Genomic DNA, 288358 nt, shown 5'->3' with positions numbered 1-288358 from the left:
GTTACCCGTGAGGCCTTCGCCTCCACTGTTCTTCCTTCAATGCCTCCTCTGGAAGATTAACTCCCCCCTTGACGATTTTCCATCATTTTCCGAAAGGCCGTCAATCAATCTTACAAATCTTTGGCTCCTCTTTAACAGTCACATCTAAAGAAATCACTCTCCTCTAAATTCTGTTTCTCCTCAGATATTCTTGCACCTAGAACAGAAAAAAGGAGAGCTGAACGTGACTGGCACACAAATCCCCCGGACATTTCCTCCAGCATATACAAGGCATTTGTAAAACTATTTATACAATGATTTGCTGAAAGCAACAGACGAAAACCTTAATGCCAGGATTGGTCCAGACAAATCCAAGCCAAGGGACCTGGTCAAGGTGCCCTGCGAATTAAAGGGTAGCCCTGCGGATACCCTTCCAGAGGCAAACAAAGCTTGCTGCCAACATTCATGACTGTTTTGCCCAGAAAGTCACATTGCACCAAGAAAACATCTTAAATCAACTTATCCAATTTCAGTCTCATGACCAAGATATATCTACGGCCTGCACTCTACTCTGATTCTCCCTGCTTCTCTTTTCACGAGGTGTCAGAAGGTGAGGTTCAGGAAGTTATATCCAAGTTAAAACCCACGTCATGTAAAGGGGATAGTCTACCGGTTTCAAGAATTTCAAGACACCCTGATACCTTGGGTTACTACCATTGTTAACCGGTCATTTACTGAAGCTGTTGTTCGAACCAACATTAAGGAGGCGTGGATTACCCCCTGCTGAAAAAGGAAAACGTTGATGCTGCGGACCCCGGAAACCTCCAACCAATCACCAATGTCCCTTTTCTATTAAAGATCCTGGACAAACTTGCACTCAACCAATATCAAACCTTTGTTTACAGAATAACATCCTCGCCATTGGTCAGTCTGGTTTCCATGTGCCCTACTTGATCTTAAATCCGACATCACAGAGGTGATTGATAAAGGCGGCCTAGCAATGTTACTTCTTTTGGATGTTTCAGCTGCCTTTGATCTGGTCGATCATGCCTTTGTGGCTGATAGGCTGGTCTGGGTGGATAGATGCTCTGCTCGTGCGGCTAAATGCTTTAGATAATTTCATGATCCATGAACTGCCGTCATAACCAAGGATAATGCACAGTGTGTTAAGGCGATGCTGACTTGTGGGGTGCCAAAGGCTCTTGTTTATCGCCTCTCTTGTATAACATCTATATAAAACCCTTGTGCGATCTCCTATCCTCACTGGGTGTACGCTTCGCAAACTATGCTGACAACACTTAGATTGTGATAACATTGTCAGGGCTCTATAGTAAAGACCTAGAGAAGGTCAATATAATTTTTTGTGCCATTCAACACTGGCTGGCAGAGACCTCTTTGGTCCTCAAGAACAAGAACACAGAGTTACTCATCCTGGGTACATCAGCCAAACTTAATCATTTGGATTCTTCCTATGGCAGTTTTTGCATCGCAGGAAACACCATTAAGGTTTCTGACCATGTGAAAACACTAGAGGTCTGTTTCAACTCCCATCTCACATTCAAAAACATGTTCTTCATCTTAAATCTTCCTGCTCTTTCTACATTCACCTACTGTGGCAAATCCACCCCTAGCTGTCAGACACCAACCAGGCTTTGATTGCAGCAGCTAATATTACTACCAATCTAGATTATTGCAACAGCCTGCTTATTTGTTCCCCCAGACAAATGTAAAGAGCCTTCAATTAATCCAAAATGGAGCAGTGTGGGCCGTCTGCAGCCTTGATCAATGCACTCATGTTACTGACGCTCGCAGAAGACTACCCTGTTTACCCGTGACTCAAAGAATTAGATTTAAAGGCACCATGCTAGTCCACAAGTGTCTGATGGGCAAAGCTCCGAATTACCTGTCAGTCAGAATCTCTAGTGTTCCCTTTCGGCAAACTCTTTGTTCAAACAAAGACATTCTTTTGCAGTAACCTTGAGTCCTGTTGAAGAGGATTGGTGGCTCAGCCTATCATGCTTGAACCCCAGATCTATGGAACCAGCTTGCGTCTGCTCTCAAGGGCTGCAAGTTGATCACCCAGTTCAAGAAACTATTAAAAACATATCTTTTTGACCTGGGCTAGGCATCTCCCTCATGCGACTGACATAGACTCTCTCTTTCTGATAACTGCTTTTCTGTTTTTTTTTGTTGTATCTGTCTTGTGAGCGCCTTGAGGGCCGCAAGGGTTTGGCACTATATAAGGACAAGATAGATAGATAGATAGATAGATAGATAGATAGATAGATAGATAGATAGATAGATAGATAGATAGATAGATAGATAGATAGATAGATAGATAGAGATGGAACATCGAACAAGACTAGTGAAGAAATATTAAGGGGAGCTAGACTACTTTTATATGCGTCCTGATGCTTGTAGGCTTTCGGCGTGTTATAAACATAACCAACAAAATATAAACAAATATAGAAAGAGGAATTGAAGCACTTTTTGCTTCCTAAGGATTAACTGCCATGTCACTTGACTTGGTAGGTAAAGTGCTGGCGATGAATATCAATATTTCCCCACAATTCATTTCAATGATCAATATTCTGTTACACTCATTTTGAAATGTATTTGAGGTAGAAAGACCCTAGGTTTCAACTTTTTAAATTTACAGCAGGCACCAAGCAATGGGGGAGCAGGGAGTGGGCAATGGGGGTAGAGAGGGTGGGCAAACACCTCCTTGACTCTCACTCATACCATCAACAATATTGAATGAGAGAGGGAGGCATGTTGTTTGAAGATGGGGCTCATTATAAGTTGCCCGGTGATGTAATAACATGCCTGTATTAACGTGTACTGGTGCGTGTCCGCAACGGTCAATTACAAGTGTGCAGGTGTGGCACCTGAGTTACCTGCAGCTAATAGCTGGAGGTGAGTCAGATGCATCGCTGGCAAACATTGCCGGTATTACCAGCACATGTATTACCAGTGCTGGTAATCCCAGCAATTCCCTGCATGGAGTCCTATGGCACTCCATGGAATGGGGATTTACAACCGTTGTCAGCACTCATAATCCGGCGGAAATACTGGCGGACCGAGTGCCGGTAATGGTCATACAGTGTGCCTGTATCCTGGTGGATTTACCACCAACATACCAGAAAACCTATTATGAAGCCCCTCCCTACCTCTAAAAGCACGAGTTCCTGGAGGCTGCCCTTTGAAGGTAGCAGTGCACGGTATAAATCAACATAACATAACATAAAAAAGCATGAAACCTATGCATTTGTGCACAGGATACCATGACATCACATGGTCCTCAAACCCAGGGGGCCCAATGAGACCTGGATGACTCATGTATGGCTTCATTTTGAGTTTGTGAGGTATTTCCAAACTCAGTTCCGGTTACTGGATGTGGTAAGAATTCAATAACAGTGATTGTCTGCATGAGTTAGAGTCATGAAGTTCCAGTAGTCCATTTGGGATATGCAGTATTATCTATCGCATGTGATATGATATGATATGATATGATGTGGCATTTGGCATTTATAATGCGCCTTTACACAAGTGTTACGTATCAGGACAAGGAGGGGAAACAAAGGGTGGACAAAATAACTTTCTTACTAGGTCTTCTGTCATTCAGATTGCGCAAATGCGAGTAAGAGTTAAGGGGAGAAGTGCCAAGGGGGAACTAAAGGGGGAAGCGCAGTTACCTCACAAGTGCAGCCAGCAGGTGGCTCATAAGTGCAGAGAGAAGGGACTGTAGGGTTGCAGATACAGGCCCTTAAGTGCTGGGGAGACCAGAGGCAGTGCGAGAGCAACTAGACCTGCAGGAGCCTGGGCCTGATAATGCTGCATTGGTAATAACACATCCTTTTTTACTCCCACGCAAAAGCAGACAGACTTATTCAGCTTTCAGCAACAAAACCTATAATTTGTCAGTGCAGTGAAGCAGGCAGGATACCAATACCAGCACACTCGTAATGTGGCTCTTAATCACCAGAGCCAGATATATCACAATACCATTATTAGAAAAAATAATCATATTCAGCAGGAGGGAATTTTATCGATATGGTTTCCCAGGGAAAATGGGGTTATATACCCTACGATATTTGGGCTGGCCACAAACCTAAATCAACACCCCAACTACTGCGCCGTACGGCCTCTCTGCCAAAGAAAACATATACTTTTTTTAAAACATATTTTTTCAATACTGTTTATTGTTTTAAAGGTAATATAAACAGTCAATAAAAATACATTTGTGTCTTTATACATAAGTATAGACCACGAGTTCATCCCGGCGATCATTCTCATAAAGGAAAGAGAGTTGAAAGGGAAAGGAGGAAATAAGGAGAGTTAAAAAGAGAGAGAAGTAAATAAATAAAGAGCACACACGGGGAGGGTGGGCACTGGGGTTTAAAAAGTCTTAAGGGGCGATTGGAAGCAACTAGGTATAGACGTCGTTAAACACACCCCAGATCGCCTCATTACACTGCCACAGTAGTGGCTGTGTAGTTATGGTTAAGTTACTGTTTCTATAGGAAGAGCACTTTTTGGGCAGCTTATAACTTTGCTCCCCCTGGACGAATCCTCACCAAACTTTGCAAATAAAAGTATATGGGCCACTCTGATTTTTTTTTGCAAAGTTTGGTGTTTGGTGATGTTTGGTGCAGGGAGGGAAAGTTTATAGGGGGGGTCCCAATACCTCTTTTTCCCCAAACCGCAGGACTGATTTTCACCAAATGTGCGGCAGGAGCAGCGGCTTGGTCCCAAAAGCGTGCTTTTGTAAATTTGGTGAAAATCCGTCCAGTAGTTTTCTTTAAAACAATCAAAAAGTAGGTCTGAACAAATTAGTGATATCTATGTCCACTCCGCGGTCACACTTCCCTGATCGCTCTGTGGACAAGAAATCGATTGGCTAATTCGTAACATCATGTCCGTGGACATGTGGTGCTTTCACTGATTGGTTATGGAACAGCGTGAAGTGCGCCAGATTTCTTCGCTGCCTCCGCCATCTTTTGTTCATGTTTTGGTGTACACGGACATCGCCGGTAACACATACAAAACAAGACACCAATGCACTTGTTATACTTATGAAATACTGTTTCCGAAGGTGAGCTTTACTTAGGTTGGAATGGAATGTGGCCGCGCAAACTCAAAAAGTGGTATTTTCTTGCCACCAAATTCATACAGTAAAGTGGAAGTTGTTGCTCAATGTACGGCAACCAATGCCTGCGTCTGTGTTACAATGTTTTCAGATTAATAGTGAAGTCGGACTGGCGTCCTATGTTTGGACATCTGAGGCCGCCACCTGGAGTGTTTGATGGAAACAGTGGTTCTGGAGGCGTATGGGAGTAGCGGTTCTCATGATTGGATTGTCATATGTTGTTGCAAAGTGAGAATGCATTTGCCTTCTGAGTGAAGGTCAGTTGATTTGCTTTTTTGGTTGCGAGCTCACTAGGCCCACGCATCCAAGTGAATCCATAAGGGGCTATTGTTTTTTGACCTTGAGCGAAAGGGAAACTTCAAAAGCTATTCAAGGAATGAAAGCTTGGAAAAAATACCATTTGATAAGGTTATGTTTTAAAAGCGTTTGTAAGGACCATGAAATATCAGTTTACGAACATTCTTTGATGCAAACACTTTGTTGTCTGACTTTGCCAAAAACAATGGAGGCTGTCAAGATCATGTAAGTTTAATTTTGACGACTCTACACCGACCCGCGTTTTAATTTTATATTATCAAACACTAATTGTGACAATGTAACTGAAGTATTATCTTTTTGTGCAGTTGTAATTTTCCTCCAATAACAGAGAGTGTACATTTTTCACGTTTGCAGGCTATGACTAGAGTCACCCTTGTTGACCCTTATTTCTTTTTCTTTCAAATGTTAAGCTTACCCACATAGCTTTGTGTATGAGTTTGCACGTTCTTTTGGTCTTGTGTAATATCAAGACATGTAATTTTTTCTTGCTTGTCTATTCATGCTGCCTTCATAACTGAATTACCATCTCACTGTGTAGTTGCCTTTTTTTAACCCTTATGGCGACTGCTGTTACTCAGCGTTTGTAGGCTGTCACTATATGTACCCATGGTGAACGCTAATATTTCCTTACAATGTCATGTTTATCCACTTCGCTTTGTGTACTACTTTCCACAATCTTTGTGTCTTTTTTGGATTTTTTTCCTAAAGGTTGGGTATTAACACAGATTTTCTCTTACGTTTTCCGACTAGCTACATCTTGCCGTACTGTGTGTGCCATGGTTTCCAGATGCCGAGTGACGGCTTCTTTCAGTGTCAGATGCAACTGCTGGTGACCGGCTGCCTGTCCATTACAGTGTCGTGGGATGACCGGCCAGGCCCCCTTTGTCCCTACGCTGACCTCACTATTAGGAGTAACAACTTCATTTATGGTGTTGTAGGGCAAAGGTCATGGCACCGTCTTGGAAATACCTGTGTAAACAAAGTGTGTGCTTTAACAGAAACGCATAGTTTGTGTATGGGAAAATAACTACGTGTGTCTCACCATGAACATTTTCAATGACGCCCTTACAGCCATTGTTACAATGTAATAGAACATTGGATTAGTCCGAAGGTCTCAGACAGGTGTTTGTTAAATAAAACTACTTTACAAATTCTAAAATGTTAACGTTCTCTTTTAAAATCCAGTGTATCATTTCAAAATGTAAGGTACCACATTGTACGTCGCTGTATGTTTATTAACAGGTTGCATCACGGCACATACTTTTGCTTTTTGGAGGCTGTCATTGAAAGTGAAGAGGGGCAATGTATGGAACAACCGCGTTCCCTTTACATGGTGGCCATCTTGAAAAAGGATTTTGCCTTGTAATCGGTGTATGTTTCTGTACAGGTTCTGTGTCTCGGAATGTACTTTTGCTGGCTGCCATGGAAAGCGAAGAGGGGCCATGTATGGCACAACCCCCTTACCTTTCGATGGTGGCCATCTTATAATCTGGCCTGCCACAGGCGGGCCAGATTATAACCAGAAATCCTATTTTTCAGTAGCGCACTTTATTGCTTTGCAAATCTATACTATTACTGGCAAATTTTATTGCGTTTATGCCCTTTTCTGAGAAATATGGAGCACATGGAGTGTATGCGATTTTTTAAAATATGCTTACACTGTGAAAGGTGGTTCTTAACAGAACATTTACTTTGTTAATGGATGGCTTTCTTTTTTGGTGGGACAGCTAATAAGGCCATTTGCGAACGGAAATGAGGAAAGAGGCATCAAACAGTGATATGGGGATGTAGGTGGATGGCACAAAAATATTGTGAGTTTGTTATTTGTAAGGTTGGGGCAGTGTTTGTAGTGCTCCTTTATTACAGCACAGCTGTTGTTTCTTGGGGAGGAGGGATGGCCTTAGCTGATGTCATTTTCCGATAAGTAGAACTTTTGCTAAAAGTATGTAATGTGTACTACATTGTTAATGGCTGACTACCAATACGTGTTGGCGCAGTGCAAGGCAAAGGTTGCAGTTGGACGTTCCTTCATCAATATAAAATCTGTTTGCACACTGTCCACTAGGCAAACATCTTACTGTTAAGTGTTTATGGATTCTGGGACACGTTACCGTGCTGTCCACCAGCATATCATCATGTGGTCTTCTCCGCAAGATGCGTACATAAGTTGGAAGTTACTTTACATTATGGTTACGTGCACTACTATAAACCGATGATCTTTAGCAAAAAACTTTGGAAAAGGGACGTTATGCTTAAGTTGCTCTACTGAAAACCTGTGAAATTCACTAAAAAAACTTTGTTAAAGGGACGTTATGCTTAAGTTGCCCTACTAAAACCTTGTACAATTCACTAAAAAAAACGTTGTTAAGGGGACATTATGGTTAGGTTGCACTACTAAAAACCTGTGAAATTCACCAACAAAAAACTTTATAAATGTGACATTATGGGTCGAAGTAAAACTGAAAAACCCCTGAAATTCGCCAGTTATGGTAGCCTAGGCATCCATAACTGGCCGCACCACTGTGCACTGCTAACACTAACACCCAAGACATCAAAGATGACATCACAACTAAACTGTTCTACACAACCACAACATATGGAAGGTGGTGCCTACATCACTCAAACACTTCCAGCAAAAACTTCAACCCATAATGTCACATTTATAACGTTTTTTTGGGTGATTTTCACAGGTTTTTAGTAGCGCAACTTAACCATAACGTCCCCTTAACAAAGTGTTTTTTAGTGAATACTTATGATGTTCATCTTTAGCTTGTAAAGACACTTTCTCCCTCCTAGATAAAGGCGGCAAACTCAACAGCCAATCATCAAAACAATGGACAATATCACTCTTGCAGAATTTTAGAATGTGTCTTAGCAAAAAGAATGTCCTGCATGCCCAAATGAGTTTACAACTAGTGAACACAATACCAGAAGGAAATAAGCCTAGCACACCAATAAGTGGATCTCGGGGTAGAGACAGGCCTAAAACCAGGTCCACTCTTTGGAAAACACCATTCCAAAACAACTGAACTGTTCTACACAACCACAACATATGCAAGGTGGTGTCTACATCACTCAAACACTTCCAGCAAACATCCTTGCAGCACAACTTGCACGGCTACATCTTCCAAGGAGACCAACACAAATAGTGGTTAATCCTCTGTTGTGTATACCGCAGCTCCAAACCAATCTTGTAATTAACCGACCCTGTACATATGCGGTTCCACTCAATATCCGACAAATAAATGATCTAAGTCTGAATCCCAATTACTTCTACCACATTGCGAGCCAGCGGAAACTCAGAAGGCGTAATAAGTTTGCATAAGGTGGATGCAGAGCAAGGCATTGTCTTAGATAGGTGGAGGACCGCGGGCGACGCATGGCAGCATTCAGCAGTGAAAAAAGGTCAGCAAAAATATCTCTGAATTATACAGCAAATTTCTACTCCCTTCAGCTTGTACGTAAAACGTAAAAACTCAAAGTCAAGCATGTTCTGACCATCATGGACCTGTTCAATTCTCCAAATGCCAGCTATACAATATAAGGGGGAAAGGAGGATGGAGCAATTACCCTGAGAACTCTGAATAAAAATAGACACCTGGACATTTCTAATAAAACTAAAGAATTAAGAGGGCATTCTACTACCCTGTTACAAGCTGTTATGATTAATGCAAGGTCCGCTCTTAAACATGCAGCAGCATTACATGACCTTATTGCATCTATGAACCTGGACATCCTGGTTCAACGATGCCTCAGCTGCCCACTTTCATCTCTTGGTGCCTGAGAATGACCAAATGAAGTGGGAAAATAGAGACTATGGAAGGGGCGGCGGAGTGACCATTATTGCTTGAATCTCTCTAGAATTTATGAACTTCCAAACCCTTGATTGGGATGCACAGTCCCACCTTCTACGTTGTACTCTGCATTTCTTCCAAAAGTGTTCTGTTCATTGGGTTCTGTGTTATAGACCTCCAGACCAACTTGGTTCCTTTTTACAAGGGCTCGATAGCTACCTGGGTGCTGAGGCTTTACACTACCAGAATATAGTTATTCTGAGTGATTTCAACATCTGGTGCATCATATCTGAAAACCCTGAGTATCTACAGCTTAAGGACACTATGGGCCTCATTACACGGAACGCGGTAGGGGATTACCAGCACCGGTGCCGGTAATCCCCTACCGCCTTACTACAAGGTCCCTTTGCGGGAACCGACCTCAACGGCTGGTTTCACCAGCCGTTAAGGAACCGGCCCGCAAAGAGACCTTGGAGGCAATTACGGTACCGCAATTTGCAGTACCGTAATTGTCACCTTCCCCATTCCCATTGAGCCCTATGGGGGCTCAAATGGGAATGCGGAAGTGCCATGGTGAATGGGGAATTACTGCCCCCACTCACCTTGGAATGTGGCGGTAATTCCGCCATTCACCATGGCGGACTCGGTACGGTATCGGCGGCAACCATGGCGCTAATAGCGCCATGGTTACCGCCTACCGTGTAATGAGTCCCAATGTCCTCTCACGGTTTCTCCCTTTTGACTGAATCTGTATCCCACATTGGGGTCCATTGTTTAGACATAGTTATGTCCAGGGGCCAGACAGTATACCATCAAAAGAACACCCCATTATCTTGGTCGGATCATTTTTTAGTTTATTTTGTTATTACAAAGATTCAAAAAAATATGAAAAATCTACTAGTTCTTGTATTAGACTTACACGTAGCAACAAAAAAAAATGGATACTATCAGCAGTGCCGATCTACTGAAAGGGTTTTCAGCATGTCCAACTGATTTAGGGTGTGCCGAACTATACTCTAATTTCATGAAGTGCATACAAACAAACTGTGACAGGTTGGTCCCTATTACCTGTACTAATAAATCTATTCATAGAAATAATCTGTGGTACAATGAATCTTTGAGGATAAAGAAAAAGGATTATCCCCACAGGGAAAAGCTCTGGCTAAAAAGAAGATCCCCCGAAGATCTGCTTGAAACCAAAGCAGCTTTGAAAAAATACAAGGAAGACATTATGGCAGCTAAAGCTGGCTGTCTGCAAAAACATATCGACCTGGCTCTTAGTAGGCCTTAGGTTCTATTTGAAACTGTAAAAAAATGTCTTGCCCTCCTTGTACCATTCTGCTTCTTACACCATCTTTGTCTCTGGCTAATGAAGGTAATATTTTCTTCACAGAGAAGATTGATTCGATCAGAGTCAATATAGAACTAGAAACTATGTCAGGACCCAATGTTCACCAGACTACCATCATGAGGGATGAGCTGGAACAAACAAGTCCTAAGTTCAACCTTAAACCGGTGGATCTGGGTATCTGGATATGATTAGGGGTCTTATGTCAAAGTTAAAGCCCACTAATCATAATTATGATCCAATCCCTGCATATTTGGTCAGAAGACACGTGGACGCCCTAAGTGCTCCTTTCTTGAAAAAGGTAAAAAGGTCCTATAATACACCTTTATTAAAAAAAGAATACTTTGGACCCTAAGGTACACTCTAACTACCGTCCAATCGCAGGCCGATCCTGGTTAACCAAGATCTTGGAAAAGATCGTAACAATCCAATTACAGACATTCTTGGAAGAACAAAGAATCCTCAATCTGTATCAATCTGGGTTCCGACCTGGTCATGGGACCGAGACGACTCTACTGACAGTATGGGACGATATCTTAAAGGCAGACGATGAAGGCGATATCAGCATTCTAGTCATGTCGGACCTATTGGCTGCCTTTGAAACAGTAGACTTTGACATACACATATCAAGACTCTCTGCCACAACTCAGGTTTTGAATGCTTCTTTGAAATGGTTTACCTCTTTTCTAAATGGTTGTTTCCACCAGGTCAAACTGGGGACTTTCATTTCAGATTTTCTGGCAGTTAAATTTGGAGTCTATCAGGGCTCCTCATTATCGCTGTTGCTTTTTAAAATTTATATTCACCCACTTTTAGAAATCTTTTCGGAATTCGGAGTACTTTACCACTTCTATGCCGATGATAAGCAGATTTATCTGCGTTTAAATGAACCCTTGGAAGCTATACAGAGAGTACTTGTATGTGCTCGTAAAATTAAAAGCTGGATGGTTACAAACAAGCTCCATTTGATTCCGAACAAAACAGAGGTCATCCTGTTTGGTCCCAAGAATAAACTGGCACAGGCTTTATCACATCTTCCGTGCCCTGAGTTATTTGAGGCTTCTACAACATTTGCTACAAAAGATAAAAATCTTGGTTGTCTCTGGCAGGTAAATCTTAGATGCAATTTGCAGATTAATGAGACAGTAAAATCTGTCCATTACCAAGTTAGACTGGTAAAACCGGTACTACCGCTGATTGCACCGAAAGGTCGTTCGTTGGTGGTCAGGGCCTTAGTTAATTCAAGGCTCAACTACTGCAACACCGTGCTCATTGGAGCACAAAGAAGCAAATTCAGCGATTACAGGTGGCACAACATTCACTGGTCAGGATGATTTGTTAATTATCAGGTCACTCACATATTTCGCAACCCTGACGGGATCTCCATTGGCTGCCTGTTCAGCAGAGGGTGTGGTTCAAGACCCTCTGCTTGGTATTTAAGTGCATCCAAGGGATTGCTCTGATATATCTTGGATCTTAAATCTTGACTTATCACCCAGAACGCTGTTTGCGTTCATCAAATCAACAGCTTCTGGTGGTTCCACATTCTAACTCGGTGACATGGGGTGATAGACGTTTTTACCATGTAAGGCCAAGAGCTTGGAACACTCTACCCCAGGAACTTTGGAATATTGAGTCCCTGTTGGAGTTCAGATCAAAAACTGAAAGCCCATCAATTGACTTAATAAAAGCTGACTTTTAGCCTCATTACACGGTAGGCGGTAAGGGTTTACCGGTACTGGTATTTTACCGGTACCGGTAAACCCTTACCGCCTTACTACGAGGTCCCTTTGCGGGTAGGAGAATTTAACGCCTGCTTTTTGCAGGCGTTAAAAACCAACCCGCAAAGGGACCAGGGAGCTAATTACAGTACCGCAATTTGCGGTGCCATAATTATCACCTTCCCCATTCCCATTATTCCCTATGGGGCAAAAATGGGAATGGGGAAGGGCAATGGGGGAAGGGGGAATTACTGCCCCACCAACCTTGGAATAGGGCAGTAATTCCCCTTTCCACCAAGGCGGTGCCGGTATATTACCGGCATGGACCAAGGTGCTAATAGCACCTTGGTCCACCGCCGTCTGTGTAATGAGGCCCTTTGTCTCTGTTGGCTCTTTTTTACGGCTTCATTATGTTACCTGCGCCCACATGCAATTTATTTTGCCCGGTCTCCTTCTAAGGAAAATATGCATTACAAATATCCAAATATAAATATATACTATATGCCATCAAATCCATGACACAAGCACATTTATCCTGTTGCACAGCCGGGTTTCTCCACAAACTAGAATCAGCACTGAGTAAGTATATTTCGCCACAAATCTCATTGCATCTCTTCACTCTTCCTCTTACAATGTTTTGTAAGTGGAGTAGTCGAGCTGACCAGTAGCCTTTTGTCCACAAATAGAATTGCATCAAGGGGCGTAGGCGAAACAGCTTCCCTCTCGATGCTAATCCAGAAACCACAGTCAATTTGGTCAGTCACAATCCAGTGATGTAGTGTACGTAACACGAATGCAGTCTGATAATGTCTAATAACCGGATAACCAAAGCCACCCAGATGCACCGATCTCTGAAGTACATCTTTCAGGATCCGTGAACGGCCACCCCCTCCCCACAGAAATCTATTTGTGGACTTATTAAAACTCAAAAGCAGTTTATTTGAGAGAGGCAGAGGAAGCATACTGAAAACATATAATAACTTAGTAAGCCCTGTGGCAGAAGGGCTGTGTGGACTGTTTAGCTGTGGCGGCTAGACTGTGTTTTTTGAATTTCTGTGGACTGTTGTGGCTGGATTGGATTGAAGTGAAGCAGCTGAACTCTCTCTACTCCCTTCAACCAGCTGTCAGCAGGAGTGAAGTAAAAAAGCAAACGGTGAAAAGGACGCCGTTGCTTTAATAGCCTGAACACTACGAGGATTTCCCTGCAGCGATGTATCAGTCACGTGACATTCTGCCGGGCTTATTAGCACAGTCCATCCGCCCTTGTGGCAGAAGGGCTGGGTGGACTGTTCAGCCGTTTGGCGGCTTTGGTGTGAGGCGTGGTCTCTAACTCCGGGAGTGAAGCTTGCCTGTTCCTCGGCAAGTGCAGGTAAGAAGTAAGATCATGGCCGAAGTTGGCCATTTGACACGTTCAAAACTAAAGTCATGTGCACTGACATTAGACAAAACTATGTCTCTGAGAGTAATCCGCTTACTGAAAAATGTGATCTAGAGGGTTACAATTGGTCAACCCAAAAGCAAAAACATCGATTGGCTGCTGCGTCACATACTGACCTTACAGCTCCTACACTGCAATCAACGAGCAACAGCGCCCCTGCTTTTCCTTCACTAGTGCAACTTGTGAGCAAACATCTTGCTGGGAAGTCGTATGCTACAGCTCCAACCTTACGATCGAGGGCAGAAGGAAATTGTGCAGTTGCCGGGACAACTATAGGTGATAAAAAAAAAACCCTGACAGTGATAAAGGCGAACTGGGAAATGATGTGATCGAGCTCGAGGCCGACTGGAACAACCCCGAAAGAAATTATTATTCCAACATAATTAGCGCTCGCTGTCCTCACCTAAACCCAAATGAAAATTCACATCACGGCACAATAGAAAAAGAGATTGAAATCAATACAGTGATTTTCGATTCTCCTTTTGATGTAACAGACATCGAGCTCCTGCAACTTGAGGTCCCAATTCTATCGCAAGAGGACAACTCCATGATATTTGTATATCCACCAGCAGAAGAAAAAAAAAACTGAATGTGGCTACGAACCTGACCAAAACAATAACACATTTTGGAGAAAAAAATAATAAAACGTTTGCTGAATTAAGAAATAAAGATCCATCAGTTGAAAAGAATGGAAATATGGCAAACATAGAACCAAGTCTTGCGAAAGGACTACTAAGCACGATCAAAAGTCAGAATGGCCAAAACAACAATGAAACCCTAGCGCAAAAAGGCAGCACGCCAATTAGCGGATGTGATTTTGCAGGCCGTGAAGCCCGACTCACAGAACGTTTAAAAGCTGACTTTGAAGTAATAAAGTGTAAATTAGCGGAAAGCTTCACCACAACCAACAAGTCAAAGGACAGACAATCACGAGTTGAACCGCTGCAAAATTATGCAAAGAAAAAAGACTTTCAAAATGTACAAATAAGTCCCAATTTACACGGCCGATCAGGGTGCTGTGAATTTACTACAGACAAACTGTTATTCAGAAATCAAACTCACATCACTCCTGGCATTAACTTAAACGACAAACTGTCCGTGTTCCAGGAAGAAAGATATGGCTTGAGTATCTCATTGCAGCCGTTGGCAAGCTGTTCAACGCCAGTTCCAGCGACCCTGTCTGTTGAAGTTAGTCCATTGCCGCAGACGGCCACAGGAGTGCCTAAATGTGACGGAAGAGATTCGGCAAGTGCAATCTGTGGCACAAAACAAAACGATTTAGAGAATGAGTTGTCAATTAAATCGAATTTGTCAACCGTGGCCGCAATACAAATCCATAATAATGTATTGGCTGCTACGTCGTTAGCTCTGATCCCTTTTGTTAAATTGTATGAATCACTTCATGAGGAATTACAAAATAACAGTGCACAAATCAGTCATTTAAATGAAAAACTCATCAAAAAGGAAAGTGCTAATACATTATTTACACAACACTTTGAAAATGAAGCCTTATTAAAATCACTAAGGAGTAGCTCTACACAAGGGCAAATGGACTCGAATAGAAAGCCCTTTGAGCTCATATGCCTGTAGGAACTCAAAACGAATGTAGTAACACAGGCCGCCCAAGACAGCATTAGTGGTAACACATGAAAATCACCAGAAAGAGATGATGGATTAGTTACCTCGTGCCAACCTATTGAGAAACAAAGTCAGCGATCACATAAGAACACAGATTTGCCAATTGGAGCAAATCTGAAAAGACAGGCGGCCAACATTGACAAGCCACCAGCCGATTTAAATGAACCTGAGGCAATTCCTCTGCCAAGAAAAACATAAATAGTGACTATTGGTGAATAAAATCCCAAAAAATCACTGGAAAATTCCCACTGTTGAACTGGCGTATTGACTTATGGAATTTTTGGAGGAGCTGCAAAAAACATTGTAAGTGAGGCCAAAACTGCTCAATCAAAGCCTGATAAGCAGTGTCTAGCAAGAAAAAAAACTGAGAAAAAGAAAAATTTGGAGGTAGCAAAAAAACACTTAAGTGGGTCGCGAAAGTTCATGCGAAATTTGCCTGCCCCAGTTAAGCAAAGTCTCATTGTAAGAGAAAAACAAGATCAACATAAAGGTTTAGAAAAAGAAAAACCTCTCATAAGAATAGCTGGAGTATCAGTAAAATCTGATATGAAAAATCCTAAAAAAAGAATGAGGTTGGATTCAGGAAATGTCTCTATTCAAACAGCAATTTCTTCGGTGGATCTCTGTGACCTTTCAACATACTCTGATGATTTTAGGGAACAAAAGATGTCAGAATCTGAAGAGATGGATGAAGTAAGCCAGTTATCCATGAAAGAATCAAACGAAAGAGTTGCTAAGCAACTCTCAACACAACCAATGGCAAAACTCGAAAAAAAAGACGACCGACAAACTCAGCCGGAAATTACAGCAAAGCAACGACGCTTATCAAAATCTATGGAAAGTCCAGAGCGAGACACAGCGATGAAACATCAAGTGATACTAAATCCAAAACAGACTCGAGCACAATCACAAAATAAATTGTTTGCTGAGGATAAAATTTAAATCGACAAAAAAAAAAGTATCGCAAGGAAAAAAACAGATTGAAAACATATTTAAAGAGGAAATTGATGTAAACTTAAATAGAGGCAACGTGATTCGATTATTTCATTCAGGCCATTACTAAGAACAGTGACGACAAATGACATTGGTATAGTGGAATATGTCTCAGAAGAGCGAGGGGACCAAGTTCTACTGCATATAAAATCAAAAGCAGTACAAAAAACAATTATGGCGGCAAAAGTAGAACTATTGTTCCAGGGCTTTGAGCTTTCAGAAGAAGAACTACCGATATTAAAGAGTCCTAGAGGCATAAACAAGAACTCAAATGCAAAAGAATCTCTAGAACAGCATCGAGGCACCTTAAGGAATGCGCTAAAAGCTGGTCGGCCTGGCCTATTGCAAACAAGTAAAATGGAAACAAGAAAGAAAAAACAGTAGCGAGGCAAGCAGAACCATGAAGGACTGGTTACATTGATATCATGGAATACGAGAGGGTTCCAACACTTATTTGAGGACTTCCCAGTAGATCTGTCTGAAAATGTTCTAATTTGTTTACAAGAGACATGGATACGACATCCACCTGTAAAAGACGGGTACCTGACATTGCTTAATCCAGCAGAGAAAAATGTTCATGGCCGCCCATACTCAGGCCTAATCACAATGGTGAAAAACGGAACTACTTGGGAAGTATGTGGAAATGAAAATCCAAACAGCTTTGTTCAGGCAACCTTAATTCAGAAATTAAATGGACAATCATGAATACACAATATCTGCTATTAATTAATTTGTATTGGAACCCAGCAAAGATCACAACTGAGAAGTTCATTCAGTCAATTACAACAATAATCGACAAAAATCAAAAGAACTATCGATAATTATATGTGGTGATATGAACCTAATATGGTTCAATGAGGAGATGAAGCTTATATCACCATCAACAAAGGAAACACAGAACACCATTGTAAGGAGAGCCCGAGGGGATAATGAAATGGACGCAAGAGATTGCAATATAGTCAACGGACAAGTAACTGGGGACATGCCACCAAAGTTCACCTGGCGTAATTTTGGTCACGAAAAGATTCTTGACTACATATGGACATCAAAAAATCTATGGAACAAGATCTTAAAGTTACGAATAGTCCATACTGAACGAAGCGATCATGACGTCCTGGAAATGTCATGGCCTTTAAGCCAGAAACCGGTGGTAGCAACCTGCAAACAAACAGTAGAAGTAAACCAAGGACGAAATTGGCTACGCCTAAAAGAGAAACAAATAATAGGTTTAACAGAAGAGTATCGATCCTTACACAACAAAACAGCGAATCCTATAAATTATGTTGCCCTATTGCCCTATCAACAAATGAATGATCCAAGGAATTAATACAACAAGAAAATACATAGGCATGAATGGAGCAGACTAGTAAAAGATCAGAAGAAACTGCTCAATAAAGAAATAAGAGAGTTAAAATGAAGCATGGGAATGAATGCTGCATTACAAATTAAACAACGGCGACAAAAATACCGTAATTGGCAAAAATCATTTTCCGGCACGAGAGATCAAGAAAGCGGAGAGACAATGCTATCCCTAATTAAGTCCAACAACTCGAGGGAGATCTGGCGTATTTTAAACAACGATAACGCCAATCAAACAGATATGTTAGTAAATGGAGTTTCTGAGGGGGCCTGGCAAAATCAAAATAAAGGCGTATTTGAGCAAACTCAAATAGAGTACTCTCCCTGTACTAACAACAGAAATGATTACTGAGATAAAGCAATGGGAAGTATCAGAAACCGAGGATTTCATACAGATTGCAATCTCCAAGTTAAAAAATTCAAGGGCTGCAGGGCCAGACGGCATTTCCAATGTAATGCTAAAAGCACATAAAATCAAATGGTCCATCTTCATAGCCATGCTGTTTGACAGAATTGCAAAAGAAAAATCGTTACCAACATCCTGGGCCGAGGCGATCGTTGTGCCAGTTTTCAAGAAGGGCGATCAAGCTGATCCTGCTAACTACAGGCCAAAAGCCCTTCTTGATACTATTGGAAAGATAATGGCGACCTTTCTTCAACAAAAATTAACAACGTGGGCAACCAACAAAGGTATCTCTGACTGTCGTCAAACAGGCTTTATGAAAGGAGTTGGGATGGAGATAAACCTGACAATAGTAAATGTGTTGAAACTGGAAGCCATAATGAAAGGCTCAAATTTATTCTTCGTCTTTGTGGACATGAAACAGGCTTTCGATACAGTAAATCAAAAACTACTGTGGAGAAAGCTCCAAAACTGGGGCTGTCCAGAAAACATTCTACATCCAATTATGGCCTTCACTTAAAAACTTCGATTCGTGTAAGGATAAATGGAAATGGTGAGCTAACTGAAGCAATAGATACGAACAAAGGGGTAAAACAAGGTTGCCCTTCATCTGCAGACTTGCTTAAGCTATTCATTGCAGATATCCCGGATGCTCTAATAAACATAAAAAGCTTCTCTCCAAAAATAAACGGTCATGAAATTTGGTGCATAACTTATGCTGATGATCTGCTCTTGATCGACAAAACTCAAATAGGGCTACAGCGACTCATATCAGGATTACAACAACACATGATGAATAATGATCTAAGAATCAATGTAAAAAAGACCAAAATTATGAAGTTTGGCCCGGCAAAAGGAAAAATAAATCGAGACTTCAGATGGAAGATCGATAATGAGGAAATCGAAACAGTGGGTGAAATACGCTATCTGGGAGTCCCGATAAACAAGTGGATTCGAGAAAGAAACTGGGTTGAATATTTGTTTCAATGAATGAAAAGTTCTCTCTACAAGGGGCGCGAATCCACACCCTGTTTGGAAAGTTTAGCCTAATCCCAGTCCGGCAGTTCTATGTGCATAAAGTAGTCCCTGGCATTACATTTGAAGCAGAAACTGGATGGAACCTAGATCACAAGATTTGGGCAGAACTAGAGGGAATCTTCTGGTGGCAAGTATTAAGATTACCTAATTATATATCAATTATCATAATAAGGCATGAACTTGCGCTAGAAGAACTATATGGTTCTGTCGTTTGGAAATCACTTGTGATCCTACTAAAAATGCTTGTTGCTAATCCAGAACCTGCATACAAGATATTAGCGCCAAGAGAAACTTTGGATATTCTGGACTACTCACGATCTGAACGGAAAAATTTGCGGAAGTCCTAAATGTGACCGATACCCGGATGGAAATGTTGTTACATCAGCCTCAAAGTTCAAAGAAGAAAATAAAACAATGGTTTTGGATTCATAACCTGTCCAAATACAAAAAACTAATGATTGCCCTGGATCTTGGACTTGTAATGAATCGGCTAGACAAGATGCCACAATATCTGCAGAAATTTCCGTCTCGTCACCATCCAAACAGATTCCTAAGACTGCGCTGAAATGCTTTAAAAACAAAGCAAATGTTAGTGGGACGTCACATAGAAGTATCAAATAACACCAGTTGTAGATTCTGTAGGACTAATATAGAATCAGTTAAACATTTAGAGGGTAATTCATAGAAATTCGCACAAAAGTGGCACACGCGGCTGGCGCACAGTGTCCCGTGCGATACACTGCGCCAGCCGCATGCGAAAAAATCCTTTTCATCGCACAGCGAATTCATGGATTTTAGCCTCCGAAACCAGCCGTGGCGCAGAGTGGCGCAGCGACCCTGCAGCTTCGCCAGTTACGCCCCCAAGAACGCCCTCGCGCAAGGAAAAGCCTTCAAAATTCCCAAATCATCGCAAAGGGCTGCACTAACCCTGGACCAGTTCACAGGGCTGCCAAACAGCAAACGCCAAGCGGGGAATGTGTATTTCAGTGGTTCTCGGGAAGTTTCACATGCGATTGTCCTGGGTACGTGTACATCAGGGGTGCGTGGGAAGTAACACACGCGATTCCATCAGGGCACGTGTATTTCAGGGGTGCGCGGGAAGTATCACACGCAAAAACAGCAGGGTGCGTGCATTTCAGGGGTGCGCGGGATGTATCACACGCAATTCCATCAGGGTACGAGTATTCCAGGGGTGCGCGCGAAGTATCACATGCAAAAGCAGCTGGGTACGTGTATTCCAGGGGTGTGCGGGAAGTATCACATGCAAAAGCACCAGGGTACGTGTATTTGAGGGTGCGCAGGAAGTATCACACGCGATTCCATCAGGGTACATGTATTCCAGGGGTGCGCGGGGAGCACCACACGTGAATTACACGTGTGGGTCCTCCCAGGTGTACCCTCTACACCCTCCACGGCCCCTGCAGGCGGCCCACACCACAGGGGCCTACCCTGCACATGTCCCGCAGGCAGCCCATCCACCATGCCCATGCCCCCCAGCCAACCCACATGTCACCTTGCACTACTGCCCACCAACGCATGTCCCCCTGCACCACCAGCCCCCAGCATCCAGGGCCACCCTCCACCAGGCCCCCACTCATGTCCAACTCATGTCTCCCACCACCCCCACCCCCCAGCATCCAGGGGCACCCTCCACCAGGCCCCCACTCATGTCCAACCCATGTCTCCCAGCACCCCCACCCCCAGCATTGCAGGGCACCCTCCGCCAGGCCCCCACTCATGTCTCCCTGCACCCCCAGCCCCCAGCCGTCAGGGACACCCTCCACCAGGCCCACACTCATGTACCCCTGCACCCCCACCCCCCAGCATCCAGGGGCACCCTCCACCAGGCCCCCGACTCATGTCTCCCATCACCCCCACCCCCCAGCATCCAGGGGCACCCTCCACCAGGCCCCCACTCATGTCTCCCATCACCCCCACCCCCCAGCATCCAGGGGCACCCTCCACCAGGCCCCCACTCATGTCCCCCTGCCCCCCCACCCCCCAGCATCCAGGGGCTCCCTCCACCAGGCCCCCACTCATGTCCAACTCATGTCTCCCAGCACCCCCAACCCCCAGCAGTGCAGGGCACCCTCCACCAGGCCCCCACTCATGTCTCCCATCACCCCCACCCCCCAGCAGTCAGGGGCACCAACCGCCAGGCCCCCACTCATGTCCCCCTGCACCCCCACCCACCAGCATCAAGGGGCACCCTCCACTAGGCCCCCACACATGTCTCCCATCACCCCCACCCCCCAGCAGCGCAGGGGCACCCTCGACCAGGCCCCCACTCATGTCCCCCTGCACCCCTACCCCCCAGCAGTGCAGGGCACCCTCCACCAGGCCCCCACTCATGTCCCCCTGCCCCCCCACCCCCCAGCAGTCAGGGGCACCCTCCACCAGGCCCCCACTCATGTCCAACTCATGTCTCCCCCCACCCCCACCCCCCAGCAGTGCAGGGCACCCTCCACCAGGGCCCCACTCATGTCTCCCATCACCCCCTCCCCCCAGCATCCAGGGGCACCCTCCACCAGGCCCCCACTCATGTCCAACTCATGTCTCCCAGCACCCCCACCCCCCAGCATCCAGGGGCACCCTCCACCAGGCCCCCACTCATGTCCCTCTGCACCCCCACCCCCCCAGCATCCAGGGGCACCCTCCACCAGGCCCCCACACGTCTCCCATCACCCCCACCACCCAGCAGTGCAGGGCACCCTCCACCAGGCCCCCACTCTTGTCCAACTCATGTCTCCCACCACCCCCACCCCCCAGCATCCAGGGGCACCCTCCGCCAGGCCACCACTCATGTCCAACTCAGGTCTCCTAGCACCGCCACCCCCAGCAGTGCAGGGCACCCTCCACCAGGCCAGCACTCATGTCCCCCTGCACCACCACCCCCCAGCATCCAGGGGCACCCTCCACCAGCCCCCAACTCATGTCCAACTCATGTCTCCCATCACCCCCAGCCCCCAGCAGTGCAGGGCGCCCTCCACCAGGCCCCCACTCATGTCCAACTCATGTCTCCCAGCACCCCCACCCCCCAGCAGTGCAGGGCACCCTCCACCAGGCCCCCACTCATGCCCAACTCATGTCTCCCACCACCCCCACCACCCAGCAGGCAGGGCACCCTCCACCAGGCCCCCACTCATGTCTCCCATCACCCCCACCCCCCAGCAGTGCAGGAGCACCCTCCGCCAGGCCCCCACTCATGTCCCCCTGCACCCCCAGCAGTGCAGGGCACCCTCCACCAGGCCCCCACTCATGTCCCCCTGCCCCCCTCACTCCCCAGCAGTCAGGGGCATCCTCCACCAGGCCCCCACTCATGTCCAACTCATGTCTCCCACCACCCCCACCACCCAGCAGGCAGGGCACCCTCCACCAGGCCCCCACTCATGTCTCCCATCACTCCCACCCCCCAGCATCCAGGGGCACCCTCCACCAGGCCCCCATTCATGTCTCCCATCACCCCACCCCCCAGCATCCAGGGACACCCTCCACCAGGCCCCCACTCATGTCTCCCATCACCCCCACCCCCCAGCATCCAGAGGCACCCTCCACCAGACCCCCACTCATGTCCCCCTGCAGCCCCACCCCCCAGCATCCAGGGGCACCCTCCACCAGGCCCCCACACATGTCTCCCATCACCCCACCCCCAGAAGTCAGGGGCAACCTCCACCAGGCTCCCACTCATGTCCAACTCATGTCTCCCAGCGCCCCCACCCCCCAGCATCCAGGGGCACCCTCCACCAGGCCCCCACTCATGTCCCCCTGCACCCCCACCCCCCAGCATCCGGGGCACCCTCCACCAGGCCCCCATACGTCTCTCATCACCCCCACCCCCAGCAGTCAGGGGCACCCTCCACCAGGCCCCCACTCATGTCCAACTCATGTCTCCCAGTACCCCCACCCCCCAGCATCCAGGGGCACCCTCCACCAGGCCCCCACTCATGTCCAACTCAGGTCTCCTAGCACCCCCACCCCCAGCAGTGCAGGGCACCCTCCACCAGGCCCCCACTCCTGTCCCCCTGCACCCCCACCCCTCAGCATCCAGGGGCACCCTCCACCAGGCCCCCACTCATGTCCAACTCATGTCTCCCATCACCCCCAACCCCCAGCAGTGCAGGGCACCCTCCACCAGGCCCCCACTCATGTCCAACTTATGTCTCCCAGCACCCCCACCCCCCAGCAGTGCAGGGCACCCTCCACCAGGCCCCCACTCATGTCTCCCATCACCCACACCCCCAGCAGTTAGGGGCACCCACCACCTGGCCCCCACTCATGTCCCCCTGCACCCCCACCCACCAGCATCCAGGGGCACCCTCCACCAGGCCCCCACACATGTCTCCCATCACCCCCACCCCCCAGCAGTGCAGGAGCACCCTCCGCCAGGCCCCCACTCATGTCCCCCTGCACCCCCACCCCCCTGCAGTGCAGGGCACCCTCCACCAGGCCCCCACTCATGTCCCCCTGCCCCCTCCACCCCCCAGCAGTCAGGGGCATCCTCCACCAGGCCCCCACTCATGTCCAACTCATGTCTCCCACCACCCCCACCCCCCAGCAGTGCAGGGCACCCTCGACCAGGCCCCCACTCATGTCTCCCATCACTCCCACCCCCCAGGATCCAGGGGCACCCTCCACCAGGCCCCCACTCATGTCTCCCATCACCCCCACCCCCAGCATCCAGGGGCTCCCTCCACCAGGCCCCCACTCATGTCTCCCATCACCCCCACCCCCCAGCATCCAGGGGCACCCTCCACCAGACCCCCACTCATGTCCCCCTGCACCCCCACCCCCCAGCATCCAGGGGCTCCCTCCACCAGGCCCCCACTCATGTCCCCCTGCACCACCACCCCCCAGCATCCAGGGGCACCCTCCACCAGCCCCCAACTCATGTCCAACTCATGTCTCCCATCACCCCCAGCCCCCAGCAGTGCAGGGCGCCCTCCACCAGGCCCCCACTCATGTCCAACTCATGTCTCCCAGCACCCCCACCCCCCAGCAGTGCAGGGCACCCTCCACCAGGCCCCCATTCATGCCCAACTCATGTCTCCCACCACCCCCACCACCCAGCAGGCAGGGCACCCTCCACCAGGCCCCCACTCATGTCTCCCATCACCCCCACCCCCCAGCAGTGCAGGAGCACCCTCCGCCAGGCCCCCACTCATGTCCCCCTGCACCCCCAGCAGTGCAGGGCACCCTCCACCAGGCCCCCACTCATGTCCCCCTGCCCCCCTCACTCCCCAGCAGTCAGGGGCATCCTCCACCAGGCCCCCACTCATGTCCAACTCATGTCTCCCACCACCCCCACCACCCAGCAGGCAGGGCACCCTCCACCAGGCCCCCACTCATGTCTCCCATCACTCCCACCCCCCAGCATCCAGGGGCACCCTCCACCAGGCCCCCATTCATGTCTCCCATCACCCCACCCCCCAGCATCCAGGGACACCCTCCACTAGGCCCCCACTCATGTCTCCCATCACCCCCACCCCCCAGCATCCAGAGGCACCCTCCACCAGACCCCCACTCATGTCCCCCTGCAGCCCCACCCCCCAGCATCCAGGGGCACCCTCCACCAGGCCCCCACACATGTCTCCCATCACCCCACCCCCAGAAGTCAGGGGCACCCTCCACCAGGCTCCCACTCATGTCCAACTCATGTCTCCCAGCGCCCCCACCCCCCAGCATCCAGGGGCACCCTCCACCAGGCCCCCACTCATGTCCCCCTGCACCCCCACCCCCCAGCATCCGGGGCACCCTCCACCAGGCCCCCATACGTCTCTCATCACCCCCACCCCCAGCAGTCAGGGGCACCCTCCACCAGGCCCCCACTCATGTCCAACTCATGTCTCCCAGTACCCCCACCCCCCAGCATCCAGGGGCACCCTCCACCAGGCCCCCACTCATGTCCAACTCAGGTCTCCTAGCACCCCCACCCCCAGCAGTGCAGGTCACCCTCCACCAGGCCCCCACTCATGTCCCCCTGCACCCCCACCCCTCAGCATCCAGGGGCACCCTCCACCAGGCCCCCACTCATGTCCAACTCATGTCTCCCATCACCCCCAACCCCCAGCAGTGCAGGGCACCCTCCACCAGGCCCCCACTCATGTCCAACTTATGTCTCCCAGCACCCCCACCCCCCAGCAGTGCAGGGCACCCTCCACCAGGCCCCCACTCATGTCTCCCATCACCCCCACCCCCCAGCAGTTAGGGACACCCACCACCTGGCCCCCACTCATGTCCCCCTGCACCCCCACCCACCAGCATCCAGGGGCACCCTCCACCAGGCCCCCACACATGTCTCCCATCACCCCCACCCCCCAGCAGTGCAGGAGCACCCTCCGCCAGGCCCCCACTCATGTCCCCCTGCACCCCCACCCCCCAGCAGTGCAGGGCACCCTCCACCAGGCCCCCACTCATGTCCCCCTGCCCCCTCCACCCCCCAGCAGTCAGGGGCATCCTCCACCAGGCCCCCACTCATGTCCAACTCATGTCTCCCACCACCCCCACCCCCCAGCAGTGCAGGGCACCCTCGACCAGGCCCCCACTCATGTCTCCCATCACTCCCACCCCCCAGGATCCAGGGGCACCCTCCACCAGGCCCCCACTCATGTCTCCCATCACCCCCACCCCCAGCATCCAGGGGCTCCCTCCACCAGGCCCCCACTCATGTCTCCCATCACCCCCACCCCCCAGCATCCAGGGGCACCCTCCACCAGACCCCCACTCATGTCCCCCTGCACCCCCACCCCCCGGCATCCAGGGGCTCCCTCCACCAGGCCCCCACACATGTCTCCCATCACCCCACCCCCAGCAGTCAGGGGCACCCTCCACCAGGCTCCCACTCACGTCCTACTCATGTCTCCCAGCGCCCCCACCCCCCAGCATCCAGGGGCACCCTCCACTAGGCCCCCACTCATGTCCCCCTGCACCCCCACCCCCCAGCATCCAGGGGGCCCCTCCACCAGGCCCCCATACGTCTCTCATCACCCCCACCCCCCAGCAGTCAGGGGCACCCTCCACCAGGCCCCCACTCATGTCCAACTCATGTCTCCCAGCACCCCCACCCCCAGCAGTGCAGGGCACCCTCCACCAGGCCCTCACTCATGTCCCCCTGCACCCCCACCACCCAGCAGTCAGGGGCACCCTCCACCAGGCCCCCACTCATGTCCCCCTGCACCCCCACCCCCCAGCAGTCAGGGGCACCCTCCACCAGGCCCCCACACATGTCTCCCTGCGCCCCCAGCAGTCGGGGGCACCCTCCACCAGGCCCCCACTCATGTCCAACTCATGTCTCCCAGCACCCCCACCCCCCAGCATCCAGGGGCACCCTCCACCAGGCCCCCACTCATGTCCAACTCATTTCTTCCAGCACCCCCACTCCCAGCAGTGCAGGGCACCCTCCACCAGGCCCCCACACATGTCTCCCTACACCCCCACCCCCCAGCAGTGCAGGGCACCCTCCACCAGGCCCCCACACAGCTCTCCCAGCACCCCCACCCCCGAGCAGTCAGGGGCACCCTCCACCAGGCCCCCACTCATGTCCAACTCATGTCTCCCAGCACCCCCACCCCCCAGCATCCAGGGGCACTCTCCACCAGGCCCCCACTCATGTCCAACTCATGTCTCCCAGCACCCCCACCCCCAGCAGTGCAGGGCACCCTCCACCAGGCCCTCACTCATGTCCCCCTGCACCCCCACAACCCAGCAGTCAGGGTCACCCTCCACCAGGCCCCCACTCATGTCCCCCTGCACCCCCACCCCCCAGCAGTCAGGGGCACCCTCCACCAGGCCCCCACACATGTCTCCCAGCACCCCCACCCCCCAGCATCCAGGGGCACCCACCACCACGCCCCCACTCATGTCTCCCAGCACCCCCACCCCCCAGCACTGTGGGTCACCCTCCACCAGGCCCCCACACATGTCTCCCTGCGCCCCCAGCAGTCAGGGGCACCCTCCACCAGGCCCCCACTCATGTCCAACTCATGTCTCCCAGCACCCCCAGCATCCAGGGGCACCCTCCACCAGGCCCCCACTCATGTCCAACTCATGTCTTCCAGCACCCCCACCCCCAGCAGTGCAGGGCACCCTCCACCAGGCCCCCACACATGTCTCCCTACACCCCCACTCCCCAGCAGTGCAGGGCACCCTCCACCAGGCCCCCACACAGCTCTCCCAGCACCCCCACCCCCGAGCAGTGCAGGACACCCTCCACCAGGCCCCCACTCATGTCCAACTCATGTCTCCCACCACCCCCACCCCCAGCATCCAGGAGCACCCTCCACCAGGCCCCCACTCATGTCCAACCCATGTCTCCCAGCACCCCCACCCCCAGCAGTGCAGGGCACCCTCCACCAGGCCCCCACTCATGTCTCCCTGCACCCCCACCCCCCAGCAGTCAGGGGCACCCTCCACCAGGCCGCCACTCATGTCCCCCTGCACCCCCACCCCCCAGCATCCAGGGGCACCCTCCACCAGGCCCCCCACTCATGTCTCCCATCACCCCCTCCCCCCAGCATCCAGGGGCACCCTCCACCAGGCCCCCACTCATGTCTCCCATCACCCCCACCCCCCAGCATCCAGGGGCACCCTCCACCAGGCCCCCACTCATGTCCACCTGCACCCCCACTCCCCAGCATCCAGGGGCACCCTCCACCAGGCCCCCACACATGTCTCCCATCACCCCCACCCCCCAGCAGTCAGGGGCACCCTCTACCAGGCCCCCACCCATGTCCAACTCATGTCTCCCAGCACCCCCACCCCCCAGCATCCAGGGGCACCCTCCACCAGGCCCCCACTCATGTCCAACTCATGTCTCCCAGCACCCCCACCCCCAGCAGTGCAGGGCACCCTCCACCAGGCCCCCACTCATGTCCCCCTGCACCCCCACCCCCCGGCAGTCAGGGGCACCCTCCACCAGGCCCCCACTCATGTCCCCCTGCATCCCCACCCCCCAGCAGTCAGGGGCACCCTCCACCAGGCCCCCACACATGTCTCCCAGCACCCCCACCCCCCAGCATCCAGGGGCACCCTCCACCAGGCCCCCACTCATGTCTCCCATCACCCCCACCCCCCAGCATCCAGGGGCACCCTCCACCAGGCCCCCACTCATGTCCCCCTGCACCCCCACTCCCCAGCATCCAGGGGCACCCTCCACCAGGCCCCCACACATGTCTCCCATCACCCCCACCCCCAGCAGTCAGGGGCACCCTCTACCAGGCCCCCACCCATGTCCAACTCATGTCTCCCAGCACCCCCACCCCCCAGCATCCAGGGGCACCCTCCACCAGGCCCCCACTCATGTCCAACTCATGTCTCCCAGCACCCCCACCCCCAGCAGTGCAGGGCACCCTCCACCAGGCCCCCACTCATGTCCCCTTGCACCCCCACCCCCCGGCAGTCAGGGGCACCCTCCACCAGGCCCCCACTCATGTCCCCCTGCATCCCCACCCCCCAGCAGTCAGGGGCACCCTCCACCAGGCCCCCACACATGTCTCCCAGCACCCCCACCCCCCAGCATCCAGGGGCACCCACCACCACGCCCCCACTCATGTCTCCCAGCACCCCCACCCCCCAGCACTGTGGGTCACCCTCCACCAGGCCCCCACACATGTCCCCCAGCCAACATGTCATCACAATCTAGATCCCTGGCCCTTATGGTCAGCCCCCAAATGCCAAACACCCACCCGAGTATTGCATCCACCCACTTAGAAATGGCAATAACATGATAGAACCCCAATTGCAAATTTTGAAATGAACACATGTCCCTCACATACACCCAATGGGTGTCAGTGAATGTCAAAACCCATATCATGATATGCATGAAACCAATGAGAAGATACTACACATTGAAGTTTGAAGAAAAAATATGTATTAAAAGCAACATAAATTGAATCAAAAATAAACAAACAAAAATGGGAATTTAAAAAAAAAAACAGCATGTCCGTGAAATAATGCAAAACCACAAATCATAATCCAAAGGAAAGGTGTCCAAAGTCACAGTCCACAAAAGTAAATCCAATGGAAAATTAAAATCGAAAACCATTGCTCCATGGGTAAATCATAAAATAAAATGAAAATCCAACAGTCAACTATATACAGATAAACAATCCAGGGTCCATGATCCCAACAGAAGAAATGAAACCTATCTAATAACACTACCTAATAAAAAAAACTATATACAAAAATGTGGCCAATTGTCCGAAAGGTACAAAAAAAATGCAAAACCAAAGGAAACCTAACACTAACTACAGAACCATTTACAAGGGCAGCGGGCTAGTCCGACGGCTCACTTCGGGATGTTCCGGGCCAGGGCATCATCAAACTCCTGCTCAATATCCCGGAGGCGGTCCTCCTCCATGGCCCCGAGGGTCCGCAGGGCCGTCGACATGTTCACCTCCAACTCCCTGCGGATTGCCTCGAGGCACTCGTCCCGCCTCAGGGCCCTCCGCATGGAGTTCTCCACCCTGACCATCGTGAGGCATGCCTCTTCCGCCCTCTGCCACTCCGCATCTATGGCGTGGCCCAACCGCTCCCACACGGAAGACACTTCCCGTCCTGGGTCCTCCTGCCCTCCAGCCGATGCCTGCCCCTCCGATGTCGAAGGCCCCGAGCCATCATGGCTCCCACCACGTTGCTGCTGTGCCTCTGCCCGTGCACTGCCTCCTGCTGCCTGCACATCCTCCGCTGGCTGGGGTGCAGTCGTTGATGTGGCCACCCCTGCTGAACGTCCGACTCCCGACAGTGGCAGGGATGCCTCCTCCACCAGCCTGGCCGCACCGTCAGAGGCAGCTCCACAGGGAACCCAGGTGACTAATGGGTGGGAAGATGGCACAGAGGACGACTGGCGCATAGGGGGGGTCACTTGAGGAGGGGGTCTGAGCAAGCCCCATCAAACGGAGGAATCCGGCCTGGGTGACCTGTCCCAGTAGGCCGACGCGGTCAACAAGCCATTCGAGATGATGTGCAGTCTCCTCATGAAAAGACTGCAGGTCACCTCTCATGGCCCGTTGATGCAACGCCACACCAGTCAGGACAGGCTCAACCTGGACCCGGATAGCCACGTCCGCAGGCAGAGGAAGGCCAGTTGTTGTGAGCTCATCCCCTGCCTGAAAACGGGTCTGGACGTAGGCATCCCTGCTGGTGCAAGATGATGCAGTGACAGGATCAGGGACAGGATTGCACACAGGCACCTCCGCGGCGGCCTGTGCTGCCTCCTGTCCCTGGTCCTGCACTGTACCACTAGCACCAGTGGAATCCCCATCTCCAGACCCCGTCTCTGTTGCTTGCACGGCCTCCTCCTCCATCAAACCCCCCACCAACCTGTATGACTCCGTGCCATCTTCCCCCGTTGGGCCCTGTGGGGTCCCAGCTTCCCCTTCTGCTGCTGAGGAGTCCAACTCCAACCTCCGCCTCTTGGACCTCCCCCCGGCAGCTGTGGCCTGGGACGCGGCACCGGACTCCTCACTCCCCGACGAGATCACAACCTGGGAGGGGAGCCGGGCCTTGCGTCTCCGGCTGGCGGTGCGATCCCCGCCGCTGTGCTCCACAGCACCTTCTCTGCCCTCTTCATCAGTTGACACTGCAGACAGGGAGAAATAAAAGACAGGCATCAGGGCACTGTACAATGGACACATGCACACATGACAGTTGTACATGAGTGGCATTGGCAAACCTCAGACATGGCATCACAATCGCCAACACACATGTCATTTCAACTTGCACACATGAGCCATACCACAGCCATATCACAACTGCCAGCACCATCCATACACATACAACAACATGAGCAGGCAAAGGTGAGCCAGACATTACATGCAACACAGGGAGTGCACTACACATGCACGCACACCACCACACTTGCATGCATGTGTACACCTCTGCCAACTGTCGCAGTGTTCAGATGGGCATCCATGTCACATCTGCCAATCAGGCTTCCACATCCCGCTGTCACATGCATCCATGCTGCATCACTGTTGCACCCTTGTCAAATACACACACATGCATATGTACACAGTGCTGATACATGCAGCTGTAAACAACATACATGCGTGACATCACGAACATGCCTACTTACATACACATTCATCCAAACATGTGTGCCCACACAACTGCATTTGGCATGCAAGCCTACACACACAAGTACCATCCATGTCTCACACATGACAGCCCTCGCATGTGTTAGCCTCACGGCCCTGTACACCCCCACCCATACTCGGCCCCATACAAACAGATGTGCAACCTGCACACTACTGGCACATCACCACACGCACAGCTTACAATCATGATGCATGTACACTTACCGCTCGACTCCAGACGGGTCTGCCTCTCAAGGACCTGGACGTGGAGCGCTGGGGATATGCGTTCCAGGAACCTCATCTGATCTTCCGACAAGTGGCCCCAGCGCCCCTTAGCATCCGCTGCCTTCAAGAGGCGCCGGGCCTTGTTGAGGGTCCTGGACCTGAAGTCCTCCCAGCGCTTCTTGACGTGTTGGAAGTCGCGGACTGCTGCCCCCTCCGCGTTGATGGCAGTCACAATGTCCGTCCAGATCCGAGACCGTCCTTCCTTGTCGGCGCGGGAACTTCCGAAGAGGGCATCATACTGCCCCAGGACTTGCTCCACCAGGACACCAACTTCACTGGCACTGAAGCTGGTGCCCCTCTGCCTCTCTGGCCGGGGGTTGTCAGTGGTGCCAGATGTTGCAGTGCCCGACATGACAACCCCAGAGGCAGGAGTGGGTGGGCAACTGGGTCCTGGGGCTGGGCTGTGGAGCGATGGAATGCCAGTCAGGAGTCTTCGGTTCCAGCAGGGGTGGTCACAGCAACAGCACCCCTGGCTGATGTGCAGGCAGCAAATGGCAGGGCACGTGGGCAGCAGGCAGTCAGGCAGCAGCAGATGGCAGGTGGGAGCGTGCTCGGGGCTCTGGGGGGCAGTAATTCGGCTTTCTGGGCAGGAGCGTGGTCTTCCGTGTGCTTACGCGTGGCCAGCTTGATACGGAGTGATTTGGCACGTGAAAATCCTGCACGGCTGTGTGTAATTCGAGGAAAGGCCCTTAGCGCATAAGCGCGTCAGCACACGTACGTTAATTCATTGGCCCAAAGGCCCCCATGCGCATCTATGATGTCATGCGCATGGCCGTAGAGAATGGCGCGTGTAAAAAAAAAGATACACGTCCGAGTGTCAAAGCGTGTAATTGGTGGAAATGGCCTCATCGCGTATGCGCGTCTGTGACGTGTGTATAAAAGGTACATGTAGAACGCCATTTCCTTGTACATGCTTTTCGTGGAGAGCGAGTGGGTGAAATCTATACTTCTTGTCGGTTCACACGCGATTTACTTCACGGCGTTTCAAGTTCGTACTCCCTGTTACCTCTGACAGCTTTTTCTCTTTTCCTCTTTTTCCTGGGCCTGTTTCCTCAAACAGCGTTCCCTTCTACTGTTGTCCTGTCTCCTCAGACAGCGTACAATTCTTCTTTTGGCAGGGGTGTTGCCAACGCGCACACGCGCATATTTTTCACGCTTTTGTTCCTGTCAGATGGTGAGTCGCGCACGTATTTAACATCTGTGCTTGCCCCGTGTGTCGCATACCCCTTCAGAGGTCATTCTAGGCTGCGTGTGACACGCATATGTTCATTCTTGTGTTTCTGGGTGCCACAGCGTAGTGCAGGTTTATTTTTCCACACACGTGGTCTAGGAGGGGTTGCGTACACCTTACTTCCCTTTTTTGGGGTGTCCGTGCATTGCGTGACCCGTCATCTTTCCCCAGGGGTGACATACAGCTTTGCTAGAGCACTAGGGTACGATTACCATCTGGTACCCAACCCCTTTGACCCCCAATTGCCCAGGACAATAGTTCACAGCGACTCCCATACGCACAATAACATCAGTGCCATGGCTGGGAGGCGAACAAGCCGTAAGGGTGGCAAAGGTGGCCGAGCCCCAAGTGGTGGCTCCGGTAGGGGACGTGGCCGTGACTTGCAGGGTGCCCCTAGCCCCCCATGTGTGTAGGACCATTCAGGGACACCCATGCCCCCCCCTGGTTGAGGGTAACGTGGCTGACACCATCCATGCTCAGCCCTTGTTGGACCAGCCCACTGTGGAACCAGACCTGGCACAGGGTGACTCCATGGCTGACTTCCAGGTCAGCAGGTCTAGGCCACGTGCGCCGGTGCACATTGGTGTCATCAGGCCACGTGGATCAGGGGCAGCTAGGTCATCTGCTGCCCCGCGTAGGCAGGCTGGGGAGGCTGCAGGGGCAGCTGCGGATCCATCCACCCCACCTCTCACACACCCAGCCAGGACAGTGTCGGTCCAAATCCATCCTGCTGACATTCCCCCTGACACCATCACACTTGAGCTAATGCCTGCACCAACTCCCATGCTGAGTGTGCAATCCCACACTCCTAGTACAGAGTCCACTGGGGCTCCTGCCCCTAGTGTCCAGAGGGGCATAGGACACTCAGGATCCCCACCACCTTCCAAGCGGAAGAGGAAGAGTGCTCATACAGTAGAGGCTGATGCCCCAGACACGGCTACACAGTCCGGCCTGTCAAGGAAGCCCAGCTTCAATGAGGCCGAACTGAATGCACTTGTAGAGTATGTGTCCGCACATGACCGCGAAATGGTGATTGTTGCAGGATCCAAGACCACACCTGCACAACGTCTGGCACACTGGCAGACCATCGCGGACATCATAAGTGCCCTTGGAATCGTGAGGCGCACAGCTACTGAATGCTACAAGCGCTGGAATGACCTGAAGCGCAGGGCAAAGAATAAGCTGGCCTCAAGTCATGCCGCTACTCTAGTGACTGGAGGTGGGTCTCCAGCAGAGGACATAGAACTCACTCCACATGAGCATGTTGCTGGGACCTACGTCACGGAGGAACAGATCCAAGGCATGGGGGAACTGGCAGATTACGAGGCATTGTCCGGTGAGTGCACATGCATGTGTGTGTCATCCATGTGCATGGTGTGTGTGTGAGGGCTTCTGTTTGGGTGCCAGGTGAGGGTGTGTGTGCCTGAGTGGTTTGGGTCACCCATGTGCCTCATCCAATACATTCTGCGCACCAGCATTTGGGTATAGCAGTATCCCTTCTGCTAACATTAGACATCTAGCCCAACACCAGGCCAGTTGCCCTTGATGTGTCATCTTGCCACAACATTGTTGCTTATTTTCCTCTGTTTATTCAGGCAGATTGTTTGCATACCACCACTTTTACTAGGCATTTCTCAGTCCTATTGTCACATGTCTGACATGGCTATGGTACAGTGGACTGGCTTTTTTTCCTGGATATGATTTGTTTAGACATGTCCCTGTGCTATAGGACCATTTTGGACTGGCAGCTCCAGGTTAAACATTTGAACCATTTCAATGAAAAAATCAATTTCATGAGCAAACTAGACTGAATGAACAATTGGTGCCCTCCTCTCCCTCTTCACTTTATGGCTAGGGTACATGCCATCTGTGTGATGGCATGTGTATTTGACCTGCCAATCACAGGCCAATGTGTGATGCCACTGCTAGTCAGCATGCAGCAAATGTGTTCATCTTCCATCTTGGTGTCATCAATGTGTGCCATCTGCCTCCCCTTCACACGCAGTGACAGTGCATGCATGGGAGGGTTTTAGTCATGTGGGACATGTGTCAATCAAGTACTGTTTCTGTAGCTTCTCAGCCCTAATTGTGTGCCATAGTGCTAATGCCTGTTTCCATTTGTTTTCTTTTATGTCTTTGCAGGGCATGACGCACTTGATACTGCTTGGGTTGTGGAGATGGTGCAGACCCAGGAGGGGTCTCAGGCCCGACCGACCACCAGTGAGGGATGTGGTGTGGTGGTGGGTGAGAACCCACAACTGCTGCAGGTCGTGCTCTCAAGGGGTGTCTCTGGCTGCACCTCCCCCGAGCTGTATTCAGGTGTCGATTCGATGATGAGACCTATGTGCCGTCGCAGGTGAGTGTTCCTGGGAGGGATTCTGTTCTATCCGACCCACCTGCACCAGGGTTAAAACCCTCAATGGGGATGTCAGTGTTGGCAGGTAAGCCTTTGGTGGTTACGGATGCAGGGTCACACTCTGCAACATGTGATCCTGTTCCTGGGCCAGCAGATCAGAGGGGGAATGCAGTCCTGCAGCTTCAGGCAGTGCCGCACAGCAAGGCGCAGTTTGTCTTGCCCCAGACAGGTGTGGTGCCCGCCGACGTGGTGGCCGTACGCCACCTGGCAATACCGCATGGGAGCAATCCATATATGGTTTGTCAACCCAATAGGTAGCATCATCAGAGATGATGGCTCAGGCCATGGATAGGGTGGCCACTTCCATTGTCCCCCCCAAAAGGCTGATGGAGCGACTACAGCAGGCAACAGACTCCATCTGCCAGTCACACAGGGAGGACATGTTGGCGTCCGACAGGGACAGGTGGGCGGCACTGGAGACTCTGCGGGAAGCCATTTCCATAGAGTCCCAGGACCACAGGGAAGCCCTGAGGGTGGAACTCCTTCACCTCAGGACGACTCTTGTTGAGCTTGAGGCTTCAACAAACAGACGGACAGAACAGCAGCTGGAGCGTCTCACACGTATGCTCTCAGCTGAGATGCAGGCAACTAGGGTGGAGGTACGGGCATCCCGTGAGTTGTTGCATGGGGACCTACGCACAATTATCCTCCAGAACGAGACCTTCCACACCCGCATGCTTGTTGCCATGGAGGACCAGACTAGGGCTTTGCGTGGGCTGCCTCCCATAGTGTCACCACCTCCTGATGCAGCTGCAGAGGGTGAGGAGAGCGACAGCAGTGATTCTCTCACAATAGGGTAGCCATGAGCCCATGGAGGTGTTTTTTTTCCGCAAGATCCACACAGGTGGGTTTTGGTTTGCACCCTGTCCTCGGACCTCCTGGGTGGCCTCCCCTACCCCCCCGGGCCCATTAATGGCCATTTTTGATTTTTTTTAAAACAATTTTTTTGGACAGTGCGTTGCCTTGTGTGGCTCCCGTGGGCATACGCTGTATTGTGGCTGGGCACATGCAGGCTTGTCATGAATTTTGGTCAGATGCTTGGGTTTGTGTGACACACACCCCTCCTGCTTCCCGTTTCCATGGGCTTGCAAAGGGTGTGCCCAAGTGACATTGACGTACATGGTGACGTTGGACTCACATTTGATGTGTGGGCAGTCTGTAGTCAATACTGTGTATACATTCATAGTGCATATTGTTGTTGTATTGTACACTGCATGGTGTATTGATATGTGCCTCTGCATCCATCTCATCTTCCTAATTTGCAGGTCCATTTCTATTGTCTTCACAAGGCGGTCTACCTTGGAACTGGAGTCCATGTTGTAAGCAGTGCACCTACACTTTTGCGTGGCACTAACACTGTATACTTGGAAGTGTTCGAAGTGCTGGCATTATCAAGTAGTGAGGCTACCAATTTTTTAAGTCTGTAATGTCATGTTTAAGGTAGGTTGGAGGTTGTGTAGGTTATTGGTATTCTTGGTAAGTATTTGGTAATGTGTGTTGTAGGTCCTACATTACTGTGAACATTTCATGTGTGGCCAGTTTCCATTAGGGACACTGTAGTTGGTGACACTTGTGGCATGTTGTGGGGATTAATTTGTTTGCTCTCACATTGCATGGCATGCCATGGTGTGTTGTGTGGCCGTGCCGGGGAGGGGTTGGGTGACATGGCACTGTTCTCATGTAGTATTTTGCAAGTGGGTATTCATTTCTGCTGCATGGAAGTGTGTCTTTTGATGACACTGCATTGGTGGTGTTTGTGTAGGTAGGGATGCACACATTCTGACACTTCCACATGAACAATCTCAGGCTGCTATGGTTCTGACAGTTGACTGTCCCTTTGTTCGTCATAATTGTCAGGTCGAGTCATCATTGCTTATCAGATGGTATGTGCCAGGGCTGTGTGCACTCTACAGGGGTGTGATTTCTATGTGAAGTAATTAGCCACCAGCTGTGTACGGGCTGCCTCACCCCGTGCCCTTTCCACTCCCATGTGCAGCGGGCGTGCATGTGGTTGGGGATGTGGGGCTACCACCATGTCCACAGCCAGGCCCCGGCGTGTTGCAACATTGTGCAGGACACATGCTTCCACTATGATCCTGCACACTACTGGGGGCGCATATAACAGCTGCCCGCCAGAACGGTCAAGGAAGCGAAAGCGTGACTTGAGCACTCCGAATGTGCGCTCCACTATGCCCCGGGTTGCAATATGGGCTGTGTTGTATCTTTCCTCGGGAGGCGTGATGGGGTTCCGAATTGGCGTCATCATGTGAGTGCTCAGAGGGTAGGCACTGTCCCCTGGTGAGGAGGTGATGGGTATCATTAGTGGGGTAGTGACATAACTCTGCATCTGACATGCATGCATGTGCAGTGGCATTCATACTCACCAAGCAGCCATGTATCGCCATGCCGCCCAGCTTCTAGGTCCCGGCTTAGGGTAGACATGAAGCTGTCGTGGGTGGACCCTGGATAGTTGGCATATACTGAGGTGATGATTCCCTTGGGATTACATACTACCTGCACATTGATGGAATGCCAATGCTTGCGGTTCCTATAGATGTGCTCAGATGCCCTGGGGGGACGTAGTGTCACATGGGTGCAGTCAATGGCACCTAGCACTTTGGGGAATTGTGCGACACCGTAGAAATCCAGGGCGGCAGCCTGCCTTTCTGCAGGTGTCCTGGGCAGGTATATGTGCCTGCGGATTGATGGGCGTGCAGTGATGATGTTCAAGACCTGGTGTAGGCAGCGTGACTGCGTGGCCTGTGACAAACCACCCACTATGGCACTTGTCCGCTGAAATGATCCAGTGGCCAAGAAGTACAGTACATTAAGGACCTTCTCCAGGGGGCTGAGTGCTTGGGAGCACAGGGTGGGTGATGTGAGGTCATCCTCCCACTCACTGACCAGGTCCAATATTATGTGTGGTGGAAACCTGTACCTCCCATACACCTGGTCATCAGGCATCCCAAAAAGGCTGGTTCTGGGAGTGAAAATTTGGGCCCTCACTATCCTCCTCCTCCTCCTTTGGTAACCCACAGCCACTGCTGCTAGGAATGGTATATTCATCCTGGCGTCTGAGCTTGTTTGATGTTTGCGCGCACTTTTATTCTGCCCGGGTCGACGTACGCCTGCTTCATGCTAGCGTACCTGTTTCAGGATTGGACCATTTATTTTTTGGCGCGTTGTAGGCGACCGTGTGAATCTTCCCACCCACCCCATGAATACATGTAACAAGCTCTCCCAGGCCCAGTCGCGAGTAAATATTCCTGCCCACCCCTGGAATACACGTACCCCACTCTCACAGGCCCAGACACGTGTGGAACTTCACGCGCACACCGAAATACACGTACCCTGCAAATTTGCGTGTGAAACTTCACACGCACCCCGAAATACACGTACCCAGGGCAATCGCGTGTGGAACTTCCCGCGAACCCTGTAATACACATAGCCTGCTGGTATCGCGTGTGGAAGTTCACGCGGACCCATAATACACGTACCCTGATGGTATCGCATGTGAGACTACCCGCGCACCCCAGGAATGCACCTACCCAGGCAAATCGCACGGCTGGAGGGTGGGGGTGCAGGGGAACATGTGTGGGGTCCTGGTGGAGGGTGCCCTGCACTGCTGGGGGGTGGGGGTGATGGGAGACATGAGTAGGGGCCTGGTGGAGGGTGCCCCTGGATGCTGGGGGGTGGGGGTGATGGGAGACATGAGTGGGGGCCTGGTGGAGGGTGCCCCTGACTGCTGGGGGGTCCGGGTGATGGGAGACATGTGTGGGAGCCTGGTGGAGGGTGTCCTGCACTGCTGGGGGGTGGGGGTGCTGGGAGACATGAGTTGGACATGAGTGGGGGCCTGGTGGAGGGTGCCCCTGGATGCTGGTGGGTGGGGGTGCAGGGGGACATGAGTGGGGACCTGGTGGAGGGTGCCCCTGACTGCTGGGGGGTGGGGGTGATGGGAGACATGTGTGGGGGCCTGGTGGAGGGTGCCCTGCACTGCTGGGGGTGGAGGTGCTGGGAGATATGAGTTGGACATGAGTGGGGGCCTGGTGGAGGGTGCCCTGCACTGCAGGGGTGTGGGGGTGATGGGAGACATGGGTTGGCCATGAGTGGGGGCCTGGTGGAGGGTGCCCCTGGATGCTGGTGGGTGGGGATGCAGGGGGACATAATTGGGGGCCTGGTGGCGGGTGCCCTGCACTGTTGGGGGGTGGGGGTGATGGGAGACATGTGTGGGGGCCTGGTAGAGGGTGCCCCTGACTGCTGGCGGGTGGGGGTGGTGGGAGACATGTGTGGGGGCCTGGTGGAGGGTGCCCCTGACTGCTGGGGGGTGGGGGGCGATGGGAGACATGTGTGGGGGCCTGGTGGAGGGTGCCCTGCACTTCTGGGGGGTGGGGGTGCTGGGAGACATGAGTTGGACATAAGTGGGGGCCTGGTTGAGGGTGCCCCTCGATGCTGGGGGGTGAGGGTGCAGGGGGACATGAGTGGGGGCCTGGTGGAGGGTGCCCCTGGATGCTGGTGGGTGGGGTTGCAGGGGGACATGTGTGGGGGCCTGGTGGAGGGTGCCCCTGACTGCTGAGGGGGTGGGGGTGATGGGAGACATGTGTGGGGGCCTGGTGGAGGGTGCCCTGCACTGCTGGGGTTTGGGGGTGATGGGAGACATGGGCTGGACATGAGTGGGGGCCTGGTGGAGGGTGCCCCTGGATGCTGGTGGGTGGGGGGTGCAGGGGGACATGAGTGGAGGCCTGGTGGAGGGTAGCCCTGCACTGCTGGGGGGTGGGGGTGATGGGAGACATGAGTTGGACATGAGTGGGGGCCTGGTGGAGGGTGCCCCTAGATGCTGGTCGGTGAGGGTGCAGGGGGACATGAGTGGGGGCCTGGTGGAGGGTGCCCTGTACTGCTGGGGGGTGGGGGTGATGGGAGACATGTGTGGGGGCCTGGTGGAGGGTGCCCCTGACTGCTGGGGGGTGGGAGTGCAGGGGGACATGAGTTGGACATGAGTGGGGGCCTGGTGGAGGGTGCCCCTGGATGCTGGTGGGTAGTGGTGCAGGGGGACATGTGTGGGGGCCTGGTGGAGGGTGCCCTGCACTGCTGGGGGGTGGGGGTGATGGGAGACATGAGTGGGGGCCTGGTGGAGGTGCCCCTGGATGCTGGGGGGTGGGGGTGCAGGGGACATGAGTGGGGGCCTGGTGGAGGGTGCCCTGCACTGCTGGGGGGTGGTGGTGATGGGAGACATGATTGGGGGCCTGGTGGTGGGTGCCCCTGACTGCTGGGAGATGGGGGTGATGGGAGACATGTGTGGGGGCCTGGTGGAGGGTGCCCGGCACTGCTGGGGGGTGGGGGTGCAGGGAGACATGAGTTGGACATGAGTGGGGGCCTGGTGGAGGGTGCCCCTGGATGCTGGTGGGTGGGGGTGCAGGGGGACATGAGTGGGGGCCTGGTGGAGGGTGCCCTGCACTGCTGGGGGGTGAGGGTGAGGGGAGACATGAGTGGGGGCCTGGTGGAGGGTGCCCCTGGATGCTGGGGGGGTGGGGGTGCTTTTTCCTGTCTTGCGGCCTTCCATTGGAGCTTCCTGAGACCGGAGGCCATCTTAGGTTCTGCAAAGCTTTAAAGATTTTTCTTTTTTGAGCTGTCTTCCCCTCTGTCTTGCTCACAATGGTTTTGTTTGCCTCGTTCTTTTCTAATCAGCACCTAGATGCCTTCGGGTCATAGACAGCGTTATATAAATATGGCTACATTACATTACGGTACATTACACCGCGCAGTGCAGCGGTTGAGCGAACTGCAGTCACCCGAGGAACAGGGATGGATCAGTGGCTGCAGCAGCTTTTGGTACCAAGGGAGGGCGTATTATAGGGTGCCAGTAGGAGGCTGGTGGTGTACTGGGCTCCAAAGAGGAGACAGAGGAGCCATCACCCCTTTGCCCCCTCCCCTGGCGCCGCACAGGAACAGGCAGGACCTATGGCTGATTTCAAAATGGCTCCTTGCCTTTTTTATAAATATGGGCCCAAGCCGGCAGGAGGGAGGAAGAATCAAGCAATCCCAGCCCTACCAAAGAATGCATTTGCAGTTACTGTGACGAGGGAGCCCTAATGCGCGGTTGGGTGCCTGTCTTGGTGTGCCACTTCCAGTCCACACTGGCACCAAAAAACACCCTTTAAACAGACGCCGGTAGCCATAAGAGTGAGAAAAGCTCACTGCCGAAAAGAAACATTATTTTTGGACTGGTGCAATTATATAAACAAACTCCAGTCCTGAAAAACTTGGGGAAAGTATTGGATAGTGGCTGAAAAAAAATATTGTGTACCCAACAATGTTTGTTTTCAGCGCGCAAAACACTACATTTCATTCAGACTCAGGGGGTGATTCACAGAATTCAGCGCACAAGTGGTGCACGCGGCTGGCACACAGTGTACGCGTGCGGCAGTTTGCGCAAGCCGCGTGCGCCAAAATCCATTTCTGCGCACAGCGTATTCATGGATTTTAACATCGATAACCAGCCGTGGCGCAGAGTGGTGCAGCGACCCTGCAGCTGCACCAGTTACGCCCCCAACCCCTCCTCGTGCGCCATGAACAGCGCACATATCCCGTACATGGCGCACAGGCCAGTGGACCAACATACAGCCCCCAACCATGAAAAAATCCGTAAAAATCCCCACGCACCCCTCCGAATACACGTACCCCATGGGAAGTGTTACACGTGATTGGCCCTATGCGAGCGGGGTACGTGTATTTCGGGTGTGCGCAGGAAGTTCTACACGCGATTGGCCTTGGGCGAGCAGGGTACGTGTATTTCTGGGGTGCGCGGGAAGTTTGCGAGCAGGGTATGTGTATTTCTGTGGTGCGCTGGAAGTTTGCGAGCGGGGTACATGTATTTCGGGGGTGCGTGGGAAGTTTTACATGCGATTGGCCCTGTGCGAGCGGGGTACGTGTATTTCAGGGGTGCGCGGGAAGTTTGCGAGCGGGGTACGTTCATTTCTGGGGTGCGCGGGACGTTTTACACACAATTGGCCCTGTGCGAGCAGGGTACGTGTATTTCGGGGGTGCGCAGGAAGTCTTACACGCGGTTGGCCTTGGGCGAGTGGGGCACATGTATTCTGAGGGGTGCGTGGGGAGTTTCACATGCGATTGGCCTTGGGCGAGTGGGGTACGTGTATTCTGAGGGGTGCGCAGGGAGTTTCACACGCAATAGGCCTTGGGCGAGCGGGGTACGTGTATTCCTGGGTGCGTGTGAAGTTTCACACGCAATTTCGCTATCTGAGCGGGGTATGTGTATTCTGAGGGGTGCGCGGGAACTTTCACACGTGAATTCGCTTACGGAGTGGGGTACGTGTATCCAGTGGGGTGCGTGGGGTGTAACACATGTGAATTGCCAGTGTGGGTCCTCCCAGGTGTGACCTCGACCCCCACGCCAGCCCGTGCAGGCAGCCCACACCACAGGGGACTACCCTGCACCCCTGGTCATGTCCCACAGGCAGCCCATCCACCATGGGCATGCCCCCCAGCCAGCCCACATGCCATCTTGCACGAGTGATCACCGACTCATGTCCCCCAGCACCCCCACCCACCCAGCATTGAGGGGCACCTGCCAGCAGGCCCCGACTCATGTCCCTCAGCACCCCCAACCATTCAGCATTGAGGGGAACCTGCCAGCAGGCCCCGACTCATGTCCCTCAGCACCCCCACCCACCCAGCATTGAGGGGCACCTGCCAGCAGGCCCCGATTCATGCCCCCCAACACATCATAAAGATGCACAATCATGGGCCTCATGTGAACCAAAATCCCACAGGACCCCACCCCAGTCTTGAGAGGCAATCAAGTCCCCAATCCACCCCACACTGAAATGGCTTTTCCATGACACAAACCGAAAGTCAAGTATGTACATCAAAACATGTCCCTCACACACACACCCTGGGTGCAAGTGATTGTCTAAATCTACTTTTTCACATGCAGTAACCCAATGACCGAATACCACACATGGAAGTAAGAAACAAAAATGGATTATGAACAAAATGAATGAAATGAAAAGAAAGCATAAAACATATTTCAAACAATGAAATTAAATGTATAAAAGAATAAAAAAACATATGAAGAACCAATCCAAAGTGATGAAAAAAAAACATGTGTCCAATCTCACGGTCCACCAAATGAAATCCAAAGGAAACGTAAATTGAAAAATCCATTGATCCATGGTGATAAAATAAAATAAAATCCTCACATGATCCACTGTTCAACTATGTACACAGAGTTCATCCAGGGTCCATGAGCCCAACGAAAGAAATGAAACCTATTCAAAAAACTACCTAAGAAAAGAACTATATACAAATGTGTGGGGCATAGTCCAAACACCCCAAATCAAAGGAAAACGAAAATGAAACCTAACACTAAAAACTATATACAATGGCGGCGGGCTAGTCCGATGGCTAACTTTCCGATTTCCCGGGCCAGGGCATCATCGAACTCCTGCTCAATGTCCTGGAGGCGGTCCTCTTCCATGGCCCTGAGGGTTCGCAGGAACGATGCCATGTTGACCTCCAACTCCCTGCAAATTGCCTCGAGGCACTCGGCCTGCCTCAGTGCCCTCCGCATGGAGTTCTCCGCCCTGACCATTGTGAGCCGTGCCTCTTCCGCCCGCCGCCCCTCCGCATCTATGGCCTGGCCCACCCGCTGCCACACGGAAGACACTTCCAATCCTGGGTCCTCCTGCCCTCTGGCCGATGCCTGCCCCTCTGATGTTGATGGCCCCGAGCCATCATCGCTCCCACCTTGTGCCTGCTGATGCTGTGCCTGTGTCCTGGCTCTTGCTGCCTGCACGTCCTCCTCTGGCTGGTGTGCAGTTGTTGTGGTGGCCACCCCTGCTGGACGTCCGACTCCCGACTGTGGCAGGGATGTGTCCTCCACCAGCCTGGCCGCAGGGTCAGAGGCAGCTCCACAGGGTACCCAGGTGATACATGGGTGGGAAGATGGCATGGAGGACGACTGGCGCATAGGGGGTTCAGGTGAGGAGGTGGTCGGAATAAGGTGCAGCATACGGAGGAATCCAGCCCTGGTGACCCGTCCCAGTAGGTCAACGCAGTCAACGAGGCATCCGAGATGACGTGCAGTGTCTTCACGAAAACACTGCAGGTCACCTCGCATGCCCCGTTGACGCAACGCCATCCCAGCCAGGACAGGCTCAACCCGGTCCCGGATTGCCACGTCCACAGGGAGTGGAAGGCCAGTTGTTGTGCGCTCATCCGCTCCCTGAAAACGGGTTTGGACGTAGGCATTCCTGGTGCAGGATGATGCAGTCACAGGATCGGGGACAGGATTACACACAGGCACCTCCGCGGCGGCCTGTGCTGCCTCCTGTCCCTGCCCCTGCACTTCACCACTAGCACTAGTTGTATCCCCACCTCCAGACCCCATGTGTGTCCCTTCCACGGCCTCCTCCTCCACCAAACCCCCCACCAACCTGGATGACTTCATGCCATCTTCCTCCGTCGGACCCTGTGGGGTCTCAGCTGCCCCTTCTGCTGCCGAGGAGTTGACCTCCGCCTCTTGGACATACCCTCGGCAGCTGCGGCCTGGGACGTGGCAGCAGACTCCTCACTCCCCGACGAGATGACAACCTGGGAGGGGAGCCGGGCCTTGCGTCTCCGGCTGGTGGTGCGATCCATGCCGCTTTGCTCCACAGCACCCTCTCCGCCCTCTTCATCATTTGACGCTGCAGACAGGGAGAGATAGAACACAGGCACACATGCCACCAGACTTACATGCATGTGTACATCTCCATCAACTGTCGCAGTGATGAGATCGCCATCCATGTCACATCTCGCATTCAGCCTTCTACATGTCAGTGTCACATGCCTCCATGTTTCATCACAGTTGCACACTTATCAAATACCCCCACATGCACATGTGCATAGTGCAGATACATGCAGCATGAACCAGCATCCATGTGTGACACCACAACCATGCCACAGTACATACTCATAATTCATTACATGTGTGCACCCACACATACATTTGCACAGCATGCTTACCAACACATACACCATTGATGTGTCTCACACTTGATAGGAATCACATGTGGCAGGTTCATGTCCCTGTACATACGCAGCCATACATGTCCCTACAAAGACATATGTGCAACATGCACACTCCTGGCACACCACAACACGCACAGCGTCCGATCAGTATGCATGTACACTTACCGCTCGACTCCAGATGGGTCTGCTCCTCAAGGACCTGGACGTGGAGCGCTGGGTGTATGCGTTCCAGGACCCTCATCTGGTTGTCGGTCAGGTGGACCCGGCACCCCTTGGCATCCGCTGCCTTCAAGAGGCGCCGGGCCTTGTTGAGGGTCCTGGACCTGAAGTCCTCCCAGCGCTTCCGGACATGTTTGATCTCGCGGACTGCCACCCCCTCCTCGTGGATGGCAGTCATGATGTCCATCCAGATCCTCTTCCAACCTTCATTGTCGGCGCGCAAACTTCCAAAGAGGGCATCATACTGCCCCAGGACTTACTCCACCAGGACACCAACTTCACTGGCACTGAAGCTGGTGGCCCTCTGCCTCTCTGCCTGGGGGTTGCCAGTGGTGCCAGATGGTGTAGTGTCCGACATGGCAACCCCAGAGGCAGGTGTGGGTGGGCAACTGGGTCCTGGGGCTGGGCTGTGGAGCGATGGTATCCCAGTCGGGAGTCTTCATTTCCAGCAGGGGTGGTCACAGCAACTGCACCCCTGGCTGACATGCAGGCACCAAATAGCAGGGCACGTGGACAGCAGGCAGGCAGGCAGCAGCAGATGGCAGGTGGGAGTGTGCTCAGGGCTCTGGGGGGCACGAATATGGCCTTCTGGGCAGGAGCGTGGTCTTCCGTATGTTTTTGCGTGGCCAGCTTGATACGGAGTGATTTGGCATGTGAAAAAAGTGCATGTCAGCGTGAAATCCGAGGAAAGGCCCTTAGCGTGTAAGCGTGTCTGTGACGTTACGCACGCGGGCGTTTCCCTCATGACGTGTGCATAGTGGTTCAGCGTGTGAAAAAACTGCATATCCACGTGTGCTTGCGTGTAATCCAAGGAAAGGGCCTACTCGCGTAAGTGACGCGACACGTGCGGGCGTTTCCCTCAGTAGGGGTTAAAGGTGAGCGGGGCCAGCAGTTCGCTGTACGTGCCTTTCATGGAGACCGACATGTGTGTTGCTACTTTGTGTTGTTTCACGCGCCATCACAACTTCACAGTGGATCAAGGACGTATCTCTTCTTTTGGCGGGGTATTGGTTATGCATGTTTTTCATCATCACGCTAGTCTGACGGTGAGTCGCGCACGCTATATTTTCCACTACGAGCGCCCCTGTGTATCGCGTACCCGTTTTCAAGGTCACAGTAGCCTGCGTGTCTCACGCGTACGCGTTTTTCCTGTTACTGGGTGCCACCGCGTACTGCGGAAGGTTAATTCCACGCACATAGGCTGCAGGGGTTGCGTGCATGGTTTTACTGCAGTTTTGGGGTGCCTGAGCGATGCGTGACAAGTCACTACACAACTGGGGTCACATACAGCCTTGTAGGTGCAGGGGTGCTGTTAACATCTTGCATCCCACCCCCTTCATCCCAATTGCCCAGGACAATTGTGGTGTACACCCCCCAGTGGCACTCCTCCATCTGTGCTAGCACTACTCCATCTGTGCCATGGTTGGGAGGCCACCAAAGGTGAGGGGCGCCTCAGCTGGGCGTCCTCCTCTTGGCGGGCGTGGTCAGGGCCATGCCGGGTTGACCAGAGAGTAGGGGGACTCCAGGGTGTCCAGGGTGGCCAAAGAGGGGGAAGAGACAGGGGTGCGCCACTTGTGCACGATGTTGTGCCGTGTGTCAGTGCAGTCATGCCACCACCCCCTGTGGTTTCGGGAGATGAAGCTTCTGCGTCTGGCACTGGCACCCATGTGACCCGGCAGTCCGTTTCATCGACTGCCACAGGCCCAAGGGTAGTGGTAGCTGCAGTTGCAGCTGTGGACACCACCACCCAGGCTCAGGGTCTTCCAGCGCAGGCTGCGTTGGCACTTGAGGAGTCCTTGGAAGATTTCCAACAGGGCAGGAGGGAAACCGTAGGTGCACACAGGACTGCCCTGACCGTGACATGTGTCCCTGGGGCAGTAATGTCATCTGCTGCCCCGACCAGCCGGGTGTCGGCAAGTGCAGGGGCAGATGCACCCAACAACACCCCGGTTGTAAGTCTGCCAACCAGGACAGTCGCGGTCAATGGCCCTGCCACAGCGGATGTTGCTGCGCAGGGTCCATTAGAGGGCACCCAGCTGCCACTGACACAAGTCAGGCCTTTGGTCGTCCCTCCACCTGCCACTCCCTTGGCTCAATCCACCGGTGCCACTGGCCATACTGATCAGGGCGGCATTTGCCAGCCAGGGTCTGCGCCACAATCCAAGAGGAGGAAGGTTGCACCTGCAGCACAGGCTGGGACCCCACACACAGCCACGACCTCCTGCATGTCGAGGAAGAAGCCTTTCTGCAACCAGGAACTGGACTTCCTCATGGACTACGTGCGGGACCCCAGCCGTGACATGCTAGTGGGGCCTAATTGTCAGACTACGGCTGCCCACCGTGATACACACTGGAAGCAAGTTGCGGAACATGTGAGTGCATTCGGCCATGAGGTGCGCACGGCGCAAGAGTGCAAAGAGCATTGGAATGACCTCAAACACAGCGCTAAGGCTAAGCGTGCCTCAAATTACAACTTGACTCTGGTGACTGGCAGTGGGCCTGCACCTGAGGAGGAAGACCTCACTCCGCACGAGTCACTCGTTGCAGAGTTCATACCACCTGAATCGGTCGAAGGAGCGGGAGAAATGGCGGACTTTGATGCCCAGTCCAGTGAGTGTTGCTGCATGTTTGTTGAGGACATGTGTGTTTTACTTGTGTGATGTGTTGTACATGACTGCCACTACATGTCATGTGTACATGGTTCTGATGTGCGAGTGATGCAATGCTTCACTGATGCATGGCTGCTCTGCAGGATGGTGGACATGTGGAGCAGACGGGGACTGTCCACATCACCACTACTGCACCCTACTCACATGCTGGTCACCAGGATGCCCCTCCAGTCCATGTTCCAGCTCACTGGCCCTTCTGCATGTAGCCTGGGGTCACCTTCCTCTCAGCCCTGGGACTATTTCATAGCATGACTGACGTGCATGTGTCCTCTGCCTGCATGCGGGTACTCCACGTAGGCATGCTCCCTTGCCCCTCCACCCCCCTCTGCATCCCAATTTCAACTTTGCACTGGTCTGCTTCAATTTTGCTGTTGAGTGCTTGCCTGTTCATGCGTCCTGTGTACATGCTAACTTCCATCAGCCAATCTGCCAGACATATGCTGTGGGGTACATCCTTTGTACTTGATGCAGAGTGTCTCACTTGGACTGTGCAGAGGTCAGATGCCCCGAAGGGACATGAGTGCCCATTCATGCTCCATGTGGATTCCATGCATGCCCCTATGTGGCCTTGACTGGATGATCATTGTAGTACGTGTCCAGGGTGACCTACATTGCATGCCATTTCATCAGCCTTCCCATGGCCACTGTGGCTTAGTCCTGCGTCGCTCACATGTTTAGGGTGTGACAGTCTGTGTGGGTCACAGGCCTCAGCCTGTTTCATGGCCAATGACTCTGTCCAACTGGTGTAGTGTCTTCTTCACACGTGAGTGTACTCCTGAGGTTTCACCATGTGTCCTGCTTACTGTCCCATCAACATCTGCTGTGTTGTCACTTGACTCACATGATGCAATTGATGCTAGTCAACACTGTCTGTCAATACACAGGTCTATGGTCATCCTTTTGATGCCATGCAAGGCATCCCTGCATTTGCACTTGGGGGGAGGGGTGGTTTGCTTGTAGCCATGCTACCCATTGCATGCACATTGCACGTGATGGCTGAAGTTGACCTTGCACTGCCTTCACATTTTCTGATACACATAATGAAGTGTTTGTACATGTGGATAGTGAGTAATGTACAAATGTGCTGCACTGCATCGACCCACTTCAGAGCGATATAATACCCTTCTACATGCCTAATCACAGAAGCAATGTCAAGTTGACCCAGCATGCATGGCAGGTTCTCATTTGTGTGTGACATGTCTGCTTCATGTGTTTGGTGCATGTGTGATGTCTATGTGTGTGTGTGTGTTGTGTGCTTCTAACATGTGTAGTGACCTTTTTTCTCTCTACTTTTCAGATGATGACGCAATGGTGCCAGAGGCCAGAGGATGGTGTTGTCATGCCAGGCACAGGGTCGTTATCACTACAGCAACCCAGCACAAGTGGGGGTAGTGGGGTGGTAGGCCACGAAAACCCACATGTGCTACAGACCATCTTGTCTTTGGCTGGCAATGAGTCCAGTCCTGATGACTGACGTCCATGTCGAGTTGGATGTGCATCAGGTCCATATGTCAGGGGTGAGTGATTCTGATGTGGGCACTCCTCTGTCTGTGACACCTGCACTGAGGGGTCAGACAGTCTTGGAACCTCCGCCTGTGGTGGATCGGGACGCAGGATCACCCTCCACACCAGTCACTGATGTGCCTGGGCCATCACGTCGACGGGGGCATGTAGTCGTGCAGCCGCGAGCTGTGGCAACACAACGAGGACACCCGGTCCTTGGGTCCCACAGGTGTCAAGCCCAGCAACGAAGTTGCCGCGCGCAACCGCTGTATACTGAGTGGGAGCAAGACATGACTGCCAATTCTGAACGCCAGGGGGCAGCAATGGAGAACATCGCTGTGAGCTTGGAGTGTGTGGCCCAATCCGTGCTCCCCCCCTGCTAGGCAGGTGCTTCTCCAGCAGCAGGCGGCACGGTCCACGGCCCGCTTGCTCAGGCTGGGCATGGCGGCCTCAGACAGGGCAGGCCAGGCTGAAATGTTGTCTCTGCGTGAAGCAATTGCTGCTCACGCAGAGGCACACATGGAGGCCCTGAGAGAGGAGTGTGCTTCCCTCAGATCCACTCTGGGTGTCCTTCTGATGTCCCAGAGGGAGCGGTCAGAGGAGAGGTTTGCGCAGCTTGAGCGTACCATCTTGGCTGAGCTACATGCTTGCCGGGAGGTGCATCAGTTGTCCAGCCAGGCCTTGCAGGAGGAACTCCGTGTTACACGTGTTACCTTGCAAGAGGAAGCATGCGTATCACGTGAGGTTCTGTATGCAGACCTATGTGTCATCGCCGCACAGAACCAGGCTCACCAGTCCGGCAGACTTGCTGCCGATGAGGGGCAAGCTGCGGCTAGGCATGGTCAGGCTCCTGTGACACATCCTCCTTTCCAGGAAGAGCCAGACTCGGACAACAAGGTATCTCCCACATAGGTCGGACAGTGCAGGCGTTGAGCTCATGGAGTTTTTTTTTTCCTCAACATCATCGCATGTGGTTGTTGAGCAGCACCCTGTACCTCCCCCCTCCTGTGTGCCTCCCCCCGGGTGGTATGTGGCCATTTTTGATTTTTCTTTTAGTTTAGTTAGTTACGTTTCTATTTGATAGTTAGTTTAATTAGGTAATGTAGGTTTTTGATAGTTAGTGTAATTAGTTAATATAGTTTAAAATTGCTTGTCTGTTGTGCTTTCATGTGACGGTGTGGTGCTTTGTGGTTTTGAAAGCATCCACTGTCTGTTCCAGCTGGTCCCTTTAAGCTTGTCTCGTGTATGTGTTTGCAGCTTGGGGTCCTGACTCACATATGCTACTCCTGCTTCCCTTATCCATGGGCTCGCAAGGATGGTTCGGTGTAACAGCCTATTACACAAGGGCTTTGGACTGTCATATCTGTGGCATGACTGCTGCTGTACTACTTGTGTTGACACCCCTAGTGTGGATGATAGGGGTGATATTGACCACAGTTCTTCCTTTGCTAGATGGGTGGTTTCATGATTCATGTGTGCATTAATTGCTATACATTGTGTAGTGTGTTTCCTATCTTTGCTGTACATGTGCTTCATGCAATTCAGGCTGTAGACAGTGGCTGACACACTTTGGCTGGGAAAGTTGCACTGATGGAGTGATTTCAGATGTACGTCTCTGACATGGTCCGCTCATGACATGCCTGAGGAGACACACACAGGGAAATTTCATGCATTAATCATGTGTTTTCTGCCCTTTCTGCAGGTGGATGAGCCTCCAGACCACCTTTCCCAGCAGACATGGCCCATTGGATGTCTGGAAGCTGGCCACGTTCGGTAGTGCAGACATGCACATGTGTGCATAGGCAGAGCCACAGGGATTGCGCTCATACATCATACAGAAGCTGACGTGTTTCAAGGAACTCCAGAAAAGGTGAGCAGCACAAGGGGGCCACACCGCAGCCAACCGTCCACCAGGACAGTTGCACATGCATGCTAAGTAGCACCACTGACGGTGAGCTTGGACAGATATTGGTGTTGAAGCGCACAGTACAGCTAAATGCGTTGGTGGAGTAATGGGTAGTTCATGGGAAAATTGTCAGGGGCACATTCTCTGCTGACGAGGTTTCCAGACAAGTCCGATCAATGAAAGTCTTGTCTAAACAGGTTCACCCCTGTTCCTCCAAAACTATCAAGGACCACATTGACTCCCTGGCTCCTGCCCTGGCTGACTTTTGCAACCACTCCTTCGCCTCTGGAGTCTTCCCTTCCCCCCTCAAGCACTCCCTTGTGCACCCTCTTCTCAAGAAACCCTCTTCCGACCCCTCCTGCCCGGCTAACTATCGCCCTATCTCCATCACTCCCTTCCTGGGCAAGCTCCTGGAGAAACTGGCCATCTCCCAGCTTAACCTCCATGCTGAATCTGTTGGTAGTCTTCATGACCATCAATCTGGCTTCAGAGCTGCCAGAAGCACGGAAACTGCTCTCCTGAACATCCGTGAAGACCTGCTCTTGAACCTCGACTCCAACACTCCGTGTGTTCTCATTCTGCTCGATCTCTCCTCTGCCTTTGACACTGTCAACCATGCCATCCTGCTCAACCGTCTCCGGGAAAACCTGGGTATCACTGGTCAGGCTCTGGCGTGGCTGACCTCTTTCCTTTCAAATCGACCCTCCCAGGTCCAACTGGGGTCCTTCCTCTCAGACATCTTTTTCTCCACCTGTGGTGTCCCCCAGGGATCTAATCTCTCTCCCTGGCTGTTCAACCAGTATCTGGCACTCCTTGCCCACCGCATCGCAGCTCTCTGCCCTAATTTCCAGTGCTATGCGGACGATACCCAGCTTATTTTCAGGCTACCCTCAGCCTCCCCCTCTCCTTCCCTCATCTCTGACTGTCTGTCTGCTATCCAAGAATGGTGTGCCGCCAATGACCTCTGCCTTAATGCCAGTAAGACTGTGATTCTACTCATCGGTACTCCCACTCCCTCCTTCCCTGCAGCTCTCTGGCCTGCCTCCCTTGGCCCCCTCCCTGCTCCTACCTGCAAGGCAAAAAACCTTGGGGTCATCTTCGACTCCACACTCTCCTTCTCTCCTCATATTTCTGACGTCGCCAAGAGGTCACACTACCAGCTGCACCTCCTCAGAGGTATTCTTCCCTTCCTCTCCTTCCCCCAGAAGCTCACTGTCTCCCGAGCCCTGGTTCTCTCGAAGCTGGATTACTGTAACAGCCTCTATCTTAATCTGCCTGCCTCCACTCTCCGCCCTCTGCAACTCATCCAGAACAGAACTGCGAGACTTGTCCTTGGCCTCAAGCCCAGGGATCGTATCTCTCCAGGACTGAAATCTCTACACTGGCTCCCAGTGGCTGCGAGGATAAAGTTCAAAACCCTCTGCATTGTCCACAAGGCCTTCTGGGGCCTGGGTCCTAAATACCTTCAACTCTCTCTTCCCAAATATCTTCCTTCCCGAGCCCTTCGCTCATCCGCCTCCAACTCCCTCAGGGTCAGCCGCTTCTCGAAGCAACGAGCTGGGGGTGGATCTCTCTCCGCGGCAGGGGCATCCCTCTGGAACAGCCTTCCTGCCTCCCTGAAACTCGAGGAGAACCAGCTCCGGTTCCGGAAGCACCTCAAAACCTTCCTCTTTGCTTCTGCTTTCTCTCTCCCTCTCCCCTGCTGAACAGCTAATATTCTTCACTGAAACTGCACTGATCCTGCAACTGGACCTCTCTAAACGGCCTCGGCCCTGGGCCCAGCCACTCTCCACTTGCACTGATGCCCTGGAACCCCTCTGCACTGCGGGACTGTCTCTGTATCCCTACAGCCCCCCCTTCCCCAGCACTTGTTCTGCACTTACCTTCTACTTGCCACCAGCTGGCCCTATTTAATTATTACTTTACGCCACTTACCTTGTACTGCACTTCCCCCCCTCCCCTTCCCCTTGCACTTTTCCCCCTCCCCCACCCCTGCACTTGCGCGATCTGAATGACACCTGGCCTAGTAGGATCGTTGTCTGTCTCCCCTTGTTCCTCCCCTCCCTGCCTCGTCGCGCCTTGAAACACCTGTGTATAGGCGCGTTACAAATACCATATCATATCATATCATATCACATGAGGGGCAGTGGCACATATCCTCCGGTCCAACATGGTCCATTGAGGCAGTTGTATTAGCCATGTAGCGTTCCAAGACAGGGAAAAAAGCAGCTCACAGGGACAGACAGCGAGGGACAGACTTGTGTGCAGTGCATTTCCTTTACAGGTTTGAATTGCCACATGCACTACCTATTTTATATAGGTTATGCTGGAACACGACTTGTACTGAAGTCGTACCTTGCTAAATGCGCCTGGATGCTTACCCAGGGTACATTGGATGTTGTGTGAATCTTGACACATTGGTCTTACATTTGCTACGCACCCACCGGCGCTTTACTTACTGCATTGACTGTGTATGTACCATCACTGGGGGAATCATACGTATGGGTACGAAGCACCACACCAGATAGTTTGTAGAGTATCTTGTTACTTTGGGGCATGCATGGTGGTGTGTCTGTGTGTTATGGGCACGCACAGATTAGTGACTCTGGCTCTCTTTGCAGCATTGAACTGGTCATGTTACCGGACCTGAGAATACGCAGGCAAGAGGCCAGCACTCACCCCAGAGATAAGTTTCTCTTTGACTTCCATTTGAGTAATTTGGTACTATGTGCATGATGTACATCTTTGGTCTGACTGTGTATGTGTTAATGTGATTAGTATATTTTTGTACATTCCCTACTTTCCCTTGTCAATCCTACTCCCCTCTCCTGCCCCTCATTTCAGTTATCCAGTATAACAATGCCTGTCACGACTGCATATCCCCGACCCTCCTTCCCCACCAGGGTCTAAGAGACCTGTGTGAGTTTGACCTTGCAGGCACCCAGACCACGGTGGGGGTGGTTGGTCCGTGCCACTCCTGCACCTGTACACAGGAGCTGTGACAGTACACATCAGTTTGTGGTGCATCATTCCATATTATGTACCACACATGGTACACATCCTGTTGTGACATTGTTTTACTGTGCTACCTTGGTTGTTCCATCATTGTGCTAGTACTTGGCCTTTGTGACGTACAGCTACTTCAAGTCATCTACTGGAGGCTGCTCTGGTTTGTTTTGCTGCCTGCAGGCTTCTGTGTTTGCCTGCTTTGAGTTCTCTTTGATTTGTTGTTTGTGCAAGTCAAGGTGGCGTCTGAGGGTGCTGGAAACTTTTTACACACAAGGTGGAAGATGGAGACAAGGGGAAGGGTGATCCTGTGGCCAGGTGAACTTCAAGGATGAATGCTAGATACCCCATGCACAGTTGTTCAGTGGGTCATGGTGACATGTGAGGGAGAGGAGGGAATTTTGTTGTTGGACAGTTGCCTTGCTCCACAGTGTGATGGGCACCCTGACATTGTAATTGTGGTATCCTATGTACATGATGTATTCTGCTGATCAATGGCTGTTCATGTGTTGTGTTTACCTTTCAGGTGTGAGGGTATAGTTGTGGTTTGACATGCTGGGGTGTACACATGCGCAATGTTCACATGTGATGAGGACACTGATGGTCACTTTATTGCACATGCATGTATTGAGTGCATGTCCCTACTGACACACACACTCGCACTATGATCCACAACATGTACAACCACCCTTCCATGTCCACATGTGCACACAGTTAGCCTTCTGGGGACCACTGTGTCCCTGCAGCACATGATCTATGACCATTTGTGGATCCTGTACATGCATGATTTGTTTTTTTTTATTTAGTTTGACATTTTCATGTGATGCTCAGGGTGTGCATCACACACAATAACTGGTCACTATGCTGTGTGCTGAGCAGTGTGTTGCAGGAGATGGACACAGCACACGTATTATGCAGTGTTTATTTTGCCGTGCACAATGTGCATGTGAACAGGCATTCATTGTTATGTTCAAGCTACAACTGTTGGTATGCATTTGGGTATGGCTTGCTTTGTGTGGGAGTTTGTTGGTCAGTCATTTCATCTGATTCCATGTCAGGCATCATTGTCTGACGCCACTTTGCATTTTTCACATGTCAATGTGTACATTATTGTTATTGTGTTGGTGTTTTGCTATTGCTTGCCATGTCATGTTGTGGTTTTGGTGGCTTTGTGTGACATACCAGTGATTGTCATGGCCTGTTTTGCAAGTCTGTGTGATACACACCTTGGGCCTCATTACGAATCAGGCGTTAAGGGGTTAACGGCACCATAAACGGCGCCGACCCTTAACGCCTGATTACAAGGTCCGTTAGCGCCATGGTGATATTAACGCTTGCTTTTTGCAGGCGTTAAAATCCATGGCGCTAAGGGACCAAGGTGCTAATTACGCCACCGTAATTTACGGTGGCGTAATTAGCGCCTTTCCCACTCCCATTATGCCCTATGGGGCAACAATGGGAATGGGGAAGGGTAAAATGGGAAATGGGGATTTACCGCCCCACTCACCTTGGAATGGGGCGGTAAATCCGCCATCCACCATGGTGTAAACATAGTTTACACCATGGTGGTAAGGGTACGACCCAGGCGATAACTTACCGCCTGGGTCGTAATGAGGCCCCTTGCATGTGTACCTTTTGGTCACACAGGATTGGTTAGGTTTAAGTAGCTAGGGATGCACACAATGTGGCACTTCCATGGCAACATTCTCAGGGTGGTAAGGTTGTGACAGTTGACTGTCTCTTTGTCATCATCGATTGTCACCTGGTATGTGCCAAGCCTGTGTCTACTCCGCAGGGGTGAGAGTTTAGGTGAAAAATGTGGCCACAAGCTGGGTCCGGGCTGCCTCGCCACTTGCCCTATCCCCTCCCATGGGCAGCATCTGTGCCTGTGGTTGGGGATGTGGGGGCACCACCTTGTCCACCGGTGCGCCCTGCCGTGTTGCAACATTGTGCAGGACACATGCTGCCACAATGATCCTGCACACTACTGGGGGTGCATAGAGTACCTGCCCGCTAGAGCGGTCAAGGGAGCGGAAGCGTGACTTGAGCACTCCGAATGTGCGCTCCACTATGGCCCTGGTTGCAATATGGGTAGCGTTGTATCTTACCTGGGGTGATGTGGTGGGGTTCCCGATTGGCGTCATCATGTGGTTGCTCAGAGGGTAGGCACTGTCCCCTGGGGAGGTGTAAATGGTTGTGATTATTGGGGTTTGTTTATTTGTGTGTGTGTGTGTGACATGCATGCATGTGCGAGGGCATTTGTACACACCTAGGAGCCATGTGTCGCCATGCTGCCCAGCTTCCAGGGCCCGGCTCAGGGCAGACATTCTGTATATGAAACGGTCATGGGTGGAGCCAGGGTAGTTAGCATAGACAGAGGTGATGATTGCCTTGGCATCACATACCACCTGCACGTTGATGGAATGCCAGTGCTTGCGGTTTCGGTAGATGTGCTCAGTGGCCCTAGGTGGACGTAGGGCCACATAGGTGCAATCTATGGCACCACACACTTTGGGGAAATGTGCCACCCTGTAAAAGTCCTGGACCACTGCCTGCATTTCTGCGGGTGTTCTGGGCATTTATATGTGCCTGCGGACTGAGGGGCGAGCAGTCATGATTGCCAACATCTGGTGTAGGCAGCGTGACTGCGTGGCCTGTGAGACCCCCCCACTATGGCAGTAGTCCGCTGAAATGACCCAGTGGCCAAAAAATGCAGGACATTGAGCACCTTCTCCAAGGTGCTCAATGCTTGGGAGCAGAGGGTGGGTGCTGTAAGGTCATCTTCCCACTCCCTGACCAGGTCTAGGATGATACGAGGTGGAAACCTATACCTGCCGTAGACCTGGTCGTCAGGCATCCCAAAAAGGCTTGTCCGGGGGGAAAAAATGCGGGCCCTGGCTATTCTCCTCCTCCGGCAGTCTGCCACCATCAGTGCTGCGACAAATGGGGCATTCATCGTGGCGGTATGTACGTGTTTGTTGTTTGTGCGCGCTTTTATACTGTGAGCGGGGACGCTTCTGCCTGCCTTCCTGTGGCGGACGTGTTGATGCCTGTGCACGTCTTGTAGCGTGCGCTTGTTTCCCGTATTCAAATCCATGAATACGAGTTGTTCGGGTGCGTTTCGTGTATTTCCCTGCAGTACTTCCCAAGTTACGCCTTCTTTTTCACACGTTGTTCCCCAGTCCAAGCGTTACGCCCCCTGTCCCGCCCCCTTTTTGGTATGTGCGCGGACGTTGTGCGCTTTCTCTGTGCGCATCGCGCACGGCGTTTCGGAGGTTGCAATGACGTGTGCGCCTGTGTGCGTCACCCACAGGTTTGGCGCACAACCCATGGCGCTTCCTTTTTCATGCTTGCACCTGCTTGCGCCACTTTTTTCGGCGCACATTTGTTCCATGAATCGGCCCCTCAGTCTCCGAGCATCAAAAAGAGACGGGGTCCCTTTAAACCAGCAAAGGGAAAACAATACAGCAACTACACAGTGTGTGTGTGTTACCTTATGCTCTACCCATTCCCTGCCCCCACTCCCACAACTCTGTCGATGAAAATCAATATGAAACCTGCCTGGCCCCTGGGAATACATTGGCCCTCATTACGACTCTGGAGTTAACAAATGGCGCTAATAGCGCCATGGTTAACGCCGGTAACTTACCGACTTCGCCAATGGTAAATGGGGAATTACCACCCCATTCCAAGGTTGGCGGGGCGGTAATTCCCCATTTACCAGTGGCCCTTCCCCATTCCCATTTATGCCCCATAGGGCTCAATGGGACTGGGGAAGGCAGTAATTACGGTACCGCAAATTGCGGTACCGCAATTACCTCGAAAGTCCCTTTGCGGGTCCCTACTTTAACGGCTGGTCCAGACCAGGCATTAAGGGTTTAACGGCGCCAACACCTTTTACGGCACCATTAACCCCTTAACGCCAGGGTCGTAATGAGGGCATTGTATCAATTTCTCCCTGTGCCGCGGGGTGTGGGCACAAGCAATGTTAAAACGTGTCAAGCATTGTTCTCCCGCTCTGGCAAGCATCACGTGATGTACATGCTCATATTCCCTCTCCATACGTGTTTTGATTTATTTCCTCATCGTTCGGTTCACCATTTAGCCTCTCTATCATCTCCACGTGTTTCGCTACTTGAGTGCCTCATCAGGAGGATGCTTTTTCAACAATATTTCTAGTAAGTGCAAATGTGAGTCACAATTATAGGTTAGTGACAACCTTAAGAAAAACAACCAGGCTCTGATCTAGCCTCACAAAAGAGGGAAAAAACTGCAACAATTTCCACTATTCTGAGACAATTTATTAATATTCCTATTGTTCAAACAGCAATCAAATTTTGTTTTTTCAGAAAGAGAAGGGACTCATGGTACCCTTTCGATTGTAAGTCCAAATAAACGCCCACAAATACAACAATTGGCAAAATGAAAACAAATCCAAGCTGAAGTATCCCGTGGCGTGCACAGCCCAGCACATCACACAACTGTATCCAGTGCGCAGGTACTACTTACGTCTGCTAAGAATAGACTTTATCAATAACATTGTAAACTTTCTCTTTTCAAAATTGTACAATATTAATTTCTAATGATCTCCTCCAGTATTTATTGTAGTTATGAAAGGAAAGTTGCTCTTTTCCTACTGAGCAAAGCGCATTATCGAAACCTAGCACAGCAACGTATATTGCTTTCTAATAAAAGGTCATCATTCCAAGAACTCCCAGTCTGGAGCATCCTATTACACTCTTTTGAAATGCCCTTGTGAGAAAGGGGACGGGGGATAATAGTACTAATAAGGGTTCCTGGCTGCTTTGCAGAAAATAACTAAGAATATAATACACGCTGGGCTTGCTCTCACTTCATTTTCACAGCTCTTACCCCAATATTATTGTAACTATGAACCATATTTTTTATTCCGACAGCGTTGGGATCTGAATTCTAGGTTGCAATGGCTCTGACAATTCTCACTCCCTTGGGATCGGAGAAACGTCCAGAAAATCTGCCATATGAAGCGTGCCCCGCTGTGTCACAGAATTTTAGAAGAGGGACTGAGAGGAGAAGCAAGGTCTTAGAGTAATGCTGTATTTGAATATTGGGCTGTGTGCGTTCCCAGTCACCAATACACAGCCACCCTTAGAGAATTCCTAGGTTAGTAATTGCAACAATTTGGTTGCACTATTGCACTTTAAAATTGTCCTATTTCTATGACATTTGTCCGGTGTGAGTAAATACTGATTATCCATGCTAGCGTTATAGAAAGTCAAGATTCTATTAATTGATTTCTTGACCGTCGAGGTAGACTTCCACCGTAATTTGACAGCGTGTTTGTCAGCACGCATCTGAATCTGAAAGACCACGCCTGTAGACCCGATCCAAGAAACCCTATGCAGGATTTTACTCTACTTCGACCTCTCTGGCAAGCTCAGAGAGGAAATGGTGACATTCCTACAGATATCCCTCCATTTATTCTCTGTATTCAAGCCTCTAACAATGTGGAGTTATTCTTGCTGGTGGACAAAACCATCTTGTATAATTTAGGGGCTTGATGACCTTCACTTTCCATTTTGAAGACAGACAGTCCCATCAATGCCAGAACACTCCAGCTCCCCCAATGTTGGGTCTGCCATTTTAAGAACCCGGTTGTAGCTTTATGTGCAGTTACAGATTTCCCTTCCCTGCCTCAGTTGTTTAAAATGAAGCCAGCTCCCATTAACCATCATACCCAATCCACCTGATATCGCCCACCACCCACTTTCCCTTCCCTGCTAATCACCCCACTGCCACTGAGACTAGCGGCCTGGATCTTCATGAATCTAACGGGTACCTGGCTCAAGCCCAGTCGATACCTGCACCCTCCTCTACAGCAATGCCCTTGTGGGCACCCTTCCGGGGCGGCTGTGCACCCCACCCGTGGGAATTCCCTGCCTTAGCACTTAACCAGCGGTCCTTCCCCTGGCACCCTTGGCACTTCCCTCCCGGGATCTCACTAGCACTTGCCCATTGCTTACTCCCTTGATCCCCTGTTCTGCACTTTTCTTCACAGCTCTTGCATGTCCGAATGTCGCAAGTCCTAGTAGGACTATGAGTGTTTAATTTTTCCTGTTGCCATTATGTTATTTTCCTCCGCTGTTCCCTCCCCACTTTGCCTTGCGGTGCCTCGAAACACTACTCTGTTGGACAGGCACCTAACAAATGCTCAATAAATAAATAAAATAAAACAGCATCTTATTTCCATCCTTAATAAGAGGGTTAAACAAGATTGAGGAACCCAATTGTCACTACCTAATGAAGTTGAGAACTTCTTCCAAGCCAACCGTAAGGATTCTGTCAAAGGAGAAGAGTTACAAACCCTGGTTGCTTTCATCGTCAAAATTGCCTTCGGCATCAATGGGCCATTCCTACTAGCCTCTTCACACACCCACTTATCAGGCTCATCTGTAAGTGCCAAGGACGAGTAAGCTTGTCCTTTTTACATAGACTTGCAAAATAGCTTGGCAGTTAAGGGACGATATGTCTGCTAGCAAATACCAAGTGATAAACAGAAAAGTCTGGCACACATAATCCCCCTTTCTCCGCCGGCAATTGTAGCTTCCACAACATAATGTGTGGAAGTTTATTGTCCCATAAGAATTCCTGCAAGAACCTCTCTATCCTCTTGCATACCATTTTAGTTGGAAACAAAGGAATCATACTGAGGATATAATTAACCTTGGGCGCGTTGTTCATGTTCAAGGCATCAATCATCCCCCACAGCGACAAGTTGCGCTGCTTCCATCTTTCGAGATCCGACTTCAAGTTCTTTAACACCATCTTTAAGTTTTCCGCCCTAATCTTACCACGCCATGAGTTAGCCATATGGCCAATGGACACCAATGGACTCCCAAGGGCGTATAATCAACTTTCATGCACAACTTCAACACTGGCATTGCCTCAGACTTGGATCAATTTATCATATAACCCGACAAATGCATACAGCTCTCAATTTGACTCGTCAAAGCTGGTAAACAACTGTCCAGTTCCTTGAGGACCAGTAGCAGATCATTGGCTGACAACTCTCCCATCCCTCCTGATGGCACCAGCCAGTGGCTTCATTGCCAGCACGTATAGTAGGGGCAAAAGAGGGCAACCTTGCTGAGTCCCCTTCACCAGTGTAAAAACCTCAGAGCAGAGACCATAAGTTGAAGCGGCTTCTCTGGTGTTCGTATATGACAACTTGACCCAACATGAACATTTGGCTCCAAAGTCCAGCCTTATCATGGCTTCAAAAAGATTTCCCCACTCAATCCCATCAAATGCCTTCTCAGCATCCAGGGAGAGCATCACGGAACCTTTATCCAATCTGCTCGCCCCTGTTTGGTTTGGGAGAATAAGTCTCGGCAAGATTGTCTTCCAATCTTCTAGCCAATGCTTTTGCTAACATCTTATCCAATAGAATCTTATTGAATGTATGTTGCCTTACTTTAAAGTGCCTGGAGTGGTGGGGGGATGGGACTGCTCCCTCCCCAACAATATTCCCATAGGACTCCACTTAGATTTGGCGAAATTACAGGCCGTGATAATTCTGCCGGCGGTACCTCCTCCATGTAATTGAGGCAAAATGGGGGAAAACCTCCATCCAAGTGCTAGAGGTATTTCCTCCACTTTACCTCTTAACTCAGAAAATGTCTGTGCTGAAAAAGTGCCATTAACTTTTTGATGCCACTTTATTTTATAGCACGCTGCCATACTCGTATTGTGACCAAAACGATCACCATCAATTCAGTAGCTTTAAACTCTGTTCATTTTTAAATACAGAATAGGGACATTAAGTGCTTCTACTAAACTACTTCACTGGCAATTCATCAGGTATGAGCTCCACTTACTTGCCTCCTAGCCAATTACCTTTTAAAATTTCCTAGAGCCCTATTATTGGGTAAATGATAGCTCTGCATGGTGAGTATTGTTCCTTGGTGGTTCTCATAGCTGCTCTACTGCCTGTACTTTTCATGTATACAGTCATAATATCCAGCTCCACTGGACCTGTGCAGATCTGTCCTAGCACCAACTTCTGGCTTGGTCTACCTTCCATTACTGCACAGCATCCTTCCCAGGCAGCACCTTCCATTACTGCACAGCATCCTTCCCAGAGAGCACCTTCCATTACTGCACAGCATCCTTCCCAGACAGCACCTTCCATTACTGCACAGCATCCTTCCCAGACAGGCTTGTGGACCACTGCAGATGTGTGTCCATCTCAGCAATTGCCATGGGAGCAGCAATGGGCGCAATATTAGCCTATACCCAAGTGCCTAGAAACTTTTACTTTAACTAGAAAAAGCTGCTCTAGATCTTCTGCAAGTGAGGAATATGAAGTGTGGAAATGTGAAGCATATCACTCTATACTCTTTAAGAGTCTGTAGATATATTCATATATTTGAAAATATATAAATATTAAATCTTCATAAGAAGTTGATAGACAATTCAAATACAAGCTCATGAAAAATACATTAAAATCAGTGTAGAAATATAAAAATACAATCATAATATTTGTAAAACATGTTGCAGTCTTAAATTAATTTCTGAAATAAAAATGTAAACCGTCCACAATTCAAAAAAGTGCTATACAGGTTTACGCTTTATTTATTCTAACATAGATGAAAAGGCTCTAGATATTTCTGAAAAATATAATATGGTATTTCTCACTTCACTGCATATAACAATATGTGTTGTCACTTTATTAGCTAGCTCTTGAAATGTGTGTCACAGTTATTGTTAGAGATGGTCAACATTTTATTAATTTAAAAATATAAAAAAATACATTAAAAAGTATCATATGTTCATGTCTTGTACATAATACAGTAATGTTTAATATTTGTAGTGAGGTTTTTTAAATATGCCATTTATATTTCTGTACAGTTTCTAAACATGTAACATATAATAACATAGTTTAAAACATGTATTTCAATATGTCTTCTCTTTCTACACACAACGCTTTTGCTTGAAACTTTATAGGAGACTTCACTTCATTTCACGAGACAAATGCCCATTCTTTTTAACTTTGCCAAAAATTCACAAAACAAACTAAATTAAAATGTCCCCAATTTCTCACCGCCCTAATTATACGGATGTGGCTTCTAACATATACAAAGTGGATTGTCTGAAGCAGTTTGTTGTGGTTGTCTGTGCCAAAGGCTGCCAGTATGCTGTAGTGTGCAGGAGCTGTCCACTGACCCTTGCACATACATACGATTGTCCTTGATGCCAGATCAGTGCAATGTTTCTGCTAAAAGCCAGGCGTAAATCAGAAGCGGGATTTACGTCAAAGGATGCTTTGACTTGTTCAGTGACCTATCTTTTAGGATGCATGGATTGACTTGGAATCTGGGTGTTGACCTGTAGTTCTTCGTGCCACTCAGGCTTCTTCCCAGGCTGTGGATCAAAGACCTCCACCCAGATCCATAAATCCCAGTCCGGCCGCCCCATTGAAAGACATCTAGTCCAATAACCTAGACTTAGAATAATTTGGCCCTAGATTGAGAATAATTTGGCCCACTCTAGCTTTTGACATAGAAGAGGCAATGACCAAAATATTAAACCATAGCCTAGGTCCTGGGAACATTCATTAATAATAAGTGACTAAATGACAAGCACCAGGATGAAAGAAGTCTCGTCCATCTTCTCCAATTCAGTAGAATTCCTGCCTGCCGTATGTAGGTCAGAACAAAAGAAGCCATCGCCAGCATTTCACTGTCTTTGGTTCCTTGGAGCCCATTGATAAAAGCTTTGATGGATGAGTATGGGCAGCGGGTGGATGTAAGCGCTCTAAGGAAGGGCGCCTTGAAAGGTCCAGCCCGTGGATTCATCTGCTAAGGCTCAAAGGTGTTCATCTTCGATGCTGCTGAACCCTGCATTGACGTGCCAGGGCGGTCCACTTCCAGCGGTCCGCTGATGTATGCGGGAAGCTTGCTGCCGATCGATCTGTCCAATGGGGTCCGCTGTAGAAGAGCTGGTTGCTGGTTGCCTCGCGTGCCTTCTCTGAATCTCTTCCAATACCTGCTGCACCTGCCCGTAAAACAAGAGACAAGATGTTACTAAAGGTATGCCACTGATGTCACAAGCATTCAGTAGTCACGCGGGGACCAGAGGGATCTAGATAGTCGGAGGGGGAGGGATGCTACATGCAGCAATAGTAGCAGCGGGGCGTACAGCTTGTATAATTACTAGCTGATCTTAGAGTTGAATATCCACAACACTATCAGTGAGGACTGTGCAGAATCCAGGGCAGGACCAGAGGATTGATACCAATGCAAGGACGCCATCTTGTGAATCAAGAACATGAGCACAAAAACACCACCACGATGAGGAGAAGCGATGTGAGATTGTGGCAAAGAACCCAATGCTCTAGATCGGGGGTCTGCAAACCTTGACTCTCCAGATGTTTTGGACTACAACTTCCATCAGCCATAGCAAGCATAACTAATGGTGACGGATCATGGGAGTCCTAGTGCAAAACATCTGGAGAGCTGCAGATTGCAGACCCATGCTCTAGATGATAATACAGCTTCTAACAATAGGGTTCCGTTTCCATAGTGACCAAAAGCTGGATCACTATACGGTGCTATTTAAAAAAGAAAACACCTGGTTAAAGAAATCCACAGCATTGACCTATGGAATCCTAGAAACACCAGAGTACAACATTGCACGTGCACTGCTCAGCATGTGCATGGATAGAATGGCAATGGTGCAGTCCATAGCACAGCTAGAGCAGAGCCACTGTTTGAGTATCTTGGTCTAGTGCAAGAAGTGCTGGTGTTAGCAAGAGTTTGGGGGTGGGGGGCAGTGTGTGCCCCTCACTTAAATATATATAATGTCTTGTCCCGGGGGGGATGTTCATGTGCCCCTGAGAGTGGCCTGGCTGTCTCCTGCTTCTAGCTCCATCCTCACTTCTCAACACAGCGAATGGCAAACATATGGACTCACCTGGGATGCCGGGACTGTGCCATTCCCGGAGACACTGATGTTTCCATTACTGATATCCGTGCAGTCTACGGTGATCCCGGAAAAGCTCTCCATGCAAGGCCCGTCACAAAGCACGCCATCAACCTGTTGGAGAACATAGAATAACGTCTTGCATATACGTCAACTCTAGGCTTTCAATGAGTTTTCCAGAGATTAGAGGACTTGGCTGCAAGCCTAATTATCTAGCTTGAGTATTTCAGACACCTTTGCCATCACACTTTACCTACACATCACACATCCCACACAGGGCATGGTCTTTGAAAGAAACAGAAAGGCCCTGCTTGCTCATGCCAACTGATGTTCCATTGACCATGTTATGATTTGAGTTAAACATTTGTTTCCACTGGGGCAATGCCAGGCAGAGAATGAACACCACTATTCTGCGAGTACAGCAATACATGTGTGCACTAGGAGCCTCTTCAATATAATATTCATGCAGGCAGAACACATGTCCTCGGAACGGGTTCATGTGAAAATGCACCCAGGAGAATGTGGCCAGGTAGGCGATTATTCTCCCTGCACCACCAAAAACCTTCCCCCACATATTGAAGGACGGGTATTAACTACTTTTCTTACTCCAGTCGTAGAATATTTGGGGAAAGTGCTTGATTTTCGTGAGAGTGCAAATTTGGGTAAATATTACCCCCTGGCAACCTTTTCCAAGGTGACGTTATGACTGGATACCCTAGGTACTACCAGTTGGCTATGAGCAGTCACAGGGCCAGATCATGAGTTGGGCGGTACCCCGACTGGGATGCCGCCCAACTATATTAGCGTTAGCACCCACCGGTTTGGGTGCAAAAGGTTAATCCCCATTCCGCAATGGGGAATTTTCAGCACAATTACCGTGCGGTAATACCGCCGATGGTAATTGCTCCGAAAATGAGACATTTTTTGGCAAATTTACCCCCAGCTCAGAGCCAAATGTGCAGACGAACATTGATGGTCAATGTACATATGGCCATTGATGGTCAATGTGTGGGAGGCTATGGAAGACCAATGTGCAGAAGGCCATGGGTGATCAGTGAGCAAAGGCTCATGGATGTTCAATGTGAGGGGGGCAATGGATGATCAATGTTTGCAGGGCAATGATTGCTCAATGTGAGGTGGGAATTGATGGTTAATGCGTGGAGGGACATGGATGCTATGTGTGCAGATTTCAATGTACACTGTTTTTCCTGTGCATCAGTCACTGTACAGTTCCGCAGAGGGTCCTTGGCCTGACATAATGCACTAAGAGGCTTTTCTGGACCCCTAAGGAGGAGGTCAGTATATTCTGGGATCAAATCACAGTGAAGAGGTGGAGAAGGATGCCGTGTGAGTAGATCCTGCGTGTAGCCAATCCCATCTGCTCTACTCTAAGCCCAGTCAAAGGGAGCTGACAGCACAAGGGCACCCAAGCACCTACCCCCTCTACTTGCCTCCTGAGACTGGCAGGAGGTCATGCCCTGGGGCCACCAACACTGACTACTTAAGGACAGAACTTACTTTGTGATAATAAACCCCCCAGCCCCCACACCACCCCAAGGGCCATAGGTGAGGTTTTGGTCACCAAGAAATGTCTGCCCCCCTGTGGTACTAAAGATGATCATTTTTGTAGCCATTATTTCCAGAAACAATCAATATTTCTGGAGGTGCTACATAATGATCCATTCATTCATTCATGCAACAGTGATAGAAGGGAACTGAAACAAAGTGTAGTCACCTGGTCTCCCAGTTGGACACAGAAGTGGTTGCAGCGCCTGGTGTCAGCTTCTCCAGTTGGACTTGCCGGCAAGGCTAGAATGGGCCCCACCTATGAGAGGAGTGAAAGGGGAGACACTCTGGTAAGTGGGGGTGTCTGCTCAACCTCAGGTGTCAAAAGTGGCAACATGTTGCTGCCTCCATGGAGTGCAGAAGGAAATGGCATGGTATGTCAGAACATGGCAGTGGCATCTCTCCTGTGCACCCTTTCCTTCTTTCCACCTAAGAACAAACATTTCAAGCTGGTAAGATAGCTCAGCCAGTTGAGTGCTTGCTGCTGAGATCCCGGAGTGATCTGGAGGTCGCAGGTTCAAATCTGAGCAAGGCCTACTCAGCCTTTCATCTTTCCACGGTCGATAAATGAGTACCCATTTCAGTTGGGGGATGTTGTATGTAAATATGTGCTCTACAAAGTGCTTTGGATTAAGGCGCTATATAAATAACACATCATTATCATTATTTCAGCTAAACCCCCAGGCCTGTGCATTCATGGCAAACAGAAAAAAAATACCTCAAATACAAATTTGGAATGTTGGAAATATAGGGTTTACAGACAAAACTAAAATGTATCAAGTAAAACAAACCTGACTTTAATATATGTTTTAAAAACATAAAATCTTCATGGATGGAAATAGGCAAGTGTGAAAGAAGCACTCAGTCGAGCAATGGGGCTCTGGGGGTCCCTGTATTACCAAATGAATAAAAAAACAAAAACCCATTAGTAAAGCAAAATACACAAATATTTTGAAAAAGAACAAGTAAAATAATACATTTAGTTAGTTGTGATTGTTCTTAAATACCTTAAAATCCCTTTCAGTATAAAATGTGTGATTTTCATCTCTTTTTGAGCTCTTCATCGGCAGGGTGCATTGTTATTCCTGACATATTGATACATAAAGAATTGGTCATTTCCATCAGAACTCAGACTGAGGGCCCAAGGAGGCCCAGCTCCGGGGGCAACCACTTCCAAGAGCGTCTCAGATGCCCTAAAGGGTGGGCCCTGTCAGCTGGAGCAAGGCAGTACTCGATTGCTGTTCCGTAAACAGGAAGAAACTAGGAAATTAGCCATGATTTTCCCTGGGTTCCAAAGTGTCCCCATGGCCTTTGCCCGGTAATTATGATAGATGCACGGTCAAATCAAATCCCTTAGGTACCACTGATGCAGAGAGCGGCGCTGCTGCCAGGATAGAGGGCAGTGCCCACTTCCACTGGTGGGATCGTGGGTCCCCTGAAGTCGCCAGCAATGAAGACGACAGCCCAGGAAGCGGGAGAAGAAAGTGTCTCTGTCCAGGACCAAGGAAACCTGTTCTAGATCTGTCTAGTGCCAAGAAACCAGTGCATAGTGCTGCTTTGGTCCTACCAGGAAGCTGAAGTAGACAAGCGCATGGCTTGAAGACTTCCCATCTAAAAGGCCTTTTGAATTCATGCCCCTGTAATATGGCAATATCATTCTCTACGAGGCAGCTGGCGGGCACTGGGGCAGTCTCACTCCAGGTCAGTGCGGTGGTTGAGCGAGAGGGTCCCTGGCGTACATCCTGGGATCCAGGTTCAAGATGGTGCTCACACAGTGATGTGCTGGTACATAGCACTTGCCCACGAGTAGTGGTTTTTGCATCTGTTGTTGTTGATGCTAAGTGCAAGTGAAGCGTAAGCTGGACATTCTAAGATGTCTGCCATCATTTAAGTCTCCTGTTCCATACAGATCAGCGTATCCCATTCCAAAATGGCCGCGGTGTGCTTGGGGTGTATGCCAGCCCAGTCTGTCATTACTGGCTGTCGCTGATGTATAGGGTACAACGTCCTTTCTTCAACAGACTTTGTTTTTCAATGTTTTTTTTAACGAATAAACTTATCGAAAAATATAGGGGTTTGGGAGAGGTCGGGAATAGAGAAAAACAATAGGGGATGAGGGTTTGGGGGAAACCCCTCAAAAATAAGAAAATAAACATTTCAGTGAGTTTTTCCCAGAAATGTATTCGTAAAAAAATGAATCGATGAAATGACATAGAAGCATGTGTAGAGGACGGCAGCAACTCTTCGTCTCCTGCTGGTGCTGCCATCTTCCTTAATGGAAGGTGCTGCCATCTTCCTAAATCTTCCTTAATGGAAGGCGCTGGTGCTGCCATCTTCCTAATGAATGGCGCTTGTGCTGCCATCTTCCTGATGGATGGCGCTGGTGCTGCCATCTTCCTAATGGAAGGCGCTGGTGCTGCCATCTTCCTAATGGAAGGCACTGGTGCTGCCATCTTCCTGATGGAAGGCGCTGGTGCTGCCATCTTCCTAATGAATGGCGCCGGTGCTGCCATCTTCCTAATGGAAGGCGCTGGTGCTGCCATCTTCCTTAATGGAAGGCGCGGGTGCTGCCATCTTCCTAATGGAAGGCGCTGGTGCTGCCATCTTCCTTAATGGAAGGCGCTTGTGCTGCCATCTTCCTAATGGAAGGCGCTGGTGCTGCCATCTTCCTGATGGAAGGCGCTGGTGCTGCCATCTTCCTAATTAATGGTGCTGGTGCTGCCATCTTCCTGATGGAAGGCGCTGGTGCTGCCATCTTCCTAATGAATGGCGCTGGTGCTGCCATCTTCCTGATGGAAGGCGCTTGTGCTGCCATCTTCCTAATGGAAGGCGCTGGTGGCGCCATCTTCCTAATGGAAGGCGCTGGTGCTGCCATCTTCCTAATGGAAGGCGCTGGTGCTGCCATCTTCCTTAATGGATGGCGCTGGTGCTGCCATCTTCCTAATGGAAGGTGCTGGTGCTGCCATCTTCCTTAATGGATGGCGCTGGTGCTGCCATCTTCCTAATGGATGCCGCTGGTGCTGCCATCTTCCTACTGGAAGGCGCTGGTGCTGCCATCTTCCTAACAGATAAATAACAATAAATAAATAAATAATGCAACAGTGGTAGTACAGTCAGCAAGTGGCAAGTGCTGGGGTTAAGGCAGCAGACAGGGTAGGTCTGATGAGTGCAGGAAGAAAAAGGAGGGAATGTATGGATACAGATACAGACCCCAGGGCACGGGGTGTCCCAGAGGCAGTGTGTGTGGGTGGCAAGAGGAGCAGGTACCTGGGCCCGGAGGAAAGAGGGTGGCCAGGTGCAGGGTGCCGAGAGAGAAAGCAGATCAGCAGGGGAGAGCGGGAGAGAAGGCAGAAGCAAAGAGGAAGGTTTTGAGGTGCATCCGGAACCGAGAATGGTTCTCCTTAAGTTTTAGAGTGTCAGAGAGGCTATTCCAGAGGGAGGCCCCAGCCGAAGACAGAGATCTACCCCCATTTCTTTGAAAAAAGACTGACCTTTAGGGAGTTAGAGGTAGAGGAGCGAAGAGCTCGAGAGGGAAGGTATTTGCGGAGGGATAGCTGAAGGTATTTTGGACCCAGGCCCCAGAAAGCCTTGTGGACAATGCATAGGGTTTACATGTTAACATTACACTGAGAGTGTGCATTGTTCGTATGGGGATGTTGATGGGTAAGACTGGGGCAGAATGGGAATGGGGCAATCCCCACCAGCAACCCACCCCAGAAGCTGCATCGGCTCTTGCTCCCTGTGTTACAGCTTTAAAATTCCAGCCCTGCACAAACCCAAAAAAGAGAAAATCCTTCACAATTCAGCCTGCCTCGAAGGAGTGCTGAAAGGCCTGCTTGGCTTCTCTGTAGAAGGTGGGAGTCAGTCGTCTTGATCTCAGCATCTTGTCTCGGGAGGATAGTTTACGGGTAACGTGCTCGCCTTGGAAGTAAGATGACACAGAGCGACACAGGTTCGATCTCCGGGTCTGCGCTTAGAAACATATCATTGTGGCAGATTCGCCTGTCTGGCCCTCACACATAGACCTCCACATTGAGAGGAAGGAGAGCTTTGGCCACTGGTGAATGCAAATTACAGATTCTGTGGCCCTGGATGGTCATGTTGGGGCCACTGTGGCCCATACACTTTTGCTCTGTTAGAATCCACAGCAACATATAGCAACTCCTAATTGGCAAGGAAGCAGGGCTCCATATCTTAACAGTGAGTCCTCAGTTTACTTCTGTAAGAATGCACCCCCTATGTTCTGGTGAATTTCTCGATTACTTGTGAGTGCATTACGAAAGAAGTTTAACAGCACCCTGAATAACACCCATTGATATTACTATTGTGGTTATGGAAAAGGAAATTGGGTTGTTTGTGGAAGTCACTTTTGAAAAACACAAATGGAAAGATGTGGCATTGATGTATTGATAAACTACAAACTTACCAGGTCATTCCAAGTTGTGCAGGATGTTTGATAAAATACCACTGGAAAAGGTTACCACCTCCGCGAGTGGTATTTCTGAAAATCAGCCCAATGCAGATATGACCGCTAGTGCCAGTGGCACTTATTTCTTCTAGAATGGCGAGCAGATGAAGGGCAGATTCTAAAAGGCTTCCTTTACCCAATCTTCAAAGAGGGGATCTGGTTTGCCTCTCAGCTAAATATCTCCCCAAACATTTGGTTCCTTCTAAACTATCTCCCCGTTATTTCGGGACCCTTCAGGATTCTGAAGCTTTTAAGCTTCAACTCCCGGCTTCATGGTCTCCGAGTCATCCTCTCAATCGGAACCTTTTCTGGAGGACCCGTTTCAAAGGATGATCCATCCGAGGCCGGCTCGACTTGATGCCCTTGCTGGTCCTGAATTTGAGGTGCAAGCTATCTGTGACTCCACACACCGTAGAGGTCAGTTACAGTATCTCCTGGACTGGAAGAGTTACAGACCTGCCGACCGCACCTGGGAACCAGCCTCTGCCGTGCATGCTCCCATCCTGTTACAGCGATTTCACAAACTGCATCCTTAGAAACCGGGCCCATGCCGACTGTGGAGGGGGCATACTGTTGGCACTCTCCCCAGTTCCTGGTCAGTTTGGCAGCGCTGGAGATGCAGACACCCTACGGCCATCTTCCCTCCTTCAAGATGGCGCTACCTAAATGGAGTTTCTGTCGACCGTGCAGCCTTTCAGCTTTTCCAAAGATGGCAGCTGCTGCTCATTGCAGAGGCAACGGAACGCCTAGCTGGGACTACTTTAGCACGCGAACAATTCAGCCGGCTGCGTTGCTTCCTGCCATCTGCCCTCGCCATGCACCCTGTGTTCTTCTGATTCTTTCTTGCCTGTTTGGCTTCTCTGTTCCCTTCCATTGTGTTCCCTGGCTTCCCTGCGTCCTCTGGACAGGTTGCTTCCTTGTGCACTGGGCAGTCCCGGTATTCATTGTTCTGGTACGCTTGTCAGGCTCCTCCTGTCTCGCTGCCGGTCCCTGTGCTGCTATCCTCACGGCTTTGCTGGGTCGTGCTCCTCCCTTCTCGGGGCTGTTTCACTTACCTGGGTTCTGGCTCCTCTGCAGCTCAGTGCTTGGCTTTGCTGGGTCGGGCCCCTCCCTTCTCGGGGCCATTTCACATACCTGGGTTCCGGCTGTTCCGGCGCTCAGTGCTTGGCTTCACTGGGTCAGGCTCCTCCCTTCTCGCAGCCGTTTCAATTACCTGGCTTCCGGCTCCTCTGGAGCTCAGTGCTTGGCTTCACTGGGTCGGGCTCCTCCCTTCTCGGGGCCATTTCACTTACCTGGGTTCCGGCACTTCCGGCGCTCAGTGCTTGGCTTCGCTGAGTCCGGCTCCTCCCTTCTCGGGGCCATTTCACATACCTGGGTTCCGGCTCTTCCGGCACTCAGTGCTTGGCTTCGCTGGGTCCGGCTCCTCCCTTCTCGGGGCCATTTCACATACCTGGGTTCCGGCGGTTCCGGCGCTCAGTGCTTGGCTTCGCTGGGTCCGGCTCCTCCCTTCTCGGGGCCATTTCACTTACCTGGGTTCCGGCTCTTCCGGCGCTCAGTGCTTGGCTTCGCTGGGTCCGGCTCCTCCCTTCTCGAGGCCATTTCACATACCTGGGTTCCGGCTGTTCCGGCACTCAGTGCTTGGCTTCACTGGGTCAGGCTCCTCCCTTCCCGCAGCCGTTTCACTTACCTGGATTCCGGTTCCTCTGGCGCTCAGTGCTTGGCTTCACTGGGTCAGGCTCCTCCCATCTCGGGGCCATTTCACATACCTGGGTTCTGGCTCTTCCGGCGCTCAGTGCTTGGCTTCGCTGGGTCGGGCTCCTCCCATCTCGGGGCCATTTCACATACCTGGGTTCTGGCTCTTCCGGCGCTCAGTGCTTGGCTTCGCTGGGTCGGGCTCCTCCCTTCTCGGGGCCATTTCACTTACCTGGGTTCCGGCTCCTCCGGCGCTCAGTGCTTGGCTTCGCTGGGTCCGGCTCCTCCTTTCTCGGGGCCATTTCACATATCTGGGTTCCGGCTCTTCCGGCACTCAGTGCTTGGCTTCGCTGCGTCGGGCTCTTCCCTTCTCGCTCCCTTTTTGCCATTCTGTGTTCTGGCTGTCTCGACACACCGCCCTTGCTCCTTTGAGCAAGGTCCTTTTCCTTGCTGCCTTCTCCCGGCTTACCTTCCTTTTCCTCCTAGGAGGCTCCTTTCCCTGGTTCTCATCTTTCTACTCCTCTTTGTTTCCCCCGAGTTCACTTGTTCTCCCTGTGGATTTCCACGCTGGTACTACACATCATTTCTGGAGTCCACCGTCCGCTGGACCTTCAGCTTCTTCGACACGTGGACTGCTGCACTCTGTGAGGTTTTTTTGCCGCTGGGTTTTTCTCCTTCTATCTGGGCAGGGCCTGGTGATTAGTACCCCTTTTGTTGCATTAACGAAGGGGTAAGTGGTCGCTTGGGCTTTGTCCCACGCTTCAATCCACCAAGGAGATACTCTTTGTTGAGGGTGACTGGCGCCCCCCACGCGCTTCGCCGTAAGCCCCGGCCCCAAGAACGCAGACCAACACGTCCGTCTTGATTCGGGCTTCCCGGTCGCTCTAACGTGGCCGGGAAATGCCCCGTTTATTTATACTACACGCGACGGCGTGCAACGTCACGCCGCCGCGTGCGCGCCCATCATCGGGCAGCGCCACACTCCTCCCTTTTCGGGGAGAACCAACAACCATCATTGAACTCTTCACTGCAAACTACACAACACTGCAATTGAAACAAGTCATGAGAACAATGGGACAACAAAAACAAATCACACAACCCCTGTCCAATGAGCACCCCTTTATTGGCATCCACCCGGGTCCCCTTAGCTAGACTTTCTCACCCTCTGGATTCTCAGCCAATTGTCCCAGCACGTAATCGGTGAGGCGAGCTGGTTTCCCTCACCCAGTCCTCTGGGGGTACCTCCTGCTCGCCTCCGGCACGGGTGATCTGTCCACCGACGGACCCCGCACTGGGGACTCCGGCATGCAGGGTGGGTCTCCCTCGTTCTCCAGGACTCCTCCCAGGTCCGGGTCAGGAGGTGGGTCAGTTCTAGGGTCTCTGATCTTTTTGAAGAAGCTCACGTTGCGCGTCACTTCCGACCGTCCATCCGACGCCGTCACCATGGAGCCCCGGACGGCCACGACATCCAGTGGCTCAGGCTCGTACGGCAAAGAGAGTTTTCCATGCGGGTGTCGATTGCGAATGAGAACCTCATCGCCCGGCTCCAGCTGTTGTGGGCGAAGCCCCCTCCGCACGTTTTCTTGCTCAGTTCTTGCTTGCCGGTCCATCTCGACCCGTTGGTCGTCAATCACCACAGGTTCCCGCTCTGCGACCTCCGGCAATAGCCCTCGCGGACACCTCCTGAACATTGCCTCTGCCGGGGCCACCCCCGTGGACGCATGTGGCGTGGTGCGGTATACTCTCAAGAATTGGTACAGGGCTCTCTGTAGGGACTGCCCCTGGGCTTGGGCAATTCTAAATGTCTTATTGAGGGTCCTCATCAGGCGTTCTGCCTCCCCATTCACTCGAGGCCACAGGGGCATGATCTTCCGGTGCACCACCCCACAGCTCACCATCAGTTCAACAAATTGTTCACCCTGAAAAGGCGCACCATTGTCTGAACACAGCGTGTGAGGGAATCCGTGATCCGCGAACAACTTCTCCACCGCCACCACCACGTGTTCAAACGCCACGGACTCCACGAACTCCACCTCGGGGTAGCGGGAGTACTCGCCCACCAGGACCAGGAAGTGGGTGCCCATGGTGGTGGACCCAAAATCGGCATGAACCACCTCCCACAGATGGGTCCCTCTCGGCATCGCCTCGATGACCGGCTCCCGCTGTAAGGGCGAGGGTGCCTGACACCAGACACAAGCCGCCACAAACTCGTCCACCTTGCGTCTCAGCTCGGGGAACCACACCTTCATCCGGAGGTGGGCCTTGGTCTTGGCGGCCCCTTGGTGGCCCCGGTGTGCCAGCGCAATCACCTCACCCACCTTTGACTGGGGAACCACAATCCGATCACCCCGAAGTAGCAGGCCCAACGCCGAGAAAGACAGTTCCTCACGAACCTTGTTCTAGACCAGTCCGGGCCTCCTGAGTGCGTCCCGCCAGGGCCTCAAGCGCTGACTTCCAGGAGCCTTGCTGCATGGACTGCCTCAATACTTTGAAGCACTCATCCTGTGCCGCCGCAGCCTCCAGCTCCTGGAGAGGCATGGCATTCGGCGTGGCAGCCTCTACCACGACCTGGACATGCTCCTCAGCTTCTTGCTCACAGATGTCACGATCTCCTTCTCCAGGCGCTCCGGGGTGTCTGGATAGGTAGTCAGCTGCGTTGTTTACCCCTGGCCGGTAAACCAGGGTCACCCCATACTCTAAGAGAGCCAGCATCCACCTCTCAATGCATGCCGGCGGTTTAGATGACGACCCCGCTAGGATTGGCAGCAGAGGTTTATGGTCAGTAACCACCGTCACCGGGTGTCCGAGTACATAAAGCCGGAAATAGCGACATCCCCACAGCACCGCCAGAGCCTCGCGCTCAATCTGCGAGTAGCGTTGTTCGGCGTCTGACAGCACCTTACTGGCATATGCGACTGGCCGGACGCCGCCATCACGGTCAATCTGTGTCAACACCGCACCCAGGCCGAATGGGCTAGCATCAACGATGATCTCCGATGGTAAGGCGGGATCAAAGAATGACATTGGCCCTCATTACGACCTTGGCGGAGAACCATGGTGCAATTAGCACCATGGTCCATGGCGCTAAGCTGCCAACTCCGCCATGGGGGTTGGCGGACTTACCGCCCCATTCCGAGGTTGGCGGGGCGGTAAGTCCCCAATCCCCATTTACCCTTCCCCATTCCCATTTCTGGCCCCATAGGGCATAATGGGAGTGGGGAAGGCGTTAATTACGCCACCGTAAATTACGGTGGCGTAATTAACAACAAGGTCCCGTAGCGCCATGGATTTTTCCGCCTGCAAAAAGCAGGCGTAAAAATCACCATGGCGCTACGGGAACTCGTACTCAGGCGGTAAGGGGCACCATGGTTTACGCCGGCGTAAACCCCTTACCGCCTGGGTCGTAATGAGGGCCATTGTGTCCTCGGCCGTGAGGGCGCCCCTAATGTCATCAAAAGCCGCCTGTTCCAGCGGACCCCAATTCCAGACGGTGTCCTTTCTTGTCAGGGCCCGGAGGGGCTCAGACCTGGATGCCAGGTTCTTGATGAACCGGCCACAGTACGTGACCATGCCCAAAAAGCTTTGCACCTCCGACACAGATTCCGGTGGTTGGGCCTTCTGTATGTCCAGTACCTTTCTGGGGTCAGGAGACACCCCCCCTTCCCTGAACACAAACCCGAAGAACTCCAGGGAGAGGCGCAGAAATTCGCACTTCTCCTTATGTAGTGTGAGTCCCAGCGACTGCAGCCTCTCGAATGTTTTCGCCAGATGCCTCAGGTGGTCCACCTCGGTCCTCACGAAGACCAGAATGTCGTCGCTTATGTTTAGGACGCCCTCGAGGTCGGCTAGGGCACCCCGAATGATGTTCTGGAATACTTCTGCGGCCGAGGATACCCCAAAACTCAACCTCTTGTAGCGATATAGTCCCCGGTGCGTGGTGAAGGTGGTAATGTACCTTGAGTCGGGGTGGAGGACGACCTGATGATATCCGGCCCTGAGGTCGAGCTTCGAGAAGAACCGAGCACCCTGCACCTCCGTGATGATGTCATCCAGCGTCGGTGTGAGGTGCCTCTCTCTCCTGATGGCCTTGTTGGGGATTCTCATGTCTACGCAGATCCTGACTGCGCCCGGTTGTTTGAGTTTCCTTGCCACCACTATGGGGGACACCCAGGGATTCGGTCCCTCCACCTTCTCGATAATGTCTAGATCAACGAGGCTGTCCAGTTCTTTGTCTACCTGCTCACGGAGGTGGAAGGGTACCCTCCGATGTTTGAGGGCTACCGGCTGTACCGACTCATCAATGTGCAGCCGCACTGGCTCTCCTACCATCTGCCCAATCCCCTTGAATAGGGCATGATGCTTCTCCAGCAAGTCATTAATGTCCTCCAGGTAGACGGAGTACGCGAAGCTTACGATGCCGAGAACCTCCGCCGCTGCACAACTTAGCAAAGTGTTCTTACTCACTGGTGTCACGTAGAAGCGGGCTGTGATGTGGGAGCCATCGTGTTCCACCTTTGCCACAAAGGCCCCGTCCAGAGGGATGGGCTCCACACCACCGAACGCGAAGATGCGGGCCTTTGGCGTGACCAGCCTGGGCGGCCGATCCATCGCGTTGTAATGTTCTCGGGCCATGACGTTCACCGATGCCCCTGTGTCCACGAGTACAGGGATCGGAGACTGGTTCACTTCGACCACGCACCTTGGTTGATGTTGATTCCTGCCTCTTAGGAGTTCCACACTTGAGACAAAGAATATATTCTCTTCATCTTCTTCCTCTGCTTCTTCTGCCTGAGCCTCCTCCTTGCCCTGGTCCACCTGGGCGACATTGGACGGCCGACCTTGGCGAATGGCGACCGCTCGGCCCTGACCCCTTGGCAACAGTACGGGCAAGGCCGCCCTACACACCCATGAGAAGTGGTCTGGCAACCCGCACTGTCAACATGTCTTTCCAGCTGCAGGGCACTCCGCTGGATGAGGCAGGTCGTATCCGCATTATTGGCAAATCTCTCCTGCCCTCCCAGCTCTGTCCCGTGTGCCGCCGCCATACCTCCTAGCACCTCTTCCCCCTCGCCACATCGCGCAGATCTCTTCAGTCTTTATGGGGCGCGACCCGGCCTCCATTCTTGCCGCTCTCGCCTCTGACACCTCGTGGCTCCTTCCTAGCTCAAGGATGCGCTGGAGCGTTATCCCCGGCTCCCTCAGCACTTGGCGCCTGAGCTTGCCTGATGAGCACGCCTGGATAAGCATGGTCCTGACCATGTCCTCTGCATCGCCCCAGGCGCAGGCGAGTGACAGACGCCTTAGGCGCCCGTAGAATGTGTCCAAGGTCTCGTCATCTTTTTGTTTGGCAGAGAGCATCACGAACCGCTCATAGTCCGTGTTGGCTAAGGGCAAAAAGTATGCCTGGAGGGAGGCCTTTGCATGATCGTAGGTTCCATTCCCTTGTGGCAAAGATTCAAAAATCTCCTGGACAGAGGGCCCTGCCGAGTACAACATTGTGGCCAGCCTGGTGTCATCATCAACCACTTGCGCAGCCCTGAAATACATGTCCAGGCGGTCCACCCACCTTCTCCATCGGGGCCCCAGGCTGGATGGCGGGCCCGACACATCGAATTCGGGGATGGGCTGCAGGGCAGCATGCGCACGTACCTGCGCCATGGCAGGCGCTGCCTGCTGAACACCAGGAGCAGCAGCAGGTTGAACTGGGGGTTGAAGGGCGGGAACCGCTGCCTGACCATCTACTGCAGCTGCTGGTTGCTGCATTGGAGGTAGAAGACCCTGCGGGGCCACTGGTGCACGAGGATGAAACTGCGCCGCCACACCGTGTGCTCCGTCCTGGTCCTCGGTGTCACTCATGAGTTTGAGCGCACAGGCACCCCCATAATGCTGATTGGGGCCGCAACTCAAACATTCAGCCCACAGTGACTCTCAGCCTGGACCACCCCTGGATGCAGTGACTCCTGCCACCTCTGTGATGATGAAGAGGACGAAGATAGATGGAGTCACCAGGATGATGATGAAGGGGATGAAAAAGCAGAATGCCTTTTAGTGTTCCAAAAATTGGTAGCAAAATAGTAACTGGATTCAGCAGGCCCAGTCAAGATAGGCCTTCTCCTAGCTTCCACTCGATGTAGGAAACCCAAAATTGAGTCGATGCACTAAATATGCATACCTCCGTGTAGATGTAGCTGTCAGCTACTGAAATGTCCAAAAATTAGGCCTGGGGTCGTTTCAGGGCCCAAACCGGAGCTCCTTGAAATCCCACAGCCGTTGCACAAAATGGCCGCCAGCCGCGTGGGCAACGCACTACCCGCGGCATGAAACGAAGTCTGTCCTTCAACCTCGTTCCGGTGAAAAATTGTTCCGATGATCACCGCCAGGCCCGGGCATCGTTTCCCCCACTCGTCGCCACTGTTGAGGGTGACTGGCGCCCCCTGCGCGCTTCGCCGTAAGCCCCGGCCCCAAGAACGCAGACCAACACGTCCGTCTTGGTTCGGGCTTCCCGGTCGCTCTAACGCTGCCGGGAAACGCCCCGTTTATTTATACTGCACGCGACGGCGTGCAACGTCATGCCGCCGCGTGCGCGCTCGTCATCGGGCAGCGCCACACTCTTCTCCTTCGGATCAGGTCAGTCATTTCCTGTTCATTGCATGGTTTGCTACAGTGGTTACTTTGTCACATGTATTTATTTCCCGCTCTCAGTTTCAGGTCATTTCGGTTTGCCCCACTCTCTTGATCTGCTTTTCTATTGGCTCGGCAGTCAATCACCTGACTCGGTCAGAAGCAGGATCGGCACCGCAGGCTGCCTGTGTGGTGACCAGCTATGTAATGTTTGTAATGGCAAACACATACATAGTTTGCTGTTTTTTATTTAATCTTATGTGCAGGGTGTGGGAGAGTCAGCTGCATTCCCCTATTTTTACTCCATATCGATCGGCTTCTCTTCTGTAATTAATTTATCCTCTGTATTTTGTAAACTCAAATTAAATATTTAAAAGTTTGATATGACAGGTTATTTATAACATGAATAATGCCCAGAGGTTTCTAAGCGCGGACCCACGGATCGAACGAGTGGTGCTCTGTGTCATCTTGTTTCCCAGACGAGCACATTGCCCCTGAGCTATCCTCCCAAGGCGTTTGGCTTCAATTCATGAGCAAGTGAGGTGTTTTATCATTCATATTTTTTTCACAGTTTAAAATAATTACCGAGATGTAAAGTGGAAATCTACAAATAGGAAATTATAGCAAAGAAATTAAATGTAGGCCTCCAGCCTGACGTCGAGGCCTTCGCACACCCAACCACGCAGCTCATTTCTGATCTAGCACTTTTACAAAACACAACATATGCCAAATCTACATGCGTCTCGAGAGAACTCAGGCACGTATGGTCTCCAGATTTACTGTGTACCAATGAGGTGATGCAGAGTAAGTGGAAATCAGATGACTGTTGGAAGTAGCCGCCTGCTGTCTGGCTGCACTGCCCAGTGAAGGGTGTTACTGAGTACTCCCGGCTCCCATTGGATCCGCCTCATGAGCAGGTAATGTCTGATGTCACTGCTTGTCAAATATTAGATATGCCACCTGAGCAGAAAGCCTCCAAAGGCTAAGCAGGCATCTACTGCCAGGGTTTTTGTAGGCCCGCAGCTCGCAATGAATGAATGTGTGCCAGATATATGGCACTCACTGTAATACAAGTTATTTCCGAAATTCCCTTTTAAAAATAAAATGCATGCTGACCTATATTGAGGCATATGATACAAAATGAAGTCTGCAATAAAACTTTGTTTCGCAGAGACGCATGGCTATGCTGTAGTTGATTTGCAAACCATATTCGGGGCCTTTCTTACATCAATCTGTTACTTCTATAGCGCACTGTCACCAACGGCGTCATGGCGCTGTGAGGAGATAATAAGGAGAAACTGAGAGACCGACTCACCTAAAAAGGAAGGTCTTAAGCCCTTGCCTAAAGGATACAAAGGGCCACATCACGAGTTTCGCGGTAACCCTTAAATCCGCCAGATTTAAGGGTCCGCCAAATCAGGGCTATCGTGGATTTCTCCCCAGCTCTGAGCTGGGGGGAAATCTGCTGAAAATTTGCGCTCATACCGCCGGCGGGAAATCTGCCGGCGGTATGAGCGTGAAAATTTCCCCTTGAGCCCAATGGGGAATGGGGCATTCCCGAATGGGCTCAGTGGGGAATGGGGACTTCCATTACCGCCAAACCTGTGATCCCGCGCTAATAGCGCTGGGGGGTTTGGCGGTAGGGCAGATAGCGCCAGCGCTGTTAGCGCCGGCGTTACCGCCCAACACGTGATGAGGCCCAAAGTCTGTAGTAGTTCTTAGCTGCAAGGGCAGCGAGTTCCAAAGCCTAGGCCCAGCCACAGAAAAGGCTTTTCCATCCAGATAAACTCCAATGGAGATTTCTCGCTTTGCTTGTTTGCTGCGCCGCTGGCCAAAGGCAAAAAATAAATGAGCCTGACCACATGTTTCGACCTGAGCCTCACCTCTCCCTGTGACAGCCCTAGGATGGGTGTAGAGTGTGAATCTGTTGCATGTGTCTCGGGAGGATAGCTTAGCAGCAACGTGCTCGCCTTGGAAGCAAGACGACACGAAGCAACACAGGGTCGATCCCCCGGTCCGTGATTAGAAACCTCTGGGTATTCAAGTGCGTTATAAATATGCAACTAAGACAGCAACAAAAAAATTCTGTAACATCGCCTCGATGCCCCCGGGCTGTGTAATTGCTTTAAAAATGCAAATAAATAAAAAATGAATCCTGCTCAGAGGGCTTTGGTTTTGACACCCAGTTACAGTGTTCCATCTTTTCTAAATCAGTTTGACATGTGCCCCCAAAACAAGAGGCTCAGGCTAGAGAGACAGGTGCAGCTTTTGGCCTCATGGAATAAACCGTCTGGAATGCTAACACTGCCTCCCCTAACATGGAAACCCTCAACATTATCACTGTTTAGAACCCAGGCGCGTTCTAGGATTTCTTCTGCATTTCACATTTCTGCGTTTTGCAGTCTGGTTAATTGTGACTTTTCATATGGTGTATGCGCCCATTCAGGGCAAACTGTGCACAGCGCTATCTTCTGTGCATTGTTATACATTTCGGAAATATTATTTGTATACAGTGCACAGACGTGGACGGAGATGCCTCAGTAGGTTAAGTGTTTGCTGTAATCATCTACTGCCAGGTTCAGGTTTTAGTCCCAGCAATGCTGATTTGGGTACTATTAAAATGGAACACAGTAAAGTCTGTTATTTACCATGTTGCAAAATGGAAGAATTATGTTAGAGAGTGATGTATGGAGAAAAGAAACAAAAATACCCCATATTTGTTATACCTAATCCATCACAGGGAAGATTCTTTGGAAATGTGCTGGTTACCATGGCATGTGTGTTTTATATAGGGTAAGCCTAGCTCAAGAGCAACAGAATGCTGTACAAGAGTCCAAGGAAGAGAGGCATTTTACAGGGGTCTGGAGTGGTAGTAGATTGGGGGCAGAGTTGTCTAAGCCACATCTAAGCATTCCTAGCAGGGATTTCATGTATGACGTCCCTTGATATCTGTGTGCAGCCTGCTGTGGCCGGTTCGAATCCCGGCAGAGTCAACTTAGTATTTCATCTTTCCGACATCGATAAAATTGTCTTCTGTTATTTCAGCGCTCTGAGACCTGTGGGGTGTGTAGCGCCATATAAGAAATACATTATTATTGTTTCCAGACCTGTAGGAGCGTTGGAACATGGAAAGGCCTAATCTTGCCAAGCAGTGGGATCAAGTACCACACAGTGTGGGATTTCTTGATGAGGTGCTGCTGAAAAGAGATGTTGCTGTCCTCTACAAACCCGAGGGAATTAACATATCAGGCAAGTTGGAGGGGAAGGGGGACTGAATCCGTCCAGGTGATATGATATGATAGGTTAGCGCAGACCCGGGGATCGAACCTGTGTTGCTCCGTGACATCTTGCTTCCAAGGCGAGCACGTTGCCCCTGAGCTATCCTCCCGGTGCATCTCATTCACCTCTCCCGTTTGGAGGGTTGGCCGATGAGCACACATTCCATTTTGGTCAGGTTGAGTTTGAGGCGTATGCCTGTCAGCCATGTTTGAAAGGAGGGCAAGGCATTTCTGGAGGCAGGTGATGCTGTGGGAGAGGTTTAGGGGACAGACGAGTGTCGTCCACGTGCCTGTGTAGTGAGAGGTCTTCGTCCCCTTTGGACAGCCTGGTATCTGTCTGAGCAGGAAGGAGAACCGGTGAACAACTGTTCCCACGAAGCCCTTTCTCTGTGCAAGGAGCAGATCAGACTCTGCCGGTCCCGCGTCTTCAAGGGGGCAGATGCGCCCTGGAGGCAGGCATTCTCTTTGCCAATGTGTCAATGATCGAGTATGCGTGATCAATGACCTGCACGGTGGCTCTTTTGAGGCTGCTTATAAGAGGAAACCCGGATTGGGAGCCATGGAGCAAAGCTAGAGCAATGGCGGCTGCTTTCTTTTTGAAGTTCATTTGCCACTAACTGCTCAAAGGTCTTACCGGTGGCTTGTGATTGGCCGTTAGTTGGCGATGGCTTCTGGGTCCATTGTGGGTTTTTTAAGGAGAGGGCGGATCAGCCATTTTGTGAGCAGCTTAGGGAAATATCCTGTTTGGGGGAGACCTTAACAGCTGGAAAGAGTGTTCTGTGAGCATGCGCTGAGATCTGAGGTCCGAGGGAGGATGTCACTGGTATAGGTATAGGAGGTTGGCTTTTCTGATGCAAGCACCTGAGTGCTGGGCGGGCTTGGGGGAAGTCAGTTCAGGGACGGTGGTCCAATGGCGGGACAGAAAATGGAACACAGTGATGTCTAATTGTGTTGATTTTGATAACGAAGAAATATTCATGGCATTTAATTTCTCTAAGGTACCTGGTGTGGGGGGTCTGTGCAGCATTTGCTTTGCTCCTATTAGAGGCTGCCACAATTATTATTATTATAATTGTTCATTTATAACGCACTTAATACCAGAGATCGGTGTCTAAGCGCGGGCTGCGTTGTCTTGCTTCCAAAACAAACGTGTTGCCCCTGAGCTATCCCCCATCACCTCAGTGTTGAGGACACGCGGAAGCTTTATTAAACAAAGACAACCTGGTCTTCTCTTGCCAAACTATAATGTAGGAATGACTGCATATTGGTGTAAAACTAAAGGTGGGATGGGAGGGAGTAGTGCCTTTCGACTAAGATTGAGATTATGAACCCAGTATATCAGAGCACAAATCACAGCTTCGCCACTTGACCAAATAGTGTGATCCTGCACAAATCTCTTTTCCTCAAATTAGATCACTTCGAAGTTACTCAGTTTCATTTGCACTAGTAAAATACACTAACAAGATTAATCATTTTCCACATGGATGCAGCATTGCAATCCCAAGAGCACCCAAAATATGGCCACCTCAAATGTCAAACCATCAGCAGCCCCCATCTCCACAGCCCGGGCCATGTTTCATGGTCTTGCCTATGGGGCGATGTCTTTCTTTAATCTGCACTGGTGGCGGGTGAGTGGCGAGAGGCTGTGTCTGGGTCAGTAAGGATAAAGCTAGTGTGTAACGGCGGCAGAGCCCGGGCATGTGATTATGCCCCATTACCTATGGCGACTATACCTGGCGTAGCAGGCTCTACCTGGCATAGGACGGTGGGACTTGGGCGACAATGCAGGAGATGGTTCTACTTGGTTATATGGCAGCCTCTGGACACGCAAGGCTCAGGGATAAGAAGGAAGCACCCCAAGTCAGCGATGGCTCTCTTGGGGGTTCAAGGCTGAATCCGTGACACATTGACATATTGAGGCAGCATTCTACTTAATATAAAGTTGCACAAGAACAGACTTGTGTCTGCTTTAGTACTATTTGTCATTTTACAAATCTTACACTAATTGCATTATACATTTGTGATTTCACTTGCAGACATTGCATCAGTGCCCAAGCTCCTGTGATGTCATGTCCTGTGAGGTCATTGGGTTCAAGGGTCATGTGATGGTGCTTCCGCTATTCCTGGCAGTTTGGGGAATTGACGTCCCCGGCACCAGGGTTCTGTCTGCAGGTCAGTTTCCTCCATTAGATTAAATCTATGGATGTCACCTGCTCCCGTGCTTTGCATGTATGCAAATAGAGCATGCGCACAAGGTTGACAAGACATCTTGCTGGGAAGCGTTTCCCTTCTGTTACGTGGTACATTTCTGATTCTGCACTTTCTTTTGGTTCGAGATACATCACATCTGAAGCAGGAACACTGGCCTAATGATTTGACATAAGGACTGGCCTAAACATCTAACAGCCATGAAAGCAGATGTCGCAGAGAACCACCAGAGCACAACCAGCCCAGCTAGCTGTGGAATGCCGCAGGCCTCGCAGAGACGGGCATGAACAGCCCTCCCTTCGAGAATGTACACAGTTCGGATGCTGCTGGCTCAAGTCCCAAGGTTGATAAGAGCCTGACTTGCAAAGACAATCTGAAGTTACGAAATGTACTGGATTGCCTTTTCTTCGGCGAAATGAACTATTGTTATGAATACGTACGGCTAATAGGAGGAGATTAATATGTAGCTTTGCATTGTACATAAGTATGAGCCAGGCCTGGGAGGGGGCAGAGTCGATGCAGCCCTCCAGAGCCTGGTGTGTGTGTTAACATTACAGCACTTTTACAACCCCACTTCTGGCTTTGTGGGTTATTTGTGTCCGAGTGCCAAGTGCGTGGAATGCCTGAGACGGTGCGAGGGAGCTGGATTTGCACTAGTATCGGGGAGAGCAGGACGAACGATTGTAACACCTTCTCACACTGCAGAATGTTGCTGGATGTTCATTCTACAATGTGCAAGCGCCCACAGGTACTGGACATCCACATTAGGAGCTATTTGCCACATGAAGGCCTCTCCGATACAGAGGAAGCCGCCGCCAAACCAAACACAGATAACGCCCAGTAATACCGGATATTCCCGGCTCAGACCCAAGCAGGGGGTTTCATGGGACATCTGGTGAAAGGGTTACAGTACCTTCAAAGGTTTACACATGTTACCACATTATACATAGCACCAAGATACCTGCATGCCTCGAACAATGACTACGTGCAGGTGACTAGCACACAGGCTCTTCTGGGTTGTGTGCAAGTCTGACAGAAATACAGCCATGTGCGGGGGTGGGGGGGGGGGTTAGCAGTGCAGCAATCTCAACGTGCGCTATGTCAGTTATGAAGAAATAACCACGTGTTGCCTTTTAGGTGCACATGATATCACTGTCTGGTGCATGTCGTCATTACTTCTCTAGAAAAATCATTGGTGGAACCAACAATATTTTGTTCTCCTACTAGTCAGAGGTCACAACAAATTATTTTATTTAAACAAACTCCAATCCTAGAATACGCGGAGAAAGTGCTACACTGGGGGAGAATTTTTTTTAAATTTCCCTAGTGATGCTCTTTCCAGCAGATATAATTATCAGATTCCCTGAGCCAGATTACAGAAACTTTGCACCTGTGCAAGTGTCATTTTGCACAGTTTTAGCACTAGAGAAATCCGCAACCGTTCAAATGCTTTTGTGGACCGGGGCAAAGTGTGCCCTGGTGCTAATACTGATTGGTATATAGCACCGGTGCAAAGTGTTTGTAATCTGGCCGCTGCTGTCCAATCATGAGGCCTGATACTCTAGAGGCGAGGGGAGCCAATCAGTGATCTGAGCCCTGGCTACTTCCTGCATACTTTGTATTTTTCTTTTTTAATGTTGAGAGAGGAGTGAACAGCACAGGATCACACATTGGGGCCAGATCACAGAAACTTGGCACCGGTGCAAGTGTAATTTTTCACAGTATTCGCACTAGGGCGAAGTTTGCCCCAGTGCAGAAATCATAAACTTCAATGTATTTCTGCACTGGGGCAAGGTTTGCACTGGTTCCGAAATCAAAAATCATAAACTTCAATGTATTTCTGATACCGTTCCATATCAGCAGAAGGGCAAACTTTGCCCTGGGGCAGAAATGCGTTGAATGAATAGGTTTTTGCCACAGGGTAATCTTGTCCTGAGAGCTACTATCGAGCAAAAAATGACCCCAAGCAGTAGCCCTTGTTTCACAGAAGCAGCAGGAGTACAACACGCCACGTGATGCTGATAAGACTCACTAGAATAGATTATGAGAGACGTGCTTTGGCATATTATTCAGAAACAGGAGTGCACAGAAAGTAAGAACGTTCGGCAAGAAATGGTTTTCCGCATCGCCACCCTGAGCAGGTTTTAGCATGTTCATATTGACATGGCCTGCATGTTACTAGTGTGCACCAGAAGGGAAAGGATACATATGTTCGACAATTGGCATGGATGTGTCTTTCTTTGATCTTTGGGCAGTTGATCAAATTAATATCATTTATGTGTGTAATGTTAACATGCATTATTTAACATGTTATGATACTACTGAAAAACACTCCTATGTCAAGGACAAAATGTTCTAGTAAACGTGACTCTTTCAGCGGTTTGCACTGCAATGGGTGCATCTGGTCTCAAAATCCACCCATGTGGCAGGTAGTTTACTAATCTTCCAAGGCACACAGCTGAGTTCTAAAGTAAACCCCTTTCTTTGTACACTGAGTTTATTTCCATGTGCTGTACCTGGCAGACAGACAGAAACAGTTTGTTTTTTGGTAGCACTTCCGGTCTTTCTTCACATCACGCACAACACAAACTGCGCTTGTCCAACAATGACTACAAACAGGTGCCTGTGTCACACACTTTCTTTTGTCATGTGTCTTGAAAGTACAGGGCTAAAACTGGAGCAGGTTTTTATTTTGTTCTCACATCATCAGTGTGTGTTGTGATGCAATGGAAGTGGGCCTATGGTTGAATGGTGTCAACGTATACAACACCCTAGAATAATGTTAAGTTTGGCATGGTCTGTGGGACCATGCGCAATCAAACACCCCAAAATAATAAATACATTTCATTGCCCCGAGGTCACGTGTGTGCGGTGAAGGCCCACCCTGGCAAGAACCCCTGGTGACACCACTGTGTAGGGTCCAGTTAGGGGTATCTGACGATAACTCCAAGGCCTCATCAATGGGGGTCTCCATCCTAAGCATGCAGAATGCTGAGAGCTCGGAAAGCCTCTTTTAACTGGTCACTCACCAGCTCAATCACGTGTGTGGTTATGGCACAGTCAGGGATGCGCAGGGCGATGTTCTGCGCAGCACCCATGTACTCCGCGGCCTCTCCCATTGCAAAGCTGTCAAGCCATACACCTGGAAGTAAAGAGACAGCAGGCAGTTACTTCAGTGAGAGGGTGGATGGGTAGATTCTACTTACAACTCAACACAGATGTCTGCAGTGAGCGCGGCACCGGCTGAGCGTTCTTGTTGGTATAAACTGCACACACTCTAAAGAGAGTTCTGCTGTCCAGACACAAACACACACGCGTGGTGTGGAGGCCAGGCTCCAAAAGATTGATGCAATGTGATCAATGTAGAGAACACATGCGTGCATAGCAAGTAGACACTGGAACCACGTGATGCCTGCAGCTTGGCTCTACACATCCCTCCTCTCTTGCTCACTGTGCATAACACCCGATCGCGCTGGAACCCCTGGCGCCCGCCCCTCACCTTTGCAGATCAGTAGCTTGCCAGAGAATGCGAGGGTGGTCTGCATGACTTCCCAAAGTTGGCCTTCCACCAGACACCTCAGGGGCTCCAACTGACTCAGATTTGAGACCCACATCTCCAAAGAACTCCTCTGAGGCAGCCACGCTGTTCTGGAAACACAAGAAGACAGGCACAGGCATGAGGTTCAGCTCGAGGAAGCCCTGTGTTCTTATCTCAAGGGTTGCGGGAGAAGGTCTGGTCTGACAAAATAGTGTCCTAGTGTCATTTTCACAGGGTATTGGTAGGCCCAGGTAAAAAAAGAAACCTAATTTCTTAAGGTAATCATAATTGGTTACAATTTGGTTAAATATAAGTGCAAATAATTGTTTTTGCTCCATTACTACAAATTCGACTTTATTATTGTTACAATATGTCAAGAAAGTCACTGATAGTGAACACAAGAGCTCAGAAGAGTGTTTTGTCCAAGATCACAAGGCATATCATTGCAATCCCACCACTACTTCGTAATGATGATTAAAGGATAAGTCAAAAGAGCACTGCAGCACACACTTCCACTGAGAGCTGCAAATAAGAAGAAATGCCCTCTCTAAGGACAGGCCCTCTCTTCTGTGGAAAATACACTTATGTACACTATAAAAACAACGATTACAAAAGGTCAAGCAAAGTGACCTGAGCTTCTTCCTGACTCTTATACAAAATGCCCTCAATGTGGTGGGTTCACTGGATAGTCGATCTTTTTTAAGGTGGTGGGTCTGGTTAAGGGTGGGCACCGCACAAGTAACCCCTGAGTCCACTCTAAAAAGTTGGCATCTATGCGTGTGTGCTCCACCCCCACCCCTGCTGGTGGGATCCCACAGTTAATCATTCCACTTCCAGCACTGCAAGCACCACAACAGGGCCCCAGAGGCCCATCACTGTCACTGCAGCCGGACTAGGAGTTCTCCATGTGGAAGGAGCGGTGCACTGATATCTCACCACAGGTGGTGTCTCGTACTCCACCAATCTCCGCCCTCATGATAGCAGTGCAGCACTCAGAAAATATCCCAACCTTGAACAGCACACCTTAACATCGGGCAGGGGGACTCAGAGGGGCTGGCAGAGTAGTCAGAAAAGCCGGACTGATAGGTTTATTGAAACCCCCGCTCAGAAGATGGATTTCAGGACCATGGACAGCAACCAGTCAGCAAAGGAAAGAGAACCCGCACCGGGTGACGCTGGGGGCCGACGACAACTAATATCAGAGCCTTTTTCTGATTCTGTATTGGGTCAGTACTATTGCTGTCAATGAACAAAACGTACTGGGGGTATTTCCCCCATCACCCTTTCACGCATGGGCAGGTGGGTGTGGGGGTGGGCAGGTCGGATTGTCAGTGGTGTGGGCGGGACAGGAGCGAGCTAAGTGATGAATTATGGACGTGCCCTGAATATAGGATGCTGGCTGCTTTGCATAAAAAGAAAGTGGATTTTGGGAACAAATAAATGACCACCAATTAATGAAACATGTCTGTGCTAGTATTTTAAATGCGTGTTCCTTCTAGGCATTCAATGCACACTTGGGACGGTGCTCATTTCCTCTGTGAGAATAGTCACCCTAACAGAAACATGTGTGCAAATCCTCAGACACATATCCGGCTAAAGTGTCAGTGAAGGTGGATGCGGGGAGCCTGGAATGGAGGAGGGGGAGGGGGTGATGCTGAATCGGTTGAGGATAGGGCATGTGGGGCTGAATGACTGGCTGTATCGAGTAGGGAAGCGTGAGTCGAGGGACTGTGCGGTGTGTGGGGTGCCTGAGGATAGGGCATGTGGGGCTGAATGACTGGCTGTATCGAGTAGGGAAGCGTGAGTCGAGGGACTGTGCGGTGTGTGGGGTGCCTGAGGATAGGGCATGTGGGGCTGAATGACTGGCTGTATCGAGTAGGGAAGCGTGAGTCGAGGGACTGTGCGGTGTGTGGGGTGCCTGAGGATAGGGCATGTGGAGCTGAATGACTGTCTGTATCGAGTAGGGAAGCGTGAGTCGAGGGACTGTGCGGTGTGTGGGGTGCCTGAGGATAGGGCATGTGGGGCTGAATGACTGTCTGTATCGAGTAGGGAAGCGTGAGTCGAGGGACTGTGCGGTGTGTGGGGTGCCTGAAGATAGGGCATGTGGGGCTGAATGACTGTCTGTATCGAGTGGGGAAGCGTGAGTCGAGGGACTGTGCGGTGTGTGGGGTGCCTGAGGATAGGGCATGTGGGGCTGAATGACTGTCTGTATCGAGTAGGGAAGCGTGAGTCGAGGGACTGTGCGGTGTGTGGGGTGCCTGAGGATAGGGCATGTGGGGCTGAATGACTGTCTGTATCGAGTAGGGAAGCGTGAGTCGAGGGACTGCGCGGTGTGTGGGGTGCCTGAGGATAGGGCATGTGGGGCTGAATGACTGGCTGTATCGAGTAGGGAAGCATGAGTCGAGGGACTGCGCGGTGTGTGGGGTGCCTGAGGATAGGGCATGTGGGGCTGAATGACTGGCTATATCGAGAAGGGAAGCGTGAGTCGAGGGACTGCGCGGTGTGTGGGGTGCCTGAGACTGTGGGACATTTTTTGCTTAGGTGTGAGAGACATGTTGAAGAGAGAGAATCGATGAGGGTTCGGTTGTCTGCGCTGGGTGTGGCTGAGCTGAGTGGGAAGGCTTTGCTGGGAGGTGATGGGGTGAGAGGCAGGAGGAGGAACAGTGTGATGTTGGATTTTGTGAGGCAGACGGGGCGGTGGGAGGAGTTGTGAGATTATGTGAGCTAAGTACTGATTGGTGGGTCTGGTGCACATCATTCTTTAGGATGGGGAAGCGCCTGCGTGGGTCCGCCCACACCTCCGATAATTAAGAAGACAGTGAGATTGCTTAAATTTGGTCTGTTGAGCAAAGGATGACTTTCAGACACAGTCTGTGAAAACGTACTCCGATGCACGCATTCACAGGGCGTTCAGAAGACCATGCCAGTCGGGGTCAGAGAGCTTCTTCAACTTGGGGGTGTTTGTATTGTGTTTATGTGGAACGGCGCTCGGCAAGAAAGCTTTTGCTCAGCACACTCCATCTTGTTCCAGCCCAATTCCTCCCCTGGTCAGAGCTGTCAAATAGTTTGGGATAGTGACGCCCATGTTTCTTCTAATATGGGGTATAAATGTAGATTACATTTCTTATGTGATGAAAAAGTGTTTCCTTAACGTAAATACTTCTGTTCTGAATTTGTCACCCGTCCCCCGCAGAAACCCCCTCCCCACCACAGAGCTGGGGCATTGCACGCTGGACCACAAGTGCCATGAAAGATCTGCTGTCCTGTCCAACCTCTACAAATGCCATCCCCAGTTCCTCGCATGAGAGGCAGTGGAGACTCAGCTTCTCCTGTTGAGTGCTGGCTCCGAGTACCAGAGGCTAGTGAAAGGTCTGCCTTCAGGGGGCGCCACCCGGCTCTGCTGCAGGGTAGGTGTCTGCTCCAGGTGCAGCACCAGTTGGACAACACTCGCCCCGGACAATGGGGCCAGATGTGATGTACCTATGGCCAATGTGCCCCCTCCAGTGCCCGTCTTCAGTTTACATCTTTGACAGGTACCATGTGTTAATATCCCCGCAAAAATATCGCCACACAAGAATAGCGCCATATTTTTGTGGCCATATCACCCCATTAAACCTGCAGGGCACACCCCTCCAACCCCCACATTATTTTAAAGGGAGCCTGGGACACCCCCGCAACCTCTGCTCCCATTTACCCCAAAACTTATCCCCACTAATAATATGGCCTATGGGCGCTTCCAATGACCATATATATGGCGATATTATTGGTGGGGATAATATTACCGGATGCCCTTTGGCAGCCGTCCAGTCTGTCCTCATTGCAGCACCAGCCTTGCTGCCATCAGAGGACAGGGCATAGCTAATAATAATGTCAGTACTAATGACAGGTATTAATATGGCGCCAAATGCCTGGCTCCTCCCACTCCTAAACTAGGATAGTTTGCATGTGACTCCCAACTCCTCCTGTCCTCTCGTGGCAACAAGGTTGGTGCTGCAATAAGGCAACATTACACCATAACAATAGTAATAATAATAATAAATATTATTGATATTATTCGCTGAGATTACTATTATTATTCATAATGAAATATACAGGTAACACCTATATAAAATAATAATATACTATTCTTATCATGATAATTTGTTATGTTATGTTATATGCTCTTATAAAGCGCACGCTCGCTGAGGGCATCGCCGAGGGCATCATGGCGCTAAAGGATTTGCTATACATTGCAATCTCATCAAACCAGCATGAAAGCTAGGTGGCGCTAGAGCTCTGACTTTGGGTGCCACATGGGAGCCCGCTTAGTGGAGAAGGTGGGTCTAGTCCCCTTTCTTTGACCATTTCCTGGGGATTCCGGCAATATTCTATTTGGGTGTATGGATCGCCCCCATGAGTGTGAGCTCAGAGCTGTACTACAGTAACACCTACGTGCACACTCTCTCCACCGCCACCGGCTGATTGCAAGCCGCCACCAGCGCATACCCGTCGTCCGAGGGGATACGGCAGACCCCTCCGTTCCTCAGGATTCCTGCAACAGAAGAGCAGGTCAATGTGAGGCTGAGACTCTGTAGTAAAGGAACACACATGTGTTATCACAACTGATCTTGAGCACTCCCAAGAAAGCAAATGTCCAATGGTTGTCACTCTTCCCTAGAGATGCAGTTAACGTCAAGCAGATACACCTGCCTGCCCTTATCACTGCTTACAGAGCAATTATTACAAGGCAAAGCAATCTAATAATCAGGACACATTGTCCGTGGATGTACTTTTATACTTAAAGCTTGTCAAACTCCATGCCTCGCAGACTGGAATCCGGAGGGGTTTTCAGGATACCCCTCATTAATATTCATGAGAAGAAATGTTCATACATTTAGAATCATTGTTTGCAAATTGCTCTGATGGGTGTCCTGAAAATCCAACATGTTTCCGGCCCTCGAGGCCTGGAGTTGGACAACTATGCGGTAGAGCCTAGTACGCTCAGTCAGCTCGTCTTCATCATAACTCTCTCACTCCACATCTTCGGCCTCGTCGTAGAAGAGCAGCACTTACCTTCCTAAAGAAATCATTTCCAATTCACACTGGAGAATCCATTTAAATAAACGATAACAAATATTTGTTGTTTTCTCATATAAGCCCTTTGAAAATGATAAAACCAACTGAGCCCTGAGGAAGCTAATCTGAGCGAAACAGGTGCTGGTTGAACCCCATGAATTTGCAAGTGAGATGGCAATCCTCTGTAGGAAACTCCTGCATTTCAGGGCTCTTTCTAGGTTTGCGCACCTCCCTTTCTCTGGCTGCCCTTTTCTGCTTTCTTCACTGCTTTTTCACTGCGTGTTTCTCTGCTGTCACGCAACTTTGAACCCTGACCTTTCTGTGGATGTTCTACTTCGGTTTCTCCGCTTGGCTCAAGCCTCTGGTACCACTCTGCTACCTTGGCTGGAGCCTCCTCCATAGCCACTCCCGATCTCCTCTGGGGATAGAGCCCTCCCTCTCTTTCCTCTTCCTTTCCTACCCTTTGCCTCCTCACCGGCACGCCAGATCAGTTTTCTTTTCTTATGATTTTTTCTTTCTATCCTCTCCTCTTCTTTGTCACTCCGCCACACTATCCTTCTTCGCTCCTCTACTCTTTTTTTCCACCCTTTACCTCCTCACCACTCTGCCACACTGCCTTTCTTCCCTCTGCTCTTCTCTCTCTTGGTCCTTTGCTTCTTCACCTGCCCTTCCGTCCTGTTTACACATCTCTCTATCTCTCTTCCATGTCCACTCCTGTCTTTCCCTCTTTCACCGCTCTATGTCGCATCTTATCTCGTCCATCTTCTCTCTTTTCCGTCCTTCCCACCTTTCTCTCTTCACTGTGCCCTTTCTGTTTCTTGCTCGCACTGCATAGGGCAACAGACCCATTGACGAACCAAAAACGCAAAGAGCTAGCGTGCAGCATGGTTTGGGTCAAAGTGGACCACTTTATAGGCTAATGTGGAGTATTACTTCACTATAAGGCTAGTAGTTTTGACCAGTGTTGCAGAATAAATACTCCTTAAAATGCACAATTTGCAGCACAATTTGCAGCACATTTTAACAAAAAACGACCCCTTGGATACTATTCAAACAGTGTCACAAAAGGAATCGATTACCATTTGCAACTGTAGGCCAATTTTTAATTGGTGTCCGAGACAATTTTATGGCCCAGTCCGACCCTGCTCCCCTCCACGTGTTTTCCATCTGTTTCATCTCTCCCTCCTTTCTTTGTATTTTTCTCTCTTCCACCTCCTCCCTTGGTCTCTAGCTTCGCCTCCCCCTCCTTGCTGCCTCTTAACATCCATGTGTTTTCTTTCTACTGTCGCCCCTTTTTTATATGTCTTTCCTCCCTTGAAAGCCAGTGTGTTGGCTGTAACTGGACCCATCTGGGCTGCCTACCACATTGACCCTGGAATTAGCCACGCGCTGCTCGTTCCACACTAATGTGGCTGGGAGGGTTAGGCACTTTTCATGCATTGCTCATCCACGGAGCAAGCCATACATTCCTGGGCAGCCATCTTGGAATCAGGCAGGCAAGATTTTGATTCCCCACCCTGCTTTTCTTCCCTAGCCACCGCGTCCTGTACTATGCCACTTTGTCTGACAGATTCGATGGGCTGTCACTCACCAGCCTCCTCCTGTTGGCTGTCCAGAGATTCAGCGTCCCCTGAAACCATTCTGTAAACTATGGGCAAGCCTGTGACCCTCTCCAGCAGACCCGGCTCTCTCACAATCTCCACTTCCCATGAGCTGCCCATGGCGACCTCCGGGGGGTGCACCACAGGAGGCGTCAAGATAATTAGCAACTGGGTACCAATCAGATGGACTCATTGCCTCAGTAGCCTCACTAACCTGCAAGCTGGAATGTTCAGCCCCCCAGATGCCACTCCTCTAGGAGCTCACCTTCTGACGCTGGGCACACAGAGAGGTGCGGCGCAATGGCGCATGCCGTTGTTTCAGGCAGTTGCACTTGTTGCCCGGATGGGCCTTTCAAATAACGGACACAAGACCGGAGCTCTCAAACACATCTACTTTATTCAGATACAACTTGAAACTAACTTGTTCCATCCCCACTCTTCCTTCTTTCCACCTATGTCATTAGACCCTCCCTCTAACTCGGCTGCCTCTGCCTTAAAGGGGCAGAGGCAGGTAACACCACCCCGGACAAATGATCACATATCCAGGTTAACACTCTTCAACCCAGCTGGTGGGCTTCCGTATCTCAAGCTAGGGCCTGTCACCTCTGTCGCGGGATGCATTCAGCTCCGATGACTCTGCCGCCACCAACCTTCGATGGACGGTCTCGTTTGGAGGAGTCCATAAGTCATCCCTTGGCTCCCTCGGCTCTGGGTCAGGCTCCGGAGGGAGCGGTTCACAATTATCTCTCCCAACGAGGTGTTTGAATAGGGAGCTGTTCCTTGTGATCTCCCTATCCTCGTTTTGGGCAGTCACCATAGTGCCCTTGATGGCTACGATCTTCATTGGTTTCGGGACATACCATGAGTCTGTCTTTTTGGTCATTGGCTGCTGGACAAGAACTTTGTCCCCGACCTGGAAGTCTTTGGGCGCTGCTCCCCGCCTCACATTTGACTCTCGCTTGGCCCTCTCTTTCTGTTCAGTGTCTCTTCGGATGACCTCTGCATCTTCTTCTTCGACGGCATTGGAATTCCTCACAATGCGAGTGTGCACGTCATACTGTACCATCAATTCTGCTGGGCCCTTGTTGGTGGCCTCATGCGGCGTGTTACGATAGTCACGCAAAAGCCTGCATAAAGCTTGTTGAAGACTTGTGCCCTCTTTACCGGCTCTTTGCATCTTCTTCTTGATAGAGGCCATGAAACGCTCTGCTATTCCGTTGGCTGTGGCCACCTGGGGGTTATCTTCAGATGCTTGAACCCCAAATGCTTAGCAAAGGCCGCAAATTCTTGGCTGTTGAATGGCAGCCCATTGTCCGATTTGATTATCCTGGGGATGCCCCACTCACTGAGGACTTAGTCGAATGTCGCCACTATGTGGGAGTACGCCATGGTGGCCACCCTCTTGACGATGGGTAAACAAGAGTATTCATCTATCAGCAGCAGGAGGTATGCCCCTGACTCCATTGGTCTGTAGAAATCAATGGCGACTCTCTCCCAGGGTTGATCCAGGATGTGCATCTGTTGCAACAGTATTGGGGCCTCTGCTTGCACTGTGCATTAGCAGGCCAGGCAGTTCTTCACCCAGCTGTCGACCAGTGAGTCTAGAAAGGGAAACCAAACATGACACAGCACAGCTCATAAAAGATGCTGCCCGTGACCTTTGCCCATTTATCACTAAGCTAATCAACGCTTCCTTCTCCACCGGCTCCATCCCAACTAATTTAAAACAATCCTTGGTACTACCCCTACTAAAAAAAAACACTCTTGACCCAGCAATACCTACTAACTATAGGCCTATAACAACGGTACCATTCCTTCTGAAAATTCTGGACAAGGTCGCCTATGTACAAATACAGAAGCACCTGGAGGATCACCACTTGCTAGGAGCCAGACAATCAGGCTTCCGACCCCAACATGGGACCGAGACAGCTCTCATCGACCTTAAAACACAGATTGATCTGCTCAAAGACAATGGTCAAGCAGCTTTACTCCTCCTCCTTGACCTATCCGCAGCATTCGACTTGGTCGATCACTCGGTCTTCTGCACCCACCTCCGCACGGCTGCCCATTTCTCCCCCGAGGCCATTACATGGATCAGATCCTTCCTTGATGGCAGAACCATGAGGGTCTTTTCGCCGACAGACGCGGCAGACCCCATACCCATCACCTGCGGTGTGCCTCAGGGTTCCTGTGTCTCCCCGACACTGTAAAACATATTTACCAAGCCCCTTTTCGACGATCTGGATCATCTCGGTATCACCTACACTAATTATGCAGATGATACCCAGATCCTCCTTCCGCTTTCTGGAGATTATGCAAAGGATTTGGCCTTGGTGAATAGGGTTTACATCATCATCCAGGCATGGATGGCCACTCACGGTCTATGCCTGAATGATGATAAAACGGAACTCATCACACTGTGCACCAAAGCTAGCCTAAAGAAACTGAGCCCGGCATACTCATCATTTATAATTCATGGTAATACCATCAGGGTTGGACACAAAGTCAAAACACTGGGCTTTTACTTGGACTCTAATTTCAATTTTAGCAGACAAGTGAACTCACTAGCCTCCTCCACGTCCTATACTTGTAAATTGATCCGGACAGCCAAACCTTTTCTATCCGAGGCTAGTTGTCTGAACCTGGCCAGAGCCCTTATACTCTCCCGCTTGGACTACTGTAACGCCCTCTATCTTGGGTCCTCCAAGGCCGTCACTGGCAAGCTACAAACTCTCCAGAACAACGCACTCAGAGCGGCCTTGGGCATCTCAAGAAGAGACCACCTTACAATATATAGCAAGCAACAAAATTGGATTCCCATCATAGACAACATTTCCTTAAAAACTGCCTCACTAACCCATAAATCCCTTAACAATGCGGCCCTACCTATCTGATCAACAGATTTCATAGACTAACATCCATGAGACCGACTAGGATAGCATACAGAGACTGCCTCTCCGTCCCTTCTTACAAACGATCAACTATAGGTGGCAATAGCTTCCCAGTGAAAGCGGCCAAGCTATGGAACTCCCTACCACCCACTCTTAGAATGGACCTACCCTACCAAAACTTCCGCTCAAAGCTGATGTCTTGGCTGAAGACAGCTATCATCTAGGACCTCTTGTCTCCCACCTTCACTTGGTCACTCTGGATACACAACTGTTAATTGTACATATGTTTATATTTACCGCTTATTGCTATTATTACTGTGTTCATACTTGTATATATTTTACTGTCTGTAACTAAGTCTTGCAAATTCTTGTATCTGCTGCGCCTTGTTACCCTTGGGCTTTTCGGCGCATTATAAATAATAAACAAACAAACAGACACCGTAGGTTGCCTCTTGGTGTTCTCAGTTCCTCAGTGTCTTTCATGGGCCGTCTTAATCACATCAGCTCTGAGCATTGCAGGAATGATTAGCCGGCACCCTCTCAGTAGGACGGCATGATCTTTGACGGCCAGCTCGGTATGGATTCTTGCCAGTCTTTTGAGCTCCTCTATGCATAACCATGGGTGGTTTAGCATCGCTCGTTGGTAGTCCTTCCACTTATTGTTGTTCGTTAGACTAATGGCCAGTGCCATCGTTGGGTCTGCAGCCGACACGGCTGCAACCGCCTCGAGGGACAATGCAGGGGGCAGTGAGCTGGCAGCGACATAATCAATGTGCTCGGCATCGCCCACCTGGGTGGTTGAAGAAACCGCAGGGTGTCAAGATAGGTAGTCGGCCGGATTTCGGTCACCCCCAGGCCGGTGGACAATGTCGTAGTTGTACTCTAGCAGTCTGATGGCCCATCTCTCTATCCTGGGGGGCATTTTTGTGCACGGATTGCCGAACTGGGACAACAATGCTTGGTGGTCTGTAATCAGTGTAAACTTCTTCCCAATAATGAAATTATGAAAATATTCACAGGCCCAGACGTCAGCCAGATTCTCCTTTTTCAGACTGCGAGTATGCATATTCAGGAGCAGACAAGGCTCTGCTTGCATAGACAACAATGTGCCTGGGATGTGTGTCTGCACCGCTCGTCGTCGCCAGGATGGCTCCAAGGCCGACAGGGCTGACATTCACCGTAATTTCAGTGTGCCAGCTGGGGTCGAAATATGCCAGACGGTGGGCTTCTGCCAGGACCCTCTTGATGGATTCGAAAGCCGTCTGACAGGCGGGGGACCAGATGAATGCTGTCTCCTTCTGTAGAAGCTTCCAGATGGGCTCGGTAATGGACGCATAGTCCAGGATATATCGGGCACAATGTCCGGCAATCCCCAGGAAGGATCGCACATCCGCCACTTGCAGTGGCTCCTTCAAGTTAGTAATGGTACTGACTTTCTCCGGGTCAGGGGTCATGCCGTCAGCTGAGAAAATGTGGCCGAAGAATTTCAGTTTGGACTTGCTGAACCGACATTTTTCAATGTTGAGCGTCAGGCCAGCGTTTTGTACTGCTGTGCATGTAGCTAGCAGTGCAGCATTGTGTGCCTCTTGAGATGTGCCGAACATGAGAATGTCATTGCTGTAGTTCAGCGCACCCTTGATGGGCATGATTATCTGTCTGATAGCCTCCTGGAAGATTTCGGCTGCCGACGAGATGCCAAAGATCAGGCGCCGGTAGTGAAATAGGCCCTCATGGGTAGCGAACGTCGTGATGCCCCTTGACTCAGGGTGGAGTTCCATTTGGTGATACCCCTGAATGAGATCAAACTTCGAAACCATCACTGACTTGTTAACTTGCACTATCATGTCCTCTATGCATGGCCCTGGCTGTTGTTCCTTTTGGATTGCAGTGTTTGCCATCCTCATATCCACGCAAAGGCGTAGTTGTCCCCCTTTCTTAGGCACAATGACCGGAATGCTAGGTCAGATCATGACGGTGGATGCTTAATGTACAGGGCCGCAATGCTGGTTCAGAGCATGATGGTGGATGCTTACTGCGCAGAATAAGAATGCTAGGTCAGATCATGACGGTGAATGCTTACTGCACAGGACCAATAGGCTAGGTCAGATCATGACGGCGGATGCTTACTGTACAGGGCCAAAATGCTAGGTCAGATCATCACTGTGCATGCTTACTGTACAGGACCAGAAGGCTAGTTCAGAGCATGACAGTGGATGCTTACTGCGAAAGATCAGAAGGCTAGGTCAGATCATGACGACAGAGGCTTCGTGTACAGGACCACAATGCTAGGTCAGATCATGACAGTGGATGCTTTCTGTACAGGACCAGAAGTCTAGGTCAGTTTGTGACAGTGGATGCTTACTGTACAGGACCAGAAGGCTAGGTCAGAGCATGACGGGGGATGCTTACTGCACACGACCAGAAGGCTAGGTCAGATCATGATGGCAGAGGCTTAGTGTACAGGACCACAATGCCAGGTCAGATCATGACAGTGGATGCTTTCTGTACAGGACCAGAAGTCTAAGTCAGTTTGTGACAGTGGTTACCTACTGTACAGGACCAGAAGACTAGGTCAGAGCATGATGGTGGATGGTTACTTCGCAGGACCAGAAGGCTAGGTCTGATCATGACGGCAAATGCTTACTGTACAAGACCAGAATGCTAGGTCAGATCATGACGGTGGATGCTTTCTGTACAGGACCAGAAGGCTAGGTCACATCATGATGGTGGATGCTTACTGCACAGGACCAGAATGCTAGATCAGATAATGACGGCAGATGCTTACTCTACAGGAGCAGAATACTAGGTCAGATCATGATGGAATATGCTTTCTGTACAGGATCAGAATGCTCGGTCAGATCATGATGGTGGATGTTTTCTGTACAGTACCATAAGGCTAGGTCGGATCATGACGGCAGATGCTTGCTGTACAAGACTAGAAGGCTAGGTCAGATCATGACAGAGGATGCTTTCTGTAAAGGACCAGAATGCTAGGTCAGATCATGACGGTGGATGCTTACTTTACAGGACTAGAAGGCTTGGTCAGATCATGACAGTGGGTGCTTACTGCGCAGGACCAGAAGGCTAGGTCAGATCATGACGACAGAGGCTTTCTGTACAGAACCAGAAGGCTAGGTCAGATCATGATGGCAGAGGCTTAGTTTACAGGACCAAAATGCCAGGTCAGATCATTACGATGGATGCTTTCTGTACAGGAGCAGAAGTCTAGGTCAGTTTGTGACAGTGCATACTTACTGTACAGGACCAGAAGACTAGGTCAGAGCATGATGGTGGATGTTTTCTGTACAGGACCACAAGGCTAGGTTGGATCATGACGGAGGATGCTTACTGTACAGGACCAGAAGGCTAGGTCAGATCATGATGGTGGATGCTTACTGTACAGGGCCAGAATTCTAGGTCAGATCATGACGGCAGATGCTTACTGTACAGGACCAGAAGGCTAGGTCAGATCATGACGGTGGGTGCTTTCTGTACATGACCCCAAGGCTAGGTCGGATCATGACGGCAGATGCTTACTGTACAAGACTAGAAGGCTAGGTCAGATCATGACGGTGGATGCTTACTTTACAGGACTAGAAGGCTAGGTCAGATCATGACAGTGGATGCTTACTGTGCAGGACCAGAAGGCTAGGTCAGATCATGATGGCAGAGGCTTAGTTTACAGGACCAAAATGCCAGGTCAGATCATTACGGTGGATGCTTTCTGTACAGGAGCAGAAGTCTAGGTCAGTTTGTGACAGTGCATGCTTACTGTACAGGACCAGAAGACTAGGTCAGAGCATGATGGTGGAGGTTTTCTGTACAGGACCACAATGCTAGGTTGGATCATGATGGCAGATGCTTACTGTACAGGACCAGAATGCTAAGTCAGATCATGACGGAGGATGCTTGCTGTACAGGACCAGAATGCTAGGTCAGAGCATGACGGCAGATGTTTACTGCACAGGACCAGAATGCTAGGTCAGATCATGATGGTGGATGCTTACTGTACAGGGCCAGAATGCTAAGTCAGATCATGACGGAGGATGCTTACTGTACAGGACCAGAATGCTAGGTCAGAGCATGACGGCAGATGTTTACTGCACAGGACCAGAAGACTAGGTCACATCATGACGGCAGATGCTTACTGTACAGGACCAGAATGCTAGGTCAGATCATGACGGTGGGTGCTTTCTGTACATGACCACAAGGCTAGGTCAGATCATGATGGCAGATGCTTACTCTACAGGACCAGAAGGCTAGGTCAGATCATGACGGCGTATGCTTACTGCACAGGACCAGAAGGCTTGGTCAGATCATGACGGCGTATGCTTACTGCACAGAACCAGAAGGCTAGGTCAGATCATGATGGCAGATGCTTACTCTACAGGACCAGAAGGGTAGGTCGAAGCATGATGGTGGATGCTTACTGTACAGGACCAGAATGCTAGGTCAGATCATGACGGAGGATGCTTACTGTACAGGACCAGAATGCTGTGTCAGATCATGACAGTGGATACCTACTGCGCAGGACAAGAAGGCTAGGTCAGATCATGATGGTGGATGCTTACTGTACAGGGCCAGAATTCTAAGTCAGATCATGACGGAGGATGCTTACTGTACAGGACCAGAATGCTAGGTCAGAGCATGACGGCAGATGTTTACTGCACAGGACCAGAAGACTAGGTCACATCATGACGGCAGATGCTTACTGTACAGGACCAGAATGCTAGGTCAGATCATGACGGTGGGTGCTTTCTGTACATGACCACAAGGCTAGGTCAGATCATGACGGTGGATGCTTTCTGTACAGGACCAGAAGGCTAGGTCAGATCATGACGGCGTATGCTTACTGCACAGAACCAGAAGGCTTGGTCAGATCATGACGGCAGATGCTTACTCTACAGGACCAGAAGGGTAGGTCGAAGCATGATGGTGGATGCTTACTGTACAGGACCAGAATGCTAGGTCAGATCATGATGGCAGATGCTTACTCTACAGGACCAGAAGGCTAGGTCAGATCATGACGGCGTATGCTTACTGCACAGGACCAGAAGGCTTGGTCAGATCATGACGGCAGATGCTTACTCTACAGGACCAGAAGGGTAGGTCGAAGCATGATGGTGGATGCTTACTGTACAGGACCAGAATGCTAGGTCAGATCATGATGGAGGATGCTTACTGTACAGGACCAGAATGCTGTGTCAGATCATGACAGTGGATACCTACTGCGCAGGACAAGAAGGCTAGGTCAGAGCATGATGGTGGATGCTTACTGTACAGTACCAGAATGCTAGGTCAGATCATTCTGGTCCTGCATTCCTGGTCCTAGCATTCTGGTCCTGTCCAGTAGGCATCTGACGTTAGATGCCTACTGTACAGGACCAGAATGCTAGGTCAGATCATGACGGTGGATAATTTCTGTACAGGACCAGAAGGCTAGGTCTGATCATGACGGTGGATGCTTTCTGTACAGGACCAGAATGCTAGGTCAGATCATGACGGTGGATGCTTTCTGTACAGGACCAGAATGCTAGGTCAGATCATGACGGCAGATGTTTACTGTACAGAATTCGTTTGGTGACATAACTCGATGGGTTGAGCATGCTCTGTACCCTTGATTGAATGCATTGTCGGATCATGACGGCAGAGGCTTACTGCACAGGATTGGTTTGGTGACATAACCAGGTGAGTTGAGCAGGTTCTGTAACCTTGATTGAATGCAAGGTCGGAACATGACGGCGTATATGCTTACTCTACAGGACCAGAAGGCTAGGTCAAAGCATGACAGTGGATGCTTACTGTACAGGAACAGAAGGCTTGGTAAGATCATGACGGTGGATGCTTTCTGTACAGGACCGGAAGGCTAAGTCAAAGCAGGACGTGGATGCTTACTGCACAGGACCAGAAGGCTAGGTCAGATCATGACGGTGGATGCTTACTGCACAGGATTGGTTTGGTGACATAACCAGATGGGTTGAGCATGCTCTGTACCCTTGATTGAATGCAAGGTCGGATCCAACTCCCACAGGGTCAGTCGCTTCCCCAAGCAACGAGTGGGTGGTAGATCTCTTTCTTCGGCTGGGGCCTCTGTCTGGAACAGCCTCCCTGCCTTTCTGAAACTCGAGGAGAACCATCTCGGATTCCGGAAGCACCTCAAGACCTTCCTCTTTGCTACTGCCTTCTCTCTTCCTCTCCCATGCTGATTTCCTGTCTGATACTGCACTGGTCACATGGCCACCCTCTGCTTTCGGGCACACCCGCGCTGCCTCCCGGCAACCCTTGTACTTGGGTCTGTAGCTGCAACCCTACAGTCCCCCTACTTGCTCTTTTGGACACCTGCTGGTCACACTTCTTGTTATTGTTTTGATAGCATGTGCAGCACTGCCCCCTCCCCTTTCCCCTGTCACTTTTCCCCTCCCACCTTCACTTGCGCGATCTCAATGTCACTGGCCTAGTAAGATCGTTATGTCTGTCTTCCCTCTGTTCCCCTCCCTTGTCTCGTCACGCCTTGAAACACTTGTGTATAGGCGCGTTAGAAATGCCATATCATATCATATCATGACAGAGGATGCTTACTGCACTGGATTGGTTTGGTGACATAACCAGATGAATTGAGCATGCTCTGTACCCTTGATTGAGTACAAGGTCAGATCACAAAGAGATATGCATATTGAATGCTGCGATCCAGTCTACTGGGCATGGCCATCTCAGGTCTGGATATGACACAGAGTCCTTAGAGAAGCTTAAAGGCTGCCAGCAGATCAGTGCTCCACGGACATTGAAGCCCCTGGCGATTAAGGGGCTCATTGCCCTATAGTGCTTTGCTCTGGCATGTGCGGATATCAGCATCTTCAGCCAGGAATGGAGATCCCACCTATATAACTACAGGCTGCTCATAGGGAGGCTCCAACAAAGATTCCTCGCCATTAGAACAGAGCAATGCCAGCTTGCCTTTAGAGGAGAGAGGTACTTTGAGCACTTGAACCCAATGCAGGTGAACGTACCCTGTCCTGCTCTGCACGGCAAACCTGAAACAGGTGAGCGCCACTCAACTCTTGCTGTGTATAGCAAGGGTTCATTAAGGGCCTCAGTTAGATAAATCCCTCATGTTTTGGAAGGAAAAATGACCTGGGCAGTACAAAGTCATGTGGCTTGCCACAGAGTCTATGCAGACATTAAGGCGTCCCTACAAACTATGTAAGGCCCAGCCCAGATTCATTTAAGGTTTTTATTGGTAAATTAACAAGGGGGGTCCTGGGAGTCCCTCTGCCAGACATTAGTCCTGGTTGCGAGAGACTTACTTTTTTTAGGGAGGAGCTGTGCCTCTCTAAGAATAGTGAGCAAGGGGTCCACGTCTGGATTCCCCTAGTAATTTAGGGTGAGACCCAAAGTTACTCAAATATGCAAATTAACAAGGGGGGTCCTGGGAGCATATTTAAAGTAACTTTGGGTCACACCCTAAGTTACTAGGGGAATCCAGACGTGGACCCCTTGCTCACTATTCTTAGAGAGGCACAGCTACACCCTACTGATGAGGTTCAACCAGACCGAAACATGTGGCTGGGGTTGCTGTTGGTACTCTTGTTCAGAGGAGAATTGCCTAGCATTTCGGTGCTGGACTGCCCCAGGGCAGGACAAAGACTGATATGTTTGGGATATTTCTTCTCTGTGAAAGATAGTGAGCTAAAGACTCTGGGTAAGGCTCTTGTAACCAGGACTCATGTCTGGCAGAGAGTCTCCCAGGACCCCCCTTGTTATCTGCATATTTGAAGTAACTTTGGGTCACACCCTAAGTTACTAGGGGAATCCAGACGTGGACCCCTTGCTCACTATTCTTAGAGAGGCACAGCTACACCCTACTGATGAGGTTCAACCAGATCGAAACATGTGTCTGGGGTTGGTGTTGGTACTCTTGTTCAGAGGAGAATTGCCTAGCATTTCGGTGCTGGACTGCCCCAGGGCAGGACAAAGACTGATATGTTTGGGATATTTCTTCTCTGTGAAAGATAGTGAGCTAAAGACTCTGGGTAAGGCTCTTGTAACCAGGACTCATGTCTGGCAGAGTCTCCCAGGACCCCCCTTGTTATCTGCAGGTTTTTATTGGTGAAAAATAGGTAAGTGTGAAGGGGCCTGAGATGGTGCTTAGCCAAAAGAAAGACAAGATGGGACAAAACACACACAGTGTATCGCTACTGGAAATAGCTGCTCCGTGAGTAGCAATTGTCAGATGTCTAGGGGGTGTCTCTTAGCCCGGGAAAAGCTGCAACCATGTTTGAAGGGCAGAGTCATTGCATTCCAGATAGACCACCACATATTGAGAAGGTTACATGGATATGCTATGATATAAGTAATTTATAACGCGCCTGTACACAAGTGTTTCTAGGCGCGACAAGACAAGGGAGGGAAGACAGAGGGAGGACAAGACAAACGATCTTACTAGGCCTTGCGTCATTGAGATCGTGCACGTGCGGGGGAATGAAGGGGGTAATTGCAAGGGAAAGGGGTGGGGAAAACAGTGCAGTAATGCGCTAAGTGCAGCCAGGGCAGCGCGTCACTGCGTAGTGCAAGTAGACCATGGGGCTGTAGGGTTACAGTTAAAACCCCTAAGTGCGTGGTAGGCCCGGAGGCAGTGCAAGGATGACTGATGAAGAAAGGGCCTGGAGTCAGTGAGACTCTGAGGGTAGCCCAGAAACCAGTCAGTACAGCAGACAGGTAGACCAGATTGGCCAGAAGGGGAGGGAGAGAGAAAGCAGAGGAGAAGAGGACAGTTTTGAGCTGCCTCTGGAAATTCAGGTGTTCCGGCTCAGATTTGTGAGGGGCAGGGAGGCCATTCCTTGAGGGCACCATACAGAAGATGCAGACCACCCCCCCCCATGCGAATATGAAGGGCGCCCTGGATGTTGACTATAGGAGTGTGGTACAGGTACTCAGCACACCTCTTCCCTCAATAGCCTCAGTCTGGAACACATGAAGAAACAGCCCGAGTGTTGGGAGTCTCATGGTTTTCTGTCGCCGCTCCATCTCAGTGAAATTCTCTCTCCACCCTCCCTTCCGGTATGCGTTAACTCTTAGGGTGCCTGGGGTACTGTGCGGGAAACCATCCCTATGGCCGTGACCAAGATCGACACCAGTGACAAAAACAAGGGGCTAGGGGCGCACTACTATAATACTTAAAGTTAAAAAGACTATTTTAGAAATGGAATCTAAAATGACAGGTGCTCCGAGCAAGTCCCTGGCTACAGAGACTGAATAAATGCACAACGAGTTCTTCACTAAAAGAAGAAATGGCGAGGCGCTCTAAAGCGACTCGCCCTAGAATAAATAGTTCTGAGACGTACACAAGTTATCAAATATGGTTATTGGGACAAACCAATAGTGATTAAATGAAATACATTATTTAACAATATTCCCCAAGAACAAGTGTTTTTGTACAAGTTAATGAACAAAATAAGGCAATTCGAACAGAATACACAATATACAACAAAGAGTTAATTCTGTGTGTTTTTCAAAGCTGACGCACTGTATTTTGCAGTAGAACTCCAGCCTGGGAGTTGATATATTCGTTGTGAATTGTCCCTTGCTGACTGTGCGCTTCAAGTCATACTCATCCCTTCTTTAACTCAATACTCTCTTCTCTGTTGTTGTAATTGATTTATTCTGTTCATTCAATTGTACCAAAAAACTTGATCTTGGTCATATTCTTAAATCATGTATTTTATTACATCACTATTGATTTGTCTCAATACACACATTTGATAACTTGTGTACACTACCGAACACCTTGGAATTATTATGGGGCGAGTCCCTTTTAGAGGGCCTCGCCATTTCTTCTTTTAGCGAAGAACAAACTCGTTGTGCTGGATCAATACCAGACCATGGCTAGGATTGGCCCAGGAGATAAGCCAATGACACCTGCTACTGGCTGTGAAAGATGGGGTCTTGAGATTCAGCAGGAAATGTCAACAATTGAAGGTGATATAGACCGCAGGCAATTAGTAGGACTCATGACATACACTGGCCTTTCCCTGATAATATTAAATCTGTGAGGGACGAGGTTTCTCTTCATCATTGATGCTTTTCATCTCCAAAAGGCCCCTTCGTGTCAGAAGATGGCGAGATCGATATCCATCTGAAAGTGGGAATCCTTCATAAACCACCCACCCACCACCCCGCGCCACCACCCAAAAGCCTTGGTGGCAAGTTTGTCACCAGTTCTAGGTTCCGAGCAAGGCATGTTTAGAAGTTTCGGGGGATCCATGGCCCAGATGCCTCCACAAGTTGGTGCTGAGTACAAGCAGAAAAGTCCACGTGGGGTGCAAGGTTTTTCCCTGACAGGATCCGCACTGACCGTGCCAGGACGCCACTGCGTACCGATATCCGTTCTCCACTGCCCGCAGCTCAGGCTCTTGACTTTTATTTTTCTACTAAAGTCGGTAGACCTCTCTTTATGTGGCTGTCCGGGCACAGAACCGGCCCCCCTACGCCCCCTACGCAAGTGGAATTTGCAAGACGGTACTTATAGGCCCTTGTGTCCAGTGCATCTCAAATCTTATTGTGTAAGCAGAATGGGTGTGTCCCTGTTTACTTTGTCTCAATCCATTGTAAGATCATTTAGTGACTTCTCCCCCAATCACGTGTTCCTAACCTATCCTAGTTTGTTGGGCGTTTTCATTGGTGATGGAATCTCATTTCATTGGCATCCTGTGCCTAAGAAACGTTCCTATTCTTCTCAACATGCATGCGCGCCAGATAGAAGACGCCACTACGCATCAGCATGCGCGCCAGAAAGAAGACGCCGGTACGCATCAACCAATGGCTGCATTCCATCATTGCTTTTCCAAGGGGGCAAAGAGTATAAACTAGGGACACTCAATGATCAATGAGCTTTGTTGCACCACACAGGGTAATGCCAGAATTGTGGTAAAAATGTGTCCAGCGGTTCCCACTGCAGAGTGGCAAGAGGGCGGAGCCAGGCACATGATGTCCACAACAAACACAACATGGTCAATACAGGTTAAAAAGGTGCATAGTAGATTTTGGGAACATTCCAGTCGAACCTACAGAAGGGAAGTACAACTTTTGGAATTTCGAAGTCGTCAACATATGGCAAACAAATTTAACAACATTGTTTGAACTTCTCGTTATCATGGCGATCTGATTTATGGAGTAAGAAACAACTAAAAACTGTCAATTGTGGCCCCTGTGTTCTGAAGTAAGATATTTGCATTACCCAACCACTCATAAAATATCAACATTTATTTCCCAGCGGTGTTTCCTTACCAGCAATCTTCCTGGTGGATGTGGTCCTTCTGGCCGGGAGATGAAGACACGTCGTGGATCCAACACCAAAACCTTGTAGCTTCACTATGGGCCCGCCCATGGGCAACTGGGGCCTCTCGAAGGTGCTATTGATTAGCCCCGACAAGAAGCAATAGAAGCTGACCGTGCCAACGATGATTGTGGCAGCGATGTCGTAACCAACGGGGAGAGCATCAATGGCATCCAACAGGAAGCTGATGATGATGAGTTCAAAGGTCAGGCAGTAAAGGAACCAGGCTATGCTCAGGAAGAGAGTGAAGAAGACTAGGAAACCATTCAGGAGCATGAAGCAAATGATGCCCAATGCCACACGGAGGCCCCTGGCGGGGCCACAGAGACCACCGTACCGCGTAGGACCCCAGAGAATCCACATGAAACCATGGAGAATGAAAATGCTGCTCTCAAGGGTCTTTCCACGGGAGAAGGCCACTAAGCCACAGACAATCTTCAGAACACCCCCAGCAACCACCAACCAGGGTAAGACAACAGTGCCACGTGGGTCTCTTGGGTCTACACCAGTGGTGATGGCAAAGGCAGCCAAAACACTGCATGCGTGACCCAGCACCTCACCATCCGCGTACTTAGAATATCCAGTGTGGAGAATGTGAGGGTCCTTTCCTTGTCTCAGCCTGAAGGGGCCGAGATGTGTTAGCAGGTTCTTAACTATCCCCTCCCCCATTGGAATCTTAGCATTTGCTTTCATGTTGTAAAGTTTAGCCAGTGCCATTAGAGCAGAAGCTACATAAATAGCCACACTCACCCCTTGTGAAGAGCTATGGAAGACACCATTGGGATAACATGCCACGGCAACACAATACGCAGCAAACAACAGCAGATATGCGACATCTGCCAGACTCTTCTCAGCCATGAAAAGCGCTAATACCAAAAACAGGATGGCAAAAACCACCAGGAATGGGATGGGAAAAATGGGTTCCTCTGACCGCCAGAACCGGTACAGCAGGGAGTAGCCCTCGGCAAACCTTAAAACGGAGCTGAAACCAAAGAAAGTGGCTGTGAGGTTATCAAAGGACCGGTAGGACAGGATGCAGACCCCAAGCTGAAAGAATGCAGACATCCCCAGCCAGGGCACCTGGCCCACAAAGAGGCTGGTGGTCAGTCCCACAGCTCTGCACCCAAAAACGCTGGCCGACACAATGTTCACAATCAGACCAATGACAACCACATCATTTCTCTTGGGGGCTATGGCTTGGCCTGACCACTTGGCTTTAGGGTTTGGCAGTTCTGCACCAGGGAGGGCAATTCTCTGCTTGCTGAAGAAGTAAAGGGCTCTGGCTGCTACCAGGTACAGGCTGACAATGGTGACAATCAGGTAGTTGCAGGCGACGGCAGAAGACCCAAGCGTGCTGTCTGAGTACATGGCCATCCCATGGATGCTGGAATACGAAATGGCGAAGGCCATCAACGCAACAGGAACACCATCCTGGAGGACACCTACAACCCCGATGATAAACATCCCCATGGTGAAGGCGGCCAGTCCCGGCATCATGGCGTTGCGCAGATCCTCGGCGCTTGTTAGGACCCCCTGGCCAACCATGATTTGGATCAGTCCAATGCCCCACCACAGCGCGGAGACTGACAGGCTGAAGGAGACCACCAGAGGTGTAGCATGGAGACTTTTCCTGAAACCTGTCTCATGAGAAACAAGCAGAAATGAATGTTAATGAACTGTCATTTATAACATAGTTCAAGATGTTACTGTAGGTCATCGTGCATTTTAATAAACCCCTCAACATTGCATCACTCAAGACATAAACGAGTAAGACAGCGCCATCCAATCACAAAGCCCTGGGATCTTTCAATGGAGGAGCGAGTGAAAGGTTCAGGGAGGGTTGTGAGGGAGAAAGAGAGCCCGAGATATAGAACAAGGCAAGGAGAATGAGAGAGAGAGAGACCAACAGTGGCATATGTATCCTGTGCTGCACGTGCAATGCCAGTCTTTACCACACCCCACTTGCATCACAGGAAAGAACCGTGCAGCAGGAGCGGGCGTGGCTGCTTACAAATGGAGGTAGGTAAGCAATGGGCATGTAGAGGGTATTTAGAGGGGTGGGGCAACAACGGGAGGGCATACAAGTACAAGGGGAGCAAGAAGACCAGAATGAGGTAGGTAGGCGGGCAAAGGGGCATGGATCCCCCATGCGCGGGAGATTGAAAGGGGCTGGAGGGTGAAGACCCCTTTCAGGAAACAGGTCGTTGTGGAACCGGGGAGCAAGGGAACTATGTATTTACTGCGCAGGATAGACCAGCTCAGTAAAGTAGAAACATGGAACCAACACAGGTTACACAGACAGAAGGAATGGGGGAGGGGAAGTCCACAGCTTAACCACCACACTTCATTTTCATGCTCTGGTTTTGTGGCCATCTGAATCCTGACTGTTATGGGCCACTCTAGTAGTGGCAATTGGTTTCTGAAGCTCTATGTTAGCTACAACGACAAGATACACCTCCCTGCCAAGTTTCCCAGTTCCATGTGTGACGCCTCGATCCAGTCCTGGTTTTGCTTCCAATTGCATGCTGGAACTTGTCGTTTTGTTTTTCCCCATTGCAAGGGTGGGCCTACCAGTCCCAGCATGCAGTGCGGGGAAAAAAGGACTGGATCAAAGATTCTGCATGGAGCAGGCAAACTTGGCAGATATGTAAGGTCCCAGCTCAGTCCCCGTCCCTCCCCAAAGGGAAAAGCATGAACGCGCCCTGGCCAGAGCTCCAGGATGGCCTGGGGTGCTGTCCAGTCTCTTGGGCGCCTGCCTCGCACGTGGATTGCCCATTCCTCTGCCCCGCGGCGGTAACGGGGTGCCCCAGCAAGGGCCCCATCCCTCAGTGTAGGGAAAAGCTCTAATGTGCCCTAGCCAGAGCACCAGGACGGCCTGGGGTACTTCCCACTCCCTTGGGCATCAGCCTCACACGTGGGTCGACCATCCCTCAGCCCTGCAGAAGTCCCGGTGTGCCCTGGCAGGGTACACATCCCCCAGTATAGGTAACAGCTCTAATGTGCCCCATCCAGAGCTACAGGATGGCCGGGTGTGCTTCCCCCACCCTTGGGTGCCTGTCTCACATGTGGGCCGACTGCCACCCCCCATGCCCAGCGGGGGTCCAGTGCCGCCCCAGCAGGATCTCCGTCCCTGCCTGGAGGGAAAATCTGTAATGTGCCCCAGCCAAAGCTCTAGGATGGCTGGGGTGCTGCCCCCACCCTTGGGCGCCTGCCTCGCATGTTGGCTGACCGCCACCCATCCATGCCCAGAGAGGGTCGAGAGCCGCCTCAGCGGGGTCCTCATCCCTCCCTGGAGGGAAAAGTTCTAACACATGCCTCACCAGAGCTCCAGGACGGACAGGGTTGCTGCCCCCTCTCTTGGGTACCTGCCATGCACATAAGTCAATCGTCCCCCTGCCCAGCGGTGATCCCAGGGCACCCTGGCAAGATCCCTGTCCCTCCTTGGCGGGAAAGCTCTAACATGGCCCAGCCAGAGCTCCAGGATAGCTGGGGGTGCGGCGCCCTCCCTTGGGTGCCTGCCTCACATGTGGGTGGGCCATTCCCCTGTCCAGCAGAAGTACCCACGCATCCTGGTGTCCTGCCATTCCTTTGCGAGGGCACTTGGGGCACTTCCAGCCTGAACCCATTGGAATGCATGGCACTACCAGATGGCCACGCTCTGAGGCCAGTCATCTTGTTGGCCACAGGAATGAAAGGAAGGACCAGATGGCCGTGCTGCTCTGGAAGTCAGAATGGGTGCCAATTTGAAATTTTTCTCCAGTTGGGTCTATAAGGAGTCTAAACACTTTTGCCCAGACCTACCCCTCTGTTGCCCAGGCTACAGAGATTACAAGAAAACTTAGTCACCTTCCCCCAGATTACTGTAGAAAGTGTGTATGGGTCCTGACTACGCTCCACTTGGTTCTCACTGCCCCATCTGGGCTCTGTGTCAAAACCCCCACCAGCCCCGCCAAGGGCTGTTCCCCACGAGGTGTCCCAACAGAACCGTCCTGCTGGCGGTGGGAGACCTTCATGAAGCCTCTGGAGCTCTTCCGAGAGGCCTACCTTTCCGGGCCAACCTCCTGCTTCTTGCCTCCCTGGGTGGGGGAAAGATGGGCTTGCCCTTCCGGCCCCGGACGATTGGAATGCATTGCACTACCAGTTGGCCATTATCCGAACCCTGCCATCTGGTAGTTGGCCATAGGAATGAATGGCAGGATCAGATGACGGCGTGCTCTGGAGTTCGGTATGGGCACCAGTTTGACATTTCTCTCCAGTTGGGTTTATATCGAGGCTGGACACTTTTGCCCAGACCTCCACCTCTGTCACCCAGGGTATGCAGATTACAAAAAGGCTTAGTCACCGTCCCCTGGATTACTGTACACTGTGTGTATTGGTCCTGTCTGCACTACCACTTGGTTCTTGCTGCCCCACCCGGCATCCGTGGAAAAACCACTGCACCCCCCCCAAGCAAGCCAAGGGCCGTAACCCAAGCAATGTCCCAGCAGAGTTTAGCCTGCTGGGGAAGCCCCGTCTGGCCCACGGCAGGAGGGAAATAAAAGTCTTTGGTACTCTACTGAGAGGCCAACTTTATTCCGGGCAGCAGGGTGCCTGGCTCACAAGAAAACCTTGGCTGATTTGCACACAGATGGCAGGGCGTGTGCTTCCCCTCAATCCATGGGATCGATTTGGTGCACTTGGTCAATCTAGGGTTGGACTGCTTGGCTGGCATCAGCTGTTTTTGCAAGTAATTAACTCCCACCCACCTTGGGACAGTGTGGACCCGAGGGTATGCCCGCTTTGGGAGGCCCCCCTTATGTGGGTGACTCTCCCCTCCAAGCAGAGTGAAGGCCGAGCAGCCTGGCAGCTCCCTAGTGGTCAGATCAGAGTGGATGGGGTCGGGTGGCCCCCAAGTGGCAGTGCTGACCTGTAAGCCATGCTGTTGCCCCTTGTCCACTAAGCACGTTTCTCCAGCAGTTCAGAATGACCGTTCTATGGGTTGACAACCCCCCTGTCACCACACCAGTGGTTGCACGTGGCAAAACCTTTCCTGCTTTAAGTTGTGCCTGGGCCCATCCTCTCCCTTTCCACCCCCCCCCCCCGCACTCCCACTGTGGCGGAGCAGGCTGGGCTGCCGCTACCCATGTGGTTGTCCTGACACCCACCCCGCAAGTGGTGGGGCATGCTCTGATGCTTATGGTGTACAGACCACAAAGGGTGTGAAGGCTGGCTGGAGACGGGTGTGCAGATCCCCCATTGCCACACTCCAGCAGTTGCGGCTACCTGGTTGATTCTGCCAGTAGCATTTGCTTGTCTCAAAGGTGAAGCCATGCACATGTAAGTACACATGGCTGGTGCAGTAAAACTGCAAATGGCTCAATAAATCAGGTATGGTTCCTTTGATTGCTCCATCTGTTACTTGCATATCTGTGGTAATTCTAGAGTTAATTTATGCCAACGAGCGCTGACCTCTCGGGATGCATGCATTTATCAGATCAATCCAGGCTCGCCCGGCTGCTTTGGTGACTCTAGATAACTTCTGCCGATTGCACATCTTCATGAGGGCAATGACACATTCACATGTCTGCCGTATCAACTTTTGAGGGTACTTTCTGTGGCTACAATGGTGTCCATGGGTAACAGGAAATCGGGGTTAGATTACAGAAAGGGAGCCTGAGAAATGGCTACAACATCCAAGTAAGACAGCAGGTGCATAAATTGCCCACTCGCGACTCTGGGAGATAGGGATGAAAAATAACAATACAGGACTCTTTTGAGGCCCTGTAATTGGAATGAGTACACTTTAAATCCATTAACGAGGATCAATTGGAGGGCAAGTCGGGTGCCAGCAGCCACAGTAACTCCAGCTGCAATAGCATATATTAAATTGTTGCAGTTAAATCGTTTGTAGTTCGATTTTGGGATCATTCTGGCGGTCCGTTACAAGGCGACCTACCACCTCTCCCAGCCCCTGATGCTTGGTGACCCCTTGATTCTCTTGACTGAGTGTCCTGGGGGTCCGAAGCATTTACTTTGAAAAAATTAGAGCGTTCAAAGCAGGCCAGTCTCCTGAATACATCAGCTACGAATGATGGAATAGGACTCTGGTTATATTTTGTTGGGTTTTGGAACTGGGTCCATGATTAAGAGGGACGTATTGTGCCACTAAAGTGAAATGCTTGAAACGCTCAAGATGAACCAAAGCAAAAGCATTTGCCAAGAACGTTTCATTATTCAAGAGCAACAATCATAGGTATGAAGATGATCAGATACTCTCGTAGTTCCGACCATAAACAATGCCGACTAGCAATCCGGAAGCGTTGTTCCCATGACCCGCCAAGCAGCTTCTGGGAAACCAAAGTCCTTGGCTTCCGGGGTGAGTATGGTTGCAAAGCTGAAAATGGAATTGACAGAATGGCACCAGTAGGAGTGGAGCCTGAAGCTTAATTGGACTCAATACAGGAAACCTCATCCAGCCCCGTTAAGGATTGACAGATTGATAGCTCTTTCTTGATTCTGTGGGTGGTGGTGCATGGCCGTTCTTAGTTGGTGGAGCGATTTGTCTAGTTAATTCCGATAATAAACAAGACTCCTCCATGCTAACTAGTTACACGACCCACAGTGGTCTGTGTTCAACTTCTCAGAGGGACAAGTGGCGTTAAGCCACACAAGATCAAGCAATGATGCCCTTAGATGCCCGGGGCTGCATAACCGCTACACTAAATGGATCAGCATCTCTGTACCATTCGCCGACAGGTGCAGGTAACCTGCTGAACCCGGTTCGTGATAGGGGATGTGGATGACAATTGATTTGCGTGTCGTCGGCATAGGAATAGTAGCGGAAGCCGTGGGAGGAAATGAGAGCCAACAGAGGCCTGCTATAGAGATTGTACAAAATAGGGGATAGAGCAGATCCCTGCAGAACACCACAGGAGAGTGGGACTGAACTAGAGAAAAAAGGAGGGAGAGAGACCGATTGAGAGCGATCAGCAAGAAAGGAGATGAACCAGTCAAGTACCTTACCAGACAGCCTGGAGGTGGACAGCCTGGAGATCAGGGTGGGATGGTTGGCAGTGTCGGATGCAGCCTACAGGTCTAAAAGAACAACTGCGCTGACGCCACCCTTATCCACCAGGTGGGCCAGGTCGTCTAGTACGGAGTTGAGGACTGATTCTGTTCCCATTCCCGGCCAGAAACCAGATTGATAAGGGTCAAAATAAGAAGAGTATTCAAGAAAAGAACACAACAAGGAAGAGACTAAGGCTTCCAACAGCTTCATAAGGAAGGGCATGTGGGGACCAGGCTGAATCCCTTCCCCTGAGGTGCCGAGGCGGAGCAGGCATGTGGGGATGTCTGGCAGGGTTGGCTTAACCCAGAGTAGCCCCCTCTCCGAGCCTGCCCCAAGCTGCCACACCGGTTGGGCGCTCTGTCTCTGACACCTGCCACACCAGTGGGTTCTGGTCGGCAGGAAAGTCCAGAGTGGTAGCAGACGGGAGCTTAGGGAAATCTGTCTTTTCTAGAAGCATGGCATGCCGGGTGTGCTCTGAGCCATGGCGCAGCCAGGCCTACTCTATGGGCAGGTGTCGAGGTCCAGCCACCCACCACCATGGGTGTGCGATGGCCAGGTTTGCTGGTGCTGTGGGTGAATCTCATTTGTCTGCCGCTACATTGAGCTTGGCCCTGTGTGGCAGGGCTGCAGTTTGAAGACTCTAGCCGTCCCACCAGACCTCCTGCTGCCTCCATCCTTCCATTCCATGCCTCGAAGGTGGAAGAGAGATTAGTGGCTGCTGTATGTCCGGGTGGGCCAGCAGCAGAGCAAACTGCCTCCATTGACATAGGAACCCTCTCTTGCTGCCGCAGATGGTGTGAGCATCCCGGGTTGAGCGCCTGGAACCCTTTTTTTGTGTTTAAACCATGATGGTCTCATCCGACTCCTACATGGGGAAGACAGACCAGGCACTGAGACTTCTCGCTGCACGGGTGGGACAGCTGGCACTGCCACCGCCCAGCCTCTCCTGCAACAGCAGGTCATGCCGACGTCTGAAAGTTGCCTGTGAATTTTGGCGGTGGATCATTCAGATCGCGCTTCGATAAAGAACACAGGTAGCTGCGAGAATTAGTGTGAATTGCAGAGCATATTGATCGTCGACACTTTGAACGCCCCTTTTGGGCCTGGGATCCACCCAGGACTATGCCTGTCTGAGGGTCGCTTGAATGTCAATCTCCATGGGGAATCTTTAGGGGCATGGATAGGGCCATTGCAGGGACACTCTTTCCCTTTGTCCCCCTAAGGTCAGAGCCCGATCAGCACCATCGCAGGATCCCTGGACCTGGCATGGAGGCTTTTTGCCGGGCTGTCCTGGACTCTCCGTTCCCACCTCTTTGAGCTGGGAGGGCCAGGCACCCGGCGTGGGGCAGCTGGCTGTGCCGGTTGTTGCTGTCTGTGTTGTCCCATGGCTGCTGGAGCGAGGAGGTCCTGAAGCACAGGCCTCGCAACCACGTCCGGCAGGCAACCTCTGCCCAGATGGGTTTAGCCGCATATTCGGGGCAGCGCACACTCACCCTCACCAGATGCGCAGGGCCAGGGCAAACCCCCACAGCCATGGGCCCGAGACTGGCCATCTGAGCTTCATCTCCCTGACTATGACCTCAGATCAGGCATGGTGACCCGCTGAATTTAAGCATATGAATAAGCAGAGGAAAAGAAGTAAACCAGGATTCCCTCGGTAATGGCGGGTGAAGAGGGAAGAGTCCAGCAACGAATCCCCACAAGATGGTGAACTATGCCTGGGCAGGGCGAAATGTAGGGGAAACTCTGGTGTAGGACCGTAGTGGTCGTGATATGCAAAGCGGTCCTCCAACCTGGGTATAGGGGCGAAAGACGAATCGAATCATCTAATAGCTGGTTCCCTCCAAAGCTTCCTTCAAGTTAGCTGGCACTGGGAGCCCCAATTTTTTTGCGGTAAAGCAAATTAGTGTTCTTGGGGTATTCTCAAACTTCAAATCGGTAAGAAGTCCGGCTTGCTGGCTTGGAGCTGGGCATTGGATGAGAGTGCCCAGTGGGGCCCTTTTGGTAACCAGAACTGGTGCTGCGGGATGAACCAAATGCTGTTAAGGGGACTAATGCCAACGCTAATCAGACTCCAGAAAAGGTGTTGGTTGATATAGACAGCAGGACGGTAGCCATGGAAGTCGGAATTCGCTAAGGAGTGTAACTACTCACCTGCTGAATCAATTAGCCCTGAAAATGGATGGCACTGGAGCGATGGGTCTACACCCGGCCGTCGCTGGCGCTGAGAGTTGGAGGCCTGCTGCGAAGCGCACGGAAGCCCGACACGAGGGCCCGGGTAGAGCCACCGCAGGCACAGATCTTTTGGTATGATATGATATGGCATTTATAATGCGCCCATACACAAGTGTTTCAAGGCGCGACAAGGCAAGGAAGGGGAAACAGAGGGAGGACAAAAACAACATCTTACTAGGCCTAGTGACATTGAGATCGTGCAAGTGCAGGGCAGAGTGGACGCGAGAAGTGCAAGGGGGGGAATGGGCAAGTGCCAGATACAGGATCACAAACAAGTAGTGCAGCCAACAGGTGGCAAGTGCGAGTGTTAAAAGTGCAGACAATAGGGGTCTATAAGTGCAGGTAAGGGGACTGCAGGGTTGCAGATATAGAACATAAGTGCAGGGAATGCCAGTGGACAGTGCGGGAGCGCAACTGGGTGGGCAGGGACCTGGGTCCGAATTCAGAGGGTATCCACGTGGCCAGTTCAGTATCAGACAACAGATCAGCAGGGGAGAGGAAGAGAGATGGCAGAAGCAAAGAGGAATGTGCTTCCGGAACTGGAGATGGTTCTGCTCAAGTTTCTGAGAGGCAGGGAGGCTGTTCCAGAGCGAGGCACCAGCTGAAAAAAGAGATCTGCTCCCAACTCGTTGCTTTGAGAAGTGACTGACCCTCAAGGAGTTGAGGGTGGAGGAGCACAGAACTTGAGTTGAAAGATATTTCTGAAGAGACAGTTGGAGGTATTGCGGACCCAGGCCCTAGAAGGCCTTGTGGAAGGTCCAGAGGGTCTTGAACTTGATCCTTGCTGCCACTGGGAGCCAATGTAGAGATTTCAGGGCTGGAGAGATACGATCCCAGGGCTTGAGGCCAAGGACAATTCTCGCAGTCCTGTTCTGGAGGAGTTGTAGAAGACAGAGTGTAGAGGCAGGAAGATATAGAAAGAGGATGTTGCAGTAGTTCAGCCTAGAGAGAACCAGAGCTCTGGAGAGAGGGAACTTCTAGGGAAGGTGAAGAAAAGAAGAATACCTCTGAGGAGGTGCAGCTGGTAGTTTGACTTCTTAGAGACGTCAGAGATGTGAGGAGAGAAGGAGAGTGTGGAGTCAAAGATGACACTGAGGTTCTTAGTCTGACAGGTGGGAGCAGGAAGAGGGCCCTGAGTGGGTGGCCAGAGAAGGGCAGTAAAGGAAGGTGCAGGTGTGCCAATGAGGAGGATCTCCATCTTACTGGCATTAAGGCAGATATCATTAGTAGCACACCACTCCTGGATTGCAGACAGACAATACAGAATGAGAGAGAGAGAGAGACGAGGCGGCTGAGGGGAGCCTGAAAATGAGCTGTGTCATCCGCAAAGCAATGAAAGTTGAAGAAGAGAGCAGCAATGTGGTGGGTGAGAGGTGCCAGGTATTGGTTGAACAGCCAGGGAGAAAGATTAGAACCCTGGGGAACATCACAGGTAGAGAGTGACACAGAGGAGAAGAAGGGCCCAAGTTGGAACTGGGAGGGTCGGTCAGAGAGGAAAGAAGTCAGCCAGGCCAGGGCCTGATCAGTGATAACTATCACTGAGCCAGTTGAGTAGGATGGCATGGGTGACCATGTCAAAAGCAGAGGAGAGATCGAGTAAGATGAGGACAGAAAGGTGATTGGCATTGAGGTTAGAGAGCAGATCTTCACAGATGTTCAGGAGAGCAGTTTCCATTCTTCTGGGTGCTCTTAAGCCAAACTGATGGTCGTGCCGACAACCAACATATTCAGTGTGGAGATTATGCTAGGAGATGGCCAGCTTTTCCAAGAGTTTGCCCAGAAAAGGAGTAATGGAGATCGGGCGATAGTTAGCCGGACAGGAGGGGTCGGCTGAGGATTTCTTAAGAAGAGGGTGCACAAGAGAGTGCTTCAGGGGAGAAGGGAAGGTTCCAGTGGCGAAAGAGTGATTGTAAAAGTCAGCCAATGCCGGAGCGAGGGTGTCAATATGGTCCTTGATGGTTTTGGATGAACAGGGAAGAACCTGTTTTGACGAGACTTTCATAGATCAGACTTTTCTAGAAATCTCATCTGGGGTGAAAAGAGGTGAGGCAGAGAAGGAAGGAGGAGAGGTGGCCACAGGGAGGCCAGAGGTATGGGAGAAAGTAGAGGGAAAAGGAGGAGAGGACGAAACGGTGGACAAGATGTCCTGGGTTTTAGAGATGAAATTTGGGCCCAACGCCGTGCAGAGGGCCTGGCAGGGGACAGGAGAGGTAGAGACTGCAGCAGGATTGGCCAGCTCCTTACAGATTTTGTCAGAGGCGAGTTTGTCAGAGCATGTACAAGATGCCAGCCATTTCCTCTCAGCCACCCTACACTTGCATTTAAGGGTGACGAGGTCTGAGTCATACCAAGAATTGCACTTTGCTTTGGGCTTCAAGCGGATCCTTATGACAGGGACAAGTACATCATGAGTGTCAGAGATAGAACAGTGGAGGTTGGAAAGGGCTGTGTCAGGATGTGAGTCAGCCAGAGGTGCAGGAGGAGGAGAGAAAGTGGCCGCGAAAGCTTCAACTGACACATGCTTCATGGGAAGATGACCGAGAAGGTGGGTGGCAGTGTGGTGGTAGGCTTGGCCTGAGGGGTAGACAGAGAGAGGTGAGAGGAGAGGACAACATGGTCACTCCAGGAGAGAGGTGTGGTGAGAGAGTTAGAAAGGGGTGGTCTATGGAGATCAGAACATCCTCAGTGTGCCCTACAGAGTGAATTGGGCCCGAGGGAAGAACAGAGAGAGAAAGAGAGTTGCAGAGGTAGCAAAAAGGTCCAAAGGAGGGACAGGAAGCATCCAGGTAGATGTTGAGGTCTCCAAGGAGGAGGAGTTGAGTGGTCATGGCCAGAAGGGCGGAGGAGAGGTCTGCCCACTCGGAGAGGAAGGAATTTACTGGACCAGGTGGCTGGTAGGTGGTGGCCACAGTGAGAGAGCGGCCAGGAGAGAGAGAGAACCTGCAGACCAGTCATTCAAAGTAGTAGCAGGCCTGCATAGGAATGATGGAGGCAGGAATCTACTCGGGGAAGATCAAGGCTACACCCCCACCAGAACGGTTAGATCTGGGTACAAAGAAGGTCTTGTAGCCATCAGGGAGGAGAGTGTCAAAGCTTGTGACAGAGCTGGCCGTGAACCATGTCTCGGTGAGACCAAGCACATTAAGGTCAAGTTCTTCCAGGAGGCAGCAGATGTCAGAGGAATGTTTGACAGCTGAGTGAGAGTTGAGAGTGGCAACGTGGAGAAGGTTGCCACCACTGAAAGATTTCCAGGGAGGGGTACATGTCAGAGGTACTCCCTGCTGAAGTGTAGAAGGAGCCTGAGGGAGGGCAGAAGATGAAGGAGGAGAGGGCGAGGTAGCCAAGGAGGTGGACGCGGGCACCAGAGAGGAGGCAGTGGAAGGAGGCAAAGGAGCTGGAGAAGGGAGAAAAGGGACAGCAGGAGAGGAAAGGAAGTTGATGAGGTGCAGGAAGCGTCTATCAAAGAGGAGGAGGTTGGCCTGAGAGCCTTGGACCAAGACAGTGCCATTTAGGGAAACATTAATGATGATCTTAGAGGAATGGAGGTGGCAGGAGGGCCTACCACCGGGTGCCACCATTAATGGGAGAGGAAGAAAAAGGGGAGAGCACAGAGATCATATGTGGAGTCCATAGGTCTGGTAAAGGAACGACAAAGAGGATGTCAGTGAGGGATGTTTGGAGGAAGCACTGGTATAGATATCAGCGATCGGGAGGCCTGGGTTGGAGACCAGGATATCTTGGTGGTATTCACACATATTCAAATGAGAACTTTGAATGCCGAAGTGGAGAAGGGCTCTGTGTGAGCTGAAATGGGTCAATCAGTACTGAGAGATGAGTGAGTGCTGTTCAGAAGGGACAGTAGATTGCGTCAGTTGCCTTCAGCCAGTTGAAAGGGAGTGGGTGCAGATCCCAAACCCCGAGTGGCAGAGATGGGTGCTCTTGTGGCGTCCAGTGAAGTAATGCAAATGATGACAGAGAAGCCAGCGGGAGCCCCAGGGAAAGTTCTCTTTCTTTGTGAAGGGCTCAGTACCCTGGAATAGGTTCACTCTAAGAGAGGGGACCAAGCTTTGGAAAGCATTGCGATTCCAGCAGCATTCAGTGAGCTCTTGCTGGTCCATCGGCCCTTGAAAATCCAGGGCCGATGGTGGGAATCTCAGACCAGGCTGTACCCATATCTGTAGCAGGTCTCCAAGGTGAACAGCCTCTGGCATGTTGGAACAATGTAGGTAAGGGAAATCGGCAAGTCAGCTCTGTAACTTCGGGATAAGGTTTGACTCTAAGGGCTAGGTCGGCAGGGTTGGTCGTGTGACACGGCTGGATGAGACATCTCAACCCCGGGGAGGGGGGTGGCATTGACTCTGGTCATGAGCTGGACCCTTTCTGTGGATCGCCATAGTTGTGGTGGTTGCCTCTCTCCGATCCCCTCTCAGGGTTTGGGCCAGTGTTCTGACTCAGCCGACACCTAGCAGCTGACTTAGAACTGGTGTTGACCAGGTGACTCCGACTGTTTAAATAAAACAAAGCATCATGACGGCCCACAGCAAGTATTGACGCAATGTGATTTCTGCCCAGTGCTCTGAATGTCAAAGTGAGAAAATTCAATGTAGCGCGGGCAAACAGCAGGAGTAACTATGGCTCTCTTAACCTTTCTCAGTCATAGTGACCCATAGGTGCGCATTGTCCCGCTGGTAACTATCCCTGATGGATGAGTCCTTTATAGGAGTAGTCTGTAAGGGGATAGGCTAAAAGGGTAAATTATCTCCATCTATGCTGACTATGGTCTGGTAACTAAATGTGCCATGAGAAATGGTGAATTGAAACACAATCATTTCCAGATGAGGTGTTTCCTGGTTCAGCAAAACATTGTTAGAAATCTGGGGTTATTTCCTTTCAGAAAACCAAACCCTGCACTCGTTTTGACAGCCCAACAACAAGCTGTGAAAGGATGCAGATGAACATTGTGAATCGCTTGCAAGACACGCTTAACCACACAGTCTAATTGGGGATCTGCAAGGCGTCGCAATTTCCACATAGAGACAAGAAGCGGGTCAATGGAGTTCCTGATGAAGGATGACTACCGAAAGATGGACGCTAGCAATAGAAAGAAGACTTTCAAGATTCTTGAATCAGATTGAGCACTTCAGGGATGCCTGCCGGAGGTAGGATATGTGATGTGCTCCGGAGTCTGGATATAATGTTGGTCATAGCCATAGAGGGATAACTGTACCCGTGAACCTTGCTCTCTTGAAACTGACTCCTAAATAGATACAGTTGAGGGATCCAGAATCAGACTCTGAACTGTCATTTTTGGGTGGTTGTGTTGGACCGTTTACTCCAACTGGGTGCGTGCCCTCCAAAATTATAGACATTAGAGGATAATTGTATATGTGAATGTCAGTAATGTTAGAGATATAGGCCCTCATTACGAGGTTGTAGGTAAGCCGCTGGTACTACCGGCGACTTACCGGCAACCTCGACTTACTGTTTCCGCCACCCGATATTCCGGTATTACCAGGGTATTTTGGGTGGCGGTGGAACAGTAAGTTCCTATTCCCATGAATTCCCATAGGACTCCATTTGATGGGATCATCTGAAGCACAGGCACCGCTGTTATGCTGCCAGTGCTTCAGTAAATTATCTGCCGGTAAGGGTCTGAAATACCGGCAGGTCAGGCCTGCCGGTGGTTCACAGCCCCTACCTACAGACACAGAGTGAGCCGACACAGAAAAGGTGCTGGTAACACTGTTACCAGCACCTTAATTCCAGACAGGCTCACTTGTAATGACCCCATAGTGTTAGTTAATAGTATTGTTAGGAGGTGTCTCAAGTGATTTCCTGTTACATCTGTGTTCATGTATTGTATGCACTACACCAGATATGCCTATAGCATGCTTTGGAGTATGTATATGATTCTGCTCTCAGCTTGTAAAAAGACAATACAATGTCAGGTTACGGGAAGCTCATTAACCCGGTTCCCAGCAGCGAAGTGGGACAAGGGCCGACCCTCCCTCCCGAGTTTACCTCTTCCATGCGTGACACCTCGAGCTAGTCCTGGTTGTTGCTTCCAAATGCATGCTGGAGTTTTGTTTTTCCCATTGCAAGGGTGGGCCTACAACATGCAGTGTTGAAAGAAACAGGTCTGGCTCACAGATTCTGCATGGAACAGGGAAACTTGGCAGCCATGGATGCACACGTGTCGTGTACAACTCTCAAAAGGACCCAGGGTGCATCTGACCACCACAAATTACATCAACAAGTCATGCATAACAGCATCGCTTGGTTTCTACTCTACCGGGCAGCTAGGAGGGGACCAAGTACCTGGGATGCTTTCTCCTTTTACCAAGGGGGGGTCGGAGGTGCTTGATAGGATTCAAGAGAACAGATACAATGCTTGGCCACCAATAAGGTATGACCTATTATGTGCATTGTAGCCAAAATACTCTAGGGGTCATGTGTATGCCGTGCACACCACAAAATAAAGGTCTGCTTGCCACTCAGCAGAAGAACAGATTAGTCAACAATAGTTAGAGAGAGTACCAGCCCCGCAGTCAGTAATGTGGATCATAATAAGACTTTTAAGTCAAGTACCATAAAGCCATAAAGGAAATAGTGTGCCAGAGAATAGTCAACAGCTCTGAAAGCAGAGGGTGAAATAGGGCCAGTACAAATCAGGCCATCAGACTTCCTGGTCAGCCTCATGGGGAAGAAGTGGGCCAGGCATAGCTACTGAAACAACCAGGCTTCAGCACTTTATTGAACTAGCACAGGAAGGGTGGGCAAAGGAAACAAGGAACCCCATGCGCTATCACAAAGTATAAGTAAAACAATGGAGGTGCTACTATAAGCTTGAGCTTGGGAGGATAGCTCAGGGGCAACGTGCGCGCCTTGGAAGCAAGACAACATGGAGCAACACAGGTTCGATCCTTGAAAAACCTCTGGGTATTAAGTGCGTTATAAATTACCTATAATATCATACTTGCTGCGGGTGTTCCATTGTGGGTTGGTGGGACTGTTGCCCTGTCAGCCTCCTAAGAATACTTACACACATTGTCTCCCACACACTGTGCAGAGTGCCAATCATATTATGAACCAATTCTTAATGAAGTGCTAAACATCCCATAATATGTAATACTGCAATATTACTGTTAGCAAAATTCACCAGCCTACACGTGTTTCGAACCGCGGGGTCTTTTTCTAGGCCAAAAAGTGATAATACATTCTTAAGAAACAATACGACTAGCACCCGAATTGTGAACCCAAGATAAAAGAAGCAGAATTAGAATTCCAGGTGTGCAAAAATCAGTTTGCACATTCATCATTCTGCACCTCATCCAAATCAGGGACGTAATTTGGGGGTCGCCATGGGTCGCAAGTGCGGCCTCTGAGGTCTCCCTTCCGACCTCTGTGGTCTCACTTGAGACCTCTAAAAATATATATTTTTTTAAATATATAGATATATATTCTTTTTTTTTGCAATGCAAGCTCCTGGTCTGTGGCCAGCACCATGTGGCTTTAATTCTGGAGTGGCTAGTTTTCTTGTCGGGTCCCTTAAAAAAAGAAGAAAAATAAGAACATGGGGGCCACAAGTCTAACACTTTCACCACTGAACCTAAATAAGAAAGAAAAGGAATGCCAAAAAATGTGTCTTTCTGGAATTCTATACAATAATTGCTAGACTCATTAAAGGTTTATTTCAGGCACACTTCAGGGGGTGAGTCGCTGATTTAGTCTGTTCTCAAACGCCTCATCTCAGCCTTTCATCCTTCTGAGGTTGATAAATGGGTACCAACACAGGTTGGGTGATATTGGGTGTACATTTCTTCTATGTAAAGCGCTTAAGCTTAAGTGCTATATAATAACACATCATTATCATTTGATCATGGACGTCTGGTTGCAATCACAGTAATTTGGTAATATGGGCCTATACACACTGATTTTAACGATACATATGGCGATCCATTCAGGTCTGAAATGTACATCACATTATAGTGATATCGTAACCATATTTTTTGTAGTATACAATGCTATGTGGTGCCACTTCCTGTTTTGTTAACGGGTGAAAGGTCGGGTTCCATCGCTTCCCACGATATCACTTTGGGGTGGGGTCAAATGACATCACTTCCTGTGATGTCATCAGGGGTCAAGGGTCATGTGATATCACTTCTGCTACCCCTGGCATTTTGGTGAAATTACGTCCCTGATCCAAACGTGAATGTTAAATAAAGTTCACTAAAGAGAGAATGCCAAGGGAAAAGAGGGGGGTGGAGGTAGCCACATCCATGTTTCATTCAAAAGAAAGCTAAGTGGAGAACATATAGTAACTTGCTGTGAATTCCCTTAATGATGCAGAGTTGCGGTTATATGGGGCTTAACACTAGTCCCAATTGTATTTGGTGTGCAGTATTAGGTATGTTAAAGACCCAAGTGCCAAGACCCAAGTGATAACGTGTGTACCCAAAGCTAGGAAGAAGTTGGTTAGCTTCAAGTGGGCTTTACAAGAACAGGAGGTAGTCAATGTCCCACAGTATAGAAATCTGGGCCTACCTTTTACGAGATGGCAAAATGAACAGATATATTTGGCTTTCTTAAATGGCAAAGTTTGTTCGCTAACATCTCAAGCCAACATATTGTTGCATAGATATGGGAAATTCACGATAAATCATGTTCTAGGTTTTTACCAACAAAAAACAGTTCCTATTATTAGTTATGGCGCTGAAACTAGAATTCCCAAAGAGAGAGCCTTTTGGGATCATTTTGAATCCAGCTTTTGGAAATCTGTCCTAAAGCTACCTAAATGTACGCCTTTACCGTTGATCAGTGTGAATTGGGAACTGTGTCCTTGCATAACCAAGGGTTTATAGTCATAATATCGAAAAAATAATGTCGAATTACAAAAATGTCGAAAAAAAATGTTGAATTCAAAAATGTCGTAAACACATACATATAATAGAAAAAGTCATTATTTCGAAAATAAAATGTCGAAAAAAAAATCGAAAAACCAATGTTAAAATAACTATGTATAATGTCACACATACTAACGTTTTTTATTGGGGGGGGTCCCCCACCCAAACCCCCCATCCCAAAACCCGACCCCAACCCTCCACTCCTCCCCATCCCCCCCAACACCCCCCATGGATATACCTTTAATTTTTTTAAAAAAAGTATTTAATAAAACATTAATTAAATAATTAATTATTAAAAAAAAACATCCCAAACCCTTACCCCAACCCCCCCCCCTCCCCATCCCCCCACCCACCATGGATATACCTTTAACCATTTAAAAAAATTATGTTTTATAAACTATAATTAATTAATTATTTATTTAAACATTAATTCGAAAAAAAATCGAAAAATATTCGACATTTTTGTAATTCGACATTTTTATTTTCGACTAAATGTTTTCGACATTTTGACTTTCGACATTATTGTATTCGACATTATGACTGGATACCATAACCAAGTTATCTGGAAGTTCTTTCTGTTATATAGGAAATGTATAATAGGTGCTAATGTACCAAATGTGCTGGGTATTCTTGCTAATCATTTACTCGACCCTTCTATTGTGTTTGCGAAAAAATTGATCAATTATGTATTGGATGCCTTATCTAGTGCTGACATTTCCCTGAATCGTCTTCTACTGAATCCATCTAAAGCCAGACAAAAACTTTACCAGTCTGACTGGATTTAGACCCGCTGGCAATGTTTAGGGTATGTGGACAGTGACTCCTTTGTGCGACCACATAAAAAAATACACACTATGGAACCATACTTACTAAAGTGTCCCTCCAGTCACATTAGATCTCAATTGCAACGGATTCGATTGAATCTGTGTGCCACCAGACAGATTTTAGGTAGAAGAGGCAGCATTCTTAAAGACGATATATACTGTCGATATTGTAAAGACGTTGATCAGATTGAAACAATATGGCATCTGCTTGTTGACTGTCAAGCCCTGAGGGTAATTCGTAAACAATTGTTTAAAACATTTAGGCCTTCTGTAGTTCCTCGATCTAGTGATGAAATTTGGGGCTATCTTGTGTCTAATGCTAAATCATCTATTCAAATTGCGCTTGTTCAATTTGTTAATGCAGTTATTCCTCCGTGTATACTGTGAGCTATTTATTAATTCATTATGTAATTGTCTTTGGTGGTGTAATATGAAATGTATCGATTAACTTTTTTAAAAATCTTTTATATGATGTGTGTAGAGTTGATAGAGTTGTGTATAATCGTTATTGTGAATAATTTTGTAAGTTCGATAAATTTTGTAAGGTTGATTTCTTTCAGCCAATCAAAATAAATAATAAAAAAAAAAATGAGGTATGTTAAAGAGACATTATTATAATGTGGTCCGGAATCATGTCACTTCACACACTAAGTTTAAGGGGCCGATTCATGGAACAAACGTGCGCCGAAAATCTTCGTGCAAGCAGGCGCAAGCGGAAAAAAACAGGTGCAGGCGCACGCGTGCGTTTCATGGAAGTCCCTGCGCGTGTACACCTCGGGATGTGCGCCAAACCCGTGCATGGCGCACAAGTCACTGCAACATCCCGAAAGGCGTGAGCGACGCGCACAGTGAAAGCGCACAACCTCGGCGCATACACCAGAAAGTGGGCGGGACACGGGGCGTAACGCGCGGAATGGGGACCAACGCACGAAAATAAGGGCGTAACTGGGGATGTACTGCAGGGAAGCAGACGGAACGCCCACACGCACTCGAACCACACGTATTCATGGAATCGAATAGGGCAAAGCCACGCACAGCCAAAGACACGCACAAGCTGAAACACGTCCGCCACACGAAGGCAGGCTGTAGAGTGCCAGCGCATCACAAAAGTGGCAACATACAGCAATTGGGCCTGTGCGAGCGGGGTAGTGTATTTCGGGGGCACGCGGGAAGTTACACACGCGATTGAGCGGGGTACGTGTATTTCGGGGGTGCATGGGAAGTTACACACGCGATTGAGAGGGGTACGTGTATTTCGGGGGCGCGCGTGAAGTTACACACGCGATTGAGCGGGGACTTGTATTTCGGGGGCGCGCGGTAAGTTACACACGCGATTGAGCGGGGTACGTGTATTTTGGGGGTGCGCGGGAAGTCACACAGGCGATTGAGCGGGGTACGTGTATTTCGGGGGCGCGCGGGTGTTACACACGCGATTGAGCGGGGTAAGTCTATTTCGGGGGTGCGCGGGAAGTTACACACGCGATTGAGCGGGGTACGTGTATTCCAGGGGTGCGCCGGGAGCAGCACATGTGAATTGCACGTGTGGGAGCTCCCAGGTGTTCCCTCTACACCCTCCGCGGCCCCTGCAGGTGGCTCACACCACAGGGGCCTACCCAGCACATGTCCTGCAGGCACCCCATCCACCATGGCCATGCCCACCAGCCAACCCACATGTCAACTTGTACTACTGCCCACCAACGCATGTCCCCCTGCACCCCTAGCCACCAGGGGCACCCACCACCAGGCCCCCACCCATGTCTCCCACCAGCCCCACTCCCAAGCAGTGCAGGGGCAGCCTCCACCAGGCCCCCACCCATGTCTTCCAGTACCCCCAGCCCCCAGCACTGTGGGGCACCTGCCAGCAGGCCCCCACCCATGTCCAACTCATGTCTCCCACCACCCCCACCCCCCAGCACTGTGGGGCACCTGCCAGCAGGCCCCCACCCATGTCCAACTCATGTTCCCCACCACCCCCACCCCCCAGCACTGTGGGGCACCTGCCAGCAGGCCCCCACCCATGTCCAACTCATGTCTCCCACCACCCCCACCCCCCAGCAGTGCAGGAGCACCCACCACCAGGCCCCCACCCATGTCTCCCACCGCCCCACCCCCCAGCCAGCAGGGGCAGCCTCCACCAGGCCCCCACCCATGTCTCTCAGCACCCCCACCCCTCCAGTCACCAGGGGCAGCCTCCACCAGGCCCCCACCCATGTCTCCCAGCACCCCCACCCCCCAGCAGTGCAGGGGCAGCCTCCACCAGGCCCCCACCCATGTCTCCCAGCACCCCCACCCCCCAGCACTGTGGGGCACCTGCCAGCAGGCCCCCACCCATGTCCAACTCATGTTCCCCACCACCCCCACCCCCCAGCACTGTGGGGCACCTGCCAGCAGGCCCCCACCCATGTCCAACTCATGTATCCCACCACCCCCACCCCCAGCACTGTGGGGCACCTGCCAGCAGGCCCCCACCCATGTCCAACTCATGTTCGCCACCACCCCCACCCCCCTGCACTGTGGGGCACCTGCTAGCAGGCCCCCACCCATGTCCAACTCATGTCTCCCACCACCCCCACCCCCCAGCAGTGCAGGGCCACCCACCACCAGGTCCCCACCCATGTCTCCCACCACCCCCACCCCCCAGCCACCAGGGGCAGCCTCCACCAGGCCCCCACCCATGTCTCCCAGCACCCCCACCCCCCAGTCAGCAGGGGCAGCCTCCACCAGGCCCCCACCCATGTCTCCCAGCACCCCCACCCCACAGCCACCAGGGGCAGCCTCCACCAGGCCCCCACCCATGTCTCCCAGTATACCCACCCCCCCGCCACCAGGGACAGCCTCCACCAGGCCACCACTCATGTCTCCCACCACCCCCACCCCCCAGTCACCAGGGGCAGCCTCCACCAGGCCCCCACCCATGTCTCCCACCACCCCCACCCCCCAGTAGTGCAGGGGCAGCCTCCACCAGGCCCCCACCCATGTCTCCCAGCACCCCCACCCCCCAGCACTGTGGGGCACCTGCCAGCAGGCCCCACCCATGTCTCCCACCACCCCCACCCCCCAGCACTGTGGGGCACCTGCCAGCAGGCCCCACCCATGTCTCCCACCACCCCCACCCCCCAGCAGTGCAGGGGCACCCACCACCAGGCCCCCACCCATGTCTCCCACCACCCTCACCCCCCAGCAGTGCAGGGGCAGCCTCCACCAGGCCCCCACCCATGTCTCCCACCACCCCCACCCCCCAGCAGTGCAGATGCACCCACCACCAGGCCCCCACCCATGTCTCCCACCCACCACCCCCACCCCCCAGCCACCAGGGGCAGCCTCCACCAGGCCCCCACCCATGTCTCCCAGCACCCCCACCCCCCCAGCCACCAGGGGCAGCCTCCCCCAGGCCCCCACCCATGTCTCCCACCACCCCCACCCCCCAGCAGTGCAGGGGCAGCCTCCACCAGGCCCCCACCCATGTCTCCCAGCACCCCCACCCCCCAGCACTGTGGGGCACCTGCCAGCAGGCCCCCACCCATGTCCAACTCATGTTCCCCATCACCCCCACCCCCCAGCACTGTGGGGCACCTGCCAGCAGGCCCCCACCCATGTCCAACTCATGTTCCCCACCACCCCCACCCCCCAGCACTGTGGGGCACCTGCCAGCAGGCCCCCACCCATGTCCAACTCATGTCTCCCAGCACCCCCACCCCCCAGCACTGTGGGGCACCTGCCAGCAGGCCCCCACCCATGTCCAACTCATGTCTCCCAGCACCCCCACCCCCCAGCACTGTGGGGCACCTGCCAGCAGGCCCCCACCCATGTCCAACTCATGTCCCCCACCACCCCCACCCCCCAGCAGTGCAGGGGCACCCACCACCAGGCCCCCACCCATGTCTCCCACCACCCCACCCCCAGCCACCAGGGGCAGCCTCCACCAGGCCCCCACCCATGTCTCTCAGCACCCCCACCCCCTCAGTCACCAGGGGCAGCCTCCACCAGGCCCCCACCCATGTCTCCCAGCACCCCCACCCCCCAGCAGTGCAGGGGCAGCCTCCACCAGGCCCCCACCCATGTCTCCCAGCACCCCCACCCCCCAGCACTGTGGGGCACCTGCCAGCAGGCCCCCACCCATGTCCAACTCATGTTCCCCACCACCCCCACCCCCCAGCACTGTGGGGCACCTGCCAGCAGGCCCCCACCCATGTCCAACTCATGTATCCCACAACCCCCATCCTCCAGCAGTGCAGGGGCACCCACCACCAGGCCCCCACCCATGTCTCCCACCACCCCCACCCCCCAGCAGTGCAGATGCACCCACCACCAGGCCCCCACCCATGTCTCCCACCACCCCCACCCCCCAGCCACCAGGGGCAGCCTCCACCAGGCCCCCACCCATGTCTCCCAGCACCCCCACCCCCCCAGCCACCAGGGGCAGCCTCCACCAGGCCCCCACCCATGTCTCCCACCACCCCCACCCCCCAGCAGTGCAGGGGCAGCCTCCACCAGGCCCCCACCCATGTCTCCTAGCACCCCCACCCCCCAGCACTGTGGGGCACCTGCCAGCGGGCCCCCACCCATGTCCAACTCATGTTCCCCAGCACCCCCACCCCCCAGCACTGTGGGGCACCTGCCAGCGGGCCCCCACCCATGTCCAACTCATGTCTCCCAGCACCCCCACCCCCCAGCACTGTGGGGCACCTGCCAGCAGGCCCCCACCCATGTCCAACCCATGTCTCCCAGCACCCCCACCCCCAGCACTGTGGGGAACCTGCCAGCAGGCCCCCACCCATGTCCAACTCATGTCCCCCACCACCCCCACCCCCCAGCACTGTGGGGCACCTGCCAGCAGGCCCCCACCCATGTCCAACTCATGTCCCCCACCACCCCCACCCCCCAGCACTGTGGGGCACCTGCCAGCAGGCCGCCACCCATGTCCAACTCATGTTCCCCACCACCCCCACCCCCCAGCACTGTGGGGCACCTGCCAGCAGGCCCCCACCCATGTCCAACTCATGTTCCCCACCACCCCCACCCCCCAGCACTGTGGGGCACCTGCCAGCAGGCCCCCACCCATGTCCAACTCATGTCTCCCAGCACCCCCACCCCCCAGCACTGTGGGGCACCTGCCAGCAGGCCCCCACCCATGTCCAACTCATGTCCCCCACCACCCCCACCCCCCAGCACTGTGGGGCACCTGCCAGCAGGTCCCCACCCATGTCCAACTCATGTTCCCCACCACCCCCACCCCCCAGCAGTGCAGGGGCACCCACCACAAGGCCCTCACCCATGTCCACCTCATGTTCCCCACCACCCCCACCCCCCAGCACTGTGGGGCACCTGCCAGCAGGCCCCCACCCATGTCCAACTCATGTCTCCCAGCACCCCCACCCCCCAGCACTGTGGGGCACCTGCCAGCAGGCCCCCACCCATGTGCAACTCATGTCTCCCAGCACCAGGCCCCCACCCATGTCTCCCTGCACCCCCACCCCCCCAGTCACCAGGGGCAGCCTCCACCAGGCCCCCACCCATGTCTCCCGCCACCCCCACCCCCCAGCAGTGCAGGGGCAGCCTCCACCAGGCCCCCACCCTTGTCTCCCACCACCCCCACCCCCCAGTCACCAGGGGCAGCCTCCACCAGGCCCCCACCCATGTCTCCCACCACCCCCACCCCCCAGCCACCAGGGGCAGCCTCCACCAGGCCCCCACCCATGTCTCCCACCACCCCCACCCCCCAGCAGTGCAGGGGCAGCCTCCACCAGGCCCCCACCCATGTCTCACACCACCCCACCCCCCAGCACTGTGGGGCACCTGCCAGTAGGCCCCCACCCATGTCCAACTCATGTTCCCCACCACCCCCACCCCCCAGCACGGTGGGGCACCTGCCAGCAGTCCCCCACCCATGTGCAACTCATGTTCCCCACCACCCCCACCCCCCAGCACTGTGGGGCACCTGCCAGCAGGCCCCACCCATGTCTCCCACCACCCCCACCCCCCAGCCACCAGGGGCAGCCTCCACCAGGCCCCCACCCATGTCTCCCACCACCCCCACCCCCCAGCAGTGCAGGGGCACCCACCACCAGGCCCCCACCCATGTCTCCCAGCACCCCCACCCCCCAGCCACCAGGGGCAGCCTCCACCAGGCCCCCACCCATGTCTCCCACCACCCCCACCCCCCAGCAGTGCAGGGGCAGCCTCCACCAGGCCCCCACCCATGTCTCCCACCACCCCCACCCCCCCATTCACCAGGGGCAGCCTCCACCAGGCCCCCACCCATGTCTCCCACCACACCCACCCCCCCAGCACTGTGGGGCACCCGCCACCAGGCCCCCACCCACGTCTCCCAGCACCCCCACCCCCCAGCAGTGCAGGGGCAGCCTCCACCAGGTCCCCACCCATGTCTCCCACCACCCCCACCCCCCCAGTCACCAGAGGCAGCCTCCACCAGGCCCCCACCCATGTCTCCCGCCACCCCCACCCCCCAGCAGTGCAGGGGCAGCCTCCACCAGGCCCCCACCCTTGTCTCCCACCACCCCCACCCCCCAGTCACCAGGGGCAGCCTCCACCAGGCCCCCACCCATGTCTCCCACCAACCCCACCCCCCAGCCACCAGGGGCAGCCTCCACCAGGCCCCCACCCATGTCTCCCACCACCCCCACCCCCCAGCAGTGCAGGGGCAGCCTCCACCAGGCCCCCACCCATGTCTCACACCACCCCACCCCCCAGCACTGTGGGGCACCTGCCAGTAGGCCCCCACCCATGTCCAACTCATGTTCCCCACCACCCCCACCCCCCAGCACGGTGGGGCACCTGCCAGCAGTCCCCCACCCATGTGCAACTCATGTTCCCCACCACCCCCACCCCCCAGCACTGTGGGGCACCTGCCAGCAGGCCCCACCCATGTCTCCCACCAACCCCACCCCCCAGCCACCAGGGGCAGCCTCCACCAGGCCCCCACCCATGTCTCCCACCACCCCCACCCCCCAGCAGTGCAGGGGCACCCACCACCAGGCCCCCACCCATGTCTCCCAGCACCCCAACCCCCCAGCCACCAGGGGAAGCCTCCACCAGGCCCCCACCCATGTCTCCCAGCACCCCCACCCCCCAGCCACCAGGGGCAGCCTCCACCAGGCCCCCACCCATGTCTCCCACCACCCCCACCCCCCAGCAGTGCAGGGGCAGCCTCCACCAGGCCCCCACCCATGTCTCCCACCACCCCCACCCCCCCATTCACCAGGGGCAGCCTCCACCAGGCCCCCACCCATGTCTCCCACCACACCCACCCCCCCAGCACTGTGGGGCACCCGCCACCAGGCCCCCACCCACGTCTCCCAGCACCCCCACCCCCCAGCAGTGCAGGGGCAGCCTCCACCAGGTCCCCACCCATGTCTCCCACCACCCCCACCCCCCCAGTCACCAGAGGCAGCCTCCACCAGGCCCCCACCCATGTCTCCCACCACCCCCACTCCCCCAGCACTGTGGGACACCCGCCAACAGGCCCCCACCCATGTCTCCCAGCACCCCCACCCCCCAGCAGTGCAGGGGCAGCCTCCACCAGGCCCCCACCCATGTCTCCCAGCACCCCCACCCCCCAGCACTGTGGGGCACCTGCCAGCAGGCCCCCACCCACGTCCAACTCATGTCCCCCACCACCCCCACCCCCCAGCACTGTGGGGCACCTGCCAGCAGGCCCCCACCCATGTCCAACTCATGTCTCCCAGCACCCCCACCCCCCAGCACTGTGGGGCACCTGCCAGCAGGCCCCCACCCATGTCCAACTCATGTTCCCCACCACCCCCACCCCCCAGCACTGTGGGGCACCTGCCAGCAGGCCCCCACCCATGTCCAACTCATGTTCCCCACTACCCCCACACCCCAGCACTGTGGGGCACCTGCCAGCTGGCCCCCACCCATGTACAACTCATTTCTCCCAGCTCCCCCACCCCCAGTCACCAGGGGCAGCCTCCACCAGGCCCCCACCCATGTCTCCCACCACCCCCACCCCCCAGCAGTGCAGGGACACCCACCACCAGGCCCCCACCCATGTCTCCCACCACCCCCATCCCCAGCAGCAGGGGCAGCCTCCACCAGGCCCCCACCCATGTCTCACACCACCCCCACCTCCCAGCACTGTGGGGCACCTGCCAGCAGGCCCCCACCCATGTCCAACTCATGTTCCCCACCACCCCCACCCCACAGCACTGTGGGGCACCTGCCAGCAGGCCCCCACCCATGTCCAACTCATGTCTCCCAGCACCCCCACCCCCCAGCACTGTGGGGCACCTGCCAGCAGGCCCCCACCCATGTCCAACTCATGTTCCCCACCACCCCCACCCCCCAGCACTGTGGGGCAGCTGCCAGAAGGCCCCTACCCATGTCCAACTCATGTTCCCCACCACCCCCACCCCCCAGCACTGTGGGGCAGCTGCCAGAAGGCCCCTACCCATGTGCAACTCATGTTCCCCAGCCAACATGTCATCACAATCTAGATCCCTGGTCCCTATGGTCAGCCTCCAAATGAAAAACACCCACCCGAGTATTGCATCCACCCACTCATAATTTGCAATCACATCACAGAACACCAATTGCAAGTTCCGAAACAAACACATTTCCCTCACATACACCCAATGGGTGTCAGTGAATCTCAAAACACATATCATGAAATGCATGAAACCAATGAGATACCACACATTGAAGTTCACCAAAAGAAATATGTATTAAAGGAAACATAAATAGAATAAAAAATGAAGAAACAGAAATGTGAATGTACAAAAATGAAAAGAAGCATGTCCGTTAAAAAGAGCAAAACCAAAAATAAAATTTCAAAGTAATGTTGTCCAAAGTCAATGTCCACAAAACAAAATCCAATGGAAAATAAAAAAGAAAGCCATTGCTCCATGGTTAAAAAGTTAAAAAAAAATACAATCCAACTGTGAACTATGTACATGGGAACAAGCCAGGGTCCATTATCCCAACAAAATAAAGGAAACCTATCTAACTACACTAACTAATCAAAAAAACTATATACAAAAATGTGGCCAATGTCTGAAAGGTCCAAATAAAATAAAAACAAAAATGAAACCTAACACTACCTACATGACTATGTACAAGGGCAGCGGGCTAGTTTCACGGCTCACTTGTGGATGTCCCGGGCCAGGGCATCATCGAACTCCCCCTCAATGTCCCGGAGGCGGTCCTCCTCCATGGCCCCGAGGGTCCGCAGGGTCGTCGACGTCTCCACCTCCAAACCCCTGCGGATTGCCTCGAGGCACTCGGCCCACCTCAGGGCCCTCCGCATGGAGTTCTCCGCCCTGACCATTGTGAGCCGTGCCTCTTCCGCCCGCTGCCGCTCCGCATCTATGGCGTGGCCCAACCGCTGCCACACGGAAGTCATTCTCTGTCCTGGGTCCTCCTGCCCTCCGGCCGATGCCTGCCCCTCCGATGTTGAAGGCCCCGAGCCTTCATGGCTCCCACCACGTTGCTGCTGCTGCTGTGCCTCTGCCCGTGCACTGCCTCCTGCTGCCTGCACATCCTCCGCCGGCTGGGGTGCTGTCGTAGATGTGGGCACCCCTGCTGGACGTCCGACTCCCGACTGTGGCAGGGATGCCTCCTCCACCAGCCTGGCCGCACCGTCAGAGGCAGCTCCACAGGGCACCCAGGTGACTGATGGGTGGGAAGATGGCACAGAGGAGGACTGGCGCGTAGGTGGTCCAGTTGAGGAGGGGGTCGTAGCAAGCCCCATCAAATGGAGGAATCCGGCCTGGGTGACCTGTCCCAGCAGGCTGACGTGGTCAACGAGCCATTCGAGATGACGTGCAGTCTCCTCATGAAAAGACTGCAGGTCACCTCGCATGGCCCCTTGACGCAACGCCACACCAGCCAGGACAGGCTCAACCCAGACCTGGATAGCCATGTCTGCAGGCAGAGGAAGGCCAGTTGACGTGAGCTTATCCCCTGCCTGAGAACGGGTCTGGACTTAGGCATCCCTGCTGGTGCAAGATGATGCAGGGATAGGATCAGGGACAGGATTGCACACAGGCACCTCTGCGGTGGCCTGTGCTGCCTCCTGTCCCTGGTCCTGCATTGCACCACTAGCACCAGTGGGATCCCTACCTCCAGACCCCGTCTCTGGTGCTTGCACAGCCTCCTCCTCCACCAAACCCCCCACCAACCTGGATGACTCCGTGCCATCTTCCCCTGTTGGGCCCTGTGGGGTCCCAGCTGCCCCTTCTGCTGCCGAGGAGTCCAACTCCAACCTCCGCCTCTTGGACCTCCCCCCGGCAGCTGCGGCCTGGGACGTGGCACCGGACTCCTCACTCCCGACGAGATGACAACATGGGAGGGGAGCCGGGCCTTGCGTCTCCGGCTGGCGGTGGATCCCCGCCGCTGTGCTCCACAGCACCTTCTCCGCCCTCTTCATCAGTTGACGCTGCAGACAGGGAGAAACAAAACACAGGCATCAGGGCACTGTACAATGGACACATACACACATGACAGTTGTACATGAGTGGCATTGGCAGACCTCAGACATGTCATCACAATCCCCAACACACATGTCATTACAACTCACACACATGAGCCATACCACAGCCATATCGCAACTGCCACCACCATCCATACACATACAACAGCATGAACAGCCAAAGGTGAGCCAGACATCACATGCAACACAGGAAGTGCACCACACATGTACACACACCACCACACTTGCATGCATGTGTACACCTCTGCCAAATGTCGCAGTGTTCAGACGGGCATCCATGTCACATCTGCCAATCAGGCTTCCACATACCGCTGTCACATGCATCCATGTTGCATCACTGTTGCACCCTTGTCAAATACACACACATGCACATGTACACAGTGCTGATACATGCAGCCAAAAACAACATACATGCGTGACATCACGGACATGTCTACTTACATACACATTCATCCAAACATGTGTGCCCACACAACTGCATTTGACATGCAAGCCTACACACACAAGCACCATCCATGTCTGACACATTACAGCCCTCGCATGTGTCAGCCCCACGGACCTGTACACCCCCACCCGTACTCGACCCCATACAAACAGATGTGCAACCTGCACACTACTGAATAATCACCACACGCACTGCTCACAATCAGGATGCATGTACACTCACCGCTCGACTCCAGACGGGTCTGCTTCTCAAGGACCTGGACGTGGAGCGCTGGGGATATGCGTTCCAGGACCCTCATCTGTTCTTCCGACAAGTGGCCCCAGCGCCCCTTGGCATCCGCTGCCTTCAAGAGGCGCCGGGCCTTCTTCAGGGTCCTGGGCCGGAAGTCCTCCCAGCGCTTCTTGACATGTTGTAAGTCGCGGACTGCCACCCCCTCCGCGTTGATGGCAGTCACGATGTCAGTCCAGATCCGAGTCCGTCCTTCCTTGTCGGCACGGGAACTTCCGAAGAGGGCATCATACTGCCCCAGGACTTGCTCCACCAGGACACCAACTTCGGTGGCACTGAAGCTGGTGCCCCTCTGCCTCTCTGGCTGGGCCTTGTCAGTGGTCACAGATGGTGTTTGCCCCGACATGACAACCCCAGAGGCAGGAGTGGGTGGGCAACTGGGTCCTGGGGCTGGGCTGTGGAGCGATAGAATCCCAGTCGGGAGTCTTCGGTTCCAGCAGGGGTGGTCACAGCAACAGCACCCCTGGCTGATGTGCAGGCAGCAAATGGCAGGGCACGGGCAGTCAGGCAGCAGCAGATGGCAGGTGGGAGCGTGCTCGGGGCTCTGGGGGGCAGTGGTTCGGCCTTCCGGGCAGGAGCATGGTCTTCCGTGTGCTTACGCTTGGCCAGCTTGATACGGAGTGATTTGGCACGTGAGAAATCTGCACGTCAGCGTGTAATTCGAGGAAAGGCCCTTAGCGCGTAAGCGCGTCTGCACGCATACGCATTTTCATTGGACAGAAGGCCCCTCAAGCGCAAGCGCCCCTGTGACGTGACAGACGTGCATGGGCATTTCAGCGCGCGTGAAAAACTGCACGTCCGCGTGTAATACGAGGAAAGGGCCCATGCGCGTATGCACGGCAGCACGCATATGCGATTTCATTGGACCAAAGGCCCTTAGCGCGTGAGCGCGTCTGTGACGTGACGCGCGCAGGTGTTTCCCTCACGTCCGCGTGTAATACGAGGAAAGGGCCCATGCGCGTAAGCAAGCATGGAAAACTGCACATCCGCGTGTAATACGAGGAAAGGCCCTTAGCGCGTGTGCACGGCAGCACGCATATGCGATTTTATTGGACCAAAGGCCCTTAGCGCGTGAGCGCGCGTGAAAAACTGCACGTCCGCATGTAATACGAGGAAAGTGCCCATGCGCGTAAGTGACATGACGCGCGCGTGCGTTTTCCTCAGCACGGGTTAAAGGTGAGCGGGCCCAGCAGTTCGCTTTACGTGCCTTTCGTGGAGACCGACGTGTGTTGCTGCTTCCTGTTGTTTCGCGCGCCATCACAACTTCACAGCTATCAAGGACGTATCTCTTCTTTTGGCGGGGGTATTGGCTACGTGTGTTTTTCTGCATCGCGCTAGTCAGACGGTGAGTCGCACACGCTCTTTTTCCCACTGCGGGTGCCCCTGTGTATCGCACCCATTTTCAATGTCATAGTAGCCTGCGTGTCCCACGCGTACGCGTTATTCGTGTGACTGGGTGCCACCGCGTAGTGCGGGAGGTTGAATCCACGCACGTAGGCTGCAGGGTTGCATGCACGGTTTTACTGCAGTTTTGGGGTGCCTGAGCGTTGCGTGACCCGTCACCACATCACCGGGGTCACATACAGCCTTGCAGGTGCAGGGGGGCTGTTAACATCTTGCTTCCCACCCCCTTCACCCCAATTGCCCAGGTCAATTGTGGTGTACACCTCCCATTGGCACCACTCCATCTGTGCCAGCACTACTACATCTGTGCCATGGTTGGGAGGCCACCAAAGGTGAGGGGCACCTCAGCTGGGCGTACTCCTCGTGGCGGGCGTGGTCAGGGACGTGGCCGTGGTGACCAGGGAGTAGGGGGACTCCAGGGTGTCCAGGGCAGCCACAGAGGGGGAAGAGGCAGGGGTGCGCCACTTGAGCACAATGTTGTGCCATGTGTCGGTGCAGCCATGCCACCACCCCCTGTGGTTCCAGGGGATGCAGCTCCTGCATCTGGCACTGGCACCCATATGACCCGGCAGTCCGTTCCATCGACTGCCACGGGCCCAAGGGTAGTGGTAGCTGCAGGTGCAGCTGTGGACACCGCCACCCAGGCTCAGGGTCTGCCAGCGCAGGCTGCGTTGGCACTTGAAGAGCCCTTGGTAGATCTCCAACAGGCCAGGGGGGAAACCATATGGGCAGGCCGGGCTGCTCAGACCAAGACACGTGTCCCTGGGGCAGTCATGTCATCTGCTGCCCCGAACAGCCGGGTGTTGGCAAGTGCAGGGGCAGATGCACCCAACAGCACCCAGGTTGTGAGTCTGCCAACCAGGACCGTTGCGGTCAATGACCCTGCCACAGCTGATGTTGCTGTGCAGGGTCCATTAGTGGGCACCCAGCTGCCACTGACACAAGTCAGGCCTTTGGTCATCCCTCCACCTGCCACTCCCTTGGCTCAATCCACCGAACCCACTGGCCATAATGGTCAGGGCGGCATTAGCCAGCCAGGGTCTGCGCCACAGTCCAAGAGGAGGAAGGTTGCACCTGCAGCACAGGCTGGGACCCCACACACAGCCACGACCTCCTGCACGTCGAGGAAGAAGCCTTTCTGTAAGACAGGCTTCCTCGTGGACTACGTGCGGGGCCACAGCCGTGACATGCTAGTGGGTGCCAATAGTCAGAATACGGCTGCCCAACGTGACACCCACTGGAAGCATGTTGCGGAACATGTCAGTACATTCGGCCATGAGGTGCGCACGGCGCAGGAGTGCAAAAAGCGTTGGAATGACATCAAGCGCAGCACTAAGGCCAAGCGTGCCTCAAATTACAACTTGACTCTGGTGACTGGCGGTGGGCCTGCACCAGAGGAGGAAGAACTCACTCCGCATGAGGCTCTCGTTGCGGAGTTCATACCACCCTAATTGGTCAAAGGAGTGGGAGAGATGCTGGACTTTGATGCCCAGTCCAGTGAGTGTAGATGCGTGTTTGTTGAGGACGTGTGTGTTTCACTTGTGGGATGTGTTGTGCATGATTGCTGCTACATGTGACGTGTACATGGTTCTGATGTGTAAGTAATGCAATGCTACCGTCATGCATGTCTCCTCTGCCTGCATGCGGGACTCCATGTAGGCATGCTCCCTTGCCCCTCCTCCGCCACTCTGCACCCCAGTTCCACCTTTGCACTGGTCTGCTTCAATCTTGCCAATGTGTACTTTCTTGTTCATGTGTCCTGTGTAGATGCTAACTTCCAGCGTAGAATCTGCCAGACATATGCCGTGTGGTACAGCCTTAGTACTCGATGCAGGGTATCTCACTTGTACTGTGCATGGGTCAGATGTCCCACAGGGACATGAGTGCCCATTCATGCTCCATGTGCATTGCACGCATGCCCCTATGTGTCCTTGACTGGATGATCACTGTAATATAAGTCTTTGGTTACATACATTGCCTGCCATCTCATCAGCCTTCCCATGTCAACTGTGGCTCAGTCCTGCTTTGCACACATGTTTAGGCTCTGACAATCTGTGTGGCTCACAGGCCTCAGCCTGTTCATTGGCCAATGACTCTGTCCAACTCTTGTTGTGTCTTCTTCACACGTGGGCGGCCTCCGGAGTTTCCATCATGTGTCCTGCCCACTGTCCCAGCATCATTTGCAGTGTTGTAATTTGAATCACATTAAGGTGTTGATGCCAGTCAACACTGCCTGTCAATACACAGGTGTATGGTCAGCCTTTTGATACCATGCTAGGCATCCCTGCTTTGGTACTGGGGTGGAGGGGTGCTTGGCTTCTAGACATGGTACACATTGAATGCACAATGCACGTGATGTCTGAATTTGACATTGCACTGCCTTCACATTTCCTTGCACACACCATGTAGTGCTTGTACATGTAGGTAGTGAGTGGCGTACACATTTACTGCACTGCATAGACCCACTTCCATGGAAACTGCCACCTTTCAACAGGTCTGATCACAGAAGCTATTCAAAGTAGACCCAGCATGTATGCCAGGTCATATGTTGTGTGTCACATGTCTGCCGGATGCCTTTGCTGTCGGTGTGTGTGTGTGTGTCGTGTGCTTCTGACATGTGTATTGACCTTTTTCTCTCTATTTTTCAGGTGATGACGCAATGGAGGCGGAGGATGATGTTGTCATGCCAGACACAGGGTTGGTAACACCACATCAACCCGGCACTAGTGGGGGTTGTGTGGTGGAAGGCCACGAAAACCCCCAAGTGCTGCAGTCCATCTTGTCTCTGGCTGCCTATGAGTCCAGCCTTGATGACGACTCTGACGTCCATGTTGAGTTGGATGAGCATCAAGTCCATGTGTCAGGGGTGAGTGATTCTGATGTGGACACTCCTCTGTCTGCGACACCTGCACTGAGGGATCAGACAGTCTTGGTTCCTCCGCCCGTGGTGGATCGGGACGCAGGGTCACCCTCCACACCAGTCACTGATGTGCCTGGGACATCACGTCGACAGGGGCATGTAGTCGTGCAGCCGCAGGCGGTGCCAACACAGCGAGGACCCCCGGTCCTTGGGTCCCGCAGGGGTCAAGCCCGGCAACGCGGTCACCGCGCGCAACCGCTGTATACTGAGTGGGAGCAAGACATGACTGCCAATTCCGAACGGCAGGGGGCAGCAATGGAGAACATCGCTGAGAGCATGGAACGTGTGGCCCGGTCTGTGCTCCCCCGTGCTAGGCAGGTGCTTCTCCAGCAGCAGGCAGCACGGTCCACGGCCCGCTCGCTCAGGCTGGGCATGGCGGCCTCAGACAGGGCACGCCAGGCTGAAATGTCGTCTCTGCATCAAGCAATTGCTGCTCACGCAGAGGCGCACATGGATGCCCTGAGGGAGGAGTATGCTTCCCTCAGATCCACTCTGGGTGTCCTTATGATGTCCCAGAGGCAGCAGGCAGAGGAGAGGTTTGCACAGCTTGAGCGTACCATCTCGGCTGAGCTACAGGCTTGCCGGGAGGTGCAGCGGTTGTCCAGCCAGGCCTTGCAGGAGGAACTCCGTGTTACACGTGCTACCTTGCAAGACGAAAGACTGTGTATCACGTGAGGTTCTGCATGCAGACCTACGTCACATCGCCACACAGAACCAGGCTCACCCGTCTGGCAGACTTGCTGCCGACGAGGGGCAAGCTGCGGCTAGGCATGGCCAGGCTACTGTGCAACGTCCTCCTTTCCAGGATGAGCCAGACTCGGACGACCATCTATCTCCCACATAGGTCGTGCTGTGCAGGCGTTGAGCCCATGGAGGATTTTTTTTTGGCTCAGCATCATCGCATGTGGATGTTGAGCAGCACCCTGTACCTCCCCCGTCCTGTGTGCCTCCCCTCCCCCCCGGGTCGTATGTGGCCATTTTTGATTTTTCTTTTAGTTTAGTTAGTTAAGTTTCTGTTTGATAGTTAGTTTAAATAGGTAATGTAGGTTTTCCATAGTTAGTGTAATTAGTTAATAGTTGAGTTAGTTTAAAATTGCTAGTCTATTGTGCTTTCATGTGACGGTGCGGTGCTTTGTGGCTTTTGAAGGCATCCACTGTCTGTTCCAGCTGGGCCCTTCATGGTTGTCTTGTGTATGTGTTTGCTGCTTGGGGTCCTTGACTCACATATGCCACTCCTGCCTCCCTTATACATGGGCTCGCAAGGATGGTTCGGTGTTACAGCATTTTACACAAGGGCTTTGGACTGTCATATCTGTGGCATGTCTGGTGCTGTGTGACTTGTGTTGACACCCCTAGTGGGGATGATTTAGGTGTCATTGTCCACTGTTCAGCTTTTGCTAGATGGGGTGTGTCATGATTAATGTGGACATTGATTGCTATGCATTGTGTAGTATGTTTCATATCTTTCCTGTACATGTGCTTGTTGCAATTCATGCTGTAGATAGTGTTCCACACTTCGGAGGTGAAAGACGGACTGATGGTGTGATTTGTGATGTGACTCTCTGACATGGTCAAGTAATGAGATGCCTGATGAGACACACACAGATGACTTTGAAGCATTAATCATGTGTTTCATGCCCTTTCTGCAGGGGGATGAGCCTCCAGAGCACCTTTGCCAGCAGACATGGCCCATTGGACGACGGAATTCTGGACCCGTTTGTTGGTGCCCACATGCACATGTGTGCACAAGCAGAGGCACAGTGATTGCAGACCCACATCCTAGAACTGCTGACATGTTCCAAGGAACTCCAGGCAAGGTGAGCATCACAGGGGGGCCACGACACAGCAAAGCTTGCACCAGGCGAGTTGCACATGCAGGCTTAGTCACAGCACTGAGGGTGAGCTTAGACGAATATTGGTGTTGTAGCACACAATGCAGCTCAGATGTGTTTGTGGACTGATGGCTGTTGATAGTAGGGTTGTCTGGGACACATGCAGGGGCAGTGGCACATACCCTCCGGTACACCAAGGTCCATTGAGGCACTTGTATCAACCATGTAGCCTTCCGAGACATGGAAAGGGGCAGCTCACAGGGACATACAGCAAGGGACATACTCGGGTGCAGTGCATGTCTTTTCCACGTACTTCATGATAAATGCACTGCCAAATTTGTTTCGGTCATGGTGGTACGCAACTTGCTCTGTAGTCATGGCTTGCTATATGGATCTGTCTGCTTACCCAGGGAACATTGCATGTTGTGTGAATTGTGACACATTGGTGTTCCATTTGCCACGCACCCACCAGCGGCTGATTGACTGTGTATGACCCGTCACAGGGGTGATGTTAAATATGGGTACGAAGAATCGTCCACAGATTGTCTGTTTGTAAAGTAGTTTGTTGCTATGGGGCATGTTTGGTGTTGTGTTTTTGTGTAATTGGCACATACAGCTTGTTGACTGTGGCTCTCTTTGCAGCATTGCAGTGCTCCTGTAACCAGACCTGAGAGTACCCAGGCAGGAGGCCAGCACTCAAAACCAGAGCTAAGTGTCTTGTTGTTTTTCTTACAAACTGCTCTGCATAGGCTTGCTGGGGAGTGTACTGATGCATGGATGTATGTGTGGTTCAATTTGGTATGTTTTTTTCTCCCTAATCACCCATTATCCTATGCGAATTTTGAAACCTGTACCCTCTACCCGGTGTTCCTGCTTCCCGTGCCTATCCAAGCAACGTTCCCTGACCCTCTTTCCCCACTGGGGTTGCGGATGCCTGTGTAAGCCCCGAACTTGCAGGCGCCAAAACCCTAGAGGGGGTGGTTGGTTCGTACCACTCCTGAGCCGGGACTACAGAAGGCCATGACAATGATGTCCAAGTTTGTTTAAATTGTGTATGTGTTCATGCAGGTTGTACATTTTCGTGCATTCCATAGTTTCATGTGTCATTCCTCCTCCCCTCTCCTGCCACTCATTCCAGTCATCCAGTGTGTCAACACCTGTCCCGACTGCATATCCCTGAACCTCATTCCCCACCAGGGTCTCAGGGGCCTGTGTGAGTTTGACCTTGCAGGCACCCGGGACTTGGTGGGGGTGGTTGTTTCGTGACACTCCCGCACCTGTACAGGGGACCTGTGACAGTACACATCCATTCATGGTGCATCATCCTATGTCATGTACCACACATGTCTCACATCCTGTCGTGACATTGTTTTGCTGTGCTACCTTGCTTGTTGCATCATTGTGGTAGTACTTGGCCTTTGTGAGGTACTGCTACGTGAAGTCATCTACTGGAGGGTGTTCGGGTTCGTTTTTATGCCTTGGATTTTGTGATTTTGGAAATGAGTGTGGATTCTGAGGGTTCAGGCATCTTTTTACACACAAGGTGGGAGATGGTGACGAAGGGTAAAGGTGATCCTGTGGCCAGGTGGAATTGAGGTTTGGAGGCTCCATGACCCAGGTGCAGTTGTTCAGTGGGTCATGGTCATTTGTGAGGGAGGGGGGGGGTTGTTGTTGATAGTTGCCTTGCCCTGCAGTGTGATGGGAACTCTGACATAGTATTGGTGGTATCCTATGTACATGTTGTGTTCTGCTGTTCAATGCCTGTTCATGTGTTGTGTTTTCCTTTCAGGTGCGAGGGGATAGTTGTGGTTTGACATGCTGGGGTGTACACATGGTGGATGTTCACATGTGATGTTTAGGGAACACTGATGGTCACTTGAGTGCACATGCATATGTGGAGTGCATGTCCTTGCAGAACCACACACTTGCACTCTGATGCACTACATTTACTCCCACCCTTGCATATCCACGTGTACACTGTTTGCCTTCTGGTGCCCACTGTGTCCCTGCAGCACATGTTCTGTGACCAATTATGGATCCTGTACATGCCTGATTTGCTGTTTGATGTGGTCTGTCACTTAGATGTGATGCTCAGGGTGTGCATCACACACAATGGCTGTTCACTGTGCTGTGCGCTGAGCAGTGTGATGCAGGAGTAGGACACTGCACACATGAGCTGCAGTGTTGATTTTGCAATGCATAATGTGCATGTAGACAGGCATTCATTGTGATGTTACGTCTACGACTGTTGTAATGCATTTGGAAATGACTTATTTTGGGTGGGAGATTTTGTTGGTCTGTCATTTCATATGATTCCGAGTCAGGCAGCAGTGTCCGATGCCACTGTACATTTAGGACATGGCAATGTGTACCTTATCGTTACTGCATTGGTGTATGGGTATTGCTTGCCATGTCATGTTGATGTTTGGGAGGGTTTGAGTGACATGACAGTGATGGCCATGGCCTGTTTTGCAGGTGTGTGTGATGCACACCTTGCATGTCCGGGTCATCCGCTTCTCAGAGCAACTAGCTGGGGGTAGATTTCTCTCCGCAGCAGGGCCCTCCCCCTGGAACAGACTTCCGGCCTGACTTGAACTTGAGGGGAACCATCTCCAGTTCTGGAAGCACCTCAAGACCTTCCTCTTTGCTTCTGCTTACTCTCTGCCTCTCCCTTGCAGAATTCTCCACTGGAACTGCACAGGAGCTGCAACTGGGCCACTCTCACCGACCTCGGTCCCTGGCCCAGCCACTCTCCACTTGCACCGCCTCCCTGGTAACCCCTGCACTGCAGTACTGTCTCTCTATCCCTACAGCCTTCCCTTCCCAGCACTTGTCTGCACTTACCTTTGTAGTTGCCACCAGGCGACCTATGTATTATTTTTTTGGGCTACTTCCCCTGTACTGGACTCCCCCCCACCCTTCCCCTTGCACTTTTCCCATTCCCCCTACCCCTGCACTTGCACAATCTCAATGACACCTGGCCTAGTAGTACCGTTCTCTGTGTTCCCTTGTTCCCCCCTCCCTGCTCATTGCGCCTTGGAATACTTGTGTATGGCCCATATCATGTCATATGTCATATGTGTGCCTTTTGGTCACACAGGATAGCTTGTGTTTAAGTAGCTAGGGATGCAGACGATGTGGTACTTCCATGGCAACTATCTCAGGGTGGTAGGGTTGTGACAGTTGACTGTCTCTTTGTCATCATCGATTGTCACCTGGTATGTGCCAGGCCTGTGTGCACTCCGCAGGGGTGGGAGTTTAGGTGAAAAATGTGGCCACAAGCTGGGTCCGGGCTTCCTCGCCACGTGCCCTGTCTCCTCCCATGGGCAGCGCCTGTGCCTGTGGTTGGGGATGTGGGGGCGCCACCATGTCCACCAGGACACCCTGCCGTGTTGCAACATTGTGCAGGACACATGCTGCCACAATGATCCTGAACACTACTGGTGGTGCAGAGAGTAGTTGCCCACCAGAGCGGTCAAGGGAGCGGAAACGTGACTTGAGCACTCCGAATGTGCGCTCCACTATGCCCCTGGTTGCAATATGGGCGGCGTTGTATCTTACCTGGGGTGGTGTGGTGGGGTTCCGGATTGGCGTCATCATGTGGTTGCTCAGAGGGTAGGCACTGTCCCCTGGGGAGGTGATAATAGTTGAGATTATTAGGGTTTGGATATTTGTCTGTGTGTGACTTGCATGCATGTGCAAGGGCATTTGTACTGACCTAGGAGCCATGTGTCGCCATGCTGCCCAGCTTCCAGGGCCCGGCTCAGGGCGGACATTCTGTATATGAAACTGTCCTGGGTGGAGCCAGGGTAGTTTGCATAGACAGAGGTGATGATTCCCTTTGCATCACATACCACCTGTACATTGATGGAATGCCAGTGCTTGCGTTTTCGGTAGATGTGCTCAATGGCCCTAGGTGGACGTAGGGCCACATGGGTGCAATCTATGGCACCGAGCACTTTGGGGAAGTGTGCCACCCTGAAAAAATCCAGGACAACGGCCTGCCTTTCTGCGGGTGTTCTGGGCATGTATATGTGCCTGCGGACTGAGGGGCGCGCTGTCATGATTGCCAGTACCTGGTGTAGGCAGCGTGACTGCGTGGCCTGTGAGACCCCCCCCACTATGGCAGTGGTCCGCTGAAATGACCCAGTGGCCAAAAAATGCAGGACATTGAGCAGCTTCTCCAAGGGGCTCAATGCTTGGGAGCAAAGGGTGGGGGATGTGAGGTCATCTTCCCACTCCCTGACCAGGTCTAGGATGATATGGGGTGGAAACCTATACCTGCCGTAGACCTGGTCGTCAGGCATCCCAAAAAGGCTTGTCCGTGGTGCAAAAATGCGTGCCCTGGCTATTCTCCTCCTCCTGCGGTGTCCCACGATCAGTGCAGCGACAAATGGGGCATTCATCGTAGCTGTATATACGTGTTTGTTGTTTGCGCGCACTTTTATGCTGTGCGCGGGGACGGCTCCGCCTGCCTTCGTGTGGGCGGACGCGTTGACGCCTGTGCACGTCTTTTGCCGTGCGCGGGTTTCCCGTATTCGGATACGGTCCGAGTGTCATCGCGTGTGATCGGAGGGGAGTGAGCGTACACGCAATTGGCCTGGGTATGTGTGTTTCGGGGTGCGCGGGAAGTTCCACACGCGATTAGCCTGGGTACGTGTGTTCCGGGGTGCCGGGAACTTTCACACGCGATTGGTGGAAATCCACGTGTGTTCTGTCATCACGTGCAATGAGGGAAACACCTGCGCACGTCACGTCACAGACGCTCTCACGCGCTAAGGGCCTTTGGTCCAATGAAATCGCATATGCGTGCTGCCGTGCATACGCGCATGGGCCCTTTCCTCGTATTACACGCGGACGTGCAGTTTTTCATGCGCGCTGAAATGCCCATGCACGTCTGTCACATCACAGGGGCGCTTGCGCTTGAGGGGCCTTCTGTCCAATGAAAATGCGTATGCGTGCAGACGCGCTTACGCGCTAAGGGCCTTTCCTCGAATTACACGCTGACGTGCAGATTTTTCACGTTCCAAATCACTCCGTATCAAGCTGGCCACGCGTAAGCACACGGAAGACCACGCTCCTGCCCAGAAGGCCAAACTACTGCCCCCCAGAGCCCCGGGCACGCTCCCACCTGCCATCTGCTGCTGCCTGACTGCCTGCTGCCCACGTGCCCTGCCATTTGCTGCCTGCACATCAGCCAGGGGTGCTGTTGCTGTGACCACCCCTGCTGGAACCGAAGACTCCCGACTGGGATTCCATCGCTCCACAGCCCAGCCCCAGGACCCAGTTGCCCACCCACTCCTGCCTCTGGGGTTGTCATGTCGGGGCAAACACCATCTGTGACCACTGACAACCCCCGGCCAGAGAGGCAGAGGGGCACCAGCTTCAGTGCCACCGAAGTTGGTGTCCTGGTGGAGCAAGTCCTGGGGCAGTATGATGCCCTCTTCGGAAGTTCCCGCGCCGACAAGGCAGGACGGACTCGGATCTGGACTGACATCGTGACTGCCATCAACGCGGAGGGGGTGGCAGTCCGCGACTTACAACATGTCAAGAAGCGCTGGGAGGACTTCAGGTCCAGGACCCTGAACAAGGCCCGGCGCCTCTTGAAGGCAGCGGATGCCAAGGGGCGCCGGGGCCACTTGTCGGAAGAACAGATGAGGATCCTGGAACACATATCCCCAGCGCTCCACGTCCAGGTCCTTGAGAAGCAGACCCGTGTGTAGTCGAGCGGTGAGTGTACATGCATCCTGATTGTGAGCAGTGCGTGTGGTGATTATTCAGTAGTGTGCAGGTTGCACATCTGTTTGTATGGGGTCGAGTATGGGTGGGGGTGTACAGGTCCGTGGGGCTGACACATGCGAGGGCTGTAATGTGTCAGACATGGATGGTGCTTGTGTGTGTAGGCTTGCATGCCAAATGCAGTTGTGTGGGCACACATGTTTGGATGAATGTATATGTAAATAGACATGTCCGTGATGTCACGCATGTATGATGTTTTTGGCTGCATGTATCAGCACTGTGTACATGTACATGTGTGTGTATTTGACAAGGGTGCAACAGTGATGCAACATGGATGCATGTGACAGCGGAATGTGGAAGCCTGATTGGCAGATGTGACATGGATGCCCGTCTGAACACTGCGACACTTGGCAGAGGTGTACACATGCATGCAAGTGTGGTGGTGTGTGTACATGTGTGGTGCACTTCCTGTGTTGCATGTGATGTCTGGCTCACCTTTGCTGTTCATGCTGGTGTATGTGTATGGATGGTGGTGACAGTTGCGATATGGCTGTGGTATGGCTCATGTGTGTGAGTTGTAATGACATGTGTGTTGGGGATTGTGATGACATGTCTGAGGTTTACCAATGCCACTCATGTACAACTGTCATGTGTGTATGTGTCCATTGTACAGTGCCCTGATGCCTGTGTTTTGTTTCTCCCTGTCTGCAGCATCAACTGATGAAGAGGGCGGAGAAGGTGCTGTGGAGCACAGCGGCGGGGATCCCACCGCCAGCCGGAGACGCAAGGCCCGGCTACCCTCCCATGTTGTCATCTCGTCGGGGAGTGAGGAGTCCGGTGCCGCGTCCCAGGCCGCAGCTGCCGGGGGGAGGTCCAAGAGGCGGAGGTTGGAGTTGGACTCCTCGGCAGCAGAAGGGGCAGCTGGGACCCCACAGGGCCCAACAGGGGAAGATGGCACGGAGTCATCCAGGTTGGTGGGGGGTTTGGTGGAGGAGGAGGCCGTGCAAGCACCAGAGATGGGGTCTGGAGGTGGGGCTCCCACTGGTGCTAGTGGTGCAGTGCAGGACCAGGGACAGGAGGCAGCACAGGCCGCCGCGGAGGTGCCTGTGTGCAATCCTGTCCCTGATCCTGTCCCTGCATCATCTTGCACCAGCAGGGATGCCTACGTCCAGACCCGTTTTCAGGCAGGGGATGAGCTCACGTCAACTGGCCTTCCTCTGCCTGCGGACATGGCTATCCAGGTCCGGGTTGAGCCTGTCCTGGCTGGTGTGGCGTTGCGTCAACGGACCATGCGAGGTGACCTGCAGTCTTTTCATGAAGAGACTGCACTTCATCTCGAATGGCTCGTTGACCACGTCAGCCTGCGTGGACAGGTCACCCAGGCCGGATTCCTCAGTCTGATGGGGCTTGCTACGACCCCCTCCTCAACTGGACCCCCTACGCGCCAGTCGTCCTCTGTGCCATCTTCCCACCCATCAGCCACCTGGGTGCCCTGTGGAGCTGCCTCTGACGGTGCGGCCAGGCTGGTGGAGGAGGCATCCCTGCCACAGTCGGGGGTCGGACGTCTAGCAGGGGTGGCCACATCTACGACAGCACCCCAGCCGGCGGAGGATGTGCAGGCAGCAGGAGACAGTGCACGGGCAGAGGCACAGCAGCAGCAGCAACGTGGTGGGAGCCATGAAGGCTCGGGGCCTTCAACATCGGAGGGGCAGGCATCGGCCGGAGGGCAGGAGGACCAAGGACAGAGAGTATCTTCCGTGTGGCAGCGGTTGGGCCACGCCATAGATGCGGAGCGGCAGCGGGCGGAAGAGGCACGGCTCACAATGGTTAGGGCGGAGAACTCCATGCGGAGGGCCCTGAGGCGGGCCGAATGACTCGAGGCAATCCGCAGAGGTTTGGAGGTGGAGACGTCGACGGCCCTGCGGACCCTCGGGGCCATGGAGGAGGACCGCCTCCGGGACATTGAGGAGGAGTTCGATGATGCCCTGGCCGGGGACATCCACAAGTGAGCCGTGAAACTAGCCCGCTGCCCTTGTACATAGTTATGTAGGTAGTGTTAGGTTTCATTTTTGTTTTTATTTTATTTGGACCTTTCGGACATTGGCCACATTTTTGTATATAGTTTTTTTTTATTAGTTAGTGTAGTTAGCTAGGTTTCCTTTATTTTGTTGGGATAATGGACCCTGGCTTGTTCCCATGTACATAGTTCACAGTTGGATTGTATTTTTTTTAACTTTTTAACCATGGAGCAATGGCTTTCTTTTTTATTTCCCATTGGATTTTGTTTTGTGGACATTGACTTTGGACATTACTTTGGAATTTTATTTTTGGTTTTGCTTTTTTTAACGGACATGCTTCTTTTCATTTTTGTACATTCACATTTCTGTTTCTTCATTTTATATTCTATTTATGTTTCCTTTAATACATATTTTTTTGGTGAACTTCAATGTGTGGTATCTCATTGGTTTCATGCATTTCATGATATGTGTTTTGAGATTCACTGACACCCATTGGGTGTATGTGAGGGAAATGTGTTTGTTTCGGAACTTGCAATTGGTGTTCTGTGATGTAATTGCAAATTATGAGTGGGTGGATGCAATACTCGGGTGGGTGGTTTGCATTTGGAGGCTGACCATAGGGACCAGGGATCTAGATTGTGATGACATGTTGGCTGGGGAACATGAGTTGCACATGGGTGAGGGCCTGCTGGCAGGTGCCCCACAGTGCTGGGGGGTGGGGGTGGTGGGGAACATGAGTTGGACATGGGTGGGGGCCTGCTGGCAGGTGCCCCACAGTGCTGGGGGGTGGGGGTGGTGGGGAACATGAGTTGGACATGGGTGGGGGCCTGCTGGCAGGTGCCCCACAGTGCTGGCGGGTGGGGGTGGTGGGGAACATGAGTTGGACATGGGTGGGGGCCTGCTGGCAGGTGCCCCACAGTGCTGGGGGGTGGGGGTGGTGTGAGACATTGGTGGGGGCCTGGTGGAGGATGCCCCTGCACTGCTGGGGGGTGGGGGTGGTGGGAGACATGGGTGGGGGCCTGGTGGTGGGTGCCCCTGCACTGCTGGGGGGTGGGGGTGGTGGGAGACATGGGTGGGGGCCTGGTGGAGGCTGCCCCTGGTGACTGGGGGGTGGGGGTGCTGGGAGACATGAGTTACACATGGGTGGGGGCCTGCTGGCAGGTGGGGAACATGAGTTGGACATGGGTGGGGGCCTGCTGGCAGGTGCCCCACAGTGCTGGGGTGTGGCAGTGCTGGGAGACATGGGTGGGGGCCTGGTGGAGGCTGCCCCTGGTGACTGGGGGGGTGGGGGTGGTGGGAGACATGGGTGGGGGCCTGGTGGAGGCTGCCCCTGCACTGCTGGGGGGTGGGGGTGGTGGGAGACATGGGTGGGGGCCTGGTGGAGGCTGCCCCTGGTGGCTGGGGGGTGGGGGTGCTGGGAGACATGGGTGGGGGCCTGGTGGAGGCTGCCCCTGGTGGCTGGGGGTGCTGAGAGACATGAGTGGGGGCCTGGTGGTGGGTGCCCCTGCACTGCTTGGGGGTGGGGGTGGTGGGAGACATGGGTGGGGGCTGGTGGAGGCTGCCCCTGGTGGCTGGGGGGTGGGGGTGGTGGGAGACATGGGTGGGGCCTGCTGGCAGGTGCCCCACAGTGCTGGGGGGTGGGGGTGGTGGGGAACATGAGTTGGACATGGGTGGGGGCCTGCTGGCAGGTGCCCCACAGTGCTGGGGGTGGGGGTGGTGGGGAACATGAGTTGGACATGGGTGGGGGCCTGCTGGCAGGTGCCCCACAGTGCTGGGGGGTGGGGGTGGTGTGAGACATGGGTGGGGGCCTGGTGGAGGCTGCCCCTGCACTGCTGGGGGGTGGGGGTGTGGGAGACATGGGTGGGGGCCTGGTGGTGGGTGCCCCTGCACTGCTGGGGGGTGGGGGTGGTGGGAGACATGGGTGGGGGCCTGGTGGAGGCTGCCCCTGGTGACTGGGGGGTGGGGGTGCTGGGAGACATGAGTTTCACATGGGTGGGGGCCTGCTGGCAGGTGCCCCACAGTGCTGGGGGGTGGGGGTGGTGGGGAACATGAGTTGGACACGGGTGGGGGCCTGCTGGCAGGTGCCCCACAGTGCTGGGGGGTGGGGTGCTGGGAGACATGGGTGGGGGCCTGGTGGAGGCTGCCCCTGCACTGCTGGGGGGTGGGGGTGGTGGGAGACATGGGGGGGGCCTGGTGGTCGGTGCCCCTGCACTGCTGGGGGGTGGGGGTGCTGGGAGACATGAGTGGGGGCCTGGTGGAGGCTGCCCCTGGTGACTGGGGGGGTGGGGGTGGTGGGAGACATGGGTTGGGGCCTGGTGGAGGCTGCCCCTGCACTGCTGGGGGGTGGGGGTGGTGGGAGACATGGGTAGGGGCCTGGTGGAGGCTGCCCCTGGTGACTGGGGGGTGGGGGTGGTGGGAGACATGGGTGGGGGCCTGGTGGAGGCTGCCCCTGCACTGCTGCGGGGTGGGGGTGGTGGGAGACATGGGTGGGGGCCTGGTGGAGGCTGCCCCTGGTGGCTGGGGGATGGGGGTGCTGGGAGACATGGGTGGGGGCCTGGTGGAGGTTGCCCCTGGTGGCTGGGTGGAGGGGGTGCTGGGAGACATGGGTGGGGGCCTGGTGGAGGCTGCCCCTGCACTGCTGGGGGGTGGGGGTGGTGGGAGACATGGGTGGGGGTCTGGTGGTGGGTGCCCCTGCACTGCTGGGGGGTGGGGGTGGTGGGAGACATGGGTGGGGGCCTGGTGGAGGCTGCCCCTGGTGACTGGGGGGTGGGGGTGGTGAGAGACATGGGTGGGGGCCTGGTGGAGGCTGCTCCTGCACTGCTGGGGGGTGGGGGTGGTGGGAGACATGGGTGGGGGCCTGGTGGAGGCTGCCCCTGGTGACTGGGGGGTGGGGGTGGTGGGAGACATGGGTGGGGGCCTGGTGGAGGCTGCCCCTGCACTGATGCGGGGTGGGGGTGGTGGGAGACATGGGTGGGGGCCTGGTGGAGGCTGCCCCTGGTGGCTGGGGGTGGGGGTGCTGGGAGACATGGGTGGGGGCCTGGTGGAGGCTGCCCCTGGTGGCTGGGGGGTGGGGGTGCTGGGAGACATGGGTGAGGGCCTGGTGGTGGGTGCCCCTGCACTGCTGGGGGGTGGGGGTGCTGGGAGACATTGGTCGGGGCCTGGTGGAGGCTGCCCCTGCTGGCTGGGGGGTGGGGGTGGTGGGAGACATGGGTGGGGCCTGCTGGCAGGTGCCCCACAGTGCTGGGGGTGAGGGTGGTGGGGAACATGGGTTGCACACGGGTGGGGGCCTGCTGGCAGGTGCCCCACAGTGCTGGGGGGTGGGGGTGGTGGGGAACATGAGTTGGACATGGGTGGGGGCCTGCTGGCAGGTGCCCCACAGTGCTGGGTGGTGGGGGTGGTGTGAGACATGGGTGGGGGCCTGGTGGAGGCTGCCCCTGCACTGCTGGGGGGTGGGGTGGTGGGAGACATGGGTGGGGGCCTGGTGGTGGGTGCCCCTGCACTGCTGGGGGTGGGGGTTGGTGGGAGACATGGGTGGGGGCCTGGTGGAGGCTGCCCCTGGTGACTGGGGGGATGGGGGTGGTGGGAGACATGGGTGGGGGCCTGGTGGAGGCTGCCCCTGGTGGCTGGGGGGTGGGGGTGGTGTGAGACATGGGTGGGGGCCTGGTGGAGGCTGCCCCTGCACTGCTGGGGGGTGGGGGTGGTGGGAGACATGAGTTGGACATGGGTGGGGGCCTGGTGGAGGCTGCCCCTGCACTGGTGGGGGGTGGGGGTGCTGGTAGACATGGGTGGGGGCCTGGTGGTGGGTGCCCCTGGTGGCTGGGGGGTGGGGGTGGTGGGAGACATGGGTGGGGGCCTGGTGGTGGGTGCCCCTGCACTGCTGGGGGGTGGGGGTGCTGGGAGACATGGGTGGGGGCCTGGTGGAGGGTGCCCCTGGTGACTGGGGGTGCAGGGGGACATTCGTTGGTGGGCAGTAGTGTAAGTTGACATGTGGGTTGGCTGGGGGTCATGGCCATGGTGGATGGTGTGCCTGCAGGACATGTGCAGGGTAGGCCCCTGTGGTGTGAGCCACCTGCAGGGGCCGTGGAGGGTGTAGAGGGAACACCTGGGAGGACCCACACGTGCAATTCACGTGTGGTGCTCCCTGCGCACCCCTGTAATACACGTACCCTGATGGAATCGCGTGTGGAACTTCCCACGCACCCCTGGAATACACGTGCCCTGCTGATGTCGCGTGTGAAACTTCCCCCGCACCCCAAAATACACGTACCATGATGAAATCGCGTGTGGAATTTCCCGCGCACCCCTGAAATACACATGCCCTGCTGAAATCGCGTGTGGCACTTCCCGCGCACCCCTGAGTTACGTGTACCCCAATCGCGTGTGGAAATTCCCCCGGACCCCTGAAATACACGTACCCTGCTGAAATCGCGTGTGGCACTTCCTGCGCACCCCTGAGATACGCGTACCCTGCTCGCACGGGCCCAATCGCGTGTGGAAATTCCCGCGCACCCCTGAGATACGCGTACCCTGCGGAAATCGCGTGTGGAACTTCCTGCGCACCCCTGAAATACGCGTACCCTGCTCGCACGGGGCCAATCGCGTGAGGTACTTCCCGCGCACCCCAGTGATACACGTAGCACGCTTGCCGTGCTGGTACAGGGTTAGCGCAGCCCTTTGCGCTGGATTGGGTATATTGATGGCTTTTCCCTGCGCGAGATGCGTTCTTGGGGGCGTAACTGGCGCTGCTGCAGAGTCGCTGCGCCACTGTGCGCCATGGCTGGTTTTGGTGGCTGGAATCCATGAATACGCTGTGCGCAGAAATGGATTTTAGCGCACGCGGCTGGCGCAGGGATTCGCACGCGCACACTGTGCGCCAGCCGCGTGCGCCACTTGTGCGCTGAATTCTATGAATTACCCCCTAAATGTAAAGTTGCAACATTCCACATTTTAGCGCTCGTGTTAATTTATTCTAAATAGATCTTGTTTGTACCCATATCAGGGTGGACTCGCTATTTCATAAATTAAAAAAAAGCCTGTCGGCTCTTTAAAACAAAGACACAAGAGGAGACGGAGCCACGCTGGGTATTGACGTCACACGTATTGTACGTGTGTCAACAAATTTGGCAACATGGCAGACAAACATGGTGCTAACCAAAAGGTTGTTTGCTTCCCTCACTGGAAACGTCGATGGCATGTAGATTCTCCACTGCGAAGCTCTTTTCGTTTGGACACGGGTTGGTGCCATACCTGCCTACTCTGCGGGTTTACCCCGGAGACTCTGGGTTTTTACGCTCTTCTCCGGGTCTCTGGGGAAAAGTGTGGAGTGTCTGGGGTTTTCTGCAATCCAAGGAAATCCACCCACGCCTCAATGTGATTACCTACAAACACACTGTTTGTGGCCAATCACATCGCGATGTGGGCGGAAACGAAGAATCTGCGACAGAGCTGAAGGCCTGCGCTCAGTTAGCAGCATCTCCTGCACTGATGTGAAGAGTGACACCCGCCAAAAAAAAACTGCTCTATTTCTTTTGTTCACGTGTCTCTCAGCCGTTTTTTTTGTTTGTTTTTAAAATGGTCGAGTCGGGTGGGCAGGGTCTTGGGGAAGGGGGAGGGGCATCTGTGACGTCATACCCCAGGGTTTGCTTTTGGCAATGTAGGCAGGTATGGTTGGTGCGCTTTATCTCCCCTAGGGATTTCCCGCTGCTGGCATATTTTGCATTTAGAATGACAATGCTCACACAGCCAAGGCGGCTTTAAATAGGTTACCCCAAAGACCTTTTAGGAAGTAGACCTCCATTAAATAGTTGGTGCAGATAACAGCATTTCCGCAATGCTATCTCGCTTTTGACTTACAGCTTGTGGCTAAATATACAATGATGTTTATTGTCGTACTGTTTTCTTTGACGTTTTTTAGGACAGTGTATCCATGTCTGGCTTCGTTAACTCTAACATTGTGCATCCGGGCATGCTCGGTTCAGATAATTTATACTACGAATCGGGTGAATATGTGCCTAATACCAAACACCATGTGCAACTGGGATTAGTGCACAGACCCAGACAACTGTAACTGTGTACATAATTAAGGGCATTCACAGCAGGTTAGTTTAATGGAGCAGATACATGTGTCCGTAACAACTTCTGCCCTCCACCGCATCCTTACTCTAAAGATGAGAGCGAGTATAAACAGGCCAAGCCGCCCCGTGCGCATAGGAGTGAGACGCTAAATAAGTTGAGGCAGAGTATATAAAACAGTCCGCCATGAATGCATATACGTCTGTCATAAAGGATTAGTTAGGTTGAACGACACTGGTAGGAAATTAAACTAGGCTGAAGAACGTACAAGTAGTATACTGAAAGTAGCATGGGTTCCGGCGTACCAAGAGAGGGACTCATTTCATTGGCAGGGCAGATGAAACTATAGGTAGATAAGGGCGCAGCATACACGTTAAGGGACACCAACGTATGACAGATGTACTAGGTGAATGTGAAGCAACCCAGCTCCAATATAAGTCGTCAACATTGAGGCGAATGTGCCGAAGTACAGCCCTTTTCTCGACCTGGAGGCCACAGCAGGCCCCAAGAATTGGCAAAGTATTAGAATCCAAAATGTTGAATTCTCAATAACTCATTTATTTTTAGACGCTTCTGAAGCTGCAGAAGTAGCAATTCACATCGAGCTCGAATGTCAGAGAGCCAGGAAAGGAGTAGTGCGTGAGTAGAACCCAGAGAGAAGATAACAGTTCAGGAGGCAAAACAACTGCCTCCCAAATTCATTTAATTAATAAGAACACAGACAGCCATTGAGGTCCAGGTGCATGAGAATAGTGTGCCAAAAGACATTATAGAGAATTGACGAAGGGTGTCCCATGTGGTGACAAGAAGTACAACATGCGCTAGAACTGGCCGAAAAGTTCAATAAATAGGAAGAAATTCGGTCTCCAGCACAGTCCCTTAACACGTGACCAAGGCACTAAGAACACTGGCTAATCATTACGAGACGAGCAGAGATAGGACACCTACCAAACTCCATAGCACACAGACAGACACAAGATGGTACCCAAGGCCATGTACAAAAAGAAGGAAATGCCTCATTGCCTGGGAATGACAAGGAGGTGCTTTAATTGAAATTACGGCAGCACCTAGACTTCTCTCTCACACCTATGTCTCTCTCTCTCATATCTTTACGTCTGTCAGGATGTCCAAGGTTGGGGAGCAAATTGCCAACCAATAGAAATCCCTTGTGTGATACCACCTATGATGAACTATGCCAACCAATTAAGTATCAATGCAATGATGTTATTGGAAGAATTATCTGAAGTAGGTTGGGTCCAGGAGGCGCCATCAGATATGTCTAACCCAATCATTAGACTGACACCTATATACTTTCTATCTTTATATGTAGTTTACAATGTTCACTCTTCAGATATATACATATGTTTTGTAATCGATATTGTATCATGACGGCACGAATGATATGTCTTTTATTTAAAAACCACCCACATCTACTGTAATGTTGAGAGCTGATTGTATGCTGTCCGGCCTGAGTTCAATGCTTTGAATAAACCTGGAGAGTACTCCATTATTGAGTCTTGTTTTTATTGGTGCAGTAAATTGGTTGCTCTTTTACATTTGGTAGCAGAGGATGGTTCCCTATGAGTTTTGCGGACTATCGAGGATTCCTCGCCGCGTCCTCCATGGGCAGCGACGGTGGCCTGGAGAGAGCAGAAAGACGTGCACCTGAGAAGAGAAGTCCGCTGGAGCCCCTGTTGAGGGAGAGTCCTGCCCGGTCTCGTAGACTGCCCTGCTGGGCGCAGAAAATGGAGCAGGCAGATAGAGGCGGCTCGATGCAGATCACTCGCAAGGGATCCTTGGATGTGAGTATACACTGTGCACGGCAAAACTGGGGATTTGAGGTTTTGCATATTATAGACTTTTGAGAGATGTGAGATTTTAGGGATTGAAAACTTCCGACAAGGGTCAGTAAAACAGCATTGAGATAAAGAGGAGGATCCCCCACATATAATTGATATATAGATGTATTTTGAATTCGGTTAATAAGTTTCGGTGATGATTATTTGTATTGGGGTGTTTTCTGTTGGTAGAAGAGGGAATTGGTGTTTTTGAAAGTAGATATTGGTTCAGATTGTGAGCAGTGTTTTTTGGTATTGTTTGGAAAAGGTGTTTGTTACCTGTGGGAAGTGGGTTTTCAAGAAAGGAGTGAGTGGGTTAACATTGGGGATGGGCGTGAAAAGGAGAGAACAGGTGAGCGAGTGTTGAAACAGTGTTTATTGACTATTGGCAAGTTGTGTTCCATATTATTATGTCAGACACCCCTATTGTCCACTGTTTATGCCGCGGTCCCAGACAGTACTCATTCGAGGGAGGCGCTACAACACATGTGCCCATATTTATATGCCACACATAAGGGAAAAAGAATAACGGAACCGATTAGGTATACTCGAGCTGTGGAAAATGTTCGAGGAGGAAGTAGTGGAACCAAGCAAGAAGGAGTAGATGCTTAACCAGCATGACGAAGGGCACACGCCGCCCATGGCTCTTCCTCATCCTCCTCTACCCAGCTTCCTGTCCTCGAACGTAAGGGCTTCTTTCTTAGTATGGTGGTTGCAGTACAAAATGGTGATACAATGTTTACTGTTATTTTAACTTCCATAGTCTGGGTTTGGAGATCAGCTGGGACAAATACCTCTAACCAGTGTTCCATATTACATTTGGAAGTGGGAGTAAAATGATTTTTAGGGTTTTCAAATTTTAGTCCAATTCCTAATGAGAGTATTTTATAAGCAAATAAAAAGGTTTTAGCTGAAAAACAGATTTTGTTTTGCTATATTTATTTCTTTGCAGCTAGTTATTTAGGACTATTAAAAAATACATGTTTACTTCTTCCAATCAAACCGTTAAAATAGTTGTTTCTTCCCACTGTACTATGGTCACTTCTAGTCCAAACATATCCATGGAGCTGTGTGGGTGAAAGCAGGGGCACAAGATGCTATGGGCCCGATTATTAAGAGGATGCCCGGGCTCCATCACTATTCTCAAGTGGGCCTGGGCGTCCTCGTAGTGCACAACAGTGCAACTTCATCATTGCGCTGTTGTTTGGCTTAACAGGCGCTATCCTGAAATCTTGGCCGAATTTTTGTAAAATAACGAAATATTCGTTATTTTACAAAACTGCTGCTGAGAACCCTGGTGTATATGAACACTTTCCTATACACCACAGTAAGCAGCTTCAAGGTTGCAGGATACAACGTTGAAGCTGCTTACTTTGGTGTGTATTAAAGTGTTCATGTGCACCCGTGTGGTGTATACGAAAAATCTCATATACACCAAAGTAAGCAGCTTCAACATTGAATCTGCACTGCAACAAGGCTTCTTGTGGAGCTCCTCCAGAATACCAGCACCAAAATGGTACTGTATATGTGAATCACTTTAGCGCACAAATTAAACTGGAGGAGTGCCACAAGAATACCAGTCTAAAGAGGCAGGTAACGAATGTGGTGGTTGATAGGTTGGTTTCCAACCCATCCTAGCAACTGCCACATGTATTCTGAAAGTGGGGCATTCCTACCGACTTTGGAAGAATGCGCCACCTTCAGAATAGGTCTTAAGTACCGAAAAGGTCATTAACACTTTTAATGATCTTTTCAGTACTTAGCACCAGTTGAGAATCGGGCCCTCTGTGTCTTTTTCCTATTTTTTGTTTGGGAGTAATTTACTCCCTATTTTTATTTTTTGGGGAGTATTTGCCAATTGTTAGGGAGTAAAAGTGGCAGATACACCCCTTATCTGTAGGGCTGCCTCTAACACTGGCTGAAATTAATTTCCCCCAGAAAATGGCGGAATTATCAATGGTGGAATTACCACAGGAGGTAATTGCTCCAAAACCAAAAGGAGTCCCGCTGGGCTTCATAATAGGAATACCAAAACTTGAAAAAAAAATGAAGCATTTATTGTGCAACCAAATGGCAGTAATAGTATATGAGTGCGGTGGAATTACGTAACCATCGAGCCAAACTCAAAATGAGACGCTTTAGTGTGATGGTTAAGTCTCTGGTGTGATGGTAACTCTGATTCTTGGCTTTAAGGAATATGGGAGATGCGCCAGGTGGGCATTGAATGATAAGGTACAGCAGCAGATTACGACACGTTCCTTTCACCAGTGCACCCCCCTCAAGAAGGGGTGATTGTGTTAATGGAGTCCAGCCATTAGCCGGCCCACTGCATTGTCTACGTTCTGTGGCTTTTAAGTTGAAAAAGCCTGGGAATAAGTTGTGCAAGTGAGAGTTCTCAAGTCCCCCTAAAACGTCTACACAGACTTCAGGCAGGCATGAAAAGAATGTTTTGTGTTAGTGTCTTGAGTGGGAAGAAGCATGGCGCTGAAACATCTCCAATGGGAGTTCAAGCTAAGGCTGGTGTCCAAGAGGACCACCAAGTCTCCCATCTTGGAGAAGAAAGGGGCTGGTGAGCTGAAGCATATAGTAACTATTTGTGGCCAAGTAACAGTGCCTTAATGTTTCCTCCATCAAGCTTGCAGACTTTAAAGGGAGCTTATTTTTCAAGAGTGATCAAGCTCACTGCCGCAGATTTGAGTGCTATTGGCGTCCAGATGGAAATAGCTGTATTGTTTATGGAGCAGGTCTATTGGGTTCACCATAAACAATTGGGGTACATGGATAGATACATGCTCCTGCTCCCGCTCTGAGGAGGGTAATGTAGGCATGTCAATATTTTTTTATTTATTGTGCATTTGTATAGTGCCTATACACAGATGTTTAAGGCGCTCAAGGAGGAGGGGGGGCAGTGGGAAAAAAAATGTATTCAGAGCCCTTGATTTTCTGAATGATACAGGCCTGCCCAGAGCAGGTAAGTGCAGGAATAAGTGTACATGATACATAAAACAGTGAAGGTAACTCTTTCATGTCTGGTGACAGTCCTTCGTTTTTCCAAGTGCCTTACACGAATAGGGTAAAGGTGGATGGGGGGTCAGGGTAGAACAAACAATATACAATGCTAAGTTGCATACAATTATATAGCGGCGCAATAAAAAACAGTGGAAGGGGTGGGTGTGTGAGAGGGGAAGGGAAAGGTAGTCTAGTGGGCAATACTACGCTCCGAATAGTTAAGACGATTTAATGTATAAGGAATGGGAAGTAGGGTGGAGGGCAGATAAGGATGGGTGGTGGTTGAAAACAGAAGGAGGACAATACACCAACAATACAATGAAGAAAGAAGAAGAGAGGGCTGCAGAGAGGGTGGGCAGGGTAGGAAGGGGAGGGGAGGAAGAGAAACAGGGGTCAGAACAGCTACATTCACATTTTGACAAGACAAAGGTAAGAACATATGCAGCAACTGGGCACAGCTATATGTATAGGAGTTATGAAGAGCAAACCTAGCTGGGAAGCAATGGAATCTTGTATATATGGGTCAATGATGGTTGTAAAGTAAGTCTCTGGACCATTTTAGAGCCTGGCCAGACACTGGACAGGGCAATGATGATTGAACAGGAAGTCTCTGAACCATTTCATAGCCTGGTTGGACACTGGAGGGACAATGATGATTGGAGAGAAAGTCTTTGAACCATTTCAGAGCCTGGCTGGACAATGGGCGAGCAATGATGATTGGACAGAAAGTCTCTGAACCATTGTAGAGCCTGGATGGACACTGTATGGAACAATGATGTTTAAATGTGAAGTCTCTGGACCATGTCAGAGCCTGCTTGGACACTGGACGGACAATGATGAATGGACAGGCAGTTGCTCAACCATTTCAGAGCCTGGCTGGACACTGGACAGGACAATGATGATTGGACAGGAAGTCTCTGAATGATTTCAACGCCTGGGTGGACACTGGTCAGGGCAATGATGATTGGACAGGAAGTCTCTGTGTGATTTCAAAGCCTGGCTGGACACTGGATGGGACGATGATGTTTGAACGCGAAGTCTCTGATCCATTTCAGAGCCTGGCTGGACACTGGACAGGGCAATGATGATTGGACAGGAAGTCCCTGAATGATTTTGAAGCCTGGCAGGACACTGGAACGGACAATGATGTTCAGACAGGAAGTCTCTGAACCATTTTAGAGCCTGCCCGAAAATGGGCTGGCAATGATGATTGAACAGGAAGTGTCTTAACCATTTCAAAGCCTTGGTGGACACTGGATGGGACAATGATGTTTGAACCAGAATTCTCAGAACCATTTCAAAGCCTGGCTGGACGCTGGACAGGTCAATGATGATTGGCCAGGAAGTCTCTCAACCATTTAAGAGCCTGGCTGGGCACTAGATGGGACAATGATGTTTGGACAGGAAGTCCCTGAAGCATATACACACTGAATGGACAATGATGCTGGACAGAAAGTGTCTGAACCATTTCAGAATCTACCTGGCCACTAGATGGACAACGATGTTTGGACAGGAAGTATCTGTACCATTTCAGAGCCTGGTTGGACACTGGATGGGGCCGTGATGTTTGGATAGGAAGTATCTGAACCATGTCCGTGCCTGGTTGGACACTGAACAGGGCAATAATGATTGTACAGGAAGTCTCTGAACCATTTCAGAACTTGACTGGACCCTGGATGGGACAGTGATGTTTGGACAGGAAGTCTCTGAACCATTTTAGAGCCTGCCCGAAAATGGGCTGGCAATGATGATTGAACAGGAAGTGTCTTAACCATTTCAAAGCCTTGGTGGACACTGGATGGGACAATGATGTTTGAACCAGAATTCTCAGAACCATTTCAAAGCCTGGCTCGACACTGGACAGGTCAATGATGATTGGCCAGGAAGTCTCTCAACCATTTCAGAGCCTGGCTGGGCACTAGATGGGACAATGATGTTTGGACAGGAAGTCCCTGAAGCACATACACACTGAATGGACAATGATGCTGGACAGAAAGTGTCTGAACCATTTCAGAATCTGCCTGGCCACTAAATGGGACAACGATGTTTGGACAGGAAGTATCTGTACCATTTCAGAGCCTGGTTGGACACTGGATGGGGCCGTGATGTTTGGATAGGAAGTATCTGAACCATGTCCGTGCCTGGTTGGACACTGAACAGGGCAATAATGATTGTACAGGAAGTCTCTGAACCATTTCAGAACTTGACTGGACCCTGGATGGGACAGTGATGTTTGGACAGGAAGTCTCTGAGCCATTTTAGAACCCACTGGACAGGTCGATGAGTATTAGGCAGATGCAAAGGCTGAATATTCTCAGGCTTGCTGCTCATGAAGAGCCACAAGACAACACTTCTGGCTAACAGGAGCTACCTAGATGTCTCAGGGGCTGGTGAACTCCCAGGAGGCATCAATCGAAAGGTGAGGCTGGAGTGGGTGACCGGGCAACTACGTCTTTGCAGGGTCATATGGCCACAAGCAGAGGTTTATTCCTGTCTTTACAAACAGAGTTCCGGCAGGCTAACATTGAAGGCTGAACTGTAGCCCACATATACTAAAACCATGGTGAGTAGCGTAATAACACTCAAGTAGTTGACAAACTGTTGGCAAAAGTAGCCATTATTTATTATGCACATGGGGAATATCATGCAGTACAGGCAGACAACAAATTCTGTATACGCGCATAGATTCTGGACTGCAAGTTTCCCACCTTGGAACAAGGCCAAGTCGGCCCACTGTAGCAGTACTCACTACTAAATCTGGAAGTTACAATGTTACACTATCATTATGCTATGCACTTGGGAGGCTCCGGGACTGGCACAGGGGGAGTCTTGAGGTCAGGCTAACCTCCACATCCTTCACTCATTCTGTACGTCACCATCCGCACCCAAGGCTTCCACCCTCGCTTTGGACTATAATGTATTCTTTCCTGTACCTCGCATTACAGATCTTGTCATTATGAAATAAGGTGGAATGGCTGTGTTCCTTAGATCTTTTATGGCCAGTGGGTTAATGGTTGGTGGTCTGGGGTCATTTACTATCATGGAATTGAAAGAGCGTTTCAAAATAGGATGTTCTATTGGCTGTTGCCTGTGCTCCAATCCCTCACTTGGATGTTTCTCTTTGCAGCTTCTGTAGTACCGCTGGTGAGAGCTGTAGCAGTGATGGCTTCATTGACCATATCAGACATGAGTTGAGATTGAGGCCCAAGTTGACGAGCATCTGAACATAGTCAGATACGGAGTCTATGGCAACACCTAGTTTTTATTCTCCTTCGGCATAGCTAAACTTGATACACTGTTATTCTCAAGGACAAGATGACAGGGGCACTTAGGGGCTGTAGCTGCCTTGTTCATCTGGTCTACCAGGCTATGTCCTCAGTAGCCTTGGAACATTTGCCAATGAGGTCAGGCATCATGGTGTCCACATGCAGTCAGCGAGTGACGCTCCAGCGGGTTGAGTTATTGGGCGGTGGTCGTGAAGTGGTTATCAAAGAGGGGACGAGGTGCAAGCAATGATACGAAAGTTCTCGGGCTAGCTCGGCCGAGCCATGTGGTAACCTCCGGGTAGGATTGGCAAGTTACCCTCCAGAGATTCGGTTCAGTTTCCAGTGTTGAGCAGACTTTTCGGGCACTGCTGGATGCGATTCCGTTTTGGGATGATGGAGATGCAGTGCAACAGTTCGGCTGGTTGGAGGAATGCAGATACCAGCAGCTTCCCTCTCGTTCAGGATGCGGGGAACACAGAGTGACTGGTTTGGTGCAGGTGACCAGGGAGATTCAGCTGGTCTAGCCCTCATGGTTGTTGTGAGGCCTTTGCAAAACGCTCAAGGACAGGATACCCATCATCAGGTATGCTGACCCTAGTCTGCTCTTCTGGCACAGAAGATCCATTGCAGATGGATTGGTCCTGGTCCACATCACTGCTCACTCCTGATAGTCCTCTTCTCTTGGACGGCTCCTTCTTCATCTCCAGTGGAGTTCCTTGGACAGTGCAACTGTCCCAAAGGAAGTCCAGGTGAGAGTGCCCAGAAGGTCTCTTTGGCCTTAATTGATCCACGAGGAATTGAAGGTATACTGTTAAAGGCGTGCAACACTCCTTCTTTTAAGGGCATAAGTCCTCAGGTGATTGGTCTAAAGCTAGCCTGCTTTAGGGGACCAATCCCTGCTCCTGGTGGTAGGGGCCTTTGCCCTCTTGATCATGAACCTAAAGTGCTTTTCTTCAGGGGAAGCAGAGGGGACGGAAAAGGGAAAGAGAGAGAGTGTTATACAAGATGGTGGATGTCTTCTTCCATTGTCCAGGACACTCTTGCCTATCCTACTCCTACCCCTATTCCCTCATTTAGACGTGCAGCACCCTGGTGTGAGACTACTGCTTTTGAATTGGTGTGCTCCTTTGATACCTGGGCCCAGGGCCACTGCCTTCTGTGCTGTGGTCTCTGGGGAGGGAGTAACCGACCCTCACATAGAGAATCAAAGAGAGGTTGGCTACTCTGGGTATCTGTCCTGCCATGTGGCAGTACCATCCATTATGGCCCTAATACTCATTTCCTTCCAGAGTAGAACAGACTCACATGAGCAGACACATGTGCAATATCACGTTGTTTGTGGCGGCCACGATCATAAGTATCGCCATGTACTTTGCCTAAACTCAAGCATAGCTTATTCTTAGAGATTACCCTGCGACCAGCATGTGGTGCTCATGATCATCATAGTATGGGTACAGTGGGTATATCTTAACTGTCGCCCCTATCCTGCAGTCACCGCAGCGGTCGAGCAGGCATCCTGTGACCTTTGAACCTACTCTGCACCACGATCAGAGTGGGGGCGGCGGTACAGGCTGCTGATGCATCAGGGCACAAGTGCACTATGTTTCTGGCATGGAGTTGCGACAAAGGGGGATTTGGTTAGCAGATTTGCCCTTTGGAGAAGGAATCACCTGCAACATTTTAGGTACTAAAAATAAAAAAAGGCAGGACTTTTTACCTTTGCCAGATGGCAATTCCTCATAGTTACTCCTTTCTTAAGCTGTTGCAGCAGATACTGGATCCCGTCGGTGAGTCTGTTAGCCCTGGAGGGATTGTTCTAACTGTGTGAAAAACCACAAGGTTCCTCACCCACTAGTCCCCGGGGTTCTGTCATCCAGGTGGCCAGGACACGGCCATCGCTTTTGGATCCAGTTCCTGGGGGTGGACCAGTGTGGGAGGATCACCTGGGTGAGGGGTCTTTGGGAAGTGAGATGTGGTATCCCCTTGCCTGTAACACCTTTACCCCACCGTACCAGGTAGGATATTTAGAAACTCTACCTCTCTTTTACAACACAAACTGTCAGAGGCGCGTTGCACAAAGAGTGTAGCTGTAGAATTCTTCCTGCCAATCTACCAGACTGGTTGGTGAGATGAACAACCAAAGTGGGTGATTGACGGAAAGATAGGATGCCGCAGGAGAACCCCGAAATCACAGGAAGCAGGATGGATATAGCAGGTAGCGTCACCAAAAATACCAGGAGACGCATACACAAACTGCAAGGAAAGCAATGATTAATGCAGAGCTATCCGTAACAATAGTGACAAATTATCACTTTACCACCCACTAACCTGAAAGTAAGAACACCTCAGTGGGGCGTAAATGCAGGATGCAAATTAGAAGGGGGTGATTTCTGAAACAAGAACCCACACAAGGGTTAACAATCTGTCAGATGGAGTATGCAAGAGAAAGAATGACAGGGGTGGAGTCTTGCCGTAGTGGTAATCCTATCTGGAGGCAACAGAGTTCCAGACAGAGTTCCAAGAACGAGTTTGTGCTGAGATCCGAGTAGATCCAGGAGACTGTAGAAAGTCTAGAAGTTCCAAACCCTAAACAGACGACACAAGGACGCCTAGGAGTACACTGAGGCAGTCTGTAGTCCGTGTACTGTAAAAAGTTCCAAGAGGTACCCACAAATTCCAAAAGAGTAACGTTCCGTAGAGGGCAGAAGTTTCTAAGGCAATGGGCATAGACAGAAACAGTTCTGTGAGCGGTTGAGTCAATCAACAGGAGTGGACAGCGAAGTAGAATGGGCGTAGACAAAAGCAGTTCCATGAGCGGTCCGAGTCAATCAACAGGAGCAGGCAGAAAAGTACAATGGGCGTAGACAGAAGCAGTTCTGCGAGCAGTCCGAAGTCGAATACCAGGTGAGACAAGGCTGGGTAAAGGAAGCATGAGCAAGGAAGAGGGGCAAAGCACACAGGAATCAAGGAATACAAAACAGCGCCACTGGAACACGAAATTCAGAAGCACCGAAGAACAGCGGGGAGTGGCTTAAGTAAGCCGATCACGTGACAAAAAATGCAACGTCAGTTAATGAGCAAAACGGGACCAGGAAGTAATGGCAGGATGTCAACGTTTCCATGCCAACTTCCAAGCACCCGGCTTTAGATCTCTTAAAGGGCCACATCTGAGTGATCGGTAAGAATCCCGAACCTTGACAGAAGAATGCATATTAGAAGTATGATGGACCTCGTGTCTAATCCTTGCAGAGCGCTGCCGATACTTGACACAAACACTTTCTCACTGACAGGCCGCTATAACGGAAAAACAGACATGTCCCAATACTATGGTCAGGAAATTATTGACAATCCTTCACACCTCACTTCCATTACACTTATCAACATGGATTTAAGGCGCAGCACAAGGGCACACTCTAAGCGATGCAAAGCACATGAGAAAACAGCAGTTTCGAGCAGCAGCTGAGCAAGAGGTGAAAGATGGCAAAACCGAAGGGTATTGCAAGGAGGGAAATTCCCTAAACCTTTTCGACAAGGAACTATTACTTTCCAGAGACCTCGAGAATAGAAAGTGTAAGACCAGGAAAACATCCTGAAGAATCCTGCATTGTGTGTCAGAGATACCAGAGGCCCTTCCACGTCAGTAATCAAGACGAGGAGAATCACCAGCCGCCGTGGTACCGGCCTTGGCTCCAAGAACGAAGCAGCATCAGTGAAGTAACACAGCCGGTGGTGTTGGGGAGACCGATACAAGACTGGTCTGTGTTGAAGCCAAGGTTGCAAGCAGTAAAAAATGTTTGACGAGCGATGGAACGAACATTGTTAAAAAGTGTGTGATAAGAGACGCAAGTGAAGTTAAACTGCTGATGAGTGATTGAACTTTAAAGCAAGTTACAATACCTTTGACGGAGTGGCCCAGCACCGTGTGGGTGCTCAATTGAAGGTCTCTATGAGGTATCCAGATGCGAAGTAATAACAGTGGATACAGTTGGTCCAAGCCCGGAGGGAAACCAATTGAAAGAGAATTAATATATGTGAATCGAAGTGGTCCTGCGACAGGTCAAGAAAAATCCTGTGCAGAGTCTGAAGTCTTCGATTTTGATGGAAAATAGAAAGTTTGGAAACGTACGTGAATTTGGTCCGAGCCGGGCAGAAGGAGACCAATTGAAGGTTTTCTTATAAAGTGGATCTGATCCCGGCAGATGGGGACCCAGGGTGAACAGAAAATCATCTGAGAATTTGCTCATTTGAAATCCTAAGAAGAAAGGAATTTTGATGTTTGCCGTGTTGCATCAGGCCCTCTGAAATAAGAGACTTTGATTGGCAAAGAAACTTTACATAGAAGGCCCTGATGTTTGAAATTTTAACTGCATCCTCATCCTAGAGAGCCCAGAGACTGTGCTAAACTTGAGTGTGCTGCCTTGTCTTATGCTGAAAACATGGGGAAGGGAAGCTAACGACTTGAATATCCTGACATATCATTTCTTGCACACTTTTCTTTTGCATACACATTGTTTCCCACACTATTTGTATTTAGAAGTAAGGATTGGCAATAGGTCTATGAGTATAGGCCCTTTTATAGACACCACTAGGACTGCGTTATTATTATTTGATGGTCGTAGCTTGCTCCCATCTTTAGATTTAGGAGTAGATGGTGTTTTTCTAACCCAATTGAAGTTCAATAAACACCCTTGAACTGTTATCACTTGTGTCTGTCTTACTTTTTGATACCATGCCTTCCTTACAACTCTCACACAAGGAGGGCGGTTCTTCTGCCTCTTCTCTCCCCGCTACCATCAAGTCTTCACTCTCTTGAGGGACTACAGCCCCTGCTGTAGTGGCTATCTGTGTTGTATGCTCTATCTCTAGATTCCCAATTCCAGAATCTTTTGGCACCCTGGGGTAAATGCTCTTTCTCAGAATGATGCCACCGAAGCGGAGAGCGTGTTTTCATGCAGTCGAAGCAGCAGTCCTGGAGCACTGTATCATAAGGAGAATGCCTTGCCATGGCTTGGAGGATTTGATCTACAATCAACCAAACATGTTGGATTTGATGGATTCTGGTAGATGTGGTATGCTGGTATGGATTTATTGAATCATGGTATACTATTAGCCGCCTTGGAGAGAGTTGGTAACTTCTCACCTAAAGCTACAGAGTGGATTCATTTCTTCCTGATAGACAGAGTATCTGCCATTCATTGGGAAGATGACTTTGGACTACATGCCCATTACGTGTGGAGTCCCACAGGGATCCTGCCTATCGCCAGCCCTTTTCAAGGTATATATGAAACCACTGTATGACTTGTTAGAAGACACAAACAACACTTTTTACGAATTATGCTAACGATACTCAGTTGATGGTGGAACTGACTAGAGACTACGTGCAGGATAGCTCCAAGCTACATTCTGTCTTTTTGATCGTAAAGCAATGGATGCGGAGGCGCTGGATGTGGCTAAACGATGCTAAAACAGAGCTGCTGATTTTCAGCCCCAACCACTTCAGAACTAAATTAGATCTGAAGTACGATAACTTTCAGTTAGACGAAAGCATCATAAAAACACAATTAAAAGTAAAAACACTGGGCATTTACTTGGATTTCTCCGTCAGCTCGGAAGTCCAAGTAAATGGAATAATACAAAACTCCCATTACTACCTAAAACATCTAAGGAAAATCAGACCCCTGGTATCCGATACAAATTGTGAAACCCTGGCTTGAGCCACCATCCTATCCAGGATGGATTACTGTAATGCCCTGTTAGCTGGGGCTTCAAAGAAAGATCTGCAAACAATGCAAAATGATGCAGTCCGCATCATAAAGCAAGTACCACGAGGAGAACATATCTCTGAACATCGAAGATCACTCATTGGCTGCCAATCAGTGCCGGAATTGTGCCAGAAGTGCCAGAATTGTGTTCAAGACCCCAGTCTATGTGCATAAAATAACTTATGGCTCTGCCCCAGACTACCTAAAAGAGAGTATCAATGTCTATTTGCCCAATCGAAAGCAGAGATCTAGTAATTCAATGCTACTAACTTGCTCTTGCCCCAAGAAAACAAAAGGAAATGGACAATCCATCGTTTATAGGGCCTCTTTTGCATGGAATGCTCTTCCACTTGACCTGCATCTTGAAAGGAACCATTCATCTTTTCGAAAAAACACTGGCTAATCTTGCTCGTAGTTCATGACCTCTTGACGTCTTGTGCATTTTCGTTTCTGCCCTGATGCTTGTCGAGTTACCGGCGTGTAATAAAATAAAGTGGTGAAAAATAAAGCACCCTTCAATCTTCTTCGGTAGCCAACAAGCGTAGTGTTGCTTTATAATTGGGTGAGTAAAGTGAGCACCACTTTCCTGCGGGGCTGATCCGCTATAGGTTCCTGCTTCCCGCCAATGTCTTAGCTGCACAACACAGGACATTCTCAGGTTCTCTTCTGGAGAGACTTGGGGCATAATCGGATCTAGAATGCTACAGCATGCTCCGCTGTGGGAGTATCTCTTTGGATCTTCAACGCTACAGCAGGCCCCGCTGTGGGAGTATCTCTTAGGATCTACAATGCTACGGCATGCTCCGCTGTGGGAGTATCTCTTCGGATCTACAATGCTACAGCATGCCCCTCTATGGGAGTATCTCTTAGGATCTTCAATGCTACAACATGCCCCGCTGTGGGAGTATCTATTCGGATCTACAATCCAACAGCATGCTCTGCTTTGGGAGTATCTCTTCGGATCTTCAATGCTACAGCATGCCCCGCTGTGGGAGTATCTCTTTGGATCTACAATGCTACAGCATTCCCCGCTGTGGGAGTATCTCTTTGCTTCTTTTCAGGACTACAGAAAATAAATCGGGAGTTTACTGGTCCCCAGCACAACATTATACACCAATATGAGGGAATAGCCTGATTGGTGGGGCGGGACAGTCAGCAAGAGAGGTGAAACATCTTTAGAAAGTCTGGAAAGAGATACAGAGGGCTCATTTTAATGAGGATTTGAACTGGAGAGGTAACCCTGGGGTAGTGCTATTTTGCACTATTTTGCACAACCTTTGCAGTGCAGTTAGGTTTGTTTGATCAGCCAGAAGTTTAAACTATCTCAGTTGAGATGGAATAACTTGTCCAGATAGACTAATGGACAGATGATGTATTTATACAGCACTTACGCCTGAGGGTTGCACATAGAAGATGTTTGCATACATTTGTCATCCCAACCGAAGTTGGTGCTCATTTATCGACCTTGGAAGGATGAAAGGCTGAGTTGGCCTTGCCGGGATTCAAACCTGCAACCTGCAGATCACACCTAGATCGCAGCAGCAATCGCTCAAGTTGCTGAGGTATCTTACCGGCCTCCGACAGATAGTTTACTGTGCAACCCACGCTTACGCATTTGAGATAGCACTCACTTTATTGTCAATTTCCTTCCTCTTCTATTGCACACAAAGATAATATCTATGAGTTGCTTTTGTGTTTATAGAGAATGTTGGACAACATGGCTATTTACCCTGTGATCTCAAACTATGATCTATGAGAGGAAGAAGTGAGTACCAGTGCCGTGCCGGATATTTTTGCCAGTACCAGCTGCCATTGCATTCAAGCACAGATCATCCTTCCATGTCTTAAGATCAATCTGTATTCCCATAAATCATTAAACTAACTCTAAAAGTCAAATCCAAAGTATGAAACTGATATCTCGATTTACTTTCAGGAACATAGTTGTGATCCTCGGCCCAGTGACATATCTTTAGTCTTTAGTTTAAATGTGTCCTTTGCTGTTGCAGTCGCAACATGGCTCTGTGAATCTAAGGCGATTTGTAGTTAAGAAACATAGAGCGATAAGAAAGGTAAAGAAAAAAGGTATCCTCACACAGATATTGATATTGATATTTATATTAATATTTTATTTCTATCGCGCTCATACACAAGTGTTTCAGAGCGCGACCAGGCAAGGGAAGGGGAACAGGGGAGAACAAAAACAACGATCTTCCTAGGCCCAGTGACATTGAGAACGTGCAAGTGCAGGGTAGAGGGGGAAGGGAGAGAGTGCATGGGAGGGGGAACAAAAGGAGAGTGCGGAGCGAGAAGGAAAAAACAAAAATAATAATAAAATAATAAATAAAAAGGCAACAAACAATGGGAGTGCAGCCAGCAAGTGGCAAGCGCTGGGTTTATGGCAGCAGGCCGTGTAGGTCTGAAAGAGCAGGAAGAAAAGGGGAAGGCTGTATGGGTACAGATACAGACCCCAGTTCAGGGGGTGGCCCAGAGGCAGTGCGGGAGGGTGGCAAGATGTGCAGGAACCTGGGCCCCAAGGACAGAGGGTGGCCAGGTGCATGGTGCCTAGGGAGAGTAGAATCAACAGGGGAGAGTGGAGGAGAAGGCAGGAGCAAAGAGGAAGGTTTTGAGGTGCTTCCGGAAACAGAGATGGTTCTCCTCAAGTTTTAGAGTGGCAGGGAGGCTGTTCCAGAGGGAGGCCCCAGCTGAAGACAGAGATCTACCCCCAGCTCGTTTCTTTGGGAGTTAGAGCTAGAGGAGCGGAGTGCTCGAGTGGGGAGGTATTTGCGGAGGGATAGCTGATGGTATGTTGTACCCAGGCCCCAGAAAGCCTTGTGGACAATGCAGAGGGTTTTGAATTTAATCCTTACATCCACTGAGAGCCAATGGAGAGATTTCAGAGCTGGAGAGATACGATCCCAGGGCTTGAGGCCAAGGACAAGTCTCACAGTCCTGTTCTGGACAAGTTGTAAAGGGCGGAGAGCAGAGGCAGGTAGATTAAGAAAGAGGCTGTTGCAATAGTCCAACTTAGAGAGAACTAGAGCTTGGGAGACAGTGAGCTTCTGGGGGAATGAGAGAAAAGGAAGAATACCTCTGAGGAGGTGCAGTAGGATGTTTGACTTTTTTGATACATCAGCAATGTGGGCGGAGATGGAGAGTGTGGAATCAAAGGTGACACCAAGGTTCTTGGCCTCGCAGGTGGGGATAGGAGGAGGGCCAAGGGAGGCCGGCCAGAGAGTGAGGGGAAAGGAAGGTGATGGTGTGCCAATGAGGAGGATCTCTGTCTTGCTGGCATTAAGACAAGATCATTGGCGGCACACCAATCTTGGATGCCAGTTAGGCAATCAGTGATGAGAGAGGTGGAGGAGGTGGCCGAGGGCAGCCTGAAAATGAGTTGAGTGTCATCTGCGTAGCACTGGAAGTTTGAGCAGAAAATGGCAATAGAGCGGGTGAGAATTGCCAGGTATTGGTTGAAAAGCCAGGGTGAGTGGTTAGACCCCTGGGGAACACCACAGGTGGAGAGGAAGACAGATGATAGGAAGGACCCAAGTTGGACCTGGGAGGGTCGATCAGAGAGGAAAGAGGTCCGCCAGGCCAGAGCCTGATCGGTGATGCCCAAGTTATTCCGGGGACGGTTGAGCAGGATGGTATGGTTGACCGTGTCGAAGGCAGAGGAGAGATCAAGTAGGATGAGAACAGAGGGAATTCTAGAGTCAAGGTTGGAAAGCAGATCTTCACAGATGTTCAGGAGAGCAGTTTCCATACTTCTGCCATATCTGAAGCCAGACTGATGGTCATGGAGACAGCCAACAGAATCAAAATGAAGGTTTAGCTGAGAGATGGCCAGCTTTTCAAGGAGTTTGCCTAAGAATGGGGTAATGGAAATTGGGCGATAGTTGGCCAGACAAGAGGGACCCGCTGTGGGTTTCTTGAGGAGAGGATGCACAAGGGAGTGCTTAAGAAGGGAGGGGAAAGATCCTGAGGCAATGGAGTGGTTGCAGAAGTCGGCAAGGGCCGGAGCGAGGGTATCAATGTGGTTTTCATAGATCGGACTTGTCTAGCGACGTCATCAGGGGAGAAGATGGGAAAGGAAGTGAAGGAGGGTGGGGGGGTGGCTGGAGGAGGGTCAGTGAGTACCAACGGAGAGGGGAGAGGAGAGGGGGTGGAGGAGAGTGTGGACAGGATGTCCTGGGTTTTTGAGATAAAGTGTGAGGCCAGGGCATTGCAAAGAGCCTGAGAGGCAAGGGAAGGGGTAGAGACTGTAGAAGAGTTGGCCAGCTCCTTACAAATTTTAAAGAGTTTGGCCGAGCTGTTAGTTGCCACAGAGACACAGGCTTGAATGTGGACTCTCTTCTTGGTACGGACAGAGAGACGGTATTGCCTTTGGAGAAGGCGACAGGCCAGTTTGTCAGAGGATGAGCAGGAATCCTTCCATTTTCTCTCAGCCGCCCTACACCTACGTTTAAGTGTAGCTAGGTCGGAGTCATACCAGGAATTGCACTTGGCTTTGGACTTCAGGCAGATCCTCATGACAGGGGCAAGAACATCAAGAGTATCAGAAATAGAAGAATAGAGAGAAGACAGGGCTGTGTCAGGGTGTGAGTCAGCCAGAGGAAGAGAGGGTGGGGAGAAGGTGGAAGCAAAAGCCTCGACTGACAGACGCTTCATGGGCCGGATGTCCAGGAAGGTAGGTGGCAGTGTTGGGGTAGGCTTGGCTTGGGGGGAAGAGAGAGAGATGAGAGGAGAGGAGGTAGTGGTCACTCCAGGAGAGGGGAGTGGAGAGAAGGATAGATAGGGGGAGGCTAGAGGAGATCAAGACATCAAGAGTTTGCCCTGCCAGCCATCAAGTGCCTGGCCTTGCCAGAGGAAGGGGGAGGGGAGGAAAAGTAATTTCTTATGGGAGCAGGTCAAACCAATGGCAGAGCTAGGGAGGAGGCGCCCCTGGAGTCATTTCTAATCCTGTTGCACCCCTCTGTTGCCCGATTGGCCTGGTCAGTGACCAGAGCATTTTTACAAACTAGGAAATGCATTTGTTCCCTCAATGTTACTTTACAAGTAACTTGCAATGCTCTGCGAGACTGACAATGGAGCGATCCTCAGGGTCTTGGTATTTCTCTGTGTGCCGTTCACTGAGCAGCTTCTTGATTTAGCTTTTAACCTCTCTTCACTACTGGAAATAGATTAATTTGAATGCCGGCACTCGTCACTGTAAGGAAGGCATGGTATCAACAGTAAGACAGACACAAGTGACCACAGTTCAAGGGTGTTTATTGAACTTTAACAAGGGTGTGTTATCTAAACCTAAATCTACAGATGGGAGCAAGCTACTACCATCAAATAGTAATGCAGTGGGGGGGGCGCTGTTGCGCAAGCCTGAAAATGGCAGCGTAGGGCTTCTGCTCCATGTTGGGATCATCCTCTGATCTGTTTACTGGCACTCATGCTGCGGATCTTGTTGCTGCCTCACCAGCCGTGAGCCATAGTTCTCCTGCATTGACTACCCGAGTCCCGGCCCTCTCCGTGCTGGGGCAGAGGCGATCTGCGTCTGGTGCCGCCGCAGCGGAGAGATCCTCTGGCTGTACCTGCATGGCGGCTCCAGACGCAGCCCTTCCCAAGCCACCCGAAACCGTGGCGTGGCAGGCCCGCTGGGGGGTGGGGGTCCACAGTCCTGAGCTCCCGGGCTGATCTCGCGCCCATCCTGGACAGCAAGGACCAGCCTGGCTGCCTGCTGCATAAACTTCATAGCCGCTGCCTTCGTCGGTCCGCCTGTTCTATTTTACTGGCAGCCCGTCCTTGATCGCCTTGCCAGCGGTGCTGAAGGTGCGCACGGGCACACGCCCCATGCGGTGGGTGCGCTCCTGGGAGGCCCTCGATCCCGGGACCCTCTGGCTGTTGGGCTCGTGAGTAGGGACAGGTACCCCATCCCCGCTTCCTCGAATTTCCCCAACATGTGGGTAAGACTCTCCACGGCCTTTTCCCACTACCACCTCTCAAGTAGCGAACGGCTCCTGCTGCTTTCTGGATCAAGCTTCCAACGTCCTGACACATGGTGGACGCTTCCCTCGCTCTTGACTGGGCTCACTGTCAGATTATCACTTCTGCCTAAGGGATCAGGCCTACTGCCTAAGGGATCCGGCCTACAGCATCTACGACCTCCCCTGCTGTCTCGAGCCATAACCTTCTAGATCCACATCTCACATGGACCCTGCCAGAGGCGCGTACAGCGGATCCTATAGCCTGACATAAGGGGAGCTACTAAACCCTCTGAGCCCACTGCTCCCCACGCATGCTGGCTAGTGCTGACCTCTGGAGAACCCGCTCCCACGAACACCCTAGTTATTGCTGATCACGCAGAATTTTTGCTGTGCCAGGCGCAACCACCATTCCTGCGCGCGGCTCGCTCCTGCGGGTTGTCGTCGCACTCAACACAGACAGAATAGTAGCCCTGTCATCTGATCCGGGTGGCAACCAGAGGAGCCTAGATAGCCCTGGCCATGGAACAGTCCTGAACACTCCTTGACAGTTGGACCGACGTGGGAGGCCATAACCCATTCAACACAACTGCACACGTAATGCAGGAGTAAGGGACATACAGCTATTGCTGCTAACATCTTCTACATCAGAGGCCCGAACTTTTGTATTACTTGACTTGCTCTGTTTGGCCCTCCCCATCAGGCACTCCGCTCCAATCGCTGCTCGCCAGCTCGTAGCACACTGTGACTTACTACCGGAGTACTGTCTGGCAAACACCCTGCGGGCAGTATGCCCGGACGGAAAAACAGGAAACAAAGCACAATCAATATGTTTACTAAAACCAAGCAGAAGATGGCGGAATCACGATCAGAACCCGAGACGGCCATACCTTAGGAGTCTGGCAGCCAAGACTGTACCAAAATGTTTGAGTACATGAGGGAGGTGTTCACGGCTCTCCATTCTAAACTAGACGGCATGATCGGGACAATCTGCTCAATTAAGGCACACATGGAGAAGACGGACGGCCGGGTCACGGAAGTCGAAAACAGGGTGAGCACTGCTGAAGACAACATTGCCTCCCTTTGAGCTGAGGTGAACACCTTGACCAGCAGGGTCAAGAAGAAGAACGCTGACCTTGAATCGCGCTCTAGGCGCAATAACATTGCATTATTGGCATACCCGAAAACAACATCGATGGACCCATGGAAGAGTATGTGGAACAAACTCTTCTGACCCTGCTTGACTCCCCCAAATTATCCCCACAGTTCGCCATTGAGAGGGCCTACCGCCCCCTCACTGCTAAACCCAAACTGGCGCCCCGCCTCGCCATATCATTGCGAGGGTCCTAAACTACCTTTATAGGGACGCCCTGCTGCGTGCTGCGCAAGCCAAGGTTGAATTGCTCCTGGGGTCCTCTAGAATTCACCTTTACCTGGATTTCTCTACCGCAGTACAGCAAGAGCGTAAGCCCTTTCTGTCAGTAAAGAAGAGACTGCGAGACCTGGGTGTGAAATACTCCATGTTATACCCCGCCAAGCTCAGGATTGAACACGCAAACCGGATCCTTTTTTTCACTATCCCTGAAGAAGCGAACAAATTCATAGAGGAACAACATGGCTAATCTCGGCACAATGGTCACCCAGGTGTAAACACCTATTTGCACTCACTGTACTGCTGCTCACTTCCCCTGCGTTTGTTATTTTCCACCCCTCGAGGGCACTCCCTCTTGGTTCGGAGCCCGTGTGTGGAGGGATATGCTACTGTGACTGATCCTCCAGCTACCTATAATGCTAGTGACTCCTCCTCTTGTGGCTCCCTCCCCGTGGAGACCTGGCCATGTATCTTTTATTACGCTGGTACTTTTGAGCAGTGACCATACTCCTTCAAATGCTGCCTAGTTTTTGAAATAGTTTATTGTCTCAGTACTCATGTACCATAGTAGCCTACGATCCCAGCACGAGCGTGCTCATGTTCGACTGTTGCTAAGGCCCCCAGGCAAAGTTGCCAAGGTTACGTGTTGATTCAATAAGGGGATGGGATTCATTCTTCCGTTGGGGGAGGGATGTGGGCGGGGGTATCAAGAGGGATGTTCTCCCTTTGATTTGGGACGGGGTATTGTTGAGGGTTGTTGTATTGGAGTGTTATACAAGTAAATGCTTGACTTCTGAAATGGAGGAGGGGCGTGGGGCGGTACCACCTTTGACACTTGAACTGGACGGACTCTTCTTATACCAATCAGTCTTGGTACATAATATGTGGCTTTGTTGCTGCATGATATTTTCACTTTCAAATATCTCTAATGGCTGATAATGAACTGACCGTATTAAGCTGGAATGTGAGGGGACTGGGAAATCACAAAAAAATGAGGTCTTTTCAATTGAACGTAGAACGTCATGGTGCTAACATTCTTTTTTTGCAGGAGACACATGCCAGGTCATGGGGTACATAGAGATTTTCTACAGACTATTCTACCCAGAACAGGGGTGTCTTGATTCTACTCCATAAAAGTATTAAGTTCCATCTCATCCCCTCTCACATAGATCCCTTAGGGTGACATGTTCTGCTTCATGGAAACCTGAACGGCAAAGAGATCATACTTCTCAATGTGTATGGACCCAACATCAATGACCCCAAGTTTTACTCATGTCTTATCACACTATTAGTTGGGTCAAAGATTCTGGGATCCTCAGGACCATCTGCAGGGACATCTTGTGAAGCAAATCTATGCTCTCCTCCCTAGAGACCCAATATTCCCTACATCACTCACCAACTACCCTGGCCAACATCGGTGCGGAGCTGGACACCTTTTGCAATCATGCCGAAATGGAGAGAAAGTTCATAGACACTCCTGGACTGGTGAGACGCTACAGTGAGGGTGAGGGTCCTGGCTGCGTGCTGGCCAGACTTCTCCGGCAGGAAGTGGGCTCGCCGCACATCCCCGCCTTTGAAAGACCAGATGGCTCCCTGGCTACCCTTCTACCAGACATCAACGACCAGTTCCGTTAATTCTACTCTGCTTTATACACAAACACCAACACTCTCCCGGAGTCAGACATGAATACATATCTAGATACCTTCCCTCTCTCTGTTCTCTCCGATTACACCAGTACCGCCCTAGATTCCCCTATCACAACTGAAGAAATATCCGAGGCCATCGACTCATTAGCATTGGGCAAAAGCCCGGGCTCAGACGGTTTCCCTGTCGAGTTTTATAAACAATACAAATCACGTTTAGTCCCCCATCCCTTAGCGTTATGGGAAGAATCCTGTACATCCGGTACACTTCCGCCCACTCTCCGGGAGGCCATCAAAACCATATTACTTAAACCCGGTAAACCTCCCACCCAATGCGGATCATATCGGCCTCTATCACTCATAAAATGTGACGTCAAGATATACGCCTAGGTGCTGGCCATGCGTCTGACCCCCTATATGCCTCACATTATACACACTGATCAGTCCGGGTTTATCCCTGACCGCTCTACTTCTCTAAACCTGCGTCGCCTTTTTAACATCATCAGCAGGATCAATCCAAATACTCATGCCCTGGCGGCAGCTCTTGATATACAGAAGGCGTTCGATTCCGTGTCTTGGGGCTATCTCTGGAGAGTAGTTGTAAAATGCAACTTTGGGCCCTGGTTTATTTCATGGGTCAAACTACTTTATTTAAACCCTGTAGCTTCTCCTGGGCACAATCAGAAACCACATACCTCGGCATGGTTGTGGCGCGTATGCGCGACAGGGTCTATAACGCCAACTACAGGAACTATTTGACCGTGCTTACACGAAAATGCCAGGGTTGGGCTAAACTCCCATTGTCTCTTGTGGGTAAACTTGGTGTAGTGAAGATGGTGGTGCTCCCCCAGCTTCTCTACCGCTTCCTCAATCTCCCCTTGTGGCCAGGCAGGGACTTTTTCAGATCATTGAACTGCACACTGAACAAATTCCTCTGGCATTCGGGAGCAGTCCGCCTCAAATGTAACACCCTGGCCACCCCTCTAGAACTTGGAGGCTTTGGTGCTCCCAACTTTGAGAAATATTGGATGGTCGCCCAAGCACAATTTGTTTCGTATTGGTTTTCCACCATTAATCCTCCATCGCACGTACGACTAGAACGATGTGCGGTGGGAGATTGTGATATCCGCCCCTTAACGCTCTCCCCCCCCAACCGCAATGATAACCCTCTTGATCCAGTTTACATCACATTTCATGCACTAGCCAGAGTATGGACACTATCTGATAATCCCTACATATTTCACAGCGGCATACCACTTTGGAACTTCCTCCCCGGGATCCCTTCTGTTCCCATCCCAGTGGCGCGAGCCTGGGCAGAAGCCGGTTTTGAAATTATTCGTGATGTTTTCGATCAGGACCACTTTATTGAGTGGGAGGTTCTGCCGAAAACCATACAGCGAGGCTCACCCGTTTGGCTTCAATACTCAGCCCTTCGCCGAATTCTTAAGTAGAGATACCCTAGCTTCCCTGTCATACCCCCCGATGACCCAATCTTCGTTGAAATAATGAATACCATGAACACTAGAGGGAAAAGTTCCAGGCTATACTCTTTATTACAATGTGTAACCTCCCCTACATTCGAAGCGCTGAAACAATCTTGGGCCTGAGATCTGGAACTAGAATTGGCCGACCAATGCTGGAAGCGGATGTGTTCCCGCACCTACGAAGTCTCTTTCAACTCCCGCTTCAAGCTGATACAATTCAAAATTCTGCACAGATACCACTACACCCCATTACGACTTTACCGCATGTTCCCAGACCACTCACCCTGTTGCCCCAGATGTAAGTCAAATGAAGCAACCTATATTCATATGATTTGGGCCTGCCCCTCCCTTACCCCATTTTGGTCCGATGTTTGCTCCACAACCTCATCAATTCTAGACCATGATTTTGCCCCTTCACCGTCAAAATGTCTCTTCCATGATTTCCCAGGCCTATGTCGAGATTCCCGAAAACTTGCAGGGTTATGTATGTTACTAGCGACACGATTTATTCTATTATGCTGGCTCCGACCCCGGACACCCACGCATGCTCAGTGACTAGCAGCCGTCACCTGGGCCTCCTACACAGAAGAGGCTTGGTAATTCCAACTGTCTCAAGCAACTAGGCCCAGGGATGTGTGGCCTGGACACCGCTCCTATCTGGCAGCTATGTCCACTGAATCGGATACCTCTTCCCTTGCACAGCCCCCATCACAAAACAATCCGCCTTAAATGTGTAATCCATTCTTGTCATGCTATGTAACCTCAGCAACTAATTACTAATGTGGCTTTGTCCCGGCTTTATTTATCATTGCAAATGCATGGTCTGAGTATGTTGGCCGTTGGAATCAATTAATGTAACCCACTACGCACCCCTCTATGTATTGTCAAGCATAATAAAATAAAGTTTAAAAAAAAATAGTAATGCAGTCCTATTGGATTCTTGTCAAAATAAAGGGGCTAAAAAAAAAAACATTTGGCAATCTTTACCGCTAAACATACATAGTGAGGGGTAGTGTTCATGAAAAAGAAAGAAGTGTTCACAAAATTATATGTTAGGATGTTCAGGCCGTTGGCCTCCCTTGTCCACGTTTTCAGCATAGGACAAGGCAGTTCACTCGAGCAAAGCACACACTCTGGCTTCTTCGGCATGAGGAGACAGTTCCATTACCAGCATCAGGGCCTTCTGTAATGCAAGTCTCTTTGCTTTCCAAATGTCTCTTGACTCAGAGGGCCTGATGTACAAGAACAAAATAAACACAAAGTCCATTTCCTCTTTCGAGTGTTCAACTCAGGTGTCTCCCACTGGATCCCCCTCAGCCGGGATCAGATCTCTTTTTATATCACAGTCAGTATCATGGATCCCCCTCTTCCGGGCTCAGATTCCCCTTTTGTGATGTTTAGAGAACACTCTTTCTTGGGTGACTCATGGTTCACCCCAGATCCGCCATAGCCGGGCTCAGATCCTTTCTTTGTCACCATTAGTCTCCCTCTATCGGACTCGGACCAATTGTAGCACGCATTCAAATATCGAAGACTTTCGAATGTGTACAGGATTTAGCCTGACCTGTTGCAGGACCACTTCAATTTCAAAATTCCCCTTTCAATAGTTGCCAATTAGCTGGATACCTGATAGAGACATAAAAGTGAGCACCCACATGGCGCCGCACCACTCTGTCTATGGTATCTTAGTTTTCTCCCAAAGTTCAATCACTCCTCTGGCTTTCAATTCTATTTGCGTTGTTCGTCACATACGTTTAACACACTATTCTCTTTAGATTTCTTCATACAATGTTGCTGCTTGCAAACTTGGTTCTAACACAGGCTGGTTTGGTGTCCGTCTCTCCAACTCACTAGCTGTGCTTTCTTTCCTGGATCTGCTTTGTTCTAGGAGCCAAGAACACTACCATGGCTGCAGCCGCTCTTCCCCACTGTGGTTCTGGACGCGGGAGAGCCCCGGGTATCTCTGACACACAATGCAGGTTTGTTCAGCTTTAGTTCCCGGTCTTAAGTTTCTTACTTTCCAAGGTTCGCGAAAGTAACCGTCTGAAAAGGTCAAGGGCACTTCCCTCCTTGCAACCCTCTCTGGTCTTGCCGTCTTTCTCCTTGTATTAAACTGCCATCTTGGAACCAATGTTTCCTTGTGTGCTTTGCCTCGCGCAGAGTGTGCTTTCGTGCTCCGCCTTTTATGCGTGTGGGTAAGTGTGATGAAGTCAGGTGTGTGTAATGGTCAGTAATTGCCTGACATTGCCTAACCATTGTATTGGGACATTTCAGGTATATGGCTCTGGTGTTAGTCCGTTTTTGCTCACAGTGAGCTGTCCGTGAGAAAGTGTTTGTGTCAGGAAGGTGGTGGGGGTTGAGTTCCTAGGTATCCTACCTGGCAGGATGGGGAAAGGGTGTTACAGGGAAGGGGTTACAGTGTCTCACTTTCCGGTGTCCCCTTTCCACTCCCCGAAAGCCCCTCATCCAGGGGATCCTCCTGCCCTGGTCCACCCCCAGGAACTGGGTCCAAAAGCAATGGCCGTGTCCTGGCCACCTGGATGACAGATCTCCAGGGACTAGCGGGTGAGACACATTCAGGTTTCTCACAGCACCCACGGAGCAGAGCTGGTGCAACAGCTCTAAACGTCAAGAGGAACGCACGCTCAAAAACTGGATAATGCTTCACTCTGAATTGCAGGTAGGCAATGTTTTCGGGTGTGTTCAGCCACCTTTTTCTGAGATGATGGTCTTTTCACATTGAGGGTCTGATTCATAGAGTTATCTGGGCAGAAAATAGGGTACTTGCGCGCGCAACTGTGCGCAAATCCGCAATTATCGATTCATGGAATCGAATCTGCAGTACTTTTCCTGGGCTTGCATTGATCTTGCGCTGGCTCAGCACGTCTGTGCGAGCCATCGCGGGCCTTGCACGACACTACATGCAGAGCATGGGCGTGGCTTGCCTAGAGGGCTGGGAAGAGGACGGAACACCAAAAATGAGGAAGAACATTAAAAAAAGTGGGCATTTTGAGGGATGGCCTGCAGGCAGTCCGTTGCACGCCCACTATTGCATGGCACGAGACGTATCCATGGATTTAATTGCGCAACCTCTCGGCCGGGAAATGGCCATGCAAGTCCTCAAGACGATCCGCCACCTGAAGGCAGGCATAAGTGTACTTGCGCGTAGCATATGCAGCGCAGAGGTGGAGTTGCATTTTGGATTTTGAGGTGCATAAACTCAACCGGGGTTCCGATGTAGCTTAGGGGTGCACATAAGAGGTGTAGCATGGTGCAGGTATGGATTTCGAGGGTTCTCACAAATTTTCCAAGTTTAGAACGAGTATGCAGTTTGTTGGGGTGCCAGGAATAGATACGAGGGACCATGCACAGGGTCCCGCAGATGCAGGTCTGCTTTCGGGGACCCCACAAACTGTTTAACGGGTGCATGTATTTGTGCTTGGGGAGCGCACTGTGGTAGCAGACCTGCCCGTTTTTGCTTTGCATGTGGGCATGTCGGGGGCGTTCCAGCCACGACTTGCGAATATGGTTACTTTGCGCGAACAATTACATGAATACGCAGGGAACGCATTTTTTCTTCTGCACACAGGCTTGCGCAGTGTTCTTCTCAGCGCGCAGGCCGTTGCAGGATTTCTGCACACATTTCCATGAATCGGGCCCTGAACAAATAAACATCTGGGGGTAAAATACGAATGCTTTTCTCTGAGACAAGCCTACAAGATGGCTGTTGAGTGCTGCACAAAAGCAGGCACATTTTAAGTGTCCTGGGCTGACAGGACTCCTGGAGATTTTGTTATTATATTTCTGTAGACTATCTGCAGCCTGGAGGGGAAGACTAGCTCTAACTGGGAGCCACAGAGCCTGCACTAAGTCTGCGCAGGTTCATTACCCGTATTTTGCAACAGTGCTTCTCGCCCCCGTTCACAGCACCTCCGTCTCCTGCAGACAAAGCCATGTTTTCCACTTTTAATTATCGAGTGTGCAAGCAGGAGCAGGCGTTGTCGAAAATGAATCCGGTTTTCTTCAATCGGTACAACGTTCATTTATTGACAGTCATTTTTTCGGTATTTTCTTTTGGCGAAATGTTTTTATTCTTGAAAAAAAACATTTAAAAGGGGGGTTTGGGGGAAGGTATATAAGGAGTAGAGGGGTTGGGAATAGTGTTAAATGAATAGGGGAGCTCCCTCCCAAAATGAAAATAGAAATGTCAATGGGTTTTTTTGAGAAAAATAATTTCGGCAAAAAACACATCGATAAAGTATTTTTTTATTTTCTTCATTTATAAAGCGCACAACAGCCCGTGGGCATCGAGGCGATGTTACAGAGTACAGGAGAATTAGCATAGAACCCTCAATCATGAGGTTTATCTGCTCTGGGTAAAACGGGCAAATGGAACCCATCTCATGGCTTGCACATTTAACCGAAAAATGCACTTCCAATGAACTAAAACAACCGTTTTTATCATGGCAAGACATTTGAAAACAGTGGTAAACTCCTTTATTTGCGTAATTGCTATGCGTGGTTTGATAAGCACATTTAGGCATGCTGCGATTTCAATCTGCCAAGTATCTAACCGGCTCAACATGGACTGCCCTCGACGTTGTGCATCTTCTCACAAAAAACACTGTGCACCAAAAGATATGAATTTTGCGAATATCTTATAAGGGCTGCACGTCAAAAGAACGCACCGAACACAAGAACATTAGAATGAGAATCCAGCCCTCTGTATGCAAGAGTCTCGTGAATAACCCGACCAGACAATGATGACGTGTACACTTACCTCGGGAGGATAGCGCAGCAGCAACGTGCTCGCCTTGGAAGTAAGACGACACAGAGCAACACAGGTTCGATCCCCCGGTCCGCGCTTAGAAACCTCTGGGTATTAAGCGCCTTATAAATAACCTATCATAACACTCATCAGCCAGGATCGCTTCATACACAGATGTATGACTCATTAGCCAAGGGCCTGTACTGGCTTGGCAGGATATTGGGACTTTTCCCAGTGGACCTCTGACATGAGTGGAGTGATCCTCACAGCACACTAACACGTTTAATGTATTATAGTTGCTGTGAAATGGAAGCAAGCATTGCACTATAAAAACATAGGCCCCTTTGTACCCTAGAGGCCCACGGTGGCCGTGAGACCGTTCTCAGAGAAAGACTTTATTATTCGGATGACAGCTAGCAGCATGCACTTGTGGTGAGGGTCAGCGTGTGGCCCTCGCCTGCTCTCCACACCTGCGCATTGAGACCGCACGTGCATCTCCTCATGAGCTGCAGCAGCCTGCCCCACCCTTTCAGCCTCCGTGCCGAGTCCGGAACGGCAACGAGCGGCAGCAGGACAGAGCCCTCAAGACAGTATCAACAGCCGATGGCAACTGCCTCTCTAACAGAACATTTTGGACTGTCCTAAAGCTCCACACGACTTTTTTCCAGACTTATGTCTTGTTTCTTCCTTCCCTCCTTTTGCCTCCTTCTTTGTTCATTGGTGTTTCAAGAGGAAGTTTACTTGATAAAAACGTTGCCAGCCTTACTTACAATGGGCCTCATCATGAGTTGGGCGGTGCGGTAAAAATGCAGCGGTAATAGCGTTATTGCCACATTACTGCACCGAAAGTTGGATGTTTCACCTCCAGCTCTAAACTGGAGGTAAATATGCTGACTATTCGCCCATTTCCGGCGCAATTACCATGGCTGAATTACTGCTGCAGTAATTGCGCCGAAAATACTCCATTGAGTCCAATGGGCTGCAAAGAAATGGGGACTTACATCGCCACCACCACTTATAATCCGGCAGTAATACCGCCCGACCAAGTGACGGTAATCATAATTGCATTGGCCTGTATTCCAGTGGATTTACCCCCGGGATACCGCCCAACTCGTAATGACCGTCAATGTGTTTGCGACCATGAAACCATCTTTTATTTGATCAGGTCCCATTACCTGTTTGAAATGTTCGAACACTTTAAGAATCTAATAACCAGCGGTGTTCGTGGAGTACTTCGCTGAAAGGAAATGCAGGATAGATACCACCGCCTACCACGCTCACATGTAATCAATGGGCCTGATTACCAGTCCACCGGTGCTACTCGCCTTGCCATTACCAGCGCCCGATAGCCTGGTGTTACTGGGATATTACAGGTGCCGGCAACAGGGTAACTTCCCATTCCATGGAGTCCCACAGGACTCCAGATGATGGGAACTACTGAAGCAACGTCACTGTTGTTAAAGGTGCCGGTGCTTCAGTGATGTCTGTGCCGGTAGGGGCCTGAACTTCCCGCAGGTCCTGCCTGCCGATAGTTCACTGCCCCAACCGGCAGACTCTGAGTAAGCCAGTCAGGGAAAAAGGCCAGAGCCGGTAGTATTGGACGTTTAACGAGCATATTTCCTGTTCCGGCTTACTCATAATGACCCCAATGTGTGACTTAAGTGTAGGTTTGGCCCTGACAAGCATGTGCCACACTTTTCTGTGGCTGAGGCTTGACCAGGTGAATTTGACATAGTAACCTCCCATTTACCACCTCTTTGCTACTGGGTGCCTTCCCCGCCCTTTCCTTTCCTACAGTTCCTTCTACTTTCCTACACTCCGCCTTCCATTCCTAATATTTTTCATATCTCCCCTTTCATACATTGGTGGGTGGTTGTATCATTGCCTTGTCCAGCCATCCTGGGACCTTTGCCACCATAACCTATCACATAAATTAAAGCTTTGTCTACAGAAGCTGAATGTGCTATGGAAGTGGGCGTGATAACAGAGCAACAGTGTGTTTATGAACCTCTGGCAGAGATTTTGCAGTAACCTGCAAATCCCAGGTTCACTTTTTGTTGAGACGGCTCAGTGCGTTCATGTGCCTGCAGCACGTATCTATGAAACTTGCATTTCATAGGTTAAAATCTCCTGGAGGGTAGCTGAAGGGGGAAAATGCCTTATTCAGATATGTTTGTGAATCCTTCAGGTCACATGTTTGAATAGTGGATGGGTGGACAGACAGCTCATTGGGAGGACCCCTGCTGCAGCCCCCACCATCGTCAGAGGTGGAATGCTTACGCGACTTTGCCTTTCATCCTTCTGAGATTAATCAAGAAAGTGAAATATGTTCACATATTTTTGAGCAGCAAGAAAACATTCTGACAATTGCTGTTATAACCAAACTCAACCTGTTCACCGACCTGCACCCCTGCAGGTGAAAGAATGTGTTAATTAAAAAGAAAATTCACCTGCACCCCCCTGCTCCTCAGTCTAAAGTGTACATTTTCAAGATGAACAATAATCGGGGGTGAGGTGTTGGGGAAGGGGAGGTGGGCAATGCAATGCGGTGGGCAAGAGTAGTTGCTGGGCCAGGGCTCACCCACGTCTTTATCACAATGTTGCCTTTAAGGGTGCTCTTTTCCAGCAGGTGCCCTCTCCCTCTGTGGTGTGCGGTTTGGGTATGGTGAGGGGATGTCAGGGTGGTGGGGGGGGGGGCGCACACCTTCGTTTGGAAAGAAAGTAACGGCCGGTGCTTTGCTTTGTGTTGTGGGTGCGGCCATGTTTGTGAGGAAAAACCGTTCAGCCCTCCACTTGTGAACAAAAGCTGAGAAATCGCGCGCTCAGATGTTCCTATGTCCTGCTTGCTATTGAGACCGAGTGGGTCACTGGCCTGGGTTATGAAGTGTGGTCGTTGTGGGTCCAGCAAGGACATGCTGGTGGGTAAATGGGGTCTGACTGAGGAGCACGTGATCCCCCATCTGGTTTGAGAAACTGTTTCAAAGTGAGAAGTAAGAGAAGAGATGTGGGCCAGCAGGGTGGCCCGAGACACGCGCGCAGAGAATGCACTGCTGAAGCAAAGACATGTTTTACTCTTACACACATGCAGTGGTCAGAGAAAGAGAAGAAGGACTCATGGCTGAAAAATTAATCTAGAAGAACATTAGTGTTTTGTACTGGAAGAAATATTTGAGGAGCACCTTAACACTTGTGATTGCTGGAATGCTGTTGTCAGAGACGTTCTAGCGGTCAAAATGAAACCAGCACTGGCAAAGCCAACAGTTTTGCGCTTTTGTGTAAGCATTGGCTAGGCATTTGCCAGGTACAGCCCATAAATTGGCAACAGTTGAAAAATATTGCAAGTATTAGGGACGGACTCCCAGGTATGCCAGAGTGATGCTGGGGGTCTGCGGACTCAGAGGGCCTAACTCCCTCCCCAGAATAAACGGAGAACTCGGTCAGATGGCAAGTATACACTGCGGTTTATTACAGCCAAAACCAACAGGGATCGATACAAGAACTCAGAAACATTCCATCATGTCAAACAGTAGATGGCGCGCAGGCCACTTTTGTTCAAGAAACACGTCACTACTCCGTCGTTACATGGGCCGTTCTCCAAAAACCTATGGCAGTGTGGGGTTGGCCGTCAGGGGCATAATAACTGATATGGGCACATATATATCTTATTCTACTGGCTCTTGCATATCAGGTGGCTGCCCGTCCCTTCCCCAAAATCAGCTTACTACATTGTTACAGAGTAGCAGACTTACCACTGGTTCTTTCCCAGTGCTACCCACACCTAGGGTACTAAACTGTGATTGGCTAGAGCTGACGGCCCCAAGCCTGGGACCCAAAGCCGTTCTCCGCTCACTGTGCACCTTTTCAAGGTGATGTGAACAACTATGTGTCTGAATTGCAACTTGTGTGTACCGCCTTTTCCAATGAGACCATGTCCCGCTCGTCACAACATTTTTTGCTCATTTGTTGCAGCCTGCGTCTCGCATCCTGGGATCGGCTCTCCTTTCTCACCATCGATCACTGTCCGTTGTCTGCTTCAGCTACATCATGTGTCCAGAGACCATGAAATTGAGCTCTGCAGCTCTGAATTATGAGGATGTATTCCCATTTACGGCAGCTGTTCCCTTTGTCGTCTTTGAGATTGGAATGTCTCCATATCTCTTGTCCTTGGCTGTGTGCTCTGTCCCATACGTCTTGCTGCCTGTGCAGCCTGAATCAGCACAGCTCATCTCCTGCTCAATTTTAGGCCTGCTGTAATTTTCCTAAACCTTATAATGTGGTTTCTACATGGTCCACGCTACACTAAATTTTCCATAGGTTAGTCACACTTGGCTCTATCACGTCCTATAGGTGCTCCTGCAGTTCCATAAAGTTATTTGCATTTAAGCATCTGCAAGCTTTGCTCAGGATCTCTTGTGCCTTGTGGGTTCTCCATTACTGTGTTTGGCTAATGACAAAATAATAAAAGCAGTGACAGTATGTATAAGCATCTGTCCTCTAACTATAGAACTGCACGCTTGTGTTCTTCAGGTATTCCAGTGTGTGTTTGTGCCGCTCATTGCAGATTGCACATGTGCTTCATGTCTAACGCTGCTATGTCGTGGTGTCTCTAGTGACGTAAGCAACATGACATCTTGGCACTTAGTCCAGCTGTCCATCTAGGTATATCTGACCATAGTCTTCAGCTCTTCATCCACGCAGGGATAGATTTGTACCGCACCTGGTCTGTATGGCTGACTGAGGGTGTACCTCTCTATATATCTGTCGATCATTGGTAAATTTGGGATACATCCAAAATAGAATGGGTGGTGGCAGTATTTTCTGGCCTTCTGTCTTGTCATGAACTTGGTGGGAGGGGGTGGTGGCAAGATCCTGACTACCTCTTCACAAGTACCTGGCAGGGATTGAAATCAAGATTGGATAAGCAGGAGCTAAAAGCAGATCCTGGGTATCCGGCATTAACCAGTGACTAGGAGCTATCACTTGGGAATGAGAGCTAGTACATATCATTCTGCAAATCTATCTTGCACATGAGATGCAAACATATCATTGTATCCATTATGTATGCCCTCATATGCTTTAAATGCTGTATAGATGTGTCCTAATGTTTATTTATAGATTGTCCCAAATGGCTCTCCTATTCCGCAGCTGATGGTAACGTAACACAAGACATATGTGTGATGTTGCCTGCTTGCCTTTGGGGTTACTGCCTAAATCTGATAAATCGCTGTGTGTAGTGTCCGTGTATTAATGACCTCGTATCCGCATCGGTATGAGTACTGTAGTGTTGTGTGAGTCCACTTTGTGTCCTCCTCTACGACACTCAATTAGTGATTCAGGACAGACAGTAGCAAATAACGCATGTACTACTGCCTTTACTCTGATATCTTTTGTGCTTAGCACGGGGACCTTTACGGAATCTCAAAAATACTGCCCTCCCCGGGGAGGCCTAAAGGAAAGGAAGCAGAGTAAAGATGCAGAAGAGAAACAAGGTCAATCCTGTCGGGTTTAGCAGAGCTTCAATGGAAGCAAGTCTGAAGAACGATCTGACGCTTTTGCAAGCGATAGGCACAGAGTGGCTCTTTACCCGTAGAATTTGGTCATGCGTGTATTATTTTAACCTCACATTTACAGTCATTACTGATATCATTAAAGAGCCACATTTTGTGAGATCATTTAAGACATGGCTTTGTACTCCCTATATTTTGAAAAATATGCTTTGGAAGGCACGCTATGGACACTTTTTTCAACATCTTTATTTTGGGGGGCTCTAAACCTTGCTTAGAGAGATTGGGCTTGTTGGCTGCAATTTGGGGCCCCTTTGGAAACCTTTTCTAGGGACAATTTCGGCTCCCAGTCCAGCCCTTGGAGCACTCTGGTTCCCAGCTCTTTCCACCTCAGTGTCCTGTGGTCTTCTCTGCCAAGCGCTTCCAAGCCTCTTGCACTCTCCTGGGAGGCAGTTCATTATAGGTGTTACAAGTGCTTCCATGCCTCTTGCACTCACCCAGGAGGCAGTTCATTATAGGTGGTACAAGCACTTCCATGCCTCTTGCACTCTCCTGGAAGGCAGTTCATTATAGGTATTACAAGTGCTTCCAAGCCTCTTGCACTCCCCCGGGAGGCAGTTCATTATAGGTGTTACAAATGCTTCCAAGCCTCTTGCACTCCCCCGGGAGGCAGTTCATTATAGGTATTACAAGTGCTTCCAAGCCTCTTGCACTCCCCCGGGAGGCAGTTCATTATGGGTATTACAAGTGCTTCCAAGCCTCTTGCACTCCCCCGGGAGGCAGTTCATTATAGGTATTACAAGTGCTTCCAAGCCTCTTGCACTCCCCCGGGAGGCAGTTCATTATGGGTATTACAAGTGCTTCCAAGCCTCTTGCACTCCCCCGGGAGGCAGTTCATTATAGGTGGTACAAGCACTTCTATGCCTCTTGCACTCCCCCGGGAGGCAGTTCATTATAGGTATTACAAGTGCTTCCAAGCCTCTTGCACTCCCCCGGGAGGCAGTTCATTATAGGTGGTACAAGCACTTCTATGCCTCTTGCACTCCCCCGGGAGGCAGTTCTTTATAGGTATTACAAGTGCTTCCAAGCCTCTTGCACTCCCCCTTGGAGGCAGTTCATTATAGGTGTTATAAGCGCATACATGCCTCTTGTACTCATCCGGGAGGTAGTTCATTACAGGTGTTGCAAGCGCTTCCATGCATCTTGCACTCATCAGGGAGGCAGGGAGGCAGTTCATTATAGGTGTTACAAGCACTTCTTTGCATCTTGCACTCACCCGGGGTGCAGTTCCTTATAGGTATTACAAGTGCTTCCAAGCCTCTTGCACTCCCCCGGGAGGCAGTTCATTATAGGTGTTATAAGCGCATACATGCCTCTTGTACTCATCCGGGAGGTAGTTCATTACAGGTGTTGCAAGCGCTTCCATGCATCTTGCACTCATCAGGGAGGCAGGGAGGCAGTTCATTATAGGTGTTACAAGCACTTCTTTGCATCTTGCACTCACCCGGGGTGCAGTTCCTTATAGGTATTACAAGTGCTTCCAAGCCTCTTGCACTCCCCCGGGAGGCAGTTCATTATAGGTGTTATAAGCGCATACATGCCTCTTGTACTCATCCGGGAGGTAGTTCATTACAGGTGTTGCAAGTGCTTCCATGCATCTTGCACTCATCAGGGAGGCAGTTCATTATAGGTGTTACAAGCACTTCCATGCATCTTGCACTCACCCGGGGTGCAGTTCCTTATAGGTATTACAAGTGCTTCCAAGCCTCCTGCACTCACCCGAGAGATAGTTCATTATAGGTGTTAAACGCACTTCCATGCCTCTTGGACTCACCCGGGAGGCAGTTCATTATAGGTGTTACAAGCACTTCCATGCCTCTTGCACTCACCCGGTACATAGTTCATTATAGGTGTTACACGCGCTTCTATAGAGGAGGAGCCAAGTACCTCTACAGGAAGTCCCGCTGCTAGTTTGCCTATATGTTGGCAGCCAGAGATTGCGACAAGTGCAATACCAGTGAGAATGGCAATCCCGCGAAAAGTCCTTGAAACAAGGTATCCATTGAGAAAACCCTATATGTATCCGCGGAGAAATGATGATCTTCTGAAGGAAGTTCCGGAATAAGTGTGAAAATGAATGAAAGAAAGAACTGGCGGCGTCACATGAAGTAGAGGTGACGCAAACAGAAGAGATATTAATGAAGCAAGGATATAGACTAAATAGAACCTGATGGCGAAGTAAAGAAGTATGTAACATTTCGCCCCTGAAATGATGATTGCATGTGCGGAGAGGCATTGACGAAAATTCCAAACCATTTTACAATTGTACAGACGCAGTAACGCGAGTAGACAAAGTAATCATAAGGCTGGATACGTAGTGAATAGATTGCGGCGATGCGCCAATGTATATTCATAGGAATATATAGAATCTGGATTTTCCACAACACACTTCAGCAAACTTGGACCCTGTGCATGAAAGAATTGGAAGTGTGGCACAGCAGAATAATAGCAGATGGCAAAGTGAGATTCGGGAAAGGCTTGCCTGGCCAAGTGTCAAGAGTTGGGGCCGCCGAGAGCCAAGCCATGTACTCGAGAAGATACAAAAACGTGAGAAGCAAGCTCAGCTTCCGTTTGAGGTGTAATGAAAACCATTGAGGGTGCCAAGATTCCTCCATTTAATGGTATTAAAATACAACGAAAGAGCTCGAAAACGTGGTCTCCAGTCATGTGATCGGATGAGAATAGACTTTGGGTTGAGCTACACCGAGACCAGAAGATAAAACCATGTTTCACTCCCTTTTATTCCCAGGCACAGTGAGCCTCTGCAAGGCCGAGTTCAAAGAGTTTAATTGAATGGCAGACCGCAGGAGTGATGATAAATGTTGGGCTAATTGGGTGGGGAGGCATGACCAGGCCAAACCCCCCAGCACCTGGAAGCCCAGTTGCGTGCTGCTAGCATGTGGAATCTTCCAGAAGGGTACAAGCGTGCCAACCAATTATAGAGGGCCACATAGCAAAGAGCCCTATAGTTTGATAAGCCAATAGTATGTCGTACATTTTTATGACACAGAAGATGACTTGCACTTTGGATGGGCTTAGTTGCCCACCTCACCCTAGAGATCCAATCATTTCCCTGCAGCCCATATAAAGTATATGCAGATGTTCCCCGATGACCAACCACAACCCCTAGTAAGTTTTCTCATTTTGCCCGGTATCCTGATGTAACTCATGACGAATATTTTGTATAAAGTCAATGGCCCTCATCAGGAGGTTGCAGGTAACCATGCCACTTTTAGCGGTATGGTGCCTCCTTACCACATTCAGGGCCCAGGTTCTTCAAATGAGGAGTTACCGGGCCATCGCAACCTTGGCGGACCCGGTAATTCCCCGTCCGAGGAACCTGGACTCGGTCCATCCCCATTCCCATTCGAGCCCCCATAGGGCTCAATGGGAATGGGGATGGAGCTAACAACGGGTCCGTTAATAACGGGCCCGTTGTTAGCTCCCTGGTGTCCTCGCGGGACCCGCAATGGACGCCTGGTTTTTCCAGGCACCCATTGCGGGTCCCACGAGGAGACCTTGTGGTAGGGCGGAATGGGTTTACCGGCACCGGCACCTTTACCTGTGCCGGTAAACCCATTCCGCCAACCTTGTTATTAGGGCCAATGTTTTTTATGAATTATGTCCAGATATGTCTGTGCAGCGTCCGTTGATGTATGTACTCCCTGTTTTAAAGAATTGTTATTAAAACAGCTTTAACATTTGCTAACTTCTTGGGTCGGTCTGATTATTGATGTTTGAGTAAGATCTGCACCCCCATCCATCGCAGATACTGTTACCTCGTCTTAAAGGTCCCGTTGTCCAGGTTCCCTTCCATGCCTCTTGCACTCACCCAGGAGGCAGTTACTTTTTGGTGTTACACACACTCCCATGCCACATCAGGGAGGCAGTTCATTGTAGTTGTTAAAAGCACTTCCATGCCTCTTGCACTCTCCCGGGAGGAGGTTCATTAGGATGTTCTTGGTTAAATCCATCTTCGCTGCTGCAAGGAATGCTGGTATCTGTAGTTAATCACAGGCAGCCAGACACCAGCTCTGCCCCGGGAGGGCCTGCCCTGCGGTGATTCATGCCTCACTCTTGTGTTCTCCTCCACCCACCCACACCATCGCCCCCACTGAGTTTGCAACAATTTGTAACGAGGGAGAGTTGGTTTCTGGTTGCCTGTGATAAACTACCGTGACCAGAATTCCTTGCACGAATGAAGTGTGATTTAACCATGCACATATGAATTTAACTGCCTCCCTGATTGAAAGGCATGAACATTCTTGGAGGGGCACATCGCTGGGATCTAGGGGGGGATAGACAACTGGGAACTAGAGTGTGCCCCTCACCTGCTCTGCCCCACACAGAAGAAAACCAACGTTTTGGGAGTCTCATTGGACCACAGTGCGTCTGCAGGAAGAGTTGGGGCTCCAGCCCCACACTTATTTTTTGTGGTTTTAATTGCCCCTGTGGGGTGTTAAGTTACACTGAGGACTCTTCGCCCTCACCTGAAGTCACTTAATGGCAAAGTCATCATGTACAGCTTGCTCCCAATGGTTTCTGTGCCAAGAGGTGAGCCAGCGCTCTTACCTGCATAGGCCAAGAGGGCTGCAAAGGTGACGAGCAGGACTCCCAGTGCTGTGCTGGGGATGAGAGCTGGCACCCTCGTGGAGCTGTAGGAGGACACGGCCAGCAGGAAAGACCCTGGAAATATAAGAAAGGGTAAATGTACAGAGAGATGGGGTAGGCAGTGCAAAGTAACATAACATACAGATCTTATCTTCATGTGGTTTATACATGTACACAGGGACATGGCAAACTATGCATATTCTCTAGTGACTTCATTTGAATTTAATTGGTCATTTATAACGCGCTTAATACCAGCGTTGTGATTTCTAAGAGCGGGATCGGGATTCGAACCTATGTTCTGCTGCATTGCCTCGGGGCTATCCTTCCTCCCTCACATTCCATGAGAACATAACTGGGTTATCTCCCATTGAAAGCCACCACGAGGCAGTGGTTCACCTTAAGTAGCCTCCTTTTGAAACTGACTACACTTGCAAGAGTGGGTCATGTCATAAGGAAAGCCCAGCTCTGATCATGAGAGGTCAGTTTCTTTGGAAGAGGAAATCATAAAATGGCATGCCTAGAAATGTGGAAGTCATGCTAAGTAACCAAAATGCTGCCAGGCCTAAAATGTAGGGCGTCCCTGACGTTTATGATAAAAGTAGGAAAGTAGGATAGTCCATTTGAACCACATCACAGATTCCACAACGCCACCTAGTAGCCACCGCTGGAAGTTCACCTTCAGTTCCAAGCCACATCAGAAAGACATTGTGGGTATGCAATTAGCCCATCTCCAGGAAATTGTCTTTGTCTTAGAAGGCACTGCTACTTTATACATAGCTTCATCCATCTAAGACAGACATTTGCAAGGATGTCAGGACAAACACTTACCGGGTTTCCCCATTATTATGGATCGTAGGTGCAGTATAGTCCTGACAGCCTTGCGGTGCCCTCCAGTGATGGCCACTAGGTGGCGTTGTGGCATGTGTGTCTTGGCACAAATGGACTTTCCTACTTTCACATTTCAGGTGAAAGGATTTTTTTCAAGCTTTTTAAAACCCATCATATCTTTCTTGGTGTTTGGTAAACATGTCCCAATGCTCCAACCACAAGTCTGTCAGGATTATACTGCACTGATGATCATCCCTGGAGAGGAAGAAGGGGAGAGAACACTATAGATTCAAGACCCTAAGGCAAGGAGGTGAACCAGAGCCCTACATATCACCTGAGGTCCATCCAGACTTGCCCCAGCCCTGAAGCTTTCTCTTCATGAATATCTCAATGCATGAAGAATGCCTGAGAGATCTGGGCAACGCCCTCCACCCAGTAGCCACCTGGGGAATGCCACTCACCCACTACAACACTGGCCAAGAGACACTGAGGGACACAAGGGAGAGATCCAGAGAGACATTTGGAGAACTCATTTGATTCAAGAATATTTTTGCTATTCTGACACGTTGTTTGTGTTTCCCCAGTTCTGCACATAATCCTGAATAAACCCTGGGGATCAAGTGTATGAGTTGTGTCCTTTGTGGAGTCCACTCCCCCCCCCGCATAAACGGTCAGTAAGGGCACTGATGACCATCTCTGTGAAGATGGTGAAAAATGTACTCTCCTGGGAGGTGGTCATTAAAGGCTCTCTTCCAGTAGACATGTAGAAGTGGTGCTTTCTCCAGTGATGGGAGGAGGGGGGCGGGCAGGAGCTCTCCCTGCAGGAAGTCAGTAAGAGCACGCTCCTTAAAGATGGGCATTAAGGGCACAAATGGTGCTAGCCACAAAGATGCAGAGTAAGAGCACCCCCTCTGGAGATGGACAGTAACATCTCCCTCATGAACCATTTAGAAGGGGTAGTCTCTCTAGTGATGAATAGGAGGTGCACTCTCCCTGATACATCTTAAACAAGCTGTTTAAAAGGGGCACATGTAAGGAAGGCATGGTATCAACAGTAAGACAGACACACGTAACAACAGTTCAAGGGTGTTTATTGAACTTCAATTGGGTTAGAAAAACGCCTATATAAACCTAAATCTAAAGGTGGGAGCAAGCTACGACCACCACATAATAAAAACACAGTCCTAGTGGTGTCCTGTGAAAACAAAAAAGGACAATACTAATAAACCTATTGCCAGTCCTTACCTGTAAATACAAATAGTGCAGGAAACAATGTTATGCAAAAGAAAAGTGTTCAAGAAATGATATGTCAGGATATTCAAGCGTTTGGCTTCCCTTCCCCACGTTTTCAGCACGGGATAAGGCGGCACACTCAAGTTTAGCACAGTACCTGGCTTCTCTAACACGAGGGTGTAGTTCAAAACTTCAACATCATGGCCTTCTGTGCCAAAGTCTATTTGCCATTCAAAGTCTATTCTTTCAGAGGGCCTGATGCAATAAACAAATAATAAAGTTCCTTTCCTTTTCAGTATTCTCCTATGCACAATTTTCTTAAGTGACTTACTATTCACCTCGGATCCCCCTCCGCCGGACTCAGATCCGCTCTAACACAACATCTTCAATCAGTCTCCCTCTGCCGGGCTCGGACCAATTTATTCATTGTAACACCAACTTGCTTTAACACAAAGCTTTCAATTGATCTTCTGCCGGGCTAGGACCAACTTTATCTACTTTGCCATCAACCTTCTTTACTATATCAACATCGAAGACTTTTGATTGTGAACAGGATTTTGCTTGACCCGTTGCAGGACCACTACGATTCACAATCCTTTGCTACTCTTTCACTTTTATCAACTCTCAGCTGAATACCTTACAGAGACCTACGATTGAGCACCCACGCGGTGCTGGCCCACTCTGTCAAAGGTATTGAATCTTGGTTTCAAACTTTAATCACTCATCGACAGTTCAACTTTACTCACATTGGGTATCACACGCGTTTCATACAATGTTCATTCCAGCGCTCACCATACAAAGTTACTGCTTGCAACCTTGGCTTCTTGGTTTCAAACTTTAATTACTCATCTACAGTTCAACTTTACTCACATTGGGTATCACACGCGTTTCATACAATGTTCATTCCAGCACTCACCATACAAAGTTACTGCTTGCAACCTTGGCTTCAACACAGACTGGTCTTGTATCGAGCTCCCGAACATACTGAGTGTGTTGATTTCACTGGTGCTGCTTTGTTTCTGGAGCCAAGGATAGTACCACAGCAGCTGGCGATTCTCCCCACCTTGATTATCGACTCAGGCAAGCCCCGGGTCCCTCTGACGTACAATGCAGGATTCCTCAGCCTGGTTTCCTGGTCTCACGCTTTCTATTCTCGAGGTTTCGTGAAAGTAACGTTTCCTTGTCAAAAAGGTCAAGGGAATTTCCCTCCTTGTGATCCCCTTCTGTTTCGCCATCTTTCTCCTTGTGTTAAACTGCCATCTTGGAACTGCTGTTTCCTCGTGTGCTTTGCCTCGCTCAGAGGGTGCTCTCGTCCTCTGCCTTTTATCCATGTGGCAAAGTGTAATGGAAGTCAGGTGTGCGTGATGGTCAGTAATTGTCTGACCATTGTATTGGGACACGCCAGGTATACAGCTTGGGTGTTAGTCCATTTTCTCTCATACGGGCTCTCCAGGAGAAGGTGTTTGTGTTGTGAAAGGGGTGTGGGTTGAATTTCTAAATATCCTACCTGTTAGGATGGGGTAAAGGTGTTACAGGGACCCTACATTGGGGTTGTGTGGGGTCCACAGCCTATTGTTACCACACTGTCGAGCATATTGTGACTCTCCATAGCATTAGTGTTATACCTCACTAACTGATCCGTGCAGCAATATTCTTCCCACTGACTTCAATTTTGTTGCCTTAGGCATTGTATTAGCCCTAGACACACTAGCAAGCTCCTCGAATACTTCCACCTTTTGCATCCCAGATCTTATGTCTATCACCAACCTGACAATGACTCCAGACATTATATCGTCTTCATCCCACCCTATCAACCAAAGTTATGGACAACTGCTAAGTAACTTGAACCCTCCCCAGAGTCCATCCTATCCCAATAGACCATGCAATATAGCCACCAGGAATACAAGACTCTGCTCTAGATTGGCCAAACTATTTGAACCTTTTTCCAGATCCACAACTAACATAGATCTTAAACGATTAAAAAAAACAGACAAACCGCAACCAGAGACAAGCCTACCCCTAACGCTCGCCTCCTTTGATTACGCATAAACAACCTAACAAAACATCTAAACAGTCCAAGCACCAATGCGCCGTACAGCCTATTGGTGTGACTACTAGCCCCTCACCCCCGCTTCTACCAGACAACCCTACCCCAGATCTTAAGGGGGCACAACTAAATGCCAGATCTCTAGTCGCGCATGCCACTGATATATCTGACCTGATTCTGGCAGAAAACTATGACTTTCTCGCTATCGCCGAATCTTGGTTGCACACTGCAGCAGGCCCTGCCCTCATGTTAGCAGTTCCCGACGGCTACACCATCCTGAGAGCAGATAGATGCGAGGCACGAGGAGGAGGCACTGCTTTCATCGCCAAATCTAGCTTATACAAGAGATAAGCCCCCTCCTCAGACATTCAATCCTGTGAAGCCCCCACAGCTAAATTACCTATTGCCAATTCCCAGACTCTCACCATTCACCTCATATATAGACCTCCAGGCCCTAGCGGGTCATTCGAGGAAGATATCTCTACTATTCTCTCAGACCCTCAACCTGGGTTTTAATGATCCACAAGACAAACAAGCAAATATCACCGCCAACATCCTGTCAGAACTTGGTTTTACCCAGAGAGTTAACTTACCTACACACAACAAAGGTAGAATACTCGACAGGGTGGCGGATTATAATTATAACGCCGTCACCTCCATCATCCCGCAAGCCTAGACAGACCACCACCTCCTGTCTTTCATGCTAGCCACCATAAAGCCAACACCCAAATATACGCCAATCGCTCCCCCTACTCAAACAAGGAACAAAAAGAATATTACGGCAGATAGACTTATTCCCCCTATTCTTCCTACATTTAATTCTCTACCAGACAGCATGGATCCTGGCATGCTAGTTGACGAGTACAATCAAATTATGACAAGCACACTTGACTCCATTGCCCCGCTCAAAATGAGACAAAGCAAACCCTAAGCTCACCTAAACACTTGGTTGACCCCACATTTGAAAACCCTACGCCTGGATAAAAGAAGATGTGAGGCCTCTTGGAGACTACTTCCATCTGTGGAAAATAGAACCATCCTTAATAATATATCTTCTCATTACAAAAAAGAAATCTGTCTGGCTAAGCGAGAATCTTACAATAACTGAATCTCACAAGCTAAATCCAGCATGAAGGAATGATTCATAATTTTAAAAGAATTAGAAACACCTATCCTTGTGCAAGATACCTGCACTAAAGACAAAACTTGGTGTTCGAATATTCATCATGCTCTAGCTAATAAAGTTACCGCCCTTCAGGACAAAATTGCCACAAAGAAAGGCATCTCTAACCACCTTGACCCCTCCCAACATAACCCCTGTGTCACCTCATAACCCTCCAACCCGCTTCCGCTTCTCCAAAATCTCTATTCTTGAAGTCGAAAAAGTCATATTATCACTCAAAGCTTCTAATGGCCAGGGCGACCCATGTCCAGCCCAACTCATTAAGGATGCTGCGAGGGATCTCGCACCCTTCATAGCAACGCCTATTAATGCCTCATTCACCTCGGGCACCATCCAAAGTAACCTTAAAGAGTCTTCTGTACTCCCACTCCTTAAAAAACAGACTCTAGACCCAACAATACCAACCATCGGCCAATTACTACAGTGCCATTTCTTCTCAAAATAATTGATACGGTCGCATACCTACAAATTCAGAAGTATTTGGAACTCAACCATCTACTAGGAGCTCACCAATCATGTTTCTGCCCACAAAATGGAACAGAAACTGCACTAATTGACCTCAAGGCTCAAATTGACGAGCTGAGGGACAAAGGAAAATCAGCCTTACTTCTCCTCTTTGACCTAACGGCTGCATTTGACCTTGCCATAGTCTGGATTGAATCATTCCTAAGTAACAGGACTATGAGAGTCTTCTCACCATCGGCAGCAACAGACCCTATCCCCGTTACTTGCGGAGTGATACAGGGATCTTGTGTCTCACCCATTCAACCTAGCCTGCGTCGCATCTAGATCGAATTGCAAATGTTAGCATGTGCCACACATAGATGTAATTCCTAAGTCTAGCCTGCGCCTAATTTAGATAGTAATGCAATTCAATGATTGACATACGATTCACCGGCCACGCCTGGACCAATCATGAATCAATAAACTCACTAACAATTTCACCCTCTGCATACACCTCTCAAACTCCAAACAAACCCAACCACAACTCTATATCACAACAAACAGCACAAACTTCACCACACTGCAACAACAAAACAAACACACATAGACTCTCCCAACTTTACACAACGGCGACCAAACGGAAAGCACCCCAAGCCCAGCCAACGGACCCACCGGGCTGAGGCCGCCAACAGCACATCACTGCTCTCTTGCTCTTTTCCAGTTTATTCCCACTAACTCATCCCCCCCCTACTTCCCTTTTTCAGAGCCACCAGAGCGCCAGGGGACCACTCCAGTGGTGATAGTGCGCGGTACAAATATCCTTTAACATTAACATTAACACCTTGTACAACATATTCACCAAGCCCCTTTTCGATTATCTGGACCATCTTGGTATGACCTACACCAACTATGCAGATGATACACAGATTCTCCTACCACGTTCTGGGGATCATGGTAAGGATTTGGCCTCGGTAAACAGGGTCTACCTCATCATCCAGGCATGTATGGCAGCACACGGTCTATGCCTGGATGATGACAAAACTGAACTCATCATTCTGGGCACCACCACTGACTTCAAAAAGCTAGGCCATGAATACACCTCCTTCATGATCGACAGTAATTCTATCAAAGTTGCCAAAGAGGTAAAAACCTTAGGTTTCTACCTCGATTCCACTCTCACATTCACCAAACAAGTAAACTCCATGCCATCTGCCACTGCATATACATGCATACTCATCAGAGATGGCAACCCCTTTCTATCTAAGAACAGTTTTATTATCCTGGCCAGAGCCCTTATCCTGTCCAAATTGGACCATTGGAACTCCCTCTACATTGGCTCCAATAAGTACATCAGTAGAATAATTCAAACACTCCAAAACAATGCCCCCAGTGCTGCCCTTGGCATAGCAAAGAGAGAGCACATCTCTGAGACTAGGAGACAAAACAATTGGTTATCTACCGACAACAAAATCCGGCTGAAAATCACCTTGCTTACCTACAAATGTCTGAACAATGCTGCGCCTTGTTACCTTACTGAGAGATTCCATAGAAAAACTTTGATTAGGCCCACTAGAACAGCTAATACTAACTGCTTCACTGTCCCAAGATTCAAGCTATCCAAGGTCGGGGGTAGCAGCTTTCCTGTTAAAGCTGCTCGGCTCTGGAACTCCTTGCCTCTATCCCTACGAGCTGATCAATCATGCAGGAACATCAGACAGAATTGCATCAACTGGCACAAAGCCAATCACCAGTAAGACCCTGGTTACCCACTGTATCTTACTGTAAATAGATCTCATGGTTTTTCTGTCATCAAATTGCCTGTTAGCATGCCTGTTGTATTCATATTCCCTTTACAAGACATTATGTAACTGTATTTCTGTGATTTCTTGATGTGTATATATGCTATGTGTAACCTTGATTTGCATATATGCTTTGTGTAACCTAAGTTGAGAACCTTCTTGTAACCACTGCGCCCTGAAGCCTCTGGGTCTCGCGCGCAATACAGATAAATAAATAAACAAACAGGGAGGGGATACCACTGCGCGTGACTGAGACGCGTCTCACTACCCGGTGTCCCACTCTCACTCCCCAAAGACCCCACACCCAGGTGATCCTCCTTCACTGGTCCACCCACAGGAGCTGGATTCAATAGCGATGACCATGTCCTGGCCACCTGGATGACAGATCTTCGGGGAATAGTGGGTCAGACACCTTCTAGTATCTCACACACCCCCTAACCCCCATTGTGAAGGTTAGGAGAAGCCTTCTTTTGGAAGTGTTTAGTGGAGCACTCTCCTTGTAAATGGTAAAGTGGGGGCTCTCTATGGAGAGTGCTAAAATGGGCCCTTTCTCTGGATATGGCTTGGAAGAACCCTATTCCTGGAAACCAGTAACAGAGGCCTTAATATTGCAGATGGCTAAGAGGGGCCTTCTCCCTGTACTTGTTTACAAAGAGCCCTCTCCCTGGAGTTGTTCTGAGGGGCACTCTCCCTGGGGTTAGTTATAGGAGGACCTCCCTTCAGAGATGGTTGTGCAGGCCCCTTGATGATTTTGAGGCGCCCTCTCTTGGAGATGTTTATGAGGGCCCCTCACCCTGTGGATTCTTAGATGGGGCCCTCTTCCTATAGATGGTTATGAGGGACATGCTCCCTGAATATGGATATGCATCTCCCTGGAGATGGTTGTCAGGCACCCTGTCAATGGAGATGGCTATGAGAGACACTCTCATCTCAAATGGTTCAGTGGGGTCCTCTCTCTGTAGATGGCTATGAGGATCCATCTTCCTAGAGATAATTATGGAGGACCATCGCCCTGTAGATGTTATGAGGGGCCCTATCCCTGTATATTGCTACAAGGTGCCTTCTCCTCGAGAGCCCCCTCTCTCTCTGGTGATGGTTAAGAGGGTCCCTCCCTTTGGAGATTTTTACGAGGGTCCTTTCCCTGGAGATTGCTATGAGGAGCCCTCTCCCTGGTGATGGTTAAGAGGGTTCCTCTCTTTGGAGATGGCTATGAGGGTTCCTCTCACTAGAGTTATTGAACGGCTGTGGTCTGCAATCTTTGGTATGCTGGCTTTCAACCTTTTGCAGGTGTGTTGGACTATAACTGCCACCAGCACTATCCAGCAGACTCAATTTTGCAGTATCATGGAAATTACAATCCAAAACGTCTAGAGACACACGGCTTGCAGACACTTGCTTATGATGGCCCCTCTCCCTGTAGATGGTTAAGTGGGGCCCTCTCGATGGAGATGTTTATGAGCGTCCCTCTTCCTGGAGACTGTTAAGAGGGGAACTCTCCTCACAGTTGGTTCGGATTACAACTCTACTCATAGATAAGTAGGAGGGACAATTGCCCTAAGGGTTGTTGGAATAAAACCTCTCCTTGCAGCTTCCTGGTCATGTTTTCATCGTTTTCAGACCACATTACCCTGTTCAGACCCTACCATAGTTCCTATGGCCACCAGACAAGCCTTAGACTTGTGTATAGAAAGTCCTGTAGGTAAGTAAGCAGACCTGTCCACCTAGTTGTTGGCTTGTTGCCTGGTTGTAGTTCTATGGTTTTTGGAGGTACCAGTTGGCTGTAGCCCGGGGTGATTGTTACTGATCACCCTATAAACATCCAGGCTGGTTTTTTCTACAAATACACAAACATGTGGGTGTCAAGAAAGCCTTGGGTCAAGGAGCTCTGCATTAGAGAGGCCACGCCATCCCTGTTCTTCACCAGGTCCTCACTGGCAGGGGCATCAGAGCCACAACACTCCAAGGTGCATCCAAAGTGGACTTCATGTGCTCTTTAGACCAGTTTTGTACATAGGTAAAACTTCGACCAAGCACCCTCAAAAATAGAGGCAACGGACTAAAAAGTATGCCCCCGCATGGCTACTTTCAGAAGACAACAGCAATTGAAAAGATCCAATCATGCAAACAGACGAGTATCCTACCACAGATTAATAATACCCCATACAGTAACAGCGACCGTGCCCTAACTCATGGTCCTGGTAACCCCGCCTTTTTTGTACACCCTGACTGGAGTCAGACATTTCGAGATAGGATGTTTCCTGTTTTCTTCAAGGATACTCACTTTCCCTCTATTCACATTTTGATGTGTGTCCTAAAATGATTGACTGGTAGTGAGCTGTATGTGCCTGCAAACACGCTTTATACTTTGTCTGGTATCACCCTAAGCACTCTTCCTGAAGAGTGTGGCTTTTATTTGCTCTGCCAATGGTATCCTAGCTGAGCCAAGAACTTTGAGGGTCCCTGCTTTTGCAGACCTAGTTCCCAGCCTCTGGGCCACAAAGAGCTACAGCTATAATAACTTAAAGTGATGCTGCCCGTATCCCTTGGCACCCTGGTATAAAGAAAAGCCTGAATTGGCCAAGAGCACCATGGAGAGGATTAGGAGTGATGCTTTTCTACATTAGTAGGAGCAGTACTGATGTTTAGGAGGGGTGCTCCCATTGAGAAGTGCAGGGGTTGTCTTTTCTGGGAATGGTTAGGTTGGATAATGTCCCTGGGGATGGGTAGGTGGATAATCTCCCTGGGAATTGATAGGTTGGATAATCTCCATGGGAATGGGTAGGTTGGATAATCTCCCTGGGAATGGGTTGGGTAGATAATCTCCCTGGGAATGGTTACCTTGGATAATCTCCCTGGGAATGGTTACCTTGGATAATCTCCCTGGGAATGGTTAGGTTAGATAATCTCCCTGGGAATTGTTAGGTTAGATAATCTCCCTGGGAATGGTTAGGTTAGATAATCTCCCTGGGAATTGATAGGTTGGATAATCTCCATGGGAATGGTTAGGTTGGATAATCTCCCTGGGAATAGTTAGGTTAGATAATCTCCCTGGGAATTGATAGGTTGGATAATCTCCCTGGGAATGGTTAGGTTAGATAATCTCCCTGGGAATTGTTAGGTTGGATAATCTCCCTGGGAATGGTTGGGTTAGATAATCTCCATGAGAATGGTTAGGTTGGATAATCTCCATGGGAATGGTTAGGTTGGATAATCTCCCTGGGAATGGTTAGGTTAGATAATCTCCCTGGGAATTGATAGGTTGGATAATCTCCCTGGGAATGGTTAGGTTAGATAATCTCCCTGGGAATTGTTAGGTTGGATAATCTCCCTGGGGATGGGTAGGTGGATAATCTCCCTGGGAATGGTTAGGTTGGATAATCTCCATGGAATGGTTAGGTTGGATAATCTCCCTGGGGATGGGTAGGTGGATAATCTCCCTGGGAATTGTTAGGTTAGATAGTCTCCATGGGAATTGTTAGGTTAGATAATCTCCCTGGGAATTGTTAGGTGGATAATCTCCCTGGGAATTGATAGGTTGGATAATCTCCCTGGGAATTGATAGGTTGGATAATCTCCCTGGGAATTGATAGGTTGGATAATCTCCATGGGAATGGTTAGGTTGGATAATCTCCCTGGGAATTGTTAGGTTGGATAATCTCCATGGGGATGGTTAGGTTAGATAATCTCCCTGGGAATTGTTAGGTTAGATAATCTCCCTGGGAATTGTTAGGTGGATAATTTCCATGGGAATTGATAGGTTGGATAATCTCCCTGGGAATGGTTAGGTTAGATAATCTCCATGGGAATGGTTAGGTTGGATAATCTCCCTGGGAATTGTTAGGTTGGATAATCTCCATGGGGATGGTTAGGTTAGATAATCTCCCTGGGAATTGATAGGTTAGATAATCTCCCTGGGAATTGTTAGGTTGGATAATCTCCATGGGGATGGTTAGGTAGGTATAATCCCATGCTTTTGCAGACCTAGTTCCCAGCCTCTGGGCCGCAAAGAGCTACAGCTATAATAATTTAAAATGATGCTGCCTGTATCCCTTGGCACCCTGGTATAAAGAAAAGCCTGAATTGGCCAAGAGCACCATGGAGAGGATTAGGAGTAACGCTTTTCTACATTAGTAGGAGTAGTACTGATGTTTAGGAGGGCTGCTCCGATTGAGAAGAGCAGGGGTTGTCTTTTCTGGGCATGGTTGGGTGGATAATCTCCCTGGGGATGGTTAAGGGAGTTGTCTCCTTGTAGACAGTATGGGCATGCTCCCTGGATTAGACTAGGGAAGAGATATTCCCTTAAAGGGCACGCACGTACGGTCCTGACCAAAATAACAATAATGTTCCTCCTAATGGGTTTATATTTAGTCTTCTGCCTTTTTTCCAGTGAAAAAACCTTTCCCATCTACCTTATTTTCCATATATTGGCCTCATCATGCGGTTGTGGGGTATTCTGGCGGTAAATGTGCCAGGATACCGCCAATGCAAATAGCGTTAGCGCTATTCGGTCTGGCTTATTAGCGCCGGAAAATGAGTAGCGTTAAGGTGGTAAATCCCCATTCTCCATTGGGTCAATTGGACCCAATGGGGCTGGGTGCGCTATTAGTGCCGGCGCAAATTTTGCTGGTGCTAATAGCGCCAAAAATGACCTTTCCGCCAGCACATTCCCCTCCAGAGGTGAATGTGTCCCTACTCGTGACTAGGCGAACCCTTAAATGCTGAGATAATAGCGTTACTGCTGCTTCTAAGGGCTACTGCTTAACTCGTGATGAAACCCACATTTGTATTGCTATTTATTGGTTGCCCTCTTTTTAGGGGTTATTTTCAAGACCTTAAAGGAACAGTGACATTATTGGAAGGGAGCAAAAGCAATCTGTACATCCATTATAGCAGTAATAGGACAAACATTTTGCTTTTCTTTTACTTTAAACCTACAATTGTCTAACCTACTAATCCCACCACACAAATAGTAGTGCTAGAAGTAGTAGTACTAGTACTATTAGTGGTATTTTTCCTACTGCAAACAATGGTACCATTTCTACCAGCATTAGTTGCACTACTACCAGTAGCAATAATATCATCACTACTAACAGTAGCTGTTCTTTCAATAACAATAGTATTCCTACAGCACTCCTGGTAGAATTGCTACCAGTACTAGTGGTACTACCACCAGTACCACCAGTAGTCTTAGTAATTTTACTACTATTAGTAGTAGGGTAATACCATTACCAGAATTAGTACTATTAGTTGTAGCAGCAATATTAGTACTACAGACCGCATGAAAAGTTTCCTACTACTGCTTGTGTTATTATTATTATGACTACTACTGACAGTAGTAGCAGTGGTTCATGTAGTACTGTTTCTAGTGATAGTTTACCAGTAGAAATAATAGTGGTATAACTCTGCATGGAGGAGATCCTCTGTAAAACCTTCCTGTTGTGGCCCCCCCACACACATTCTGCCCATACCCAATTCCTGACTCTGATTCTTCTGTCAGCGGGCAAAGATTTACCAGAACTCCCTCCGGCTATCAGGTGGAAGGCGTCCAATATGATTATTCCCATGAACACTTGAACACATCTCGCGCCCATTACGCATCCACAACATGACTTAACACCAGTAGCTGCCTCAATTAACGATTAGCTGACCACTAGGGAAGCTCTCAACCATTCCTTTGATTACATTTTCTTCTGGTCAAAATACTGCAACCTATGCATTCATCCGAATAATGAATATCACTGACCCTTATGTTTTAGTTTCCCTACATTGTTGTAAGTTAAGTCTGCACTGTGTGTGTGTCCCTGACCTCTCCACTCTTCTCCCTTCCCACTCTCCTTGATAGTGTTTTCTTTTCACCCCACAGACCATGGTCTGGCTGCCACCCTGAACGGGGTCACTATTTGGCCTCTACATAGACAAGGCTGGGAGATTTAAGACTAGTACATTGGTGATATGTGCATTAGAATAGACAAATAACCTAACATATGCCCTTTCTGCATGCCCTGCTGCTGCTGAGGTTCATCAATACACTATGACAGGAACATGCTGAAGTGAAGAGACACCACCAAAGTTATCATCATGACTGTGTGAGGAATCCTGCAGATCCCTCACCAAAATCCTGCCTAAAGTCTCCTCCCAGGTGGCCAGGAGAGGGCAGATACTTCCTGATCCCAATCCTGGGGGTGGTGGACTGTGGGAGGATCACCTGGGAGGAGACAAGGCCCAGGGTAGTGAGGAGATCCCGTGGGATGAGACACAGGGCCTCATTACGACCCAGGCGGTAAGTTACCGCCTGGGCCGTGACTTTACCACCATGGCGTAAACTACGTTTACGCCATGGTGGTTGGCGGACTTACCGCCCCATTCCGACCTAGGCGGGGCGGTAAGTCCCCAATCCCCATTTACCCTTCCCCATTCCCATTTTTGCCCCATAGGGCATAATGGGAGTGGGGAAGGCGTTAATTACGCCACCGTAAATTACGGTGGCGTAATTAACTCCATGGTCCCTTAGCGCCATGGATTTTAACACCTGCTAAAAGCAGGTGTTAAAAGCACCATGGCGCTAGGGGACCTCGTAATCAGGCGGTAAGGGTCGGCGCTGTTAACGCTGCCGTAAACCCCTTACCGCCTGAGTTGTAATGAGGCCCACAGTATTGTTCCTCTGAGAGGGATACTCTTACCACTATGTCAGAAGAGGTTATGGATTATAGTCATTTTAACATAGCTCAACCTCCTAGTAAAACTAAAATGGTAAACACTGGCATGTAAACCCTGCTACATATTAGATCAATAGAAAAAATATTTTGTATTCCTAAAAATTAACATCTTCGCCAATACCAAAGGTGTACTACAAGGAATAACGGAAATGTGGCCTTTTCCCTAAGATCTGTCTCTAATAACATTAAACCTCACAATCCCTCTTCTAAAAATACTAAGAGGATTAAAGTGTAAACAAAGTGGAAAACCTAATTTCACTAAAGTGAACTACACGTCCCAGAATCCCAAAGGGACTGAGACGAAAAAGATGATTGAAGAGGCATGTACAAGTGAAGGACCGGCAAAAAGGCCTAACAGCATTTGCCAGGGTCAGGCAGTTTGCGTTAAGGGCCTGCACCTGAAAACAATTGCCCCACCTGAGAGTCATAAAAGGCTGCAGCAGGAAGGAACTGAAGAAATGAGCTGGAAGGCTGGGAGTCGTAGCAGAAGGATATGAGCACAAGGCTGGCAGTTCAAGAGGAAGTGTGATCACTTATATGATGCCAGAAAGAGAGAAGAGCATATTTCACCTGCCGGTTCTGTGTTGGTTCACAAACCCTGCCTTGCCATGCTGCACTGAGAGAGACATGCTGAGATTGAAGGTCTTCCCAGGTGCTCCTCGTGGCTGAAATTGTAGAGCCGTGATCATGCTGCAACCCGAGGCCCGTGTGCAGAAGCAAGCCGAAGGACAGAGGAGTAAAGGAGACTCCCTGTGGTCGAGACCTGACCAGAGACGCCATGCTGCAGAGGGCGTGGGTCCCAGGAGTGCCTAAAGTAGTAGTAGGAGGAAGAAAAGTCAGGAAATGGAAGCAGCCCGCAACCACAGTGTTTCTGGAGCCGGTGAGTGAAGCTCTGTATTAAGATTCACTGAAAAACCCTTGCCAGTAACTGTTACCAGCTCAATTGTAACTACCGTAAGAGTGGGAGCGAGTGGGAGTATTCCCTTGCTGCTAAACGTCCTAATAACAGAGGAAATGTATCATTCGAACATCTAATGCAAGTCTGAGTGCCCGCGTGAAGGAAAAGCTTTCCATTTCCCATTGGTGAACTGTGCAACTTTACCAGAGTGGTCGCGTGTCTCCAATTAAGAAGGGGAACACTTTGCTATATTATATGAAAGAGAGGTTGCATGTGGACAATTGGGATTCACGGTCAGAGTCAAAGTATCACTCCTCGTTAATGAAAGGGAATGTAAGTCCTTACAGTTCTTTAAAGTTAAAAATCTTCATCAAAGAGTGGTTGTCTGTACCTAAACCTGTTTCTCTTGTGAAGCTTGAACCTTATAACATCCAGAACAAGTATTCTATGAATGTAGAAGTTGAAGAAGTGAAGAGAAGAGCAAGCATTGCCCAAGCCAGTAGGTGAATCCTTTCTATAGTGAAATCATCCCTATAGAAAGCTAACCACCTGCATTTTTAAGTTGATAAAGGTTCAGTGTCCTCTGAAACAAGTGTTGCAAGGTTATCCAAAGCGCGAAGAGTGGCAATACAGCTTTGGGGTGTCAGTTTGAAAAAACAAAAGCTCCTAACCATCATCTTGCCCCCCCGGGCAAGCATGCTCCGGTCTCAGACAATCTTTGACAATCCCCTAGAGGGTTATGGATCACTATACCCCTCCACCCCCCTGCTGCATTCGTATCTCAGGCCCTATGTGCACTGTGTTACTTTTATCTTACTACTATGGGCACAAATAACATAAGACACAACACAAAGATAACACACGAATCGATTCAATTATAACCATGGAATACATTTATTTATGATCACAGAGAATGCAAAGCATAATAATGCAGGCAATCCTAATGCAGAAAATCCTAAAACTATGTCTAATTTGCACCTTTTATACTTCTGGTTCAAAGCAAATCTACCATGCAATAACTATAAGCTTTACAGGTATCTCATGCAAGCCTGTAATGCAAATGCAGGCTAAATACAAACGTCAGCATACATCTCCATCAAGGGCAAATCCACACCAATCCACACCAATCCTTCACACTCTCTCTCTAAACAATCCCTGTCTGATTTCCCCTTCTATCAAACCGCTTATGTGAGTGTCTGTTATAATCAATCAGTCAGTCTAGGCCAATAACCATACTTCCCATTTGCTTCCCTTGGTCTCCAGCTCTGTTTTTGCCAGCTCTCTCCTCTATGCACGACTCTGCAATGAGTCAGTCATTCAGTCAGTGGTAGGCCTCAAGATCTGGTAACTGCCAACTGCCAAGCTCTCGATCTCATCAAAGCCAACGGATTTTTATTGCACCAAGACACCTCTCTCATCGCATCTCGTACTCCATCTTGCACCATCTCCAACCAACAGCCAGCAACCTCAGCAACTAACTCCTGGAACTCCAGCCTACAGCTCCTGGAACTCCCCGCAACTCTCCCCAGACAGTCCCCTCTCCTCCTTGGTTATACTCTTCAAATGACGCACTCATTTCTATGGTTACTCACATTCTATAAGCTAAGAATGTCTGTCTGTCAGCGTATAGCAAAATGCCTGCCAGTCTGTGTTTGTGTGTACTGTCTCGTGCGTGTGCTGTGTCAAAGTGTGTCAAAGTGACATTGCACATCATATCTCTCTCATGGCCATCTGTGTGCGGTCCCTGTAAAACACCATCTATTCCATCTATTTCCCCATCCGTTTCACTGTTGGCATCACGAAATGCTCTCTCTGTCCATAAAATAGGCCATATCTCTCTCATGCAAAAGCACTCCTCCCATCTCCCCGTGTCGCTCATGCCGCAGCCCCCACCTTCATTGTCTCTGCGAACACCAGCCATGCTGATGCTGATAAGCCTCCTTCGCTCTATCTGTCTGCCTGCCAAGCAAATGTTTACAAATTACTTCTATACTGTGTTCCATAACAATCTTCGCACTGAGCCCAGTGCAAAACAACTTCTGTGTGTCTCCATTAGAAATGGCTTTCAGATGCCTCGTGCTAAATGCTTCCTAGCGTTTACACTTTCCTTCTCGCAATGCAAGCGCTAACTATATACAAACTCATTCTAAATACATACTCAACATGCATACATGTGTGTCAATCATATCTCTAAATGTGTCTCTACAAAGCATAACAATCTGAATGGCTTTTCATTGCATTTCAAATATGCACTGTGTCATTTCCAGGCCACATTCGTTCTGCTCTGCTGCAAACAATATGTTTCTCTCAGCCTAAGCGCTATAATGCAAACATAGATGCATAAATATACCGTGTCTCTAAAGCACTATCATGGCACTTTAAATATATGGTGCAAGTGTCATTCTATTACAAATGGCAAAGTGTCTAGCATGTTTCTCTCCTAATGGCAAGCACTATAATGCATAACATGTCAAACTATAAGCAAATTGCAAATGCATACAAAGGTGGCAGTCTAATGTGTGGATACTATAATGATGCTACTTCTGCAATGTACAATGGATAGCTAAACAGGATGAATGGTTCTTAAACAATGAGTACTAATGGGTATTGGTTCTGTAACAAGGAGTACTGATTCTCTTCAATGGGTCTTATGATTCTTCCAATGATAACAATTCCAGGCATCTCATTTTATCAGATTCCACAGGGGCAGCTACTGGAACCAAAAAGGTGTGAATAAAGCTAGGGAAGGGAGTCGGGGGCTTATAGCAATCTGTAATGCCGAAACTGTTGTAGCTGAGAGAGAGGAATTGTGGAAGCAAAAGAGGATTGTACTGGTGGCAGTAAGACAGAGAGAAGAGCCAAAGAGGCTGCCCTTTTCTTATAATATGGGAAAGAAGAGTGCCTTGCCTACCTGTGGAGGTCGAAGAGTCTTGGCTTTAAATTGCCTAAAGTGCCAAGTTGGCGCCGAACTATCACAACTGTGGTTGTTTAAAATACTGTCAGTGAATGTTGTCTTAATGGTGGTTGAAGCAGTGGCACACTGTGGGGCAAAGGAGCCGGCCTCCACAGTAACAGTAGTCAAGGGGGGTTGTTGAGAGGAAAGCAACACCCTAAGAAGAAGCCTCCTGCTAATCATACTGATGACCCTGCAGAGGTTATAAATATATGGACAGTGGTTGAAGTAGAAGTGGTTCTTTTCTCTTTGAACTGTGACAAACCATCCTGGAAGAAGGATATCCAGGATTTCGATTGGTGCTGTTTTCTTTACCGGAATTGGAAGGGGAACCTTTCAACTGAAAGCTAAAGAACAGTCACCAGTGGATTTTTGTTTGGGTTAAGTTTTGTTTCTTTTGGAACTCTCAAGAACGGATTCAGACTTTACTTTTCTTTATGAACACTTGGAGAGATTGACTTTGGACAATCCCTGGAAAGGGATCTATCCAGGACAGGTGAAGGTCATCCAGGTCACTGGTTGCTTGGCAATCACTTATTTATGTTGTTTATGATTTACTTTGAATGTTTTGTTGTTTAGTGTGAGGGCCCGTTTTGTGTATGCAAGAGAAATTCCCTTAGAACTTAGACTAGGTAGGGAACTCCCTGGTAGAGAAGGTTTAGTAAGGTTTTTTTCTTTCCACTTTTTGTTTTTAATAAAATGTCTAATACTGAGAAAACCACAGCAGTTATCTGCCTCGCATTACTGGCCCCTCACAGCTGCTCCTGAGCTGCAACTATACACCATGCCAGGAACATGCTGGAGTGAAGGGATATTACCAAAGGTAGCCACAAGGCTGCGGTTCAGCTGCATCAGTACAGCATGCCAGGATCGTGCTAGAGAACAGACACCACCAAAGCTAGCCCCAAGGATGCGGCTCAGCTGCATTAGTACGGCATGCAGGGATCATGCTAGAGAACAGACACCACCAAAGCTAGCCCCAAGGCTGCGGCTCAGCTGAATTAGTACGGCATGCAGGGATCGTGCTAGAGAACAGACACCACCAAAGCTAGCCACAAGGCTGCGGCTCAGCTGCATTAGTACGGCATGCCAGGATCATGCAAGAGAACAGACACCACCAAAGCTAGCCACAAGGCTGCAGCTCAGCTGCATTAGTACGGCATGCCAGGATCATGCAAGAGAACAGACACCACCAAAGCTAGCCACAAGGCTGCGGCTCAGCTGCTTCAGTACATAACGCCAGGACCATGAGGTCGCCACTAAAGCGAACCACAAGGCTGCGGCTCGGCTGCCTCAGTACAGCATGCCAGGATCGTGCTAGAGAACAGACACCACCAAAGCTAGCCACAAGGCTGCGGCTCAGCTGCATTAGTACGGCATGCCAGGATCATGCAAGAGAACAGACACCACCAAAGCTAGCCACAAGGCTGCGGCTCAGCTGCTTCAGTACATAACGCCAGGACCATGAGGTCACCACTAAAGCGAACCACAAGGCTGAGGCTCGGCTGCATCAGTACATAATGCCAGGATCATGAGGACAACACCAAAGATGGTATCAAGACTGCTGCTGAGATGCATCAATGCATCACACCAGGATCATGCAGGAGTGAGGGGTAAACACAGAAGCCAACATCAAGGCTGCTGCTGAGCTGCATCACTGCTTAATGCCAGGACCATGAGGGCAAAACCAAAGCCAACATCAAGGCTGCTGCTGAGACTCATCAATGCATCGCACCAGGATCATGCAGGAGTGAAGGGATACCATCAAAGCTATCACCACGGCTCCTGCTGAGCTGCATCACTGCATCGCACCAGGATCATGCAGGAGTGAAGGGATACCATCAAAGCTTGCAAAGCAACGCGATCTGACTGACACTTGGCCTAGTAAGATCGTTGTCGGTCTTCCCTCTGTTCCCCTCCCCTGCCTCATCGCGCCATGAAACACGTGTGTATAGGCACGTTATAAATGCCATATCATATCACAGCTGCAGCTGAGCTGCATCAGTGCATCACCCAAAACCATCCTGGAGAAAAGGGATACCACCAAAGCCAACATCAAGGCCGCTGCTGAGAGGCCTCACCGCGTCACACCAGGACCATGCAGGAGTGAAGGTATACCATCAAAGCTATCACCACGGCTCCTGCTGAGCTGCATCACTGCATCACACCAGGATCATGCAGGAGTGAAGGGATACCATCAAAGCTATCATCACGGCTCCTTCTGAGCTGCATCACTGCTTAATGCCAGGACCATGAGGACACCACCAAAGCCAGCATCAAGGCGGCTGCTGAGATGCATCGATGCATCGCACCAGGATCATGCAGGAGTGAAGGTATACCATCAAAGCTATCACCACGGCTCCTGCTGAGCTGCATCACTGCATCACACCAGGATCATGCAGGAGTGAAGGGATACCATCAAAGCTATCACCACGGCTCCTGCTGAGCTGCATCACTGCATCACACCAGGATCATGCAGGAGTGAAGGGATACCATCAAAGCTATCATCACGGCTCCTTCTGAGCTGCATCACTGCTTAATGCCAGGACCATGAGGACACCACCAAAGCCAGCATCAAGGCGGCTGCTGAGATGCATCGATGCATCGCACCAGGATCATGCAGGAGTGAAGGTATACCATCAAAGCTATCACCACGGCTCCTGCTGAGCTGCATCACTGCATCACACCAGGATCATGCAGGAGTGAAGGGATACCATCAAAGCTATCACCACGGCTCCTGCTGAGCTGCATCACTGCATCACACCAGGATCATGCAGGAGTGAAGGGATACCATCAAAGCTATCACCACGGCTCCTGCTGAGCTGCATCACTGCATCACACCAGGATCATGCAGGAGTGAAGGGATACCATCAAAGCTATCACCACGGCTCCTGCTGAGCTGCATCACTGCATCACACCAGGACCAAGAGGGCACCACCAAAGCCAACATCAAGGCTGCTGCTGAGCTGCATCACTGCATCACACCAGGACCATGCAGGAGTGAAGGTATACCACGAAGCTATCATCAAGGCTGCTGCTGAGCTGCATCACTGCATCACACCAGGGTCATGCAGGAGTGAAGGTATACCACGAAGCTATCATCAAGGCTGCTGCTGAGCTGCATCACTGCATCACACCAGGATCATGCAGGAGTGAAGGGATACCATCAAAGCTATCACCACGGCTCCTGCTGAGCTGCATCACTGCATCACACCAGGATCATGCAGGAGTGAAGGGATACCATCAAAGCTATCACCACGGCTCCTGCTGAGCTGCATCACTGCATCACACCAGGATCATGCAGGAGTGAAGGTATACCACGAAGCTATCATCAAGGCTGCTGCTGAGCTGCATCACTGCATCACACCAGGACCATGCAGGAGTGAAGGGATACCATCAAAGCTATCACCACGGCTCCTGCTGAGCTGCATCACTGCATCGCACCAGGATCATGCAGGAGTGAAGGGATACCATCAAAGCTATCACCACGGCTCCTGCTGAGCTGCATCACTGCATCGCACCAGGATCATGCAGGAGTGAAGGGATACCATCAAAGCTATCACCACGGCTCCTGCTGAGCTGCATCACTGCATCGCACCAGGATCATGCAGGAGTGAAGGGATACCATCAAAGCTATCACCACGGCTCCTGCTGAGCTGCATCACTGCATCGCACCAGGATCATGCAGGAGTGAAGGGATACCATCAAAGCTATCACCACGGCTCCTGCTGAGCTGCATCACTGCATCACACCAGGATCATGCAGGAGTGAAGGGATACCATCAAAGCTATCACCACGGCTCCTGCTGAGCTGCATCACTGCATCGCACCAGGATCATGCAGGAGTGAAGGGATACCATCAAAGCTATCACCACGGCTCCTGCTGAGCTGCATCACTGCATCGCACCAGGATCATGCAGGAGTGAAGGGATACCATCAAAGCTATCATGAAGGCTGCTGCTGAGCTGCATCAGTGCATCGCACCAGGATCATGCAGGAGTGAAGGTATACCATCAAAGCTATCACCACGGCTCCTGCTGAGCTGCATCACTGCATCACACCAGGATCATGCAGGAGTGAAGGGATACCATCAAAGCTATCACCACGGCTCCTGCTGAGCTGCATCACTGCATCACACCAGGATCATGCAGGAGTGAAGGGATACCATCAAAGCTATCACCACGGCTCCTGCTGAGCTGCATCACTGCATCACCCCAGGATCATGCAGGAGTGAAGGGATACCATCAAAGCTATCACCACGGCTCCTGCTGAGCTGCATCACTGCATCACACCAGGATCATGCAGGAGTGAAGGGATACCATTAAAGCTATCACCACGGCTCCTGCTGAGCTGCATCACTGCATCACACCAGGATCATGCAGGAGTGAAGGGATACCATCAAAGCTATCATGAAGGCTGCTGCTGAGCTGCATCACTGCATCACACCAGGATCATGCAGGAGTGAAGGGATACCATCAAAGCTATCACCACGGCTCCTGCTGAGCTGCATCACTGCATCACACCAGGATCATGCAGGAGTGAAGGGATACCATCAAAGCTATCATCAAGGCTGCTGCTGAGCTGCATCACTGCATCACACCAGGATCATGCAGGAGTGAATGGATACCATCAAAGCTATCCTCAAGGCTGCTGCTGAGCTGCATCACTGCATCACACCAGGATCATGCAGGAGTGAAGGGATACCACCGAAGCTATCATCACGGCTCCTGCTGAGCTGCATCACTGCATCACACCAGGGTCATGCAGGAGTGAAGGGATACTATCAAAGCTATCACCACGGCTCCTGCTGAGCTGCATCACTGCATCACAACAGGACCAAGAGGGCACCACCAAAGCCAACATCAAGGCTGCTGCTGAGCTGCATCACTGCATCACACCAGGACCATGCAGGAGTGAAGGTATACCACGAAGCTATCATCAAGGCTGCTGCTGAGCTGCATCACTGCATCACACCAGGACCATGCAGGAGTGAAGGTATACCACGAAGCTATCATCAAGGCTCCTGCATCACTGCATCACACCAGGATCATGCAGGAGTGAAGGGATACCACCGAAGCTATCATCACGGCTCCTGCTGAGCTGCATCACTGCATCACACCAGGGTCATGCAGGAGTGAAGGGATACTATCAAAGCTATCACCACGGCTCCTGCTGAGCTGCATCACTGCATCACAACAGGACCAAGAGGGCACCACCAAAGCCAACATCAAGGCTGCTGCTGAGCTGCATCACTGCATCACACCAGGACCATGCAGGAGTGAAGGTATACCACGAAGCTATCATCAAGGCTGCTGCTGAGCTGCATCACTGCATCACACCAGGACCATGCAGGAGTGAAGGTATACCACCGAAGCTATCATCACGGCTCCTGCTGAGCTGCATCACTGCATCACACCAGGATCATGCAGGAGTGAAGGGATACCATCAAAGCTATCACCACGGCTCCTGCTGAGCTGCATCACTGCATCGCACCAGGATCATGCAGGAGTGAAGGGATACCATCAAAGCTATCACCACGGCTCCTGCTGAGCTGCATCAGTGCATCGCACCAGGATCATGCAGGAGTGAAGGGATACCATCAAAGCTATCACCACGGCTCCTGCTGAGCTGCATCACTGCATCACACCAGGATCATGCAGGAGTGAAGGGATACCATCAAAGCTATCATCAAGGCTGCTGCTGAGCTGCATCACTGCATCACACCAGGATCATGCAGGAGTGAAGGGATACCATCAAAGCTATCCTCAAGGCTGCTGCTGAGCTGCATCAATGCATCACACCAGGACCAAGAGGGCACCACCAAAGCCAACATCAAGGCTGCTGCTGAGCTGCATCACTGCATCACACCAGGACCATGCAGGAGTGAAGGGATACCACCGAAGCTATCATCACGGCTCCTGCTGAGCTGCATCACTGCATCACACCAGGGTCATGCAGGAGTGAAGGGATACTATCAAAGCTATCACCACGGCTCCTGCTGAGCTGCATCACTGCATCACACCAGGATCATGCAGGAGTGAAGGGATACCATCAAAGCTATCACCACGGCTCCTGCTGAGCTGCATCACTGCATCACACCAGGACCAAGAGGGCACCACCAAAGCCAACATCAAGGCTGCTGCTGAGCTGCATCACTGCATCACACCAGGACCATGCAGGAGTGAAGGTATACCACGAAGCTATCATCAAGGCTGCTGCTGAGCTGCATCACTGCATCACACCAGGGTCATGCAGGAGTGAAGGTATACCACGAAGCTATCATCAAGGCTGCTGCTGAGCTGCATCACTGCATCACACCAGGACCATGCAGGAGTGAAGGGATACCACCGAAGCTATCATCACGGCTCCTGCTGAGCTGCATCACTGCATCACACCAGGGTCATGCAGGAGTGAAGGGATACTATCAAAGCTATCACCACGGCTCCTGCTGAGCTGCATCACTGCATCACAACAGGACCAAGAGGGCACCACCAAAGCCAACATCAAGGCTGCTGCTGAGCTGCATCACTGCATCACACCAGGACCATGCAGGAGTGAAGGTATACCACGAAGCTATCATCAAGGCTGCTGCTGAGCTGCATCACTGCATCACACCAGGACCATGCAGGAGTGAAGGTATACCACGAAGCTATCATCAAGGCTCCTGCATCACTGCATCACACCAGGATCATGCAGGAGTGAAGGGATACCATCAAAGCTATCATGAAGGCTGCTGCTGAGCTGCATCATGCCAGCACCATGAGGGCACCACCAAAGGCAACACCAAGGCACTGCTGAGCTGCATCAATGCATTGGTTTAGAGCCATGCAAGAGACTTTACCTGAGATCCTTCCAGTCGATATAGTGAGGAAAGCCACTGCAGGGTTCAGACCCCCCTCTCTTTTTCTTCGGGACCCCATGGCTCCACTGGGAAAACCTTCAGAGGAACATAAACTGTAAAATAAAAATACATTGCATTATGATCTCCATCTCTGCTATCGATTACCTCTTACAAGTTGTGGTTGTCTGGGTGTAGCTTGGCTCACAGACACATACACACATTGCACTCTCTTTGCCTTAGTGTGCCTTGACTCCTATACACATTACACGATTCCACTATTGTGCAGCTGTATGGCTGACCCATAGGATTATCTGTGTTGCTTTCTTGTACTTTTGCTGTGATCACTACAACACTCATGTGCATTGGGTAAAGCTTTTAGCGCATACACAGTGCTCTGTTGTGTTGTGTGGTGTTCACTTCAGTATAACTTGACAATATGGGCACATTATCTAAGCCCAAGGCGTCAAACAAGGGACTCAAGCAAGAGTGCGTGTTGGCACCCTACCTCTTTAATATATTCACTGGAGACTTGAACGAGGCTTTAACTAGTGTGTATAACCCTGTTCCCCCGCCACACTCGAGCATGAGGGCAGGAGACAGTTTTGTGGTTAGGTCAAGTGGATGATATCGCTCTTATCGATCAGACTGCCATTGGCTTACAACGCTCCCTAAAGGCTCCCTCTGAATATTCTATAGAAAATAAATTACACTAAAACTAAAATACGATTATTGGTAAAAATTGTAAGAATGCTAATCAACACAAATGGCTCGTCAAAAGATTGAAGTCGTTAATACATTTAAATACATGGGGGCAAGGTTGAGTGGACTAAGCAGGAAATGTGAAAGTTGAACTTAATTCCAGAGCAATGAGCATATCCCTGGCTGCTAAGAAGTTCATTGGTCCCACTGGCGGAGGAGGCTCAATATTTAATCGAACTGCACGAAACCTGCATTGAACCGGCCGGACATTCTTATGGGAAACCGCGGAAGGCTGCTTTAGGACTTCCCTCTTGCGGCCCCATACAAGCCATTAGGATGGAACTGGGAATAGTGTCAATGAAAACTCTACTGGAGATCAGGCGGTGAAAACACTATTTCCCCATGATAATAGGATCATGAGATTATTTTGGGATGTCCCAAGATAAAATCAACTAAATTCGGTATCTGGTCTTTGCATTGAATGCCATTCCATCGAAATCTTACCATCTAAAATATTTCCATCAAATGCATATTTTTGGGGGGTAAAGGGTTAATTTTTTAAAGGGAGAAAAGAAAAGAAAAAAAATGCATTTGATGGAAATTCTTTAGATGTAAAAATGTCGATGGATTGGCATTCGATGCAAAGACCATAAACCCTAAATTCAAGGTGCTACAGTAATTTGCTCTTGCTTGCGAAAAATTCCACGCAAAGATCGATTTGAATTGCAATAAGGCAACGGGATTCACGCCATTATGTAACAAATTAAGAAATAAAGCTTTATTACAAGATCACAGCCTTAAAAGCTGTCATTTGCGAGTAGAACCTACACTACCTGGATGCTCGATGCAAAGCTTCGATTATTTAGAACCTGAAAGCTATTTATCTATGATCCTAAACATTAAGTTGCGTCGTTTATCCGGTATTGCGATGCAACCGGTTGCCATGGCTGAAGACGACTGGTGCCAGGTGGGGAATTTGTAGATACTGAAAATCACAAACTGAGCTGGAGACAACCTGGCATCTGTTGAACCAATGTCCCTCATTGAGGTCTTGTCATATGACGTCACTTAGCACATCATGCCCAATCCATTGACTCGGTTGCATTTTGGGATGCTGCATTTCATGGACTTCCATAGGTCATGAACCGCCCAGGTGAATTTTAACTGCTGTTTAATTGCTGTGGAAAATGGGTACCATTGAGTGTAACCGTTGGATCAGGTGCGTAATACATGACGATCGTTGATCAATCATAAGTTACATAATTTGTATGTGTATGTGATTGTAATTGATTATGTATAATGTATATAGTGTGAAAAAGGTAATTAACTATGATGTCGCTTCCCTTTTTCACTGTCATGTATTTTATTGTTATTTTAGTTTTCTTAAGATGTGACAATATCTTAAATATTTGTTTGTTTTATTTTGGGATTTCTTTTCTGGATGTTTTATACGAAATAAAGCAAAAACACTGTCATAAGACTCTCACTGACATCACTTTCTTCCGTTCGCTGGGTGCGGGTTAACTCACTCACCGCACTTTCTTCCACTCTCTGTCTGTCCTTTAGATTTCACTCACCGCACTTTCTTCCACTCTCACGGCACTTTCATCCCCTCTCTGTGTGTCCTTAGATTTCACTCAGCCCACTTTCTTCCACTCTGTGTCCTTTAGATTTCACTCACCCCACTTTCTTCCACTCTCTGTGAGTCCTTTAGATTTCACTCACCGCACTTTCTTCCACCCTGTGTGTCCTTTAGATTTCACTCACCGCACTTTCATCCCCTCTCTGTGTGTCCTTAGATTTCACTCACCGCACTTTCTTCCACTCTCTGTGAGTCCTTTAGATTTCACTCACCACACTTTCTTCCACTCTCTGCGAGTCCTTTAGATTTCACTCACCGCACTTTCTTCCACTCTCTGTCTGTCCTTTAGATTTCACTCACCACACTTTCTTCCACTCTCTGTCTGTCCTTTAGATTTCACTCAGCGCACTTTCTTCCACTCTCTGTCTGTCCTTTAGATTTCACTCACGGCACTTTCTTCCACTCTCTGTCTGTCCTTTAGATTTCACTCACGGCACTTTCTTCCACTCTCTGTCTGTCCTTTAGATTTCACTCAGCGCACTTTCTTCCTCTCTCTGTGTGTCCTTTAGATTTCACTCATCGCACTTTCTTCTACTCTCTGCGTGCCCTTTAGATTTCACTCACCGCACTTTCTTCCACTCTCTGTGTGTCCTTTAGATTTCACTCACTGCACTTTCTTCTACTCTCTGTGAGTCCTTTAGATTTCACTCACCGCACTTTCATCCCCTCTCTGTGTGTCCTTAGATTTCACTCACCGCACTTTCTTCCACTCTCTGTGAGTCCTTTAGATTTCACTCACCACACTTTCTTCCACTCTCTGCGAGTCCTTTAGATTTCACTCACCGCACTTTCTTCCACTCTCTGTCTGTCCTTTAGATTTCACTCACCACACTTTCTTCCACTCTCTGCGAGTCCTTTAGATTTCACTCAGCGCACTTTCTTCCACTCTCTGTCTGTCCTTTAGATTTCACTCACGGCACTTTCTTCCACTCTCTGTCTGTCCTTTAGATTTCACTCAGCGCACTTTCTTCCACTCTCTGTCTGTCCTTTAGATTTCACTCACCGCACTTTCTTCCACTCTCTGAGTCCTTTAGATTTCACTCACCGCACTTTCTTCCACTCCGTCTGTCCTTTAGATTTCACTCACCGCACTTTCTTCCACTCTCACGGCACTTTCATCCCCTCTCTGTGTGTCCTTAGATTTCACTCAGCCCACTTTCTTCCACTCTGTGTCCTTTAGATTTCACTCACCCCACTTTCTTCCACTCTCTGTGAGTCCTTTAGATTTCACTCACCGCACTTTCTTCCACCCTGTGTGTCCTTTAGATTTCACTCACCGCACTTTCATCCCCTCTCTGTGTGTCCTTAGATTTCACTCACCGCACTTTCTTCCACTCTCTGTGAGTCCTTTAGATTTCACTCAGCGCACTTTCTTCCACTCTCACCGCACTTTCTTCCACTCTCTGTGAGTCCTTTAGATTTCACTCACCGCACTTTCTTCCACTCTCTGTGAGTCCTTTAGATTTCACTCAGCGCACTTTCTTCCACTCTCACCGCACTTTCTTCCACTCTCTGTGAGTCCTTTAGATATCACTCACCGCACTTTCTTCCACTCTATGTCTGTCCTTTAGATTTCACTCACCACACTTTCATCCCCTCTCTGTGTGTCCTTAGATTTCACTCACCCCACTTTCTTCCACTCTGTGTCCTTTAGATTTCACTCACCGCACTTTCTTCCACTCTCACCATACTTTCTTCCACTCTCTGTGAGTCCTTTAGATTTCACTCACCGCACTTTCTTCCACTCTCTGTCTGTCCTTTAGATTTCACTCCCTGCACTTACTTCCACTCTCTGTGTGTTCTTTAGATTTCACTCACCGCACTTTCATCCCCTCTCTGTGTGTCCTTAGATTTCACTCACCGCACTTTCTTCCACTCTCACCACACTTTCTTCCACTCTCTGTGAGTCCTTTAGATTTCACTCACCGCACTTTCTTCCACTCTCTGTCTGTCCTTTAGATTTCACTCACCGCACTTTCTTCCACTCTCTGTCTGTCCTTTAGATTTCACTCCCTGCACTTACTTCCACTCTCTGTGTGTTCTTTAGATTTCACTCACCGCACTTTCTTCCACTCCGTCTGTCCTTTAGATTTCACTCACCGCACTTTCTTCCACTCTCTGTGTGTCCTTTAGATTTAACTCACTGCACTTTCATCCCCTCTCTGTGTGTCCTTAGATTTCACTCACCCCACTTTCTTCCACTCTGTGTCCTTTAGATTTCACCCACCGCACTTTCTTCCACTCTCACCACACTTTCTTCCACTCTCTGTGAGTCCTTTAGATCTCACTCACAGCACTTTCTTCCACTCTCTGTCTGTCCTTTAGATTTCACTCACCGCACTTTCTTCCACTCTCTGTCTGTCCTTTAGATTTCACTCACCGCACTTTCTTCCACTCTCACCACACTTTCTTCCACTCTCTGTGAGTCCTTTAGATTTCACTCACCGCACTTTCTTCTACTCTCTGTGCGTCCTTTAGATTTAACTCACGGCACTTTCTTCTACTTTCTGTGTATCCTTTATATTTCACTCACGGCACTTTCATCCCCTCTCTGTGTGTCCTTAGATTTCACTCACCCCACTTTCTTCACTCTGTGTCCTTTAGATTTCACTCACCGCACTTTCTTCCACTCTCTGTCTGTCCTTTAGATTTCACTCCCTGCACTTACTTCCACTCTCTGTGTGTTCTTTAGATTTCACTCACCCCACTTTCTTCCACTCTGTGTCCTTTAGATTTCACTCACCGCACTTTCTTCCACTCTCTGTCTGTCCTTTAGATTTCACTCCCTGCACTTACTTCCACTCTCTGTGTGTTCTTTAGATTTCACTCACCCCACTTTCTTCCACTCTGTGTCCTTTAGATTTCACTCACCCCACTTTCTTCCACTCTGTGTCCTTTAGATTTCACTCACCGCACTTTCTTCCACTCTCTGTCTGTCCTTTAGATTTCACTCACCGCACTTTCTTCCACTCTCTGTCTGTCCTTTAGATTTCACTCCCTGCACTTACTTCCACTCTCTGTGTGTTCTTTAGATTTCACTCACCGCACTTTCTTCCACTCCGTCTGTCCTTTAGATTTCACTCACCGCACTTTCATCCCCTCTCTGTGTGTCCTTAGATTTCACTCACCGCACTTTCTTCCACTCTCACCGCACTTTCTTCCACTCTGTGTCCTTTAGATTTCACTCACCGCACTTTCTTCCACTCTGTGTCCTTTAGATTTCACTCACCGCACTTTCTTCCACTCTCACCGCACTTTCTTCCACTCTGTGTCCTTTAGATTTCACTCACCGCACTTGCTTCCACTCCGTCTGTCCTTTAGATTTCACTCACCGCACTTTCTTCTACTCTCTGTGCGTCCTTTAGATTTAACTCACGGCACTTTCATCCCCTCTCTGTGTGTCCTTAGATTTCACTCACCCCACTTTCTTCCACTCTGTGTCCTTTAGATTTCACTCACCGCACTTTCTTCCACTCTCACCACACTTTCTTCCACTCTCTGTGAGTCCTTTAGATTTCACTCACTGCACTTTCTTCCACTCTCTGTGTGTCCTTTAGGTTTCACTCCCTGCACTTACTTCCACTCTCTGTGTGTCCTTTAGATTTCACTCCCTGCACTTACTTCCACTCTCTGTGTGTCCTTTAGATTTCACTCACCGCACTTTCTTCCACTCTGTGTCCTTTAGATTTCACTCACCGCACTTTCTTCCACTCTCACCACACTTTCTTCCACTCTCTGTGAGTCCTTTAGATTTCACTCACTGCACTTTCTTCTACTCTATGTGCGTCCTTTAGATTTAACTCACGGCACTTTCTTCCACTCTCTGTGTGTCCTTTAAATTTAACTCACTGCACTTTCTTCCACTCTCTGTGTGTCCTTTAGATTTCACTCACCCCACTTTCTTCCACCCTGTGTGTCCTTTAGATTTTACTCACCGCACTTTCCTCCACTCTCTGTGTGTCCTTTAGATTTCACTCCCTGCACTTACTTCCACTCTCTGTGTGTCCTTTAGATTTCACTCACCGCACTTTCTTCCACTCTCTGGGTGTCCTTTAGATTTCACTCACCGCACTTTCTTCCACTCTCTGTGTGTCCTTCAGAGTTCACTCATTGCACTTTCTTCCACTCTCTGTCTGTCCTTTAGATTTCACTCACCGCACTTTCATCCCCTCTCTGTGTGTCCTTAGATTTCACTCACCCCACTTTCTTCCACTCTGTGTCCTTTAGATTTCACTCACCGCACTTTCTTCCACTCTCTGTGCGTCCTTTAGATTTAACTCACCGCACTTTCTTCCACTCTCTGTGTGTCCTTTTGATTTCACTCACCGCACTTTCTTCCACTCTCTGTGTGTCCTTTTGATTTCACTCACCACACTTTCTTCCACTCTCTGTGCGTCCTTTAGATTTCACTCCCTGCACTTACTTCCACTCTCTGTGCGTTCTTTAGATTTCACTCACCGCACTTTCTTCCACTCTGTCTGTCCTTTAGATTTCACTCACCGCACTTTCATCCCCTCTCTGTGTGTCCTTAGATTTCACTCACCGCACTTTCTTCCACTCTTACCGCACTTTCTTCCACTCTGTGTCCTTTAGATTTCACTCACCGCACTTTCTTCCACTCTGTGTCCTTTAGATTTCACTCACCGCACTTTCTTCCACTCTCACCGCAATTTCTTCCACTCTGTGTCCTTTAGATTTCACTCACCCCACTTTCTTCCACTCTCTGTGTGTTCTTTAGATTTCACTCACCGCACTTTCTTCCACTCTCTGTGTGTCCTTTAGATTTCACTCACCGCACTTTCTTCCACTCTCTGTGTGTTCTTTAGATTTCACTCACCGCACTTGCTTCCACTCCGTCTGTCCTTTAGATTTCACTCACCGCACTTTCTTCTACTCTCTGTGCGTCCTTTAGATTTAACTCACGGCACTTTCATCCCCTCTCTGTGTGTCCTTAGATTTCACTCACCCCACTTTCTTCCACTCTGTGTCCTTTAGATTTCACTCACCGCACTTTCATCCACTCTCACCACACTTTCTTCCACTCTCTGTGAGTCCTTTAGATTTCACTCACTGCACTTTCTTCCACTCTCTGTGTGTCCTTTAGATTTCACTCCCTGCACTTACTTCCACTCTCTGTGTGTCCTTTAGATTTCACTCCCTGCACTTACTTCCACTCTCTGTGTGTCCTTTAGATTTCACTCACCGCACTTTCTTCCACTCTGTGTCCTTTAGATTTCACTCACCGCACTTTCTTCCACTCTCACCACACTTTCTTCCACTCTCTGTGAGTCATTTAGATTTCACTCACTGCACTTTCTTCTACTCTATGTGCGTCCTTTAGATTTAACTCACGGCACTTTCTTCCACTCTCTGTGTGTCCTTTAGATTTAACTCACTGCACTTTCTTCCACTCTCTGTGTGTCCTTTAGATTTCACTCACCCCACTTTCCTCCACTCTCTGTGTGTCCTTTAGATTTCACTCCCTGCACTTACTTCCACTCTCTGTGTGTCCTTTAGATTTCACTCACCGCACTTTCTTCCACTCTCTGGGTGTCCTTTAGATTTCACTCACCGCACTTTCATCCCCTCTCTGTGTGTCCTTAGATTTCACTCACCCCACTTTCTTCCACTCTGTGTCCTTTAGATTTCACTCACCGCACTTTCTTCCACTCTCTGGGTGTCCTTTAGATTTCACTCACCGCACTTTGTTCCATTCTCTGTATGTCCTTTTGATTTCACTCACCGCACTTTCTTCCACTCTCTGTGCGTCCTTTAGATTTAACTCACGGCACTTTCTTCCACTCTCTGTGTGTCCTTTTGATTTCACTCACCGCACTTTCTTCCACTCTCTGTGCGTCCTTTAGATTTAACTCACGGCACCTTCTTCCACTCTCTGTGTGTCCTTTTGATTTCACTCACCGCACTTTCTTCCACTCTCTGTGTGTCCTTTTGATTTCACTCACCGCACTTTCTTCCACTCTCTGTGTGTCCTTTTGATTTCACTCACCGCACTTTCTTCCACTCTCTGTGCGTCCTTTAGATTTAACTCACGGCACTTTCTTCCACTCTCTGTGTGTCCTTTAGATTTAACTCACTGCACTTTCTTCCACTCTCTGTGCGTCCTTTAGATTTAACTCACGGCACTTTCTTCCACTCTGTGTCCTTTAGATTTCACTCACCGCACTTTCTTCCACTCTCACCACACTTTCATCCACTCTCTGTGAGTCCTTTAGATTTCACTCACTGCACTTTCTTCTACTCTATGTGCGTCCTCTAGATTTCACTCACCGCACTTTCTTCCACCCTGTGTGTCCTTTAGATTTTACTCACCGCACTTTCCTCCACTCTCTGTGTGTCCTTTAGATTTCACTCCCTGCACTTACTTCCACTCTCTGTTTGTACTTTAGATTTCACTCACCGCACTTTCTTCCACTCTCTGTGTGTCCTTTAGATTTCACTCCCTGCACTTTCTTCCACTCTCTGTGTGTCCTTTAGATTTCACTCCCTGCACTTTCTTCCACTCTCTGTGTGTTCTTTAGATTTCACTCACCGCACTTTCTTCCACTCTCTGTGAGTCCTTTAGATTTCACTCACTGCACTTTCTTCTACTCTATGTGCGTCCTCTAGATTTCACTCACCGCACTTTCTTCCACCCTGTGTGTCCTTTAGATTTCACTCACCGCACTTTCTTCTACTCTATGTGCGTCCTCTAGATTTCACTCACCGCACTTTCTTCCACTCTCTGTGTGTCCTTTAGATTTCACTCACCGCACTTTCTTCCACTCTCTGTGTGTTCTTTAGATTTCACTCACCGCACTTTCTTCCACTCTGTCTGTCCTTTAGATTTCACTCACCGCACTTTCTTCCACTCTCTGTGAGTCCTTTAGATTTCACTCACTGCACTTTCTTCTACTCTATGTGCGTCCTCTAGATTTCACTCACCGCACTTTCTTCCACCCTGTGTGTCCTTTAGATTTTACTCACCGCACTTTCTTCCACCCTGTGTGTCCTTTAGATTTCACTCAGCGCACTTTCCTCCACTCTCTGTGTGTCCTTTAGATTTTACTCCCTGCACTTACTTCCACTCTCTGTGTGTTCTTTAGATTTCACTCACCGCACTTTCTTCCACTCTCTGTGTGTCCTTTAGATTTCACTCACCGCACTTTCTTCCACTCTCTGTGTGTTCTTTAGATTTCACTCACCGCACTTTCTTCCACTCTCTGTGTGTTCTTTAGATTTCACTCACCGCACTTTCTTCCACTCTGTCTGTCCTTTAGATTTCACTCACCGCACTTTCTTCCACTCTCTGTGAGTCCTTTAGATTTCACTCACTGCACTTTCTTCTACTCTATGTGCGTCCTCTAGATTTCACTCACCGCACTTTCTTCCACCCTGTGTGTCCTTTAGATTTCACTCACCGCACTTTCCTCCACTCTCTGTGTGTCCTTTAGATTTCACTCACTGCACTTTCTTCCACTCTCTGTCTGTCCTTTAGATTTCACTCACCGCACTTTCTTCCACTCTGTCTGTCCTTTAGATTTCACTCACCGCACTTTCTTCCACTCTCTGTGAGTCCTTTAGATTTCACTCACCGCACTTTCTTCCACTCTGTCTGTCCTTTAGATTTCACTCACCGCACTTTCTTCCACTCTCTGTGAGTCCTTTAGATTTCACTCACTGCACTTTCTTCTACTCTATGTGCGTCCTCTAGATTTCACTCACCGCACTTTCTTCCACTCTCTGTGTGTCCTTTAGATTTCACTCACCGCACTTTCCTCCACTCTCTGTGTGTCCTTTAGATTTCACTTTCTGCACTTACTTCCACTCTCTGTGTGTTCTTTAGATTTCACTCACCGCACTTTCTTCCACTCTCTGTGTGTCCTTTAGATTTCACTCACCGCACTTTCTTCCACTCTCTGTGTGTCCTTTTGATTTCACTCACCGCACTTTCTTCCACTCTCTGTGTGTCCTTTAGATTTCACTCCCTGCACTTACTTCCACTCTCTGTGTGTTCTTTAGATTTCACTCACTGCACTTTCTTCCACTCTCTGGGTGTCCTTTAGATTTCACTCACCGCACTTTCTTCCACTCTCTGTGTGTTCTTTAGATTTCACTCACCGCACTTTCTTCCACTCTCTGTGTGTCCTTTAGAGTTCACTCATTGCACTTTCTTCCACTCTCTGTCTGTCCTTTAGATTTCACTCCCTGCACTTACTTCCACTCTCTGTGTGTTCTTTAGATTTCACTCACTGCACTTTCTTCTACTCTCTGGGTGTCCTTTAGATTTCACTCACCGCACTTTCTTCCACTCTCTGTGTGTTCTTTAGATTTCACTCACCGCACTTTCTTCCACTCTCTGTGTGTCCTTTAGAGTTCACTCATTGCACTTTCTTCCACTCTCTGTCTGTCCTTTAGATTTCACTCCCTGCACTTACTTCCACTCTCTGTGTGTTCTTTAGATTTCACTCACTGCACTTTCTTCCACTCTCTGGGTGTCCTTTAGATTTCACTCACCGCACTTTCTTCCACTCTCTGTGTGTTCTTTAGATTTCACTCACCGCACTTTCTTCCACTCTCTGTGTGTCCTTTAGAGTTCACTCATTGCACTTTCTTCCACTCTCTGTCTGTCCTTTAGATTTCACTCCCTGCACTTACTTCCACTCTCTGTGTGTTCTTTAGATTTCACTCCCTGCACTTACTTCCACTCTCTGTGTGTTCTTTAGATTTCAATCACCGCACTTTCTTCCACTCTCTGTGTGTTCTTTAGATTTCACTCACTGCACTTTCTTCCACTCTCTGGATGTCCTTTAGATTTCACTCACCGCACTTTCTTCCACTCTCTGTGTCTCCTTTAGATTTCACTCCCTGCACTTACTTCCACTCTCTGTGTGTTCTTTAGATTTCACTCACTGCACTTTCTTCCACTCTCTGGGTGTCCTTTAGATTTCACTCACGGCACTTTCTTCCACTCTCTGGGTGTCCTTTAGATTTCACTCACCGCACTTTCTTCCACTCTCTGTGTGTCCTTTAGATTTCACTCACTGCACTTTCTTCCACTCTCTGGGTGTCCTTTAGATTTCACTCACCGCACTTTCTTCCACTCTCTGTGTGTTCTTTAGATTTCACTCACTGCACTTTCTTCCACTCTCTGGGTGTCCTTTAGATTTCACTCACCGCACTTTCTTCCACTCTCTGTGTGTTCTTTAGATTTCACTCACCGCACTTTCTTCCACTCTCTGTGTGTCCTTTAGAGTTCACTCATTGCACTTTCTTCCACTCTCTGTCTGTCCTTTAGATTTCACTCCCTGCACTTACTTCCACTCTCTGTGTGTTCTTTAGATTTCACTCCCTGCACTTACTTCCACTCTCTGTGTGTTCTTTAGATTTCACTCACCGCGCTTTCTTCCACTCTCTGTCTGTCCTTTAGATTTCACTCACCGCACTTTCTTCCACTCTCTGTCTGTCCTTTAGATTTCACTCACCCCACTTTCTTCCACTCTGTGTCCTTTAGATTTCACTCACCGCACTTTCTTCCACTCTCTGTCTGTCCTTTAGATTTCACTCACCGCACTTTCTTCCACTCTCTGTCTGTCCTTTAGATTTTACTCACCGCACTTTCATCCCCTCTCTGTTTGTCCTTAGATTTCACTCACCGCACTTTCTTCCACTCTCACCGCACTTTCTTCCACTCTGTGTCCTTTAGATTTCACTCACCGCACTTTCTTCCACTCTGTGTCCTTTAGATTTCACTCACCGCTCTTTCTTCCACTCTCACCGCACTTTCTTCCACTCTGTGTCCTTTAGATTTCACTCACCCCACTTTCTTCCACTCTCTGTGTGTTCTTTAGATTTCACTCACCGCACTTTCTTCCACTCTCTGTGTGTCCTTTAGATTTCACTCACCGCACTTTCTTCCACTCTCTGTGTGTTCTTTAGATTTCACTCACCGCACTTTCCTCCACTCTCTGTGCGTCCTTTAGATTTAACTCACGGCACTTTCATCCCCTCTCTGTGTGTCCTTAGATTTCACTCACCCCACTTTCTTCTACTCTCTGTGCGTCCTTTAGATTTAACTCACGGCACTTTCATCCCCTCTCTGTGTGTCCTTAGATTTCACTCACCCCACTTTCTTCCACTCTGTGTCCTTTAGATTTCACTCACCGCACTTTCTTCCACTCTCACCACACTTTCTTCCACTCTCTGTGAGTCCTTTAGATTTCACTCACTGCACTTACTTCCACTCTCTGTGTGTCCTTTAGATTTCACTCCCTGCACTTACTTCCACTCTCTGTGTGTCCTTTAGATTTCACTCACCGAACTTTCTTCCACTCTCTGGGTGTCCTTTAGATTTTACTCACCGCACTTTCTTCCACTCTCTGTGTGTCCTTTAGATTTCACTCCCTGCACTTACTTCCACTCTCTGTGTGTTCTTTAGATTTCACTCACTGCACTTTCTTCCACTCTCTGGGTGTCCTTTAGATTTCACTCACCGCACTTTCTTCCACTCTCTGTGTGTTCTTTAGATTTCACTCATCGCACTTTCTTCCACTCTCTGTGTGTTCTTTAGATTTCACTCACTGCACTTTCTTCTACTCTATGTGCGTCCTCTAGATTTCACTCACCGCACTTTCTTCCACCCTGTGTGTCCTTTAGATTTTACTCACCGCACTTTCCTCCACTCCTTGTGTGTCCTTTAGATTTCACTCCCTGCACTTACTTCCACTCTCTGTTTGTACTTTAGATTTCACTCACCGCACTTACTTCCACTCTCTGTGTGTCCTTTAGATTTCACTCACCGCACTTTCTTCCACTCTCTGTGAGTCCTTTAGATTTTACTCACTGCACTTTCTTCTACTCTATGTGCGTCCTCTAGATTTCACTCACCGCACTTTCTTCCACTCTCTGTGTGTCCTTTAGATTTCACTCCCTGCACTTACTTCCACTCTCTGGGTGTCCTTTAGATTTCACTCACCGTACTTTCTTCCACTCTCTGTGTGTCCTTTAGAGTTCACTCACCGCACTTTCTTCCACTCTCTGTTTGTACTTTAAATTTCACTCACTGCACTTTTTTCAACTGTGTGTGTCCTTTAGAATTCACTTACCGCACTTTCATCCACTCTCTGTGTCCTTTAGATTTCACTCACGGCACTTTCTTCCACTCTCTGCGTGCCCTTTAGATTTCACTCACCACACTTTCTTCTACTCTCTGTGTGTCCTTTAAATATCACTCACGGCACTTTCTTCCACTCTCTGTGTGTCCTTTAGATATCACTCACTGCACTTTCTTCCACTCTCTGCGTGTCCTTTAGATTTAACTCACTGCACTTTCTTCCACTCTGTGTCCTTTAGATTTCACTCACTGCACTTTCTTCCACTCTCACCGCACTTTCTTCCACTTTCTGTGAGTCCTTTAGATCTCACTCACAGCACTTTCTTCCACTCTCTGTGAGTCCTTTAGATTTCACTCACCGCACTTTCCTCCACTCTCTGTGTGTCCTTTAGATTTCACTCACCGCACTTTCCTCCACTCTCTGTGTGTCCTTTCGATTTCACTCCCTGCACTTACTTCCACTCTCTGTGTGTCCTTTAGATTTCACTCACCGCACTTTCTTCCACTCTCTGTGTGTCCTTTAGATTTCACTTACCGCACTTTCATCCACTCTCTGTGTCCTTTAGATTTCACTCACTGCACTTTCTTCCACTCTCTGTGAGTCCTTCAGATTTCACTCACCGCACTTTCCTCCGCTCTCTTTGTGCCCTTTAGATTTCACTCACGGCACTTTCTTCCACTCTCTGTGTGTCCTTTAGATATCACTCACTGCACTTTCTTCCACTCTCTGCGTGTCCTTTAGATTTAACTCACTGCACTTTCTTCTACTTTCTGTGTGTCCTTTAGATTTCACTCACCGCACTTTCATCCCCTCTCTGTGTGTCCTTAGATTTCACTCACCCCACTTTCTTCCACTCTATGTCCTTTAGATTTCACTCACCCCACTTTCTTCCACTCTCTGTGTGTCCTCTAGATTTCACTCACCGCACTTTCTTCCACCCTGTGTGTCCTTTAGATTTTACTCACCGCACTTTCTTCCACTCTCTGTGTGTCCTTTAGAGTTCACTCATTGCACTTTCTTCCACTCTCTGGGTGTCCTTTAGATTTCACTCACCACACTTTCTTCCACTCTCTGGGTGTCCTTTAGATTTCACTCACCGCACTTTCTTCCACTCTCTGTGTGTCCTTTACATTTCACTCACAACACTTTCTTCCACTCTCTGTGTGTCCTTTAGAGTTCACTCATTGCACTTTCTTCCACTCTCTGTTTGTACTTCAGATTTCACTCACTGCACTTTTTTCCACTCTGTGTGTCCTTTAGAATTCACTTACCGCACTTTCATCCACTCTCTGTGTCCTTTAGATTTCACTCACTGCACTTTCTTCCACTCTCTGTGTGCCCTTTAGATTTCCCTCACTGCACTTTCTTCCACTCTCTGTGTGTCCTTTAGATTTCACTCATCGCACTTTCTTCTACTCTCTGCGTGCCTTTTAGATTTCACTCACCACACTTTCTTCTACTCTCTGTGAGTCCTTTAGATTTAACTCACGGCACTTTCTTCCACTCTCTGTGTGTCCTTTAGATATCACTCACTGCACTTTCTTTCACTCTGCGTGTCCTTTAGATTTAACTCACTGCACTTTCTTCCACTCTGTGTCCTTTAGATTTCACTCACTGCACTTTCTTCCACTCTCTGTGTGCCCTTTAGATTTCCCTCACTGCACTTTCTTCCACTCTCTGTGTGTCCTTTAGATTTCACTCATCGCACTTTCTTCTACTCTCTGCGTGCCCTTTAGATTTCACTCACCACACTTTCTTCTACTCTCTGTGTGTCCTTTAGATTTAACTCACGGCACTTTCTTCCACTCTCTGTGTGTCCTTTAGATATCACTCACTGCACTTTCTTTCACTCTGCGTGTCCTTTAGATTTAACTCACCGCACTTTCTTCCACTCTGTGTCCTTTAGATTTCACTCACCGCACTTTCTTCCACTCTCACCACACTTTCTTCCACTCTCTGTGAGTCCTTTAGATTTCACTCACTGCACTTTCTTCTACTCTATGTGCGTCCTCTAGATTTCACTCACCGCACTTTCTTCCGCTCTCTTTGTGCCCTTTAGATTTCACTCACCACACTTTCTCCCACTCTCTGTGTGTCCTTTAAATTTCACTGACTGCACTTCTTTCCGCTCTCTGTGTGTCCTTTAGATTTCACTCTCTGCACTTCTTTCCACTCTCTGTGAGTCCTTTAGATTTCACTCACTGCACTTTCTTCCACTCTCTGTGTCCTTTAGATTTCGCTCACTGCACTTTCTTCCACTCTCTGTGAGTCCTTTAGATTTCACTCACAGCACGTTCTTCCTCTCTCTGTGAGTCCTTTAAATTTCACTCACTGCATTTTCTTCCACTCTCTGTGAGTCCTTTAGATTTCACTCACCGCAGTTTCTTCCACTGTCAGTGAGTCCTTTAGATTTCTCTCACGGCACTTTCTTCCACTCTCTGTGTGTCCTTTAGATATCACTCACTGCACTTTCTTCCACTCTCTGTGTATCCTTAGATTTCACTCACCCCACTTTCTTCACTCTGTGTCCTTTAGATTTCACTCACCGCACTTTCTTCTACTCTATGTGCATCCTCTAGATTTCACTTACCGCACTTTCCTCCACTCTCTGTGTGTCCTTTAGATTTCACTCCCTGCACTTACTTCCACTCTCTGTGTGTTCTTTAGATTTCACTCACCGCACTTTGTTCCACTCTCTGTGTGTCCTTTACATTTCACTCACCACACTTTTTTTCCACTCTCTGTGTGTCCTTTAGAGTTCACTCATTGCACTTTCTTCCACTCTCTATTTGTACTTTAGATTTCACTCACTGCACTTTTTTCCACTCTGTGTGTCCTTTAGAATTCACTTACCGCACTTTCATCCACTCTCTGTGTCCTTTAGATTTCACTCACTGCACTTTCTTCCACTCTCTGTGTGTCCTTTGGATTTCCCTCACTGCACTTTCTTCCACTCTCTGTGTGTCCTTTAGATTTCAATCATCGCACTTTCTTTTACTCTCTGTGTGTCCTTTAGATTTAACTCACGGCACTTTCTTCCACTCTCTGCGTGTCCTTTAGATTTAACTCACTGCACTTTCTTGCACTCTCACCGCACTTTCTTCCACTTTCTGTGAGTCCTTTAGATCTCACTTACAGCACTTTCTTCCACTCTCTGTGAGTCTTTTAGGTTTCACTCACTGCACTTTCTTCCGCTCTCTTTGTGCCCTTTAGATTTCACTCACCACACTTTCTCCCACTCTCAGTGTGTCCTTTAAATTTCACTCACTGCACTTTCTTCCACTCTCTGCGTGTCCTTTAGATTTAACTCACTGCACTTTCTTGCACTCTCACCGCACTTTCTTCCACTTTCTGTGAGTCCTTTAGATCTCACTTACAGCACTTTCTTCCACTCTCTGTGAGTCTTTTAGGTTTCACTCACTGCACTTTCTTCCGCTCTCTTTGTGCCCTTTAGATTTCACTCACCACACTTTCTCCCACTCTCTGTGTGTCCTTTAAATTTCACTCACTGCACTTTCTTCCACTCTCTGCGTGTCCTTTAGATTTAACTCACTGCACTTTCTTGCACTCTCACCGCACTTTCTTCCACTTTCTGTGACTCCTTTAGATCTCACTTACAGCACTTTCTTCCACTCTCTGTGAGTCTTTTAGGTTTCACTCACTGCACTTTCTTCCGCTCTCTTTGTGCCCTTTAGATTTCACTCACCACACTTTCTTCTACTCTCTGTGTGTCCTTTAAATTTCACTGACTGCACTTCTTTCCGCTCTCTGTGTGTCCTTTAGATTTCACTCTCTGCACTTCTTTCCACTCTCTGTGAGTCCTTTAGATTTCACTCACTGCACTTTCTTCCACTCTCTGTGTCCTTTAGATTTCGCTCACTGCACTTTCTTCCACTCTCTGTGAGTCCTTTAGATTTCACTCACAGCACGTTCTTCCTCTCTCTGTGAGTCCTTTAAATTTCACTCACTGCATTTTCTTCCACTCTCTGTGAGTCCTTTAGATTTCACTCACCGCAGTTTCTTCCACTGTCAGTGAGTCCTTTAGATTTCTCTCACGGCACTTTCTTCCACTCTCTGTGTGTCCTTTAGATATCACTCACTGCACTTTCTTCCACTCTCTGTGTATCCTTAGATTTCACTCACCCCACTTTCTTCACTCTGTGTCCTTTAGATTTCACTCACCGCACTTTCTTCTACTCTATGTGCATCCTCTAGATTTCACTTACCGCACTTTCCTCCACTCTCTGTGTGTCCTTTAGATTTCACTCCCTGCACTTACTTCCACTCTCTGTGTGTTCTTTAGATTTCACTCACCGCACTTTGTTCCACTCTCTGTGTGTCCTTTACATTTCACTCACCACACTTTTTTTCCACTCTCTGTGTGTCCTTTAGAGTTCACTCATTGCACTTTCTTCCACTCTCTATTTGTACTTTAGATTTCACTCACTGCACTTTTTTCCACTCTGTGTGTCCTTTAGAATTCACTTACCGCACTTTCATCCACTCTCTGTGTCCTTTAGATTTCACTCACTGCACTTTCTTCCACTCTCTGTGTGTCCTTTGGATTTCCCTCACTGCACTTTCTTCCACTCTCTGTGTGTCCTTTAGATTTCAATCATCGCACTTTCTTTTACTCTCTGTGTGTCCTTTAGATTTAACTCACGGCACTTTCTTCCACTCTCTGCGTGTCCTTTAGATTTAACTCACTGCACTTTCTTGCACTCTCACCGCACTTTCTTCCACTTTCTGTGAGTCCTTTAGATCTCACTTACAGCACTTTCTTCCACTCTCTGTGAGTCTTTTAGGTTCACTCACTGCACTTTCTTCCGCTCTCTTTGTGCCCTTTAGATTTCACTCACCACACTTTCTCCCACTCTCAGTGTGTCCTTTAAATTTCACTCACTGCACTTTCTTCCACTCTCTGCGTGTCCTTTAGATTTAACTCACTGCACTTTCTTGCACTCTCACCGCACTTTCTTCCACTTTCTGTGAGTCCTTTAGATCTCACTTACAGCACTTTCTTCCACTCTCTGTGAGTCTTTTAGGTTTCACTCACTGCACTTTCTTCCGCTCTCTTTGTGCCCTTTAGATTTCACTCACCACACTTTCTCCCACTCTCTGTGTGTCCTTTAAATTTCACTCACTGCACTTTCTTCCACTCTCTGCGTGTCCTTTAGATTTAACTCACTGCACTTTCTTGCACTCTCACCGCACTTTCTTCCACTTTCTGTGACTCCTTTAGATCTCACTTACAGCACTTTCTTCCACTCTCTGTGAGTCTTTTAGGTTTCACTCACTGCACTTTCTTCCGCTCTCTTTGTGCCCTTTAGATTTCACTCACCACACTTTCTTCTACTCTCTGTGTGTCCTTTAGATTTAACTCACGGCACCTTCTTCCACTCTCTGTGTGTCCTTTAGATATCACTCACTGCACTTTCTTCCACTCTCTGCGTGTCCTTTAGATTTAACTCACTGCACTTTCTTCTACTCTCTGTGTGTCCTTTAGATTTAACTCACGGCACCTTCTTCCACTCTCTGTGTGTCCTTTAGATATCACTCACTGCACTTTCTTCCACTCTCTGCGTGTCCTTTAGATTTAACTCTCTGCACTTTCTTCCACTCTGTGTCCTTTAGATTTCACTCACTGCACTTTCTTGCACTCTCACCGCACTTTCTTCCACTTTCTGTGAGTCCTTTAGATCTCACTTACAGCACTTTCTTCCACTCTCTGTGAGTCTTTTAGGTTTCACTCACTGCACTTTCTTCCGCTCTCTTTGTGCCCTTTAGATTTCACTCTCTGCACTTCTTTCCACTCTCTGTGAGTCCTTTAGATTTCACTCACCGCACTTTCTTCTACTCTCTGTGCGTCCTTTAGATTTAACTCACGGCACTTTCTTCCACTCTCTGTGTGTCCTTTAGATATCACTCACTGCACTTTCTTCCACTCTCTGCGTGTCCTTTAGATTTAACTCACTGCACTTTCTTCCACTCTCACCACACTTTCTTCCACTCTTTGTGAGTCCTTTAGATTTCACTCACTGCACTTTCTTTTACTCTATGTGCGTCCTTTAGATTTCACTCATCGCACTTTCTTCTACTCTCTGCGTGCCCTTTAGATTTCACTCACCACACTTTCTTCTACTCTCTGTGTGTCCTTTAGATTTAACTCACGGCACTTTCTTCCACTCTCTGTGTGTCCTTTAGATTTCACTCATCGCACTTTCTTCTACTCTCTGTGTGTCCTTTAGATTTCACTCACCCCACTTTCTTCCACTCTGTGTCCTTTAGATTTCACTCACCGCACTTTCTTCCACTCTCACCACACTTTCTTCCACTCTCTGTGAGTCCTTTAGATTTCACTCACTGCACTTTCTTCCACTCACTGTGTGTCCTTTAGATTTCACTCCCTGCACTTACTTCCACTCTCTGTGTGTCCTTTAGATTTCACTCCCTCCACTTACTTCCACTCTCTGTGTGTCCTTTAGATTTCACTCAGCGCACTTTCTTCCACCCTGTGTGTCCTTTAGATTTTACTCACCGCACTTTCTTCCACTCTCTGTGTGTCCTTTAGATTTCACTCCCTGCACTTACTTCCACTCTCTGTGTGTCCTTTACATTTCACTCCCTGCACTTACTTCCACTCTCTGTGTGTCCTTTAGATTTCACTCACCGCACTTTCTTCCACTCTGTGTCCTTTAGATTTCACTCACCGCACTTTCTTCCACTCTCACCACACTTTCTTCCACTCTTTGTGAGTCCTTTAGATTTCACTCACTGCACTTTCTTCTACTCTATGTGCGTCCTTTAGATTTAACTCACGGCACTTTCTTCCACTCTCTGTGTGTCCTTTAGATTTAACTCACCGCACTTTCTTCCACTCTCTGTGTGTCCTTTAGATTTCACTCACCCCACTTTCTTCCACCCTGTGTGTCCTTTAGATTTTACTCACCGCACTTTCCTCCACTCTCTGTGTGTCCTTTAGATTTCACTCCCTGCACTTACTTCCACTCTCTGTGTGTCCTTTAGATTTCACACACCGCACTTTCTTCCACTCTCTGGGTGTCCTTTAGATTTCACTCACCGCACTTTCTTCCACTCTCTGTGTGTCCTTTAGATTTCACTCACCGCACTTTCTTCCACTCTCTGGGTGTCCTTTAGATTTCACTCACCGCACTTTCTTCCATTCTCTGTATGTCCTTTTGATTTCACTCACCGCACTTTCTTCCACTCTCTGTGCGTCCTTTAGATTTAACTCACGGCACTTTCTTCCACTCTCTGTCTGTCCTTTTGATTTCACTCACCGCACTTTCTTCCACTCTCTGTGCGTCCTTTAGATTTAACTCACGGCACTTTCTTCCACTCTCTGTGTGTCCTTTTGATTTCACTCACCGCACTTTCTTCCACTCTCTGTGTGTCCTTTTGATTTCACTCACCGCACTTTCTTCCACTCTCTGTGCGTCCTTTAGATTAAACTCACGGCACTTTCTTCCACTCTCTGTGTGTCCTTTAGATTTAACTCACTGCACTTTCTTCCACTCCGTCTGTCCTTTAGATTTCACTCACCGCACTTTCATCCCCTCTCTGTGTGTCCTTAGATTTCACTCACCGCACTTTCTTCCACTCTCACCGCACTTTCTTCCACCCTGTGTCCTTTAGATTTCACTCACCGCACTTTCTTCCACTCTGTGTCCTTTAGATTTCACTCACCGCACTTTCTTCCACTCTCACCGCACTTTCTTCCACTCTGTGTCCTTTAGATTTCACTCACCGCACTTTCTTCCACTCTCTGTGTGTCCTTTAGATTTAACTCACCGCACTTTCTTCCACTCTCTGTGTGTCCTTTAGATTTCACTCACCCCACTTTCTTCCACCCTGTGTGTCCTTTAGATTTTACTCACCGCACTTTCATCCCCTCTCTGTGTGTCCTTAGATTTCACTCACCGCACTTTCTTCCACTCTCACCGCACTTTCTTCCACTCTGTGTCCTTTAGATTTCACTCACCGCACTTTCTTCCACTCTGTGTCCTTTAGATTTCACTCACCGCACTTTCTTCCACTCTCACCGCACTTTCTTCCACTCTGTGTCCTTTAGATTTCACTCACCCCACTTTCTTCCACTCTCTGTGTGTTCTTTAGATTTCACTCACCGCACTTTCTTCTACTCTCTGTGCGTCCTTTAGATTTAACTCACGGCACTTTCATCCCCTCTCTGTGTGTCCTTAGATTTCACTCACCCCACTTTCTTCCACTCTGTGTCCTTTAGATTTCACTCACCGCACTTTCTTCCACTCTCACCACACTTTCTTCCACTCTCTGTGAGTCCTTTAGATTTCACTCACTGCACTTTCTTCCACTCTCTGTGTGTCCTTTAGATTTCACTCCCTGCACTTACTTCCACTCTCTGTGTGTCCTTTAGATTTCACTCCCTGCACTTACTTCCACTCTCTGTGTGTCCTTTAGATTTCACTCACCGCACTTTCTTCCACTCTGTGTGTCCTTTAGATTTTACTCACCGCACTTTCTTCCACTCTCTGTGTGTCCTTTAGATTTCACTCCCTGCACTTACTTCCACTCTCTGTGTGTCCTTTAGATTTCACTCCCTGCACTTACTTCCACTCTCTGTGTGTCCTTTAGATTTCACTCACCGCACTTTCTTCCACTCTGTGTCCTTTAGATTTCACTCACCGCACTTTCTTCCACTCTCACCACACTTTCTTCCACTCTCTGTGAGTCCTTTAGATTTCACTCACTGCACTTTCTTCTACTCTATGTGCGTCCTTTAGATTTAACTCACGGCACTTTCTTCCACTCTCTGTGTGTCCTTTAGATTTAACTCACCGCACTTTCTTCCACTCTCTGTGTGTCCTTTAGATTTCACTCACCCCACTTTCTTCCACCCATTGTGTCCTTTAGATTTTACTCACCGCACTTTCCTCCACTCTCTGTGTGTCCTTTAGATTTCACTCCCTGCACTTACTTCCACTCTCTGTGTGTCCTTTAGATTTCACTCACCGCACTTTCTTCAACTCTCTAGGTGTCCTTTAGATTTCACTCACCGCACTTTCTTCCACTCTCTGTGTGTCCTTTAGATTTCACTCACCGCACTTTCTTCCACTCTCTGGGTGTCCTTTAGATTTCACTCACCGCACTTTCTTCCATTCTCTGTATGTCCTTTTGATTTCACTCACCGCACTTTCTTCCACTCTCTGTGCGTCCTTTAGATTTAACTCACGGCACTTTCTTCCACTCTCTGTGTGTCCTTTTGATTTCACTCACCGCACTTTCTTCCACTCTCTGTGCGTCCTTTAGATTTAACTCACGGCACTTTCTTCCACTCTCTGTGTGTCCTTTTGATTTCACTCACCGCACTTTCTTCCACTCTCTGTGTGTCTTTTTGGTTTCACTCACCGCACTTTCTTCCACTCTCTGTGTGTCCTTTTGATTTCACTCACCGCACTTTCTTCCACTCTCTGTGCGTCCTTTAGATTTAACTCACGGCACTTTCTTCCACTCTCTGTGTGTCCTTTAGATTTAACTCACTGCACTTTCTTCCACTCTCTGTGCGTCCTTTAGATTTAACTCACGGCACTTTCTTCCACTCTGTGTCCTTTAGATTTCACTCACCGCACTTTCTTCCACTCTCACCACACTTTCATCCACTCTCTGTGAGTCCTTTAGATTTCACTCACTGCACTTTCTTCTACTCTATGTGCGTCCTCTAGATTTCACTCACCGCACTTTCTTCCACCCTGTGTGTCCTTTAGATTTTACTCACCGCACTTTCCTCCACTCCTTGTGTGTCCTATAGATTTCACTCCCTGCACTTACTTCCACTCTCTGTTTGTACTTTAGATTTCACTCACCGCACTTTCTTCCACTCTCTGTGTGTCCTTTAGATTTCACTCCCTGCACTTACTTCCACTCTCTGTGTGTCCTTTAGATTTCACTCACCGCACTTTCTTCCACTCTCTGTGTGTCCTTTAGATTTCACTCACCGCACTTTCTTCCACTCTCTGGGTGTCCTTTAGATTTCACTCACCGCACTTTCTTCCACTCTCTGTGTGTCCTTTAGAGTTCACTCATTGCACTTTCTTCCACTCTCTGTGTGTCCTTTAGATTTCACTCCCTGCACTTACTTCCACTCTCTGTGTGTCCTTTAGATTTCACTCACAGCACTTTCTTCCACTCTCTGTCTGTCCTTTAGATTTCACTCACCGCACTTTCATCCCCTCTCTGTGTGTCCTTAGATTTCACTCACCCCACTTTCTTCCACTCTGTGTCCTTTAGATTTCACTCACCGCACTTTCTTCCACTCTCTGGGTGTCCTTTAGATTTCACTCACCGCACTTTCTTCCATTCTCTGTATGTCCTTTTGATTTCCCTCACCGCACTTTCTTCCACTCTCTGTGCGTCCTTTAGATTTAACTCACGGCACTTTCTTCCACTCTCTGTGCGTCCTTTAGATTTAACTCACGGCACTTTCTTCCACTCTCTGTGTGTCCTTTTGATTTCACTCACCGCACTTTCTTCCACTCTCTGTGTGTCCTTTTGATTTCACTCACCGCACTTTCTTCCACTCTCTGTGTGTCCTTTAGATTTCACTCCCTGCACTTACTTCCACTCTCTGTGTGTTCTTTAGATTTCACTCACTGCACTTTCTTCCACTCTCTGGGTGTCCTTTAGAATTCACTTACCGCACTTTCATCCACTCTCTGTGTCCTTTAGATTTCACTCACCGCACTTTCTTCCACTCTGTCTGTCCTTTAGATTTCACTCACCGGACTTTCTTCCACTCTGTCTGTCCTTTAGATTTCACTCACCGCACTTTCTTCCACTCTCTGTGAGTCCTTTAGATTTCACTCACCGCACTTTCTTCCACTCTGTCTGTCCTTTAGATTTCACTCACCGCACTTTCTTCCACTCTCTGTGAGTCCTTTAGATTTCACTCACTGCACTTTCTTCTACTCTATGTGCGTCCTCTAGATTTCACTCACCGCACTTTCTTCCACTCTCTGTGTGTCCTTTAGATTTCACTCACCGCACTTTCCTCCACTCTCTGTGTGTTCTTTAGATTTCACTCACCGCACTTTCTTCCACTCTCTGTGTGTCCTTTAGATTTCACTCACCGCACTTTCTTCCACTCTCTGTGTGTCCTTTTGATTTCACTCACCGCACTTTCTTCCACTCTCTGTGTGTCCTTTAGATTTCACTCCCTGCACTTACTTCCACTCTCTGTGTGTTCTTTAGATTTCACTCACTGCACTTTCTTCCACTCTCTGGGTGTCCTTTAGATTTCACTCACCGCACTTTCTTCCACTCTCTGTGTGTTCTTTAGATTTCACTCACCGCACTTTCTTCCACTCTCTGTGTGTCCTTTAGAGTTCACTCATTGCACTTTCTTCCACTCTCTGTCTGTCCTTTAGATTTCACTCCCTGCACTTTCTTCCACTCTCTGTGTGTTCTTTAGATTTCACTCACTGCACTTTCTTCCACTCTCTGGGTGTCCTTTAGATTTCACTCACCGCACTTTATTCCACTCTCTGTGTGTTCTTTAGATTTCACTCACCGCACTTTCTTCCACTCTCTGTGTGTCCTTTAGAGTTCACTCATTGCACTTTCTTCCACTCTCTGTCTGTCCTTTAGATTTCACTCCCTGCACTTACTTCCACTCTCTGTGTGTTCTTTAGATTTCACTCACTGCACTTTCTTCCACTCTCTGGGTGTCCTTTAGATTTCACTCACCGCACTTTATTCCACTCTCTGGGTGTCCTTTAGATTTCACTTACCGCACTTTCTTCCACTCTCTGTGTGTTCTTTAGATTTCACTCACCGCACTTTCTTCCACTCTCTGTGTGTCCTTTAGAGTTCACTCATTGCACTTTCTTCCACTCTCTATCTGTCCTTTAGATTTCACTCCCTGCACTTACTTCCACTCTCTGTGTGTTCTTTAGATTTCACTCCCTGCACTTACTTCCACTCTCTGTGTGTTCTTTAGATTTCACTCCCTGCACTTACTTCCACTCTCTGTGTGTTCTTTAGATTTCACTCCCTGCACTTACTTCCACTCTCTGTGTGTTCTTTAGATTTCACTCACCGCACTTTCTTCCACTCTCTGTGTGTCCTTTAGATTTCACTCACCGCACTTTCTTCCACTCTCTGTGTGTCCTTTAGATTTCACTCCTTGCACTTACTTCCACTCTCTGGGTGTCCTTTAGATTTCACTCACCGCACTTTCTTCCACTCTCTGTGTGTCCTTTAGAGTTCACTCATTGCACTTTCTTCCACTCTCTGTTTGTACTTTAAATTTCACTCACTGCACTTTTTTCAACTGTGTGTGTCCTTTAGAATTCACTTACCGCACTTTCATCCGCTCTCTGTGTCCTTTAGATTTCACTCACGGCACTTTCTTCCACTCTCTGCGTGCCCTTTAGATTTCACTCACCACACTTTCTTCTACTCTCTGTGTGTCCTTTAGATATCACTCACGGCACTTTCTTCCACTCTCTGTGTGTCCTTTAGTTATCACTCACTGCACTTTCTTCCACTCTCTGCGTGTCCTTTAGATTTAACTCACTGCACTTTCTTCCACTCTGTGTCCTTTAGATTTCACTCACTGCACTTTCTTCCACTCTCACCGCACTTTCTTCCACTTTCTGTGAGTCCTTTAGATCTCACTCACAGCACTTTCTTCCACTCTCTGTGAGTCCTTTAGATTTCACTCACCGCACTTTCCTCCACTCTCTTGGTGTCCTTTAGATTTCACTCACCGCACTTTCCTCCACTCTCTGTGTGTCCTTTCGATTTCACTCCCTGCACTTACTTCCACTCTCTGTGTGTCCTTTAGATTTCACTCACCGCACTTTCTTCCACTCTCTGTGTGTCCTTTAGATTTCACTCACCGCACTTTCCTCCACTCTCTGTGTGTCCTTTCGATTTCACTCCCTGCACTTACTTCCACTCTCTGTGTGTCCTTTAGAATTCACTTACCGCACTTTCATCCACTCTCTGTGTCCTTTAGATTTCACTCACTGCACTTTCTTCCACTCTCTGTGAGTCCTTCAGATTTCACTCACCGCACTTTCTTCCGCTCTCTCTGTGTCCTTTTCATTTCACTCACCGCTTTTTTTTTACTCTCTGCGTGTCCTTTAGATTTCACTCATTGCACTTTCTTCTACTCTCTGTGCGTCCTTTAGATTTAACTCACGGCACTTTCTTCCACTCTCTGTGTGTCCTTTAGATATCACTCACTGCACTTTCTTCCACTCTCTGCGTGTCCTTTAGATTTAACTCACTGCACTTTCTTCTACTTTCTGTGTGTCCTTTAGATTTCACTCACCGCACTTTCATCCCCTCTCTGTGTGTCCTTAGATTTCACTCACCCCACTTTCTTCCACTCTGTGTCCTTTAGATTTCACTCACCCCACTTTCTTCCACTCTCTGTGTGTCCTCTAGATTTCACTCACCGCACTTTCTTCCACCCTGTGTGTCCTTTAGATTTTACTCACCGCACTTTCTTCCACTCTCTGTGTGTCCTTTAGAGTTCACTCATTGCACTTTCTTCCACTCTCTGGGTTTCCTTTAGATTTCACTCACCACACTTTCTTCCACTCTCTGGGTGTCCTTTAGATTTCACTCACCGCACTTTCTTCCACTCTCTGTGTGTCCTTTACATTTCACTCACCACACTTTCTTCCACTCTCTGTGTGTCCTTTAGAGTTCACTCATTGCACTTTCTTCCACTCTCTGTTTGTACTTCCGATTTCACTCACTGCACTTTTTTCCACTCTGTGTGTCCTTTAGAATTCACTTACCGCACTTTCATCCACTCTCTGTGTCCTTTAGATTTCACTCACTGCACTTTCTTCCACTCTCTGTGTGCCCTTTAGATTTCCCTCACTGCACTTTCTTCCACTCTCTGTGTGTCCTTTAGATTTCACTCATCGCACTTTCTTCTACTCTCTGCGTGCCTTTTAGATTTCACTCACCACACTTTCTTCTACTCTCTGTGAGTCCTTTAGATTTAACTCACGGCACTTTCTTCCACTCTCTGTGTGTCCTTTAGATATCACTCACTGCACTTTCTTTCACTCTGCGTGTCCTTTAGATTTAACTCACTGCACTTTCTTCCACTCTGTGTCCTTTAGATTTCACTCACTGCACTTTCTTCCACTCTCTGTGTGCCCTTTAGATTTCCCTCACTGCACTTTCTTCCACTCTCTGTGTGTCCTTTAGATTTCACTCATCGCACTTTCTTCTACTCTCTGCGTGCCCTTTAGATTTCACTCACCACACTTTCTTCTACTCTCTGTGTGTCCTTTAGATTTAACTCACCGCACTTTCTTCCACTCTGTGTCCTTTAGATTTCACTCACCGCACTTTCTTCCACTCTCACCACACTTTCTTCCACTCTCTGTGAGTCCTTTAGATTTCACTCACTGCACTTTCTTCTACTCTATGTGCGTCCTCTAGATTTCACTCACCGCACTTTCTTCCGCTCTCTTTGTGCCCTTTAGATTTCACTCACCACACTTTCTCCCACTCTCTGTGTGTCCTTTAAATTTCACTGACTGCACTTCTTTCCGCTCTCTGTGTGTCCTTTAGATTTCACTCTCTGCACTTCTTTCCACTCTCTGTGAGTCCTTTAGATTTCACTCACTGCACTTTCTTCCACTCTCTGTGTCCTTTAGATTTCGCTCACTGCACTTTCTTCCACTCTCTGTGAGTCCTTTAGATTTCACTCACAGCACGTTCTTCCTCTCTCTGTGAGTCCTTTAAATTTCACTCACTGCATTTTCTTCCACTCTCTGTGAGTCCTTTAGATTTCACTCACCGCAATTTCTTCCACTGTCAGTGAGTCCTTTAGATTTCTCTCACGGCACTTTCTTCCACTCTCTGTGTGTCCTTTAGATATCACTCACTGCACTTTCTTCCACTCTCTGTGTATCCTTAGATTTCACTCACCCCACTTTCTTCACTCTGTGTCCTTTAGATTTCACTCACCGCACTTTCTTCTACTCTATGTGCATCCTCTAGATTTCACTCACCGCACTTTCCTCCACTCTCTGTGTGTCCTTTAGATTTCACTCCCTGCACTTACTTCCACTCTCTGTGTGTTCTTTAGATTTCACTCACCGCACTTTGTTCCACTCTCTGTGTGTCCTTTAGAGTTCACTCATTGCACTTTCTTCCACTCTCTATTTGTACTTTAGATTTCACTCACTGCACTTTTTTCCACTCTGTGTGTCCTTTAGAATTCACTTACCGCACTTTCATCCACTCTCTGTGTCCTTTTGACTTCACTCACTGCACTTTCTTCCACTCTCTGTGTGTCCTTTAGATTTCCCTCACTGCACTTTCTTCCACTCTCTGTGTGTCCTTTAGATTTCAATCATCGCACTTTCTTTTACTCTCTGTGTGTCCTTTAGATTTAACTCACGGCACTTTCTTCCACTCTCTGCGTGTCCTTTAGATTTAACTCACTGCACTTTCTTGCACTCTCACCGCACTTTCTTCCACTTTCTGTGAGTCCTTTGGATCTCACTTACAGCACTTTCTTCCACTCTCTGTGAGTCTTTTAGGTTTCACTCACTGCACTTTCTCCCGCTCTCTTTGTGCCCTTTAGATTTCACCTACCACACTTTCTCCCACTCTCTGTGTGTCCTTTAAATTTCACTCACTGCACTTTCTTCCAGTCTCTGCGTGTCCTTTAGATTTAACTCACTGCACTTTCTTGCACTCTCACCGCACTTTCTTCCACTTTCTGTGAGTCCATTAGATCTCACTTACAGCACTTTCTTCCACTCTCTGTGAGTCTTTTTGGTTTCACTCACTGCACTTTCTTCTACTCTCTGTGTGTCCTTTAGATTTAACTCACGGCACCTTCTTCCACTCTCTGTGTGTCCTTTAGATATCACTCACTGCACTTTCTTCCACTCTCTGCGTGTCCTTTAGATTTAACTCACTGCACTTTCTTCTACTCTCTGTGTGTCCTTTAGATTTAACTCACGGCACCTTCTTCAACTCTCTGTGTGTCCTTTAGATATCACTCACTGCACTTTCTTCCACTCTCTGCGTGTCCTTTAGATTTAACTCACTGCACTTTCTTCCACTCTGTGTCCTTTAGATTTCACTCACTGCACTTTCTTGCACCCTCACCGCACTTTCTTCCACTTTCTGTGAGTCCTTTAGATCTCACTTACAGCACTTTCTTCCACTCTCTGTGAGTCTTTTAGGTTTCACTCACTGCACTTTCTTCCGCTCTCTTTGTGCCCTTTAGATTTCACTCTCTGCACTTCTTTCCACTCTCTGTGAGTCCTTTAGATTTCACTCACCGCACTTTCTTCTACTCTCTGTGCGTCCTTTAGATTTAACTCACGGCACTTTCTTCCACTCTCTGTGTGTCCTTTAGATATCACTCACTGCACTTTCTTCCACTCTCTGCGTGTCCTTTAGATTTAACTCACTGCACTTTCTTCCACTCTGTGTCCTTTAGATTTCACTCACTGCACTTTCTTCCACTCTCTGTGTGCCCTTTAGATTTCCCTCACTGCACTTTCTTCCACTCTCTGTGTGTCCTTTAGATTTCACTCATTGCACTTTCTTCCACTCTCTGTCTGTCCTTTAGATTTCACTCACCGCACTTTCATCCCCTCTCTGTGTGTCCTTAGATTTCACTCACCCCACTTTCTTCCACTCTGTGTCCTTTAGATTTCACTCACCGCACTTTCTTCCACTCTCTGGGTGTCCTTTAGATTTCACTCACCGCACTTTCTTCCATTCTCTGTATGTCCTTTTGATTTCACTCACCGCACTTTCTTCCACTCTCTGTGCGTCCTTTAGATTTAACTCACGGCACTTTCTTCCACTCTCTGTGTGTCCTTTTGATTTCACTCACCGCACTTTCTTCCACTCTCTGTGCGTCCTTTAGATTTAACTCACCGCACTTTCTTCCACTCTCTGTGTGTCCTTTTGATTTCACTCACCGCACTTTCTTCCACTCTCTGTGTGTCCTTTTGATTTCACTCACCGCACTTTCTTCCACTTTCTGTGCGTCCTTTAGATTTAACTCACGGCACTTTCTTCCACTCTCTGTGTGTCCTTTAGATTTAACTCACTGCACTTTCTTCCACTCCGTCTGTCCTTTAGATTTCACTCACCGCACTTTCATCCCCTCTCTGTGTGTCCTTAGATTTCACTCACCGCACTTTCTTCCACTCTCACCGCACTTTCTTCCACTCTGTGTCCTTTAGATTTCACTCACCGCACTTTCTTCCACTCTGTGTCCTTTAGATTTCACTCACCGCACTTTCTTCCACTCTCACCGCACTTTCTTCCACTCTGTGTCCTTTAGATTTAACTCACGGCACTTTCTTCCACTCTCTGTGTGTCCTTTAGATTTAACTCACCGCACTTTCTTCCACTCTCTGTGTGCACTTTAGATTTCACTCACCCCACTTTCTTCCACCCTGTGTGTCCTTTAGATTTTACTCACCGCACTTTCCTCCACTCTCTGTGTGTCCTTTAGATTTCACTCACCGCACTTTCTTCCACTCTCTGGGTGTCCTTTAGATTTCACTCACCGCACTTTCTTCCACTCTCTGTGTGTCCTTTAGATTTTACTCACCGCCCTTTCATCCCCTCTCTGTGTGTCCTTAGATTTCACTCACCCCACTTTCTTCCACTCTGTGTCCTTTAGATTTCACTCACGGCACTTTCTTCCACTCTCTGTGTGTCCTTTTGATTTCACTCACCGCACTTTCTTCCACTCTCTGTGCGTCCTTTAGATTTAACTCACGGCACTTTCTTCCACTCTCTGTGTGTCCTTTTGATTTCACTCACCGCACTTTCTTCCACTCTCTGTGTGTCCTTTTGATTTCACTCACCGCACTTTCTTCCACTCTCTGTGTGTCCTTTTGATTTCACTCACCGCACTTTCTTCCACTCTCTGTGCGTCCTTTAGATTTAACTCACGGCACTTTCTTCCACTCTCTGTGTGTCCTTTAGATTTAACTCACTGCACTTTCTTCCACTCTCTGTGCGTCCTTTAGATTTAACTCACGACACTTTCTTCCACTCTGTGTCCTTTAGATTTCACTCACCGCACTTTCTTCCACTCTCACCACACTTTCATCCTCTCTCTGTGAGTCCTTTAGATTTCACTCACTGCACTTTCTTCTACTCTATGTGCGTCCTCTAGATTTCACTCACCGCACTTTCTTCCACCCTGTGTGTCCTTTAGATTTTACTCACCGCACTTTCCTCCACTCCTTGTGTGTCCTTTAGATTTCACTCCCTGCACTTACTTCCACTCTCTGTTTGTACTTTAGATTTCACTCACCGCACTTTCTTCCACTCTCTGTGTGTCCTTTAGATTTCACTCCCTGCACTTACTTCCACTCTCTGTGTGTCCTTTAGATTTCACTCACCGCACTTTCTTCCACTCTCTGTGAGTCCTTTAGATTTCACTCACTGCACTTTCTTCTACTCTATGTGCGTCCTCTAGATTTCACTCACCGCACTTTCTTCCACCCTGTGTGTCCTTTAGATTTTACTCACCGCACTTTCTTCTACTCTATGTGCGTCCTCTAGATTTCACTCACCGCACTTTCTTCCACTCTGTGTCCTTTAGATTTAACTCACTGCACTTTCTTCCACTCTATGTGTGTCCTTTAGATTTAACTCACCGCACTTTCTTCCACTCTCTGTGTGTCCTTTAGATTTCACTCACCCCACTTTCTTCCACCCTGTGTGTCCTTTAGATTTTACTCACCGCACTTTCCTCCACTCTCTGTGTGTCCTTTAGATTTCACTCACCGCACTTTCTTCCACTCTCTGGGTGTCCTTTAGATTTCACTCACCGCACTTTCTTCCACTCTCTGTGTGTCCTTTAGATTTTACTCACCGCACTTTCATCCCCTCTCTGTGTGTCCTTAGATTTCACTCACCCCACTTTCTTCCACTCTGTGTCCTTTAGATTTCACTCACGGCACTTTCTTCCACTCTCTGTGTGTCCTTTTGATTTCACTCACCGCACTTTCTTCCACTCTCTGTGCGTCCTTTAGATTTAACTCACGGCACTTTCTTCCACTCTCTGTGTGTCCTTTTGATTTCACTCACCGCACTTTCTTCCACTCTCTGTGTGTCCTTTTGATTTCACTCACCGCACTTTCTTCCACTCTCTGTGCGTCCTTTAGATTTAACTCACCGCACTTTCTTCCACTCTCTGTGTGTCCTTTTGATTTCACTCACCGCACTTTCTTCCACTCTCTGTGCGTCCTTTAGATTTAACTCACGGCACTTTCTTCCACTCTCTGTGTGTCCTTTAGATTTAACTCACTGCACTTTCTTCCACTCTCTGTGCGTCCTTTAGATTTAACTCACGGCACTTTCTTCCGCTCTGTGTCCTTTAGATTTCACTCACCGCACTTTCTTCCACTCTCACCACACTTTCATCCACTCTCTGTGAGTCCTTTAGATTTCACTCACTGCACTTTCTTCTACTCTATGTGCGTCCTCTAGATTTCACTCACCGCACTTTCTTCCACCCTGTGTGTCCTTTAGATTTTACTCACCGCACTTTCCTCCACTCCTTGTGTGTCCTTTAGATTTCACTCCCTGCACTTACTTCCACTCTCTGTTTGTACTTTAGATTTCACTCACCGCACTTTCTTCCACTCTCTGTGTGTCCTTTAGATTTCACTCCCTGCACTTACTTCCACTCTCTGTGTGTCCTTTAGATTTCACTCACCGCACTTTCTTCCACTCTCTGTGAGTCCTTTAGATTTCACTCACTGCACTTTCTTCTACTCTATGTGCGTCCTCTAGATTTCACTCACCGCACTTTCTTCCACCCTGTGTGTCCTTTAGATTTTACTCACCGCACTTTCTTCTACTCTATGTGCGTCCTCTAGATTTCACTCACCGCACTTTCTTCCACTCTCTGTGTGTTCTTTAGATTTCACTCACCGCACTTTCTTCCACTCTCTGTGTGTCCTTTAGATTTCACTCACCGCACTTTCTTCCACTCTGTCTGACCTTTAGATTTCACTCACCGCACTTTCTTCCACTCTCTGTGAGTCCTTTAGATTTCACTCACTGCACTTTCTTCTACTCTATGTGCGTCCTCTAGATTTCACTCACCGCACTTTCTTCCACCCTGTGTGTCCTTTAGATTTTACTCACCGCACTTTCTTCCACCCTGTGTGTCCTTTAGATTTCACTCACCGCACTTTCCTCCACTCTCTGTGTGTCCTTTAGATTTCACTCACCGCACTTTCTTCCACTCTCTGTGTGTTCTTTAGATTTCACTCACCGCACTTTCTTCCACTCTCTGTGTGTCCTTTAGATTTCACTCACCGCACTTTCTTCCACTCTCTGTGTGTTCTTTAGATTTCACTCACCGCACTTTCTTCCACTCTCTGTGTGTTCTTTAGATTTCACTCACCGCACTTTCTTCCACTCTGTCTGTCCTTTAGATTTCAATTACCGCACTTTCTTCCACTCTCTGTGAGTCCTTTAGATTTCACTCACTGCACTTTCTTCTACTCTATGTGCGTCCTCTAGATTTCACTCACCGCACTTTCTTCCACCCTGTGTGTCCTTTAGATTTCACTCACCGCACTTTCTTCCACTCTCTGTGTGTCCTTTAGATTTCACTCACTGCACTTTCTTCTACTCTATGTGCGTCCTCTAGATTTCACTCACCGCACTTTCTTCCACTCTCTGTGTGTCCTTTAGATTTCACTCACCGCACTTTCCTCCACTCTCTGTGTGTCCTTTAGATTTCACTCCCTGCACTTACTTCCACTCTCTGTGTGTTCTTTAGATTTCACTCACCGCACTTTCTTCCACTCTCTGTGTGTCCTTTAGATTTCACTCACCGCACTTTCTTCCACTCTCTGTGTGTCCTTTTGATTTCACTCACCGCACTTTCTTCCACTCTCTGTGTGTCCTTTAGATTTTACTCACCGCACTTTCCTCCACTCTCTGTGTGTCCTTTAGATTTCACTCCCTGCACTTACTTCCACTCTCTGTGTGTTCTTTAGATTTCACTCACCGCACTTTCTTCCACTCTCTGTGTGTCCTTTAGATTTCACTCACCGCACTTTCTTCCACTATCTGTGTGTCCTTTTGATTTCACTCACCGCACTTTCTTCCACTCTCTGTGTGTCCTTTAGATTTCACTCCCTGCACTTACTTCCACTCTCTGTGTGTTCTTTAGATTTCACTCACTGCACTTTCTTCCACTCTCTGGGTGTCCTTTAGATTTCACTCACCGCACTTTCTTCCACTCTCTGTGTGTTCTTTAGATTTCACTCACCGCACTTTCTTCCACTCTCTGTGTGTCCTTTAGAGTTCACTCATTGCACTTTCTTCCACGCTCTGTCTGTCCTTTAGATTTCACTCCCTGCACTTACTTCCACTCTCTGTGTGTTCTTTAGATTTCACTCACTGCACTTTCTTCCACTCTCTGGGTGTCCTTTAGATTTCACTCACCGCACTTTCTTCCACTCTCTGTGTGTTCTTTAGATTTCACTCACCGCACTTTCTTCCACTCTCTGTGTGTCCTTTAGAGTTCACTCATTGCACTTTCTTCCACTCTCTGTCTGTCCTTTAGATTTCACTCCCTGCACTTACTTCCACTCTCTGTGTGTTCTTTAGATTTCACTCACTGCACTTTCTTCCACTCTCTGGGTGTCCTTTAGATTTCACTCACCGCACTTTCTTCCACTCTCTGTGTGTTCTTTAGGTTTCACTCACCGCACTTTCTTCCACTCTCTGTGTGTCCTTTAGAGTTCACTCATTGCACTTTCTTCCACTCTCTGTCTGTCCTTTAGATTTCACTCCCTGCACTTACTTCCACTCTCTGTGTTCTTTAGATTTCACTCCCTGCACTTACTTCCACTCTCTGTGTGTTCTTTAGATTTTACTCACCGCACTTTCCTCCACTCTCTGTGTGTTCTTTAGATTTCACTCCCTGCACTTACTTCCACTCTCTGTGTGTTCTTTAGATTTCACTCACCGCACTTTCTTCCACTCTCTGTGTGTCCTTTAGATTTCACTCACCGCACTTTCTTCCACTCTCTGTGTGTCCTTTAGATTTCACTCCCTGCACTTACTTCCACTCTCTGTGTGTTCTTTAGATTTCACTCACTGCACTTTCTTCCACTCTCTGGGTGTCCTTTAGATTTCACTCACCGAACTTTCTTCCACTCTCTGGGTGTCCTTTAGATTTCACTCACCGCACTTTCTTCCACTCTCTGTGTGTCCTTTAGATTTCACTCCCTGCACTTACTTCCACTCTCTGTGTGTTCTTTAGATTTCACTCACTGCACTTTCTTCCACTCTCTGGGTGTCCTTTAAATTTCACTCACCGCACTTTCTTCCACTCTCTGTGTGTTCTTTAGATTTCACTCACTGCACTTTCTTCCACTCTCTGGGTGTCCTTTAGATTTCACTCATTGCACTTTCTTCCACTCTCTGGGTGTCCTTTAGATTTCACTCACCGCACTTTCTTCCACTCTCTGTGTGTTCTTTAGATTTCACTCACCACACTTTCTTCCACTCTCTGTGTGTCCTTTAGAGTTCACTCATTGCACTTTCTTCCACTCTCTGTCTGTTCTTTAGATTTCACTCCCTGCACTTACTTCCACTCTCTGTGTGTTCTTTAGATTTCACTCCCTGCACTTACTTCCACTCTCTGTGTGTTCTTTAGATTTCACTCACCGCACTTTCTTCCACTCTCTGTGTGTCCTTTAGATTTCACTCACCGCACTTTCTTCCACTCTCTGTGTGTCCTTTAGATTTCACTCCCTGCACTTACTTCCACTCTCTGGGTGTCCTTTAGATTTCACTCACCGTACTTTCTTCCACTCTCTGTGTGTCCTTTAGAGTTCACTCACCGCACTTTCTTCCACTCTCTGTTTGTACTTTAAATTTCACTCACTGCACTTTTTTCAACTGTGTGTGTCCTTTAGAATTCACTTACCGCACTTTCATCCACTCTCTGTGTCCTTTAGATTTCACTCACGGCACTTTCTTCCACTCTCTGCGTGCCCTTTAGATTTCACTCACCACACTTTCTTCTACTCTCTGTGTGTCCTTTAAATATCACTCACGGCACTTTCTTCCACTCTCTGTGTGTCCTTTAGATATCACTCACTGCACTTTCTTCCACTCTCTGCGTGTCCTTTAGATTTAACTCACTGCACTTTCTTCCACTCTGTGTCCTTTAGATTTCACTCACTGCACTTTCTTCCACTCTCACCGCACTTTCTTCCACTTTCTGTGAGTCCTTTAGATCTCACTCACAGCACTTTCTTCCACTCTCTGCGTGTCCTTTAGATTTAACTCACTGCACTTTCTTCCACTCTGTGTCCTTTAGATTTCACTCACTGCACTTTCTTCCACTCTCACCGCACTTTCTTCCACTTTCTGTGAGTCCTTTAGATCTCACTCACAGCACTTTCTTCCACTCTCTGTGAGTCCTTTAGATTTCACTCACAGCACTTTCCTCCACTCTCTGTGTGTCCTTTAGATTTCACTCACCGCACTTTCCTCCACTCTCTGTGTGTCCTTTCGATTTCACTCCCTGCACTTACTTCCACTCTCTGTGTGTCCTTTAGATTTCACTCACCGCACTTTCTTCCACTCTCTGTGTGTCCTTTAGATTTCACTTACCGCACTTTCATCCACTCTCTGTGTCCTTTAGATTTCACTCACTGCACTTTCTTCCACTCTCTGTGAGTCCTTCAGATTTCACTCACCGCACTTTCTTCCGCTCTCTTTGTGCCCTTTAGATTTCACTCACGGCACTTTCTTCCACTCTCTGTGTGTCCTTTAGATATCACTCACTGCACTTTCTTCCACTCTCTGCGTGTCCTTTAGATTTAACTCACTGCACTTTCTTCTACTTTCTGTGTGTCCTTTAGATTTCACTCACCGCACTTTCATCCCCTCTCTGTGTGTCCTTAGATTTCACTCACCCCACTTTCTTCCACTCTATGTCCTTTAGATTTCACTCACCCCACTTTCTTCCACTCTCTGTGTGTCCTCTAGATTTCACTCACCGCACTTTCTTCCACCCTGTGTGTCCTTTAGATTTTACTCACCCCACTTTCTTCCACTCTCTGTGTGTCCTTTAGAGTTCACTCATTGCACTTTCTTCCACTCTCTGGGTGTCCTTTAGATTTCACTCACCACACTTTCTTCCACTCTCTGGGTGTCCTTTAGATTTCACTCACCGCACTTTCTTCCACTCTCTGTGTGTCCTTTACATTTCACTCACAACACTTTCTTCCACTCTCTGTGTGTCCTTTAGAGTTCACTCATTGCACTTTCTTCCACTCTCTGTTTGTACTTCAGATTTCACTCACTGCACTTTTTTCCACTCTGTGTGTCCTTTAGAATTCACTTACCGCACTTTCATCCACTCTCTGTGTCCTTTAGATTTCACTCACTGCACTTTCTTCCACTCTCTGTGTGCCCTTTAGATTTCCCTCACTGCACTTTCTTCCACTCTCTGTGTGTCCTTTAGATTTCACTCATCGCACTTTCTTCTACTCTCTGCGTGCCTTTTAGATTTCACTCACCACACTTTCTTCTACTCTCTGTGAGTCCTTTAGATTTAACTCACGGCACTTTCTTCCACTCTCTGTGTGTCCTTTAGATATCACTCACTGCACTTTCTTTCACTCTGCGTGTCCTTTAGATTTAACTCACTGCACTTTCTTCCACTCTGTGTCCTTTAGATTTCACTCACTGCACTTTCTTCCACTCTCTGTGTGCCCTTTAGATTTCCATCACTGCACTTTCTTCCACTCTCTGTGTGTCCTTTAGATTTCACTCATCGCACTTTCTTCTACTCTCTGCGTGCCCTTTAGATTTCACTCACCACACTTTCTTCTACTCTCTGTGTGTCCTTTAGATTTAACTCACGGCACTTTCTTCCACTCTCTGTGTGTCCTTTAGATATCACTCACTGCACTTTCTTTCACTCTGCGTGTCCTTTAGATTTAACTCACCGCACTTTCTTCCACTCTGTGTCCTTTAGATTTCACTCACCGCACTTTCTTCCACTCTCACCACACTTTCTTCCACTCTCTGTGAGTCCTTTAGATTTCACTCACTGCACTTTCTTCTACTCTATGTGCGTCCTCTAGATTTCACTCACCGCACTTTCTTCCGCTCTCTTTGTGCCCTCTAGATTTCACTCACCACACTTTCTCCCACTCTCTGTGTGTCCTTTAAATTTCACTGACTGCACTTCTTTCCGCTCTCTGTGTGTCCTTTAGATTTCACTCTCTGCACTTCTTTCCACTCTCTGTGAGTCCTTTAGATTTCACTCACTGCACTTTCTTCCACTCTCTGTGTCCTTTAGATTTCGCTCACTGCACTTTCTTCCACTCTCTGTGAGTCCTTTAGATTTCACTCACAGCACGTTCTTCCTCTCTCTGTGAGTCCTTTAAATTTCACTCACTGCATTTTCTTCCACTCTCTGTGAGTCCTTTAGATTTCACTCACCGCAATTTCTTCCACTGTCAGTGAGTCCTTTAGATTTCTCTCACGGCACTTTCTTCCACTCTCTGTGTGTCCTTTAGATATCACTCACTGCACTTTCTTCCACTCTCTGTGTATCCTTAGATTTCACTCACCCCACTTTCTTCACTCTGTGTCCTTTAGATTTCACTCACCGCACTTTCTTCTACTCTATGTGCATCCTCTAGATTTCACTCACCGCACTTTCCTCCACTCTCTGTGTGTCCTTTAGATTTCACTCCCTGCACTTACTTCCACTCTCTGTGTGTCCTTTACATTTCACTCACCACACTTTTTTTCCACTCTCTGTGTGTCCTTTAGAGTTCACTCATTGCACTTTCTTCCACTCTCTATTTGTACTTTAGATTTCACTCACTGCACTTTTTCCCACTCTGTGTGTCCTTTAGAATTCACTTACCGCACTTTCATCCACTCTCTGTGTCCTTTAGATTTCACTCACTGCACTTTCTTCCACTCTCTGTGTGTCCTTTAGATTTCCCTCACTGCACTTTCTTCCACTCTCTGTGTGTCCTTTAGATTTCAATCATCGCACTTTCTTTTACTATCTGTGTGTCCTTTAGATTTAACTCACGGCACTTTCTTCCACTCTCTGCGTGTCCTTTAGATTTAACTCACTGCACTTTCTTGCACTCTCACCGCACTTTCTTCCACTTTCTGTGAGTCCTTTAGATCTCACTTACAGCACTTTCTTCCACTCTCTGTGAGTCTTTTAGGTTTCACTCACTGCACTTTCTTCCGCTCTCTTTGTGCCCTTTAGATTTCACTCACCACACTTTCTCCCACTCTCAGTGTGTCCTTTAAATTTCACTCACTGCACTTTCTTCCACTCTCTGCGTGTCCTTTAGATTTAACTCACTGCACTTTCTTGCACTCTCACCGCACTTTCTTCCACTTTCTGTGAGTCCTTTAGATCTCACTTACAGCACTTTCTTCCACTCTCTGTGAGTCTTTTAGGTTTCACTCACTGCACTTTCTTCCGCTCTCTTTGTGCCCTTTAGATTTCACTCACCACACTTTCTCCCACTCTCTGTGTGTCCTTTAAATTTCACTCACTGCACTTTCTTCCACTCTCTGCGTGTCCTTTAGATTTAACTCACTGCACTTTCTTGCACTCTCACCGCACTTTCTTCCACTTTCTGTGACTCCTTTAGATCTCACTTACAGCACTTTCTTCCACTCTCTGTGAGTCTTTTAGGTTTCACTCACTGCACTTTCTTCCGCTCTCTTTGTGCCCTTTAGATTTCACTCACCACACTTTCTTCTACTCTCTGTGTGTCCTTTAGATTTAACTCACGGCACCTTCTTCCACTCTCTGTGTGTCCTTTAGATATCACTCACTGCACTTTCTTCCACTCTCTGCGTGTCCTTTAGATTTAACTCACTGCACTTTCTTCTACTCTCTGTGTGTCCTTTAGATTTAACTCACGGCACCTTCTTCCACTCTCTGTGTGTCCTTTAGATATCACTCACTGCACTTTCTTCCACTCTCTGCGTGTCCTTTAGATTTAACTCTCTGCACTTTCTTCCACTCTGTGTCCTTTAGATTTCACTCACTGCACTTTCTTGCACTCTCACCGCACTTTCTTCCACTTTCTGTGAGTCCTTTAGATCTCACTTACAGCACTTTCTTCCACTCTCTGTGAGTCTTTTAGGTTTCACTCACTGCACTTTCTTCCGCTCTCTTTGTGCCCTTTAGATTTCACTCTCTGCACTTCTTTCCACTCTCTGTGAGTCCTTTAGATTTCACTCACCGCACTTTCTTCTACTCTCTGTGCGTCCTTTAGATTTAACTCACGGCACTTTCTTCCACTCTCTGTGTGTCCTTTAGATATCACTCACTGCACTTTCTTCCACTCTCTGCGTGTCCTTTAGATTTAACTCACTGCACTTTCTTCCACTCTCACCACACTTTCTTCCACTCTCTGTGAGTCCTTTAGATTTCACTCACTGCACTTTCTTTTACTCTATGTGCGTCCTTTAGATTTCACTCATCGCACTTTCTTCTACTCTCTGCGTGCCCTTTAGATTTCACTCACCACACTTTCTTCTACTCTCTGTGTGTCCTTTAGATTTAACTCACGGCACTTTCTTCCACTCTCTGTGTGTCCTTTAGATTTCACTCATCGCACTTTCTTCTACTCTCTCCGTGCCCTTTAGATTTCACTCACCCCACTTTCTTCCACTCTGTGTCCTTTAGATTTCACTCACCGCACTTTCTTCCACTCTGTGTCCTTTAGATTTCACTCACCGCACTTTCTTCCACTCTCACCACACTTTCTTCCACTCTCTGTGAGTCCTTTAGATTTCACTCACTGCACTTTCTTCCACTCACTGTGTGTCCTTTAGATTTCACTCCCTGCACTTACTTCCACTCTCTGTGTGTCCTTTAGATTTCACTCCCTGCACTTACTTCCACTCTCTGTGTGTCCTTTAGATTTCACTCACCGCACTTTCTTCCACTCTGTGTGTCCTTTAGATTTTACTCACCGCACTTTCTTCCACTCTCTGTGTGTCCTTTAGATTTCACTCCCTGCACTTACTTCCACTCTCTGTGTGTCCTTTACATTTCACTCCCTGCACTTACTTCCACTCTCTGTGTGTCCTTTAGATTTCACTCACCGCACTTTCTTCCACTCTGTGTCCTTTAGATTTCACTCACCGCACTTTCTTCCACTCTCACCACACTTTCTTCCACTCTCTGTGAGTCCTTTAGATTTCACTCACTGCACTTTCTTCTACTCTATGTGCGTCCTTTAGATTTAACTCACGCCACTTTCTTCCACTCTCTGTGTGTCCTTTAGATTTAACTCACCGCACTTTCTTCCACTCTCTGTGTGTCCTTTAGATTTCACTCACCCCACTTTCTTCCACCCTGTGTGTCCTTTAGATTTTACTCACCGCACTTTCCTCCACTCTCTGTGTATCCTTTAGATTTCACTCCCTGCACTTACTTCCACTCTCTGTGTGTCCTTTAGATTTCACTCACCGCACTTTCTTCCACTCTCTGGGTGTCCTTTAGATTTCACTCACCGCACTTTCTTCCACTCTCTGTGTGTCCTTTAGATTTCACTCACCGCACTTTCTTCCACTCTCTGGGTGTCCTTTAGATTTCACTCACCGCACTTTCTTCCATTCTCTGTATGTCCTTTTGATTTCACTCACCGCACTTTCTTCCACTCTCTGTGCGTCCTTTAGATTTAACTCACGGCACTTTCTTCCACTCTCTGTGTGTCCTTTTGATTTCACTCACCGCACTTTCTTCCACTCTCTGTGATTTAGATTTAACTCACGGCACTTTCTTCCACTCTCTGTGTGTCCTTTTGATTTCACTCACCGCACTTTCTTCCACTCTCTGTGTGTCCTTTTGATTTCACTCACCGCACTTTGTTCCACTCTCTGTGCGTCCTTTAGATTAAACTCACGGCACTTTCTTCCACTCTCTGTGTGTCCTTTAGATTTAACTCACTGCACTTTCTTCCACTCCGTCTGTCCTTTAGATTTCACTCACCGCACTTTCATCCCCTCTCTGTGTGTCCTTAGATTTCACTCACCGCACTTTCTTCCACTCTCACCGCACTTTCTTCCACCCTGTGTCCTTTAGATTTCACTCACCGCACTTTCTTCCACTCTGTGTCCTTTAGATTTCACTCACCGCACTTTCTTCCACTCTCACCGCACTTTCTTCCACTCTGTGTCCTTTAGATTTCACTCACCGCACTTTCTTCCACTCTCTGTGTGTCCTTTAGATTTAACTCACCGCACTTTCTTCCACTCTCTGTGTGTCCTTTAGATTTCACTCACCCCACTTTCTTCCACCCTGTGTGTCCTTTAGATTTTACTCACCGCACTTTCATCCCCTCTCTGTGTGTCCTTAGATTTCACTCACCGCACTTTCTTCCACTCTCACCGCACTTTCTTCCACTCTGTGTCCTTTAGATTTCACTCACCGCACTTTCTTCCACTCTGTGTCCTTTAGATTTCACTCACCGCACTTTCTTCCACTCTCACCACACTTTCTTCCACTCTCTGTGAGTCCTTTAGATTTCACTCACTGCACTTTCTTCCACTCTCTGTGTGTCCTTTAGATTTCACTCCCTGCACTTACTTCCACTCTCTGTGTGTCCTTTAGATTTCACTCCCTGCACTTACTTCCACTCTCTGTGTGTCCTTAGATTTCACTCACCCCACTTTCTTCCACTCTGTGTCCTTTAGATTTCACTCACCGCACTTTCTTCCACTCTCACCACACTTTCTTCCACTCTCTGTGAGTCCTTTAGATTTCACTCACTGCACTTTCTTCCACTCTCTGTGTGTCCTTTAGATTTCACTCCCTGCACTTACTTCCACTCTCTGTGTGTCCTTTAGATTTCACTCCCTGCACTTACTTCCACTCTCTGTGTGTCCTTTAGATTTCACTCACCGCACTTTCTTCCACCCTGTGTGTCCTTTAGATTTTACTCACCGCACTTTCTTCCACTCTCTGTGTGTCCTTTAGATTTCACTCCCTGCACTTACTTCCACTCTCTGTGTGTCCTTTAGATTTCACTCCCTGCACTTACTTCCACTCTCTGTGTGTCCTTTAGATTTCACTCACCGCACTTTCTTCCACTCTGTGTCCTTTAGATTTCACTCACCGCACTTTCTTCCACTCTCACCACACTTTCTTCCACTCTCTGTGAGTCCTTTAGATTTCACTCACTGCACTTTCTTCTACTCTATGTGCGTCCTTTAGATTTAACTCACGGCACTTTCTTCCACTCTCTGTGTGTCCTTTAGATTTAACTCACCGCACTTTCTTCCACTCTCTGTGTGTCCTTTAGATTTCACTCACCCCACTTTCTTCCACCCATTGTGTCCTTTAGATTTTACTCACCGCACTTTCCTCCACTCTCTGTGTGTCCTTTAGATTTCACTCCCTGCACTTACTTCCACTCTCTGTGTGTCCTTTAGATTTCACTCACCGCACTTTCTTCCACTCTCTGGGTGTCCTTTAGATTTCACTCACCGCACTTTCTTCCACTCTCTTTGTGTCCTTCAGATTTCACTCACCGCACTTTCTTCCGCTCTCTTTGTGCCCTTTAGATTTCACTCACGGCACTTTCTTCCACTCTCTGTGTGTCCTTTAGATATCACTCACTGCACTTTCTTCCACTCTCTGCGTGTCCTTTAGATTTAACTCACTGCACTTTCTTCCACTCTGTGTCCTTTAGATTTCACTCACTGCACTTTCTTCCACTCTCACCGCACTTTCTTCCACTTTCTGTGAGTCCTTTAGATCTCACTCACAGCACTTTCTTCCACTCTCTGTGAGTCCTTTAGATTTCACTCACCGCACTTTCCTCCACTCTCTGTGTGTCCTTTAGATTTCACTCACCGCACTTTCCTCCACTCTCTGTGTGTCCTTTCGATTTCACTCCCTGCACTTACTTCCACTCTCTGTGTGTCCTTTAGATTTCACTCACCGCACTTTCTTCCACTCTCTGTGTGTCCTTTAGATTTCACTTACCGCACTTTCATCCACTCTCTGTGTCCTTTAGATTTCACTCACTGCACTTTCTTCCACTCTCTGTGAGTCCTTCAGATTTCACTCACCGCACTTTCTTCCGCTCTCTTTGTGCCCTTTAGATTTCACTCACGGCACTTTCTTCCACTCTCTGTGTGTCCTTTAGATATCACTCACTGCTCTTTCTTCCACTCTCTGCGTGTCCTTTAGATTTAACTCACTGCACTTTCTTCTACTTTCTGTGTGTCCTTTAGATTTCACTCACCGCACTTTCATCCCCTCTCTGTGTGTCCTTAGATTTCACTCACCCCACTTTCTTCCACTCTATGTCCTTTAGATTTCACTCACCCCACTTTCTTCCACTCTCTGTGTGTCCTCTAGATTTCACTCACCGCACTTTCTTCCACCCTGTGTGTCCTTTAGATTTTACTCACCGCACTTTCTTCCACTCTCTGTGTGTCCTTTAGAGTTCACTCATTGCACTTTCTTCCACTCTCTGGGTGTCCTTTAGATTTCACTCACCACACTTTCTTCCACTCTCTGGGTGTCCTTTAGATTTCACTCACCGCACTTTCTTCCACTCTCTGTGTGTCCTTTACATTTCACTCACAACACTTTCTTCCACTCTCTGTGTGTCCTTTAGAGTTCACTCATTGCACTTTCTTCCACTCTCTGTTTGTACTTCAGATTTCACTCACTGCACTTTTTTCCACTCTGTGTGTCCTTTAGAATTCACTTACCGCACTTTCATCCACTCTCTGTGTCCTTTAGATTTCACTCACTGCACTTTCTTCCACTCTCTGTGTGCCCTTTGGATTTCCCTCACTGCACTTTCTTCCACTCTCTGTGTGTCCTTTAGATTTCACTCATCGCACTTTCTTCTACTCTCTGCGTGCCTTTTAGATTTCACTCACCACACTTTCTTCTACTCTCTGTGAGTCCTTTAGATTTAACTCACGGCACTTTCTTCCACTCTCTGTGTGTCCTTTAGATATCACTCACTGCACTTTCTTTCACTCTGCGTGTCCTTTAGATTTAACTCACTGCACTTTCTTCCACTCTGTGTCCTTTAGATTTCACTCACTGCACTTTCTTCCACTCTCTGTGTGCCCTTTAGATTTCCCTCACTGCACTTTCTTCCACTCTCTGTGTGTCCTTTAGATTTCACTCATCGCACTTTCTTCTACTCTCTGCGTGCCCTTTAGATTTCACTCACCACACTTTCTTCTACTCTCTGTGTGTCCTTTAGATTTAACTCACGGCACTTTCTTCCACTCTCTGTGTGTCCTTTAGATATCACTCACTGCACTTTCTTTCACTCTGCGTGTCCTTTAGATTTAACTCACCGCACTTTCTTCCACTCTGTGTCCTTTAGATTTCACTCACCGCACTTTCTTCCACTCTCACCACACTTTCTTCCACTCTCTGTGAGTCCTTTAGATTTCACTCACTGCACTTTCTTCTACTCTATGTGCGTCCTCTAGATTTCACTCACCGCACTTTCTTCCGCTCTCTTTGTGCCCTTTAGATTTCACTCACCACACTTTCTCCCACTCTCTGTGTGTCCTTTAAATTTCACTGACTGCACTTCTTTCCGCTCTCTGTGTGTCCTTTAGATTTCACTCTCTGCACTTCTTTCCACTCTCTGTGAGTCCTTTAGATTTCACTCACTGCACTTTCTTCCACTCTCTGTGTCCTTTAGATTTCGCTCACTGCACTTTCTTCCACTCTCTGTGAGTCCTTTAGATTTCACTCACAGCACGTTCTTCCTCTCTCTGTGAGTCCTTTAAATTTCACTCACTGCCTTTTCTTCCACTCTCTGTGAGTCCTTTAGATTTCACTCACCGCAATTTCTTCCACTGTCAGTGAGTCCTTTAGATTTCTCTCACGGCACTTTCTTCCACTCTCTGTGTGTCCTTTAGATATCACTCACTGCACTTTCTTCCACTCTCTGTGTATCCTTAGATTTCACTCACCCCACTTTCTTCACTCTGTGTCCTTTAGATTTCACTCACCGCACTTTCTTCTACTCTATGTGCATCCTCTAGATTTCACTCACCGCACTTTCCTCCACTCTCTGTGTGTCCTTTAGATTTCACTCCCTGCACTTACTTCCACTCTCTGTGTGTCCTTTACATTTCACTCACCACACTTTTTTTCCACTCTCTGTGTGTCCTTTAGAGTTCACTCATTGCACTTTCTTCCACTCTCTATTTGTACTTTAGATTTCACTCACTGCACTTTTTCCCACTCTGTGTGTCCTTTAGAATTCACTTACCGCACTTTCATCCACTCTCTGTGTCCTTTAGATTTCACTCACTGCACTTTCTTCCACTCTCTGTGTGTCCTTTAGATTTCCCTCACTGCACTTTCTTCCACTCTCTGTGTGTCCTTTAGATTTCAATCATCGCACTTTCTTTTACTCTCTGTGTGTCCTTTAGATTTAACTCACGGCACTTTCTTCCACTCTCTGCGTGTCCTTTAGATTTAACTCACTGCACTTTCTTGCACTCTCACCGCACTTTCTTCCACTTTCTGTGAGTCCTTTAGATCTCACTTACAGCACTTTCTTCCACTCTCTGTGAGTCTTTTAGGTTTCACTCACTGCACTTTCTTCCGCTCTCTTTGTGCCCTTTAGATTTCACTCACCACACTTTCTCCCACTCTCAGTGTGTCCTTTAAATTTCACTCACTGCACTTTCTTCCACTCTCTGCGTGTCCTTTAGATTTAACTCACTGCACTTTCTTGCACTCTCACCGCACTTTCTTCCACTTTCTGTGAGTCCTTTAGATCTCACTTACAGCACTTTCTTCCACTCTCTGTGAGTCTTTTAGGTTTCACTCACTGCACTTTCTTCCGCTCTCTTTGTGCCCTTTAGATTTCACTCACCACACTTTCTCCCACTCTCTGTGTGTCCTTTAAATTTCACTCACTGCACTTTCTTCCACTCTCTGCGTGTCCTTTAGATTTAACTCACTGCACTTTCTTGCACTCTCACCGCACTTTCTTCCACTTTCTGTGACTCCTTTAGATCTCACTTACAGCACTTTCTTCCACTCTCTGTGAGTCTTTTAGGTTTCACTCACTGCACTTTCTTCCGCTCTCTTTGTGCCCTTTAGATTTCACTCACCACACTTTCTTCTACTCTCTGTGTGTCCTTTAGATTTAACTCACGGCACCTTCTTCCACTCTCTGTGTGTCCTTTAGATATCACTCACTGCACTTTCTTCCACTCTCTGCGTGTCCTTTAGATTTAACTCACTGCACTTTCTTCTACTCTCTGTGTGTCCTTTAGATTTAACTCACGGCACCTTCTTGCACTCTCACCGCACTTTCTTCCACTTTCTGTGAGTCCTTTAGATCTCACTTACAGCACTTTCTTCCACTCTCTGTGAGTCTTTTAGGTTTCACTCACTGCACTTTCTTCCGCTCTCTTTGTGCCCTTTAGATTTCACTCACTGCACTTCTTTCCACTCTCTGTGAGTCCTTTAGATTTCACTCACCGCACTTTCTTCTACTCTCTGTGCGTCCTTTAGATTTAACTCACGGCACTTTCTTCCACTCTCTGTGTGTCCTTTAGATATCACTCACTGCACTTTCTTCCACTCTCTGCGTGTCCTTTAGATTTAACTCACTGCACTTTCTTCCACTCTCACCACACTTTCTTCCACTCTCTGTGAGTCCTTTAGATTTCACTCACTGCACTTTCTTTTACTCTATGTGCGTCCTTTAGATTTCACTCATCGCACTTTCTTCTACTCTCTGCGTGCCCTTTAGATTTCACTCACCACACTTTCTTCTACTCTCTGTGTGTCCTTTAGATTTAACTCACGGCACTTTCTTCCACTCTCTGTGTGTCCTTTAGATTTCACTCATCGCACTTTCTTCTACTCTCTGCGTGCCCTTTAGATTTCACTCACCACACTTTCTTCTACTCTCTGTGTGTCCTTTAGATTTCACTCACCCCACTTTCTTCCACTCTGTGTCCTTTAGATTTCACTCACCGCACTTTCTTCCACTCTCACCACACCTTCTTCCACACTCTGTGAGTCCTTTAGATTTCACTCACTGCACTTTCTTCCACTCACTGTGTGTCCTTTAGATTTCACTCCCTGCACTTACTTCCACTCTCTGTGTGTCCTTTAGATTTCACTCCCTGCACTTACTTCCACTCTCTGTGTGTCCTTTAGATTTCACTCACCGCACTTTCTTCCACTCTGTGTGTCCTTTAGATTTTACTCACCGCACTTTCTTCCACTCTCTGTGTGTCCTTTAGATTTCACTCCCTGCACTTACTTCCACTCTCTGTGTGTCCTTTACATTTCACTCCCTGCACTTACTTCCACTCTCTGTGTGTCCTTTAGATTTCACTCACCGCACTTTCTTCCACTCTGTGTCCTTTAGATTTCACTCACCGCACTTTCTTCCACTCTCACCACACTTTCTTCCACTCTCTGTGAGTCCTTTAGATTTCACTCACTGCACTTTCTTCTACTCTATGTGCGTCCTTTAGATTTAACTCACGGCACTTTCTTCCACTCTCTGTGTGTCCTTTAGATTTAACTCACTGCACTTTCTTCCACTCTCTGTGTGTCCTTTAGATTTCACTCACCCCACTTTCTTCCACCCTGTGTGTCCTTTAGATTTTACCCACCGCACTTTCCTCCACTCTCTGTGTGTCCTTTAGATTTCACTCCCTGCACTTACTTCCACTCTCTGTGTGTCCTTTAGATTTCACTCACCGCACTTTCTTCCACTCTCTGGGTGTCCTTTAGATTTCACTCACCGCACTTTCTTCCACTCTCTGTGTGTCCTTTAGATTTCACTCACCGCACTTTCTTCCACTCTCTGGGTGTCCTTTAGATTTCACTCACCGCACTTTCTTCCATTCTCTGTATGTCCTTTTGATTTCACTCACCGCACTTTCTTCCACTCTCTGTGCGTCCTTTAGATTTAACTCACGGCACTTTCTACCACTCTCTGTGTGTCCTTTTGATTTCACTCACCGCACTTTCTTCCACTCTCTGTGATTTAGATTTAACTCACGGCACTTTCTTCCACTCTCTGTGTGTCCTTTTGATTTCACTCACCGCACTTTCTTCCACTCTCTGTGTGTCCTTTTGATTTCACTCACCGCACTTTGTTCCACTCTCTGTGCGTCCTTTAGATTAAACTCACGGCACTTTCTTCCACTCTCTGTGTGTCCTTTAGATTTAACTCACTGCACTTTCTTCCACTCCGTCTGTCCTTTAGATTTCACTCACCGCACTTTCATCCCCTCTCTGTGTGTCCTTAGATTTCACTCACCGCACTTTCTTCCACTCTCACCGCACTTTCTTCCACCCTGTGTCCTTTAGATTTCACTCACCGCACTTTCTTCCACTCTTTGTCCTTTAGATTTCACTCACCGCACTTTCTTCCACTCTCACCGCACTTTCTTCCACTCTGTGTCCTTTAGATTTCACTCACCGCACTTTCTTCCACTCTCTGTGTGTCCTTTAGATTTAACTCACCGCACTTTCTTCCACTCTCTGTGTGTCCTTTAGATTTCACTCACCCCACTTTCTTCCACCCTGTGTGTCCTTTAGATTTTACTCACCGCACTTTCATCCCCTCTCTGTGTGTCCTTAGATTTCACTCACCGCACTTTCTTCCACTCTCACCGCACTTTCTTCCACTCTGTGTCCTTTAGATTTCACTCACCGCACTTTCTTCCACTCTGTGTCCTTTAGATTTCACTCACCGCACTTCTTCCACTCTCTGTGTGTTCTTTAGATTTCACTCACCGCACTTTCTTCTACTCTCTGTGCGTCCTTTAGATTTAACTCACGGCACTTTCATCCCCTCTCTGTGTGTCCTTAGATTTCACTCACCCCACTTTCTTCCACTCTGTGTCCTTTAGATTTCACTCACCGCACTTTCTTCCACTCTCACCACACTTTCTTCCACTCTCTGTGAGTCCTTTAGATTTCACTCACTGCACTTTCTTCCAGTCTCTGTGTGTCCTTTAGATTTCACTCCCTGCACTTACTTCCACTCTCCGTGTGTCCTTTAGATTTCACTCCCTGCACTTACTTCCACTCTCTGTGTGTCCTTTAGATTTCACTCACCGCACTTTCTTCCACCCTGTGTGTCCTTTAGATTTTACTCACCGCACTTTCTTCCACTCTCTGTGTGTCCTTTAGATTTCACTCCCTGCACTTACTTCCACTCTCTGTGTGTCCTTTAGATTTCACTCCCTGCACTTACTTCCACTCTCTGTGTGTCCTTTAGATTTCACTCACAGCACTTTCTTCCACTCTGTGTCCTTTAGATTTCACTCACCGCACTTTCTTCCACTCTCACCACACTTTCTTCCACTCTCTGTGAGTCCTTTAGATTTCACTCACTGCACTTTCTTCTACTCTATGTGCGTCCTTTAGATTTAACTCACGGCACTTTCTTCCACTCTCTGTGTGTCCTTTAGATTTAACTCACCGCACTTTCTTCCACTCTCTGTGTGTCCTTTAGATTTCACTCACCCCACTTTCTTCCACCCATTGTGTCCTTTTGATTTTACTCACCGCACTTTCCTCCACTCTCTGTGTGTCCTTTAGATTTCACTCCCTGCACTTACTTCCACTCTCTGTGTGTCCTTTAGATTTCACTCACCGCACTTTCTTCCACTCTCTGGGTGTCCTTTAGATTTCACTCACCGCACTTTCTTCCACTCTCTTTGTGTCCTTTAGATTTCACTCACCGCACTTTCTTCCACTCTCTGGGTGTCCTTTAGATTTCACTCACCGCACTTTCTTCCATTCTCTGTATGTCCTTTTGATTTCACTCACCGCACTTTCTTCCACTCTCTGTGCGTCCTTTAGATTTAACTCACGGCACTTTCTTCCACTCTCTGTGTGTCCTTTTGATTTCACTCACCGCACTTTCTTCCACTCTCTGTGCGTCCTTTAGATTTAACTCACGGCACTTTCTTCCACTCTCTGTGTGTCCTTTTGATTTCACTCACCGCACTTTCTTCCACTCTCTGTGTGTCCTTTTGATTTCACTCACCGCACTTTCTTCCACTCTCTGTGTGTCCTTTTGATTTCACTCACCGCACTTTCTTCCACTCTCTGTGCGTCCTTTAGATTTAACTCACGGCACTTTCTTCCACTCTCTGTGTGTCCTTTAGATTTAACTCACTGCACTTTCTTCCACTCTCTGTGCGTCCTTTAAATTTAACTCACGGCACTTTCTTCCACTCTGTGTCCTTTAGATTTCACTCACCGCACTTTCTTCCACTCTCACCACACTTTCATCCACTCTCTGTGAGTCCTTTAGATTTCACTCACTGCACTTTCTTCTACTCTATGTGCGTCCTCTAGATTTCACTCACCGCACTTTCTTCCACCCTGTGTGTCCTTTAGATTTTACTCACCGCACTTTCCTCCACTCCTTGTGTGTCCTTTAGATTTCACTCCCTGCACTTACTTCCACTCTCTGTTTGTACTTTAGATTTCACTCACCGCACTTTCTTCCACTCTCTGTGTGTCCTTTAGATTTCACTCCCTGCACTTACTTCCACTCTCTGTGTGTCCTTTAGATTTCACTCACCGCACTTTCTTCCACTCTCTGTGTGTCCTTTAGATTTCACTCACCGCACTTTCTTCCACTCTCTGGGTGTCCTTTAGATTTCACTCACCGCACTTTCTTCCACTCTCTGTGTGTCCTTTAGAGTTCACTCATTGCACTTTCTTCCACTCTCTGTGTGTCCTTTAGATTTCACTCCCTGCACTTACTTCCACTCTCTGTGTGTCCTTTAGATTTCACTCACAGCACTTTCTTCCACTCTCTGTCTGTCCTTTAGATTTCACTCACCGCACTTTCATCCCCTCTCTGTGTGTCCTTAGATTTCACTCACCCCACTTTCTTCCACTCTGTGTCCTTTAGATTTCACTCACCGCACTTTCTTCCACTCTCTGGGTGTCCTTTAGATTTCACTCACCGCACTTTCTTCCATTCTCTGTATGTCCTTTTGATTTCCCTCACCGCACTTTCTTCCACTCTCTGTGCGTCCTTTAGATTTAACTCACGGCACTTTCTTCCACTCTCTGTGTGTCCTTTTGATTTCACTCACCGCACTTTCTTCCACTCTCTGTGCGTCCTTTAGATTTAACTCACGGCACTTTCTTCCACTCTCTGTGTGTCCTTTTGATTTCACTCACCGCACTTTCTTCCACTCTCTGTGTGTCCTTTTGATTTCACTCACCGCACTTTCTTCCACTCTCTGTGTGTCCTTTTGATTTCACTCACCGCACTTTCTTCCACTCTCTGTGCGTCCTTTAGATTTAACTCACGGCACTTTCTTCCACTCTCTGTGTGTCCTTTAGATTTAACTCACTGCACTTTCTTCCACTCTCTGTGCGTCCTTTAGATTTCACTCACCACACTTTCTTCCACTCTCACCACACTTTCATCCACTCTCTGTGAGTCCTTTAGATTTCACTCACTGCACTTTCTTCTACTCTATGTGCGTCCTCTAGATTTCACTCACCGCACTTTCTTCCACCCTGTGTGTCCTTTAGATTTTACTCACCGCACTTTCCTCCACTCTCTGTGTGTCCTTTAGATTTTACTCACCGCACTTTCCTCCACTCTCTGTTTGTACTTTAGATTTCACTCACCGCACTTTCTTCCACTCTCTGTGTGTCCTTTAGATTTCACTCCCTGCACTTTCTTCCACTCTCTCTGTGTTCTTTAGATTTCACTCACCGCACTTTCTTCCACTCTCTGTGAGTCCCTTAGATTTCACTCACTGCACTTTCTTCTACTCTATGTGCGTCCTCTAGATTTCACTCACCGCACTTTCTTCCACTCTCTGTGTGTCCTTTAGATTTCACTCCCTGCACTTACTTCCACTCTCTGTGTGTCCTTTAGATTTCACTCCCTGCACTTTCTTCCACTCTCTGTGTGTTCTTTAGATTTCACTCACCGCACTTTCTTCCACTCTCTGTGTGTCCTTTAGATTTCACTCACCGCACTTTCTTCCACTCTCTGTGTGTTCTTTAGATTTCACTCACCGCACTTTCTTCCACTCTCTGTGAGTCCTTTAGATTTCACTCACTGCACTTTCTTCTACTCTATGTGCGTCCTCTAGATTTCACTCACCGCACTTTCTTCCACCCTGTGTGTCCTTTAGATTTTACTCACCGCACGTTCTTCCACTCTCTGTGTGTCCTTTAGATTTCACTCACCGCACTTTCCTCCACTCTCTGTGTGTCCTTTAGATTTCACTCCCTGCACTTACTTCCACTCTCTGTGTGTTCTTTAGATTTCACTCACCGCACTTTCTTCCACTCTCTGTGTGTCCTTTAGATTTCACTCACCGCACTTTCTTCCACTCTCTGTGTGTCCTTTAGATTTCACTCACCGCACTTTCTTCCACCCTGTGTGTCCTTTAGATTTTACTCACCGCACGTTCTTCCACTCTCTGTGTGTCCTTTAGATTTCACTCACCGCACTTTCCTCCACTCTCTGTGTGTTCTTTAGATTTCACTCACCGCACTTTCTTCCACTCTCTGTGTGTCCTTTAGATTTCACTCACCGCACTTTCTTCCACTCTCTGTGTGTTCTTTAGATTTCACTCACCGCACTTTCTTCCACTCTCTGTGTGTTCTTTAGATTTCACTCACCGCACTTTCTTCCACTCTGTCTGTCCTTTAGATTTCACTTACCGCACTTTCTTCCACTCTCTGTGAGTCCTTTAGATTTCACTCACCGCACTTTCTTCTACTCTATGTGCGTCCTCTAGATTTCACTCACCGCACTTTCTTCCACCCTGTGTGTCCTTTAGATTTCACTCACCGCACTTTCCTCCACTCTCTGTGTGTCCTTTAGATTTCACTCCCTGCACTTTCTTCCACTCTCTGTGTGTTCTTTAGATTTCACTCACCGCACTTTCTTCCACTCTCTGTGTGTCCTTTAGATTTCACTCACCGCACTTTCTTCCACTCTCTGTGTGTTCTTTAGATTTCACTCACCGCACTTTCTTCCACTCTCTGTGTGTCCTTTAGATTTCACTCCCTGCACTTACTTCCACTCTCTGTGTGTTCTTTAGATTTCACTCACTGCACTTTCTTCCACTCTCTGGGTGTCCTTTAGAATTCACTTACCGCACTTTCATCCACTCTCTGTGTCCTTTAGATTTCACTCACCGCACTTTCTTCCACTCTGTCTGTCCTTTAGATTTCACTCACCGGACTTTCTTCCACTCTGTCTGTCCTTTAGATTTCACTCACCGCACTTTCTTCCACTCTCTGTGAGTCCTTTAGATTTCACTCACCGCACTTTCTTCCACTCTGTCTGTCCTTTAGATTTCACTCACCGCACTTTCTTCCACTCTCTGTGAGTCCTTTAGATTTCACTCACTGCACTTTCTTCTACTCTATGTGCGTCCTCTAGATTTCACTCACCGCACTTTCTTCCACTCTCTGTGTGTCCTTTAGATTTCACTCACCGCACTTTCCTCCACTCTCTGTGTGTTCTTTAGATTTCACTCACCGCACTTTCTTCCACTCTCTGTGTGTCCTTTAGATTTCACTCACCGCACTTTCTTCCACTCTCTGTGTGTCCTTTTGATTTCACTCACCGCACTTTCTTCCACTCTCTGTGTGTCCTTTAGATTTCACTCCCTGCACTTACTTCCACTCTCTGTGTGTTCTTTAGATTTCACTCACTGCACTTTCTTCCACTCTCTGGGTGTCCTTTAGATTTCACTCACCGCACTTTCTTCCACTCTCTGTGTGTCCTTTAGAGTTCACTCATTGCACTTTCTTCCACTCTCTGTCTGTCCTTTAGATTTCACTCCCTGCACTTACTTCCACTCTCTGTGTGTTCTTTAGATTTCACTCACTGCACTTTCTTCCACTCTCTGGGTGTCCTTTAGATTTCACTCACCGCACTTTCTTCCACTCTCTGTGTGTTCTTTAGATTTCACTCACCGCACTTTCTTCCACTCTCTGTGTGTCCTTTAGAGTTCACTCATTGCACTTTCTTCCACTCTCTGTCTGTCCTTTAGATTTCACTCCCTGCACTTACTTCCACTCTCTGTGTGTTCTTTAGATTTCACTCACTGCACTTTCTTCCACTCTCTTGGTGTCCTTTAGATTTCACTCACCGCACTTTCTTCCACTCTCTGTGTGTTCTTTAGATTTCACTCACTGCACTTTCTTCCACTCTCTGTGTGTCCTTTAGAGTTCACTCATTGCACTTTCTTCCACTCTCTGTCTGTCCTTTAGATTTCACTCCCTGCACTTACTTCCACTCTCTGTGTGTTCTTTAGATTTCACTCCCTGCACTTACTTCCACTCTCTGTGTGTTCTTTAGATTTCACTCACCGCACTTTCTTCCACTCTCTGTGTGTCCTTTAGATTTCACTCACCGCACTTTCTTCCACTCTCTGTGTGTCCTTTAGATTTCACTCCCTGCACTTACTTCCACTCTCTGTGTGTTCTTTAGATTTCACTCACTGCACTTTCTTCCACTCTCTGGGTGTCCTTTAGATTTCACTCACCGCACTTTCTTCCACTCTCTGGGTGTCCTTTAGATTTCACTCACCGCACTTTCTTCCACTCTCTGTGTGTCCTTTAGATTTCACTCCCTGCACTTACTTCCACTCTCTGTGTGTTCTTTAGATTTCACTCACTGCACTTTCTTCCACTCTCTGGGTGTCCTTTAGATTTCACTCACCGCACTTTCTTCCACTCTCTGTGTGTTCTTTAGATTTCACTCACTGCACTTTCTTCCACTCTCTGGGTGTCCTTTAGATTTCACTCACTGCACTTTCTTCCACTCTCTGGGTGTCCTTTAGATTTCACTTACCGCACTTTCTTCCACTCTCTGTGTGTTCTTTAGATTTCACTCACCGCACTTTCTTCCACTCTCTGTGTGTCCTTTAGAGTTCACTCATTGCACTTTCTTCCACTCTCTATCTGTCCTTTAGATTTCACTCCCTGCACTTACTTCCACTCTCTGCGTGTTCTTTAGATTTCACTCCCTGCACTTACTTCCACTCTCTGTGTGTTCTTTAGATTTCACTCACCGCACTTTCTTCCACTCTCTGTGTGTCCTTTAGATTTCACTCACCGCACTTTCTTCCACTCTCTGTGTGTCCTTTAGATTTCACTCCTTGCACTTACTTCCACTCTCTGGGTGTCCTTTAGATTTCACTCACCGCACTTTCTTCCACTCTCTGTGTGTCCTTTAGAGTTCACTCATTGCACTTTCTTCCACTCTCTGTTTGTACTTTAAATTTCACTCACTGCACTTTTTTCAACTGTGTGTGTCCTTTAGAATTCACTTACCGCACTTTCATCCACTCTCTGTGTCCTTTAGATTTCACTCACGGCACTTTCTTCCACTCTCTGCGTGCCCTTTAGATTTCACTCACCACACTTTCTTCTACTCTCTGTGTGTCCTTTAGATATCACTCACGGCACTTTCTTCCACTCTCTGTGTGTCCTTTAGATATCACTCACTGCACTTTCTTCCACTCTCTGCGTGTCCTTTAGATTTAACTCACTGCACTTTCTTCCACTCTGTGTCCTTTAGATTTCACTCACTGCACTTTCTTCCACTCTCACCGCACTTTCTTCCACTTTCTGTGAGTCCTTTAGATCTCACTCACAGCACTTTCTTCCACTCTCTGTGAGTCCTTTAGATTTCACTCACTGCACTTTCTTCCACTCTCTGCGTGTCCTTTAGATTTAACTCACTGCACTTTCTTCCACTCTGTGTCCTTTAGATTTCACTCACTGCACTTTCTTCCACTCTCACCTCACTTTCTTCCACTTTCTGTGAGTCCTTTAGATCTCACTCACAGCACTTTCTTCCACTCTCTGTGTGTCCTTTAGAGTTCACTCATTGCACTTTCTTCCACTCTCTGTGTGTCCTTTAGATTTCACTCCCTGCACTTACTTCCACTCTCTGTGTGTCCTTTAGATTTCACTCACAGCACTTTCTTCCACTCTCTGTCTGTCCTTTAGATTTCACTCACCGCACTTTCATCCCCTCTCTGTGTGTCCTTAGATTTCACTCACCCCACTTTCTTCCACTCTGTGTCCTTTAGATTTCACTCACCGCACTTTCTTCCACTCTCTGGGTGTCCTTTAGATTTCACTCACCGCACTTTCTTCCATTCTCTGTATGTCCTTTTGATTTCCCTCACCGCACTTTCTTCCACTCTCTGTGCGTCCTTTAGATTTAACTCACGGCACTTTCTTCCACTCTCTGTGTGTCCTTTTGATTTCACTCACCGCACTTTCTTCCACTCTCTGTGCGTCCTTTAGATTTAACTCACGGCACTTTCTTCCACTCTCTGTGTGTCCTTTTGATTTCACTCACCGCACTTTCTTCCACTCTCTGTGTGTCCTTTTGATTTCACTCACCGCACTTTCTTCCACTCTCTGTGTGTCCTTTTGATTTCACTCACCGCACTTTCTTCCACTCTCTGTGCGTCCTTTAGATTTAACTCACGGCACTTTCTTCCACTCTCTGTGTGTCCTTTAGATTTAACTCACTGCACTTTCTTCCACTCTCTGTGCGTCCTTTAGATTTAACTCACGGCACTTTCTTCCACTCTGTGTCCTTTAGATTTCACTCACCACACTTTCTTCCACTCTCACCACACTTTCATCCACTCTCTGTGAGTCCTTTAGATTTCACTCACTGCACTTTCTTCTACTCTATGTGCGTCCTCTAGATTTCACTCACCGCACTTTCTTCCACCCTGTGTGTCCTTTAGATTTTACTCACCGCACTTTCCTCCACTCTCTGTGTGTCCTTTAGATTTTACTCACCGCACTTTCCTCCACTCTCTGTTTGTACTTTAGATTTCACTCACCGCACTTTCTTCCACTCTCTGTGTGTCCTTTAGATTTCACTCCCTGCACTTTCTTCCACTCTCTCTGTGTTCTTTAGATTTCACTCACCGCACTTTCTTCCACTCTCTGTGAGTCCCTTAGATTTCACTCACTGCACTTTCTTCTACTCTATGTGCGTCCTCTAGATTTCACTCACCGCACTTTCTTCCACTCTCTGTGTGTCCTTTAGATTTCACTCCCTGCACTTACTTCCACTCTCTGTGTGTCCTTTAGATTTCACTCCCTGCACTTTCTTCCACTCTCTGTGTGTTCTTTAGATTTCACTCACCGCACTTTCTTCCACTCTCTGTGTGTCCTTTAGATTTCACTCACCGCACTTTCTTCCACTCTCTGTGTGTTCTTTAGATTTCACTCACCGCACTTTCTTCCACTCTCTGTGAGTCCTTTAGATTTCACTCACTGCACTTTCTTCTACTCTATGTGCGTCCTCTAGATTTCACTCACCGCACTTTCTTCCACCCTGTGTGTCCTTTAGATTTTACTCACCGCACGTTCTTCCACTCTCTGTGTGTCCTTTAGATTTCACTCACCGCACTTTCCTCCACTCTCTGTGTGTCCTTTAGATTTCACTCCCTGCACTTACTTCCACTCTCTGTGTGTTCTTTAGATTTCACTCACCGCACTTTCTTCCACTCTCTGTGTGTCCTTTAGATTTCACTCACCGCACTTTCTTCCACTCTCTGTGTGTCCTTTAGATTTCACTCACCGCACTTTCTTCCACCCTGTGTGTCCTTTAGATTTTACTCACCGCACGTTCTTCCACTCTCTGTGTGTCCTTTAGATTTCACTCACCGCACTTTCCTCCACTCTCTGTGTGTTCTTTAGATTTCACTCACCGCACTTTCTTCCACTCTCTGTGTGTCCTTTAGATTTCACTCACCGCACTTTCTTCCACTCTCTGTGTGTTCTTTAGATTTCACTCACCGCACTTTCTTCCACTCTCTGTGTGTTCTTTAGATTTCACTCACCGCACTTTCTTCCACTCTGTCTGTCCTTTAGATTTCACTTACCGCACTTTCTTCCACTCTCTGTGAGTCCTTTAGATTTCACTCACCGCACTTTCTTCTACTCTATGTGCGTCCTCTAGATTTCACTCACCGCACTTTCTTCCACCCTGTGTGTCCTTTAGATTTCACTCACCGCACTTTCCTCCACTCTCTGTGTGTCCTTTAGATTTCACTCCCTGCACTTTCTTCCACTCTCTGTGTGTTCTTTAGATTTCACTCACCGCACTTTCTTCCACTCTCTGTGTGTCCTTTAGATTTCACTCACCGCACTTTCTTCCACTCTCTGTGTGTTCTTTAGATTTCACTCACCGCACTTTCTTCCACTCTCTGTGTGTCCTTTAGATTTCACTCCCTGCACTTACTTCCACTCTCTGTGTGTTCTTTAGATTTCACTCACTGCACTTTCTTCCACTCTCTGGGTGTCCTTTAGAATTCACTTACCACACTTTCATCCACTCTCTGTGTCCTTTAGATTTCACTCACCGCACTTTCTTCCACTCTGTCTGTCCTTTAGATTTCACTCACCGGACTTTCTTCCACTCTGTCTGTCCTTTAGATTTCACTCACCGCACTTTCTTCCACTCTCTGTGAGTCCTTTAGATTTCACTCACCGCACTTTCTTCCACTCTGTCTGTCCTTTAGATTTCACTCACCGCACTTTCTTCCACTCTCTGTGAGTCCTTTAGATTTCACTCACTGCACTTTCTTCTACTCTATGTGCGTCCTCTAGATTTCACTCACCGCACTTTCTTCCACTCTCTGTGTGTCCTTTAGATTTCACTCACCGCACTTTCCTCCACTCTCTGTGTGTTCTTTAGATTTCACTCACCGCACTTTCTTCCACTCTCTGTGTGTCCTTTAGATTTCACTCACCGCACTTTCTTCCACTCTCTGTGTGTCCTTTTGATTTCACTCACCGCACTTTCTTCCACTCTCTGTGTGTCCTTTAGATTTCACTCCCTGCACTTACTTCCACTCTCTGTGTGTTCTTTAGATTTCACTCACTGCACTTTCTTCCACTCTCTGGGTGTCCTTTAGATTTCACTCACCGCACTTTCTTCCACTCTCTGTGTGTCCTTTAGAGTTCACTCATTGCACTTTCTTCCACTCTCTGTCTGTCCTTTAGATTTCACTCCCTGCACTTACTTCCACTCTCTGTGTGTTCTTTAGATTTCACTCACTGCACTTTCTTCCACTCTCTGGGTGTCCTTTAGATTTCACTCACCGCACTTTCTTCCACTCTCTGTGTGTTCTTTAGATTTCACTCACCGCACTTTCTTCCACTCTCTGTGTGTCCTTTAGAGTTCACTCATTGCACTTTCTTCCACTCTCTGTCTGTCCTTTAGATTTCACTCCCTGCACTTACTTCCACTCTCTGTGTGTTCTTTAGATTTCACTCACTGCACTTTCTTCCACTCTCTTGGTGTCCTTTAGATTTCACTCACCGCACTTTCTTCCACTCTCTGTGTGTTCTTTAGATTTCACTCACTGCACTTTCTTCCACTCTCTGTGTGTCCTTTAGAGTTCACTCATTGCACTTTCTTCCACTCTCTGTCTGTCCTTTAGATTTCACTCCCTGCACTTACTTCCACTCTCTGTGTGTTCTTTAGATTTCACTCCCTGCACTTACTTCCACTCTCTGTGTGTTCTTTAGATTTCACTCACCGCACTTTCTTCCACTCTCTGTGTGTCCTTTAGATTTCACTCACCGCACTTTCTTCCACTCTCTGTGTGTCCTTTAGATTTCACTCCCTGCACTTACTTCCACTCTCTGTGTGTTCTTTAGATTTCACTCACTGCACTTTCTTCCACTCTCTGGGTGTCCTTTAGATTTCACTCACCGCACTTTCTTCCACTCTCTGGGTGTCCTTTAGATTTCACTCACCGCACTTTCTTCCACTCTCTGTGTGTCCTTTAGATTTCACTCCCTGCACTTACTTCCACTCTCTGTGTGTTCTTTAGATTTCACTCACTGCACTTTCTTCCACTCTCTGGGTGTCCTTTAGATTTCACTCACCGCACTTTCTTCCACTCTCTGTGTGTTCTTTAGATTTCACTCACTGCACTTTCTTCCACTCTCTGGGTGTCCTTTAGATTTCACTCACTGCACTTTCTTCCACTCTCTGGGTGTCCTTTAGATTTCACTTACCGCACTTTCTTCCACTCTCTGTGTGTTCTTTAGATTTCACTCACCGCACTTTCTTCCACTCTCTGTGTGTCCTTTAGAGTTCACTCATTGCACTTTCTTCCACTCTCTATCTGTCCTTTAGATTTCACTCCCTGCACTTACTTCCACTCTCTGCGTGTTCTTTAGATTTCACTCCCTGCACTTACTTCCACTCTCTGTGTGTTCTTTAGATTTCACTCACCGCACTTTCTTCCACTCTCTGTGTGTCCTTTAGATTTCACTCACCGCACTTTCTTCCACTCTCTGTGTGTCCTTTAGATTTCACTCCTTGCACTTACTTCCACTCTCTGGGTGTCCTTTAGATTTCACTCACCGCACTTTCTTCCACTCTCTGTGTGTCCTTTAGAGTTCACTCATTGCACTTTCTTCCACTCTCTGTTTGTACTTTAAATTTCACTCACTGCACTTTTTTCAACTGTGTGTGTCCTTTAGAATTCACTTACCGCACTTTCATCCACTCTCTGTGTCCTTTAGATTTCACTCACGGCACTTTCTTCCACTCTCTGCGTGCCCTTTAGATTTCACTCACCACACTTTCTTCTACTCTCTGTGTGTCCTTTAGATATCACTCACGGCACTTTCTTCCACTCTCTGTGTGTCCTTTAGATATCACTCACTGCACTTTCTTCCACTCTCTGCGTGTCCTTTAGATTTAACTCACTGCACTTTCTTCCACTCTGTGTCCTTTAGATTTCACTCACTGCACTTTCTTCCACTCTCACCGCACTTTCTTCCACTTTCTGTGAGTCCTTTAGATCTCACTCACAGCACTTTCTTCCACTCTCTGTGAGTCCTTTAGATTTCACTCACCGCACTTTCCTCCACTCTCTTGGTGTCCTTTAGATTTCACTCACCGCACTTTCCTCCACTCTCTGTGTGTCCTTTCGATTTCACTCCCTGCACTTACTTCCACTCTCTGTGTGTCCTTTAGATTTCACTCACCGCACTTTCTTCCACTCTCTGTGTGTCCTTTAGATTTCACTCACCGCACTTTCCTCCACTCTCTGTGTGTCCTTTCGATTTCACTCCCTGCACTTACTTCCACTCTCTGTGTGTCCTTTAGAATTCACTTACCGCACTTTCATCCACTCTCTGTGTCCTTTAGATTTCACTCACTGCACTTTCTTCCACTCTCTGTGAGTCCTTCAGATTTCACTCACCGCACTTTCTTCCGCTCTCTCTGTGTCCTTTTCATTTCACTCACCGCTTTTTTTTTACTCTCTGCGTGTCCTTTAGATTTCACTCATTGCACTTTCTTCTACTCTCTGTGCGTCCTTTAGATTTAACTCACGGCACTTTCTTCCACTCTCTGTGTGTCCTTTAGATATCACTCACTGCACTTTCTTCCACTCTCTGCGTGTCCTTTAGATTTAACTCACTGCACTTTCTTCTACTTTCTGTGTGTCCTTTAGATTTCACTCACCGCACTTTCATCCCCTCTCTGTGTGTCCTTAGATTTCACTCACCCCACTTTCTTCCACTCTGTGTCCTTTAGATTTCACTCACCCCACTTTCTTCCACTCTCTGTGTGTCCTCTAGATTTCACTCACCGCACTTTCTTCCACCCTGTGTGTCCTTTAGATTTTACTCACCGCACTTTCTTCCACTCTCTGTGTGTCCTTTAGAGTTCACTCATTGCACTTTCTTCCACTCTCTGGGTTTCCTTTAGATTTCACTCACCACACTTTCTTCCACTCTCTGGGTGTCCTTTAGATTTCACTCACCGCACTTTCTTCCACTCTCTGTGTGTCCTTTACATTTCACTCACCACACTTTCTTCCACTCTCTGTGTGTCCTTTAGAGTTCACTCATTGCACTTTCTTCCACTCTCTGTTTGTACTTCAGATTTCACTCACTGCACTTTTTTCCACTCTGTGTGTCCTTTAGAATTCACTTACCGCACTTTCATCCACTCTCTGTGTCCTTTAGATTTCACTCACTGCACTTTCTTCCACTCTCTGTGTGCCCTTTAGATTTCCCTCACTGCACTTTCTTCCACTCTCTGTGTGTCCTTTAGATTTCACTCATCGCACTTTCTTCTACTCTCTGCGTGCCTTTTAGATTTCACTCACCACACTTTCTTCTACTCTCTGTGAGTCCTTTAGATTTAACTCACGGCACTTTTTTCCACTCTCTGTGTGTCCTTTAGATATCACTCACTGCACTTTCTTTCACTCTGCGTGTCCTTTAGATTTAACTCACTGCACTTTCTTCCACTCTGTGTCCTTTAGATTTCACTCACTGCACTTTCTTCCACTCTCTGTGTGCCCTTTAGATTTCCCTCACTGCACTTTCTTCCACTCTCTGTGTGTCCTTTAGATTTCACTCATCGCACTTTCTTCTACTCTCTGCGTGCCCTTTAGATTTCACTCACCACACTTTCTTCTACTCTCTGTGTGTCCTTTAGATTTAACTCACCGCACTTTCTTCCACTCTGTGTCCTTTAGATTTCACTCACCGCACTTTCTTCCACTCTCACCACACTTTCTTCCACTCTCTGTGAGTCCTTTAGATTTCACTCACTACACTTTCTTCTACTCTATGTGCGTCCTCTAGATTTCACTCACCGCACTTTCTTCCGCTCTCTT

The 288358-nt window shown here is 49.4% G+C and overlaps 1 protein-coding gene, 1 long non-coding RNA gene and 1 pseudogene across 2 annotated transcripts; 1 reads left to right on the top strand and 2 right to left on the bottom strand.

Moving 5' to 3' along the window:
• Positions 1 to 63156: 63156 nt before the first annotated feature.
• Positions 63157 to 67702, bottom strand: LOC138569096 (uncharacterized). The gene is made up of 3 exons (XR_011303125.1): positions 67208 to 67702; positions 65464 to 65586; positions 63157 to 64545 (listed from the first exon to the last, which is right to left on the bottom strand). It is a non-coding gene; the product is annotated as an uncharacterized lncRNA (long non-coding RNA).
• Positions 67703 to 88280: 20578 nt separating this feature from the next.
• Positions 88281 to 200046, bottom strand: LOC138568863 (uncharacterized). Its single transcript, XM_069646644.1, has 6 exons — positions 200034 to 200046; positions 199167 to 199280; positions 109674 to 111359; positions 93275 to 93374; positions 88805 to 88953; positions 88281 to 88447 (listed from the first exon to the last, which is right to left on the bottom strand). Exons 1-6 carry the CDS (start codon positions 200044 to 200046, stop codon positions 88281 to 88283), a joined length of 2229 nt encoding a protein of 742 aa, XP_069502745.1.
• LOC138570822 (5.8S ribosomal RNA) lies at positions 117757 to 117910 on the top strand (annotated as a pseudogene).
• Positions 200047 to 288358: the final 88312 nt, after the last annotated feature.

Source organism: Ambystoma mexicanum, chromosome 2q, assembly GCF_040938575.1.
Source record: "Ambystoma mexicanum isolate Mex_15411 chromosome 2q, UKY_AmexF1_1, whole genome shotgun sequence".
Classification (NCBI taxonomy): domain Eukaryota; kingdom Metazoa; phylum Chordata; class Amphibia; order Caudata; family Ambystomatidae; genus Ambystoma; species Ambystoma mexicanum.
The sequence above is the reverse complement of the archived record's forward strand: the minus strand, read 5'-3'. Positions and strand labels throughout refer to the sequence as shown.

Bases quoted from the DNA above. Each gene is read 5' to 3' on its own strand.
- LOC138568863 (XM_069646644.1), bottom strand. The intron at 93,375-109,673 runs GTAAGGAAACAC...CTTCTGTTGCAG, and splicing joins ATCCACCAGGAAGATTGCTG to GAATCCTGAGGAACGGAGGG. The intron at 88,448-88,804 runs GTGAGGGGCGGG...CTTTACTTCCAG, and splicing joins CAAGCTACTGATCTGCAAAG to GTGTATGGCTTGACAGCTTT.